Below are 284398 nucleotides of genomic sequence, written 5' to 3' on the forward strand. Positions count from 1 at the left end.
ATGCCACCTTGATTCTCCATGGAGTAAAGGTGGGATACGATTTAAATAAATCACGTGCATGGCGACAGTGCACTAGGTGCTGGGGGCGCACAGCAGGAGAGGGCAACCTTTTGCATGCCTGGTTTGTGAAGCTGGTCTACACTAGAAACAGAATCTTCCCCAACGTTGCTTCACCTTCCTTCCCATGGAATGAGCCTCACCACACTTGGTGGTGTTCTGGTTTGCCATTCATGCACATTAAAAGCAGCATATTTTGATTTCAACAAGGCCTCCTTTGATATTTTTGTTCTAGTTCTAGCGTAGAGAGGGAGAAAAAAATTCTATCCAGTTTCTCCGTGCCATAATTTTATAAATGTCTATATGTCATTTCTTAATCTTAAGAGGTACCTAAAACCGAAGGCTGCTGCAGACATGATCCATGCACAACTGATCACTTGCTGGCAGTTCCTGAGAATGGAAGTAGCCTTGACAAACGTGACACCCAGTTTACCTTAGAATTGACTTGTTTCAGACCCCCCCTTTTGCTGACCCCCCAGGAAATGCTGAATAGAGTCTTCCAGGTCTCTGGGGGGGGTGCTGGATTACTAATTCTCAAGTAACAAGCTATCCTTTTCATACCACTGTACTTGTCCTTTCAAATAAAAAGAAGGAACACTGTTGTGAAGATTAGGTGTGCTGATTGCATCATGTTAGGTAATGTGATGTTTTCAGAGGCAGGGAAAAGTAAAACAGTAAATACAGAAGGTTTCTCTTCCAGGAACTTGGAATGAGTCAGAACTTATTAAGTGCGTCAGCCATTAAAAAGTTCAAGATGGCCAGAACCGATAGTGGTCATATACTAGCAACTCAATCTTAGCCCAGGGCAAGGAAAAGACAGTGCCACAAGTGCTGCAGTGGCATCCTACGCAAGACAAACAGGGCATGGGTTGCTTCTGGTTGCCCTCACACAGCATATGCTTACTTGAGTATTTGGCAAAGTAATTTCCCATTTGCCTTTATTGAAAAGGCATCAAGTTTCCTTGGGGAGTCCCAGCTCCTGTATAGTTCACACATTCTTCCCAGTACATTTTAAAATTCATTTACCATATTGGCATGAATAAAAGCCTCACTTTTTTCCCAAATTCTAGCCGCGAAAAGTTAAAAGTACAGCTTAAATTTGCAACCGTACAAAAATTGGCTTTTACGGTACCACTGCTGAAACAGACATATGGTAAAACAGAACGGGTGTGAGTGCCTGCAGAATTTTAAGAGAGCAGATTATATTCTGGTATTGTCTTTATTTCTCCCCCCCCCCCCCACATTTTAAAGGTGTGGCTTATATTTGGGTGCAGCTTATATTCAGGCCAATACAGTAATGTGGGTTTGCTGGACCATAACACACTCTAATTTTGTTGTTACAACTACTTTGATGTATTCAAGAAAATACAGTAGCAAAAGAGTTGGTTTTCTTATTTTCAATGGTTAAGTTCAGTTTCTAATCCCCATTTGTGACCAATACAATAATAAGGAAACCGTTATCAGGATTCACCCAGTATTGTGCATTTAGTAGCAAAGATATATATATGCAGTGTTGATAAGACAACAGACCTACAAAGAATAATAAAAACATGGCTTATATAATAGGAAGGCCTCAAAATAATAAAGCAATAATTTATATCTGTATTTATCACTACATAATTCTTCCAACAGTATGGGCTGTAGGTCACCACAGAAGCTACCTAAATCCAACAGAGAGGGAAAATATTTTATAAATGTCACATTCTGACCAAACAAAATCTATACATTCTCTTCTTTTTGTTTACAAGAATAGCAGCAAACGGACAGCCACACTTTCAAGAATACTTTTCACTTGTTTTCTTAGAACCATGAAGCAGTGAAAGAAACAGTCCTGTGTCTGGGAAAAGTGGTGACAACAGCTGAACATTTTTCTATAGTGAGTGGCTATACAAATCAGCTTGGAAAATAATTTTAGCTTAAGAGTCCAAAGCTTTCCCTGATTTAGGTTGACTTCGCTTGTTCTTCTTCTTCGTTATCGACAACCTGAAAGATAACAAATTGCAATACTAAGGGATAGGCAGCTTTTAATTCAAAAAATAAGAACACATGCACATACAGGTGTCAGAAATCAAAAGGTCCTCAAGATCCTTGTAGTTCAGCTGTCACAATACAGATGAAACACAAGTATTGAATGTTATTTTGAAAAGCAGATTTATGCTTTTTAAAATCACAAATGGCCACTTAGTATAAATTTATAATTACACCTACTGTAACTTTAAATTTACACCAGTAGAATTATCTCAAGAAAACCGTGGCAATAACTTCCTTCCTTCTACATCCAACCCAGCGTTTCCAGCTCAAAATGAAGCAGCACATCCAAAGAACTATGACTTGCTAAGAGTGTGGATGAGATTGTCAGTAACATGAGGAAAGCCGTCTTCTTGACCAAAGAACACTGTTCCCCCATAACTCTTGTAGCAACAGACTGGAGAAAGCAAAGTAAAGCCCATGCCGTCGCCATCTCTTTCTCAACACAACACAAATCAGTGCAGCCCTCCAGATGTTGCTGTAAGCCATCAGCCCCAAACAGCTTGGCCCATGGTCAGGGGTGAAGGGAGCTGTAGTCCAGCACCTGAATCTAAATCAGCATCCCCACAGCTGATTTAGACACCGCCCCACTCATGCCCTCTGTGCCCACAGATACGTTCTGTGATTTGTTGGTGGTTCACTGGGCTCCATGCCTTGGATCACTGTTTCTGTGATGCTGGCAAGCACAGCTCTGCTGTTCTTACTGAAATATTGCATACCGGTTGGAAAAAAGGGGGAAAGACAGCCGGAGGGTGGGGATATGGAATAAAGCATCCTGATGGACAGCATGATTGGCTGGAACCCTGAAGAGAAACACTCCAGGTGGGGTAGGGGTGCAAAAGGAAACTGCAACACGTTGATGCTGGTCTCACTTGTGCCCAGAGAAATCCTGTTTCATATTCTGTTGTTACTTCTATAATGACCCCTCTATACCTAATTTTTTTGCACTGAACCCAGTTACCAGATTTGAAGTGTCAACTTTCATTAGTAAAAACTTGCTTGTACAGAGATGCTTTGAGATGTGGAGAAGAAATTCTATGAACAAACCACCCCAATTTTTAACACCCTTCAATTTGTGCCTACCTGTTCCACACCTTCTACTTCCGGAATATAGAACTGCAGCATGTTTTGTATCCCATTCTTCAGGGTGATGATAGAACTGGGGCAGCTTGTGCAGGAGCCTTGCAGTTTTAACTGCACAATCCCATCTTCGAAGCCCTTAAAGATGACATCCCCACCATCTTCCTGGACTGTTGGCCTGAGGAACATTGTCAATAAGATTTCAAAGTATTAGTGGAGTAAACCACTGAAAACCCCAAACATTTCTATACATTTAGAAGCAGTTCTCACCCCCACTTTTTTGGCTACCTCCTCTTTGTATCCCACCTCTATACCTTCTCTGTTGCACTAACGCTTATTCTCAGAACAGCCCAGCTCTTGCAGTTCATCAAAACTCCTCCCTTCTCCTTCAAATCCACCATCAGCAACTTTTTCCTAGAACAGCTGATCCCATGCTCTCTGCCAGGGCAACCCCTACTTTACTGACAATAAGAGCTGATTACTGAAACTGGAATAAATTATACAAATCCAGTCATTTTGCATGCATTTGCCCAGTTTGCAACTTTTATCTTTGAAATCTGGGTAGTGGTAATGAGAAGCTATGTGAAATGCTGAAGTCCTTGCTCCTGTCAATCCCACTTCTGAAATGTCATCACAACAGACGAAATGAATTGTAGCTGGCAAATTAATGCATCCAATTCAGGAGTTGGGTATTCATTCATGAAGGAGCTGCACCTACATTCCAATGAAACCAGCGTCTTCATTCTCCACTTATACTGCCCTTTCACTTCCCAACAGACAGGCTGTTATTTTCCAAAGGAACAACGAAGGCTCTGTCTGTCAGACTGGCACTCACTAAAATGCTGGAAGTGCTTCAGTGCAAATATTGACATAAGCACCAATATATAAATGTGCAACTGTAAAAAATTTCCCTGCTGTCCTCCTGGCTAACATCAGAGGGCAAAGGATTCTAACAGAAATATATATTCAGGGATCAGAGCGATAAAAGCTAAATATCCAAAGGGCACATCTATTTTAAATTCTTCATACCTCCCCGATTTTGAAGATGTTTACTGCAATCTCTTTCTGAAGTGAATTTTTAAGTCACATGCCTCTTTCAAAGCATTGTAAAAGCTCTTGGGAGAAAGTGGGTTGGGAGCACCGCTGGTTGAAAGACTTGAGCCAGCAGCATCCCGCAAAGTGAACAAAATACTCTTTTCAGAGGCAACCTAAGAAGAAGCACCAGCATCTCTGCCAATCCATCAACCTGGCTATCAACAGAATTGCACATTCATTACTCTGCCCCCTTCATGAAACACCAACAGTGTATAGGAAACACAGTTGTAGCTGTACCTTATTCTAGTATCCAGGAGCTCTTTTATCATTAATACAACTTCATCGTCTTCTTCAGAGGGAGCTTGTGTGGTTTATGCAAGACAAAAGGAATGAATCATGCTTATCTTATTTGATAAATGTTTCCACAACATTCCTTGAAAATAATCCATTTACCGCCTGAAAAAGCTCTGCTGAATAGCTTCTTGGGGATGAAATGACTGCAGAAAAGTGAGCCTGCATCACCACTGTCCCTGCCACAAAAGAAGCACAACGGTGCGCTCTTACTTGTGTTTGGTAATAGCCGCTCTGAGACTTCCAGCCCTTGTGTGCTAGCTGTTGTCCTGCTTGCTTCATAGCCTACTTGTGTTATATCTTTACAAGCACAAATATGTTCAAACTCCACACACACTTGGCCACATTTCAAACAAGATGGTCTCATTTATGCGTTTTCTGTAACTTGTATGGAAGGTAATACCATAAGTACAGAATCTTGTTAAAAAAAACAAACTCCCTGGCAGCAACATCTCTAAAAGATCTTGTGCTATTACAACATGAATCATTCCACTGCTTACCAGGCATGTTAATATTAAAAACTTCCCCATCATCTTGTGAGCACAGTCTCATGTTTTCATAAATTCAAATTGCTTTCAAAAAGTCACATATTGCAATGACTGATCTATTGGCTTCTTTCTGATCTCCACATCCACACTGTTAATATTGGGATCCCTATTTGCTCTAATACCCAGGGAGTTTTAATATTTCTACCACTGAGTTGTGGCAGAACAAGGCTGCTTGCTAATATCAGGTACTACCAAGCCACCATATTTAGGTCTTTCCTTGGGAGCTCTGAATGTAATTACCATAAATTATTTCTGCAGTTTACAATATCAAAATTCCCAGATAACAAATTCCACTGGATTTCCATGTTGTATGAATCTTGTTGGTAAACTCTATTATTAATTGTTGATTCATAGTAAATCCTAAAATTTAAGACCTTCTGTTTGATTTTATACCCCAATCCAATAATAAAGTCCTGTAAGTCCTCCCATATCAAAAGCTCCTCAGATACTGTATTGTAATAAGAAGGAAAGCTGTGCCTAGAGAAAGCTGAACAGAGAAGTTGAAAAAACCCAGAGTGTGTCCCTGTAAGCCCTGGCCTATCACAGCAGCAAAGACCTTGCAAGCAGCCCTCAGGAACACCATTTACATTTGTCCAGGAACTGTTTCTCATGTCTGCATTGTTTTGTTCCTTGTTGTTTGCCACCATGTGCTCCTTTGGGAGGAAGGGCAGGATATACATTTAATAATAATAATGAACCAGCCTTTTCTATCTAACCAGTGAGCCACCTAGCCCAACACTGCATCTCCAACAGTGGCCAGGCAAGCTCACAAGTAGAGGATGTAACCTGCCACTAACATCCAATACTCTCCTCCATCAACGTATTCAATATTAGCCATTTACCTGTGTCTGTACGGGGTGCCTCATCAGTAATAACAGGTAAGCCAGAAGCATAGAAATCCATAATAGTTGCATAAATATCTGGTTTAATTAAGTTCCAATCCACTTCTTCATTTTCCTACAAAGATTTCAAGAATTAGGTTAGGTATACATGAACAGCTTTGCTGAATCACACCAAAAACACTTTTTTAAAGCCTTGTGGGAAAATATAGGTCTTTTGAACCTATGAATAGCACGTAGTTTCTGGCACTACAGAAACTTAAAAATTGGCATGTCTTTTGTATCTTCTATTTTTGGAAAGTTTTAAGGAGAGCATGGTCTGCACAGTAAGTGATAAGAGAAGTGCACACCTCTTCTGGGATGTTTAGAACAGTGGTTGCCATTTAGCTAAGAACTGTGGACCCCAAGTTTTTCAAAAGCCAAGCCATGGACCCCCTACTTTTGAAAATGTTGATATCTCTGTGCTAGTTTTTGTTATGTGAATGATGCAACCATACCCTCCAAAAGCAGGATGCCTGTCTTCCAGGCCAAACAGGATGCCCCATATGGTTAACAGGGATGTGCTATGGACTCCCTGGGTGAGTAACGCTGACCCCCTGGGATCTGCAGAAAACAACTGGGAATCACTGGTTTAGAATATTTATACAGAATGTGTGCAGATGAGGCTGACCAAGATGGTGGAGCGTCTGGAAGCCAAGCCTTATGAGGAACTGTTGAAGGAGCTGGGTATGTTTAGCCTGGAAAAGAGACCGAGAGGAGATATGATAGCCATCTTCAAATATCTGACAGGCTGCCACATGGAAGATGGAGCAAGCTTCCTTTCTCCTGCTCTAGAGGGTAAGACCTGAGCCAATGGATTCAAGTTACAAGAAAGGAGATTCTTACTAAGCATCAGGAAGAACTTTCTGACGGCAAGAGCTGTTTGACAATGGAACAGTCTCCCTCAGAAGGTGGTGGACTCTCCTTTTAAAGCAGAGGTTGGGTGGCCATCTGCCATCAATGCTTTAGTTGAGATTCCATTGCATGGGGTTGGACAAGATTACCCACAGGGTCCCTTCCAACTCTACAATTCTTTGATTCTATTATCATTCCCTGTGCAGACACACACTACAATATTCTTTTAGGGTTACCGGTTACCTTTGTGACTGTGATGAAGTCCGTTCCAAAGAAAATGCTTTTAACTCCTTCAATCCTGAAGAGCTGCCTACCAAAACAAAAACAAGAAAAATAAAGATCTTCATTCAAAACTCCTCCTCAAAGTGAGCTTCCAGGTTTCTTTGTATCAGTATACCCATGAACATTTGTAGGCTGATGACTGCCTGGCCCCTAAGGCTCCAATCCTAGAACACTTTCCTGAATCCAGAATAAAGGTAAAGGTAAAGGTACCCCTGACCATTAGGTCCAGTCGCAGACGACTCTGGGGTTGCGGCACTCATCTTGCTTTATTGGCCGAGGGCCGAGGGAGCAGCTTCCGGGTCATGTGGCCAGCATGACTAAGCAGCTTCTGGCAAACCAGAGCAGCCCACGGAAACACCGTTTACCTTCCCGCCAGAGCAGTACCTATTTATCTACTTGCACTTTGACGTGCTTTCGAACTGCTAGGTTGGCAGGAGCAGGGACCGAACAACGGGAGCTCACCCCATCAAGGGGATTTGAACCGCCGACCTTCTGATCGGCAAGCCCTAGGCTCTGTAGTTTAGACCACAGCGCCACCTGCATCCCATTGAATCCAGAATACTGCATGTAAACATGCATGAGAATGAGTTCATTGTATATATATATAATAAGGGGAAACTACTCATGTAAAATATTTAGAGAGACTGAATCAATAACCAACCAATTACTGACTCCCGATCCCAGACTTGCCCTTCCTTCAATTTCAGATAATGACTCCAGAGAATTAACGTTCAAAGATTTAACTCTATTCTGCCTACAATAGCAAAACATTGGAGGAAATTATCGGGGAACCTCATGTGAGAATGGACTACAATGATGTGGAGTTTGACTTTAAAGGAACATTTAACAAGTGAAATCCATGCTCATCTCAAAGGAACCACACCATATAAATGTTACGGTACTTGAGCAAGATTTATTATTGTGCTGTAAAGGAACATACATAGGTTCTGCCTGCCTGCCTCACATGGGCACCTGCGGAACTGCATGCTGGACTGACTAGACATTTCTTGACTTGATTTGACTAGGTTTGATTTGCGCTAATCATTACCCCCACTTTGTTCTTCTTCTGTCTTGTGGGCCGTCTTTATTTGGGGAGGGGTTAGGGTCCAATAACATTTCTTATGCTGTTGGAATTGATTAATACCCATTACAACAACAGAACAGATTTTTTAAAGGGGTAAACTACGTATAACCCCTCTCCTGCAAACTCTGTCCCCAGTCTGCTTTTAATCTCACAGGGTCCTGATTAGTGCTTGCAAGGCACAAATAAGTCCAGAACAGGGATAGGGGCAACCACTGTTGGGCGAGGGGGCATTTTAGAGGAAGACAGGGAGATGGTTAAACACTCCCTTCTCTGATGCAAAGCATCCACTTCCCAATAAAGCTTTGCATGAGATAATATGCTCCCAGGGCTTCGTTACAGCAGCTACGGTGCAATATGTAGTTTTCTCCTAAGTAAGTACCACTTGGGACGCGGGTGGCGCTGTGGGTTAAACCACAGAGCCTAGGTCTTGCCGATCAGAAGGTCGGCGGTTCGAATCCCCACAACGGGGTGAGCTCCTGTTGCTTGGTCCCAGCTCCTGCCAACCTAGCAGCTTGAAAGCACGTCAAAGTGCAAGTAGATAAATAGGTACCGCTCCAGCAGGAAGGTAAACGGCGTTTCCATGCGCTGGTCTGGTTTGCCAGAAGCGGCTTAGTCATGCTGGCCACATGATCCGGAAGCTGTACGCCGGCTCCCTTGGCCAATAAAACGAGATGAGCACCGCAACCCTAGAGTCGGTCACGAATGGACCTAATGGTCAGGGGTCCCTTTACCTTTTTAAGTACCACTTAAAAGTACTTTGATCTGGACACATAACTAAGTTATTGTCATACAACCGACAACAAGGCAACAACAAACCTTGCTAAGGGTGAGCAATACGTGGAAGCCGGAGAAGTGAATTCCATAGTTCTAGATTCTAGGACTGGCTTTCCTGGGATAAATTTCAAGCTGTTTGGATTTGGAGTATCCTGTGTCTGAACAAACATAGACCTCGCTGGAATAAAAAAAAACAACATCAACTGTGAGATTTGTGGTAACCTGATTTGCACCCAACCTTCATAAAACATAAACAAGAAGAGATGGGCTGGATTTGACACAAGGCCCATCTAGTCCAGTATCCTGGCCCCTAGAGGAGCCAGCCAGAAGCTTCTTGGTGCCCACAAGCATGGCACAAACACAAAGACCTCCCCATGTCTTTGTCTCCAGCATCTGATTCTCAGCGGCATATTGTCCCTGAACATGGCAATTTTATTTAGATGGACGAAGTTTCTCGATCAGGCAATCTTGTCTCTCCCCACCCCTCCCTTCTGCTGCAGGTGTTCAAACAAGTAACAAAAATGAGTGTTGTGAAGAAAAAGAGAGCCAAGAATGGCCTTGCTCAATGAGGTGTGGGGGCCTTGCCTATCTCAGTCCATCTTCTGCCCATTGGGCATTCACAACTCTCTCTCCCTCTCTCTTAAGAGAGGCTTAATTTTTATTTTCTTGGCTTACAGAAACTCAACAAAACTTGAGAAGCCCAGACCCAAAGATCCAAAGTTAGAAGCAAATACACACTTTATACATAGAAATATTTCTGACGACTTTATAGAAATACTCATTCACACACACCCAAGAAGAGATGTTGGACTGAACAGTATGCATACTCAATATACTTTTTGTCGTGATGTAGCAATTCAGAGAATTGTGAGTTTTTATCACAGCATTCCCCCACAGAATTGTGATCGCAAACTGCACAACAAGCCTAGCACTCACCTTTCATCTGTAGTACTGTGGGAGGAAGGAGCAGGTTCTGTTGGGAGGCAATGTGTAGGGGTTGTTTAGCAGTGACGTTCACTCCTTTGAATCCCAAGTGGCAGAATCTTAAAGAAGACAAAAAACAACCTTACAAAAAATGTCACAATTTCAGACTCCTTATAGTCCTGAGGCTCAATAAAGGCTTAACTAGTCCATCCTACAAAGTTAGATCCTTCCCTATTTTATGGCTCAAGTTAAGCAAAAATATTCCCTTGTGCCTTTCATGATCTCAGCTACTCTGGATGACCAAGCCTGAACAAGAACACTGAAAACAGTCAATGGCTGAGTAAAGACTGAAAACACAATTCCAACAACCAATCCACCAGAGTCCCCTAGCTCTGAAGTTCTTCTCCTTTGTTGTTTGATGAGGGCAGAAGATAGCAAGATGTTATACAGAAACAGAGTTTGAAAGTTACAGGTAGGTAGCCGTGTTGGTCTGCCGTAGTCAAAACAAAATTTTTAAAAAATCCTTCCAGTAGCACCTTAGAGACCAACTAAGTTTGTTATTGGCATGAGTGTGCATGCACACGAAAGCTCATACCAATAGCAAACTTAGTTGGTCTCTAAGGTGTCCCAGCTCCTGCCCACCTAGCAGTTCGAAAGCACCCCTACGTGCAAGTAGATAAATAGGTACCGCTTTATAGCGGGAAGGTAAACGGCGTTTCTGTGTGCTGCGCTGGTGCTGGCTCGCCAGAGCAGCTTTGTCATGCTGGCCACGTGACCCGGAAGTGTCTGCGGACAGCGCTGGCTCCCGGCCTCTAAAACGAGATGAGCGCGTAACCCTAGAGTCGGACACGACTGGCCCGTACGGGCAGGGGTACCGTAAGGTGCTACTGGAAAGAGTTTGTAAGTGTATGAGGTCAGCACCATGCAGGAAAGGTAACTACTCCTCTAGATTACAGTTCCTGCTTTCAATCCAGGGCTTCATAAAGATGTCTCCATCTTTTCTTTAACCATACAAAACAGGAAGCAGGCAGGATGCCCCCAGAGTTTAAAAAGTGCAGGTTAGCAAAACAGGCAGTATTGTCATTTGCATGACAGTTTCGGGAAGCCAAAGTATCAGGACAGCTGTGATGGCCCAAAATTAAAGGAGGGTGTTTTTCGTTAAACCAGTTTGCTTTCATGAAAAAAACAGGTTTGGTTTTTTTTAATGTGAAGTGCCAAGGACTGAAAACCTTACCTATTCTTTCATCAACAAATGGAACCAAATATTTAAGATATCTGTTGGGGACACTTTCGCTCCTCAGGACAGGGAACTGCCTTTGTTGCTTATTAATTGATCAATCAATCAATCAGTTTACTACAGCCATGGACCAGCAGTAGTCCATGCTTTCTTGCTTATGATACTCTGCCCAATTTGCTTCCTTTCAGACTCCCCACTCCCAGTCGGCATGGCTGTATGGTGCTGGGGCTGATGGGAGTTGTAGTCCAAAACATGCCATAATAAGCCATGAAACCATAAAAAACACCTCGTTAGGCGTTAAGAGCCATGAGGCTCTACTATTCCTTCTTCCTCAGAGGGGAGATCATATGCCACTCTCACAGCAGCCCTGGCAGCCAGGGGTGGTCTAGGGGTTAAGAGTGTCAGACCAGGGTTTGAATCCCAACCACTCAGCTAAGAAGCTAATTGTGTGGCCTCAGGACAGTTGCTGTCTTCTCTCCACACACACACACACACACCCAGCATTAATGCTCACAACAACCCTGCAAGGTCGGTGTGGCTGTTGAAAGCCACCCAAGGTCACCCCACCCCAAGGCTTCTTGGCCCTGCCTGCTGTGGCTGGCCAGGGTCAGATTTAGGTTTGATGAGGTCCTAAGCCTTTTTCAGCCATGGGCCGGTCCACCGTCCCTCAGACCATGTGGGGGGCCGGACTATATTTTTTGGGGGGGGGAATGAACGAATTCCTATGCCCAACAAATAACCCAGTGACGCATTTTAAATAAAAACACATATTCTACTCATGTAAAAACACCAGGCAGGCCCCATTAATAACCCAGAGATGCCTTTTAAATAAAAGGACACATTCTAATCATGTAAAGACATGCTGATTCCCGGACCGTCTGCGGGCCGGATTGAGAAAGCCATGGGGTAATGGGGCCCTTTTTATGTCCAGCTGTCCTTTGTCAACAACAAATTGTCGCTGTTTTTTTGTGTTAAACGTATGCTATATGGTAATTTATGGACCTAACAGGTATCTAAAGCAATTTGCACATAACAAAATATGTACTTTATCGAAGTAACTGTTGAACTTATATTTTGGAAATGTACACCCAGATTTTGCTTTCTTTAATTTTTTGGGGGCTCCCCCAAGAGAGTGGGGCCCTAAGCTACAGCTTGTTTATCTTATACGTAAATCTGGCCCTGAGTCCAGGCGACCCCGCAGAGAGACCGAGGGGATCAGGCCACACAGAATCCCACCGCCCTTTTCTCGCCCCCGGAGCCCCCCTCCCCTCGGAAGGGGGCCCGACACAAGCGGCCCTTCGCCTCTCACAACAACCCCGCGAGGTAGGACAGGCCGTCCCGTTTAAAAGCCAAACACCTCCCCCCTTTTAAAATAAATATATTCTGAGAACGGTGCGGGGGGGGTGCCGTTCCCTCTCCAGGCCGGGGGAAAGAAGCCACGACGGGGGGGGGCGGCACGGACGCAGTCACCTACCGGCTGCCCAGCGCCGCCGCCAACCGCCTCGCGGCCGCCATCTTGCTCCTTCTCCCTCTCGGAGGGGCGGCAGCCGAAGGACCCCTCGCGAGGCGCTGCCTGCGCAGGCGCCTGATTCGCCCGCTGGAGTCGGGCGGCCCCTGCTGGCCGGAGTGCGGAACTGCAGGCTGAAGCGAAGGAAACGCGAAGACGGGAGGGAGGGAGGAGGGGCGTCTCCGCGTCAGATGTCCCGAGGCCCCGCCCACTCCTCCTCTTCCCTCTCTGCGGGGCAGTGATATTAACAAATCAATTCAAGTACTGTTGTTGCTACTTGATTGTAATTTTGTTACGATTGAGGGCAGGGCCGGGTTTAGGTTTGATGAGGCCCTAAGCTACTGAAGGTAATGGGGCCCTTGATATGTCCAGCCGTTTTTTGTCAACAACAAATTGTCGCTGGTTTTTTGTGTTGAATATATGCTATATAGTAATTTATGGACCTAATAGGTATCTAAAGCCATTTCGGACGCGGCCATAAGGGACGTGGGTGGTGCCATGGGTTAAACCACAGAGCCTAGGACTTGCTGATCAGAAGGTCGGCGGTTCGAATCCCAGCAATGACGGGGTGAGTTCCCATTGCTCAGTCCCTGCTCCTGCCAACCTAGCAGTTTGAAAGCACGAAGTGCAAGTAGATAAATAGGTACCTCTCTGGCGGGAAGGTAAACGGCGTATTCGTGTGCTGCTCTGGTTCACCAGAAGCAGCTTATTCATGCTGGCCACATGACCCAGAAGCTGTACGCCGGCTCCCTCGGCCAGTAAAGCGAGATGAGCGCCGCAACCCCAGAGTCGGCCACGACTGGACCTAATGGTCAGGGGTCCCTTTACCTTTACCTTTAAAGCCATTTGCACATAACAAATAGGAGCCTACACAATACAAAACACTGTTGCTGTATGTAGGTTTTATTTTGTTTTTTATCTTATATTTTGGAAATGTACATCGTTGTTTTTTCCTTTAAATTTTTTGGGGGCCCGCAAGACAGTGGGGCCCTAAGCTATAGCTTGTTTAGCTTATACGTAAATCCGGCACTGATTGAGGGAATTGAGTGATGTGTAGCCTGGGGGAGACCGAGAGGTGATATCCAAAAGGCTGTCCCAGGGAAAGGATCAATGGATTCAAATGACAAGATTCCGATTAAACATTGGGAATAACTTTTTGACGGCAAAAGCTGTTTGGCAGTGGAATGGACTCCCTTGGAAGGCAGTGGACTCTCCTTCCTTGCGAGGTTTTTAAACACAGGCTCGATGGCTGCCTGCCAGGGATGCTGCCAGGGGTGCCACAGGGTTCTGTCTTGGGCCCGGTCTTATTCAACATCTTTATCAACGACTTGGATGATGGACTCAAGGGCATCCTGATCAAATTTGCAGATGACACCAAACTGGGAGGGGTGGCTAACACCCCAGAGGAGAGGATCACACTTCAAAACGACCTTGACAGATTAGAGAACTGGGCCAAAACAAACAAGATGAATTTTAACAGGGAGAAATGTAAAGTATTGCACTTGGGCAAAAAAAATGAGAGGCACAAATACAAGATGGGTGACACCTGGCTTGAGAGCAGTACATGTGAAAAGGATCTAGGAGTCTTGGTTGACCACAAACTTGACATGAGCCAACAGTGTGACGCGGCAGCTAAAAAAGCCAATGCAATTCTGGGCTGCATCAATAGGAGTATAGCATCTAGATCAAGGGAAGTAATAGTGCCACTGTATTCTGCTCTGGTCAGACCTCACCTGGAGTACTGTGTCCAGTTCTGGGCACCACAGTTCAAGAAGGACATTGACAAACTGGAACGTGTCCAGAGGAGGGCAACCAAAATGGTCAAAGGCCTGGAAACGATGCCTTATGAGGAACGGCTAAGGGAGCTGGGCATGTTTAGCCTGGAGAAGAGGAGGTTAAGGGGTGATATGATAGCCATGTTCAAATATATAAAAGGATGTCACATAGAGGAGGGAGAAAGGTTGTTTTCTGCTGCTCCAGAGAAGCGGACACGGAGCAATGGATCCAAACTACAAGAAAGAAGATTCCACCTAAACATTAGGAAGAACTTCCTGACAGTAAGAGCTGTTCGACAGTGGAATTTGCTGCCAAGGAGTGTGGTGGAGTCTCCTTCTTTGGAGGTCTTTAAGCAGAGGCTTGACAACCATATGTCAGGAGTGCTCTGATGGTGTTTCCTGCTTGGCAGGGGGTTGGACTCGATGGCCCTTGTGGTCTCTTCCAACTCTATGATTCTATGATTCTATGATTCTAAGGAGAAGCAGCCGCCCCCATGGCAAGGAGTTGCTCAAGGCATCAAAGTCAATCCAGAGCCTGAGGGCTTGTGGGGAGGAAGAAGGAAGAGGTGGAACAAGGGCTGGTGGGGAGAAGCTGAGGTCAGGCCCAGGGCATCCTAGAGGACCAAGAAAGAAGATTCCACCTAAACATTAGGAAGAACTTCCTGACAGTAAGAGCTGTTCGACAGTGGAATTTGCTGCCAAGGAGTGTGGTGGAGTCTCCTTCTTTGGAGGTCTTTAAGCAGAGGCTTGACAACCATATGTCAGGAGTGCTCTGGTGGTGTTTCCTGCTTGGCAGGGGGTTGGACTCGATGGCCCTTGTGGTCTCTTCCAACTCTATGATTCTATGATTCTATGATTCTATGATTCTTTAGCTGTGATTCCTTCATGGCAGGGGGCTGGGCTCCCCAGGACCCCTTCCAACTCTACAGTTCTGTGTTTCTCTTGGTTTACTTACTCAGAAGCCTGCACACCAATGTAGCTTAATCCCAGATAAATGTGCAGAGGGTTATGGCCAGGGCTGTGTTTAGCAGATGTGGTGCCGGGGTGCAAATATCCACTCAGAGCCCCCCAAATTACCACGGATAGTGAGGGGGGGAGCTGTGCACTGCCAGCCATATAGTTAGCGGGGCGCAGCTTCCATCCTAAGCTTCTGCAGGGATTGCTCTCCTCCCGCGGAGGCTTGGGAGGCAAGCTGCACGCCCAACAGCCATATGGCTGATGGGGAGCAGCTGGCGGGTGCGCAGGGAAAGGGGAGGCCGCCGGCAAAGCTGCTCAGCTCCCCCACTCGCTGGGGCGCCCCTGAGAGGTCGGCACCCTGGCTCAATGAACCACTAAGCCGTATGGGAAAGATGGCTCTGGTTATGGCTTAAGCCCAGGAGGTGAGACCTTATGCCTGAGCCCAGTCTCTCTGTAACTAGAAAGCCGCTGTGACTGCTCTCATAGCCCCACAGGGAAACATAATGTCTCTGATGTAGTCTGTGGGACACATCACTCGTAGGCAGGCTTGATGCACATTGAGGGGCTCGAGGGTGACAAAGAGGACTTGAAGAAGTAGCAGCACAAGCTTCTGCTGTGGGATTCAAGTCCACAGCTCCGCTTTCCTGGACTGTAGGCAGCATCAGCAGAAGGGTAGAGGTGCTGGAATGGTTTGCTTCATGTATTTGTTGTTGTCCTTTGTCAAACTTGCAAATGTTTGTGTGTAACTCTGGTGGCGCCTGTCTGAGATGCCTTTATTTGGTCAGAACAGCTGCTGCTGCTGCCGCCGAACCACCCACAAAAGTGGAGCCTATACATTTCACATAAGGCTTTTCCTTGCCTTAGCTTTACATGTGCGTAGAAACTGTCATGTTCTCAGAGGGGAGCAGGCCTGTATTATCAGAGCTGGATACCTGGTTCAGTGAGAAGAACAGGGTGCTGCCTCCTATCAGCCTAGCTCAAGGCTGGGTTTTTCCTGCACAAACATTAAGACAGTCTGAGGACTTTCACACTCAAAGTTTTATACCTTTTCACGTGCAGGCTATAGATCAGGCATAGGCAAGCTCGGCCTTCCAGATGTTTTGGGACTACAACTCCCATCATCCCTAGCTGACAGGACCCGTGGTCAGGGATAGTCTATAGATATCAGGCTGGCCCAACTTTTCAGACCAAGTGGGCGGCAAGAGTACTTTGAAATGGAACCCATGGGCCGCACACTGCCTTGTTATGTGTGGGGAGGAGGGTGGAGCGGCCATTATTTGACACACACCGCAATCTGCCCTTATGCTCCCTTCCCAAGGCTGGCTAAGTGAGGCTCTGGGCTTTGAGATGCGAGGATGTGGCAGGGTCCTAGAGTCCTCCTACCTCGTTCTCAAAGATGGGAAAGTGCTAACTAGACTTTAGGAAGGAGGAAGGACAACTCTATGACCCTCTCAGAGCCTCAGGCCTCCTTCCCAAAACCTTGCTTAGCCAACTTTGGGAAGGCAGCTCTAGGGCTGCAGAGGGTAGGCATGGCATCAAAGGCTGCCAATCACCCTGCTATAGATCAAAGCACATGCAATTTCCTCTGCAACAGCATTGGAAATGACACAGCTGAGCTGTGAATGACACAGCTGAGCTGTGACATTCTTAATGGAGTTGAAGGCCTGTGCAGTAGAAACCCCTAACTACTGGGTGGTATTTTCATCGGATAAATGTTGGAGGGTATAATCCCCGCCGCCCCACAGTTGCTGGCTGAGGAGTTCACTACTGCTGCAGCTTCCTTCCTGGGCAAGCCACCTGTGAGACTCTCCTAAATCGTGTGAGGCACAAGATGGTTCGATGAAGTTGCATACACTACAACCTGTGCACATCCAATGAAGATGAACGTTGGAAGATTCAGGATCGGTAAAAAAAGTTCTTCTTCACACAACTCATAGTTAAAACTATGGCACTCGCTCCCATAGGAGGCAGTGATGGCCTCAAACCTGGGTGGCTTTAAAACATGGGTACGCAACCTAAGGCCCGGGGGCCGGATGCTGCCCAATTGCCTTCTAAATCCGGCCCGTGGATGGTCCAGGAATCAGCGTGTTTTTACATGAGTAGAATATGCCCTTCTATTTAAAATGCATCTCTGGCTTATTTGTGGGGCCTGCCTGGTGTTTTTACGTGAGTAAAATGTGTGCTTTTATTTAAAATGCATCTCTGGGTTGTTTGTGGGGCATAGGAATTCGTTCACCCCCCAAAAAAAAATATAGTCCGGCCCCCCACAAGGTCTGAGGGACAGTGGACAGGCCCCCTGCTGAAAAAGTTTGCTGACCCCTGGGCTTAGGGCATGGGTAGGCAAACTAAGGGCCGGGGGGCCAGATCCAGCCCAATCACCTTCTAAATCCTGCCCACGGACAGTCCTGAAATCAGCATGTTTTTACATGAGTAGAATGTGCCCTTTTATTTAAAATGCGTCTCTGGGTTATTTGTGGGGCATAGGAATTCATTCATATTTCCCCCCAAAAAAAATATTGTCCAGCCCCCCACAAGGTCTGAGGGACAGTGGACAGGCCCCCTGCTGAAAAAGTTTGCTGACCCCTGCTTTAAAAGGATTAGACAAATTCATGGAGGAGAGGCTTTTGGTGGCTACTAGACTTGATGGCTATGCTCTGCCTCCCCAGTTGGAGATGGCCAAGGCCAGCTCACCCATGAGGAAAGGTGAGGTGACTGCCTCAGGTGGCAGGATCCATCAGGCAGCAGATCCCAATCTTTCTCCTACCCCACCCCCAGCTCTGTTCCTGGTGTAGATCTTCTCTCGTGGGGAGGAAGGCACTGTTTTGGAGTCTGCTTCAGGTGCCAAAATGTCTGGATAGCTATGCTTCTCAATACCAACTGCTGGAAACCGCAGGAGGGGAGAGAGCTCTTGTGCTTGTGCTTAAGGGATGCTGGACTAGATGGGCCACTGGCCTGATCCAGCAGGCTCTTCTGATGTTCTTACACCCAATGAGCTTTGACCAGATGGCACCATCACTAAGAGCAAGTGAAGGCAACTGACAGTGAGGGGAATGTAAACTTGCTGGCAAATATTTTTTAAGGTGCACTGAAACTTAGTTGGGGAGAGATGAAATAATGGTGGATAGTTTTCCAGTTAGCTCTTGGTTTGGTCCCCCTTGGCATTTGCAGAAAATCAACAAGTTTATACGGACACATCCTTTGCATTTAAGCTTTCGGAAAGACTCTTACGAGCAAGAAGAAGCACACAGCGAAATGAGGATGTTTGAATCAGATAGTTTTTAATAAAGCATACAAGTTCCCAGCGCTAACATTTCTTCATAAAAGACTTAATGCAACCAGAGTGGGAAAATATATATATATACTCCAGTCTCCAAACAGTTTATCATATCAGAGAGGTATATCCAACACTGTTGAGTTCTGACTGTATCAAGAGGAGCTGGGAGTCAAAGCCTTGGTCTCATGACTCATAACTGCACACAGAGACAATTCCAGATTAGCAGCAGCAGAAGGGTGCGACCCTCTCAAAGGACCTCCTCAAGCTGCCAGGACAGTAAAGACAATTAGAGCTGCCTTTTAGAACGAGTCACAATTCTCTTTTATTATCTGCATATGGATTTCCCTCTTCTCATTTGCAATTTCACCTCTGGGGCCAGGTGTTTCGATCCAATTACCACTGGGCCTTCCTTTACAAGAAATAATCCCTTTTTTAAAAAAACGAAAGAAAGAAATAGCTACTGGGAGACTGGCTCTCTGATATCACAGCTGACTAGTGTTACAAAGGTAAAAATGTTCCCAGTGTACACACAGAGACAGGAAAGAACAAAACGGCCGCTATTCTAATCGGCTGCAGTCGTAGCGCCATGACAGGCCAAGTCCAGATGCAGGGATGGCTCCAACAGCAGAGACACACAAGGTACCCTTGTGTCAAAAACACTTATGGAAGGAAATGTCACTACACCCAAGACACACATCTAAAAACCACCAAACGTAAGAAAGGAGGAAGGCGGGGAAACCTTTGCAGCATGAGAGTTCTTTGGTGGGAGCTGAATCCATGGAAATCTGTGTGTTCCTTCAGTGTGGTTGATCTCATAGCCCTGTGGCTTTAACGCTGATCCCAAACATGAGGCAGCGACCCACAAGCCCAACTGTGATGGGGGTGTGTGCAGGGATGGTGGTGGAGCACAGGTGGGAAAGGGAGAAGGGAACCTCAGGAGGAAAACCAGTGTTCTTGGGAGCTAACCTCTCCCTTTTCTGCCTCAGGCAGCCAACATGAACCCAGTTTAAACTGGGAGCAGTTCCACAAAGGAGAGAAGAAAGACAACCAGATGCCTCTCTCTCTCTCTCTCTCTCTCTCTCTCTCTCTCTCTCTCTCTCTCTCTCTCTCTGATTGAAAGCCATAATATTTTAGCGATAAACTGTACTGTGCTGAAATCCTTCTGGCACCTGAGACATAAAATCCCAAGGGGATCCTGTCCAACCCCTGAATGGAACAGGAAAATTAAACTTTCTGCTCTACAATAGGCCCCCCCCACCAGCCACCCCACAGACAAAGCTGCCACAGTACCAGGAAGCAGATCCCAACTCAAAGCTTAACCAGAGAAGCAAGACCTACACAGGGAGTAACACTGTGCAGAACTGGAAGGGCAACACTAGGGAGGTTTTAACGAGGTGACTATCTGAACCACATGAAAGGAGCTAGAATGATTTGCATAAGGGAAAAGTGGAGCTCAATGGCTCCACATCCGCTGACCAAGACCCATGAAACACATTCCTAGCTGCACTGATTTGACTGGGAGGTGCAACTCCTACGTAAGCCCTGCTGGAATTAAGTGACATGGCATCACATCTAAGCAGACGATTGCCCAGACGCAATTGCTGCTGTGTAGTTCTGCAGTGTTGCAGAAGAACACTGGCTTCATGACAGTGTCATTAAGCTTCACTCAGACTACGACTGAACAGTTTATTAAGATTGTCTAAATCTACTAAGCAACCTTATAAAAACAGAGAGGGAAAATCATCCAGGCCTTTGCTATGCCAGGGCTGTAGGGCAAACTTTCAGCTGAAGATCTCTCTCTGTGGGATGCGCAACACCTGGTGAGCCAGGAAGATGTGCCCTACCTCACAAGAACAGGTGGGGCCAGGAATCACCACCCAGCCCCTTCGTGCAAGTCACAGTCTCGCAGCTCTGCTTTCTCCAACCTGGTGCCCTCCAGATGTTTTGCACCACAACTCCCATCAGTCCCAGCTAGCATGACCATATGATGCCGGGGTTCATGGGGGGGGGTTGTAATCCAAAGCACTGGGGGTGGAGAAATGAGGGTGGGAAGAAAACCCACATGGTCAGCAGGAACGTGACCCCAACATTTCAAGTTGACTCACCTAGGAATGTGAGCACATATGAGGGGGAAGCTAGTTTTAAAATGGCTAAGTGCCCCTTACTTTCCAGCGAATGAGGTGCATTCTCACGTAGGTGAGGAGAAGAGAGGAACTACTCCATCCATGGAGCTTCTTATGAGGGCTAGAGCCTAACTGTGCTTTGGTCTTTGGCCGTGACTTACAACTCTGCTGAAGTACCGTCTTGTTCAGCAAGGATAGGGAAACAACTAAGCAAAATGCATTCCTTCAGAAACTATTTGTGGAGTGACGTTGGGTTTTCGTAACAGTTTAAAAGCACCCGACTAATACTGGCGGCAGTTTCGGGACTGACTGTAACAAGTGCCTTGACTTCCTTCAGGAGGAGCAGAATTAGAACTGGAAATACTGTTTGTCATTGGTCAAATGCCACTGACTTCAACAGCAATCTAATTAGCTCCAGCTTCTGTTTATTCCTACTGAATATGCATCCCCCTGAATCAAGGAGAGTTCAAAGCTGAGCTGCCAGATGCCATCAACAGAGTACAGGCTACACTCCATCTTGGAATTTTACACTGGAATCTATAACACTGCAAGGATGAAATCTTCTGCATTTCTTAATTTTCTCATTCTAGCACCTAAGTTCTCTTCTCCAATACACGCACACACAAAAATAAGTTAAACTTCCAATGTATGGGTTAGCGAACACTTCACAGAGAAACAGAGCATGGCTTCCTAAAGGTGTCTTCTTGATTTGATTTATATATTTTAAAAAAAACCTGCGAAGACACAGCAGATAAGCAATCATCTAGGTTTGTTTGTTTGTTTAAAAAGGCAAGCTCAAAATGATGTTTGCTCGGTCGCCTGTGTTTTGAACAACGGAGGCACAAAAGTCTGTGTGAGCACTTTTTCCAAGAATTATTTCCCCCAACTCACTGCAGGGTCTTAAGCAGCATCAAATTCCTCTTTGCTTCTCCCTGCAAGCCATTATCAATTGCACAAGTACTACAGCAAAAGATGTCAAAAACCAATCAGACAACAAGAAACACAGGCACGCCAGCATTTGCTTAAAGAGTAGAGGTAGGTGCAGCATGAAGATTGACATATCAGCAAGGACTCACAGCAAACGCAGTGCTTGAGTTCACAAGAAGAGTATCCCGAGTCCAAGCTTTTTGGTAAACTGAGTCCTGGCTCTACAGCAAAACGGATGGGCCACGAAAACTTGCAGGAAGGACTTTTTGCACATTGACAGAGGTGCATCCAAACTAGCCTAAAGATGCTGGGATAGTCCAAGTGAATGTATTCAAGATGCAGGGCCACACAGCCCAAACAGGAGCAGGCTGCTCTTGTGAAGCGCTGAGCAAGCATGTGATTCCCTTGGGGCAGATCTTCTGCTTTAACAGTCTACATCGCTTCCTCTGCTAGGCAGTTGGACTCTTGACCGAAAGAACCTTTTCGTGATCATTATCAGACTGGAACGTCCTCAAAGGTGCAAGGACTCCCAGCTGGCAGTAAGGAGCAAGGAAACAGATTCACAAGTTGCATGCCAAAAAGCAGTTAAGGCCTTCACATCTGTCTCCTGAACTTTTAAAAATGCTTCAGCAAAGCCTGCCTCAAGTCACCACCCGACCAAATGTCCCCATTTGGAGTAACAAAGTGCTATAGAATTCATTTGAAAGTACCAAAAGAATAGGAAAGATCTTGAGTCATTAAGGACCCTTTCGGAGTCTGAGGACTTTCAAGCAGGTCCTTAACCATAAAATACAGTCCCACCAAGAGCAGCTAAGGTTCCCCACCCCTCCTAACCAAACAGTTAACACATAAGCAGAGGATAAAATCTTTGGAGTGGGGGAGACCAGCCAGCTAGCCATGCTCATGAGTCATAGCTGGGATTTGCCCAATATATTTAGGTGCCTGAGACAGGAAATTCAAAGGCCACCCTCTTCTCCAACGGACACAAAGCACCATCTGCCGGAAAGCTCTCCTGTGCCAGCCCCATTCAAAGCGATGGAAGCTGTACAAGAAGGTTCCCATGCATTTCAATGGAAAGGTTGCCATGAAGAACTGCCCGGTGAATTGTGTCCCCTGGGCCAGATCCATCTTTCATGCTGGACCCTTAAAACCACCTCCGAATTGTCATCACTTGACTTTAGGGCAGGGCTGCCTCTGACAATTGGCAGACAAGGCCCTTTCAGGGAGGGGGCACTTAAAGATTCCTTTGTAAGAACGTGAGGTAAAAGAGGTGGCAGGATATTTCTGAACGTCTGGGTCTGGCCACAGGGTGTGAGGACACCTTTCCATAAAAGGCACAATTCAACAAAATTGACTACCATTAAGTCAACTTGCCATTACATTTCAATAGTTCACAAGGATTTCTCTCACAAGTGCTGCACCAGCTTCTTGGATTGTCTGTTAAAAACCACAAGATTGTCCTTCATAAAACAGCAGGTAGTGAAGACTCGCAAAAGTTACTATTCAGTCGTTGGACCTTGATGTAGAATCAGATTTTAAGCCATCAAGAACTGTCACAGCGTCACTGAGGTCAGCGGAATTAACATTAACACTTTCCACACCACTCTACGGCCATCTTTGTCACATCATCCCTTCTTTATTTTCAAACCTGCTGGAGATTCAAAGCATTGCGCCCCGCCCCCCCAAGAGACAGAAAACAAAGTAAGGGATGTTTGAGCACTGTCAGCTCCAGATGCACCAGAAAAATAACTGCACTAGAAGTTCTTGTTGATTAGCTCATGTGTGTTTAGAACCCAACCCATCAATGCGCTGGAGTCCTGCTCACTCATTGTCATTCCTGCCCCCAGTTTATAGAAAGTGCATGGGGGGTGGCTGCCCCGCCCTCATTGTCAGCAAACCCATGGGGCCCATCCGCAACGTGGGTGCACAACTGGTGCAACCTCTGAAAAGGGAGCGCATGCTGTATGTGGAAGTGCTGAGGGCCAGACTAGGAAGCTGCTTTCCTCTCTATGCGCAGAAGAGGAGCCCGGGGGGTGCTCCTCAGGGGTGGCATCTGGGTATAGATCTGTTTCACTGACAGAAAATTGGCTTTGCAAACTAGGCATCGCAGGTGGGAAAGTCAAGCCCTCCCTTTGGGAACATGCAAAAGCCAACACCGTTTCCCACGCTTTCTGCATTTCACTTACCATTTCCACAGAGGGTATAACTTCCGCAACAGTCAGAAAGGAGTCACTGTCACTTAGGGTTTATGACACCCAGACATTAATTGCCTTTTGTGGGGAGGGCTTAAACACACATTGCAGAACAAGACTTCTGTTACAAACTGACAGTTACGGGTTTTAAGGGAAGATTCATTAGTAGCAACTAAAATAAAAGTGTGCTTATCCTTCTCTCTTGCTTAGAAAAATTAAATAATGTCCCACCTAGCTAGCATTTCTGAAACATTCTTGGTGTGCTGTTGATATGTTCCGTAATCCTTAGTGGGTGCTACTATCAAGAGGTAATCAGTTCTGTCCCATGTGTTCCCTGGCTTAAATAATTACCCAAAACCAAACAAAAACAAAAGACCCACTGGGAGGAAACTTGGAGTGTGGGGAGGGAAAGAGCATCTAAAAAGCAAGTGATAAACCTTACAGCCTGGAAGTCGTTCACAGCCTGAAACCAGCTTCATATGATTCAGGTGAGTATCACAGCAACTGTAGTTTCGACATTCTAGGTACGTACGGAGTGAATTTTGCCCAAAGGGCTTGTAGGCTCTTGATAACGCATTCAAAGCCTTGCCTCCTCCTTCTGTCACAATGGAAACCATTTAGGGTTTCTGCTTTCCCAGTTTAGAAGGAAAGGGGGCTGAGGAGAATGGGTCAGAGCTGGGCAGCTCTTTAGTCCTGGAAGAAAGAGAGGCGATAGAAACGGACCCCGCTATGGCTTGCTTGTTGGTCTGAGACACCACTTTGTAAGCTGCGATGGGCTGGGCGCCGACACCCTGGTCCCCTTCTGGGCTGTAGTGACGGGAATACTTTGCCAATGACTGTGGACGGAAAGGCTGGTTGGCCTTCAAACCCAAGAGGACGTCTTGGGGGAGTGTGTGCGCTTGGAGTGTGTCATTGGGGATGCTGCTCAGCTCTTGAGATGCATCTTTGGGAGGATCGGGGCCTTCGCTTGCTCTGGCAGAATGAGGGAGAGCACCGGATGGCTGGGGCAGCGAGGCCACAGGATACTGACTTTGCGAGAGAGGAGAGCCATGCAGCCCTGTATCTAGGTTCTGGAAGGAAGCGTTAAAGGTGTACTGTGGAGCAGAGCCCAAGAACCCCACCGGGACAGGAGATTCCTTTGCCTCGCTGTGCGGCATAAACTCTTCCTGGCTCTTCTTTTTCGTGAAGGGAGCCCGCAGGAAGACGTCGCCCTCATCCTGCTGCTTCGCCAGCCCGTGGCCCTTGAAGACGAAGGGCGCTTTGGCGAAGATGTCCAGGTCGTCGTGAAGAGTCATGGAGCTTCGGAATGGAGCTGTGGCAAAGACGTCTCTCTCGTCCGAAGCTCCTCCGGGGGGTTGTTGGAAAGCATCAAGCTGCACCCCCATGCTCTGGGGAACTTGCAGATTAAGGTCTTCTTGGGGAATGCTACCCCTTTCCAGATGCTGAGGGTTCAGTTTATAAGCTTCCTCTTCCTCTTCGGAATCCATCAGCAGAGGCCTGGATCCGCTGCAGTCCAAGATGTCCCCCTCGTGGTCCGTCCCTTCCCCTTCACTGCTGTGGAAAGAGCTGTTGCTGGAAGGACCATCCCTCGATAAGTACTCCGATTCTTCTCCGTGTTCCGCGCTCCGTGATCTTCCATCCAGCATCTCAGGCTGCCGTTTCTTCACCGGGAAGCAGCCAACAGCAGACACTCCAGGACCGTGCTCAGTGCTGACCACAAAATAGATGGTTGGCTCCCCCTGAAGACCTACAACGCATAAAACAAGAGAGTTAACCTGCCGATCTTAGGATTCTCTTGGCAGAACTAAGGCACAGATGTGTTATGATGTTGATCCAAAATCAGCAGCACAAATGTGGGGGTGGGGAATGGAGGGAGGGAGAAATACATTTGAAATAATAAATAAATATATGCAAAGATGAAGCCGGGTAAATTACAGCACATAGACTGGAACACGACTCTATGTCCTCTCACATTTCAGGACTCCACAAAAATGTGTGTTGGAAAAAGATGGAGGATGTTATAAATACACAGACATTCAAACCTCGGGATATGACTGGAGCGGGTGGCGAGTGGGATGGCAGACACAGAAATCTGCACAGCTGAGGGTCACTAGCACACAACCATCGCTTTTGGTTTTGTGTTTTTAAATTTGAAACAAGGAAGACAAGGCAGCAGTGGTGAGTGAAGGAACTAGAATAGTGTGGTCAGATTCTGCTAAGTGTTGAGAAACTAAGTGTGGGGTTGAACAGGGTGCACAATTAGCTGGCGAGAGAGTTTTCAGCACCCTGTCTCCCTGCCTGTTGCCCCCCCAATGGCCAACAATCCCCACTGGTTCTCTCCCACATTATGCAGCAACAAATTGTTGTTGCTGAGTGTGCTAGTGGGGAGGTGGGAATCCAAACCATATGAACAAAAGAAAACATTTGTATTTGCTGCCTTGGAATGAATCCAATCTGAGGTGTTTGTTCCTCTGAGTTTTAGTATTTAGCAGGGAGGTTCCAGTGTCTCGGGACAGTGTTTTGGATTTTTAATTTTGCGAGCCACCCTAAAGAATGGCCACCAGTCCTAGTGGATTCCAGGACATGAAGAGACTCCTGAGAGGCCAGTTCTCCAGCTACTCAAATTCTCTGCTAATCTTTTGCTGGCGAAGGAGGACAAACCAGCCTGGGGATTTCGGCTTGCCCACTTGCTCAAAGAGCAATGGCTGCTAATCACAGATGGTGGCCATTCTATTTACATCCTAGCCCGGTAGATGCAAAGATGATGGCAGCCTTCCTGAACCTCCTACCCTCCAGATGTTCATTTCCTATCAGCTCCACAGCCAACATGGCTGCATGATGGCTGATGGGGGTTGTGGTGCAAAACATCTGGCTGGGGAAGGCTGGAATGGGGCATGAACCACTGCAATGTTGGCTCAATCCAGTCCAAAGCCATATTAACTAGTAGAAGCTTAATGCCTGGTTAAGCAGAAGAATGAAGGGGAAATGGAAGGACTTTCTCTTATTACCTCACTGGAGGAATCCAAATTTATTTTCCCAGGCCAGATGGATCACACAAACAGTCATCAGAACACAAGACAGCTTACCTTCCAAGAAATAGTAGCAGGTTATCATGGCATAGGACTCATGTTAGCAAGAGGACAGGAAAAAGGCACATGAAAACTAAACCGTTGAGAACCAAATCCCCAAAGCGTTCGCATTTGCTATCATCCATTTTAAAATAACGGAACAGGATTTTGGGCCTCACTCCCTTTTAGAAGGGCGGGGGGACGGGGACCAAATCCTGTGTAGTCTGTAGGGCAAAGCACAGATCACAGCCCACCTGGGGACATAGGCTATGCTCTGCCAGTTTTGGGGATTCTGGACTAGCAGACCCTGTTCTTATCTAGCCAGGCCCTTCACACATCCTTAAGCAAGGCTGTGTCCTCAAGACCACTGAGCACAGGTGGACGATGCCTCCAGTTTGAAGAGATCCTGGAGCATTAATTCTTGCTTTGCAAACCTAACTTAGATTGACTAGGGCTGTCCTTGTTGTGCTGCTGTTTTTAAATTAAAAAAAGAGGGAGAAAGTAGTTCATTCTTTGGAGGGGGGGAATTCCAATGGAGGTCACCTGCTTTTCAGGACACTGGAACTAGGTGTTTTTCTTCAATAATCAAAGACAGTACTTCAAAGATAAGCATCAAAATGATTGTTTATTGAGAGACCATCTGCTTTGATACATTACACTGTAAGTGCATGGCCACCGTAGGCAAGAAATGGGAGGCAATGTAACATGCTGTACAGAAAGCCTATTGAAGCCAATATGCAGTGTTCCATTAACAGGACTTCCTCTTTTATATTTTAAATCATTCCCACTGCGGTAACGAGAAAGCACCCTAGCGGGGGGAAAACCCAATCTCAAACACAACCACTCTGAACGTTGGGTGTGTAATATGCATTTTTTTCAAGAGGTTCAGGTATCCCCCTCCCCAAAAGAAAGCTATGAGCTTTGCAACTGTCCCCACCACCACAAAAAAGCTAAAGGGGTAAGGAAGAAGAGAGCATATGAGAAATAGTGGATTGGGTCATGGCTTCAGCTGGCTGCTGTATAACCAATTGAAATGCAGGTTCAGCTAGGAACTAAGGGCGCCATTTGAATGTAAAAAGCAAGAACAGGCCCTTTAAAATATTCTCTATTTTGGAGGGGCTGTGTGTATATCTGCATTAAATACTAGCTTGTCATATTTGCCAGGATACAAATAAAGCCAGCCTGTCTTGCTGCGTTTGGATTCAAGGCAGCAAGCGGCAGGCTTCCTTTGACTTTCAGGCTCACTAATTCCACTAGAAAGACATGCACAGGTGCTCCAGGTGAGCAGCAGGCATTGCTTCCAAGCCTAGTGGATGTGCTAACTAGGAAAGTCACTTTAAAGCTATGAAAGGTGTGTGTGTGGTGGGAAGAGAAATATGTCTAGATTCTCCTTCTCACATTCCAGAGCAAGGAGATCTAAAACAGAAATCAAACTACATTTTCACCAGCCTCATTAAAAAAAAAAAGCATTGGCATTTATATAGTGCTTTAAGATCGTTATCAATTGCTTGACATATGTTAGCTCAGTCCTTCTTACCCTTTATTACCCCCATATTGCAGAAGGGAAAACACCTTGGGCCAAGGCTACTTTCTACCACTGTGCCACACAGCTCTCCCACATGCTTGGCAGAGGATGCCCTTCACTTCGCCAACCATCTAAAGCAGCAGTTGACACAAGTGCCCCATATGAAGATCTGATTTGCACAATTCCCCCGCATAAAATCCCCATTGCCCACCCACTGCCTAGTTCAATAGGCCCCATTTTGGTTCAGTTCAGTACTTGCACAATTGCATTTCATCTATTCTATACAATTAGACTCTGCAATGATATGTGTACTTGCATATAGCCATAATATATTGTTATTCAACTATGCAATGGCAGAAGGATTAAACAAACACAAAATGCAATTCAAAAAGAAAAGAGTGCACAAATCGGTCTACAGCATACCTAGGCCTCCTGCACATACAGCAACCATACTATGAGGACCAGGGAGAGAAATCTTCACCATACAAATTGGAATGGCGACCTGCTCAGTGCTGGGATCAGGCTTTTGAAGAACTTGGCAATACATTTTCTTCTTCTTCAGCAACTGCAGAAAGGATTTTGCTTTACTGCATTTCAGAGACCTGAGTAGGTTTCAAACCAACAATGGCAGCCCTGCAACTAGTCAGCTGACTCTTGAGACTTTGAAACCAGAAGGAGAAGCCCAGTGAGGATGCGGAACATCTTGCAAAATTGCATATTATGAACCTCATTGCCTGGGAACCTAAGTTCACGCTGCTTTGTGTTCCTTGGCAGAAAGGCTGAAAAACTATGTGATGAGCCAAGGCTTTCTGAATTCCCTGCAAATGCCTCCCGCACAAGTTCATGGGACTTAATGGGAACTGTGCAGGAACACAATGCATTCTGAGGAACGGATTCCCCATGGTCTTCATCCAATCTAGTTTGCATAGCTCAGTAACAACATAAAACCTCCTACACATCTGCCTATAGTCCATGGGAGAATAAAGAGCACTGTCCAGTTAATTGTAAGATAATCAAAACAATAATGTCTCCTGAATACATTTGGTACTGCAGGATGCATAAGACTGATGGGGGAGCCACTGAGATGTTCGCCACCTCTTGCATAGATGAGACCCTCTCGAAGGGCAAGACCAAGACAACGGGATGAGCAACTAGGCCCAGTGTGCTGAAAGGAGGATCCAGAAACCAAGAGAGGAGGAGGAGTTTTGGATTTGATATCCCGCTTTATCACTACCCGAAGGAGTCTCAAAGCGGCTAACATTCTCCTTTCCCTTCCTCCCCCACAACAAACACTCTATGAGGTGAGTGGGGCTGAGAGACTTCAGAGAAGTGTGACTAGCCCAAGGTCACCCAGCAGCTGCATGTGGAGGAGCGGGGAATCGAACCTGGTTCACCAGATTACGAGTCTACCGCTCTTAACCACACTGGCTTTTTACAGACAAGACGAGAAAGGGCAGAAAGCTAAGAGACGGTTTAAAGGTCTGTCTAGAATACTGACCCATTTCTGTGATATCCAGCGTGAATTTTTGTGATGGTTCCAGCACAGCATTCCTAGCCAGCAGGTATGATTGGTAAGAAAAAGTTATGGGACTCAGGCTGCAATCCTATACAGCAGCCTTCCCTAACATAGCACTCACCAGATGTTTTGGAGTACAGCAACATACAGCTGTGTGGGATGGGAATGGTGGGAGTTGGAGCTCAAAACATCTGGAAGGCACCAGGTTGGAGAAAGCTGCTGCAGACAACATAGTGGTGAGCATTCTGAGAATATGTCTGAGTCCGCCCTGTAATTCAGAGGCACAGAACCATTTTCAGCCCAAGGACCAAGTTGCCTTGTGGGCAGTTTTCTGGGGTGGGTGGATGTGGAGAGACATAAAGAAGAACGGGCAGGGAAACAGAAGTGCCTCTTGACTTTGTGCAACAAGGTACACACACATGCACAGAGGTTTCTGCACACTCACAACCCTCCATCCAGGCAAGGGAGAGGCATTACCCCAGCTCAAGGGTGTGTTTGAGCCAGGCAACAGCGCAAAGCAGGGCTGAAGAACATGGGGCCTGGTCTAGTCCCAAGGGCCAGGTAGAAGGGCTTTGAGGGCCCCGCCCCTGCTGTAATTACTAGATCTTATTATTAGAGTACACTAAATTTAATATTAACACAGAACAAAAAACTGTGATTCCTTCCCATACAAAGTGATGCTACCTTCATTAAATAACACAAAAAGGATTCACTACAATAAAGGGGGACACACACTTACAGCAGTGTAGGGACCCTTACACTTGTTTTTAATTCCAAACACTCAATTACATAACCCAGATGCATTGGTTAGGGATATTGGCCTAGCCATATCGATGACCAAGCAAATTATTGACTAATGACTCAGAATGGTCAGTGGGTATTCACTCACTAGTCAAGAAACAGCTGGATTTTCCTTGACTGTTCTGAACAGGAGAAACTAATCCGACTGTGGGTGAAGGTGGTTTGCTATAACAAGATATAAACAAGATCTGTGTGCGTGCTAATAGAATAAAAGCAGATTTGGAGACAGAGAGACAAAAAAAGTCCAGTTTGAGAATGAGATGGGCTTAGGCAGGCTTCCACAACCTTGGCCCTCCAGATGTTTTGAGACTACAATTCCCATCATCCCTGACCACTGGTCCTACTAGCTAGGCATCATGGGAGTTGTAGGTCAAAAACATCTGGAGGGCCAAGGCTGAGGAAACCTGGGCTTTGGGTTCTGAAAGGCTAAAAGTATTGGGGTATTTTTTGTAGTCACTCTCTCAGGATGGCAGAGCTTAAGCTGGTGTTGCTTCCCCTGCTCTAAGCCTGCATATTTTGTAACCTAGGGAACTGCCTTACACCAAGTCAGACAATCAGTCCATCCACTCAGTATTCCCAACCACTACATGCAGATGCCAGGGAGTGACTCTGGAACCCTCTGCAAGATAAAGATCTGATCTGCCACTGAACTACAGCCCTCCTTCCACCTACACTGTAGGAGCTTGAGACTCACAGGGGAAGAAGGGAGTGTCTGGCAAAGGCAAAGCAGGGCAGGCCAAGTCAAACTGGAGGCCAGGCAAGAACAGTACTATGGACAGTTCCACTGAAACATTCTCCTCCTAAGGCAGCTGCAGGAGGCAATGTTGTCTCTGCAAAAGGCGCCTACAGCGAACTGAACCTTTCCGTAGGTCGACAAGACCTGGAGGGTCACACAGGAGGGCTCTACCTCTCTGGTTTAAAGGCCACACCTTATTGTGCAGTCTTCTGTGGAGATAGCAATATTGCAGGGGACTAATCTGATGAGGATGGTGTGGGGACTATGTCTTCAGGCCGCGAGGACATCAAAGAAAGCACTCATGAGCTCACATCTTGGACCAAGTGATGTCCTTCTATGTACTGACACCTACATTTTGAAACCCTCTGTCTCGATATCAGGCACCATCATTGCACTTTTTGGGCACCTGCAAAAAAGCCTCCTTGTTTAGACAAGGCTACCCAGATGTTTAGAAAGCTGGTGCGAGTTTCAATCTGTTCTCAGTCTGTTGTTACTCAAACTTTTCAAAAGTTTAAATTATTGCCGTTAGCTTTATTATTGATAATTTTATTTTTGTAAACCACTTATTTTTGTAAACCACTTATGGGAGACCTGAAAAAGTCCAAGTGAGTATCTTTTTCTTTGGATACATAAAGTCACCAACAAGCTTCACTGTTGGAAGGGCTCAGGGATGAATATAAAGCTGCCTTCTACTGGGTTAGATCGTTGGCCTGTCTTTTCCCTGCACCGTCTTCTCCAGTCGTCCCCAACCTGGTGCTCTCCAGATGTTTCTGACCACAAACCCCAGTAGCCTCAAGAACTGCCCCTCACCACCCAAGTGAACAAACCTAGACTCTACATTCTTCATCTGAGGTGCCCCCTCCGAGGGAGATGTGAAGGGTGGCAACACAAGAAGGGGCCTTTTCAGTAGTGGCCCCCCATTTAGGGAATGCTCTCCCCAGGGAGGCATGCTTGCTGCCATCTTATAGACACCAGGCAAAAACATTTTTATTCACCCAGGCCTTTGGTTCTTTAATTTTAGCAGGGTGGTGTGGAGCTGGATCTATATATATAATTTGTGTATTTTAAGCTGTTTTATTCTTGTTTTTATACTCATTCTTAATGTACATTTTTTGTAAGTCGCTTAGTGTTTCATTTTTTGGAAGCGAGAGACAATAAACAGCAGCAACAACTCACAGTCCCAGCCAGCATGGCTGTGTGATGCTGGGGGTTATGGGAGCCGTAGTTCAAAACATCTGGAGGGAAATCAGGTTGGGGGGCATGGCTCTCATCTGGCTGGGTTTTGCACAGCTATCTGAAATCTTGTAAACTAGGTGCTTGGTATCAAATTTTACCTTCTTCACCCATCAGGAAACCTGCCTCTCCCTGAGGTCCCTTCCCTCAAAATTCTTCTTCCATAAACAAAGCTTTTCTGGATCATTGTACTCTCACTTCCACAGAACTGCCTGCCATTAAGATGGCAACTGTGATATCAGGGTGAATCCCACCTTTCTGGTTAATCCTGAATGCTCCTCTGGGCAGGGAATGCTTCCATTTGCTTTCCATACAGAACCAAATATACTGGTGCATATTTGGAGCACAATTAAAAAGCAGACCCTACCTGCCTGCGGACTGTCTCGCCAGAGTGGTGCATGCTCTGGTTATCTCCCGCTTGGACTACTGCAATGCGCTCTACGTGGGGCTACCTTTGAAGGTGACTCGGAAACTACAACTAATCCAGAATGCGGCAGCTAGACTGGTGACTGGGGGCGGCCGCCGAGACCATATAACACCCGTCTTGAAAGACCTACATTGGCTCCCAGTACGTTTCCGAGCACAATTCAAAGTGTTGGTGCTGACCTTTAAAGCCCTAAACGGCCTTGGTCCAGCATACCTGAAGGAGCATCTCCATCCCCATCATTCTGCCCGGACACTGAGGTCCAGCGCCGAGGGCCTTCTGGCGGTTCCCTTGCTGTGAGAAGCCAAGTTACAGGGAACCAGGCAGAAGGCCTTCTCGGTAGTGGCGCCCTCCCTGTGGAACGCCCTCCCATCAGATGTCAAAGCGATAAACAACTACCTGACATTCAGAAGACATCTTAAGGCAGCCCTGTTCAGGGAAGTTTTTAACATGTGATATTTTAGTGTATTTTTGGTTTCTATGGAAGCCGCCCAGAGTGGCTGGGGAGGCCCAGCCAGATGGGCGGGGTATAAATAATAAATAATATATTATTATTATTATTATTATTATTATTATTATTATTATTATTAAAAGCAAACAAACCACCAAATTACTTTGGGCATTTTCCATACAAAGGTCTGCTTGAACCTCCGTCTCCATCACCAAGTTAATGGCTACTAGGTACCAGTTTCCACTTGTGTTTTCAAAACCCCACCCCTAAAGAGTGATATTCTAATCTGGTTGCAGATGAAAGCATCATCACCATCATCCCCAGGGTAAAGAGGAAGGCAGAGCCATAGGAAAGAGGTGCTGTATGGCTTGTGGGTTCCCCATCAGGATCAGTGCTTTCTCTTCAATGTTCTTACATGGCAGTTTGTTGCAGAGGGCAGGCAGCAGTTTCCACTTGCTCGGCATAGCTCTCCACTCATGTCCGAAAAGCAACAGGCCACGGCAACCCTTTGACAAGATAAGAGCAGCTCCTCCTTCCAGAAAAGCATTGCAGTATCACGCTAGCTCCCCCCTTCTTTCAGAGATTGCAGTTGTGCCAGAACATGGTTCACTGCAACCTTTGCTAAACTGATGCCTGTCAGATGGCTTGGGCTACATATCCCGTTAGCCCAAGGTTCATTTTGTACTTATTTATTTCAGGTGCTTTAATTTCTCAGTGGTGAATTTCTCAGTGGTGTTTAGAAATTATATGGCTATGCTGTCTGGGGTTGGGCAGGGAGCTGTAGTCTCCTGGTATGCTCCACAGAGGACCTTAAGGTCCATAAATAGCAACACCTTAGAGGGCCTAAGGAAGTTAGATTAGCCTCAACCAGAGCCAGGGCCTTTTCAACACTGGCTCCGGCCTGGTGGAACACTCTGTCTCATGAGACCAGGGCCCTGCGGGATCTGATTTCTTTCCGCAGGGCCTGTAAGACAGAGTTGTTCCACCTGGCCTTTGTCTTAGAATCAATTTGATTCCCTCCCCGCCCCCCTTTCTTTTTTCCTTTCTCCTCCTGTGATGAGGCTGCATTTTAATGTTTTAATTGTTTTAATGTTGTATTTTAATCAACTTGTTTTTATTATTGGTTTTTAGCCGCCCTGAGCCCGGTCTTGGTTGGGGAGGGTGGGGTATAAATAAAATTTATTATTAATTATTATTATTATTACTACTATTATTAGTCCAGAACATCTGCTGGAGTGCATCAGCTTGATGAAGGCTGTCGCGGGACATGGATCAGCATCTCAGTGCTGTGTTATGATCAATGGGCTACAGAATTTACTTTGAACTTTTAACTACATTGTCTACTGCCAATTATCATCTAAGAGAGCACAACAAACACTAACCATGCCAGGCTGAGCTTGGCACTACTTGCAGTGAAACATTTCTGCAGGGGCAACCTGAAGGTAGACTGCAGTTCACTGGGCTACCTAGAACAGGTGTCGTCAACTAGATCTTGATGCACCACAGTGCCTACCAACCCCAGGGAGCAAGGCCAAAGGTCAGGGGTGATCCGAGCAATATCAGGGAAGCCAACTACTTGCTGAGATTCTTTCTGAGAATGATAAGTTGCCCTGATCCTGCTTGAAGTGGTTCCGAATAAGCAGTTCATTGGCACAGCTTCAAAATAACGCTTTGATTGTGAAGAGATGCTGAGCATAGAAACATAGAATTGTAGAGTTGGAAGGGACCCAAAGGGTCATTGAGCCCACATTGAGCCCATACAGGAATTGTATGCACTCCTACTTTACAAATTTAAAATACACCCAGTGGGGTGCCGCCCATTTCATCGTTGTTGTTACTGCTGCTGTTGGTATTATTAGTGTGCAAGACAAAAGTCAGCCCACACAATTTACAAAACAAAAGTATACACACACACATCAGAAATATTAAATAACTAGCTCAGACAGCAAGAAATTCAACAACAAAGACGCCACTTCTGGTGCTGAATTTCTCCCCAGTGAATTTCCAGCAGACCGCTGGGGAAGTCAATGGGGTGCTCTCCAGACGTTGTTGAACTACAGATTCCATCAACCCTGTTCATTCGCCATGCCATCTGGGGCTGATCGGAGCTTGAGGCCAACAACATCTGGAGGGCACCAGGTGTTGGCCACCCTAGGTCTATCACAACTAAGGTTGTCAACCTAGACCATGGCATTTCCCAGCTGCTGGTCTATCAATTGCAGCTGCTTAAGCAACTCATTGGGGGGAAATAGTTCCCCCAGTAAAAACACAGGGACAGAGATTGGGGCTCATGGCATGAGTAGAAGACACACCTTTATCCTTGTCTTTAAGGATATGAGAAATCAAGTAATTCCCCCGGGCATTACATTTGAGCAATCAAAGACATTTTGGTCTTGGAGGCAGAAAATCCAGGTGATGCCTCGCATGATCATAATCAAGATATTTGTTCCCTGCCCTTTTTTACTGGTATTCCAATGGGCTGCAGACTGTCTGATTCTGCCTAACGGCAGCCTTGCAACACACCCACACACCCTATACTTGATCACCCTTTTGAAAAAAGGAACTTCAACCTCCCGCAATATATTGCAACAGGCTAATAATCATTCCCAGAATTTCAGTCTTGCGCTGTTTATTAAAGAATCTGCTACACGTCATTTCAATGACTTTTGGTCAATTCATAAACCTTAGTACAGGATAAATTATTTCCACCATGTTAGATTTGCCAATCCAGATGCATGATTCATTTTTGGAAAAACAAAACAAAAATTTAAAAGGTCCCAACACTCACAGTTGTTTTGCTCACAGCACTGTCCTCAAGCCACCAGGTACTTCCATTATTCTGTGTCCAGAACTCTTCAACAAGTTCAAGTAGACTTAAAATGTTAAACATTCTTTTTTAAAAGTACTTTAATTCACAGAAATGTTCTTTTTTTGGTTTCTTATACACAGCAGGTGGTTACTTTGTTTAAAAAAATCCATTCTTTTTTTCCATATATTTTTTCAGTATCTGACTATACAATAACGTTCTATCTAAAGCTTTGTCCACATAATCCAGACCCGGTCGCCTGTGCTTCGGGATTCAGAAGTCAAAACAACCCCACCCCCCTCCCAAAAAAATATAAAGATCTATCAACAATTTTACTAAGATAATTTCCATAGTTCTGTCATGTAAATCATCAGGAAAGTGCAGCAGAAACACGGAAATGGACACATCACACATAAGCAATACTTTTTATCATGAAGTGTGCATGTAGATCTTAGAAAGATTCAGAGAGAACGGACATGACGATTAAATCCTATTTACAGAATTTGTTAAGCTAATTTCTGAGGGGAAGATTTAGATGGGGGGTGGGGAAGCTGGAAGGGGGAATACTCAGGGACGTCATCAAAGTGTCTTTCCTTCATGTAGGAGAGGCTGGTACATCTATAAATTTAGTCATTCATACTTTCACACGTGGGAAAACTGCACTTTTTACCAATACAGCTACATACACATACACAGAGTTAGCATTAAGCTAATAATTATTCCACTATGGAGTCAGGGTAGGTCCTTCCGTTCAGAAGAACATATTCAGAGTGGCAAGTTAACTTTGGACTTGAAGATCAGAAGCCGATGAAAACAAGTTTACTCTATCCAGTAGTTTGACGAAACTGAGCATATCAAGGTGGAAATAAAAGGTAAGACCCATTCAGGTACACCTAAGCTGGAAAGCACTTACTCTCAACTGGCTGACAAGGTGTGCATGCGAGCTCTACAAAGACTGAAGGATCTAAATAAAGATTACAGTCCTTTGCCTACTGGGAAGGGGGGCGGGAATGGCTCCATAGTACTGTGTTAACACTATACCTAGTTGCAACATAGGGAGACAGCCAAAAGAAAAAAACCAAAAACAACCTCACCCGCAGGAATGTCTGACATGTACATTAATTTTACAGAATTCCTCTACAGGCCAAGCCCTCCACCAGAGTACACATCCGTTGCTACAAATGCCCTCTTCAACTGAGGATTCATCCAACAGGGAAAAAAAACCTTAGCCATGCTTTTTAGACATTATGATGTTTTACGTTTAACTATTTTGCAATGGATAATTTCCATAGCTTGGGTGTTGTTTTTTAAATCTTATTTTATTAAGCACAGCCCATTCCTAAGCATACTGCAGAATGCTGGTTAGGGAGCAAAATGTCCACTTTCCAAGCTGGAAATGTATCTACTCAGCAGATCTCAAGCACAGTTTTAGCTGTGGAGGAGGAGGAGGAGGCAATGCCCAGAGTCCTGCCCCAAAGCCTTCCTAAGAGAGCCCCTGCACATCAGAGAGGGGCAATGGTGACTTATTTTCACGGTCCTTCTCCTTCTTGGTTTTAGATTACGAAAAGAAGTTGACATACCATTTGGTTAGCATTCTCTAGACTAAGGCGGGATGGGGGCCCCAGATGTATTAGTTGTATGCATTTCTAGTAAGGATCATACACAGGTTACACGTAATTCATGTACAGTTATGGTTCCAGTGGAGCTGGTGGGGAGGTGAAATCATAGCAAAGAGATTAATAAACAGCGGTGCTCCCATTAGAGATAGGCTAGTAGAGAGAAGTGCACAAGGTAGCAAGTTGCATCAAGGACGTGCTGAGACGGAGGGCAAGGGAGTCCCAAGAGAGGGGCCATGATTTGGGGTTCAGGGTGTGGGCTCCTTCCATCTGCAGGGTTATTTTTAAACAAAACAACAGCAGGAACACAAAATCACCTGACAACTAAAGATTTAGCTCCGTTGGGAAAACAAAAACAAAACAAAACAAAACAAAAAACCCACATTGGATTTAAGGTACGTTACAGAAACCGCCTTGGTTACTGAGTGGCTGCTACAGGTCTATGAGCTGATCCACTAGCAGAAGAGACCTGGCTAGGTTGGGAAGACTGGATTCAGAGCTTCCACTGCTGTTTCTAGAATGCCCACCTGAAAGTGTGAGAGATAGCAATTCAGTATCGAGCAAGAGAATTAAAGGGAATTAAAAGTTAGCTTTTTTATTTCAATAAATAAAATGAAAAAGGCGTTCACAAGCAAACAAAAAGGAAGTGCAAGCTACAAACTAGAGAAAGCAGCAGCAGCAGTCTGGAATCTACACAAGCGTGGCTCTTGGAGTTACAGTAGATAGATGCAGAAAGTTTTGCAGACACAGTCTTCAACGTGGTTTTTGAAGAGAGATTCCAACAACCAAAGGTCTCAGCTGCTCCCTTCTAAAAAGTTAAGTCAGCCAGCAGCGGCTCTGCCCGTGGCACTGCACTCCTGATACAGATGTCAACAGGAGAACTAACTTTATCTTTAAGTGTGGCAGCACCTACACTTCAGAACTCTCTGCCTATAGAAGTCAGGCAGGTGTCTGCTAAAAACGTTTTTGTTTAGACAAGCCAGTACAGAAAGTTGATGCGAGTTTTAATCTGTACTTAGTCTATTTTTGTTTTAACTTTTTCAAAGTTTTAAATTATTGTTGGTTTTTCTTATTGATAATTTTATTGAGGTTTGTTTGCTTTTACAGTCAAGCAGTGTATAAGGTAAAGGTAAAGGGACCCCTGACCATTAGGTCCAGTCGTGGACGACTCTGGGGATGTGGTGCTCATCTCGCTTTATTGGCCAATGGAGCCGGTGTACAGCTTCCGGGTCATGTGGCCAGCATGACTAAGCCCCTTCTGGCGAACCAGAGCAGCGCCATTTACCTTCCCGCTGGAGCAGTACCTATTTATCTACTTGCACTTTGACGTGCTTTCGAACTGCTAGGTGGGCAGGAGAGGGACCGAGCAACAGGAGCTCACCCCGTCGCGGGGATTCGAACCACCAACCTTCTGATCGGCAAATCCTAGGCTCTGTGGTTTAACCCACAGCGCCACCCATGTCCCTTAAGCAGTGTATAGATTATGTGAAATAAGTAAACAGAATAAATGGAGGGTCAGGGGCTTAGATCTAGATCTCCTCCCTCTCTAAGCAACCTCATTTAGTATCCTCTTCTCTAGGATGATTTTACAACAGTGTTAAGGAAATATTAGATCAGGAATCTGTTACTGGGCAGGGCTCCATGACAAAAATCGAGAGGGAGAGTCCTGTGCGCATGGACCAGGGACAAAGGGGGAAAGGCAATTTCAAAAGTTGTGGCGCACCAAATTCTTATTCAATAGGGAGCTTCTGTGTCTTCCCATGGAGGCCTCAATGTTACGCATGTCTTATCAAAAGATGCCCCTGCTCCTTTTCAGCTGCTCATGGTCTACATTCCGCGTTTTCTCTGCACAGCTGCTTTGGTAAGGTAAAGGGACCCCTGACCATTAGGTCCAGTCGTGGCCGACTCTGGGGTTGCGGCGCTCATCTCGCTTTCTTGGCCGAGGGAGCCGGCGTACAGCTTCCGGGTCATGTGGCCAGCATGACTAAGCCGCTTCTGGCGAACCAGAGCAGTGCATGGAAACGCCGTTTAACTTCCCACTGGAGCGGTACCTATTTATCTACTTGCACTTTGACGTGCTTTCAAACTGCTAGGTTGGCAGGAGCAGGGACTGAGCAACGGGAGCTCACCCCGTCGAGGGGATTCGAACCGCCAACCTTCTGATCGGCAAGTCCTAGGCTCTGTGGTTTAACCCACAGTGCCACCTGTGTCCCTTTATGACAGAATGTTCAACTGCAGCCTAGCACCCCAATACACTCTCTAGCTTTAAGATGTGTTGTGTTTTAGAATATAACTCTGTGCCTTTGGGCCTATATGAAACTCCCAGTCAAAAATCAGGATGGCAATGCGTGGGAGAGAGGGGCTGTGAATCCAGTGGGTCACCTGGCCAAGAGGCCCTACCCCTTGATTCCTTCCACCACAAATCCTCAAGCTTGTATTATAGATATTCCCTGCAGTGAACTCTGGGTCAGGATTCAAAGACCCTCAGGATTAGTTCCATGGGCACAAGGTGGGTGGTTGTCTCCTAATTATGCTAAGTTGCAACCTGCTTTTTAAACCAATAGGGCGTGGCATTGGAAGGAGCCATAGAGTAGTGATGGAAATCAACTGCAAATCTCATTGGGTTGGTATAGGCCCCGGTGGAAGCCTAACCAAATCTTGAGTACTGGAATTTGGTTCTAAATCACAAGGGTCCTTTGGAGATGATTAGAGGTAGTTCCCCCTTTATGATCAGGAGATTTGGGGCAGTAAGACTATTATGCCAGATTCCAAAATAATTTTCTTATTACTCAAGATGTTGGGGTGCTCACCTTTCCTCAACGTGTCCTTGTCACAACAAGTGGGAACTGAAAGGAGCCCAGCGCTGCCAAGACTATGGAAGCTGAAGAAGACTGGGCTCAGGCATGGAGACCCTGCAAGCCTTGAGCCTCAGGTCTAGTTTCAGGCCATACATGCTACCACAAAGAAAGACACTGCCTTAAAATCTGAAGTCACCCCCAGTCTGCCTGCTTACCTTGTGAATTTTTGGATATCAACACAGGGATGGGGTCAAACTCGTCTCCTGCCACCTTTTCAGAGCCCTCAGGGACATCGAAGCCAGAGATCAGGTTAGTATCTTCTGCCGCACGATGGGGAGAGGGGTGGAAGTTTTAAAAAGGAGCAAAAAGATAGAGCAGAGAAAGCTGGTTAGAAACCACCAAAACAACATTAGCTGCATGTGTTTTGTTGCAAAGAAGGATTAGCGGACGGAGAGTCTTCCCCAACCCGCCATGTCTTCCAGCTGTTTGGGTCGAAAAGCTCCCATCACAGTCCCAAACAGCTGGAGGACACACCAGGCGAGCAAAGGCAAGGTTGGAAGCTGGAGCTTTAAATTGTTATGAGTTAAAAAGGAGAGCGAGGTATAAACATGAAAAATAAACAGAAGCGGCAGCGGCAGCAGAGGCAGTTTTGTGAGAAAGGAAGCAGCCAGGCTGCGTTAGAGAGTTAGTAACGTTCCCAGGGACCTGATCTCACAAGGCACAAGAAAAGGCAGTGAAGAGAGAAGCCCGAGCCCTGGTTCAAATGAGGCAGTGCTGTGCTCCACCAGGAGGGTGTGGGCCTCTGGCAGACTCATTATTATTATTATTATTATTATTATTATTATTATTATTATTATTATTATTATTATGTATAGAATTTATATACCGCCCTATACCCAGAGGCCCTATACTCAGGGCGGTTCACAGAACGCACTCATGGTGGGAATACCATTTGTGAAGGCAAACGTAGTCTACCACCCCCTTCGAGATGCCACAGTTGTGGAAAACAGGGCTCCTCCTCCAAGCCACGAGCTCAGTGACATTCCCACATGCTCCCAAGGCACTCACTGTGGAGGGCAAGGGGTTATTTCAGGCTGGCCCAGAGCTGTCAGGTGTGGTTTCAGTTCTGGCACAGATTTTGACCAGAGATCCCGTCGAGTCACTTTTGAAAAGTGGCAAACCCCCAGCAAAAGCAGCTGCCACTTAGTGGTCCTGCAATGGCAGAGCTTCCTAGTGGCGTAAGGTGATGCTAGAAGAAACTCAGCATACCAGCTTCAGACAGTTTGCACACACGCATGCGCACACACAAGAGTAAGGCAACTTCTCCAAGGAATTAAATCTGCTTTCAAAGTGCTACTGACTGGAAGAAATGCAATATCTGTAACATTCCCCCCCCCAAAAAAAACTATTAAACAAAGATTCTTAATTTCTACCTCCACCAAGAGGATGCCAAAGAATGACCAGGAGTTCTTTTAGAGATGGGGAAGCTCAAGATATTCTACAGCTCTCAGCACCCTCAACTATGGACCATGCTAGCTGGGGTGAGTGAGTTGGAATCCGACAACATCTGGAGGACCACGGATAGACCGCTTCCCTGCCTTATTTTGCTTATTTTGAAATTAAGCAGATCACTTTTCCCACTCACTTTCGCTTCTTCCCACACCCAGATTCCAACATAGAGAACAACAGAATCCTAACTAATCCTAACTAAGCTCATCTGCTGCCAAGCCAGGTCTGAGGTCCCTGTATTTATTTACAAAGCCCTGAACAACTTAGGTCCAGGGTGCCCTAAGAGCCACTTAAACCCTTATATCCCATCAAGATCATCTGCAAGAGCGTTGTTGGTCATCCCGCAAGCTGACAAGGCTCATCTGACAGCAATTCAAAACAGAACCTTGTCCTGTGGAACACCCTGCCACTAGAGATTCAGCAGGTGCCTTCTGAGTCAATCTTTAAACACCTGCTGAAAACTCTTCTATTCTGCCAGGCTAATGTTGGGAATTAACAAGACATCTTTCCATAATGGCTAGTTGACGGTCTCCAATTTTAATTCTTTTGTTATATAGAGAGACTATTGTCCAACCCCCTGCAATGCAGGAACCACAACTAAAGAATCCCTGACAGATGGCCATCTAACCCTTGTTTAAAAACCTTGAATGAAAGAGAGCCCACCACCTTCTGAGGTTAGCTGTTATACTAGCAAACAGCTCCTATCCTCAGAAACCTCATCTTAATGTTTAGAACAAGCTAGAACTGTAAATCTTTGACCAAACTGCGGGCGACAGTGGAAGACAGAAGTGCCTGGCGTGCTCTGGTCCATGGGGTCATGAAGAGTCAGACATGACTAAACGACTAAACAACAACAACAGAACTGTAAATCACTCTTAGTTTCTTACTCCAGTGGAAGCAACATGGATCCATTCCCATTGCACTTGCTCACTGCACATCCAGCTACTGATAAAACATAAAACTGGTGCTCTTGCTCATAACAATTCCCTTTGTCGCTCATGCTTCATTATGCCCAGCAAAAGATGCTGATGTACTAGAACTCCAGGCAGATGTAGCCCATACCAAGAGGAGTATTTTATTGCCGCTTGGTGGGTAAAGCTCACCTGGGCCACATGCAGTGTGGAGTGAGCCAGGAACTGAGAGCTGCGAGGGCAAAGAGCCCCACCAGGAGGCAAGAGCAGAGAACAAGCCAGGGATAAAAAACGCCAGGCCAGAAACGCAAGATGCGCTGGAGCTCCAGTAGATCTGGTCGCTCAAGGGAAGGGAAGCCGCTTTGAATGTAGAAGGTTCCAGGTTCCATCTCCAGCATATGTGCCAACTCTATGGGGCTGATGACAGCTCAGCCCCCCCCAAAGTATGCGGTGATGGGGCTTACCCCCCCAAAAAAAATCTTGAGGTGATGGGCCTTGCCAGGCCTCCTTGCAGTGACGGACAGCCTCACTGGGCCTCGTGGCCTCCTTCCAACACTTGTGACATCATATGGGGGTATTGCACGTGTGATGTCACGTGCACGCGATGAGCCCCCCCCCAATTGTTGCGCGGCACTTGGTGCCTCTGATCCTCAGCATCCCCATATAGGGCTGGGAGCTGCTGTAAGTCAGCATAGGCAATTCTGGAGTGGCTAATGGTCTGACAGCTTACTATGTTCACTTCCTCCTATGTTCAAGCAAGGCTCAGCTTGGAAAGAAGTCCTTATATCCCTTCCTGCCCAACACAGAGCCAATGGCCAGCCTGGGCTGGGGAGGTGGGGCCAGGCCAGATTTGGAAAGCTCATCCCCAAAGGCCTGAAGCTACACTGTGAAACACAGATGGCAATGGTCAGCCGTTCCAAAGCACTGCAATTGTGCCAAGAGGACAATTACCGTATTTTTTGCTCTATAAGACTCACTTTTTCCCTCCTAAAAAGTAAGGGGAAATGTGTGTGCATCTTATGGAGCGAATGCAGGCTTCGTAGCTATCACAGAAGCCAGAACAGCAAGAGGTATTGCTGCTTTCACTGCGAAGCAATCCCTCTTGCTGTTCTGGCTTCTGGGATTCAGAAATTTTTTTTTTCTTGTTTTCCTCCACCAAAAACTAGGTGCGTCTTGTGGTCTGGTGCGTCTTATAGAGCGAAAAATACGGTAATTTATCTAGCGCTAGCCATGTGCATCCGGGGCACTTATCACCATCATTATTATTTATTAAATGTATTAGTTGCTTTTATGTCATGGCGACCCAGAGCCAACCCGCACACATTAGGACTGGGGAGGGAGGTGATACATTAAAATATCCCACCCTCTCTAAAAGGTCATAAGTAGTTAAAAGCAAAAGGCCCAGTTAAAAAGGAATCTTTTTGCCTGGCGCCTGAAGATATGCAACGATGGTGCCAGGCCAGCCTCCCCAGGGAGAGCATTCCGCAAGCAGGGAGCCACCAATGAAAAGGCCCTGCTCTTTACAGGGGAACACTGTCAGGACTGGTCGTTGTCCTCTTCAGATCACCACACAAATGCTTCTTGTTCTTTTATAAAACTTTTTATTGCGTATTAACAAAACCTTCTTATAAACGGTTCTTAAATATTATTCCTCAGAGTCATTTCTTTCAGATACCTTCTGAGCTCTGCTTCTCCATGACCAGCCACTCTCAAAATGGCGAAGGCGCCCTTCCCTTCGCTTTCCGCTCTTTTTTCTAACCTCCTGGCTAGAGCTGGCTTGTATCTCCCCTCCTCCGAATCTGAGCTAGAACTGAACCCTGGCCTTTCCTGGGAACAGCTGGTCCCTCCCTATTGCTCTCTTCTCTTCAATTCACTGCTCTCCTCCCCCCTTGGGGAATGCTTTCTCCCTCTGGGAAACTGGAATCTTCTAACTCTAACTCTTCCCTGACAAACACAAGCAAAAGATGCTGAGAAGAAAGATCTGACACAAACAAGTGGAGCACAGGCACGCAGCCCTCGGTATCAGATTACACCCAAAGGATTCAACTGCCAGAAGTTTATAGCTGCTCACCTCTGTTGGTGGGCCTGCCCCACAAGCAGCTTACATTTAGAGAGTGAAGATGGAGAGACCAGAGGAAGAGCAAGAACTCCACAGGCAAGCGCTGAAGGAACGCCAGCAATTTTGAAGCCCATATTTCAGACCAGGCTGGGCAAATTCCCAACTTGGCACCTCAACCTGTCTGAGCTGCAGTTCCCACCATCTCCAGGCAGCACAGCAGAGCTCAGCTTGAGAATCATATGGCCAGGCTGTCCTGGGCTGATGGAAGTTGCGGCCCAAAACATTTGGAAGGCACCAGGTTGGGAGTGGTTGAAATAGTGTGTTGCTCACTTCCTATGAGTCCAACTTGCAGCTCAAACAATTGGCCACTAAGCTGCATCAACTGTGAAAGAGCTATCACAAAAATGCTCATGGAAGAAGGAAGTTTTGCACTGTGATCTGAAGAGAAAGAAAGAGGAAGGGGGTGCCAACGTAGGGGTTCACCCCCATCCAGCCCCCAGAAACTCATGTTAAGAGATCACACTGGACCCAGGAAAGAAGAAATGAAGGCATTGTCATTTGGCACACAAAAAATAATTTGGAACTAACAGGCTCCTGCTAATTGAACCACCATCCTGCCTTGGCACACAGGGGCCGCCACAGCTTTTAACACAGATGCTTCCACCACTTTCATGTTGCACATTTCTCCCATTCCCCAACCTCCTCTCCCATTTGTACACAACACTTAAAGGTACTTTACCTTTGTGAGCTTGGGTTGAAACGGCTAAAGGAGCAAACTCATCCAGAAGGTCAGCAGCAGGATTAGAAAGCAGAGAGCAGTCAAGCAGGGAGTCCTCCCCAGTGACAGAATCTGATGGTCCCCGGTTAGCAAGCAAGAAAACAGTACAGAGAAGAGGAGGTTAGCAGTCACACCTGGCAAGCTGTCTGCTTGCAACTCATCCTGAGCTTGAATGTATCGGTTTTTAAAATCCTGGGCTGAAGTGGGGCCAAAATTAGTCGTTTTGAAAGGACTCGGCATATACAAGCAGCCTCTGAACAAATAAATTGATTTCAGGTGGTGGTGGTGGTGTTCTTAAAAATATCAGCTTAAAGGGCTTTGGGGGATGCTGTGCTGCTTATTTAACAGCTCTGGATTTTAAGGAGTTGAAATTCAATGTGATAGGAGGATTACAGTTACAGCACTCTGGGCTGAACTGTAGATGCGACTGATTCTAATCTGTTAGCTCTGTGAGAGAGTGGTGTTGATAATGCCAAGGCTGCAGGTTGCAGAATGTTATGCTGTTTAATACTTTGCCTTATTTAAATGTGTAGCATTTGGAGAGAGGTTGTGCGCATATATATATATACCCCAGAGAAGGTGTATGGATCTTTTTAAGATTTCAAATTAGCACTTTAAAGAAAAGTTCGGCTTGCAGGCAATGCCCCATTGCTGAGACTGGAAGACACAGAAGCCCACCCATTTCTTCATTATGATGTCACCAGCTTGACATCATGGCCCGCCTGAGCTCAAGCCCCCACCAACCTGCTCTGTTTGAAGTCACAGAGTCTGTCTGCGATGATATATGCTGCGACACAGGAGCCTCAAGGCCTGGGATGAGACTCTCAACTGTTAGTTCAGCTTTTCCTTTCCGAAGGCACAAAGGAACAGAGCAGAAGCCAAAGTTAGGTGAGGTTCAGAAGAAAGAAAGGAAGAGAAGGCCATAGCCTGAAACACTAAGCCCTGGACATCCCACTGCAGGCAGAGACATTCCAACACCTGGATTGCACTACTAAATGTCAGTTTAGTCTGAGGGTGATTTTCAAAGGGATATTCCCATTGGCACAACTGTGCATTCCTGGGCACCCAGGAAAGCACAGAACAAGAAAGATCCAGCACACTGGCAGACCTGTGCAAGCCCAAACTTCCAAGTGTCAGTGAGGTTCCTTTCCAGACGTACCTCTGACAGCATCAATGCCACAGCCATGGGAGGAGATTCCATGCCCCTCCTGTATGCAGAATCATGTGGGCAGGGACAACTGCAGGGGTTCTTTCAACATGACCTTTGGCCAGGCGAAGAGGGTGCAAGCCGCAGGTCCCTGGAGACGCCCTGCCCACTGAGCTGTGGTATTTGGGTGTATTCTGCACAGCAGAACTTCTCTCATTGCTAGGGATGAGCAGATGGAGCCTGTCAGGCTCACGTTCCTTATTGCCCCCATGTGCTTTCTAACACATGTAGACAAGTCTCAAAAACGGAAGCATGCAGCCCAGACTCCTGTGATTCAGTTTCATTATAAGGCTTGGCTTTAATATGCCATGAAACTTTGGTAGCTGGTTCGATTTCTTCTTCCGGCAAATAGGCAGCTGGAAATAATTTGCTACTTAAAATGCTTAGGAAGGGTCTCTTTAGCTTTCCAAAAGTGTCCAGGATTATGGCATGCATTGAACTGAAAAAAAGATGTGCTTGCAACACTGGTGGCTTAATTGCACCTTTCAAGATACATTTTGGGAAAAGGAACATCAGGTATATATTTATGGCTATTTAATACATGCAACAGCTTTAAAAACCCCAATTTGATTCTCAGCTTTGTGAAGGGAAGATATGACACAAGGGAGACCAGAGGATGGACTAGGCCAGCCAGCCAGTCTTGTCTGGGCCCATTCAGGATGCTCTGGGAGCTTAGGCTTGCAAGGGCCAGAGGGTGTTTTGTATCCCGGGCTTTTAAGCCTTTGAGCAAGGGAAAGAATGCAGCAGAGAGAAACAAAAATCTGAGGAGAAAAGCCACTGAGGCTCCTCAAGAGCAAGAGAGACCCAGGCACGCCAAACCATTTCTAAGGATGCAAGAAGAAGCATAGCAGAAATTGGTGGACGCATCATTTCAGAGCAGGAAAGTGGGGAGGGGGGGGTGAAGTGAGGCCCTCTGGTGGATCAGGGATGGGTTAGGTTAGTAGATTGCAGAGAGGAGGGATAAATAGACAGCTCTCTGGATGGAAAGGAGTAGAAAGTGGAGTCTCCCAAGGATCAGTATTGGGACCTGAGCTTTTTAGCTTGCTGATCTAGAGTTAGGGGTGAGCTGTGAGGTAGCCAAGTTTGCCGACAGTGCTAAATTGCTCAGGCTCTTTAAAACAAAAAGAGATTGCGAAGAGCTGCGAAAGGAACCTCTCCAAACTAAAGAAATAGGCAGCAAAATGGCAAATGCAATTCAATGTAAACAAGTGCAAAGTGATGCACGTCAGGGCAAAAAGAATATTAATTTCACATATACACTCATAGGGACTGAACTGTAGGTGAATGACTGGGAACAAGACCTTGGGGGTCATAGTAGATAGCTCAGTGAAGATGTCGACCCCATGTAGGGCAGCTGTGAAAAAGGCAAACTCCGTGCTAGGGATCACCAGGGAAGGAATGGAAGATAAAACTGCCAGTATCATAATACAGTACAATTAAATAAATCTATGGTGCAACTGCATTTGGAATACCTGGAACAGATCTGGTTGCCTCATCTTGGAAAGGATATTGTAGAGTTGGAAAAGGTTCAGAAAAGAGCAACCAAAATGATCAAGGGGATGGAGAGACTCCTTTATGACGTTTGGGACTTTTTCGCTTAGGGAAAAGGTGAGTAGGAGACAACATGCTAGAAGCATATAAAATTATTCATGGTATGGAGGAACAGATTACAATTTGCATTGGCATTCTAGATACTTCGACAGACTTGCCTAAACTAATAGGTTTTTAGCAAGTGCTGATAAGAATACGGTGAAGGCACCTGCCTGATATCCACAGGCAGGGAGATCCAGTGCTGCCACACTAAAATTTCAAATTCTTACGAACACTGGACAGGTATTACGTGGCACCTGTAACAATGCCAGTTTTGCCGATCAAAGAGGTCAAGTGGGCATATATGGAGTAAAGTAATCTCATACTTCTGTTTATCTGAGCTCAGCCAATGATTTGGTCCCCCCCCCCCCAAGGTGGGGAACCTTTGGCTCTCCAGATGCTGCTGAACTACAACTCCCATCATTCTTAGCCATCAACCATGTTTGCTAGCGCCGACTGGAGCTGCAAGTTCAATAACATCTAAACAGCCAAAGATTCCCCACGTCTGCCCAGTGAATGAACCTTTCCTGCCCTCCTGTATAATTTGAAGTCCATTCACATCAGGACTCTACCACCCCATTTTTGCTGCACATGTAGATCTGGCCTGAGTTTCCCACGTGGGAAGGATAAAAATGAGAGGAAGAAGTGATAGATTACAGAAAGCGGAGAATTAGTGGAACAAGGGAAGGGGATGGTTTGGCGGTGATGCCCAGGGTGCAGGAGCTTCACATGTCTGATTCGCAGACTCAGCCATAGGCTAGTGAATTCCAAAGACTGGACAACATCCTATGACCCTCTGTCTCCCAAAGTCACTTTTTGTGGGCTCTGGCTGGCTTGACCTCTGGGCACATGCTTGCTACGGTTCAAAACATGCAATGCTGGTGGGTCAACATGCAGGACAGAACACGCCAGAGAGGCTTTTCAGGATTTTACCATTCACAGCATCAGGGGTGCTACCGAAGGGATCAGCGAGAGGCAGGATATCAGGGAGGAGAAGTGCAGGCTCAGGAGATTTGAGGCCCTCAATCAGTTTTTCTAGCAGGGGAGGGGGAGAGAGCAGGAAATGAGGAAGGAGAGAAGCAGAAAGAAATAAAGCAAAAATCACACACAAAAAATGGTTAAAGCAGAACAGCAGTTGTTCAACAAGGTCAACAACGCACCTAACATTTAAAGGATTTCTATCAGGGTTATATTCACCAATATATGCATTTAATTGCAGATGTGGATCCTTTGGTTAAGCATGCAACAACCTGAAAAGTCAGGGCCCTGGATTTTTCCAGCTGGTCCTTTAATAACTGAATCACATAAACAGAAACAAGACCGCAGAGACTTTTTTTACTTGTTGTAGCCTCCCCAAGGTGTCCCATTTAATTGGCTCATCACAGTGAATGTTCTAGCATCCTTGCACTAAAACATCTTGATAGCCAATAGAGAATTGGCCCAGAATTGTTGCTGACTCCTTTTCAAACACACACACACACAACCCCAAAGTGCCAAGCTAAACTATACAAATTAATCAATCTGCATTGCCTGTTCCTTTTAGTTTGAGTGTGGTGGGTTTTTTTGGAGACACACTGGATTTTTAAAATGTAGGATTTCAATTAACCTCTTAAGAGTGCTCAGTTTTCTAGGCTCAGTCATACTTGATGATGTCTGCAATATGTCTGGAAGTTGGCATTTAACATAACTGATAGGAGAAAATCAGTAAAGGAATAAAATGAGGTGTTAGGACTGCAAAAATCTCAAATGGCCACATTTCAACTGAAGCTGCCCCACCGCCAGACACAGACACAGACACAAACAGACACACACACACACACACACACACACACACACACAGCTTTTCTCTCAGCTTATCAACATGGAGAGAAGAAATAGTCCCAGTAAAAGTACATCATTGGCATTAGTAACTTTCTCCCGCCCTCCCCAACTCCACGTTTTCAGGAATGGGTACCAGCAGACCGCGGCTCAAATGCCCTTCTGTCTGTAAGGAGAGCTGCAGAATCCCAAAGGCATTCATGAAACACAGAGACCTGTAAACTGCATGCTCCTGATTCTGTGCAAGTGCTGTGGTTAGTTCACAAAAACTTTGCAAAACAACCATGCATGGTATTAGCTACATCACAGAAAGATGAGTCACAAATCCTACAAATCGTTGCCCCCCTTTTCTTGCACGTGGCCAAAAGAAAAGAATTAATCCTAGTTAATACCTAAGGCCAGGGGTGAATTGTCCAGTGGGATTCTGGGCTGTGTACTTTCTGTGGTCTCACTCCCTGGAAAGTATAGGGGAAAGTCCTATAGATGTCCCTTCTCCCTCCAAATCTGGCAGGGATGTTTTCAGCAACCTGCATGTTCTGCTACAGCAGTTTTATGGCAGATGTTTGGTTGTGACCTGGGACCTCATGCCACAGGGGAGCCTTGCCCAACCTGATGCCCTCCAGGTGTACGAAGTACATCTCCCATCAATCCCAGCCAGCATGGCAACCACATGGGACAGGCTTTGGTGCAGCATTTCAGAGCTTCTTGTTTAATTTCAGTGTTTTGCACCATTCTCATAATGTGCACAGAAGCTCCCAAAGTTGATTCAGTGCAGTAAAGCCAGAACCTCCCTTAATTTACACTCAAGCAGAAGCAGGTGCAATTATTGTCTCCAAGATCTCTTGAATATCTGCCATTGTCACACAGTGATAAGTGGCTTGACTTCTCTATTTAGGACTCTCACATCCCAGAAGCCAACATGATATCTTTCTCTCTCTTTTGGCCTTTTGTCCCCCAAAGACAAAATGAATTATGCATTATGCAAATTATATTCCTGGAGGACTGCAATTAGTAGATTTGCATGAAGAGGGCTTTGAATCTCTCAACAGCTGTGTGCAAATTTTTCTCTGGCTGATTTGCTGTGTGCATGCACATTTAAGTAACCAGGATCTGCATGAAAGGGGGTGGGAATCTTAAAATGGACATGGGAATAAAAAAACCAGACTGATTCCTCTTTTCCAGCCACTGGTGTAATCCAGCACTAGACCTGCAGCAACAAATTCAAAAAGTGCAGAATTCCAGCTGGAAAGGAAGAATTGGGAGGATATTTTAGAATGTGCTAATTCTCCCTTTGAAGTTAAAGCACCTGACCTCATGTGCACTGACAGGTGGGGTGTCCCACTCACTTGCCAAAGTGGCCTGTGGGGTGAGAGACCAGATTCAGTTCCCCACCCCCTGGTGAATACGACAGCAGCCTTAGCGTACAACTTATCTGGGAGTGTGACCTTAATGGGATGTGCTTCTGAACAAATGCATACAGTGATATCCTATCAGAGCCAGTGTGATGCTGGGGTCAAAGTAGGACCTGGGCCATGAAGCTCATTTATGGGGCGGGGGGGGCGGGGCTTGGATGTCAGTCTAACCTATCTCACAGGGTTGTTTATGGAGATTAAATGAGATTAAAGAGGAAGGACCATGTACTCCACCTTGGGCTCTATGGAGAACAAGGTGAGATATAAATGCAATAAATAAATAATACTAAAATAAGTGATGTAAAAAAAGGCTAAACCAGGTGAGGGTAGCCAATGGGCCTCAAACCCTCCGTGAGTTAGGGACTTCACCTACATGTGAAGACAGGCTCTGGCGGGTGAGTGGGTCCAATGGTCAAGAATGTGATTTCTGCATGTGCTGTAGAGGGAAGTGAAGGGCAGATGGGGCTCATCAACCTAGGAATTATGAGAATGAAAACTCTGATCCTAAACCTCTGCTGCCTTCTGGGATTCAGGAGAAGACAAGACTGAGGAGAAAGCCCTACACAAATCCAGGGTGGAGTCCCTAAGGCAGTTGGATGGTGCCTTGTAGGCCTCCTTCCAGCAACTCCTATAGCCAACCTGGTGCCAAACTTATTGCTCTGCTTTCCTTTGGACTACACTAGTAAGACCAAGAGGGGAGTCTTATCATCTGGGCAATCCAGGACCTCCATAAACACTGCCCAGGGAGGTCATCAGTGTTGCTAACAGTGTTGTTTGACTTCACCCCTGGAGGTGCACTCCATTGTCTCTCAAGTCAGATGAATACCAACAGCTACAAGATATAAAAAGCAACAACACAGGGCTCCTGCTGAGAACAGGGGCTTCCTCTTCCACACAGAGAGAAGGAGAGGCAACAGAAGAAAGTTGTTGCAAGCTCCACCCCTCCTTATTCCCATCGGCTTTCAGGGGCTGCTGCTCCCTTTGTCAGCTTTGCAAAGCAGATGGAAGGTGGATGTGAGTATTACTTTACCCTTGTGCAAGGTTGCAGTGGGCATGGTTGAGTCAGGTGGAGCTGTTTCAGCAAGTGACCTTGGGGATAAAAATATTTGCTTTTGCCACCTGGACTTCTCTTTTAAAACCACCCCATGCTGTCTGCATGTCCTGGCTAAACATCCAAAAATAAACAAACAGTGCACAAGTTACAGCAGGCATCCTTAATTAGGGTGGAAAAAAGAAAGTCTCCCAAAATGCAATTCAACCATTATTAATTATCACTTTGAATAACCAAGATGCACAAAACAAAAAACCACCCCATAGGCTTTTTGAGCATGTTACTCACTCTTCAACCATGGAAGGAAAGAAAAGGACAGCTATTTCAATAAAGCACACAGCAGCAGAGTCCTTTTCCTTGGACATCAGCTGGGGAAGAAAAACTATCTAGTAAGAATCCCATCAAACAGCACATTCAGAATACCAGGCTTAAGAGCAGCTTTGGCCAGCCTAGTGCCCTCCAAATGTTTTGGGACTATGACGCCCATCAGCCCTAGCCAGCACAGCTGTATAGCACTGCAGCTGATGGGAGAATGACAATGCTGGCTGGGGCTAATGGGAGTTGCAGTACAAAACATCTGGAGGGCACCAATTTGGCAAAGGCTGACTAAAGACCATGGGACCTTTCCAAGCAGCTGCTCTAGGCGGCTGCCTTGTTTTTAACCTTTGAGGCGTCAACAAACCAAAGGGCACGTGTTGTTCTCCAAAACAAGTCAATCCCATCTTAGGAGCTCATTACAAAGGGCGGCTAAAACTGTAGAAGGAGAAAGGAAAGCACATATTTCATGCCTTTTGTCTGTGAAATCCAAACACAGCTCAAGGAAAAAACTGAATCTGCTATCCAGAAAACACGCAATGCTTCTTTTGCACTGCATAAATTATTTTGGGTTTTGCTAGTCTTGGAGGAAGAGCAGAGAAGAACCGTATTTTTGGCTCTATAAGACGCACTTCCCCCTCCTAAAAAGTAAGGGGAAATGTGTGTCTTATGGAGCGAATGCAGGCTGTGCAGCTATCCCTGAAGCCAGGAGAGCGAAAAATACGGTAGTTATGCTGTGGGACTTTGGAAATCTACCCATGTGGCTACTAAGATTTCAGCAAGCAGGTCCCCCCACTATCCTTTCAAGCAAATCTATACAGCTATAAGGACTATTTTAAAAAATTGCTTTGCAGGGCTGGGTGTAGGTGGGGAGATGAAAAGAGATTTTCTAGAAACAAAATTTCGCATGTAACAGCTATTGGCCTGATCATCATTCTCACCACCAGTACCTCGTTTTATTTATGAAATAGCAGGCATCAGAGAGAAGGGCTTGCAGTTCTGCTATGCTTTCATTTGACTGCAGCATATGTTGTTAAAACAGCGGCCAGAGAGGGAGAATCCCATCCCCTTGAAGGCTGTGAATTTAACCATTGATAGTGAAACTACCGGTATGCTGGACAGGACATGCCAGCCAGTCACCGCCCTTACCTTTGCCTTGTGGCTGGGAGGGCTCATCCTCATGAGCAAAAAGAGGGGGGAGGAACTAGTGCCTAGTGCACAGAATTAAAAGCATTACCACACTCTGTAATGACTAATCAAGCAAGACAGCCTGCCATGAGCTTATTTTAAGGAGACTTGGCTCCCTTCCATTCCAAGGCAAGAGAAGATGAATGCCTTGAGCCTGAACTTCTCATTTCTCAGTATCTGAACAGATGCTTTGCCGTCACCTCTGTCCTTCTTGCAGCAGTTACATTTCCATTAGCAGTTGCAGCCCATGAGTAGCAAATAAAGCACTATTTAAAAAATAAAAATAAAAGCCAGGTAACACTGGGAACAGATCCCATGAAAACCCACTGATATGAAAGGAGAAGCAGAACAGGGTCCTTTCATCGAATTAATAGATTTTAAAATGTTCAGCTGGTACATATGGATTTATCCATCATTCTCTTATTGCAACACTCCCCACCCCAGTAACTTCTGATGAGTCCCTGAGAGCCTGCCAGGCCAATATTTATAGGTTACCTAAGAGACAACATCCACTAATACATTTTCTACCATGATCTTAAAAGATCAAGGTCAAATGAACCCAATCTACCTTGAACCCAACCCACCCAAGAGCCAAGTTAGGACCAGAAGGGTGCTCAGAGGAGCCCCTTTGGTAGCTGCTGGCATCCAGGTACCTCCAGGAAGCACGCAGAAGCAAACAGGTGACTCTCAAGTCGTACTGTGAATGGTTCGATATAACACACCATCTGAATTCACTTACTGACATTTGTATACAAGGCCACCCAAACAGTCACTTTGGGTGGCAACACGTTTGAGTGGGATCCCTTCTGCTAAATCCCATCTCGTTTATGCAAGTCACAGTTACCTGGTGTATCTGATAGTGGAAGAGGAATGAAAGGATCGGGAACAGCCAGAAGTGGAGGGCTAGAGTCCAGGATATCTTTTGTTTTTTCAGCTGGGTGAGCAGTAAGGGGGAAGTTAGGAAAGGAAGGAATTGGGAGAGGGAGGGAGGGGGAGAGAGAGAGAGAGAGAGAGAGAGAGAGAGAGAGAGATGTCAAGCAGAGCACAGGAAGATGCCAAACAGACCAAAGATGCATTGAAAAGTCATTTAATTGCCACATGCATCTGGGGGTATGGCAGTATTACCCTCCCACCTCCATGGGACCCCTCCAGCAAGCTGCAGATATTATTCCCCACTCAACCAAAAAGTTTATCAGTGAATTATTGGTGAGTTGATCCAAGGTCACAGTAGATCACCCACAGAACCAAAGTAACAACTCTTCTTCCAAGGGCATCAGGTCATTCCACCCTCTCCAAACTCAACAGTTCACATGGCGAGGATTAATTCATTATTCATATGTTCTGTTAGCCTTGGGGAGGGCTACTGTGTTTCTTTGAGAGTGTCGCAACCGAGTGAAGTCTCTAAGTCAAGATGCATGGCTATACTATATTATTACTCTTACCGACAGCTTTATACCACTATTCATTAAGTTTCATAATGGTTTATAAAACCATCCAATAAAAATGGCAAAATCAAATCGATAAAACCCTCAAAAAGCAGAGCTGAGGCAAGCAGCGCCAGAAATCAAAGGCCCTCTGAAAAACACTGAACTTCTCCAAGAAGGCTGAGGCTGAATGAACCTCCCTTGGGGAAAAGTTCCAGAGCAATGGGGCTGCTGCACAGAAGACCCTGCTCTGTAAAAAACAAACAAAAAAAATTAAAACAATATAAAACAATCCCATATTCCCTGCTCCTTGCAATGGTTTATCTGGAACATACAGCGGGATTTCTACAGATGATCTTAAATGTAAAGAGACACCCCCTGAGATAATCAGAACTCAAGCAGTTTATGGCTCTAAGTGTCAAAACCAGCACTTTGAATTGTCCCACGATCAAATGGCAGCCAGCGCAGCTGCTTTAGGAGACAAGAGATGAGAAAACCGGCCCACAACTGTCCACAGGCAGACCTCTAAGTTCTGCACTACCTGAAAGCTAGAAGCACAACTCATATTTCCATGTTGTGGGCCCAACTCTATGGAGGGCCTACCAGCAAGAAGTTAGACTGGCATCACCCGTAACTGAGTTTGAGGTGTCTGGTCAAAACTGTTTTATTCAAGTAGACCTTTGCACCCTGAATGCTGCTCAGATGTTTCCCTTTTTTCTTTTCTTGAGATTTTAAATTCCTGAAGTTTTAGACTTTGGAGCTTTAATGGTCAGATCACTTCCTGGTGCAAGTGGACTTCTCTGTGACCCATCCCCTCTGCAGGGAGGTGGGACCGATTCGGATGGTCCGCCCCCGCCACTTAATGGATCCAAATGGTTTCCAGAGAGTGGTAGGGGATGCTTTATCCCATGTTGATGGCCTTTCAGCCGATTCCCTGGTGGCCCACTGGAATGTGGAGTTAACCAGGGCTATTGACTGTTTGGCTCCGAAGCGCCCTCTCCGATTGCATGGAGCCCGGAGAGCCCCGTGGTTTTCCACGGATCTGAGGGCAATGAAACAATCGTTGAGACGGCTAGAGCGCCGGTGGCGGATAACTCATTCCGAATCTGACCGGACACAGGTTAGAGCTCAACATCGAGCCTACCAAGTGGCGATAGCGACGGCGAAGAAGACTTTCTTCGCCGCCTCTATTGCATCTGCAGAAAACAGCAGCAGGAGACTTTTTCAGGTGGTTCACAATTTAGCGGAACCACCTGCGACATTGGGGCCCAGTACGGGCCACATGATCTCCTGCAATGATTTTGCAAAGTTTTTTGCAGATAAAATCGCTCAGATTCGGGAAGAAGTAGACTCCACCGTGGGAGCAGGGCCAGGGCGGGAGAGTGCTAGAGTCCTGTCTAGTCAAGTTGTGTGGGATCAATTCCAATCTGTTACCTCCGAGGATGTGGACAGGCTGCTTGGACGAGTGAAGCCAACCACCTGTCTCCTGGATCCTTGCCCATCCTGGCTTATAAAAGCTAGCCAGGAAGGGCTGGGCGATGGGCTTCGTGGAGTGGTGAATGCTTCCCTCCGTGAGGGAGCCTTCCCAGACCCGCTGAAAGAGGCGGTTATTAAACCGCTTCTTAAAAAACCATCTTTAGATGCGGCCACGATGGCCAATTATCGCCCAGTCTCAAATCTCCCATTCTTGGGCAAGGTGATTGAGCGAGTGGTTGCTGAACAACTCCAGGCACGCCTGGAAGAAGCGGACCATTTGGATCCCTTCCAGTCGGGATTCAGGCCTCATCATGGGACTGAAACTGCCTTGGTCGCACTGGGTGATGATCTCCGGCGGGCTAGGGACAAAGGTGAGAGCTGTTTCCTAGTTCTGCTGGATCTCTCAGCGGCATTTGATACCATCGACCATAACATCCTTCTGGACCGTCTTGAGGGGCTGGGAGCTGGGGGCACTGTCATACAGTGGTTCCGCTCCTTCCTCCTGGGCCGTGTTCAGAAAGTGGTGGGGGGGATGAGTGTTCAGACCCCTGGGCTCTCACTTGTGGGGTGCCTCAGGGTTCTGTCCTCTCCCCCATGCTTTTCAACATTTACATGCAGCCACTGGGAGAGATCATCAGGAGGTTTGGGCTGGGTGTTCATCAGTATGCGGATGATACCCAGCTCTACCTCTCTTTTAAATCAGAACCAGTGAAGGCAGTGAAGGTCCTGTGTGAGTGTCTGGAAGCGGTTGGTGGATGGATGGCGGCTAACAGATTGAGGTTGAATCCTGACAAGACAGAAGTACTGTTTTTGGGGGACAGGAGGCGGGCAGGTGTGGAGGATTCCCTGGTCCTGAATGGGGTAACTGTGCCCCTGAAGGACCAGGTGCGCAGCCTGGGAGTCATTTTGGACTCACAGCTGTCCATGGAAGCACAGGTCAAATCTGTGTCCAGGGCAGCTGTTTACCAGCTCCATCTGGTACGTAGGCTGAGACCCTATCTGCCTGCAGACTGTCTCGCCAGAGTGGTACATGCTCTGGTTATCTCCCGCTTGGACTACTGCAATGCGCTCTACGTGGGGCTACCTTTGAAGGTGACCCGGAAACTACAACTAATCCAGAATGTGGCAGCTAGACTGGTGACTGGGAGCGGCCGCCGAGACCATATAACACCGGTCTTGAAAGAACTACATTGGCTCCCAGTACGTTTCCGAGCACAATTCAAAGTGTTGGTGCTGACCTTTAAAGCCCTAAACGGCCTCGGTCCAGTATATCTGAAGGAACGTCTCCTCCCCCATCGTTCTGCCCGGACACTGAGGTCCAGCTCCGAGGGCCTTCTGGTGGTTCCCTCACTGCGAGAGGCCAAGTTACAGGGAACCAGACAGAAGGCCTTCTCGGTAGTGGCGCCCGCCCTGTGGAACGCCCTCCCATCAGATGTCAAAGCGATAAACATCTACCTGACATTCAGAAGACATCTGAAGGCAGCCCTGTTCAGGGAAGTTTTTAATATGTGACATTTTAGTGTATCTTTCATCTTTGTTGGAAGCCGCCCAGAGTGGCTGGGGAAACCCAGCCAGATGGGCGGGGTACAAATAATAAATTATTATTAGTAGTAGTAGTAGTAGTAGTAGTAGTAGTAGTAGTAGTATTCGAGTTTTAAAATTTGTGCATTGTGTATTTTATGTATTTTTATTATTATTATTATTTTGCTGTGAGACCTACATAGTAAAAAGCAGGATATGTTTTTAATAAATAAATAAATGAAGTTCCCAAACTATCTTCAAAGTCAGCCACACATGCAGCACACTGCAGTTGGACAGCCTTCCCCAAACTGGTGGCTCCTGGAACTCCCATCAGCCCAAGTTGCCATATTCTGGGATGATGGGAGTCCAAAAATGTCTAGAGGACAGTGGATTGGGGAAGGCTTAAGTAGCATAATCTTGAAGTCACTCCAGAATTTATGACAACTACCAGGTTTGTGTTTTATGGAGTATCCACCAAAGCTCTAAAAAACATCATTCTGGGCCACCATTGCTGCCTCATCGCATTTAGCATTTAACATGAAAATATAGCAGGTAAAGCACACATTCAGGCTACTTGCCGACTATTCTTAAAGCCCTGTGCTCTTCTCCAAGGTGGTCTCAGCACACAGCAGGGGCTTCCAGCTGCTCCAGAAACCAGCCAGACTCAATAAAAACCTGATCATACTCCATGAGATTAGAGGCTGGACTGGATCTAGGCTGGTCTGCTTCTGTAAGCCTGCAGAAGGCACCCAGGTTTTAGAAGGAAGCTAATGAACTGTCCACTCCAGATGGAATCAAGTACAGCCCTTCCCGGGTCCCCACTTTCCCCACTTGTTGATTCATCTCTGAAGCAGGTGCTGCCTGCACTTGGCTAAGTGAATGAAGAGCCTCACAGCTTGAGGCTGGGTCCTGGCCTAACAACTACCCAGGACCACGAGTCCTCTCCAGGCACAAGATAGACAGGAGTGTGCAGTGCCAGCCCCTGTGAATGGCAGGCAGTAATAAGCCTGCCAATTGACCAGGCTTGGTACAAATGCCAAGAACCTGGTCCGTCTGTTCTGCCTGAAACACTTCACACTACAGGTCCTGCCCCCTCAGGGAACCTGGGCTGGAGATCTGGAAATGGGGGTCACCTGGCCCAAACATAGCTGACCGACTTGCAGCTGAGGCCCTGCGCTCCCCTATCCTCAGCCTGGCCAGCCTCCTAATGCCCCCTTGTAGCCTGCCTTCCATCTCCCCTGATGGCAACTGAAAGAGACACAAGCAGAGTCCAGAATCAGCCTGACAAGCACTGCCTGCTTCCATTGGACAGACCTTCTGCACTGAATTGGCTGGAGCTGCAAATAACATCCCATCCGGGCATACCTGACACAGGTGCAAGAGAAGATGAGCCAAACGCATCTGCCTGTGTTGTGGAAGGAGCCGGTTGAAAGCCTGGGATCAGATTCTCTGCTGAGCTACCCAGCTTCTCTGGAAGTTTACCTGAAATTCCAAGGACCTGGTTATTTTTTTATATATTTTATAGAATTTAAAATACAATAAGAAACAACAACAAAATTCTGCCATTTCTTGGGAAAAGGCATTAACAGCAGCTTGATGTTAGAACTGGTTTATAATGCATATTATCGTCTCCAGTCCAATAGGTCTCTCCAGATGTTTCCATGTGTCTGGGGCGGTTCTCTCGATTGTCATGTCTCATATAGGAGATGAATGGGTGCCACCAGTGGTGAAAGGATTCATCTTGTTTCTGGCCACCCTGACCTGGCAGGTCAATTTGTTGGCCAGAGCAACAGACCATACCTGAGCACACCATGAGTCTGTTGACAGGCCTACTGCACAGCGCCAACATTTAGCTCTTTCTAAACAAGCAGCCACCAGCAAAAATGTCAACATCTCCGGATGAGATAAAAGTTGGTTTGATTCATCTATTATTACTAACAAGCCAACAAAGGAGCTGGATTTATCTTTATATTACAAATTAATCAAGGACCTGGTTATTAAGTGCTCTTATGCATCATGAGTTGCTAAGCATATCTTGGAAATATTCCAAAGCCCCTGGATATTACTATTATTCATACTTATTGCAAGCCAGAGCTAGACCTGGTTTCTCAGTTTTAAGGATCAGCAACTAAGCCAAACAGAAACTCCACATGTTGCTCCTTCATTCTTACTAGGATTGTTCCTGATGCTTTTTTGGGAAGGAAACCGGTGCCAGTCTACAATCATAAAAACATGCTAGGGAATAGTCCACACTGAACAGAGTCAGAATACTTCCCAAGCAAACAAGCATAGGTTTGCAGTGTGAGAAAAACAGCATGTGGTATGTCTTTTGGTTGCAACTAGGATACCAAGAAATGCAACAATTGCATTTAAAAATCTTATGCCGCTGATGGTTCTGACAAAGCATTGAGGATAGTGAACTCTGGCTGGTAGCACAGTATAAACGCAACTGCCAGTGGACTCCCACAACACTGGCCCACATCTGCTGATCACACTGTGGGTGATTTCAGAGGAAGTCTATTTCAAGTCTATTTCAGGAGAAGTCAGCCAGCAATGGTCATATACTGCCACCACAGCTGTTTCCCTCTGTAGCCTCAGAAGCCTGGAAGGTGAAACTGGGACCCAATAGTAAAATCAGCAAGTAGAATTATGTTGTGCCAGATTAACCTTGAAATATGAAATCTATCAAGTGCAGGGGGTGGGACCTCTGTCTGACCGATTATGAGAACTCCAGTGGTCTTGATTTAGGCCACTGGACCAAGAGAGCCTTGAAAAAAGTCAGCTTGTCTGTTCCCAAGGAACAGCCTAGAAAGTTTTGGGAGGCCCTTCATCTTCAACAGCCTAGGCTGCCACAGCTTCCACTCTGAGGGTACTGGATTGCACTAACCATCACTCAGTTTTGCAAAATCCTTGTTCAGCAGCTCCTCTGCTGTGAGCTTGGAGAAGTTGTCGTCATCAAAAGGGTTCCAGGTAGAGACATCTGGTGGATTGTAGACATTTTGCTGTGATGTCCTGGGGGATCCAGAAGGCGTTGTTGAGGCAGACCTGAAGGAAGCCACCCCGAAAAGGGAACAAAATCGGGACATTCAGTTGCCATCTTTATTTCCTAACGCCATTGCAATGTCTACAGGTGCTGCTGAATGTGTGCTGAATATGCAACTGGGTGGACTTTGTTCAGCTCTGTGAGCCTGAAAATTGTCCACACAGATCCATACATGCAACTCCCCACCCCCATTTATGTGCACACGGGGAAAAGCAAAAAGGGACAGAACAAGGTGTTTGCAAGCTTTTCCAATTGTGTTTCAAATATACACAATTTCACTTAAACGGGTGGTGCCTTAGAACGTCACAATACAGGTTTGCCTGTGCTTTCAACTGGAAACCCAGCCCAGCAGTGAAGTTGGTCCACAGGATAGCTCCATATCTCAAAGACAACCCGTGTGTGTGTGTGTGTGTGCGCGCACACACACACACACACACACACACCCTTTAGTGTCTCTTCCCCAAACAGAGGCCCAGACAAAAGCCTCTTCGATCATAACATACGTTTTAAAAGAGGATTTGACAAATTCATGATGGAGGAGCATAGCAACGATGGCTATGCTCCTCCTCCACAGTCAGAGGCAGCCATGCTTCTGAATGCCAGTTTCTGGAAACCACAGAAAGGGATGGTATTCTTGTGCTCAAATCCTCCTTGCAGGTTTCCCACAGGCCTCTGGCTGGCCACTGTGAGAACAGGACTAGATGGGCGATTGGCCTGATCCAGCAGGCTCTTCTGGTGTGTTCTTATGTTAAGCTTAGTTGCTAGTCCAGGGTTATAAATGCTCCTCTTGCAACTCAAGCACACTCCTCTGTTCGTTCCAAGAGCAACAGCAGGAAGGCTATTAGGACATGGCACAAGAAAGGCAGATGGAGGCAGGCTGCCCCCAATCAGAACAAAACGTAAAGAGAATCAAAATGCACAAAGGGTCATTTAGCAGGAAGAAGAGACACTCCCCCCCCCCCCAAAAATACACACTTGGACTTGTTGAGGCTGGCCTCAGCAGCCGCTGCCTGCAGAAGCTGTGTTGATTTGCTGGCTGGGACCCCAAAGACAGTGCTGTGCGTCACGTCACTCAGGATCCTCCGGTGTCCCGCTCGCTGAGTCTTGGGGGAGGACGGGGGAGTGAGGGAGCCCACCTTCTGTCCCTGGACAGCTGACGGCGGGGTGGTGGGGATCCTTTGATGTCGTGGAGGCGCTTGCTGGGGGTCGGGGGGGGAGAGAAAGTTACTGAGTTTATTTCCTTAACCACAGGAGTTGCAAAGCTGTTTCTTAGAAGCAGAAGGGACAACCCAAACTCTGCATTCTGTCCCGGTGGCGGGGAGGGGGGCAAAAGGGAGAGAGGATAGAAATAGAAGGTAGACCCCTTTCAGGCAAAAATGTAAGAAAGACCCAGAACTTTACTCCCTCAACGTGTTATTCAGCCAAACCTAGAAGACTAACACACCAGAAGAGAGACCTTCACGCACACAGCATCTCCAAGCCACAACAGTTCGCTCACAGAAAAGGCAGCATGGTGCAGTGGTTAGAGTGTTGGACTAGGACCTGGGAGACCAGAGTTCAAATTCCCACCCAACCATGAAGTTCACTGGCTGTCCTCTCAGCCTAGCCTACCCCACTGGGTTGTGGTGGGGATTAAATGAGGAGAAGGAGAACCGTGGGCACAACTTTGAGCTCCTGGCAGCCCTTCTGTTCCTTTTTTAAAAAAATTACCGTATTTTTTGCACCATAACACTCACTTTTTTCCTCCTAGAAAGTAAGGGGAAATGTCTGTGCGTGTTATGGAGGGAATGCCTACAGGTGGCATGCCTACGGATTTTCCTCCTCTAAAAACTACGTGCGTGTTATGGTCGGGTGCGTGTTATAGAGTGAAAAATACGGTAGTTTTTATTAAATATTACAGGAAAAGAAAAAGAAAAAAGAAATAGAAACAAAAAATCAATACATAACACTGTAAACACATTTGTCTACGTATTTTCCAACATGCAGACTAGAAAAGAAAAGAGACGAAAGATAAAAGAAAAGAAAAAGAAAAAACACACTAATCAATAATACCAAATTTATACTTCAAACCTTACAATATATAAATCCTAGTTAAAATATTCTAAAAGACTTCCACCGCATTCACCACATGTCTCTTAGTTTCTAGTTCACCTTTACATCTGTTCTTCAGTCATTTCCTTTCCTTATGTTCTTTCATAGTCCATCAAATCTTTGTGTTCTCTATAATTCTTCACAAGCCCTTCTGTTCCATACACTGAAACACTGGCCTGCTTGCCAGACACAGAAACTGGATTTCTCAGGATCTCAGCTTTTTTTTATTTCCCCCAGAAAAGCTTCTAAAAATTGTCATGGCTGAAGAAATGTCCAAAATGCTCAAGGGGGTGACTGCAAGACAGGAGCCTCACGGATTCAAGTCATACTGACCTGTCTTACAAGGTTGTTGTAATGACTCTTACTGTTGCTTTATCCTTTTCTATGCTCTCTTTCAATATAAATATTCTCAGCAGGGATTTGAGCCTGGCTCTTTCTGGCCTGCTCCCTTCACCACACTGACTTAACAGAACTTGCAATCCTGAAAATATATCTATAATATAAAGAGGAGCGAACAGAATGGGATGTTTACACCTTTTGGAGGCTTGGGTTATTTTTTTCCATCATATTTCAGCTTTCCCCCCAAATACCGCAACAAATATTAGTTTGAAATGATGTTGTGAATATATTTGTGACAGAAATAACCAACCCTTTTATGTTCACCCACCCCCATTTTGTTAACGTGACTAATGGGGGGAGTCGCTCCCCCATAATTCTTCATCCTAGAGTGCTCTCTCCAAATCTGCTCCCCAAACCAGTTGGTCGCCAATAGATTTGGGTATTACAGAAAAAAATGTGTTGCAAGAATAACCTGGTATAAATACAGTTTCAGCTGGAAGGCATTTACTGTAATTTATTCGTATGCTGTGCATCCTTTTCTTTTAAACAACAACTCCCCCCCTCCAACAGTCAAAGCAGCTGCATTTCAGGACAAAAAGAAACAATGAGGAATGATTACACTTGAATAGTAATGAAGTGTGTGTGTGTGTGTGTGTGTGTGTGTGCAGCAGGAGAAGGCGGATGTGAAATTTCATTCTCAAGTATCTGCAGTGATGGGGGATCCCTGGCAAATTTCCACTCCTTTTATACTTTAGGCAGCTGCTCCACTCGCTACAGGGAAAACCCTGGTTCTCATTAAGTGAAAAAGCACTTATTTGGGATGAATGCATACATTATAGTCATCAAATGGAGGATTTGCAATGTTTGGTCATGAGTGCATTGGAAACAAGGATTGGGATTAAGATGCAAACTCTTCTCCAACTTGTTGGCCTGACAAAAATCCAGAGCAGGAGAAAGGAACCACTGGGTCACCCATGGGCAGTTTAAATACCTCAGGATAACCTTAACAGCTGATCTCAAACAATTAAATCTAAGAAATTAAAAGCCCCTGCTCAAAACAAGAAATAAAAAACTCTCAAAATGGAAGTGCACAAGCCTTAGCTGGCTAGGTCATATCGCAGCTATAAAAATGCCAATTCTACTAAAATTATCTTTCCTGTTTCAGGTTTTACCAACATACATCTCTCCTGCTATGCTTAAAAAATGGCAAAACAAATTACTTCCTTTTACTTCATTAAGAAAAGGAGCCAGACTCAGTCAAAAAATCTTATTTAGACATAGGAATAAAGGGGGGTTAGGAATACCCAGTCTTGAACTATACTACGCAGCTTTCCAAATTAAATTATTGATACCTCTCATTAAAGGTAAAGGAGATATTCTATGGATAAAGATAGAAAGATAGAAAGTGGCCACACAAGACTATCAGTACACGCTCTGCCCTTCATGAAGGAACAAGAAAAGGTGGGCAAACCCATTTTTTAAAGTATAATTAATGGCGTGGCGGAACTGGAACTTAGTATTGGCTCCTAGGACTTCACTACTGATGCCTCTGCTAGATCACCCCTCATTTAAACATGCAGACAAATACAACCAGCTCCTAGATCTTGAAACAAATGGTTTCTATAGAATTAGAGGTGTGTTTGTAAAAGGTAAAGCAATTTTAAAAGAGGGCCTGGTGGCAAAGGCGAAAGGCATAAAACGATCCCGGCTACATCTGTATCAACAGATACAGTCCTTTTGCACTTTTGCAAAGTATCTGGAATGAAGGGGTGAGGGCTTGAGAACCCTGAAAACTTTTGAATCACTGTGTAACAGACCTAGCCATGACACAAAAGGGGCATTCTCAATGATATATGGTATTATACAGTATTAGAAAGCTTTGCAGGAAACACGGAAGATATTCGAATGAGATGGGAGGCTGACATATGAATTTCAATAAATGAAAAAGCATGGGAATCAATATGGCAAAATCCATCTTTAAAAACAATTTCGGATCGCCTCCAGGAAATTTCCTTTAAAATTATCTTTCAGTGGCATTGGACCCCCACACGCCTTGCAAAGATAAATCCTTTAAGCTCACCATTATCTTGGAAAGGCTGTAGAGAACAAGGTACCTATTTCCATGTTTGGTGGGAGTGTACCATAGCTCATGCCTTTTGGGGGGGAAATTTTTAACCTGACCTCCAAAATCACTAAACAATCTATCCCTTTTAATTCAGCACTTACCTTATTATCATTAGATTTGACCCCAAATTCTACCCTTAAACGTAAGAATTATTTTTCTTCCTGTTCACAGGAGCTAGACTAGTTATTGCCCAACAATGGAAGGAAACTTCTAAAATACCAATAGAGGCTTAGGTTAATAACATCTGAAGCATTGCTCTGTCATAACGCCTCACATACCATAGCAGCTAATCAAAGGCATCTCCAAAAAAAGATACATTTGGTCTCCCTTTTTCTCTTTTACTGAAGAACAGGGTATTTTAATGCCACCATCATCATAGAGGTGTCTGTGGAAGGGATATAGTGATCAAAAATGTATTGCATTGTAAATGTATTGTAACTTTTGAATAAATGTTTTTGGGGGTTTTTAAAGGAAAAAGAACTACTGTTGCACCCACATGCAGCCTTTTGGTGCCAAACCAGACAGTTTTTTCTATGTTCACCTTTGAAAGGATGAATCACAGTTTTCTGTTCAGGATTCATTAAGAATCTCCAGAAATTTGCAAAGTGATGTGCAGGCGAAAAGAAAAAAAAGGAACCACTGGGTCAGACCTGGCCCACAGTTACCAGTGTCTGAGCAAGGATTTCATTCTCATTCTCTCTCTCTCTCTCTCTCTCTCTCTCTCTCTCTCTCATCTGCTCACAGCCTCTCCTGCATCTGCACTGCCCCATCACATTTATCGTGCCCCCCTTCTCTGCAGCAAAGTGTTGAATTTCCATCCTTTATCTAATGATTAATCAGGGCTTTTTTAGCCAGAACTTGCTTGAACTCAGTTCCAGCATCTCTGTTCACGGTGAGTTTTAAGCTGCATAATTATGACCCTCCAATTCTTGATGGACTATAGCTCCCAGCGGGCCCGGCCAGTAGTCAGGGGATGATGGGAATTGTAGTTCAACAACATGCGGAAGACCACAGATTGCCCATCTCTCGAACACTGTTGTATGAAACACAAAAGCATGGCCAGGAAAGGGGATAATAACCTTAGTTGGATCAGCACTAATGTAAATTTCCCTCCACTCTTAAGCATGCATTGGAGCAGTTGAATAAAAATGCATGCTTCTGTTTGTGTTCAGAGAGAGAAGGAGAAAGAAGGGGTAAATATGAGCATCTGCAAAGAAGGAGAAACTGAAGACAACGCTGGGGTTCTTACCTGTTTTCACAAATTACCTCTGAGGCTTGAATATCATTGTTAGTCTGATACCATTCATCATTTTTAGTTGCTGCTTGTTAACAGTGTTTTATAGACTGTAATTATTTCACTGATTATTTGTTAATTACTCTACAGTGGTACCTCTAGATACGAATGGGATCCGTTCCAGAGCCCCGTTCGCATCTAGAAGCAAACGTAACTAGCGACGGCACGTCTGCGCACGCGTGTGCCACTTTTTGCTGCTTCTGCGCATGGGTGTGCACATGCACAAGTGGCAAAACCCGGAAGTAACGCACTCCGTTACTTCCGGGTTGTCGTGGAGCACAATTTGAACGTGCTCAACCCGAAGCGCATTCAACCGAAGGTATGACTGTATATGATTTATGCTCTACTTGCAATGTTCCATTATGTTCTGTCAAGTTACTGTTTTTTTATTGTTTGTAAGCTGCTTTGAGATTCATTTGAATGAAAAGTGGCACAGAAATCAAATCAGGGTCTTCTGGACATGGCCACATTCACTCCTTCCCTGCTACCCACCAACATGAGAAGTGGGGAGGGGCCGTGGCCCAGTGGCAGAGGAACTGGAAGAAGTAAGCAAGCAACACTGCAAAGCCAACCAAAGTTTCCTCCCAACTCTTACCGGATGATCCTGCACAGGGACTGGCTGTGCCGCCACCTGCTGCACCTGCGGTTGGGGAAGGATCTGAGCCGACGGCTTCTGTTGCCCTGCAGCTGCTTTCTGTGGGACGGGCCCCTGTTGTGCCAGCAGTTGCTGCTGCTGCATGTAATTCTGCACAGGCTGCGGTTGCACTCCCTGCTGCGCCACTGGAAACTGTGGCTTCACTGGCGGCTGCGGTGCCTGGGGTGCCACTTGGATCTACAACACAGGAAGCAAGCATTCAGAACCCTTCCTTACGACCAGCTGCAATCTTTTGCATTTCAGCACATGCAATGGAGTAAGAGCGTCTCCCCAAATTCACCTTCCCTTGTTACTGGGCTGTTGCAACATGCTCTGTGTTGGGCTGCCTTTGAAGATGACTTGGAAACTTCAGTTGGTCCAAAAATACAACAGCAGCCAGATTTCTGGCTGGAATTCCATCTGGATCTTGTATAACTCGTTTTGAAACAGCTGCACTGGTTGCCAGTTTATTTCCAGACCTAATTCAAGGTGCTCACATTGGTGATTAAAGCCCTGAACGACTCAGACCCCAAACACCTGAAAGACCATCTCCTTTCCTACAGAACCTCTCGGGTGCTGAGATTGGCAGAGAAGGACCCCTGGGTAGCCCTTCCGACTTCAGAGGCTTGGTGTGGTAGTGGCCCAGGGGGAGAAGACCTCCTCTGTGGCAGCCCCAAAACTGTGGAACTCCCTCCTTGCAAAAGTGCGCCTGCCCCCCCCCCTTCTACAGCTTCAGGAGAATGCTGAGGACACACCTCTTTACCCTGGCTTTAGACCCTTGAGGTGTATGTTTTTAGGACTCAGCTTATTTTTATAGTTCCAATTTGTTTCAAACTGTTTTTAATATTGTGTTTTAATGCTTTAACCTGTCCTGGAAGCTTAGGGTGAAGCGTTGGAAATAATAAATCAATCAAACAAACAAACAAGCAAACAAGCAATCTCAAAGTGGCCCAAATGCAGGGCTCACAAAGTACTACAGTGGTACCTCAGGTTAAGTACTTAATTCGTTCTGGAGGTCCGTACTTAACCTGAGACTATTCTTAACCTGAAGCACCACTTTAGCTAATGGGGCCTCCCGCTGCTGCCGCGCCGCCGGAGCACGATTTCTGTTCTCATCCTGAAGCAAAGTTCTTAACCTGAAGCACTATTTCTGGGTTAGCGGAGTCTGTAACCTGAAGCGTATGTAACCCAAGGTACCACTGTATATACTTAAGTATTCTTAGTGCATTATATTTGATTCTATGTGCTCAAACAGAGGCTCAAATCTGCAAGATATGGGATGGTGGGGCTTTCATTTTGTTAATACCTTCTGCGCCCACTCCGTCTCATATATTTTCTCTATGACCACACAAACTCGTTTGAAAGATTTCTTTGATTCCAAAAATGGAGACTCAGAGAACTGCCCTTGGGTGCTTGGACTCAACCTCCTCTATGCTCCCAAGTCACAACTGCCTTGAAATTCCTGTGAAGAGAAAAGAAAAACAGCTACTCCCCAAAACAGCCTCACCTGTTGAACTTGCAGGGGAGGCTGTGGCTGCTGCTGCTGCGGCTGCTGCTGAGGACCTTGGGGCTGATAAAATGTGGCTGGTGGCTGCGCTGGCGGCTGTTGCTGCTGCTGCTTTAGGAACAGCTGATGCTGTGGGGTGGCGGCCTGGGGCTGAGCTGGAGGGGCTTGCGGTTGGGAGGCAGCAGGCGGTTGTACAGGGGGCGGCTGCTTAGGCTGAGCTTGCGGGAGAGGCGGAGTCGGCTGAGGCAGGGCTTTCGGCTGTGGGACGCTGGTGGGGAGGGGGGCCTGACCCCCGGCCAAAGGCGCTGGAGCAGCAACTGCAGAGCAAGAGGAGAGGTCAGAATGCATCCATTTCCTTTACTCCTGTCCCCCCCCCCCAAGTGCGTACTTTTTATTTAAACACTTAAATGCATAAATATTTAGCTGTGATTCTTGCACTGCAGGAGTTGGGGTTCTCTTCCAACTCTACAATTCTGTGATGCTATGAAATGAGGATGGATCAAGGGCCTGGAATATAAAAGAAGGGCAAGGAAGGCTAGAATAGGCAACCAATGGAAGAAAGGGAAAGAAAAGCAGATGCCTTGTTTTTCAATAGTTTGCAACCTAATCTTCAAGAGAATTATGGTACGATCTCATCTTGCATGCATTTAACTTGCACAATTTCATACATACGTGGTTCGAGGAGGATTGGTTGAAATTCCACATGTTAAATCCAAGCAAGTGGGAGAGGTTAAAAGGTACTTTCATGCTGGGTATGCTTGAGGTTACCGGGTGCAAAAGCAGCTTTTAGGTTCTCCATCTTGCTTACTGGGCAAGGCCCGTTTTGCTGCATGGGCTCTGGAAGTAAAAGGACTCTTTCTACCTCAACCCACTGGCTCCAAGGGTTTGGGTATGTATGGTTTTTGCGAATACGTGGAACCCTGGGAACTGAACCACCACATAAATGACTACGAGGCTTTGAAAAGCTGGCATCAGTGGATCAATTTCATCCATTTTGTTGAATTAATTAAACTAAATAGCTTTAACTGGGGTTTTAATACATGTGCCGAATAAATCATTACTGTTTTGAATTCTATTGTGCTATTGTCTTCCTTAGTGGGTTGTACAAGCCGGTATTCTGAAATAAAGCTGTTTATAGGGTAGGGTAAGGGGCACTGGGGGACGCGGGTGGCGCTGTGGGTTAAACCACAGAGCCTAGGGCTTGCCAATCAGAAGGTCGGCGGTTCGAATCCCCACAACAGCGTGAGCTCCTGTTGCTCAGTCCTTGCTCCTGCCAACCTAGCAGTTTGAAAGCATGTCAAAGTACAAGTAGATAAATACCGTATTTTTCGCTCTATAGGACGCACTTTTCCTCCTCCAAAAATGAAGGGAAAATGTGTGTGCGTCCTATGGAGCGAACGCAGACTTTCGCTGAAGCCTGGAGAGCGAGAGGGGTCAGTGCGCACTGACCCCTCTCACCCTCCAGGCTTCAGGAAGCTATCCGCAAGCCTTGCAAGCCCACGGGCTCACAAGGCTTGCGGGCAGCAGCCTGCCGCCCGAAGCATGGGGAGCTCTGCGCAGCGCGCCCTGGGCTTCGGGCAGATATCCGCAAGCCTTGTGAGCCAGGCGGGAGTTCCCGCCGGGCTCCGAAGGCTTGTGGATAGCAGCCTGTTCTGGGGGCTGGGGTCGGGGGAACCGCCCCAGCCCCGTGCCTGGGGGGAGGAGGAATAAATTTTCCCCCCTTTATTTCCCTCCCCCCAAAACTAGGTGCACCCTATGGTCCGGTGCACCCTATAGAGCAAAAAATACGGTAGGTACTGCTCTGGCGGAAAGGTAAACGGTGTTTCCGTGAGCTGCTCTGGTTCGCTAGAAGCGGCTTAGTCATGCTGGCCACATGAGCCAGAAGCTGTACGCCGGCTCCCTCGGCCACTAAAGTGAGATGAGCGCCGCAACCCCAGAGTCGGCCACGACTGGACCTAATGGTCAGGGGTCCCTTTACCCTTTACCTTTAAGGGGCACTGGGGATGAGTCTATGGAACCAAGGGGGTGGGGCCCCCAAACGATTTGGGAACCTCTGGTCCGCATGAGCAGCAGAGCACTCAGAAGGAAGCCTGCCTGGGCATTTAGGAGTGCAAGTTTACCCATGCAGAGAACAAAAAGTAGGTTAGGAAGTAGCCCGCAGTGGGGCGCCCTCTCACCCTGTGCTGTGGGCCTCTTTCTGGGAGTCAGGGCAGGCTGGATGGGCAGGATCCCCGGGTTTGGTTGTGTCTGCCCAGCTTTGGGTCTTTGGCGTGGGGTGATGGATGTTTCAGTCGTGGGGATAGGATCTGTCAGCCTGAAAGGAGATGGAAACATGGACACAAAACTAACATTTTAGAGGAAGACAGCATAGTGAACAGCCTCTTTCCATGGCCCACCCTTTCACTGGAGCACCCCCACCTCACAACCATCCAGTTGGCAAATGCCCCCTGAAACAGCCAAACCCCCCCCCCCGGAAAAAATCACACACAGAAAAAGGCGACCACAAGATCCATGTTATGCACGACAATGGCACAAATTACACAAAGCATGTAATTTTAAGCAACTCTATGCATATTTTCTCCTAAAGTGCATAATTCGTTCCAGCTGTGGAAGAGGGGTTTTGCAGCCCTAGAAGTTTAACTGCAGAATCCCAGGTATGCCATTTAGGCCCTTAGAGCCGCTAAGTCGTGAGAGTTGGCACTAGTGCAGAGGAGATAGGGGTAGCAGTAGAAGAGCAGACACTGAAAGCCAGTGTGGTGTAGTGGTTAGAGCAGGGGTCGGCAAGGTTTACCTCGCCTGGGCCGGTTCACTCCAGCGGAGATCGCTCCATGGGCCAGATCACACCTGCGATTTTTGGCATCTGCGTCTGCGCAGATGTGATTTCCAGCGCCGCGGAAGCGAGTCCCCGCGCAGTGCAGCACCGGTTTAGTGCAGCGCCAGTTTAGTGCAGCGCGCAGGGACTTGCCAAGTGGGCAGCTCTGTTTGGGGGCAGCTTGTGGGCCGGTTAAATGACCCCCGTGGAATATTTGTGGACCATGGGCCATAGGTTTCTGACCCCTGGGTTAGAGTGTCAGACTAGGGTTTGGGAGACCAGGGTTTCAATCCCCATTTGGCCATTAAATTCAATTGGGGTGACCTTGGGCCAGTGGCTGCCTCTCAGCCTAAGCTACCTCACCTTGGGGAGGTTAAATGAGGTGGGGAAGAACCATGTATAACCCCCTTGAGCTCCTTGGGGCAGAAATGCAGTAAGTATTTTTTATATACTATAGAGAAATGAAACACACACACACACACACATATATTAAACACAGAGGTAGATTGGCAGGGAAGGTGAAACTAGGAGTATTTCAGAAAACTGCTATACTGTTTTGTCTACTCAGCAGACATCCAAAGCCCACAATAAGAACCACACCATCAAGGCAGAAGGTTCAGGAGCAACATATCAGATGGTCCCACCACTGGGTACTCTTAAGGCAGAACCCAAAAAGCAAGGCGGGCTTGCAAAATCCTCCTGGCACATTTAATAAAGTCTTGCCTGTTGCATCACTCCCATTGGCCATCACAACCACCCCACGCAGCATGAAATGAAGGCCGGTTGGCACATGCTAAATTCAATTTGTGAGCAGAAATGTTGGAAACAATACACCATCTGCACTTTTAATAGGTTTGCAGACAAGCAGACCAAATGGCCCTGAGCTTGCCTGGCAGTAGCTGGCAGCCTCAAGTGCAACTGTTTATGCCAGAGCCGTAAAAAGAACTGTGGTCCAGTTCTAAATCACTTTGGTTCTCTTCCATTACCATGATTCTACAATTATAGCTGTGGGGAACATCTTTCAAGCAACACTTAGCAATCCGCCCCTTCCGGTACCCTCATCCCCAGCAAAGACAATACAAAACTAAAATAAGGAGCAGGTGCACCACAGGGGGGGGAAACAAAACAACAAGCCACTGGCCCAGATACTTCAAGAAAGTGAGACCAACCCTCCAGCAGGCACTAGAGTTCAAGGATGGTTTTGATAGGCAAGGAAGAAGAGAAGAAGAGTTTGGATTTGATATCCCGCTTTATCGCTACCCAAAGGAGTCTCAAAGCGGCTAACATTCTCCTTTCCCTTCCTCCCCCACAACAAACACTCTGTGAGGTGAGTGGGGCTGAGAGACTTCAGAGAAGTGTGACTGGCCCAAGGTCACCCAGCAGCTGCATGGGGAGGAGCAGGGATGCAAACCCGGTTCACCAGATTACGAGTCTACCACTCTCAACCCCTACACCACACTGGCTGTAGCTCAGTGGTACAGCATCTGATCTGCACGCAGAAGATGCCTGGATCAATCCCTAGCAGCATTTCTAGGTAGAGTTGGGAATTTTCCCTCCCTTAAAGCCCATGAGAACTGCTGCCAGTCAGTTTAGACAACACTGAGCTAGATGGGCCAATGACCTGATAGAAGACAGCTTTCTTTGTCCCTATAATAACATGAGAAAGGGTGGCATGGACAGGAGGGTCTAGAGCGGGCACAAAAGGTGGGAGAAGGATGAAGGAGATTAATAACTTTAGATTGGAAGGGGGCAGTTTTCATGAGATCTCAAAACAGTTACAAGATTGTCCACAGGAAGCAGGACTGAAAAACTTGGGCAGGGGGGAGGCTATGAGGAAATCGCCCCAATTCCACTTCACATATAGAAAAGTTTGATTGTTTGTTTAAGTTATCAATTTGTAAATAGTTAAAGAAAACTCTCAAGGTGGTTTACATTGTTCTCCTCCTCTTTGTTGAATCCCCACAAGAACCCTGTGAGGTAGGTTAGGCTAAGAGGCAGTGGCCGGTCTAAGGTCACCCACCCAGAGAGCTCCGTGGCCAAGTGGGGATTTGAACCCTGGTCTCCCAGGTCCTAGTCAGACATTCTAACCACTTCATGAGTAGGTAAAATGTATTAACTATACCACACTGAGCAAAAACAGAAACAACACAAAACAATAAATTGTCATTTAAATGCAGGTTAATATATGCCTAGTTCCTCTTTTTTACACTGGATAAATGGAACGTGGATGTTCTTGCATTTGTATTTCTACACTGTACTCTTTTCTCATATTTGTTTTCTACGGAACTTGGAAGAGAATAAATACGTTTAACATTGAGGCAGGTGTATTTGAACTCAGGTGTGGTCTTTTATTTGTTTCACTCCAAGATTCTAGAAGCTTCCCCGTAGTCAAAATGTCATTAATCACTTCTGAGAGTGGAACTACTAATTAGGGATGGAGAAAGATTTCATTCACATTTTTAACTGGCTTAATTCACACATCCTGGATGAACATACAGATTGGAACATAACTAACCTTCTGATTAAGTTACGCTTTAAAATGTGTTTGTTGAGATAAAATGCCTATTTAACTATGCATTTCATGATTTGAAAAGATGTTTAAACACATATGACATAATGGTCTCCTTCATTTTGTTCTAATATTTATTGATTTTAACCAAAAGTTTTGGTTAAAGGTGGCTTCTGTTTTCACTGACGTGTTTCTTTGAAGTTTTGGTTCTACATGTTATATATACATTATCCTTTTCCTTTATAAAATTATCTTACCTAGTTCATGTAAACTGTACAGGGATTTTGCCTATTACTGTAAGTGGTTAGTGATTATGACTGACTGATTTTTGAACTCAAGTTCCAGCGCAGCAGTATGAAATGGCCCCAGCTCTCCAGAATGCTTAACTCTCTTAAGCAGCACTGCTAGCATTTTACTTTTGAATTCTGGTGCTGGAGAAGACTCTTGAGAGTCCCATGGACTGCAAGAAGATCAAACCTCTCCATTCTGAAGGAAATCAGCCCTGAGTGCTCACTGGAAGGACAGATCCTGAAGCTGAGGCTCCAGTACTTTGGCGGCCTCATGAGAAGAGAAGACTCCCTGGAAAAGACCCTGGTGTTGGGAAAGATGGAGGGCAGAAGGAGAAGGGGACGACAGAGGACGAGATGGTTGGACGGTGTTCTCAAAGCTACCAGCATGAGTCTGACCAAACTGTGGGAGGCAGTGGAAGACAGAAGTGCCTGGCGTGCTCTGGTCCAGAGGGTCACGAGGAGTCGGACACGACTAAACGACAACAACAAAGCATTTTACATTCTTTTGCCACGGTCCATGGAAGAGTCAGGCACCCTCACCTGGCTTTTGGCTGGGTCTTCTTAGCAGCAGCTTCACTCGCTTTCACTGGCTCTGGGAGTTTGGCAGGGATCGGAGAGTTCTGCAAATGGAAACCCACACAGAGAGCAGAAAATGACGGGGGGCTGTCAGCGGCAACGGAGAGCAAGAGGCAAACTGAATGGGGAAACCTAAAGCTCTCCTAGGCTTCACTTCATGGGTAGGTAAAATTTATTAAGATACTTAATAACTCCTTGGGATGAAAGAGGAGAAACAGGACCAGGGACTTTTCCACTTAACAATCCCAAGCCAGACAGAATTAAGATACAAAAGCCTGGCAATATTAGCATAGAAATTACATTATGTCTATTTATTTCTATAATTGTAGTCAGGCAAATGTTTATGATGGTCAACTGTATTTATTTATAGCCTGCCTTACAGGGCTGCCCATTCCAGAGCAGGTCACAATGCATTAACATGCAAAATATTCAAACTGTAAGGCTGTAATATGAAACAAAACACATCTGAAAATAAAATAGCAGTAGCGATGTAACACCAAAAGGACAAAAACTGCTACTACCACCAGCGTATTCTTAAGTAAAGAACCATACAAATTCACTACAGTTCATGAGAAAAGCATGCTTTGGCTGTACAGAAGGCATTTAATTTGTATGATTTCAACCAAACATGGTTGAAGAAGGACTGGCTAAAACTGTGCAGCTTAAACCCAAGCAGGGCAGAGAGCATAAAAGCCATTTTTGCACCAGGCCCACTTGGGGTTCCCCAGTACAGATAGAGCTTTAAGCTCTCTGCCTTGCTTACCAGTCATGGCCTGCTTAGCACACTGGTTCTGGGGTGCCCTTGCAAGATCTTGCAGGGCTGTCAGAGTTCTTGCAAGATCTCACCTGAGCATTCCTAGCCTTCCAGGTCCTACCCAGCAAGCAGGACAGAGAGTTTAAAAGCTCTTTTGTGCCAGGTAACCCAAGTGGACATGGCAAAAAAAAGCTTTTAAAGTCCCATCTTGTTTGCTGAGCAAGACCCGCTCAGCGTGTGGGTTTTGGGAGTTTGAGGAATGCTCACTCTCTCCCCCTCACCTACTAGCCATGCGGAAATACCAAGGCTTTGGGTATATGTGACTTTTGTGTGTACACAGAACCCTTGGAACTGAACTCCCTATATAAGATGCAACAGAGAAAACACACCTCCCCATACACTAAGCTAAATTGTTGTGGTTTCCCTCCCTTTTGTGTTGTCTTTTGTTGCTTCCTGGCAACCTCTCAATAAATTACTCCATGACTTTTGCAGGCCCAAAAGTAGTCCTGGAGGAAGAGGAAGACTAAAGAACTTGTGGAATTATTTTAAGAATTCTTGTATGGTATTTTGCCCCTTCAGCAAAGAGGGATAAGGCACCACTCACCTGTACATTCTGGACCGGACATTCCCTCTTAGCGAGCTTGAATGCAAAATAGGAGACCTGGTAAATTTCAGGTCTCTTGTCAGGGTCTGGTTCCAGCATATACCCTAAGAAACAGAAGACCTATTAGGCTTCGGTGGTGTGGCATTTAGATATGGCATAGAAGGGATAGGGACAAGTCTTACTCAGTATCACTTTCAGGATATGGATGCTGGAAAACTCAGCCCACAGGAACTTGCATAGCTTCCAAAACCCAAGGACATCCCAAGTTTGCTTATTAGCCTGGTTCAGACACCACAGCAAACCATAGTCTACTACTACTAGAAGGAGCCTTAGCGACTGGTGGGCTTGCCTGCTTCTCCTCTCTAAGAGATTCAAAGTGGTCTTACTTAATGGCTTTGGAGTCTTGGAAGACCTTCTAAGGTGGGAACTGTTTGGTACACTGCTATAATCTCCTCCAAGCTCTCCATAAAGGGAAAACACCTGACAGAGAAGAGGGGGATGGTGGGAGGAGCAGGTACAGTTTCACATCTTGACAGCTCCAGCTTCTAATTGGATAATTACTCTGCTAGTGGCTCTCCTTTACTTTCCATCACAGGGCAGGGGTGCGAAAGACTTGAGTTTGATGCATATGGAGCAGAACTTACTCCCCCCAAAGACCCTCAAAACTGTTTATTCAGTTAACTCCTGCCCCTTTAGCATTTCCCAGACTGGTGTCCTCCAGATGTTTTGGGCTACAACTTCCATCCACAACTACAACTGATGGCAGTTGTGGTAGAGGCAACCGTGTGGGGAGGGCCGCATCAATATAAGAGCATCTGATGAAGTTCACAAAAGTGGGCACCAAATAAATCTCCTAGACTTGTGCCCAAAACCTTTGTCCTTATAAACAGAAGTATTCTGGGTTCCATACCCAAACACCTGGCAGGAGGTAGGAGCAGTTTCATGTTAGTTAGCTTTTCAAAACCAGAGTTGAGCTGTATTCCCAAACAGATACTCACGTATGAGGCAGTGCATGTCGTGAGAGTAGCGCGAGTTGTCAGGAATGGTGAAGTTTCCGTCGCAAATTGCTACTTGGCTCTCACCAAATGGCAAAGTAAAATAACAGAGTTTGTACAGCAAACAGCCCATGGCCTGAAAGAAGACGAAGAATTCTTTAGTGTGCTGTAGGAACGGAGACCTGGTTACCTCCGTTGTCATGTAAGGCCTTGCTGGATTCTAGTTGCAACAACAGAAAACAAACCTCTCTTGCTGACATGACCTGCATCAGATTTCAGGTCAGCAAAAACCCAGCCTGATTTGAAGCTAGGAATGTAGGAATTGCTGGCTCTGCTAGCAATTGTTCCAAGTTTGCCTCTGGTGAACCAAGATTGCTGTTTCTGAACTGGAAGAGATGTGTAATATCAAAATTTGCAATTCAAAGCTTATAAAAAATTGGCAGCTGCCTCAATTCTCCCAAACAGAACACTCTGAATTAAACTAATCACCAGACACTGCAGGCCAAGTTCTGATCCTTGTGCAGCTCACACCATCCACATGGCCAAACACATACATCTCATTGGTGTGATTCCTTTTCAAAGAAGAAAGCATCACACCAAGGCCTCAGTGTGAAGTGTCTACACAACGCATTTCTCTAGACCAGTGTTCACTATCCTGGTGCACTCCAGATGTTTTAGACTACAACTATGAAAGACCATGCTTGCCTGGGTGGATGCCATTATAGTCTAAAACATCTGGAGGGCACCAGGTTGGGGAATACTGGCTTAAGCAGATGGCGGGAAGGAAGGGCAACCAATTCCTCTTCACACAGAGACCGTTGTTTGGTGTGTTTGAAACAGCCCCTGCCTGTGTGTGTGCGTTGTTTTGCAAGAAGAAAACTCTGGGAAGCTAGCAGCCCATGGACCCTAGATGAGGAGAGCAAGTCTAATCCCAACAACCATCATTTTCTACTATCTGCAGGTAATGATCTCTGTTACCTACTTTGGAGTAAGGTATTTAGTCTAGTTCTTCAAAAGCAGCATTTGCACGTAAGATATGGGTCTTAAATTCTGTGTCAATTTTTAAAGAAGTGAAAAGCAGTATTCAAGATATGCGGAAATAGAACATAGAAGTATGATACAAGTTGACTCTGAAAGAAAAACATGATGGCGGGTAAAGAATCATCTCAAAGTCCTTTCATGGGGGGGGTGTGTCTCAGTCAAGTGCTTGTATTGTGCTTCAAGGAACCTCTACATAAGCATGGCCAAACTTCGCCCTCCAGATGTTTTGGGACTATAACTCCCATCATCCCTAGCTAACAGGACCAGGGGTCAGGGATGACAGGAATTGTAGTCCCAAACATCTGGAGGGCCAAGTTTGGCCATACCTGCTCTACATGTTTAGTTTAAGATTAAAGAATGGAGGTGAAACTCTCAACACAGTACGTCTTGGAATTTTAAATGCATGACTGCAAGGCACGAATGTTACATCTATGCCCCCCTCTGTCCATCTGCTTATTTGAAGACTATGACTTGTTTAAGCTCAGGAGTCTGCTTTCTGAATGCAGTTTCTCTAACTTGTGTAGATTTATATGTTATTGGGGTTTTTTATTGATAAAAAGAAAAAAAACCATCAATAATTAGTTATCTATGAGTTATCAAAGAACTGGAGAAATCAGTAACAGAAGAAAATATTTATGGCAAGAGATGGCAACAGGGCAATGAACAATCAATTATATATTTTTTTTAAGTGCTATTTTTGCACCCTGACAAAAGGATGTTCTAGCATAATTAGAAAACAAAGAAATAACATTTGATGCCACTTCCACCTACCCACGCCCATACAAAAAGGCTGTAGTTTTTACTTGGACTGCCTTAAGCAGTTATGAAAATTGATTATTTCTTTTATTTCCAAAGTCACTAGTGATGTAAAAAGAGCTCAGAAGCACAATTTATGCTGATCACATCCTAGTTACTGGGAAGTGAATACAGAAAGAAAAAAGTATAGTGCAGCCCTTCAGATGTTTTGGACTACAACTCCCATCATCCCCAGTCATCATTTATGAAACCCAGAGATTTAGAAAAGGCAGGGTCTGACCCACCCACCAATGTAAAATGCAATTATTATTGTTGTGGTGTGGGAAGCAGTTAAATCAGACCAGCATGCTATTGCAAGGAATATACATGTTTTGGAAAACAGAAATAAACCTGCTAAAACTTTGTCTAGAATATTAACTACAGGAGTAGATGATGAAGCAAACCTCATGAATGAAACCAAAAAAATGGGAAATCCAACTGTTTCACAGGATAAAGTATGCAATTCTCAGTGAGGCAGCCCTCCGCCCACTCTAGTCTTTCCAGGCAAACAAGTTACTCAAATAAATGCAATATGGTCCAGTTCACTCATTGGTTTTCTCTGCAAGAATAGATTGGGTGGGGTGTGGGGAGGAGACCAGGGTGGTGGGTCTGAGCTCTGTTCTGGGCTGAGAGTTCTGCCTTTAGCACAGTGGCTGATCAGGCCCTTAGTGCATCTAGTCCTTTCTTCTGAAATGCAACTCAGGAAGCAGCCTCTTGGAATAATCTCCAATTGCTCATTTTGATTTATTAAGCCCCATGCTATTCACAAGGGCTCTGGGGCGGGTTACAACTTCTAAAGATGAAAAGGGGGGGGGGACGAGGGCACAAGAACAAATCCAAATTGCAATGTAAATTCACTGCTAATTAAATATTTAAAAACAAATGTATATATAAAACCACATTAATAAAACATGCTGCTAAGTATGCCTCATTGCACTGCTAAATATACCCCACGTAACCAAAGGGTTGCCCAGAATGGAAAGTTTGCTGCCCTGAGACGTCAAAGGCTTGTGCAGATCAAAAGAGGGAGGGAATTTGGGTTGTAAAAGAGCCACTTTGATTCCATTCCTATCCTTGAGGAAGGCAAGAAAGTGACTGACCTGCAAGCTTCCAGCCGGACATGCTGCAGTGGAAGCAGGAATGATGGCCTGGCCGTGAGGCAAGGTGAAGCAATTGCCTCAGCATGGCAGGCACAGGACAGTTGGGCGTGGTGGCAGACCCATAAAGAGCACGCCACCTGCTGCCTTTGCTGACACCACTAACGCCGCTGCCCACGCCACTGCCATCTCTTCCCAATGGCCTCCTTTTACTCCCCTTTTTCTTATTGTCGTTGTGGGTGAGGGAGAAGAAGGCAGCAGAGTGTAAGGGTAGCATTGGTGGGGAAGGGGTGGCACTTTCTTGCTTTGCCTCAGTGGCAAAACGTGCAGGATCACCACCGAGTGAAGGGGCAGGTCTAAAGGACTGGGAACCATGGCAGACAGAAGACCACAGGGAAGGATGGGCAACCAGGACAAGAGATTTGCCAGTCCAATTTCTAGCAAGCCACATGCAGGCACGTAACTTCACAGAACCTTCTACATACCCAGATGTCTGCTCTTGTAGTAATCAGCTTGCCGCTATAGAGGTTGACCATTTCTGGTGCTCTGTAGGATAGTGTGGTGTACCTACAAGGAAACCAAAACTCACAGGGTAGCCAGATAAGTCAAAATGGTTTTATAAACTATGTGGTGTTTCCTCTACAACTCACATCAACTTTACTCTTCCTTGAATGATTTCTAGATCTAGAACTGACAGCAGCTCAGGGCACTCAGAAAAAGAGAGATTTCAAGATCGCATCCCAGGCTACCACAAAAAGAGGCTGCTGTTGAAAGCCAATAAATTTATAATTCGTTTGTTTGTTTTCTGCCCTTCACCCTAAGGTCCTAGGGTAGGTTATAGCATTAAAAACAATAGTTAAAATAATTGAAAACAACTTACAATCATAAAAAAATAAGGTGGGTCCTAAAAATATGCCACCTCAAGTATCAGGGTAAAGGTTAACAGCAGCCCAGCTAATTAACAACCCTCTTCTAGTTTTGAAACCACAATAATTAAGATTTAAACAAATGTTCCAAAAGCACAGAAACAGGCTATTCTTTTTATTCTCTGTTCCATAGTCAACCAGCTATGATGCTTTTCATGCAGAAGCAGCCCCAGCCAGACACAGGAGAGGCCCACTAAACCATCCCTCACTCACTTCTTGATTTCTTCCTCCACTGCATTCACTCCTTCAAGCTGAGGGTTCTGGAATTTGTTGGTGGCACTTCCAAAGTCACACAGCACATAATGGCCACGATCGTGCAGGAGGATATTTTCCACCTGGAAAGAAAAGGTGTGCATACCAGGATAAAGGAGAAACATAATTCCTTTGCATAAACATTTCTCCTCCCCCAGCAGGAACTGGAAACGTGAACTTGGGAGCAGTGGTGGCAACTGTGGAAAGCGCCCCTGACTTCTGAAAGCCACAATCCCCTACTTGGTTTTCCTCCCTGAAGACTTTTCACATGGTGACTGAGATATTGCCCATGGAGAAGGTCACCTGATACTTCATAGACCAGCCTTCCCCAACCTAGGGCCCTCCAAAGGTTTTGAAATACAGCTTCCATCAGCCCTCTCCCCCATGCTTCCACCATACAGTGGTGCTGGCTGCGTCTGATGGGAGCTGTAATCCAAAACATCTGGATGGCCTCAGGTTGGGAAAGGCTGCTGTGGACTATTTAGGAATTTTACAGTGGGTGTAAGATTCTGGCAGAGCATTGCAACTGTCACTCCCTACATATCCCACTGCACACAAAGGATTACCTCCGTAATGTTCTACAGATGTTTCAGCATTTATTTTTATGTTCTCACAAAGCTACAAATCCCCTCTTCCTAAAAACAATAAATGGAACTGATGCCAAGGCACACAACAGCAACTATTCAACACATTCATAGTAATAAATGATTGTTTCTAAATTCATCTTGGGTACTCCTCATTTACTTAGTGGGAATTTTGAGAAATTCTGATTTTGAGAAATTCTGATTTTGAGAAATCATTTCCCAAGAGTAAAGGCAGGAAACCTGTGTCCCTCCATATGTTTTGGATTACAATCACATCAGACCCAGCCAACAAGGTGAATGATCAGGATGATGGGAACATCTGGAACGGCACCAGATTCTCTGGCCTTGCCTTAAGAGAAACAAATATATTTCACTGAGAAACTCAGATAAGCAGAACCTTTGACATCACTTAAATGCCCTGAAAGAGATTATGATCCCCTGGTTTGAGAGGCTGGGGGCACAGGGTCAGCCCCCACCATAAAGATTTCTAAGTGCACAAATCCATGAACACCACTTTTCTGTAATTGTAGTGTTGATTACATTACTTTGAGCGCTCACACAACTTGGAAGAGACCTCAGACACTGTATAATAAATGTGATAAAGTTAAACACCCGCCCCCAAAACATCTGGGGGGCACCAGGTTGGGGAAGGCTGCTATAAGCAGTCAGTGAGAGGCAAGACAATACCTACCAAGTGCCCACTGACAACAGCTCAAGGTTAGTCAGAAACTGGTAGTGCAAAAACCCTAACAGCCCAAATGTGAGTGATACCTATGCACAAAACTATTGTTTTCCAATACCAGCAAGGTAGTGAAAAGGAACTGCCTGTAACACACCCAGTCATGTGGACCTATCACTGCTTTAATATCTAGAAGAATCTCTGGGCACCAGAATACTATCCGCACACCAAGCATCTCTACAAGGACACTGTAAGTTACCTTCAAATCCCTGTGGACGATGGGCGATTTGCACTGGTGCAGCCTGGCCACGGCTTCGCAGGTGTCACAGAAGATCTGCAGGACTTCGCTTTCCGTGAAGCCTGTCTGCAAGCGCTGATTCATGAGGTTCACCACTTGGCCTCCTGGAAAGAGCAAAGGCAGAGTAAGAGAGAGGGAGAGCCAATATCAGTGGTGAGACACTGAATTTTCTAAGAGGCTTTACTAACCACAAGGCACTCAAGAAACATGGCAGCATGGTGGCACAGGGTATCAGAAGGTGCCCTGTGCCAGTGGTTCCCAAACTGGGTGGTACCACCCACTGGGGAACAGTGGGACTCCTGGGGGGCGGGCTAAGAAGAAAGGGGGTGGCAGGAGGCACTAGAGATGGGCTCCTTCAAACATGTTGCTCACTTATGTACAACTGACAATGCTAGAGCCTAGAGCAAGACACATTCATTTCGTATTTAAAGTTATACTACTCTTATATTTTTCAAATCTATTTCCTTTGGTCACGCTTGCTTGTATTTACAATTCTGAGTTGTCACAATATACCAATAACTGCGTAAAAAAAGGTAAAGGACCCCTGACAGATAAGTCCAGTCGCGAACGACTCTGGGGTTGCGGCACTCATCTCGCTCTATAGGCCGAGGGAGCTGACATTTGTCCGCAGACAGTTTTTCTGGGTCATGTGGCCAGCATGACTAAGTCGCTTCTGGCGAAACCAGAGCAGTGCATGGAAACGCCGTTTACCTTCCCACTAGAGTGGTACCTATTTATCTACTTGCACTTTAACGTGCTTTTGAACTGCTAGGTTGGCAGGAGCTGGGACTGAACAACGGGAGCTCACCCCACTGCAGGGATTCGAAGCACCAACCTTCTGATCAGCAAGCCCAAGGCTCAGTGGTTTACACCACAGCGGCACCCACGTCCCTAATAACTGGCTAGGTAAAGGTAAAGGTACCCCTGTCCGTACGGGCCAGTCGTGTCCGACTCTAGGGTTGTGCGCCCATCTCACTTAAGAGGCTGGGGGCCAGCGCTGTCCGGAGACACTTCCGGGTCACGTGGCCAGCGTGACGAAGCTGCTCTGGCGAGCCAGCACCAGCACAGCACATGGAAACGCCGTTTACCTTCCCGCTTTAAAGCGGTCCCTATTTATCTACTTGCACTTAAGAGTGCTTTCGAACTGCTAGGTGGGCAGGAGCTGGGACCAAAAGATGGGAGCTCACCCCGTGGCAGGATTTGAACCGCCGAACATACGATCGGCAAGTCCTAGGCGCTGAGGTTTTACCCACAGCACCACCCGCGTCCCAGCTCCCAATTGCCTTATAAATTAGTTGCCACACGTCTGTGGTAGGTGAAGGTTTGTGCATGTTTGGTAAGTAGTTATATATGAATGTTTTATGCATAAAAATCTTTTTCAGGCAATACCTAGTATCACCCGATCAGATTCATCTATTTTGAATTAACTAAATAAAATGCTTGAATTGGATTTTGAATAAATGTGCTGTTTTGAATTTTATTGTGTCATCTTCCTTAGCGGGTCATGCAAACTGCTATTCTGAATGTTTTTAACTATTGTAGTGTTGATGTTTGTGCACAGGCATGGTCCTCACAATAAATGGATTTGATTGATTGATATTCTGAATAATGCTTTTTGCAGGGTAGGATCACTGGGGGTGAGTTTATGGAATGAAGAGCCCCCCAAAAGTTTGGGAACCACTGCCTTATACTAAGTCAGAGCACGGGTTCACCTAGCTCAGGGGTTCTCCAGGATTCTTTCCCCAACCCTATCTGGTGGTGCCAAGATTGAACCTAGGGCTTTTTTTGCACACACAGGAAATGCTCTATTGCGGAGCTACGGTCCTCCCTCTAAGCTCAGAGGGAGTGTGAATGCTCCCATCTCTGCAAATGAACACAGCTGCTTCTAAGAAACGTTTGGTGCCTCAAGAGGTTTCAGCAGCATGCCCCAAAAGCTTTGCCCTAGAATCCCAGCACCCTATGCAGAATTATGCCTGCAGTCGTGACTTTCCTCCTACGTAACGTAATAGGGCAACACAGCTCTAACACATTGCATAGGGAAGGGCTAAAAATTGTTCTCCAAATCCCTATTTCAATCTGAGATGGAAAATAATCCAATGACTTTACAGAGCTTGCTTGTTCCTTTGAGGTGAGTTGTGATGAGCCTTCAAGGTTCTCTTCAAAGCATGGCTTGGTAATGACTGCTTGCCTAGTTGCCAGAGGTGGGGTAAATCTTGTGGGCTAGTATTGTTTGTGAACTTATTTTTAAGGCAAGAATCTTTTTCCATTGCACCTTCTTGCATTTGAACAGCACTCCGATCTAGACAAACCTTTGAATATCTGGACATCGTGCAGGCCTTCTGAGAACAGGAGTCATACCATACAGGTTTGTAAACATGGCTCCATTGAACTAGTACACACCTCGGCAAAAATCCATGAGGATCAAGACTTCCCAGACATCCCCGCTGCTCACAGAGTTTATACTGGAGTCAATATATCCAACAATGTTCTTGTGTCCCACAAGGTCCCTCTGCAAAAAGTAAGAGAAGAGGTACTGTTCACTGCAAGTCACAACCAGAAAAATCTACATCTAAGTAAACAAACTTCGAAACAGAATTAAGCTACCTGCACATATTATGCCAGTGACACTTATCACTCTCTTCCTTTTACTTTGCTTCTCCTCATTCTCTGAGTATCCAATAACTTTTCAAATTCACTTCTGCTACATGATTTTTGGTTGTTCTGTATTTCTAGAATATCCTGGCCAAGCTCTGACCCCTGAACTTCCCACCCTCACTCAAGTTACTCAGTTTAAAGAAGCAGCTACATTTTTAAAACAACAGCTGGCTTTGTAGCAGTGCTAACAGGAGTGGTTTTCTTTCCCTCCTAGATCTGTCAAACAGGAGGGCCCAACTTTCCAATCCATGCAATAGTATCTATCCAAAACATTCTGCAAGAACTCCCAGAGTTTTGAGTCCTGCATTGGCTTACCATGATCTGAATTTCCCGTTTGCAGACTTGTAGGTCGTGTTCATTGTTGACATACATTCGTTTGAGGGCACATTTCATTCCATTGCTGGTTCTCACCAGAAAAACAATAGCAAACCCACCTGCGGACACAAGATGTGCAAAAGTTCAGCTAGCAATTTTAGAGGATTGTCTGAAATCTGAGGGCAAGCAATTTTGCTGTTGAAACTAAGCAGCCCTGACCCTGGAGAGAAATGCAGAAAATCAATCCAAGCTCTCTGGAAGGAGATATGGCTATCTAGGCAACCAAGATAACTTTCATCCTTGAATTAAAACTGGAGGAACTCTCGCACTGGAGAGGAATTGTTTTTAGAGCATGTGAGCACAAGAATCCACCTCTGCTCAGTGTAGTTTGCCCTATATTATTTCTGCATGAGTGACTGTTCTGGGTGTGCCTCCTGGAAGTCCTGGCCATCTAAAACAATGACTCATGCGGCGATGCAATGGGTAGCATCCTCTGAAGGTGGGCAATTCTGCACAGTCCCTGCAATTGAATCACAAAACCATGCCAGGAGAGGGGGGGGGAGGGAGAGGGAGAGAGAGAAAGTCTGAAGGGCAAAATTTTTAATCAAAACATCTGGAGGGCATCAGGTTAGGAGAGGCTGGTGTACGGTAAAGGACAGATGGACAGGACCTCAGGCATCATGGACTTGGAAGGTTCTGCCAGGGACTCACTGGGTGGTCTTGAACAAGCATTCCTCCTTTCTCAGCTTCACTGCTGATCTATGAAAGGAGCAGACAGCAACTGATTTCTACACGTAGAGGAAAAGCTTGGTCTTCCACAGCAGAATAACCCCTAGCACTTCTCTGGTTGATATTACCTCAGAACAAAACTCATACAACACAGTGAAAGGACGCTGATTAATTTCACTCCACAAGCCACAACTTTTAAGCCAAACCACAATCAATCAACATTCCTACAGTGCACCATGTTTATAACAATCTGCTACGCAAGAGGTGATGGAAGCATCATCTCTCAGCAAGAACCAGGAACCCAGTACAGTAGTCTTGTTTATATGAGCCTTCCCCAACCTGATGCCCTCCAAATGTTTGAACTGCACCTCCTATCAGCCCCAGGGAAGGGGAGATCAATGGTGAGAGGTTGTGGGACATAGTCTAACTACATCTGAAGGGCACCAAACAAGGTCCATATGCCATTAAGTTGGTAACTCACAATCTCTGCCAGAGTTTTCTTTCCCCCTGATGAGCCACCCAGGAGATTTTATTGAGCATCTTCCCATTGCTTTTTCCATTGCTTTGACCAGAAATAAAGAAAACCAAAATTGGACACCCTCAATTCTGCCAATACCAGCCTTTTATCCAGGTTAGAAGATAGCTTAATCCATGGTGCTCCAGATTATAGGCCCTGAACCAATGGATTCAAATTACAAGGAGAATCCGACAAAACATTAAGAAGAACTTTCTGGTGTTAAGAGCTGTTTGACAGTGAAATTGGCTTCCTTGGATGGTGGTGGACTCTCCTTCCTTGGAGGTTTACAGTATAAACACTGGTTGGGTGGTCGTCTGTTAGGGATTCTTTAGCTGTAATTCCTGCATTGCAGGCAGTTGGGCTAGATGATACTTGTGTTGATTCAAGCCAGCAGAGCCAGCGAAGTTCAGAGGAATTGGCCACCCTCCAGGTGCCCGGCTTGAATCCTTGTTGACCTCCCTGCCAGCGACTCCTGGCAAGACCAGGGGAGGTCTCCAATCGGCGATTCTTCTCAACGTGAAGAAGAACACACCATTCCTCCCCCTCCCATAGCCAGGGAGGGGAAAGAGACAGACAGAAATATATTTACATGCTTTTATTCCTGTCTTTCCAGCAGTACAGAGAAATCATGTCTGTACTCTCTCATCCCAACTGCAGAGAGAGAACAACTCCACCCATGTACTTCCAGTACAGGGTCATGTGACACTCTGAGCTAACATCCGCTGCTCAGTGCACTGAATAGACCGTCCCTGGTTCCCACGGTACAGTCCCATAACATCAACATCCTGTTTTGCATCCCAGCCACCTGGAGCTCGCTTCTGCATTGCTCCTTTTTCGTAACAACTTGAGGCCCCTTCCAACTCTACAGTTCTCCAATTCTATGGAGGATTTCCATGCATATCAACCTCCCCAGGGCAACACAATGGTACCACTTCCACTTTCATCTATAGCTCACAACATGGAGGTTCTACCGCTAAGGGAAGGACCACAGTTCAGTGGCAGAGCATCTACCTTGCACACATAAAATCCCAGGTTCAATCCCTGACATCTCCAGGTAGTGCTAAAACCTGGGGGAGGCACTGATAGATATTACTGAGCTAGACAGATAAATGGTTTGGCTCTGTAATGAGGTTGCTTCCTATGTATACTCTTAAGGGACCTACAGCCTATCCTGGATGGAAGCTACCTTCTCAAAGCGCCAACAGGCAGGAACGCCCACACTTTACTTACAGCACCCCCTACACATCTCCTCTAACTGAAATAAGAACTACTTACTGAAGAGCTGTTGTCATGTGCAGACTAAGGGAAACTATCAGTTCAAATCATCACAGCCAGCCACAAGAGATGCACCATTGCACCACAGCTGTTTCAGATGTGGCTGCACCAGAGGTGAACACAACACTTCAGAAGAGGCCCCAGCAGCCTACATACTCTCACTGTTCATAATCCTTGTCCACTCTCAATCCTGCCAAGTATGCAGCAGGGCTTACTACACTCAACTACAAAGAAAAACACCCAGATGCTAATGTCGTCTACATTCAGTGTCAAGGCCACCTCGGAGCGTTAGTTAGACATTATTCAGATCAAACGCAGAAACTGAGTGGTCAAGACATACAGATTTTGAGGGGAAAGAGGCACGATACGCTAACGAAATCTAGCTCACGGCATAACCCCAGCCTACATTTCAATGAAGATTTTTGCATCAAGCCCAGCCTCCCAGGAACAATTCGAAAGCTGAAAGGAAGAAGGGGACAGGCATTTGGGAAACCTGCAACCATTCATGAGAGAGGAGGACCCCCAAACTCTGCTTCCCGCTAGGAACTGCAACGCCTCTCTGACGTCAGCCACCATTACCCTGTTGGGATGTGTCTGGGGAGATGGGGGCATTTGGCAGGCCCCCAGCTGGCTCCAGCCACTGGCAGGCAGCCGGGCGAACTCCGGTTCTCAAAACAGCATCTACCAGCGACTCGAGCCTCAGAAGCCCTCAGAGACTGAGCACGCTCTAATCAGCAGAGTGAATAACTTTTCCCAACAGAAGTGGCAGACAGAAGCATATGTAAGCGTATTTACAGGCGTTTATTCAGCATCACTTGGGAGAAAAGCAATGACAAACCTAGACAGCATCTTAAAAAGCAGAGACATCACCTTGCTAACAAAGGTCCGTATAGTTAAAGCTATGGTTTTCCCAGTAGTGATGTATGGAAGTGAGAGCTGGACCATAAAGAAGGCTGATCACCAAATAATTGATGCTTTTGAATTATGGTGCTGGAGGAGACTCTTGAGAGTCCCATGGACTGCAAGAAGATCAAACCTATCCATTCTGAAGGAAATCAGCCCTGAGTGCTCACTGGAAGGACAGATCCTGAAGCTGAGGCTCCAATATTTTGGCCACCTCATGAGAAGAAAAGACTCCCTGATGTTGGGAAAGATTGGGGGCACAAGAAGGGGACGACAGAAGACGAGCTGGTTGGACAGTGTTCTCAAAGCTACCAGCATGAGTTTGACCAAACTGCGGGAGGCAGTGGAAGACAGGAGGGCCTGGAGTGCTCTGGTCCAGGGGGTCACAAAGAGTCAGACACGACTAAACGACAACAACAATTCAGCATCAGGAACAAAGGAAAAACATGTCTGCTTCCCTTTGTGTCCAAGCAAACAGCAGCATAGCAAAAGCAATATACAACGGAAGTTCCCAGCAGACTGTGCTGGAAGTAAACAGACATATGACATACACCAATCCACACATCTGTTCTAAAGGTGGAATGGAACTATAGCCTAACATACCCCAATCCCCAACTTCAGGTCAGGCCTATCTACAGGCTCAACAATATACACAGTTCAGGGAAGGGAAGAAGGGAGCAACTGCCATGGCATGGAGGAAAGGAAGGCAGATTTGGCAAAAGTTGCCAGGAAGGGATGTGGCAACCTGTAAAAATACAATGAGTCAAAGCCTTAAGAAACAACAACAAGGTTTATTACAATCAAGTGGTAAACAAATTAAAAGAAGAAATAATCTATCTTCCCCCAACCCCTGTCTTAGCAGCTCCTGTCCCAGTGGCATAAAGCAGGAAGCTGCACTCCATAAGATGTGTTGCAGGCCCCGCTTGCTGCCTTTGTCATCATTACTCATCACTTTAGTTTTGTATGCTGCCTTTCCACACACAGAAAAGCACCCGCGCTCTAAGCTGCTTACAACAAAGAGAATAGCACTGCATCACAAAATCAGCAGCTGCAAGAACAATTTCTTAATACTGTGGCGGGGGAAGGGTTGTTTGTTACTATGTTGTGCATTTTTGTGTTTTTATATTGTAAACTGCCCTGTGATCCTCAGAGGAAGGGCGGAATAGAAATTACCATATTTTGCGCCCTATAGGACGCACCGGACCATAGGACGCACCTAGTTTTTTGGGGGGGAATAAAGAAAAAAAATTTATCCCCCCCCCAGCAGGGTTCCCACAGGGCTCCCAAGGCTGTGGATATCTGCCCAAAGCGCGGGGCGCTCTGATTCAGTCCGCCCCGCGCTCGGGCAAGCAGGCTGCTATCTGCAGCCTAGGGAGCCCTGCGTGAACTCACGCGGGCTCCCCAGGCTTACGGATAGCTTCCTGAAGCCTGGAGAGAGAGAGAGGGGTCGGTGCGCACCGACCCCTCTCGTTCTCCAAGCTTCAGCGAAAGCCTGCATTCGCCCCATAGGATGCACACACATTTCCCCTTCATTTTTGGAGGGGAAAAGGTGCGTCCTATCGGGCGAAAAATACGGTGAATAAATAAACATAATGGCAACAACAAAACAGCAACTTAGTAGCAAAGGTAAAGGGACCCCTGACCATTAGGTCCAGTCGTGGCCGACTCTGGGGTTGTGGCGCTCATCTCGCTTTATTGGCCGAGGGAGCCGGCATACAGCTTCCGGGTCATGTGGCCAGCATGACTAAGCCGCTTCTGGTGAACCAGAGCAGCACATGGATACGCCGTTTACCTTTCCGCCAGAGAGGTACCTATTTATCTACTTGCACTTTGACATGCTTTCAAACTGCTAGGTTGGCAGGAGCAGGGACCGAGCAATGGGAGCTCACCCCATTGCAGGGATTCGAACCGCCGACCTTCTGATCGGCAAGTCCTAGGCTCTGTGGTTTAATCCACAGCGCCACCCGCGTCCCAATAGCAAAGGTAACAACACACAAAAGAACAGCATTTGAGTACAATCAGCGTAGCAACATTTCACCTCCTGGCAGTAGCAAAAAGAACAAGGAGGTTTGAAGAGTTTCATCCCAGATGCTCCAGCTACTGATATCAAATCCATGACAAATTAGCCAAGAATCAAGTTAGTCTGATTACATTTATAGTGTTCAGCATCCCCAAAGTTCAGTGCCCCCTTTGGCATCACCGGGAAGGCTTCCAGAAGTAGTAGGTGGGGTAACTGTAACCCCCCCCCCCAATGATGCTAAAGGGCTTAGAGAGAGCCAGGATACATGCCGGCCCACCATCTCCTCCTTGAGCCTGCTCGTCCTTCGAGATCAGCCAGGGAGGCTCTACTGCATGTTTCAACAGTGCCAGAGACACCTTTGGTGAGAACGTAGAAGAGCACCTTCACTGTGGCCATGCCTCAAGCTGCATGATCAATTTGGTGCTCTCTTAGTGGCAGTGAGGATTTTTGAGGGTTGCCGCCATTTAAGAATGCATCTATTTTTGGGAGGTATATTTGGATCTTGGTTGGTTGGACAGGGGGATCTGCCCCTCTGTCTGCTGCCAGATCTTCAGATTGGCTTCAACCAGAGCCAGGGCCTTTTCAACTCTGGCTCCGGCCTGGTGGAACGCTCTGCCTCATGAGACCAGCCCTGCAGGATCTGATTTATTTCCGCAGGGCCTGTAAGACAGAGTTGTTCCGCCTGGCCTTTGGCTTGGAGCCAATTTGATTCCCTCCCTCCCTCTCTTTCTTTTTTCTTTTCCTTCTCCTCCTGCGATGAGGCTACATTTTAATAATGTTCCATTATTTTAATGTTGTGTTTTATTTTTGTTTTTAAGTTGTAATCATTCATCTTGTTTTTATTATTACTTGTAAGCCGCTCTGAGCCCGGCCTTGGCTGGGGAGGGCGGGGTATAAATAAAAATTATTATTATTATTATCATCATCATCATCTTGCAATGTGATTGGTTTAACTGTAATTTTATTGGCTCATATGCTTAAGAATTTGTTATGATTCATACTGTCACCTTCTTTGGGGCCACCTTCAGAATACATCAGTTTAAATCAGGGCATGGGGAAACTTTTTGAGCCAGAGGGCCACATTTCCTGATGGGCAACATTCTGGGAGCCCCATGTAAGAGGCAAGTTGGTTCCCCAGCCCTGTCAGCCTGGCTCCAGGGACAATGCACTCACCCATTTTCATGGAGCTGCAGATAAAGACTGCGTGGGAAGCCAATTAAACTTTCTCCCATTCCAAGTCTATCTTTATGCCTCTCCCTAATATTTCCACCAAGACACTGGTGTTTCTGTAGCTGGAAAATGACTCCACAGATCTATTGTCAACATGTTCATTTTATTTTATTAATACTTCATTTTATTAATACATTTTCCAGAAGCAGAAAAAGCCCATACAAAACACTGCTTTCTAAAATATACATCAGTTGTCAGCACTTCAAAACATGATACCCAGCTTCCATTTTCCTTTGGGTCGATTTTAAAGACACCCACACAATAACAGTCCTTCCTTGGCTGGATGTATGCTGAACAAACAGCTTTTTCCACATGAAAATAACAGCTTTCAAGCATAAACTGTTCAGAAGCATCCAGGCAGCCAAACAAGTCAACTGAAAGGAGGAAATAAATAGCACCTCCAAATTAATCTTCCTTAGCAGACGAAACTATGACTACTTCTTAGGTACCAAGGCAAGAGACTTAAACTAGATCAGTCTTCCCCTGGAAATTTTGAACTACTCTCTCATACAGACATACTGTCAGGGTCTAATGGGAGTATGGAAGTGAGAGCTGGACCATAAAGAAGGCTGATCGCCGAAGAATTGATGCTTTTGAATTATGGTGCTGGAGGAGTTACAGATAGGTAGCCGTGTTGGTCTGCCATAGTCAAAACAAAAAAATTTTTTTCCTTCCAGTAGCACCTTAAAGACCAACTAAGTTAGTTCTTGGTATGAGCTTTCGTGTGCATGCACACTTCTTCAGATACACACTGGAGGAGACTCTTGAGAGTCCCATGGACTGCAAGAAGATCAAACATATCCATTCTTAAGGAAATCAGCCCTGAGTGCTCACTGGAAGGACAGATCGTGAAGCTGAGGCTCCAATACTTTGGCCACCTCATGAGAAGAGAAGACTCCCTGGAGAAGACCCTGATGTTGGGAAAGATGGAGGGCACAAGGAGAAGGGGACGACAGAGAATGAGATGGTTGGATGGTGTTCTTGAAGCTACCAGCATGAGTTTGATCAAACTGCAGGAGGCAGTGGAGGACAGAAGTGCCTGGCGTGCTCTGGTCCATGGGGTCACGAAGAGTCGGACACGACTAAACGACTAAACAACAACAACAACAACAACAACAAAATGGGAGTTGTAGCCCAAAACATTGGCAGAGGAAGAACTCTAAGGAGGCCCAGCCGTTGTCATGGGAGAGAAAAGCTCCTCCCCTTTATTGTTTCTCTCTGCATTGCCCATGCCTCATCAATACTTCACAGCCAACACAATGTGGCACTTGTGCCCTCCCCATTAGGGTCAACTGATCTGGCATGGAAAATTCTATTGCACCATCCCAGCATGCATTTCCAAACCATAAAGATTCACACAAGTCTTCCTGTATATCATCTGGAAATGGAACTAGGCAACCAAGGTAGAGTGAGAAGGAGGCACTGGGCATTGCACACTCCAAGTGGCATTTACTCCAAGCCACTTGCCTTTTGTCCGTCTGTGTCCAGCCTTTAACCAAACCCGGACAACAACCATCAGTTGTGAGTTGAGGACCCGCCACCCGCATAGGAGTATAAGAAGACACAAAGACACATTATTTTTGGTTAACGGGCAAAATTAGGTCACAACTTTTATTGGTTACAGCATGCGAGTAGCAGTGGCTTAGGCATTGGATGAAACAGCAATACATGACTCCACGGGAGTCATATCAGGGTTAACAACCAATGGGAGGAGCTTGTTGATGCAAATACAACTGGAAGCTCCCCTATGACATCACCGGGGGTCGTGCCACGGCCCTGGCCACCAGCAGGGCATCGGACAGGATCCACGACCGCTGGATTCCTTTAACGGAATACCCAAAAGAGGAGGGGTAGATGATGGCGCACACCCAATCCTCCAACACAGCACACATATCCCAGTGCCTAACCGCCAATACCATAAAGTTGTGACCAATTGCTACGAGGTAGGCAAAAAAACCAAGAGGCTGGTGCCAATTTGCCAAATAGATAAAGAAGTTCTACCAGGCCCCTTGGGCAACCAAGGCAACCAACCATAGTCCATAGCAAGGTCAATACGCAAAAGAAGTTGACCTAAGAGGGAGGGCGGAAGATCCGAAGAAAGCAGGAACAGACTGGGAGCTGAGCGCTGCCGCGGCTGTTTAAATGCGGCTAGCCCCGCCCACCAGCTGGCCCCATTGGTCAGCTGGAAGGCTTGGCCGCAGCAGCAGAAGCAATCAGGAGCAGGGAACTGAGCACGCCTCCCTGCCCCTGCGGGAAGCTGCTGCCGCTCACAACCTCGCCCCTCTGGGAGGAGGAGAGGCCCTCTTGTGACGCATCTAACCACAATAATAGAATCATATAACTGTAACATTGGGACCCCAAGGGTTATCTAGCTCAACCTTCCCACAACTAGATCTCAAACTAGATCTAGAAATCTCAGAAATCTCAACTAGATCATACATAACAGATGACCATCCAACCTCTGCCTTAAAAACTCCAAAGAAGGAGAGTTCACCACCTCTTGTGGGAATCTTTTCCACTGTTGAACAGCTCTTACTTTCAGAAAGTTCTTCCTGATGCTTAGTCAGAATCTCCTTTCCTGTAACTTGAAGCCATTGGTTCAAGTCCTAGCCTCTGGAGCAGGAGAGAAAACAAGTCTGTTCCATCTTCCATGTGACAGTCCTTTATGAAGGCTAAACAAACCCAGTTCCCTCAAGTGTAGCTCATGAGGCTTAGTTTCCAGACCCTTGATCGCCTTGGTTGCCCTCCTCTGCACACATTGTAGCTTGTCAATATCCTTCTTAAATTATAGCGCCCAGAGCCGGACACAGTACAGTGGTACCTTGGGTTACAGACGCTTCAGGTTACAGACTCCGCTAACCCAGGAAATAGTACCTCGGGTCAAGAACTTTGCTTCAGGATAAGAACAGAAATCGTGCAGCGGCGGCGCGGCAGCAGCGGGAGGCCCCATTAGCTAAAGTGGTGCTTCAGGTTAAGAACAGTTTCAGGTTAAGAAAGGACCTCCGGAACGAATTAAGTTCTTAACCCGAGGTACCACTGTAATGCAAGTGTGCTCTGACCAAGGCAGAATACAACATCCCCTCAATTCCTTTGTCCAGGTAGTCTATAAAGATGTTGAACAACAGGCCTGTGGCACCCACTTGTCACTTTTTTCCAGGATAACAAGGAACTTTTAGTGAGCACTCTTTGGGTTCTGTCAGTCAACCACCTACAAATTCACCTAACAGATACCTCATCAGTCCACATTTTACCAGCTTCTCCACAAGAATACCATGGGGGACTTTGTTGAAGGTGACTGAGGGGGAAGAGTCCCCAACCACCTTCCCAGCTCCAACCCGGAGAAGAAGCTTTCTCCCCTTCATGCTCAACTTCACACTCACCAGGGGTAGAGAAGGGTCATCACGATGACTGTGGCAAGCAGCTTGGGGGGGGGAGCGGACAGGCAGACCACTTCAAAACCAATTACAGAGAATCCATCCTTGTGTTAGAGAGACGCAATGTCCCTTCAGGTACAAAGAGTACAGCATGACATCCCGTCTTCATGTCCAAGCTTCTCACTCCAGTATCGAGATCACAACATCATATACCAGAGACTTTTCCCCTCCAGTGCTTTAACACATCCTTACTGTTTCAAGAGACAGCAGAGCTGCAAAAACTCACTTTGGTTTTATTATCAGGAGGTAAAATAGCTTGTGGTATTGTGAAGAGCACTGGTTTTGGAGACTTGGAGGTGTTTTGGGTTTTTTTTAAAGTACATAGTTATACAGACCTATAACCTGATTTGATTCACCAATAAATTTGTGGGATAAAGCTTTAAGAACAACTAAATCTCTGGGTGACAACAGATGACAGAATAATTTAAGAGAGTCAAAATGGTGCAGTTCTTAGTACTGGGGCTGGGAGATCAGGGTTCAAATCCCCACTTAGACATGAAGCTCACTGGGTGACCTTGAGCCTGTCACTTACTCTCAACCCAACCTACATCATAGGATTGTTGTGGGATAAAATGGGGAGGAAGAGAACTATGTATGCTACCTTGAGCTCCTTAGAGGAAAAGTAGGATAATTAACATCACCACTAGAAACAACATGTATAAAGTTAACACATTTCTGGAGAATTAGAAGTCAGGGCCAAACTACAGTGATGTTTAATGCAACTTCATGTTAGGTGCAAAGTTCTATTTAACTCTCTCTCTCTCTCTCTCTCTCTGTGTGTGTGTGTTTACTATTATGTAATATTAATAAAAAACAGAGGGAATGTGTGGAGAAGGAATTTAAATATTTCTACCTCTGATGGGGTCCAGTGAAAAATCTGTCTGAAGCTGGCAGTCGTTTGGGGGAGAAATCCAAGCATTATAAAGGGAGAGCCCCACCACTGTTTATACCAGAGGGGAGGGTATATTTAAATGCATATAGGTCAACAAGCAGAGTCAGTGGTACTGATCTTTCAGTCCTTGTTGAAAACATGACCCCTGTTAAAATCTAATTGCTAACTGGGGTCTCTGAAAAGCAGAAGTTCTTCAGAACCCCCCTGTATTGCTGCATAACAAGATCACAACAGAAATCAGACACAGCAAACATGTGCTTGCGGCCCTTATCTTACAGTTTTGAGCAAGAGGCATCTGAACCGCCCCTTGTTTCAGAAGGTTACACAACTAGAGAATGTCACAGAACCATTTTACTGCTCTCTGTGCTGCCTCCTCAATTATTTCACCGTGAAAAAGGCAATTCCAAGCATTGTCCACCCTGTGACAACTTCAGCTCTTTAAGTCTCAGTGTGAGAAGAAGAAAATTCTAATGCATAGTAAATAAAACTCTCTACGACCCAAACACACGGCCAGCTTGTTAGAAGCCCTTTTCAGCTGCTGCCGTTCTAAATGGCAGCTTAACAGCATCAGAAGCCCATAGGAGGAGAAGCGAGGCAATTGCATAAGCAGCAGAGAGCACAGGGCTGCAGAATGGTCCTGAGCAGTCCTGAGCACGGATGCCAAGCCAGCAAGAAACTGCAGAGGCCAATGTAGGGCAGGCAACCTTTGCTACAAGGCAAAGCAGAGAAGATGGAAATCTCAGAAAGGAATTGCATCATCAGAATGAGAAACTGCATTCCACATGCTCACTGTTGTCAGGGAGGCGGTAACTAAACAGTAGTAATTTGGTCTCATTCACACATCACAGTAAGCCATGGTCTGAAATAAACTATGGCTTACAGGGAACAGACAGCATGCAGTCACACCCTCTTTGCTTCTCCCAAGTCCCAAGCTCAGAAATAAACCACAGAGCAGCTGGCTTTCCATTATGTGCAATTCTCCAAAACAAACCATAAGCAAAGAACAAACCTTGGTAACCACAAGTACTGATTTACATGCAACTTTAAACCACTCAGGTTGGAAAAGGGAGGACCAAAGCGGGCATAGTTGAGCAGCATGCACCATCATGCTGTTCCTTCACAGTAAACTGTAGCTTACCAAAGACCATGGTTTACTGTGATGTGTGAACTGGGCAAAAATATAGTTCTTCCTTCCTTCCTTCTCTTTTTTTAGTGTTTCAGTGATCTTTACTATCAGCTCATCTACACACCACCAGAAAGGTAAACCAATCTAGTAGAGCAAGCAAAGAGGTATATCTTCATCCACCTGGCAAATTCTTATCAGAGGAGATATTTGAACTACTCAGTTCCCTTTGATTGGGGTGAGTGGCGGGTAAACAAGCACTACAACAATGCCTGCATCTGCCATGGCCACGATGAAAAGGCAAAACTGAATGAAGGCACAAAACACCAAGGCCTATATTAAAATGCTAACGTAGATCTATGTAAATACCCCCTTAAGCCAGCAATAACCTTTTCAGCTTTCAAAATCCAGTGCAACACAGAGAGAGGCCTCTGCTGTCACAATAGTTTGGAAGCAGCAAATATAAAGCCCATGAATAAGCCCCAATCCGTTCAGACTGCTACTCAAGCAGAATGCAGAGGGCTTGTTTACATGCTCAGCAATGCCGAGATGACAATCCCTTCAAGCTCATTCGTTTCAAGGAAGAGTCAAAGATAAAAAATAAATGTTGGCACAACATAAGAATCAAGGAAATATGGGCCTTGACCCACATTGCCACTTCTTTTGGAGAAAACAAGTCACCTCACCCAGGGAACGCTGAAAGCAGTTTGCCATTCTCACCAAGCACATGATGCCCCAGACTCTCTCTCTCATATCCAGCAAAGTACCTGAGGAAGAATTCACAGGTGATCCTGGAATTACCTGCACCAACAACAAATTGAAGTGAATAAGCCACAGCTGACCACCCTGATTTCCAGTGCAGCTGGAAGCCACTCATTTCTGTTGGCTGTCCAAAGAGGCCAAGTTAGTGCCAGAGGCAAGGCAGGCCTACAGAATGGAAAGGAGTCCTAGCTGGGTCCCCTGTATGCACACACACCTGACATCCAGGGGACACAAGAGTAACCAGTAGTGCCATCAGTTAAAACAGTCTCCAGCAGCAAAACTTGGAAGAACCCCTGAGAACCAGATTCTACCCTTGAGGTCTGAGTTAGGGAAGCTTTTTTAAACTAAGAGCTGCATAAGGTACAGAATGTGGCAGCTAGACTGGTGACTGGGAGCTGCTGCCAAGACCACATAACACCGGTCTTGAAAGATCTACATTGGTTCCCAGTACGTTTCCGAGCACAATTCAAAGTGTTGGTGCTGACCTTTAAATCCCTAAATGGCCTCGGCCCAGTATACCTGAAGGAGCGTCTCCACCCCATTGTTCTATTGTTCTGCCCGGACACTGCGGTCCAGCACCGAGGGCCTTCTGGCAGTTCCCTCCCTGCGAGAAGCCAAGTTACAGGAACCAGGCAGAGGACCTTCTCGGTGGTGGTGCCCACCCTGTGGAACGCCCTCCCACCAGATGTCAAAGAGAAAAACAACTACCAGACTTTTAGAAGACACCTGAAGGCAGCCCGGTTTAAGGAAGCTTTTAATGTTTGATGGACTACTGTATTTTAATACAGTGGTACCTCGGGTTAAGTACTTAATTCGTTCCGGGGGTCCTTTCTTAACCTGAAACACCACTTTAGCTAATGGGGCCTCCCGCTGCTGCCATGCCGCCGGAGCACGATTTCTGTTCTCATCCTGAAGCAAAGTTCTTAAGCCGAGGTACTCTTTCTGGGTTAGCGGAGTCTGTAACCTGAAGCGTATGTAACCCGAGGTACCACTGTATTTTGCTGGAAGCTGCCCAGAGTGGGCGGGGTATAAATAATATATTATTATTATTATTATTATTACTATTATTATTATTATAGCAGAGGAAAAGTGAGCAATGCAATGGATTATGTGGCTACAGGTTATTTCAGCCATGCAAGAGTCATATGCATGCGTGTTTACATAAACACACCAAGACAAGCAAGAAGCTTTTTATCACAGTTCAAAGGCATTCCAAGCACAGCAAAGGATGCAGTCCTGGGTCAGTGAGGGGTGTGGCTTGGGGAGAGCCCCCCACGGAGGGCCAGTTGGAGGAGCCTGGAGGGCCATCATTAGCCCCCAAGCCTTATGCAATCAAAGGACATCTCTCAGCAGTCTGCAACACTGAATTAATAGGGCCACTCATCACTGGGATTGTTGACTACTGCATAGCAAGACACTAAAATTCAGCCCCAACTAGTCTTCGGAACGGAGAGGCCTTTCCCAGCTGCCTGAGAGGTCTGAAGTAGAGTCTTGAATCATCAATAGATTTTTTTCCTCTGCACACTCAAAGAGCAGCTCTCAAAGCTGGCCTGTTCTGCTCAAGCAAAAACTAAGTGCTAGATCAGAGCCTGGCTAAGGGGAGGCAGTCGCCTTCAGTCCACCCCCACTTTTGCAGCACACCTGAAAACCTGCTGGGTGCAGCATTAGACCATTTGCGCAACCAGCTTCAATTAGAAGTGTAGTTTTGATTATCTCCATAATATCAATTAGTGCAAGCACACTCTTTGCTTTCTTAAATGTTTTTCCACCAATATCTTTCCTTAAGCGTACATCTCAAGTTCTGTAAATTGTGAACCTAGCAAAGACATGAATTTATAATAATATTCTACTTATTTTCATATTATTTATTATAGTTTATCCTACCTTTCCAAAGATACAGGTTCTCCTGTTTTACTGTCCACAAGTCACAACCACCCTACAGAGGCAGCCTGGGCTGAGAGTGTGATTGGCATCCTCAGGGCTGAGAAGGGATTTGAACCCACATCTCCCGGTTCTAGAGACTAGCCCAATACTCTAACCCAGGCTTTGTTAATCTGCTGCCCTCCAGAATGTCATGCTGGCTAGGACAGATGGGAGATGTAATCCTAAAGATTTGGAGGGCACCCATTTGGGGAAGGCTGCTGGAACTACTTCACTGCCTCTTTAAGAACATCTGCTGTTGAGGGAGTACTTGGCCATGAGCACTGTCATTTAATGATTTGTTCTCAATTTGTTAATCGCCTTCTACACAAGCATCCCAAGGCTACTGTGTTATGCATTTTTCATGTGAACACATGATCTATTGGAAAGATGGTCAACACGTTTTAGACAAGAATATATATATAATTGTTCATTACCTTGAGTAACACTGGATATTAAGTTTCAGAAACAAAACAAGCCATCCCACTACAGGTGATATTGGGACTATGCAGAAAAGTTGCAAAGCCCATTCAAACACGTAACAGCAACCAGAGAGCGATCAAAACCAACATCCTTTTTGTTAAGTTGTGGGTGAACATATCAGACGACACAGCGATTCTTCAAACAGCTCTTGTTTATTCACAGGCCAGAACAGAACTGAAGGGTTCAGCCAGCCTGCTTATATAGAGCTCCACTAGAACGCAACAGTAACCATTTTTTGTAACTACCCAATCACTGAACGTCACTTTCAATCCCTTATTTGCATATGTGGACCTGAGTGAAAACTATCTACAGTATCCCCCTGCTGGCCCAGGGTGAGAACTTCAGTACATAACACTTTTCTACACAGCGAACCACCAAGATCCCTTTAGAAACCCCACAACCAAAGAATGAGACAACAGCCTCCAAAAACTGGCACTCAAGAGGCAAGCTGCCCATGACCTTGAGGATACACAGAGCCTATCACAGCTAGGAGCCTTTTCTCTGTGCTGAATCTCCTGCCATTCAGCTCCATTGGATAGCCCTACTGGGTGCTAGAAAAATAAAGGCTTTCTCCTCACTATCCATAATTTTGTACCATCTCTATCATGACATTCCCACTTAGCAGCATTTTTCTCAGCTGTATAGCCCCTTTCTTGCAGGAAAGGCTCTCCTCCTCCTCAAGAATTTTAGCTGCCCTCTTCTGCACAGTTTCCAGCTCTACAATATTATTTTTGAAGCACAGGAACCAGAACTGCATACAGTACCGCACAATACATACATGTTTTATTTGTATGCTGCCTTTGCATAGTTAAAATCATGCTCAACGTGAAAAAATAAATAATTACAAACATAATACTGGTCAAAAACAATAAATAAAACATCAAAATATACACAACTAAATTGAAATAATTTCCACATAAATAACATCTAAAATAAAGATACAGTGGTGCCTCGCAAGACGAACACCTCGCAAAACGAAAAACTCGCAAGACGAAAGAGTTTTCCGTTTTGGAGGTGCTTCGCAAAACGAATTTCCCTATGGGCTTGCTTCGCAAGAAGAAAGCCCATAGGGAAATCTCTGCCGGCCTTCAGAAGAGGTCCTAGACCTCTTCTGAAGGCCGGCGGGGGGCAAAAGTCTTTGCTCCCCCCGCCTGCCTTCCCGGGACAGTGGAGACTTCTCCGCTGTCCCGGACAATCTGAAAATGCTGGCGGGCGGCAGCGAACGCTGCGCTGCCGCCCGCCAGCATTTTAAAAGCCCCCGGGACAGCGGAGAAGTCTCCGCTGTCCTGGGGGCTTTTAAAATGCTGGCAGTCAGGAGGAAAGCCCTCCTGTCCCCGGAGCTTGCGGGGTGGGAGGTGGGGAGAAGGGCTTTTCTTCCCACCGCCAGCCTTCAGAACAGCCTTCTTAAGGCTGGCGGTGGGAAGAAAAGCCCTTGTCCCCCCCCCCCCAGCCTTCAGAAGAGGTCGGGGGACAGACTGTCCCCGGACCTGGTCTGAAGGCGGTTTCCATAGGAACGCATTGATTGATTTTCAATGCATTCCTATGGGAAACCGTGCTTCGCAAGACGAAAAACTCGCAAGAAGAAAAAACTTGCGGAACAAATTAATTTCGTCTTGTGAGGCACCACTGTACAGAATAAAGATTTAAATAACAACAACAACACTGTCCCCAACAACCCCCGCTAAACAATATCCAAAGAGCCCAAGAGTCTGTTTAGCTGCCTCAGCTTTTGCAGCTGGAGTCAGTCAGGGCCCTGCCCTCCCAGGCCAGGTCGAAAAAGGCCTACAAGGCAAAGAGCAGGTCTTCCAGGACTCACAGCCGAAATGGCTGTACCGTAGTTTTATATGATTGCATTATGGTACTGGCAATTTTCCTAATGATCCGTACAATGGAATTCTTTTGAGCTATTCCAAACTGTCTGACATTTCATTGACATACCCAGCATTATCTTATGATAAACTGCTAGCACACTTGCAAAACTAAACAGGGCTAAGTATGGTTTCAAACTGGATGGGGGAACCACGTGTTGAGATTCCTGCATTGCAGGGGTAGGACTAGATGACCCTTGGGGTCCCTTCCAACTCTACAATTCTAGGATTCTATGTCTTTACTGTTTAGGCACTGCGAGTTCTGACCCATCCTTGTATATGAGGAGTTAAGATCCTTTGCTCCAAATTGCATCACTTTCCACTCACTCACACTGAACTGCCATTGTGCAACCAACCCTGGTGCCCTAGCAGAAGCCAATACAAGAACTCCTGCGGCTGCAATGGGGCCACCACCCCAATCCACTCTGGTTTGTTACAAGAGCTCCCAGAACAGGAGGAGAGGTTGTTCTCTCTAACAAGCAGAAATGTTCGTGCTGACAAAACCATCTCCTTAGCACTGCATTGAATTCCACCTTTTGCTGTCCATTCACCTCCTACCTTGGAAAAGTCCTTTTGGAGCTCTCTACAAATACGGGTTTTCACCATTCTGGAGAATTTAATTTGGCGTCATCAGCAAGTTTGGCCATGTCGCTGCTCACCCATAACTCTGGACCACTTATGAACAAGTTAAACACACACAGACACCCCAGTCCCAATACATATCCTTGGGAGAACCCCACTCCACCTTCTCTCCATTGTGAGAACTGTTTGCTTATTCTAACTATCTGCTTTCAGTTTTTGGCCAGTTACCTTCACCTCTCTTTAGCCCAGACCTTCTCTTCTCTCCCCAGTAGCTATGTTTGCTCAGTTGTCTTGGTAAGGAGTACCTTAGCAAAAGCTTTTGAACATCCAAGTCACATCTCTCCACCTGCTTGTTAAAATAACTCGACAATGCTAGTGAGAGAGGACTTACCTTTGCAGAGATCTTTTGGCTCTTCAGCAAAACCTTGTTTTTCTACATGCTTGGTAATTCTACCTTTAAGAATGCTTTCCACCAGTTTTCCAAGAACAGATGTTAGGCCAGGCATAGGCAAACTCGGCCCTCCAGCTGTTTTGGGAGGACAACTCTCTGCGATGATGGGAACTGCAGTTTCAAAACATCTGGAGGGCCGAGTTTGTCTATGCCTGTGTTAGGCTAACCTACCTGTAACTTCCCATTTTCCCACCTGGATCACTTTTAAAAACTGGCACTGAGTTGGCTACCTACAGTCCTCAGATCAGCAGCGTAGGCAGATGAAATTGCCTACACAATCTGGAGCTTCCAGGGGAATGATGTGTTAAAACATATCATTTTTATCCCAATGTTCCTCTATACTGATTTGAAACTGTTTTGGGATATTTAATAGGGAGTGATTCATAAATGGAATGATAATACCTTCCTAAGCACCTTGAATTGTAGACCCCTAATCTACTGAGACTGTACTTCACCAATGGTGTGCCAGGACAAATAAAGGTAAAGGGACATCTGACCATTAGGTCCAGTCGTGGCCGACTCTGGGGTTGCGGCGCTCATCTCGCTTTATTGGCCGAGGGAGCCAGCGTACAGCTTCTGGGTCATGTGGCCAGCATGACTAAGCCGCTTCTGGCGAACCAGAGCAGCGCATGAAAATGCTGTTTACCTTCCCGCCGGAGCGGTACCTATTTATCTACTGGCACTTGATGTGCTTTCGAACTGCTAGGTTGGCAGGAGCAGGGACCAAGCAATGGGAGCTCACCCCGTCGCGGGGATTCGAACCGCCGACCTTCTGATCAGCAAGTCCTAGGCTCTGTGGTTTAACCCACAGCGCCACCCGCATACCAATACACACAAAGGCTGTCCCATGTCCCTCAGAATGATTTGCTGTGTTGGCCTTGCCTGGCCCTGACAAGTGACTAATTCTGCCAGGAATCAGTCTTGGGTGTCATTGTATTTGGATGCAGACTCAGCAGAATCACCTGTCTCCAGGGGAAGCGGACTATTACACAAGTCAACTCTCTGGGCTTAGCTTTCCCATTGGGAGGCACACGCAAAACAATGAATCATAACGCAAAACACTCACTCACACAGAAAGAAAAGTGGTTCCCTGGAGGGCCGGACCTTAGCTTTCACACTTCAAAGCACAGACACTTGTGAGCTGCAAGAGCAAAGCATGCTTCAACTTTTTCAATTCAAGAGAAACTGCACTGCCCACTTACACCACAAAGAACTCATAACCCACCTACTTTCAGCAGCCAGAAGCATCATAGCCAGACACTGGAGAGACCTGTCAGGAGTAAGCATGGACCAATGGTACCAAACAATATGGGAAACAGCCCTACTAGAAAAATTAACCAATAAACTGAAACTGACATGGGAACAAATAGAAGAAAACACCTTATGGCTCCCCTTTATCACATACACAGCCCAACAAGACAACGACAAAAATCCACCAACAGCATACAAATCAATATGGCTAACCTGATCCAAAACACCCACCCACCCCACTCACACATGAAAACAAAGACCACCACAGCCAACCACAAATGAACAACCACACCCTAGGCCAACCCCAACCTCTCTCACCACCAAAGGAACACAAGTGAACAGCAGAGAACCTGCACAAGCAACACTGACACAAAACCACACATATATTAAGTAAAATAGAAACATTGTCACCCCCCCATCTCCCCCCCTCCACCTCTTTCCCCCTTTTCTTCCTAGTGTCTCAACAAAGGAAACTGATTTGTAAAAATGTTACATGGGGGGGGGGGGAAATACGAGAGACAGACATTGCAAACACTTTTGTAAATCAATAAAATCTTTAATTAAAAAAAAGAAAGAGAAACTGCACTGTGGAATACAATAACAACAATAATAATAACAATAAAACAGGCAACTTCACTGTGCCTACAGTATAACAAAGTTTCTCCATTATAGCAATGATAAGTAGCATTTAAATTACAAGGAGAAACACATGGAATGTGTCAGAGTGCGCAAAAGCATGACTCAGCCTAGAGAATCAGGTTCACAGATTCTCTAGATTCACAGATGTGCCTGAAAAAGTTTGCTGCTCCTCATTATCTGAACCATTTCCTTTCTAGACACCCCTAAACCTCCTTGATAATAAATAAATAATAATAATAATAATAATAATAATAATAAAAAAAATTTATTTATATCCCGCCTTCCCCAGCCGAAGCCGGGCTCAGGGCGGCTAACAACACTAAAATAGTGCAACATTCTAAAAACATTATAAAAATTAATTAAGATCAAAATTGATGGCAACCATACTAAAGTTCTGTAAAGATTGCCAAAGGAGGGAGTCAGGCTGCGCCCTGACCAAAGGCCTGGTGGAACAGCTCTGTCTTGCAGGCCCTGCGGAAAGATGTCAGGTCCCGCAGGGCCCTAGTCTCTTGTGACAGAGCGTTCCACCAGGTTGGAGCCGCAGCCGAAAAAGCCCTGGCTCTAGTTGAGGCCAGCCTAACCTCTCTGTGGCCTGGGACCTTCAAGATATTTTTATTTGAAGACCGTAAGTTTCTCTGTGGGGCATACCAGGAGAGGCGGTCCCGTAGGTACGAGGGTCCTAGGCCGTATAGGGCTTTAAAGGTTAAAACCAGCACCTTAAACCTGATCCTGTACTCCACTGGGAGCCAGTTCAGTTGATATAGCACCGGATGAATGTGATCTCGCAGCGAAGACCCCGTAAGGAGTCTCGCTGCAGCATTCTGCACCCGCTGGAGTTTCTGGGTCAGTCTTAAGGGCAGCCCAACGTAGAGCGAGTTACAATAATCCAGTCTGGAGGTGACCGTCGCGTGGATCACAGTGGCTAGGTCAGGGCGAGAGAGGTAAGGAGCCAACTGCTTAGCTTGGCGGAGATGGAAAAATGCCGCCTTTGTTATAGCTGCAATCTGCGCCTCCATGGAAAGGGAGGTGTCGAAGATTACACCCAAACTCTTAACGGACGGTGCTGGCACTAATTGCGCCCCCGCAAGAGATGGGAGTTGCCCCCTCAATCCCATATCGTCCCGTCCCAGCCACAGGACCTCTGTCTTCAAAGGATTTAACTTCAACCGGCTCCCACGTAACCATCCAGCCACAGCTTCCAAGCATCTGATCAGTGTGTCTGGGGCCGAGTCAGGATGGCCATCCATCAACAGATAGAGTTGGGTGTCATCAGCATACTGATGGCAGCCCAGCCCAAAACTCCGGACAAGCAAACATGAGAAGACCATGAGATCACATGCTCCCCTCTTCCTAGTGGGTGGGCTACTTTATCCTCTGTGGTTAAGACTAATAAGAATTTATCCATCTTTCAGTTTAGGGTCCTTTCTGGGAAATGGCATTTTCAGAGAGGAATATAAAGTTAGAGAAAATTCTGCAGTTCTACATAGATGTTGAAAATTCTACATACAGCCCAGGTGCAAAAGTATGATGTATATCTATGTTAATTTGGGGGGGGGGCACTATTCTAGAACAGGCAGCCAGAGGAAACCTGAGACTATGACCAGTGATGGGGGTGGGTGGGTTCTGGAATATTTTGATTTAAGCATTTTCCACTGCAGGAAATCAATAGAGATATTATTTTCGCATGTGCCATTTCTATTTAGAAAGCAAAACTAGTAATCAAAACTTTTGAATGAGTCAGTCATGTTCATTTTCTACACTTTAAAATATGGTAAGTTTTTTCCTATATCTGGAAATAGTTGAGCTGAAGCATGTTTTAAGAATAAGGGGAAAAAAATCAGTAGAGTGCACTTAAGTGTATTTTAAATGTTATATTCAATATCAAAGGTTACTTTAAAATTATTTTTACTGGAATACTCAATAGTACATACTTCCCCTACGTTAGATATTAAGAAATGGGAACACTGAAAGCTGTTAACCTACAAATTTTAGAGATGTCTGAAAATCTGGGTACATACGTTATGTGCTTCCTAGGGAAAGTCACCCTGGGGGGAAAAAACATTACAAATTTAGATCGGGCTGGTATTGTGGCTGCTCCAGTTGCCTAATTTCACTTGCAATTGATTCAGTCATTATGTAATTAATTTTATTAAAGGGTGCATTTCTAAAACTGAAAAAATCTCCATGGAAAAAATATAGTAACAGTAAAAAAAATGGGGAGGAGATCATATCCATCACTACCTATGAAACCCAGAGTTTTTGTTTTTAAGGGCATTAAGAGCAATTGAGAAAGTCCTTACCGCTCCTAACTCAGTACAGTGGTACCTTGGTTTATGCATTTAATCCGTTCCAATACAGTAGTACCTCTGGTTGCGAACAGGATCTGTTCCGGAGGCCCATTCGCAACATGAAAGGAACGCAACCCGCAGCAGCGTGTCTGTGCACGCAAGGGTTGCGATTCGCTGCTTCTGCGCATGCGCGTGACATCATTTTGCGTGTTTGCGCATGCAACGAAACCCGGAGGTAACCCTTTCCGATACTTCCGGGTCGCCGCAGGACATAACCTGAAAGAACGTAACATGAAGCGGACGTAACATGAGGTATGACTGTAGTCCGTTCTTAAACCGAGGCGTGCTTTCCCTAATGAGGCCTCCCGCCGCTGGTGCCCTTCCATCATTCAGCTTCCGTTCTTAGACAGAGGTAAAGTTCGCAAACTGGGACACTTCTTCCGGTTTTGCAGAGTTCTTAAACCGAATAGTTCGTAAACAGGGCTGTTCTTAAACCGAGGTACCACTGTAGTTACTTAAGAGGACTGAGACTCAACTACCCTGGGTTATTTATTTATTAAGAATAAACCAGTCAACAGACTGCTGGCCCACAAATCTTTTTCTAGCCTGTCTGTCTGAACATCCCCAATATGCTGGTCATGTGTGAACCAGAAACATAACTTGTGGAAAAACTCCTTCCTGGTTACCTGTAAGAATTAGTTAAAAGCAACAAGAAAAATGGTTGCAGACAAGCCTGAAATATCTTGTCAGACACATAGGAGTCTGGTTGACTGCTTGTTCTCCCATTCCCAGAAAGAGTCCCTTGGCAGTGAACTTTATCTCTTTTGATTACAAACACACACACACACACACAGAGAGAGAGAGAGAGAGAGAGAGAGAGAGAATGATTGCATCTTACGTGCATTTAACCTGCATGATTTCAACCATGTGTGGTTGAAGGCAGGCTTGCTGAAATTGTGCAACTTAAATCCAAGCAAGCCGGAGAGCTTGCAAGTTCTTTTTGCACTGAGTCCGTTTGGGGTTATCCAGTGCGAAAAGAGTTGTTATGCTCTCTGACTTGCTTGTGGGGGCAAGGCCCATTCAGCTTTCCAGTTCTGGGGTGCTTTTGCAAGATCACATGGGGAGATCCAGGTTCCTGTGTGATCTCGTATGTACAACCCTAGCTTTCTGGAGCTGGCGTACTGAGTGGTGTTATCCAGTGCAAAAAGAGCTTTTACCTCTGTGCCCTGCTTGCTGGGAAAGGTCCATCTGGCACAAGAGCTCTGGGAGTATTGAGGATTCTCTCTGTACCCCCACCCACCCACCCACTAGCCTACAACAGCTCCAAGGGTTTGGGTATATGTGATTTTCACGTATAACCCAGAACCCTTGGAACAGAACTTCTGCATAAGATGTGACCATGCTATCATGCATTCTTAGCTTCACCCTCTAAACTAGAGATGGGGAGCCTCTGCTCTGTGGGTTGAATGTGACCCTCCCTAGATGTTGTTGGACTACAACTCCCATCACCCCTAGCAAGGTCAGAGCTCAGGGATGATGGGAGTTGTAGTCCAACAACATCTGGGGACCCACAGGTTGAGAACCGCTGCTCTAGCAACTGCCAGGCTGTTGGTGCTCTTCCCAGACCACACCCCCTGACAACTTTGGCTGTCAGTGGCTCCTCAAGGTCTCAGATGGAAGTTCATTCACAGCCCTATTACACAAGATCTTTAAGGTGAATTTTCCATGGAGGAAACCTGGAATCTACATGCAAAGCAGGTGCTCCACCTCTGATTTATGGAGCAGAGTTCCTCGTAGGGAGTGGGCCTAGAAGAGTTGCTTTAGTGTGCAACCCTATCCAGCTGTAAATATCAGCAAGATTTGTTCACTCGTGAATATGCACTGCTTGATTTCTCTTCATGTGATGACTGACAGTTCAGTGTGCAAATGGGCTTCAGTGCAACGTATATGAAGGGAAGTGAGCGGGTAGCGCTGTGGTCTAAACCACTGAGCCCCTTAGGCTTGCCAATCAGAAGGTCAGCGGTTTGAGTCCGTGGGATGGGATGAGCTACAGTTACTCTGTCCCAGCTCCTGCCAACCTAGCAGTTTGAAAGCATACCAGCACGAGTAGACAGTTACTGCTGTGGCGGGAAGGTAAATCGTGTTTCTGTGAGCTCTGGCACTCATCACGGTGTCCTGTTGCACCAGACGCAGTTTAGTCATGCTGGCCATATAGCCTGGAAATCTGTCTGTGGACAAATGCTGGCTCCCTTGGCCTGAAGCGAGATGAGCACCGCATGGTCTGCACACCACAGTCAAGTTTGACTGTACTAAACCGTCCAGGAGTCCTTTAAGGGTAAAGGGACCCCTGACCATTAGGTTCAGTCGTGGATGACTCTGGGGTTGCGGCACTCATCTCGCTTTATTGGCCGAGGGAGCCGGCATACAGCTTCCGGGTCATGTGGCCAGCATGACTAAGCCACTTCTGGCGAACCAGAGCAGCGTACGGAAACCCCATTTACCTTCCCGCTGGAGTGGTACCTATTTATCTACTTGCACTTTGATGTGCTTTCGAACTGCTAGATTGGCAGGAGCAGGGACCGAACAACAGGAGCTCACTCTGTCGTGGGGATTCAAACCGCTGACCTTCTGATTGGCAAGTCCTAGGCTCTGTGGCTTAACCCACAGCGCCCCCGTGTCCCTAGGGGTCCTTTACCTTATATGAAAGGATGTCGGGAGAAAGAAAGGCTCTTTCTGTGGTGTTTCATCTGCAATGACTCATTCACTCTCTCTCTCTCTCTCTCTCTCTCTCTCTCTCACACACACACACAAAGCTGTTACCCAATACTGTAGGTAAGGACAGGTTCACACACACACATTTGAATGTTGCATCCAGCAACTTTCATATGTGAATGAGGTTACAGATAAATCAATGCAAAGAGAACTCTGCAGTCACAACACTCACTGCTAGTCAGCAAGCCTACAGAAATCAAGTGCCAGTGAGCCAGTTTTTATTACAGTCACATGACCTCTATAGGTTAAAATGCAGAGCTAAATTAACAAGGAATAAAAGCCATCCAGTTTGTCCAGTTTAACTAATGCAGCCAGTCAGCTGAACTCTTAGGTGCACAGCAGTTTTTGAAAGTTAGTCATGCGCTCAGTAAGATATGGAATCTTGCCAGAAAAAAACAATGCACAACCAATCTTATCCAGGAGCTTGGGATGCAGGTACCAGCAAGGATCTCATGCAATGTACTGCTAAACAAACTAAATGCCACAGCTTAACATGATGTGTAAACATGGCAAAGTCCCAAATCAGAATGCAAGTCACACAATACATATAAAGTCTTAGGGACTCCACACCTTACATGGGCACAATCAATATTGAAATGGAATTCTCCAAAATCTCCCTGCCCTAGATTAACACCATTGATAGAACACTGAATTTTGCAACCACAAACGCTCTCCAAGGTTGAGTTATGTTAAGAAACCAAGCCACAGACATGCATGGTACAACCAAGCCAGGTACAACTGATGGGACATGCATGTGGGAACCCACACAGGCAATCCAGCCTTAAGTTTCCCAAGAAGCAGAAGGCGTGGGAAGGGTAAATACAGTGTACAGTTCTGGACACCTCACCTCAAAAAATATTATAGCGCTGGAAAAGGTACAGCAAATGGCAACCAAAATGATCAAGGGGTTGGGGTGACTCCCCTAAGACAAAAGGTTACAGCACTTGGGGCATTTTAGTTTAGAAATGATAGAGATGTGTAATATTATTTGTGGTCAGGAGAAAGTGGATAGAGAAAGGTTTTTCTCCCTTTCTCATAATACTCAGGACCATCCAATGAAGTTGAATGTTGGAAGATTCAGGACAGAGAAAAGAAAGTCCCTCTTCGTGCAGCACACGGTTAAACTATGGAACTCACTGCCACAGGAGACAGTGATGGCCACCAGCTTTGATGGCTGCAAAAGAAGATTAGACAAATTCATGGAGGAGAGAGCTATTGATGGGTACTAGCTGCAAGGATTATCTTCTACTTCCACTGTCAGAGGAAGCATGTCTCCAAATACCGGTTCCTGGAAACCTCATGTGGAGAGCGCACTATTGTACTCAGGTTCTGTGAGAATAGGACAATGGACTAGATGGGCCTTTGGACTGACCCAGCAGTGAGACTCCCCTTATGTCAGACCTGGTTCTCAAAAACTCAAGAGCAGGTAACCCAGTACCTCAAGACTTCAGACAGCGTGCTGGTAAAGGTAAAGGTAAAGGGACCCCTGACCATTAGGTCCAGTCATGGCCGACTCTGGGGTTGCGGCGCTCATCTCGCTTTATTGGCCGAGGGAGCTGGCGTACAGCTTCCGCGTCATGTGGCCAGCATGACTAAGCCGCTTCTAGCGAACCAGAGCAGCGCACGGAAACACCGTTTACCTTCCCGCCAGAGAAGGTATCTACTTGCACTTTGATGTGCTTACGAACTGCTAGGTTGGCAGGAGCAGGGACCGAGCAACGGGAGCTCACCGCATTGCGGGGATTCGAACCGCCAACCTTCTGATCGGCAAGTCCTAGGCTCTGTGGTTTAACTCACAGCGCCACCCGCGTCCCAGCATGCTGGTACTTGCATGATAATGAAATGTTCCTCCATTAAATAAGAACATCAGAAGAGCCTGATGGATCAGGCCAATGGCCCATCTAGTCCAGTATTCTGTTCTCATAACGGCCAACCTGTGGGAACCCAGCAAGCAGGACCCAAGCACAACAGCACTCTCTCTTCCTGTGGCTTCCAGCAACTGGAGCATTGCTGCCTGTACTGTGGAGGTAGAGCATAGCTTTCATAGCCTTTGATAGGCCTTGCCTCCTGCATGAATTTGTCCAATCCTCTTTTAAATTCACCTAGGTAGGCGGCCACCACTGACACCTGTGGAAGCCAGTTCCATAGTTTAACTACAGAGTTTATGAAGGAGGACTTCCTTTTGTGTGTCCTGAATCTTCCAACATTCAGCTTCATCGGATGTCCACAAATTCTTGTGTTTTGAGAGAGGAAGGAAAACTTTTATCTATGCTCTTCATGCCATGAATAATTTTATAAACTTTTATTATGTTGCCTCTTACTTGCCTTTTCCATAGGCTAAAAAGTCTTGAATGCTGCAACCTTTCTTCATGGAGTCGCTCCACCCCCTTGATCATTAAGGTTGCCCTTTTCTGAACCTTTTCCAACACTGCAATATCCTTTTTGAGGTGAGAACTGTACATGGCACAGTGGTACCTCTGGTTACGTACTTAATTCATTCCGGAGGTCCGTTCTTAACCTGAAACTGTTCTTAACCTGAAGCAACACTTCAGCTAATGGGGCCTCCTGCTGCCGCCACGCCACCGGAGCACGATTTCTGTTCTCATCCTGAAGCAAAGTTCTTAACCTGAGGTACTATTTCTGGGTTAGTGGAGTCTGTAAGATGAAGTGTCTGTAACCTGAAGTGTATGTAACTGGAGGTACCACTGTATTCCAAATGCACTTGCGGCATAGATTTGTATAATGGCAATAAAATTATTACTGATAGGAAGCCTGCATGTCAGCAAAAAGGCTAACCTGAAACCTCCCTCCCCGACACCTTGATTCCCAAGAAGCAGCACTCTGCATGGCGATGACACCAACACCTTCAGCCTGGAGGCAAGGAGACAAAAGGTCCAGCTCCCTAACCATTGGCTAGAATTAGGCCCAGGGCCTGCCTCTCTGCCTCCCAACTCAAGTATGGCCTTAATTTCACTACTGTTTGAAGAAGAAAAACAAGGCAATAATGAACACATAATGAGCTCTCAGCAGTAGTTTGTTCCCAAGCAAGCACTTTATCCTGTTTAGCCAACACAGTTCTGGTACACAACACACACACACACACAGCAAGGAGATCACAGCAAGAGAGCAAAACTCTCACAGGAGCATGTGTGACTGACCATTTTCTCTGCCTTTCCCGTAAGGTAGATGGGGTGGGGAACCCTCGGGCCAAACAGGCAAACTAAGTACATGCTTAAGGCACCAGCAAAGCAAGGGCAGGCACACAATGAGGGTTTTTCCAATGACATTTGGTATTTCAAGAAAAACATCAAAGTAGTCACAGTAGGAGAAATCAGAGCTTGTTAGACTTCCTTACCCTCCACTCCACACTCTTCCTCCATTTTTATGTTCCTTTTTATGTTCATTTTATGTTCTTGGGTTATTACTTAATCCCCGCCTAAATCAGGGCACGTCCTACAAACGTATGTCAAAATAATGTGAGGCAATCAGATCCGGTGATTTATTTATTTTAAAGTTTAGTATTGTTTTTGTTTCAAATTACAGAAGGGAAGTACCATAATCTTTTCAGTGCTTAGGGGCCTCTAAAGTTCTTATTCTGGCCCTGCCCCTCTCCAAGACATATACCCCTTCCCCCTTCCTGCTCCCACACCTTGCAGGCAAAGGGCCTTCTCTGTAATGGCACTTTCCCTATGGAATGCCCTCCCCAGATGTCAAACAGGTAAACAACTATTTGACTTTCAGAAGACATCTGAAAGCAGTTCAGGGAAGTTTTTAATGGTTGACATTTTATTGTGTTTTTAATATTTTGTTGGGAGCCACCTAGAATGCCTGGGGCATATATCGGTGGCTTATTACATACATACATACATACATTCATACATAACCCTGTTCCATTGCTCTCCTCCAGTGCTTTTGCTTGCCTGAAAGTGTGTCCTTGAACTGCAATAATATCTCTTGCTTGACTGCATGGAGTTGGATTTTTGCATGGCTGGAATGTAATCTACCACACAATCCTAAGAGTTAGCTCTGTAGCTCCACCAACTTTTGCCTCTGGAGGTCCCACTCACCGCTGGCATGTGTCCCCACCCAAAGGTTGCTCATGAGCCAATGCAGCCATTGGACCATAAAAGGCTCCTCACCTCTGTCCATGAGAGCATCCTATTGCTGAATCCGGTTTCTTCAGAACACAAAAGCCATTCAACATTGGGAGACACTTACCCACAGATTTATCAGAAAACCTTAACCTTGAAGGCCTGCTAAAGTCAGATGCAGCCTTCCCTGATCTGCTGTCTTCCAGATGTGTTGGACTACAACTTTCATCCCAGCCAACATAGCTAATGCTGGCTAGGGCTGATGGGAGTTGTAGTCCCAGCCTATCAGGAAGGCTGCTCTAGAGCAATCCTTTGTGTGTCTTTCACATGAGATAGTTTATATAGGTCAGGTTTGGGGAGCCTCTGGCCCTCCAGATACTGCTGAATCACAATTCCCATAATTCCTCATCGTTGGGCCCTGCTAGCTGTAGTGGATTGAGTCCACCAATATCTGGAGGGCCACAAGTTCCCCAGCCCCAACACTGGAAGTCGGGTTAAGCTTTTAACTGGGTCAAGCTGGTTGTAATGCAGTAGAGTAGAGGTCAAGTTGCAAAGTCCCTGTTTATTGTAACTCGCTCTACGTGGGGCTGCCCTTAAGACTGACCCAGAAACTCCAGTGGGTGCAGAATGCTGCAGCGAGACTCCTTACGGGGTCTTCGCTGCGAGATCACATTCATCCGGTGCTATATCAACTGCACTGGCTCCCGGTGGAGTACAGGATCAGGTTTAAGGTGCTGGTTTTAACCTTTAAAGCCCTATACGGCCTAGGACCCTCGTACCTACGGGACCGCCTCTCCTGGTATGCCCCACAGAGAAACTTACGGTCTTCAAATAAAAACATCTTGAAGGTCCCAGGCCACAGAGAAGTTAGGCTGGCCTCAACTAGAGCCAGGGCTTTTTCGGCTGTGGCTCCGACCTGGTGGAACACTCTGTCACAAGAGACTAGGGCCCTGCGGGACTTGACATCTTTCCGCAGGGCCTGCAAGACCGAGCTGTTCCGCCAGGCCTTTGGCCAGGGCACAGCCTGACTCCCTCCCTCGGCAATCTTCGCAGAGCTCTGGCCCAATGGTGGCCAGTGGCTTGAATTTAATTAATTTTATAATGAATGATTTTAGAGTGTTGTTTGTGTTGTACTTTTGTATTGTTTTATTGTTGTTAGCCGCCCTGAGCCCGGCTTCGGCTGGGGAGGGCGGGATATAAATAAAATTTATTATTATTATTATTATTCAAATCTCATCTCCCACCCTATCCTCATGTGTTGGCCTCAGTAAGGCACCACCTTCCTGGTCTCAGCCTTCTATCTACAATTGAAGATGGACATAGAAATCTAACAAATAGAACTGGCCTGGCTTAAGAAGCTGCTCCGAGGATTACATAAAATGATGGGCATGGGACGGGCATATTTCAACATTTGAAATACATCATACAATGCTAATTGCCATTGTCTGTAATAAAACATGTGAACTTAGAATTTTAATCATTTCCCCCCATTTTATAACATGCATTGATCCAAGAAGCCCATTACAAGTAAGAGGCCAAAATGCAGGATCATGTTTCCTCCTCCAGGCTCACACAGAACATTCAGAGCTGATCATGGAAGGGTTCATTTTTTAATCCTACTTTTCGTCCAAAGAGCTCAAGATGGTATACACAGATATCCTCTCCACCTTTATTTATCACAGCAACCCTTTCAATGTAGGTTAGACCAAGGGTTCACCTGGAGAATCTCATGGTCAAATGGGAGCCCCTGGGCATTCCTGGCCCCAAATTCAACATTCTAACCGATACACCAATTGAGCCCACATGGACCATACTTTGTGTGTTGAGTTTCTCCATCAAAAGAGGTCAGCAGAGGATTATATACATATATTTGCCTAATGATTAGACACCATGCATTAAAAGCTACATTTAAACACATACTTTTTACAGTCACCCCTCCTACCTTTCACACAGCATCTACTTTATGGGTGGCCTCATAGAAGAGGGTGCACATTTTCTGAGAAATGCTTTTGGTGTCCAAACCTGGGGTGAGTGAATAAAAACTTTCAGGTGATTCTGCCCTCTCCACTGAGGCTTAGTTAATTCTGCAGGCTCAGACCAGTTTAAGACACATCCCCAAAAACCATGGCTACCAAGCCACCCTTTAGAGCCACCTAAAGCTGTCTTTGTGCTATTCATGTATGTTCTTCACCCCTAATCCCCATTATTCTGGGACCATTTCAGGAGCCCCTAAGCATGCCTTGAAAACACACAAACTACTATCTATCCATGCACATGCACCCAACCTTGCTCTTTCCAAATCAAATATGCACCAGAAATCACAGTCACAACATTTATCTTCCTCTTAAAGCACCACCCTGAGAACAGGAGAGCTCCAGGGAGGAAGGCACAAACGACGACGCCATGGAGAGGAAGAGGAGCAGTTCAACAAATTTTGGAGGAGAGAATCCTCCCAGCACAAGGTACAGATCATTTCCTGCTCCTGTCAACATCACATGGAGGATCTGCCGGCAAGTTATTTAATCATCTTCAAATGAGGTCCTCCGTTTCCTGCGGAACACTTACGTAGTAAGCATGAGGAAGGCAGAGCATATCTGCAGCTTAGTCCTGAGAGCGCCTCATAGCCAGGGCCTTGTCAGAAGCCAGTAGAGGCAGGTACACAGTAGACAATTCAGTCAAAATAGTGCCTCGCCATTTTTTATTGGCTTTGTTATTTTTGGAGAGAGAGAGAGAGATGACGAGGGCTGGCTTTTTGCCCACTCCCTATCTCTACTCAGAAAAATGCCTGCGGCAATTCACCATAACCAGCAGCCTTTGGCTTGCTCTAGGTGAGCATCAGCCTTGGATTCAACACACTCAAGCATCTTTTTCCAAAAAAACAAACGCTTCGTGAAAAACACTGTTCTTTGTAAATGCAGCCACACTGTCCCTTCGGGAAAGCCAGCTCAATAAAATTTACCTTGGCACAGGGATACAGAAAAACAACAACCACCCTCTCAAATACCTCTAAGCAGTTCTGCTAACAGGGGTCTTTCTTTCTTAGTAACTCAGGTCTTATGCAATGTATTATAAATTCTAAACTGTACATTTCCCCCTCTTTTTAAAGAGATGCTGTCCAATTACTGACTCCATGCAAGGCCTAAATAATACTACAATTGTGAAGGTCAAAGCTAAAGTTCCATATATAATTTGGTTTTTCCCTACGCTGGGGAGTGGTGGGGGAAGACAAAGATTCCCTGAGGTATCTCAACATTCTAGCTAGACTGCACCAAATCAAGTTGAAGTAAAAAGCCAAGGGCTTTCTGCACTGCAAACTTTATGGGTGAGCTTTATGGACCCCTGTAGGAATCTCCTTTAGTCCTTAAAATGTCACCCAGATTTCTGTGGGCCACAACCCCCAAGGTAAGCATGCATCTTACATGTGTGCTTTGAGCTTGCTACAGAAAGGTACCATGAATAAATGACAAATTTATCCCTATGCATCCAATTATCCCTTTACTTAATAGCACTCAAACGAGGGGGGGAGGGGAGAGCATGAAAGGAAACAATTCGGCCCCTTAATATATGCACCAATGCAGCCTGCCATATTACATAATATTGTTGCCAATGGGGGGGGGGGAGTTTTCCAACTTATATACGGTTAACCCTGTTAGCTGGTTCTATTTATTTGCAGTTGTAGAAACTGGAGTTCCAAACCATTTTTTTATTGTTAATTAAAACACAGGACAGTAGCCACCAATGCTACCATTTATTAATTTGCCTTGACACAACATTCTAGTCCTTTTAATAAGCAAAGGTGGCACCCATGTAAAGCGGCACGTTTTCTTGAAAGAAGTCAGAATGGAAATTGTGTGTGTGAACATTCAAAGAAGGGTTAAGAATCTGCTTCCATTCATTTGTTAAGAGAGGAGGAGGGGGTATGGGAAGGAGAGGCAAAACTCCCATCAGCTGCATCTTACCTTCCGCCAGAACTTCATCCACAGTCACCTGACACCTCCCAATGTTGAACACCCGGCCTATGTATCCACTCCCAGGCCCAGTGCTACTGCCACTCCCTCCGAGGGTCCCAGAACCGGCCCCAGAGCCACCCTGCTCTCGCCGGGAGTCAAAAAACTTCTTCATGGCTCCAAGAGTGCGCAGCCTAAACACTTTTAGCTTAGCAAGTCCAGTATGACACACAAACACCCCAAATATATATATATAATTGTGTGTTTGTGTGTCTATTCTATATATGTGTGTGTGTCTATGTACACAGCTCTTGACGTCTTGAAGCAAGACAAAAATTAATCCCTTTGCGGCAAAATATCTTCTTTTTCCTTAGAGGTCATATGCTTTGTTCCCTCTCGCCCAGTCCAGGAAGGCAGAGCTTGGGTGTTATTCAGACCTGTTGGGAGGAAGAGACAGAATTAGAGGCTTTTGCCATTTGCTCCAACTGTCTAATAATATTAAAAACAGCATCACCACCCTCTCTGGAGAGAAATATCTCCCTCAGGCGGGGCGGGGGGGGGAGGAATCCCTTACTCGCACCCCCCCCCCGAAAGAGCACCCCTTCTTTCTACTCTTGAGGTGCCCGCAAAGAAAATAGGGGGGTCCCTTTGCACCGGGGAAAAGGTACGCGTCGTGATGATGACGGTGGTGGGGAGGGCAGAGCCTACTTTTGGGACCCACCGCCCCAGCAAGGCAGAAGAGGGGGTGCCCAGCTGGTGCCCCTGCCGCTAGCGCTGCATGAGCCGGGGGGGGGAGAGAGAGAGAGAGAGAGAGAGAGAGAGAGAGAGAGAGAGGGAGAGGGAGAGACCCGGCCTGGCCACACTGTTACCATGTCCGCTTCCGCTGCGGGCGCCGCTCCGGCCCTGCAGCATCGCTCCAAAGTGGCAGCCGGAGGAGCGCCGCCGGCCGGGCAGAGCAGGAGGGGGAGCCGCTGCGGAGGAGGAGGAGGAGGTGGAAGAGCGTCAAGGGAGGCTGGGGCTGGCCGGGGGGAGACCATGCCGAGCCTTCCTCCGCTCGCGGCCCCCGCCGACCAGGAAATGAACTGCCACAGGAAGTCCCAGTTCCAGAAAAGCTTGGGGGGGGGAGAGAAAGGGAGGGAGTCGGCGGGCGAGAGGAAGGAGGGCGGAAGAGGGAGGAGGAATCCTCAACGCGCCGCCCCCTCCCTTTTAACCCCTTCCCAGCCAAGGAAGCCAGGCAAGCACGCAGCCCTCCCCCTCTGTCCTCAAACAGAAGCGACGGATCCGTGAAATAATTCCACCAACAAAACTAGAGGGGGTTTTATTTTTTGTTAAGGGGACTTCACATTTACTTCCTCCCTTCCTCCTCCTCTCCCCCCCCCGTATAAATTGCAACAGACGTTCTGGCCGCGTTGCCTTCTGGGAAGGGTAGTTTCTCCTCCCTGCCTGCGGGATCTCTGGCAACCTCGTCGAGTCGCAGGACTACAAGTCCCAGATGACACCTGGCGGAGGGTTGTTGGGTGGGAGCTTGTGAGTAATGAATTTACTGTATTAATTTATCGCTCTCTGTCACACTCACACAGAGGAGTGCATGAAGTACATGTTTTCTAAAAAATTCCTTCCTTCCTGCTCCCTTCCTAGAAATTCTAATTGTTATTGATACAAAATACTTTTTACTTATGGCCACCAATCTAAGCAATGCATATGCATATGAAATCATATGCTGTAATAAGTGTAATAAATTTACTATATACACTTTGACACAGCTTTGTTAATATATTCAGAACCGTTTATCTGTTTATTGTTTTTTTATTTTATATAATTGTTGCATGTTACAAAACACACACTGTTACAAAACACACACAAACAAACAAACAAACAAACTGTACATCCTTTGTACAGCACCTGGTACATCAACAGTTTTTAGATAGTAATTCGTTCAGGCAGGGGTCAGTTTACCCCAAACTCATGATTGTTTGGGATTAGCAAATTGCCCAAAATTCATTATCCATCAGGACTGTGAATGGATTTGATTAATAGTAGTAGTAAAATTAAAAATCGTTTAAGATATCAGATCCATGTCCGAAGAAGAACATTGTTGGTGTTGACGAAGTTATATTGATATTAAACCAATTCTAGGAGAAATATAACCATTATATTAGATGCCCATCTGAGCAAGACTCTTGTATGCCTTTAAAATCATTTCCTATTTGAACCCCAAACACCTCAGTCTCTCACTATTTAACACAGCCACTGAATGCTGTGACAAAACATCTGGAGGGCACCCTAGGGATCACTTCCAATGCTGGGATCCTCAACTCTTAACATTTCTATAAGTAGGACTATCAGTGTGGATTAGCCAGAGACTGATGAGTCAGTTTGTGGGATTTTAACAACATTGTTGTCTACATTTGAGAACATCTCCAGTATTATAGACAATACTGAGGTAGGTGAACCAGTGGTCTGACTCTGTATATGGCAGCTCCCCGTGTTCCTATCTGCTGGAGTTAAGTTGTACGTGCAACCTTATTCTGTAGTGGACTTTGGGCTTTCAAATTTCAGTGGCAACCTGTGCAATGCACTGCCTCCCCCCCACCCCACCTCACCTCTCACCTTCCATTCTAATTCAATGTTGCAGCGCACTCTCAACTCAGTGCGGGAGAACCGGTTGCGCTCCCCTAAATCCACCTTTGACCTCATTCCAAATAAACCACACCCCAGGCTAAGTGCTACGCCCCTTGAAACCTCACTGCTTGGAGAACTGGGGTGCCCTTAACAATAGCATGGTGAACAGCTGTTCACATTATCTTATCCTTTAAAAGAAGATGTAAAGAAGTGCCACAGAGGAGCTGTGGGGTGGCAGCCCCCTTCTTTGACAGCAGCGGAATGCACCACCCACTCTCTAGCTGACCCAGCAAGCTGCCATTGCTGTTGCAGGAGGCAAGCAAGAGACATCCACACAAAAGCACTCTAGATATATAAGAAGGTGTGACAGTCCGGAAGGAATGAGAGAGAGAGTGAGAGAGAAAATGGGAGAAAGCATACAAGAAAGAAGATTCCACCTAAACATTAGGAAGAACTTCCTGACAGTAAGAGCTGTTCGACAGTGGAATTTGCTGCCAAGGAGTGTGGTGGAGTCTTGAAGCAGAAGCTTGACAACCATATGTCAGGAGTGCTCTGATGGTGTTTCCTGCTTGGCAGGGGGTTGGACTCGATGGCCCTTGTGGTCTCTTCCAACTCTATGATTCTGTGATTCATTGCCAGGGGTTGGACTAGATAACCCTTTGGGTCCCTTCCAACTCTACAGTCTATTGCTCCTGACAGGCAAGGAGGAGAGAATTCACTAGTGTGCAATTGTCATTACTCTGGAATACAGTGGTACCTCTGGTTATGGATTTAATTCGTTTCAGGATGCCGTGCACACCCCGAAAAATCTGTAACTAGAGGCGCCGCTTCTGCACACGCACACAGAGCACATAGAGCACTTCTGCATGCACACATGGCAAGATAGAGCGCTTCTGCGCATGCGTGAGCGGCGAATACACTTCTGGGTTTGCCGGGTGTGCAGCGGCCATAACCCAAAGATTCCGTAACCTGGAGGTTATGCAACACTGTACTACTGTACCTTGTTTCCACCAGCTGGATCACATTGGTGCCACCTCCAAATGCTACTCTGCTGGTGTAACCACAACACAGGATTGTGCCTTAAATGGAGACATTGGGCTTGTATCCAGCTAAGTCCAAACTCAGAGCAGACCCATTGAAATTAATGAATTTTAAATTACGCGTGTCCATTAACTTCAATGGGTCTACTCTGAGTAGCACTAGCATTTACTACAACCCTTCATTTTCCTATTTTTAAAAGAAAAACACCAGCCAATTGATATTCATTCCAGAAATACAGGCTACTATAATATGGAGATTTTCTGCAGTGGAAAAATGGATTTTTCTGGTCAAACAAAACTTTTTCCATATTGAAACAAAAACATTGCACAAATGTTGTTTCCAATGCTTGCATATAAAATAAAGTATGATACTTGAGAGAGAACCAACTGTTCCACATCAAGAACTCTGAGTACATAGCTGATTAGTTAACACCTTATTAGTATGGGCTGTAGGTATACAAACAACTTGTTCCATATTGAGCAGAATGAGATGGGTTGAAGGACTCTAGAGGCATCATTTCGTATGGCAATTAAGAAGAAGAAAAAAACTCAAACAATTAAGACTCACCTGTAATTAACATTAAACACTGAGTGCTGTGTCCTTTGACTCATATCCAAACTGCAAACATTTATTTATTTACAGTACATATAGTCCCCTCTTCACTGAATGTTTTAAATTCCAGAGCAGAGAACAAAGTAATAAAAATAGAGAAAAATAATACACAAAAATTACAGAATCATATAAACAGAACTAATAAGCAATTAAACAATCCTATCATAAGGTAAACAAGAAAAATTACAATAACATACATTAATATTTCTAATTTAACGAATGTTGAAGAGCGGTTCCTCAGCTATTCAGCCACAGCAGCAGTCAGGAGTCAACCACATCACAAGGCATTTTTCTTACCTGCCCTGTCACAAGACAGCAGCAGCAAGCGGCACAGGGTGTGCAAGAGGAAGCTGGGGGGGCAAGATACTTTGCATTTAACATGCAAGCTTCAGAGGGTCAAATCCCATGCTAGGAGAGGCAAAGCCCATCCAGCCACAGCTGAACCAACTGGAATGAGTGCTGTATTGACCAGCGGCCTAGCTCCTACAGGGCATCTCCAGGTAAGAGGTGGTCATGGACCACTGTTGCTTGTCAGAGGGAGGGGGGGCCATTGTTCTGGCTCTCTATAAGGAAGCCTTTTCCAGCCCCAGATGTCTTTTGAAAAAGGATTGGGGAGTGGTTCTTATGATGAATTATTAATTGATTAAAAAATGAATTGAGGCAGGAGAGCCAGTGCAGTGTAATGGTTAGAGCATTGGACTATGACTTGGAAGACCAGGGTTCAAATCCCCACTCAGCTACATGAAGCTCACTGAGTGACTTTGGGCCAGTCACTGCCTGTCAGTCTAACCTACCTCACAGGGTTGTTGTGAGGACAAAATTGGGATGGAAGAACCATGTACTGTACACCACATTGAGTTCCTTGGAAAAAAAGGTGGTATTTAAATGTTATAAATAAAAAACAAATCAATGGGTAGTGTTTTTTAAAATGCCCACATGCTCTGGCAAACTATATATATTGTCCAAAAGGCCACTTGGTGTCTTATGTAGAACATTGGACCAAGAGGCCTGGCTTATTGCTTCTCCTGGTTGTCATCCCCCCACCTGAGCGTCTCATACACTTTGGCATCGTCATCCATCCTACCTGAGCACCCGGAGAGGTCTGCCTCCTCACAGTCCATGTAACCTGAATGAGCAACAGATGAGGGCCCATCATGTTTCCGAACCCATCAAGCTCCCCCCCCCCACCTGTCAGAATCTCACCCTGAAGGCAGATAGAGACAGAGCAGTGAGGTCCCTGCCTAGTAAGAAATATATAACACACACATGGCAAGAGTGAAGTCTTTATTGCAGGGTATGTAGGAAAAACACGTTCTTTCCTTATAAGACTTTAAAACAGGATTATACAAATGAATGGGCGGTAAGAATATCTGTGGGACGCAGGTGGCGCCGTGGGTTAAACCACAGAGCCTAGGACTTGCCAATCAGAAGGTCAGCGGTTTGAATGCCTACGACGGGGTGAGCTCCCGTTGCTCGCTCCCTGCTCCTGCCAACCTAGCAGCTTGAAAGCACATCAAAGTGCAAGTAGATAAATAGGTACCACTCCAGAGGGAAGGAAACGGCGTTTCCGTGCGCTGCTCTGGTTTGCCAGAAGCGGCTTAGTCATGCTGGCCTCATGATCCAGAAGCTGTACGCTGGCTCCCTTGGCCAATAAAGCGAGATGAGCGCCGCAACCCCATAGTTGGCCACGACTGGACCTAATGGTCAGGGGCCCCTTTACCTTTAAGAGTAAATTTATATACCACAGCTGGAGGCAGCAATTTCTGAATACCAGTTGCTAGAGACCGTAGGAGGGGAGGGGGTTCTTGTGCTCGGGTTCTGCTTGTGGGTTCCCAAAGGCATCTGGTTGGCCACTGTAAGAACAGGATGCTGGACTAGATAGCACCTGTTCCCCACATCCCTTGCCTACCTGGGTGGCGGTGCTCCGGCACCCCCTGTTGGTAGAGTGGAGGTTTTTAACTGACTTATACACCTATGGGGGTGTGCTATGATTGGGTGGTGAACTATTAAACATTATCAAATATTGAAATTGTCTCTCATGGATGCCAAGTGAAAGTAAATACTTGAGCACTCAGAGGTTGCTTGGCATGCAAATTGGAAATACAATTTTGGGGAAGCAAACTTGTTTTATTTTCAGATAAATTTGGGTGGAGAAAAACATCTAGCTCACCTCCTAGCTCATAAAACTCCATGAGCCTTAGGCAAGCCTAAGGAATGAGGCTTCTGAGCCTATCCTAGTGGCAGCCTGCATTTTGTTTGGGAGGCCCCCATTTTGAGAATCAGGGCACCAGCAGCTTCATACAATACCCGCTTTTACTCCCTTATTGACCAAACTTTCCAGACAGTTCAGCGTTTTGTAACTGGAAATCTGCCAGAGTTGGAGAAATCTCATAAATGCCAAGATTATCCTGAACTGCTGGTCAGCCCCACCTGTGGAGCAATAGTGACCTCTTGTGAGCAGCAGGATGAAAACCAGTGTCCTGCATTTCCTCCTTAAATCCGTATCCTTGCAATGCAGTACTGCTCTTTCCCCCACCCCCAATTCTTAACCTGCTTTGGCTTCTTAAGGTGGAAGGAATGGTTGTGAGTCACACCCTAGTAAAGAAAAAATAGCAGAGCAACTCGTATTCTGCTTCATTCCACCATCTCCAGTCCATCTTCGTCTCCTACACTTTGCTTTACTTATAAGATTAAATGTACAATTTATCGTAATTTGGAAGGTCAGATAAAAATTACAAAAGAGAATGCCTTTAAAAAAAAAAAAGCAGCTACTGACCTGAACCCCTTTCTTCTGGAGTTTTTCCAATGTTCCACGCTTTCCACTGTACCCCTTCTGCCAAGCAACATTGGCTGTAGCAGTGGGATGGATAGTGCAGAGTGGATGGATTGGTCACATGGGTTGCCAGAGGGGCTGGTTGATTGATTGAGTGATTGATTGATTGACTGATTGATTGATTGGATTGAATTTATATACTGCTCTATACCGAGGTTGGCTCAGGCAGGAGTCAGGCTTTAAATTCATATGTTGCTCCCTTTACCGTAGTTTTGCTGTGCCCAAGGTCCCATCTGCCCTCTATATTGTTGAAAGCAGCATTGTACCACTTTAAATGGTTATGGCTTAGAATCACAGAATTATAGAGCTGGAAGGGACCCTAAGGGTCATCTAGGTCAACCCCACCAATGCTTTCCCAAAAGCATCCTGGGAATTGTAGTTTGTTGAACTACAATTCCCTCCACAGAGCCCCCAATTTGCAGAGCGATTTAACAACCCACCCCCTCTTTCCCAAGAAACTGCAGCTACTAGAATTCTTCAATGTATGATGTGAAGGGGGCCAGAGACCCTAGACAGCATCCCATCTCAAATTCAACAAAGGTTGACCCACAAAAAAGTTCCTCGAGAAGAGGGACTGGTGGCTAAAACCCTCTGAGGGAGGACTAGAGGGTCTCCTAACAGCTCCTATCGCCCTTGAGAAACTACAGTTTCCAGGCGACTTTGAGGGAGGCTGTATACATCATGCGAAAGGCTGGGCTGGATGAATCCCTAGCCGGAATTAAGATTGCCGGAAGAAATATCAACAACCTCAGATATGCAGATGACACAACCTTGATGGCAGAAAGTGAGGAGGAATTAAAGAACCTTTTAATGAGGGTGAAAGAGGAGAGCGCAAAATATGGTCTGAAGCTCAACATCAAAAAAACGAAGATCATGGCCACTGGTCCCATCACCTCCTGGCAAATAGAAGGGGAAGAAATGGAGGCAGTGAGAGATTTTACTTTCTTGGGCTCCATGATCACTGCAGATGGTGACAGCAGTCAAGAAATTAAAAGACGCCTGCTTCTTGGGAGAAGGGCAATGACAGGCCTAGACAGCATCTTGAGAAGTAGAAACATCACCTTGCCAACAAAGGTCCGTATAGTTAAAGCTCTGGTTTTCCCAGTAGTGATGTATGGAAGTGAGAGCTGGACCATAAAGAAGGCTGATCGCTGAAGAATTGATGCTTTTGAATTATGGTGCTGAAGGAGACTCTTGAGAGTCCCATGGACTGCAAGCAGATCAAACCTCTCCATTCTGAAGGAAATCAGCCCTGAGTGCTCACTGGAAGGACAGATCGTGAAGCTGAGGCACCAATACTTTGGCCACCTCATGAGAAGAGAAGACTCCCTGGAGAAGACCCTGATGTTGGGAAAGATGGAGGGCACAAGGAGAAGGGGACAACAGAGGACGAGATGGTTGGATAGTGTTCTCGAAGGTACCAGCATGAGTCTGACCAAACTGTGGGAGGCAGTGGAAGACAGGAGTGCCTGGCGTGCTCTGGTCCAGGGGGTCACGAAGAGTCAGACACGACTAAACGACTAAACAACAACAACAACAACAACAACAACAACGTGCCTGTTAAAAGTGGCACCATAGTGCTTTAAATGCATGGTGCGGATGGCACACTATATGGCGCCTTTATCTGCTTTGCTATTGGGGGGTTGCCTGCTTTTGGGATGGGGGGGGGAGTGATGCATTTGTTTTGCTTTGGTTTTCGTTACGTATTTCGTGTTTTCATCTTGTGCTTTTATGCTGCGGACATATTCAAATTTAATATAGCAGTAAAACAGCTGCCAGCTTTCCTTACTCAAGCTCGATGTCCCGCCAGCGTGGTGCAGCCGGGGTTAGTGCAGGGAGGAGGAGGAGGCCCCGGGTTCAAATCCCGCCTCAGCCACGGCGTCCTCCTCAGGCCGCTTCCCCCGTCCGACGCTCCCGCCACATCCGACCGGGCTCATCTCGGCGGGCGTCGGGGAAGAGGCTCGGTGCCGTCTCGGGAGGGCGGAAAGAGGCTTCCCTGAGGAGAACTCGCCTCGCGGAGGGCGCCGGCTTCCCCGCCGAGCTGAAACCCGAGCCGCTCGCCTCAGCCGCCTCCCGGGCGGCGTCCGCCCCTTCCAAGGGCGGGTTTTCCGCGCCTATGAAAAGGCGAGGCGGCGCTCGGCTTCGGCAGCGGCGCGGACTCGGCAGGCGGGCAGGTGAGGCGAGGCGGGCGGGCGGGTGTGTGCCACTTCTGGGGCTGCGGAGGCCTCGAGGGCGCGGCGTGTTCCGAAGAGAGCGGGCCCTTGCCAGCCTGGCGGTACTTGGACGCCGGCCTCCTTCCCCTCGCCCGCGGGCCGGCTGCTGGGCCAGCGGGGAGCGGGCGCTGCCACCCTGGGGCCCCGAGCGAGGGCTCGCCTCAGTTTGCCCCGCCTGGCGCGGGCAGAGTGCCTCTGAGCGCGGGCAGAGTGCCGCTTGCCTTCCGCTTGGGGCGCGGCGGACGGGGAGAGGCCCAGAGTCCAGGCACCGTCTTGGAGGGGGGCGCCTGAACTTTTCCGCTGCGATGCAGAAATGGGCTGCTGCCTGCTAGGCCTCGCAAGTTAGTTAGTTAATAATAATAATAAATAATATAGTGAAATCTGCCTATCGCCCTTCATCCGTAGATCTCAGGGCGGTTCACAGAATAAAAATACAGGATAAAAATCAAGAAACTAATATTAAGGACAAGAGAAAAGCATACCAATACTATGGGCATAGCTGGGGGGGGGGGTAGGGAGAGGCAGTTGCCACCCCAGTCAATGAAATTTAATAAAAATACATAGCAAACTGAGGTTCTGCTCCGGCCCCAACAAAAGGCCTGCCCCCGGTAACAAAAATCCTGGCTACACCCATGCTCCTCTACTCCCCACCACAGCTCATTTTGAAAACTTGAAAAAATAGCTATTTTTCCCATGCTGCCATATCTGTTTCTGGAAGTGTGGCTATATGATCTGGGGTTCTGAAACAGGGCTTCCCAAACCTGGTTCTCCAGCAGCTGTTGGACTAAAATTTGCATTGTCCTGGACCTCTGGTCCTGCTAGATAGGGATGATGGGACTTGCAGTTCAAAAACAGCTGGAGAACCAGGTTTGGGAAACCCTGCCCTAAAGTGTACTGTGGGGTGCAAGGCTGCCCCCCATAGCCTTATTTGCAGTTGTCATTTAGGGTTGAATTGCATTTCCGTGAACATGACAGTTTTGATGGGAGAAAAACATTGTAGGTCTTGAAGGTGATAATATTGGGGGTCTTGAAGGTCACGGAGATAGGATGTGGCGTAGACCAAGACTTCTTTAGGGGTTCAGGGATGTTTTGTTTTCTGACTGAACTGCAGTTTGACATTTTGTGCAGGTAAGTGACATGCCCTTGTTATGAAATAAGCAAGCAGAGTAACTTGTGGAAAGCTGAAATATAAATCAACCTGTAATGATAATAGAATGAGGAGGTAGTTTGCCCCCACACCCTGATCTAATATCGTTACCAGAGGGGGGGAAGCAGTTGTTGGATAATAGAAAGATATAGAAGCCCCATTTACCCTAGTCTAGACAGTCTACATGTGCTGGTATCCACTCCTTATTTTGCCTTTAAGGGGAATTTAAGGGATTTATTTTTTAAAAAGGGGTTAGCTCTCAGCCTCCTCCCTCAGTCTCGTGAAACAAAACCTGACTAGGAAGCAGATATGTTTTTACTCTGGTGCATGTGGACATATGATGCCAGTGTGCTGTGCCTCACCTCAGAGTGTGTGGAGGGCAGTCCTACTCCAAAGGAAAAGCAGCCTCAGGGCCAAGATCCAGCACCACTCTGCTGACATTTGCTCCTGATCATAATTGTAATTCAAAACATCTGTAGGGCATCAGGTTTGGGAAAGCTGGTTTGCACTGGGAATTGCTTCAAACAGTGGTGTGCAGGTAGGAGAGAGGTTTTTATGTCTGGGTTGGGGGTGGGGGTGTACATGATGGGGAGGTGAGTTTCACTCATATCTTCCTGCTCCGTTCAGTTTTTAAAAATCACAGGCACACATGTCTGTGTTTGGTTACCATGAGACACACTGGTTTGGTCCTGAGAACAGAGGTCCCCTTCCAGCCACAGGTTGTTTGTGCCTCTTTTTGTTCTTTGTATGAACAGGCCACACCTGGGTTCTTAAAGCTTGATTCAGTGTTCTTGTTTGAAGGGTAAAGGTGTCTCATTTAACATGCTAGTTTGATAATTGCAGGATAATAAAGCCGAATAATGATATTCTAATTGGTGCTGCAACAAGAACCAGTTAAACAAGTCCATCAATTTCTGTATTAAGAGCCAGGAGCTGAAGTTGGTGTTTCCTAAGCTGTTCTAGCTTGTACTTTGGGAATTGCTTGGGCTAAAGTAGCATTTTCGACCTGCTTCTTATCATCTGTGCGGATTCCATGCTAAAAACTCTGTCACAAGAGAAGCTGATTTCTCTCATTTGAGTGAACTATGAAAATTAAGCAGATGTGCACAATTCCCTATGCTGCGACTTTTCTTTTTTTGCATAATTTATTCTGCTTCTGGGAGTTGTAGAAAGGAGCCATAATGAGTAGCCTGCCCCAACCAGAACTACAACTCCCATCAGCTCCTTCTAGTGCTGCTGTTGAGAGCTGTAGAAGTTTTAGTCCAAAGCAGCTGGTGGATACCAGGTTGAGGAAGGTTGATATTGGGCATTGAAACCTCCCTTCTCCCTCCTAATGAAAACCATATTCCACAGTTTCTGTGGCTTCTGAGATTTCACCAGGTGTGGTGCATAGACACCTCACAACCATAAACAGCCCTTTGAAAAGGAGGGGCAGATTTAGGCATTTTGGCAGATTTGCAGCATGCTTCTAAAAGCCTTTCCAGAGGATTGTTTTACGGTACATTCAATAGCATGGGTGCTTGTCTGATGGTTGCCAAAGGTCTTTGCTCCAGCTAGTGCTGTTTTGGTCTAGCTAGTGCATTTGAGTATGTATGGGATGACTTCCGTCAAGCAGTGTCCTACTGGGACAGGAGTTGGGAAAACACTTAAGTTCCTAGTCTTTAAAAGGTGATGCTTGCTCTTAGGATTTGGAAACTTTTTTCCACCCCTACCCCAGAATTGGTAGCCAGTTTTCTTTGCATGGGGCTAAATAGATGAAAGAGTCACAATACAAATCAGGTTTTGTTCCACTCTAAGATTTTGTTATAATTAGTTTTCCATAGTTGGGTAGATTAGGAAGCATGTCCAGAGCTCATAGGGAGGCCTTTGCCAAGGGAGTCTGTTTGAGAAGACTTAAAGAAAGGAATTGAGAACAAAGCTCTGATTAACTTGGGATTGTTCTGCTTGAATTTTGAGCGTCTTGTCTTATTACTTATTCATTTATTGTGCTTTTCTCCTGCCTTACATCCTGCACTTGCCCAGGGCAGAAATGCAGGCATTGACAATCAAATAAAACAGCCATATAAAAATAATATTCTCTAAAAGCACATTACTTGGTAAAGCAGATGAAGAATGTGAACAGTTAAAACATTGTATTTATTTCATAAAATTTGTACTATGCTTGATTGTAAACAGAACTACACTCAAAGTGGTTTACAAATAAAATCAGTAAGATTTAACAATGATGTAAGACCTTCAAAAAGCTAAAACAACAATAGACTAAAAAAAGATTAAAACTCACATCAGCTTTCTAAGCATCTGTCTAAACAAAAATGTTTTTAGCAGGCACCCAAAATAATACAATGAAGGTGCCTGCCTGATGTAAATAGGTGAAGAGTTTCAAAGTGTAGGTGCAAAATCGAGATATTGCCAATGTGTATTATGTGGCACCTGTAACAATGCCAGTTCTGCAGATAGAAGCCATCAAGTAGACATAGATGGGGTAAGGTGATTCTCGCAGATAAACTGGCCCCGAGTTGTTAAGGGCTTTATATACTAACAGTAACACCTTGAATTTGGCCTAGTAGCAAATTGACAACTAGTACAGGTCTATTGAGTTGAATTTACAACCAGCAAGACAGAAGCAAAGACCAGACCAAATGCTAAATGGGCAGTTGTTTATTTTTTCACTTCTTTTTGTTCTCCTGGCTATTTCGTAGAGGCGAGAGAAGAACTGAACACATACCCCCAAATTAGCTCTGAGGGTTCCCACAACTTTCTGCAGCAGATTTGACACAGGGATTCAACCCATAATTTTTATTATTTTACTTTATTTTACTAAATCCCCATCCTTTCTGCCCAAAAATGTATTTCAGAGGTAGATGTTCTCATTGGGGTAACCCAGTGAAGTTGACCCATCCAGTCCAACATCCTGTTCTCACAATAGCCAACGAGATGCCCCAGTGGGAAACCCGTAAGCAGGACCAGAGCTCAAGAGCTCTCTCCCCTCCTGTGGTTTCCAGCAACTGGTGTTCAGGAGCATCCTTGCCTCCAACTGTGGAGGGAGAGCGTAGCCATCATGGCTAGTAGCCATTGATAGCCCTCTCCTCCATGAACTTTTAAAGCCACGCAGGTTTGTGGTCATCACTGCTTCTTGTGGGAATGAGTTCCATCGATTCTACCCTCCATGAATAAGTATTTTCTTTTGTCAGTCCTGAACCTTCCATCACTCAGCTTGTGGATGTCCACAAGTTCAGGATTCAGAACCATTGGCAAAGACAGCAAGTTCTTCACTCAACATATAATAGATTTATGGAAATCACTGCCATGTGGGAGTGCCAGCTTCCAAGCCAGCCTCTGTATCTGTGCCTTTTAACTTCAATTTGATGTGCACTGACATTTGTAGGGGATGATCTCATTTCCATGGTGTGAAATGGCTTCTTCTGCAGGTCCAGCTGATGTTGAAGGCACTGCTAGGGTGTGAAATGGTATTAGGAAACCAGGGCGGGCCTTTTCTGCTCAGTTGGTAACCTTTGCCATTATTTGATGTTGTGACGCCACTGGCTTAGATTTAAAAAATAAAAATTAGGCAACCCTAGATTTGCAGTGCCGACTAGATTTGCAAAGCGAATCTCAACGTCAGTGTCTCCTACAGAACTAAAAGCAGGAAGTAGAGATTTGAATGAATAAACCTTGTTATGCTTGTAGCTGGCAAATGAAAACCATCCGCTTAAGGAAAGTTGCTGACCTTGTTTTTCCTAATGAAATGTAGCAGAGGGGCAGAGCAGTCAACGCGGCTTTGATGTTGTGTTTTCCACTGCTGTGCATGGGGCATGCAAAACGGATGAAAATGAGTCTAAATGATTATGATATCCCATGCTGCTTATTTGACTATGCCTCATGGCAAATAAAACAAGAGTAAATCATTACATTTACACATCTGTAGAGCTCTTTGGGATACTTTGTTTTCTAGCTTTTTTATTTCCTTGAGGGATAAGCTGGGGGTTGGGTGCAACTAATTATTAAGACTACTAAGAGAAATTAAAAGGGGGAAATTCTGTACTTGAGTTCTGCCAGCAATGATATAGCATCATAGAACTATAGAGTTGGAAGGGACCCAGGGGTTATCTAGTCCAACCTCCTGCAATCACAGCTGAAGAATCGCTAACACATGGCAATCCAAGCTCAGTTTAAAAAACCTCAAATGAAGAAGAGTCCATCACCTTCCATCAGAGTCCATTGCACTATTGAGAATCTCTTGCTGTCAGACAGTTCTTCCTAATTTTTCCTTCCTTGTCATTTGAATCCATTGGTTTGGGTCCTCCCCTCTGGAGAAGCAGAAAACTAGCTTGTTCCATCTTCTATGATTCCATGAGGTCAAATTACCTCTCCTACAATCCATTGCAGTTAATGTTAGCAGGAGGTGGGTGGGTGGGTGGAAGCTGCAGCTGAAGCCATTGAGAGGTTTTTTCCGCCAATGCTGTTTGCAGCTTTGGAAGAGGAGAGATTTTCATAAGGATCATAGCTGGAGAACAGAGGGAGTAAGGTTCCTCTCCTAATTTCTACCTCTTCGGCCTAGTATTACCTAGTGATTTCTAACTACACCATAAAAGTGGTAGATAGTTTGGGCCCCAGCTACTAATTTATTACCACACCCTTTTCTTGAAGAACTCTTGAGGAGAGCTGGGTTCTGAAGTAGTCTGAAAACCAGGCAGTTTACAAGGCCTGTGGTTTGTCTCTGGAACTTTTTTTTTTTAAGCTGTGGGTTTGGGTACAGAAACTAGAATCTGAACGTTATGTTGCAAGATGTACAGCACAATCCAACCCATGTCTACTCAGAAACAACCCCTTGGAATTGTGGCTTTGCCACAGTTGCAAAATGTGTCATCTGGTTAGTTTCCTCTTAGAATCCACCAGATATTTACTTTAAAAAAAAAATCCACGTATTGTTTTGTGAAAGAGAGTTTGGTTTCCCAGGAAGCTGCTACTCTGATGTGAGTCCTTATTTACATCAGAAGATGTGCCTGGCAGTTCAGTGAAACATGTCTTGTATGTTCATAAGACGAGCTCTGCTGTTGGTTAGTCATAGTTGTCAACTTGTTTGTATACAGCATCACACCCAAATACATCTGTGCTCAAAGAGGGTCACATATGAAACGGTGGAAGTAAAGTTGCATAATAGCTACACTTAATTAAATAATAACAATCTCACTTTAGCATAACACTTAAGAGAAGCAACGAGTGACAACTCATTTAACGTACATCAAAATTTAGGTGAGCTTGAAGTTTGGCAATAGGCCAATTGACAGTACCCAAGAACTTTATGCCTCAACCCCAAAAGTCATAAATTCTGCTCATGGTTCCACTGGGAGCAGCTATATTAAGAAAGAGCTGTTTGACAGTGGAACAAACTGCCTCAGAAGTGGTTGGAGCCTTTTTAAACACTAGAACTCATGGACATCCAAATAACGCTGAATGTTGGAAGTTTCAGGACAGATAGAAGAACGGACTTCTTCATGTAGCACAGTTACTTACTCCCACAGGAGGCAGTGACAGCCACCAACTTGAGTGGCTCTAAAAGAAGATTGGACTAATTCTTGGAGGAGAGGACTGCTGATGGTTCTTAGCCATCCCAGTACGTTTCTGAGCACAATTCAAAGTTTTGGTGCTGACCTTTAAAGCCCTAAACGGCCTCGGTCCAGTATACCTGAAGGAGCGTCTCCACCCCCATCGTTCTGTCCAGACACTGAGGTCCAGCGCCGAGGGCCTTCTGGCGGTTCCCTCGCTGTGAGAAGCCAAGTTACAGGGAACCAGGCAGAGGGCCTTCTCGGTAGTGGCACCTGCCCTGTGGAACGCCCTCCCAACAGATGTCAAAGAGATAAACAACTACCTAACATTTAGAAGACATCTGAAGGCAGCCCTGTTTAGGGAAGCTTTTAATGTTTAATGGACTACTGTATTTAAATATTTTGTTGGAAGCTGCCCAGAGTGGCTGGGGAAACCCAGCCAGATGGACGGGGTATAAATAAATAATAATAATTATATTATTATTATTATTGTTATTATTATTGCCATGATGGCTATTCTCTGCCTCCACATTTGGAGGCAGCAATGCTCCTAAATACGAGGTCCTGGAAACCACAAGAGTGACAAGTGCTTTTATGCTTGGATCCTGTTTGCTGGTTTCCCAAAAGAGGTGTCTGGTTGGTCCCTGTGTGAACAGGATGCTGGACTAGCTGGGCCATTGGCCTGATCCAGAGCCTGTTCTTATGTCTGTGTTACCCAGCTCTCTCCACACAGCCTGGGTTTGGAGAAGAGAGACTGGAAAACGATGTGCTTGGAAACCATTTCAGTTCCACATTACTCTGGTTTTGCTTTTACTGGGGGGGAGGAAGACTTAAAACAGTCTGACTCAAAGCTTTGTTTGAAGAGCTGAGTTTTGAAGCAGGCTTTGCCTGGTTCTTCCAGACTAAAAAACCATGTTCCTTGTTTCCTTGGCAGCTTGACATGACTGAGGCACAAACCTGGGAATTAGGCTAAAAAGTGCCTGCTTAAAAGCTTTATCTTTTGCGTATGACAAATTTAAATATTAGATTTGCCTCGTGTTTGTAGAAGGTGCAATACCACACATGTGTATATTTGCATTTTGTATTTTCCTAGATTTGTGAAGGCTGCTCAGACCAAGCCTCTTCAGACAGCATGAGTGGTGCTGTTGCTGTGGATTCTGCTGGCTGAGTGGGGCTGTCTCTTCTGGGGAACTCTTGAATCAGTAGAATCCCCGCAGTCAGTTTGGTGCTCCACCAGAAATTTGCACCTATTATCCACAATTTGGCTTTTGCCCACTCCCTCAGTCATTAGAGTGGCCCTATATCTGACATCACACATGGCTGGCCACCACTGGAGTGATTTGTTCATTCATTTGATCTGGCACAAACCACTTGTTTCTGGAACACAGTTTCCTGCTTACGGGTTTCTCACAGGAATCTTGGTGGTCACTGTGAGAACAAGATGCTAGCTAGACTAGATGGGCCCCCAGTAGCCAGACTCTTCTTAAGTTAATTTGTGCTTTCTTCTGTCATGTGCCCTGTTCTGGGACAGGCAAGGCTGGTAGAAAAATCCATCAAAGCACTTCAAGTCCAGAGGTTGCTCTGTGGTGCCAGATCTCTGCTTCACATCAAGATGAGTTTTGTCATTGTTTGCTTCTTCAACCAAGTTTGTCTCCCAACACAGCTTACAATTAAAATGCCCACAAACTTTCACTTATAATAGGGGCATGTGGGGCTGTGTGGGGCCACCTCTTCGGACACAGCCCAGGTTCAAGACCATTCCGGGGGTGGGGGGTGCTGATGCTAAAGATGCCAGCATAGTAAAAGAGGATTTCCATTGATTGCAGAATCTCTGGTTCATAGCAGTTAAGAACATGAGAAGATCCTGCTGGATCTAGTCCAGCATCCTGTTGTCCCAGTGGCCAACCAGATGCCTCAATGGGAAGCCCACAAGCAAGACCCAAGTACAAGAGCAACTCTCCCCTCCTGTGTTTTTCAGCAACTGTTACTCAGAAGCAGTGTTGCCTCTGACTATGGAGGCAGAGCATAGCCATTGTGGCTAGTAGCCTTCAATAGCCCTCTCCTTTATGAACTTGTCCTTTAAAGCCATCCATCACTGCCTCCTGTGGGAGTGAGTTCCATAGAAAAATCATACGTTGCATGGAGAAGTACTTATTTTTATCTGACCTGAACCTTCCAATATTCAGCTTCATTGTACTTCCATGAGTTCTAGTGTTATGAAAGAAATTGGGGGGGGGGGGGAGGACATGTCTCTATCTGCTTTCTGCATGCCATGCATCATTTTATAAATTTCTATCATGTCAACTCTCTTGCCTTTTCTCTAAACTAGATGGCATTTGAGGAGTTTTAACTGAGAACAGGCTGTGCAGAACTGCCCCATGCACGCTTGAAAATCTTAGGATTATGTTGTAGTTTAGTTTTGAGACGTATGTGGTGGGGGTAGGAAAGGATGTGTCTAGATGTTTGCCCCCAAAGTAGGCAGGGTTGTTCCTCTCCAGTTCTGGGTGGTACCAGGTGGCTTAGCAGCCCCTCTCTCCCATGCCAGGAGAGCACTGCTTTTGAAGTCAAATATTATCTAAATCACCTTTCTATTGCAGATAATCATTGGCTTGGGAAATTCCAGACCAGGTGGCTGTCATGGTGAGTGATTCCTGTTTCCACAGCATGTACCAAGCTGTGCCCGGTACGCTCTGAGCCCAATAAACAGGGCCATTGTTCTGTGACATTGAGTTGGGGAAATAAAACAGACGGAAGACTCACTCTTATCAGAGCAAGAATTATATGATAGTGCCATGGGAAGGTTCCAACAGAGCTGACAGTTGGCAACAGAAAGGTCAGGGCTGCTGGGTCCTCATAAATCCTCTTCTGCAGCCTTCGCCAACCTAGTGCCCTCCCTGTGTTGTTGGACTACAACTCCCATCAGCCCCAGCCAGTGTGCTGGGAGGGCACCAGGTTGGCAAAGGCTGTTCTTCTACGTATCATAATTCCCCACTTCTGTCCTGTGGGAACTTAACCTATATATGCTTTTGTAGGGGGAGGAGTCAGACCCCACACTCTTTTGGTTAGGTAAACAAGACGAGAGAATATTTATTGCATTTTCATCCCACCTATCCTCCAAGGAGCTCAAGGTGGTATACATAGAGTGGTTCTCTTCTTCCTCATTTTATCCTCACTTCAACCCTGTGAGGTAGGATAGCTGAGAGATTGTGAATGGCTCAGAGTCACCCATAGAGCTTCATGGCTGAGGGGAGGTCCTGACTAGGTCCTTAGCCAACACTCTAACCACTTCACCACACTGGCTCTCTTATACCAAGTGAAGATTATTGGTTCATAAAGTCCAGCATGCCTCACCTTGAGTTGTGGTAGTTTCCTTACGCTTTCAGGCAGGGATCATTCCCACCACCTGAGATCCTCCTTTAACTGGAGACTGAATTTAGGATCTTCCACCTACCGCATGTGTGCTCTAGCATTCAGCTGCAGCTTTCCTAATCTCTACTGGAATTTGGTGTTGCCCACGGGCAACAGGTAAGCAACAGACATGACAGCCACCATTCTGAAGAAATATAGCACACCTCACAATCTCTGTGCTTTTGCTACTATGGCTTTCAATGAGCTATTTGGAGCCCAGTTGAGTTATTTGGAGCCACAACCACTGGTATATCCCTTTTTGTGATGGCATTTAACAGCTGATATTCTTTGGCTTTAGGATGGAAACCGGGGAACTATCAAAGGAGCTTCCAACTTCAGGGCAGACGAGGATGCCCAGAAACTTCGTAAGGCCATGAAGGGACTAGGTGAGTCTCTGCCCCCCCCCTCTCTGATGGGGTGGGGAACTTCAAGACCAGGCATTAGAAAACACTGGCCCTCCAGACCTCTCTGTCTGGCCCTTGGGGCTCTCCACAGGCCACAACTCTCGCCAGCCTTGCTCTGTACCCTTCCTGATGCTTTTGCCTGCCTGGAGTGTGTCATTGGCTTGTGACAATTACCTCTTGCTTGCGTGGACGGAGGTAGGTATATATTTATATAAGTCTCTCACTTTTACATTGTGGCTGGAATGCTTTTGCCTCCACAAGGGAATGCTGGAAAGTGTTCGGTGTCTCTCATGAAACACTCATTATTTTTCTTCTGTCTCAGGTCAGTGGTTCTGCAGGCTTTGGGCTAATAGCCATGGGATTTAAACAGTTCTAACAGAGCAAGCCATTAGTTCTGTATCAAGGGCTGTCAGAATGGCCTTGGTTATCTTGCATCTATGTACTGTATACATAAAAAGAAATTATCCCTAGAGAATGGTCCGTCTAGCATGGTCGCTGTCTACTCTGATTGCCATTGGCTCTCCAGGGTGTTGGGCAGAGGTCTTCCATTCTTTGATGCTCAGTCCTTTTAACAAGAGGCATGATGGATTAGACCTGGATCCTTCTGCGTGCAAAGCAGGCACTCTAGCACAGAGCATTCACATCTCCCACTCAGTTCTACAGATTAGAGTTGTGGTGGAAAGGCAGGAATTGCCTGCCAAGCTGTGTCCCCTCCACCAATCTGCTCAGCAGAATTTTGGACCCCATTGTGCCATAAGCAGAGTCTAGAAACAGTTAAGGTGCATCACACCAAAGACCTAGGTGGACTTGCAGGTGACTTCCAGGAAGGTGGCCAAGCCACACCCTTAAAGAAGAGTCTTATTTATCATTGAGGCTCTCAAAACTGAAAGTGTCCTTTTTTAAAAAAATAAACTGAACCACCGGGGTTCAAGGAGGACTAGAGAATAGCTTATTCATAGCTCCACAGAAGATAAGTGTGATTTCATAGAAATCTGTATCCTAATGGATCTAGGACATGACAGCTGCAACTTGGTATAGGAAAAAAGAAGAGAGGACTTCCGGGTTAGCGCCATCGACTAATGGCGGATTCCCTCTGAGCTCCGGAGGGAATCGGCTCTGCAGGATCGGGTCTTGCCGCTGCGGCGACGCGGGGACCCTCAGAAATCACAGGCGCTGAAGCCTGTGAACCTGGTGACTCGGCGGGCACCATTTGCGCCCCCCCAACCCGCGAAGGAGCCTTTTTAAAGGCTTCGGAACGGGGGACGGTGTGAGCGGCGCGGTGCTGAGAGTCGACTGCTTCTCCTGCAGAGTGAAGCCGCATTGCCATGGTCGGAGAGCGCTGACTTCTTCTTTGGAACAATTGGACTCTAAAAGTAACAACCCGTGAGTACTACGGAAATTGGTATCGTAAAGAAATTTTTTTTTTTTTTAAGAATTAGGCACGATCGGGGAAGGTGTAAAAAGGAAGTCTGCCTCCCCGTCTTGTAAACAAGTTAAAGCAAAGACCTGCTAACTAAGGTCGAGAGAACCTCTTTTTTCCTTCTTTGGTAAAAGACTTTAATTTCACGGTTTGGCAGTATAAGAAATCTTGCTGGAGGATAAAAGAGCTAATTTTGGGAGCTGAAGTGTCACCCTCCCGGACCCGGGAGTGTTCCGCGAGAGAGCCTGTTGATGAGGTACTAAAGAGCTTGACAGCTGTCAAATTAGCTGTCAAGACAGAAAAAGAGAACTTTGTTTCTGCTGCTTCTGCTGGTTATATCTGTTACAATTTTTGTTACAATTTGTTGAAAACAAGGAAGAACCGATACAAACTAACTGGATTTTTGGATTTGAACTGGAATGAACATTAAGAAACCAAAATCCCTCTAGAGGGGGTTTTGGGACATTACAAGAATGGCTGGAGGAGGGAGAGTTCAGGCTGAATTGGACAGAGTCTTTGTTCTCTTGGGAAAGTTACAAGGCCAAATTGATGTTTTGGCTATAAATGTTACAACTCTGGACTCAACTGTAAACAATATCATGGAACCTGATAAGGATTTGAATCAGGAAGTTTATCCAACTGAACAGAAAGAGAAACTTGACAACATTGAGAACTTGGAGAAGGAGACATATGTTGTCCCTGAAGAAAAGGAAGGAGGAACTGTAATTCTGCAGATGATGAAAGAGGACTTGAGGTTTGACATGATGGCAATGAAGGAAAATAAGAACTTGATGTGGAAAATCTGGCCTGAATTGGAGATGGAAAAAAGGAGAGATTTCCATATGTGGAGATCTGAAGACCTAAGGATTACAAATTTGCTTAAGGTGGAGGTTGGAGCCCTGGGGACATTTGGTTTTGAAAGGAGTAAGAAACAAGATTTGGGCCCCACCTTTAAGTATGGAGGACTGATTGGAAGAAATATGGATCCTGAAGGGCCAGAGCTTTTCCGAGATTTGGTGTTTAATTTTAAGGACTATCAGAAAAACCAGCAGAGAGGAATTGAGAGAGAATTAAGAGCCTCGGATGTGAGGTCTCCAGGCTAATACTAGATTAAGACTGGTGGATATTTGTGGGGGACTGAAACCGGGAAAGGGGGGTGTGGGGCTCGGGAATCCAAAGGGTACATGATTATAATGTGTTTTTACTTTTATTTTGTTTTGGTAATGTGTATGAAATTTGGGAAATTCGTGGAAGGGAATCTGGGTCGACTTTAGAAAGAATGTTTTAAGAATATGTATTGAGGTACAAGTGTTGATGTTGAAGTTTGGATAAGGTAAAATTGGTTTGTTTTAAAACGGACTAAATTAAAGGAAAATAAGGTTAGCAAAAATAAATTGAGGAAATGAATGAAAGAGAAAAAGTGAAATAATAATATGTTAAATTAAGCATAGAAATAGGTTAAAAATTATGGATAAGGATTTGCTGAATTAACAATTTGAATGGGAATACAAGAAAGGGGGGTATGAGGAGGTCTGGGAAATATGTTATTGAAAAATAGATTTTGTGAACTTTATGTGTTTTTAATTTTTTCTGCTTTTTGTTCTTCTTCTTTTTCTTTTTGACTTTATGTTTTTTTTTGTATTGTATTAAATTCGAAAATCTTAATAAGTATATTTTTTTTAAAAAAGGAAAAAAGAAGAGAGGAAATTTAATTGCCAAATGCCCTAATAACCTGGCAACAATGTATCTTCCCTATTTAATGACTAGTGTTTTCCCATTGGAAGAGAGCAGAGCTGGGGTTCCCAATAGCTCCCTTGGTGGTCTTGCACAACCTCACCCCACTAGTCTCTATATTGACCCATGCTCAGTGCCCTTCATTCACATCCACCTTCTTAGGCTGCATGTGCATCAATGTGTAAACTAGTGGACGTGCATGTGTGTCTGTGAGCATATTTACACCTCTAGAGATAATTGCTGCTTCCCAGCTTGTCAGTAGTTACCATGGTAAATTGATGTCATTGTCTCTCCACCCCCACGTGGGTTTTCTTGCTTGAATTTCAAATAAGTTGGTTGCTTTTCTTGCCTCAGGTACAGATGAAGATGCCATTATTGACATTTTGGTTAACAGGAATTTGGCCCAACGGCAGGAGATTAAGATAGCCTACAAATCCACTATTGGGCGGGTAGGTACATTGAATAGGAACTATGTAGTTCCTTGGTTCTCTCTTCTCCCTGCTCCCCAACTCTAGTTTTTGAGATTTTAGAAGTTTTATAGTTTAAAATCTGTCATGGTAAGTATTATTTTTTTTTTGTACTGATCAGCCTATAATGCTTCACCTGCCCAAATGCCAGATCTGTGTCCTCCCTTGAGCCTGCTTCCCCCTCACCTGCGGTTTCCCCAGCTTTTAAATAGCCACTCACTTAGTCACCTATGATGAATAGGAATACCTTTCAAGCAATCAGAAAAAGCATGATTTCTTTCTCTTCCCCAGTCCTCTGCACGCTTATTTTATTTAAAATCATTTTAAATCCCAATATTACAAAAAAGTCAGTAAAATCAAAGACACAATAAACTGCTCCAGTACTGAAGAAAAACAAGTTCTGCAGTTGAAAGTATATACAGAAGAGGAGCCTGCTAACGAGTCTTCAGGCTGGCAGTCCAAAAATGTGATGGAGCGGAAAGGTCATTTTTGTTCTTTAGCTGACTACAGATCAAGGGAGGGGGTGGTCAAACAGACCTCAGCCTGGTAGGGAGTTCCACAGTCTGAGCGTGAACACTTAAAAGACCTTCTCCTCTGCTTGGGGTGCAGGGAAAACGGCAGGCTCATACGGCCACATAGGCCTAGCGCAGTTGGAAGTCAGCAGGCAGGCTAGTTAAAAACGTATCTAATTTGGGGGAATTTATTTGCAAGGCTAGGCTGAATGTTGGACAGCAGAGCAAGGGTTAAGTGTCTCATCAGCCGTGCATGTGCTCTGGGGCCTTTGGCCTTTGGCAAGTCACACAAGTGCAGTTTCGTTTGCCCATTTGGAAAATGGGACTATTAGAAACCTCAAGGGCAGTTTAACCTCAGAGGCCTGTAAAGCACTTATCAGATTATAAGTATGGTGAACTATGTTTAATAAAAGTAAGTAGCAAAGGTAGCAGTGAGTGCTCATAGTTCTGAGGGCTTTGGGAGGTAATAAAGGAATATTCCAGTGATGCATACAAATGATTAGTATGCATACATCAGTCACCGTCCATAAAAATGAATTTACAGGTCCCCTCCATTGGCAGTGATGTTAATAATTGGCAGACATTCTCAGCCTGTAGTACAAATATTTGTCTTAAGTAAACCTCTGTGAATCTAGACTATAAAATTCTTTGGAGTAAAACCCATTTTTTCTTGTTTGGCTAATGACCTCAAAGCAGTATGAAACAAGCTGTTCTTGTTTTTTTGTTTAAAGAAAGAAAAGGTTGGGTTCTTCCTCCCCACTCCGAGGGGGGGGGTCACCTTATTGCATTCCTGTTAAGCCAAGTGGAGGAGCTCCACTCTCACTAACTTTTCTTACCTCTGATGTGCTTAAAAGCACATTTTCACAGTTGCTTCTCTGTGAGATATTCACCCAAAACATGTCTTTCTCCAACAGGATTTGATTGACGATTTGAAGTCTGAGTTGAGTGGGAATTTTGAAAGGGTTATCATTGGACTGATGACACCCATCACTCTGTATGACGTGCAGGAGCTGAAAAGAGCTGTCAAGGTTTGCAAAGGCTTGTAACAGAAGCCCAAGTATGAGTGGACTTTGCCCAATAAGCATAATTCCTACAGTATTGTCATGTAAAATTGGGTGGGACGTAACTGGGGTCTGCACACAGATCATGTAACTGGAATCATATGCACATTTTGCTGGACAGGGCTTGGTTTCCAGAGTATGTGGTACTAGCATCATGGAATCATAGAATGGTAGCCTTGGAAAAGAGACCCAACTGATGAAATAGTCCAATCACAGCAAGGAAGGAGAGATGGGAAGGGAAACAGAACTTCCAGAGGGTTCAGATAAAACCATGTTGCACCCAAAGAAAAGTTGCCCTGGAGGAACCTGGATGGGTCTGCTTCGGGTGTGATGAATTCCAGCTACAGGGCCCCACCACACTGGTGTTTGATAGCGGGCGCATTCTGCAACGTGCTCTTGACACAATAATAGTCCCCTGGTGGTGGATTTATTCCTCTTTCGTCTGTGCTGGGGTGCTTCCCTGTGCATCTGCACAACAGAAACAGGAGAAGAATAAACCAGAATGTTTGTGGTATAAAAAGTAATCTGATTTCAGCAGGTTGTTGCAGGATATGCACTGTCTGGAAGTGAAGCAGAGTGACCACCCCAAAATATTGCAGACACAAGCCAACATTAATGTGCAATAAAAAGGGCAGAACCCTCTGAGCAGAATGAAAACCACTGTAGAATGAGCACTGCTGCATTCTCATCTGTTTTGAGGCCAGTGGGCACTTTCCCACCCCCCATCTTGGTGTTTCTCTAAGTTGTTGGTTTTTTTTCAAAGAAAGGACTCCTTGGGGGGGTTCAGCATTTAAATCCTGCCTGCATTGGGATGAGAACTCTCCCTTTCTCCCTAGTGGTCATTCTGTTCATGTTCTCTGTCTGTCTGTCTCTCTCTCAGGGGGCTGGGACAGATGAGGGCTGCCTCATAGAAATATTGGCTTCTCGTACCAACCCGGAAATCAGACGGATTAATGAAACCTATAAACATCGTGAGTATAAAGAGATGTTTGTGAGTTTCTTCCTGTGGTGTTTGCTTGTGTGGGAGAACTTGGTGTTAGGATGTGCCCAGATCTGTCTAGAAATCTTCCTTCCTGAATGGGCTGCCTGAGGTAGTTACCTTGTGGGAATGAATGTGACTCTAATTTCTCAGTACTCTCTGGAGTACTTTCAGTAACCCTACCCCGCTATAGCCATTGTGTCTTGGCTTTCTTGACAGAGTATGGGGTTAGCCTTGAGGAAGACATCGTCTCGGACACCTCCTCCATGCTCCGGAGAGTGCTGGTGTCTCTTTCCACTGTAAGTAATCAGGTTGGCAAAGGCTGCCTTATGGCAAGCTTTCACAACCACCTCTCCCTCATTTCTTTCTTTGTCAATATTTAAGGCAGACATGCTATGAACCACTTGCGTGATGCTTGTCCATCGGTTCGGGACCCCTTGATACAGACTGTTTACATCCAAGGGCATTTTTGCTGCCTTGGAATCTCCCCTCATTTAAGCTGGATACATTGGATCAGTGGTTCCCAAACTTTTTGGGACACACTTTTTTGGGGAATGAGTTCCACAAACTCATCTCCAGTGCCCCCTACCCTACCCTATAAAAAAGCATTATTCAGAATAGTGGTTTACATGACCAAAGGATGATAATAACAAAACAGTAACAATTAATTGCACACTTATTCAAAATCCAATTAAAACTGTTTAGTTTAATTAATTCAGCAAAATTGATGAACTAGATCCAGTGATACCAGTTTTTCAAAGTCTGATAGTCATTGACACCTACAGTGCCCCGCTAGGAAATTCCCACCCCCTGCATTAGACTGAATTTAACCTATGCCTCTTGTTTCCAGGGTAACAGAGATGAGAGCAGCTATGTTGATGAGGGCCTGGCCGTGCAAGATGCCCAGGTCTGTAGCTCTTTGCACTTGGGGAACAGATCTTACTGCAGAAAAATACCACATTGGGGCAGCAGCTTATATCACAGTTGCCTCCTTCAGGGAAATCAGTTCTTCTAACCCAGGGCTATTTCTCTCTGCTGTGATTTTAAACAATGTGTGACATAAGCTCCACTTTTTTACCTACTTGGAACTTGTCTGGGCTACTGGATGCCGCAGCCAAGCTCTTGTTTAGACCTCCCTTCTCCCCTCACAGGCTCTGCTTCCCTCCCGGGTTTCCTTGTCCTTCTGCACTGACCTTTTAAAAATTGATGCCTTTTTATCTGCACTTCTCATTTTCAGTGTCTGTACGAAGCTGGGGAGAATAGGTGGGGCACTGATGAGGCCCAGTTCATGAGTATCCTGTGCTCAAGAAGCAGAAACCACCTGTTGAGGGGTAAGAGGCTGAACATTTTGGATGGTTGTTGTACAGAGACTCCCCTTGGGCATCTGGGATGCTTTCAGAATATGTGCAAAGGGGAGGGAGCCCTTTCTCGTACATATGCCAAGGGGGTAGGAATTTAAAGTGTCTCTTTACCACACTTAAGTGTAGGAAATTTCATCATTGTCAACCTAAGTTTATTTGTATGCTGTTTTTCCATCGTAAAACCAAGCTCAAAGAGGTTCAGAACCACACACAGACTAAAATATAACAACATTTCAAGGTAATGCATCAACAATGACAAAACATAACACCATTTAAAAAAAAATCACATTAATATCAATCAGGCAAACAAACATCTCATGTTAATAAACACTGAAACAATGTCTAACAATAAAACACAGAACATTCAGAGGCCATTTCTTAGCAATGGCAAAAGGGAAGCTAAAAAGCAAGCATGTGATTTGCCACATGACAGTTGGAGTTTTGTAGCCTAAGCAAAGGCAGTAACATGACTCTTAAGGGTGGAGCCAGCCCTGGCGTGACTTCTAAGGATGTGTAACCAGCCCTGACAGATACTCTTACTACAGTTTCCTTTTGGGACTCTTTCCAACTTAATTTCTTTCTCCTGTGGAGGAGCGTACGTGAGATGCTCTTCTGGATTGCAAAATTCATACAGCATTTATATGCTGCCATAGTGTCTTTCTTTCATGCCCATGGAAACTTGCATTGACATGAACCCCACGGATTTCCTCGGAAGGAGATCTGTATCTTCCTGTTTTTTGCTCCACCGGTTCTTACAGTAAGAGTTGGCTTCACGACAAGTCGGCTGCATTTGCTTTGCTACCACCTGTTGGTGCTTGTCTTTCATTCACTCTGTGGGTTTTTAATCCTCCTCCTCCTTCTAGATAAATGCAAGTTTGTGAGCCAGTGAGCAGTATGCAGAGCACTGTAGCTCAGAAGATGTGCAAACATAAGCAGCTTCCTGAACCTTTGAGGGCCTTTTGCATTTTTGCCTTTAAGCTCAATCCAAAAATGGATTGCCTTGGCCAAACCTTAATGAGTTGATGGGGCTGTAAAGTAAGGACACAGTTTGAGACTACACTAATGTAGACTGAAAAAAGGCAAAATATGGAAGTTGTCTTTCCTTTTAATACCTACAATATATAGAAATCTTTTTTTAAAAAACAAAAACTTAAGTCCTCACACACACGGTTTTAGAAACCCCCATGTCTGTTCAACCTAACATGCCACTGCACAATATTTCTTTTTTCCTTTTTCTTTAATTCTTTCAACATATACAACACCACAGAGATAAATTAAGTAATATATCACCAGAAGCTGGTGTTTAGACAATACGTGCAGTTCTTATCCCAGATTACTTTTTGTATAGAAGGCAATAAATAGTTTATTAAGCAAAAAGTTTTATAATGGGAGGGGAGCCATCTGTTTTTGTTTTTAGCTATGTACATAATGAAACTGTGCTATTCATTTACAAAAGAGACTTTATGTTTCAAGCTTTGTGCCAATTTTATTATTTTTCTACAAGTGCTATTTGCCACTTTGTTCTACCAGTTTGTCAGAGAAACACCGTCTAAGTTCCTCCAGAATCTTGTTGTTATGCACCTGAGTGCTAGGAGAAGAGAATTTACTAAAAGTTAAAACTGTATAAGTTAATACTGTCTCCCATAAATGGATTGAGAAGAGCCAGAGACATTTTATCCAGTAAGTGGTTTTATTTGAACAAATACTTCATCCCAGAACTGAGCCACTGAGCGACATGCCATTTTTACACCTCTATTATTGAGGCCAAGACCAATTTAAAAGGAAATTTTCTCCATATTGAAATCCACACCTCTTTACTGATGCTAATCTGCCAATCAGCTTCCCATATCTCCTATAAACCATCTGTTGTGTCCATGTTTATTTGGATCAACACATTATACAGTCTAAACAATAGAATCTGTTCTATCTCTTTAGCAGAGTTCAACTATAATCCAAAGAGGAAACTGATGTGGTTTGGTATATCAAATTTTCACAGCAACCAAGGGATTCTGTATTCCTTGAATTGAAATTTCTGCAAATCCTTTGGGAGTGGCTGAGGTTGTGTAAATAATGACACAGAGTTTGTTTAAACCTGCACTGTGGAGGAGTAAAGGGAAAATATTTCTACTGAACTGCCATTTTCTTATTTTAAAATAATCATAAGTCAAATATCAGAAACCTGGGAACTCCCCTAATGTTTTATGTTCTAGCTCATCTAAGCAGCAAAATAGAGGGCAATTTTAAGTGTTGTCGCCAGTGCTCATCCTACTCAGAGTAAAGTCATTTAAACTAATAGACATGGCTAACTTTTGTCAGTTAATTTCAGTGAGTCTACTCTTAGTAGAAATTAGTTGAATAAAATCCTAAATATGTGGGCTTCTAGATTTGGCACCTTTTTTACTTTTAATTTGCTAGTAAAACCCTCCTTCTGCTTTCCAGTGTTCGATGACTACAGGAAGATTGCTAACAAAGACATTACGGAGAGCATTAAATCTGAAATGTCAGGAGATCTTGAGGATGCCTTGTTAGCGATAGGTGAGTCATCTACTGAGAGCTGCTGAAATGAAACGGGGGATGGGATGGTCTTGTGGGGCAACTTGAAAGAGCTATGGAGGTGCCTTGCAATGATGGTCTTGGTTTCCTCACCCTTCTCTCAAGAAGTCCAATAAACTCTACATGAAGATTATCCAGCAGCCCTGTGAGATAGGCTTGACTGAGATAGGTTGGCTCAGGTCACCCGGTGGATTTCATGGTTTATGCCCAGGATAGCTAATGCAATGCCTCCTTCCATGTGAGCCTTCGAAGCTCCTTAATATCTGCAGGGGAGACTTTTCCCTGCATTCTGGTAACAGTTTGTTCAAACATGAGAAACCACTTCTTTGGTCACATCCAGACTGGAACTCATCGCCTCAGGAGGTTCATTTGCCCCCCGCACCGACCTTCCATTGTCTGCTGAAGGTGTTTTTATTCTAGAAGCCTTCTGGCCTGCTGGGCTGAGGTGTATTAGTGGACTGATCTGTGTAAAGATGTTTTTGTCTCCAAACCAATACTGTGGCATTTCTTTGTTTTACTGATTTCATCAATATCTGTTAGAATTTAGTATTTGCAAAGGGTCGTTGCAGTAGAATGATTTATAACTCACCCCCTTTAACAAATAATGATCTGACTTTAACGTAACCATAGCAAAAAACCAAACTATGATTTAATGTGAACAAATTTAATGCTGAACAAGTTAGAACAAATCCGGGTTACAGCTCATGGTTTGTTTGGGGAGAACTAACACTTGAGGCAAAATGGGTTCCGACATTTTATAATATATGTATTTTAATGGATGTGTTTTCTGTGTTGTTTTAATTCTGTTAGAGTTTAATTACTTTTAAGCAATTATCTTTTATATGTTTTTAGCTTTTTGTATTTTATCTGCGTTGTTTTAATTTGTGTAAGCCGGCTTGAATCCTGGTCTGGGGAAAAGGCAGGATATAAATAAATATAATGATAGTAAATAATAATTAATGGTGACAGCCCAGATTCCTCGGAGCTCCTTGGACAAGCCAAACTCCTGTTTCCTTGGAAGAAGGCAGCAGCAGAGCAAGAAGTTTGAATCAACACTTCTGTTTCAAAATAAAACCATAGTTTTTGTTTTAAACTGTAGTTCAGTGTGATGTTTGAACTTGGCCAATAATATCATGACTGATCAGGGATTTGAATCTATGACTTCCCAGGCCAGGTCTGATCCCAGGGGTCATCTAGTCCAGCCCCCTGCAATGCAGGAATCTCAACTAGATCATACACGACTGATGGCCATCCAACCTCTGCTTAAAAAGTTGGACTCCAACTCCAAGCAGCCACAGTCAGCATATGCACTGGTTGGGGATGCTGGGAGTTGCAGTCCAGCAACCTCTGGAGGGCAACAGGTTTCCCCCACCCTTATTCTAGAGTCCTTCATGCTTTCTCACTGGATAATGGCTGCTGATGAAGGGACTCCTATGTTGGGCAGTTTCCTCTTGGCCAATTACAGTTGACACCACACTTTCTTTCTTCAAAAATGCAGGCCCTCTGTTTGCTTGTAAAACTATATTCCTTGATCATGAGTCCAGCTCTCTTTTCTAGCTTTGCTAACCTCGCTTCCTTTGTTTTTCTCCTTGCAGTAAACTGTATAAGAAATAGGCATGCATACTTTGCTGAAAGGCTGTACAAATCCATGAAGGTAAATGGGGCAGGGGAGAGAGAAAGGTTTGAATGTGCCTTGTTTGTTTGTTTGAATGCAAAAGCCGAGTGACCAGTGGCTTGTTTTCTCTCCTTCCCCCCAATCAAGGGTTTAGGGACAAATGACGATACTCTCATTCGAGTGATGGTCTCCCGCTGTGAGATAGACATGATAGATATCAAGGCAGAGTTCAAGCGGATGTATGGAAAATCCCTCTACTCCTTCATTAAGGTGAGCTTGCATTTTCTGTTCATTTGTTTCCCCACCCAATTCCAGAGCCTTTAAATTCCCTTGTAGGCCTCAGGCCTAAGTGGCTAAAGAAGCTTTGAGCTGCTCTCTCTCATTGCTGTGAGGCTTGGGCAGGAGAATTCCCTGCAGGAACAATGTCCCCAAAGAGGCTCACACGCATGGGAGCAGCCTGGAGCAGTGTTTAATGGCCATAGCAAAGACAGATACAAACCACCACCATCCACAATGTTGCTCTCCAGATACGTTGAACTACGTCTAGTCTGGCAGCGCCTGTACTCCAGAACTCCCAGCCTTTTGAAATCAGGCAGGCACCCTGACTGCACTCTTTTCGGTGCCTGCTAAAATGGTTTTTGTTTAGACAAGTAGAATGTGGGTGTATGTTTTAATCTGCTTTTTAATTTATTGCCGATTTTAAAACATTCAAAAGATAAAGTGTTGCTTTTACTGATAACTTTGTTTTAGTCTCCTTGTAAACTGCTTTGAGCTTTGCTTTTTTACAGTAGTGTATCAATTTTATGAAATAAATAAGGTAAATCTCCCATCAGTCTCTGTCAGCATGGCCTTATGGCACTGGGGCTGATAAGAGCTGTTGTCCAAAACCTCTGGTGAGCACCCGGTTGAGGGAGACTGCTTTAAACCATTAATCAAAAGCATGACTTGACAGTGGCTTCAAATTTCTCTTTTCAGGGCGACACCTCAGGAGACTACAGGAAAGTCCTGCTCCTCCTTTGTGGTGGGGAAGACTAACAGCCCAAATGGCCTCTTGCCTTTTCCTACACCCAGGCAGCACGTCTTGCCCACGCTGCCTGCAGTCTCAATCTCTTGCAGTAATCCTTTTATGCCAGTTTTGCATCATGCTAACCTAGATTTTGTGTACTATAATAGGTTTGGAAATAATTTCTCCTTGGAATCATTGGCAGATAATATACGTGTGGGGAGCTCTGAATCTTTTTTGTGCCCTGGCTTCTAAAATTGGACCTGCAAACGTGTTTGTGATTTAAACAAAAAACAAAACAAAACCTGGCAACTCTCAAATTTCCTGCAGGTCCTCTTGACTAAGTTTCATTTGTCTATACTCCTCACTCCTGAAGGGATTGCACAGAAGGGACTGCTGACCACCTAAGTCAGCCTTCCAGCTGTTGCCAAACCACAACCCCCTCCATCCTTGGACATTGACTACAGACTGGTTGGAGTTGGTGGGAGTTACTCTCCAGAGGTTTTGGGCTGTATCAGGCTAGGGAATGCGAGCTTTAGTATTCTGTAGATCAGGCACATCCAACTCCCAAGAGACTGTGATCTACTCCCACTATAAAAATACTGGCAGTGATCTACCTATTGTCATTGCCAAGAGCTGTTGAACTTTTTGGGGGGAGGGTTGCTCAGAGTTGTTGAGCTTTGTTTAGGAATTGATCAGGAGCACCACAGATCTCTTACTTTGATCCTGTGATCGACCGGGAATGCCCCCGCGATCAACTGGTAGATCACGATCGACCTGTTGGACATGCCTGCTGTAGATTTGTAAATGAAACATAGGCCTGCCTTGCGGTCTGAAGTGAAACAGAGGAAACTGCCTTATATTGAGTTAGACCATTGGTCCATCTAGCTCAGCACTGTCTACACTGACTGGCAGCAACTCCCAAAGATTCCTGTGAAGTGTCTCTCCTGGAGATTCCAGGATCTAGGACCTTCTGTATGCAAAGCAGGTGCTCTGTGGCCCTTCCCCAAAGTACATCTCCCACACAACTACACCCTCATTTACAGGAGGCTACGTAAGCATTGTTACTTAGCTTCCAATGCCCACCAAAATCAGGAACAAATACTGCACAATGAAGGGGCAGTGCTGGATTTCAACCCTTGGCCTTGTATTCCTGCTGTCTTCATTTCCCCAGAATTGTTTTGGGGCCTCAACAAATAAGGCCCCAAGGCATTCTGGGCAAATGGCAATGGCAGCAGCTGCACTGCCTGGTGCTTGCCTTATTGGTTCAGGGCTCCTTGTAATGACCCAGCCATACCACCTTTACACAGTATCCTTTGTACGCATGGCAAGGGAGACTTGCTTTTCAATCAATGTATATGGGAACTGCTGCTTTTTCGTAAATCTGGATATTGCCAAGTCCAGCCTCTTGTTTAGTTCCCAAAGTGGGTTGGGCCTCATTCCCATTTATGTGTGGTTGATTTCAGGGATTTTGCCTTTTTTAAGAAAATCAAGTGCTTCTGGAGGAAAATGAGGCCAGTTTCAGCTAGACTGTGCTTCTGCCTTCCTCACAAGTTCTTGCCCTTTAGCCACTGTGTATATTTTTTGAAAAAAATGTAAAGCAAAGAATTTCACACATGCTCTGAACAGAAAATCTGTGTCCAGAACAAAACATGTTAACAGCAAATGAATGCAATTTGGGTCCTACTCAGAATGCTAGAGCACTTATTTAAAACAAAACAATCCTCCCCTGCTGTCTTCTGTGGTGCCTTTAGAATCGCAAGTTGTAAATTGCTGTGTCTCTATATATTCTGCTGCCAAAAATGTAACACCTTTTTGTGCCTTTCCTGTGAAATGCAAAAAGTTAAACAGTCTGATACGAAGTCTCAGCACCAAGAGCATAAGTGATAAAGGTTGACTATTCTGAATGTGATACAGATATGAGTGCAGGAAGCTCTGCCTTTGATTGGAGCAGAAGCATGGAGAGAAATCGTCTCCTCCACTCTTCCACTAGAGAACAATTCTGATCTAGGAAACAGTTTATGTACAGCAGCTGGTCCTAGTGTCCCTCACTGCTCAGAAAGCCCTCTCATCTGTGCTTTGAAAAAAACAAAAACCTGTCAGGTTGTGATTTACTTTTCTTTCGTGTTTGTGTGAATTCTATTTTGCTTCTAAAAGAGTGGAAATTGAACCTGAGATTTGAGTCAGGTTTCAGTCTTCTAAAACTAGTTCTCCTTTAGAAGACAACCCAGACTTCTGGTTAAATGGGAAACAACTGTAAAGCCATTGCAAAAAGGTGGCAGAGCAACAGGAGGTTGAAATGGCACCATGCTGCTTGCTTTCCACTCTAATAAACCAAAGATGTGTTTGCTGTAAACTTTGCTTTTAAAAAAAATGGGGTAGAAGCTTCCTGGTAAGATGGACAAGAGAAGACTGTAGGGACTGAACATGAGGCTCTGGACAAGCACCCTAGGAAAGAAATATTCTGTAGTGTCCCTTCACCCACCAAAGGAATCTTGCTAAGAACCTAAGAAGAGCTGTGCTGAATCAGGCCAGTGACCCATCTAGCCCAGCATCCTGTTCTCAAGAGTAGCCAACCAGATGCCCCAACGGGAAGCCTAAAGCAGGAACATAAGAGCAATCTCCCCACCTGTGAGTTCCTGCAACTAGCATTCAGAAGCATTGCTGCCTCTGACTCTGTCCGCTGAGCATAGACATCATGTCTAGTAGCAATCAATAGCCCTCCATGAATTTGTCTAATCTTTTAAAGCCAGAGGTATTGTAGTAAATGAGGGTAGCAAATGTGATTAAGTTTCCCAAAAACATCCCTACAGCTGCCCGTGCCACAGCTGGTGAGGAATTGGCAAGTTTAGAATCAAGGAACGTCTCTTTCCTGGAAGCCTTACGAGTGCCTGGGCGTAGCAGCATCTTTGATCCCAAAAGAGGGAACAGGCTCTAGAGTCAGCTGGAGTGTAGCAGCCACAACATCCAAGGAACTATAAAAGCCAACAAGAAAGTCGGGAGCATCAAAACACAGCAGAGAAAGATGCAGGTCTGTAAGGTTCTGGGGAGGAGCTTATGGGAATTTTATCATCTGCAACCATATTGTTTGTTAGTTCAGAGCCCTTGATTAAGGTACTCGTTTTAGAGAAGCAGCGACTTGGGTCCCCAAGAGGACATGGTGCTGGAGAACTCCCTGCTCTGCCAAGGTTGAGAGTTGAGTTTAAGATCTAAACTTCAGATCCAGATTTTTGAAGGAACAAAGACGCCTCCTCCCTATCCCCCTCCTTGCAAGGGACAGACAAGCATTTCTCATTCTCCAACATTGAACGGAGTGCCTTTACATCATGGCAAAGGACAGGGCCCTCTCCACTGTAGTGTGCTGCTTATAGAATGCCCTCCCCCTCAAGAGTACAATTAGTACAGATGCAGAATAGGAAAAGTCGCCCCTCCTTGCCTAGGTTTCTGTTGGCTACTAGGTCTTCAGTGTGCTGCAGCAACTGGTGTTTCTTCCCCTGGGTGGCAATTTTAACAATGTTTTCAATTTCTAGGGCATGAAAACTCTTCCTAGTCTTAACTGTTTGTGTCATGCCCTAGGATGAAGGTCAAGCTAGAAATACATTCAATAAATAAACCCAAACTATCCCTTCTTTGGAGGAATTGGCCACTGACAGCTCACTTTCTCTGGGGCATCCTATTGACCAAGACTGCTGGGCCACTAAAGACACACGTAAATAAACAATTCAGAGGCCAAGGCTTGTCTTGGAAATAGTATTTTCCTCCAAAAATAAATAGGATACAAATGAACATAGGCCAAGTGCAAAGTTAGACAAAACTGGGTCCCCTGCAGCTGCTAGTCCATTTCCTCTTCCTCCTGGCCAGGCAGGAGGCTGCTCAAACTCTCCCGCGGTGGCTCTGGCACGTGGGGATCGTATGTCCATCTGGGAAAGACACGCTTGTAGAGGGTCATCAGCACTGTGTCCTGGGACTTCAGCTGCCCATCAAACTGACATTTCATGTGGCCATGGGTACCTGCCAGCAGAGAAGAGATGGGGAGGCAGCAGGTTAAGACACCGTTCAGAGAGAGAGATCTGCTGGCATGCTCATATCATATGCTAAGCGCCCCCATCCCCTTCAAGAGCTGGGCCCGCATACTTACCCAGAGGCTCCTTGATGTGCCCCCGGCGCCCCCACTTGGTCCGGAGCTCCACTGGCTTGAACCACAATACATCCTCTGTAGGATATGAGAGAAAACAAAGAGTAAGTGGAACTCAGCTGCTGCCCATTCCATAATGAAATTCCCCAGGCCTTGCTTTCATTCACAGGGTGCTCTGGAATACAGTGGGATGAAGGGTGTCCATAGGATAGCACTGAACTAGCAGAACCTCCCTCTGGCTCAATATTCAGGCAATGCATTCCCAGGGGAAAATGAGTGTAGATTATTATATTTATTTACATCCCACCTTTTCCCTGGACTGGGACTCGAGCCAGCTGACACAAATTAAAACAACACAGGTAAAACACAAAAAGCTAAAAAGCAATTGAGCTTCATTAGAACTGAAACTATATAAAACAAATCTATTAAGATACAGATAATAAAAACAGCACGGCACTATTAGAGCTCTTAAAAAGCAGTCAGTTCCCTAAGACAATATTCACTTGCCAGCAGAAGGATAAGAAAGAGGGAGCCAGTCTAGCTTCTCTAGGGCCCTCCAGAGTCTCGGAGCAGCCACAGAGAAAAGGGCCTTCCCTGAAGATCTGAGTCTGGGTTATTCCATGGCAGCTAGCTTGCCATCCCATAGACAAACCCACCAGACTGGCAGCATGTGGACAGGCAAGGCCTGTGCTGCCTTGCAGACCCAAGTCTAGGGCATTTCCCCAACTCCTCCCTAACAAATAGCAGCTCTGCCATTCTTCCCTCTGGGTCCCATCATACCTCTGTTGAAGAACATGTAGCGCACAACTGCCATCTTGCTGAGGATCTTGAAAGGGTGGCCACTGAGCACCACCCGCTTGATCACCAGCCGGTCAGGGTCGACACTGAGCAGGGAGCCTGTGGCCAGGAGGCTGTGAGCTCCTGCAGAGAAACGCAGTTATCAAGCGTGCTGCTGGATGGGCAACAGCGCTCAGTTCTAGGAGCCAGCTCACCAAAGCCTGTGCAATAAATGCAGGCTTCACCCAGCCAACAAAACTTAGTAGCCTTGCACCACTTTTCAAGTGGGAAAAGGTATCAATAGCAACCAGCTGGCATCTACGGCGAGGGGCTGGAAACGCTCTTGGCTCAAAGCCGAAGTTGTCAACGCTTTTCTGCTAGCCATGCTAAAAAAAGAAAAGGAAAAGGAACACCCTCCCACACATCACAGTGACCATTAAACAACGCCAACACAAATATTTAAAAACTGCTGCAGTGCCACTAGTAAATAAGAGAGGTTGGTTCAAACAGCTGTTCCCAACGAGCCAAGTAGATCCCAAGTTGCTATAAAAACAGCAGTTCCTAAACTTTTTCAGGGCCACTGCCCATTTATTCCATAAACTCACCCCCAGTGTCCCCAACGCTACAAAAATCATTATTGCATGAACCAGTAAGGAGGACAGTAACACAATAAAATTCAAAACACATTTATTCAAAAACCCAATTTAAACTATTTGGTTCAATGAATTCAACAAAACCAAGGGAATTGATGCAGTGATATCAGCTTTTCAAAGTCTTGGACACCTCTGCTGCCCCCGCTCTGCCTCTTAGTGCCCCCCAGGGGGCGATACTGTCCACTTTGGACACCACTGCTGTAGACAACCTTCCCCAGCCCGTCACCTACTGGCTGCTTCAGACTGCGCCTCCCATCAGCCCCAGTCAGCACAACTGTAGCCCAAAGCATTGGGAGGGCAGCAGGCTGGAGCCGGCTGCTGCTCATGGGCAGGAACTGAGGCAGCAGCAGGAAAAGGCCCAGGGGCTGACAACCCACCTGCCCCAAATGCCCTCCCCCTAATACCAAACTCACCATTGCTCTTCTGTCTGAACAGCAGCACAGAAGCAGGTGGGAAAGTGATGGGGCCGTAGATGGTGGCAACCGTGGCGGTGTCTGCCCGCAGAAACTGCTCTAGCTTGTGCTTGTCAGCTGAGGGAAGGAAGGCACACCGTCAGCCCCTGCCCTGGAGCCGCAGGAAGGTCTCTTTCACCAATCCTCAGCCCCTTTGTGGAATTACAAGGTTACAGAGCTCTGTCCAGGAAAGCTCCCAGGGACAGAATGGAAAGCTGTGGCTGCAGCCTCTGCCACTGAAGGGCCAGCCTCACCTTGCTCCCCTTTTGCTGGGAGCATCAGGAAGGAGCTGCCTGGCACTCAGACCGGTCAAGCAAGTGTGTGTGTCTGGCTCGGGGCAAGTAGCTGTGTGATGTCCCAGGCAGCACTGAAGCCCAGGACGATGCAGCCAGAAAGGTACCAGGGGCCTTCTGCATCCCAGATGGGGATGTTTTTTCCAGCCTGAATGTCCTCCTGATCTACCTTCCAGTGGTAGGTGGAGCAACAGATGTGAGTCTTACCTTTGGCTTATCATTGGCTAGCAGCCTATATAGTATTCCAAACATGCAAACACCAGACAGACACACAAACACACTTCTTTGTCCAGGCAAACAATGTAGTGCAATTGCATCTCACACCCACCCCTTACTTGCAAAAAATGAATTACATGCCCTCTGCTCTGGTGGCGCCCTTCCAGGCAACAGCTGCAGTGGAGGAAGGAGAGAGACTAGGACAGAACAGAGGAGGGAGGCAGGCAGAGGAAGAAGAAATATTTTTCTCTGCTCAGCAAACAGATGGAGGTGCAAGCAGAAGATAAAGGCTGGAATGGATCTGCAGCAGCAGCTGCCTGCCTCTTTGCTGCCTCTCTCCCTGCCTGCCTCTTTGCTCCCTTCTGGAGACATAGGGAGGCCCTCCACATGGGGTTCCCCCATTGCCAGCCAGCAGCTTTTGGCTATGTGCAATTTTGCGTACATGTGCTGCTCCTGGAACAGAAGCCTCATGTGAGATGCGTTTGCACTATACATTCCAGACCACCCAAAGTATTCAACGACGGCACAACACAGGGCTGGGGCATCTGAAGACCCGCTACCCTGTTCTATGTGTTCAGCATAGGACTTTCACCAAGACTTCTCTGGACACACACATTCACAGAACCAACTGCAGGGGCCCAAACAGGAAGCCTGGGGCACAGGAGGGGGGAAACACTCATTCACCTGAACTGTGCTGGGAGTAGAGCGGGGAGGCTCGGAAGCGACGGAAGCCGCAATGGACAATCACCTCCTCCTTAGACCGGACGGGCTCGCTGTCACCCGGCTGGCGTCTCACCAGGAGGTTGAGCACAGACATCTGCAGAGAATGCGGAGAAGAAAAAGGGAGGAAAAGAGGGAGCCTTAGGAATAGCCCAAACTCACAGCCAAGGCAGGCAAGAGAATCATCAAATGCTTGTCAGGTGTCATAAGAACAGAACAAGATCCTGGCTGCAGGATCAGGCCAAAGGGGGCCCATCTAGTCCAGCATTCTGTTCTCACAGTGGCCACACGGCCCTGGGAAACCTGCAAGCAAGACCTGGGCACAAGAGCACTTTCCCCTCCTGTGGTTTTCAGAAACTGGTATTCAGAAGCACTGCTGCCTCCAACTGGGGAGGCAGGGCAGACCCATTGTGGCTGGTAGCCATCGATAACCCTCTGCTTCATTAATTTGTCTAATCTTCTTTTAAAGCCATCCAGGTTAGCGGCCAATCACTGTGGGAGGGAGTTCCACAGTTTAACTATGTGCTTTGTGAAGAAGGACTTTATTTCATCTGTCCTAAATCTTCCAACATTCTGCTTCATTTGGATGTCCACAAGTTCTTGTGTTGAGGGGGGGAAACTTTTCTTTATCTACTTTCTCCATGCGATGCTAAATTTAACAAACTTCTATCATGGCTCTGCTTACTTGCCTTTTCCTTAAACTAAAAAGCTCCAGATGCTGCAACCTCTCCCCTTCATCATTTTGGTTGCCCTTCCAATGTTAGACAGGTTCAGACATTGTGATGAAAAGCTGTCAGCTTAAGTGAAGGGGGCACAGCACAGCTGGGTGTGGCCAGAACCCCCAATTGCTCCCCTCCCCATTCACCTTTTGTTCATAAGGAAGCAGCGTGAAGAGCAACAGAGGCACCTGCTGCCGGAAACTCTCCATGACCGAGACGGGGACACTGCAGATGTGCAGCGTGACATAACAGCCGACCTGCAGAAAGGGAAGACAGAGGGGTGAAAGAGCGAACCTGGCAGCGCCTGGAGCAAAGTAGGAAATGGTGGGTTCAGAAAGCAAGAAGGAGCAGAAACTCTGCTCATCAGCAAACATGTACCGGAGGCCAGAAAAGGACTGTAAGCAATTTGGAAACACCAGCCTTTTCCAAGCTGGTCAACCAAGATGGCCATACGATGCTGATGCAAGTTGTCCTTCAAAGCATTTGAAGAGCACCAGATTGGCAGAGGCTGCCCCAGACCACCAGATGCCAAGAGCTGGTTTAAATGTGCACAGACTCATTGCGTGTGAAACCCCAAGCAATGGATCAGGATGGGCAAGGCCCCACTGTCCCCACTTTCTCTAAAGCAGGGGTGGGCAGCATAAGGCCCTCCAACCGTGGCTGGTCAACAGCTCCCATTCACCCCGCCTACTGGCCATTCTAGCTGCGGCTGACAGGAGATACAAGCCCAGCAGCGTCGGGGGGCCATGGGCTCGCCACCCTGGGCCTCGTTTGCAAGCTCTGATGCAGTTTCACCTGGTGCAGTTTCACCCAAACTGAGAAATCTCAATAATAAGCTGAGGTCGCACATCAAGGGCTGCCAAATGAAGAAGTGTGCATGCACGCGAAAGCTCATACCAATAACAAACTTCGTTGGACTCTAAGGTGCTACTGGACGGATTTATTTTATTTTGTTTCGACTACGGCAGACCAGCACGGCTACTTACCTGTGCCAAATGAAGCTCCAAGTTCCAAAGCCTGCACTGGTTATCCTAAAACTGAACAAAGCCTTTACGGGATGCCAGCTACAAACCTCGTTTCACTGAACTATTCAGTTTCCTCAGAAGGAAACAGAAAAATCATAAACCTTAACACCCTACTGCCTTATACAGAATCAAACCATTGGTTCAACTAGCCCAATGGTCAGCAATCTGAAATTAGCAGGGGGACAAACAAGATGCCTTCACCCCAGTGTGGCTCCCCTTTATTACAAGACAACAACATAACCCACACACACCCCGGACAGCATACAAATTGATATGGCCACCATATTTTTCACTCTATAAGATGCACCTTTTCCCTCCTAAAAAGTAAAGGGAAATGTGTGTGCGTCTTATGGAGCAAATGCAGGTTGCACGGCTAAGCCAGAAGCCTGAACAGTGAGAGGGATCGCTGCGCAGTGCTCCCTCTTGCTGTTCTAGCTTCTGGCTTAGCCCCTCAGCCCCTTCCCCCACCTCCTGGAAAAGCCCCCAAGAGCTGTGCTCCCTTTAAAGAGCCGCGTGGAGTGTGTGTGCAGATCTTGGGGGCTTTTCCCCGAGGAGGGAGAAGGGCAGCCCGTCAGTGATGGGAAAAGCCTGCACGTGCCACACACACGCTCCATGCGGCTCGTGAAAGGGAGCGCTGAGCAGAGCCTGGGATACATACAGATTTGGGATGCAAAGAATTTTTGCGTTCCCCCTCTAAAAACTAGGTGCGTCTTACGGAGCGAAAAATACAGTAATTTGAGCCAGCAACCCCACCCCCACTCACACACAAGCAAAACTCACTGCAAGAAGCTGAATGCAGCCAACCACGCTCTGAGCTCCCCAATTTCTCTCACCGCCAACAAAAACTAACAACTGAATAGATGAAGAACCTATCCACGTGACACTGACACAAGACCCAACGCATGCACTATGCAAAAGAAGGAAAAATCACTACCCCCTTCCTTCTCCCACCTCTCTCTCCCCCCATACGTTCCTCCCTCACTCACAATGTCTATGATAGAAATATCTCACACCAAATGTAACAGACTTGCAGATAGGAGTTTATGAATTAAAAAAAGAAACAGACCTTTTATGTACCTTTGTTATCCATGAAATCATTTCAATAAAAGCAATAGTAAAAAAAAAACCTAGCCCATTATTGTGGACTAGCCTTCTTCAACCTGATGCCCCCCAGAGGTTTTGCACCACGGCTGCTATCAGACCCCGTCAGCTTCTGCATGAGGCTAGGGCTAAAGGGAGTTGAGGTCCGAAACACCTGGCAGGCATCAGATGGACTGTCCTGGAGGGAAGCCAGGAGCAAGGAAGGGGTGCTGAGGCTCTGCTCTCACTCAGAGGAAACTTTATTCAGGCCCATCTCTGGCTTCCAGGATTTCAGAAGACCAGGTGACTTGCACTTTCCAGCTTCTCTTTGCAACCACAAGAGGTAGAAACTTGCTCTCGTGTTTGAAGGAAAATCCACAAGGTGCTGAAGCCTCTCAGTTCCCTGCCGAGTTGTTGCAGGTTCTACACAACCAAGGAATCGCAGGCCACAGGCAACCCCAGCTGATATGGGTTTTGCCCTCCATCGTGGCATCGACTAGCTCAAGCCACATGGAGCTCTTGCCCCTGCAGGAGCTTCTGGCTCGCTCCTCTTTTGCCCTGAGCTTGCTTCAGGGCAGGCTGGGTGCAAATGATCCCATGCCCACGGTCAGGCTGTCTCCCACTCCTCTGCCCTCCAACTCTGCAATTTTTTAACAGAACCGATGGGACCAAGGAGCCTTCAGGGTGTATGGCAGAACCAGACTGACTGATCTGGAGCCTGGAGGAAAGGCCTACCTCAGCTCCACTGCTCTCCTCCTTCTCCAGTTGCCGGAAGACGTGTTTCCTCGTCCGGGAGAAATCCTGGAACTGGAAGATCCGGGCATAGTCCCTGGGCAGGTTCTCTTTGGGGTCCCATGGAGAGGTCCGGAAACTTTTCAGTCCTCTGTACTTTTGGAACCTGGAGACAACCAGAGGGATTCAGCACTCCAAGAGACCCGGCCTCCTGCCGTTGCCTATCCCACACTCAGCGGAGGAGCTGCCTGTGAACCAGCTTCAGGAGGAGCTGCAAGGCTCCTCTGCTCCCAAAGCCCAGCCTAACATGAACCTGGGCATCAAGACCCGGCCTCGCTTTGGCAACTGGCCGCGATAAATGTAGCAAACCAGGGCAGACCTCGCCATCCCATTGCAGGCACTCTTACCTTTTCACCCTGCATGTATGAGGCTCTTACCGGATCCGGGCCGCCACATCTCGTGGTGTGTCCACCTCATCTGGAAACATCTCCTCCTGCCGCTCCTGCCTGTACTTCTCCAGAATTGCCTCGTTGTCCTCCATCTTCTCATCGTCCAAGAGGGTCATGTCTGGACCCTCCTCTTCCTCTGTGGCCTCTTCATCCTCCTCCTCCTCCTCCTCCTCCTCCTCTTCACTGCCACTCCCATCCTAGCATACGAAAAAGCAACCCACGTGGGGTTGTGAGAGACAAGAGAGAAAGTGAGCAGCTGCAGTGGATCTTCAAGAGCCACGGGTGCTTTAAGAAAGAAACCTTTTAAAGGAAAAAGGCACCATGTCTAATTGGTATACTACTACTTGAAGAATGACATGAAATGAAAAATAAAATAAAATACTAGGCTGGCAGTCAAGACAGACCCTCAGGGCTTGCCATCTCTCTTTGCTATGCTCTTACAACCATGTTCTTCTTTATGGATCACAGAAGATCCACAGCTGAGTGGAAGAGGATCTGCCTTGCAAGCAACAGGTCCCAGATTCAATTCCTGATGGCATCTCCAGGTAAGGCCAGGAGAGCCTCTGCCAGTCAGTGCAGAAAATATCAAGCAATATCGACCAATGGTCTGACTCTGCATATGGCGGCTTCCTAGCCCTCTTCCCGAATTCTGACCTCTCAGGGCTATGCACCCACAATGCCGCTCTTCATTCCACCATCAACAGGGGTCCACTAATCTATCTCACCACCAAAACATGTTCCTGGCTCTCAAGAGAAGATGCCAAGCAGGAGATGACTCCTTCTGCTGGGTCACGCTAGCTCCAAGGTTCAAGCCTCCCTCCAGCAGTTTCCTACTTTCTTCCCAACACAAATCAATGAGGCTACATTTTAATATTTTAATGTAAAGAGATACCCTTTGCCTCTCTAGCCTACCCTTTGAACACATGCCAAGAGACTTTGACAGTATTGGCAGCAAGCATAGAGTCCAGCTAGTAAGCCAAGCCAACATTTTAGGGTTCCTGCACATCAAGTCCCCCATTTCTTGCACCCAGCTGTTCCTGAACGGTCCAGAATACCTACAATGAATCCATTCTCCCCAGCTCTCCTCCTTCCCCACTTGCCCATCAGATGTCCGGCTACACCTTCCTGCTGTGCACTAACCCCAATCCCATTACCTGGGAGATGGGCTCTTCCACCATATTCTCTTCCTTGTCTTCCTCCTCATCGTCCTCCTCGCTGCCACTCTCCAATTCGTCATTGTTGTCCAGGATCCAGGCAGCCTGGTAGGCAGATGTGCCTTTGGGGACCCTCTTGGTCATCTTCTTCCTCTGTGCCAGGGACTCTGGAAGTGTAAGTGCAGTTAGCCAGCGTCAGAGACAGAGAGAGCTCACCACTCTTCATCTGGCCAAACTGAAGCAGTTACAGCAAAGGCTGCTTTACAGCACCAGGAAAGTGAAGCTGAACTATTTAAAAGCACACACTGCTGGTGCTTTTACACACTACCGTTAAGAAACGATAAAATGATTTGCAATCCTAAAAACTATAAACCTACCCAGAAATCTAAAAAGCTGGCTCAAGCTGAAATCTGTTTTTTGTATATTGTTATTTCTAAACATCTCAAATAATTCTTGATGATTTTTCTTAGTGATAATTTTATTGGGTTTACCAAAAAAAAAAATCACTTTGAGGGTTTTTCCTTTTACAATCAAGCCATGTATAAAGTTAATGAAATATATAATTTAACAGGGAAGCAGCGTTTGAAGCCCAACCCAGACCATAATGAGCCTGAAAGAGAAGGAGAGCCTCAGCCCGGCCCACGTGCAAAGTGGCATCCTTCAAGACGGCTGGTCTAAAGGAGGAGGCAGGCAGGATGGACAAGGCTCAGACTGACCCTCAGCCTCCTTCAGCTCCTCCTCGGTGGGCCAGGTCTGCTCTCCATCCATGGGGTCAGGGGTCACTTCTGACTGCAGAGACTCTTGCTTGCTGGCTTCAGCCTTGCTGAGCACCTTCACGTCTTCCTCCATCTCCTCTTCTCTCCTGACAAGGTCATCCTAGAAACCAGGAGAGAGAAGTTCAAGCATGGCCACCTGGGGGCAAAGGAGCCGCTTTCTCCCCCACAAGCACTTGCTGCCTCCTCCTGCCTTCCAGTTTCTGTCCCCACCCTACCAGACAGGCAACAGAACCTACCTGGTCCCCCATGCTCCTTGGGTGTATTTTTGCAGTTCTGGAGTTCAGAGCAAAGGGCTCTGGGGAGGCATCCACCTGACTCATCTGGAAGTCCCCGTGTCCCACGATATGCACCAAGCTGTTCACGTTCAGGCTCCGTCCCCTGACGTAGCCAGACACCTTCAGGGTCCCCACCAAGGCACTGTCTGTGCTGGGCACGAAAGTGGCGGCAGTGGCCAGCAGGTGAGCCCTCCGGTCTCGGAAGGCCAGGTGCCGCTGCTTCTGGCTGGCCAGGTGCTGCAGCAGCAGGGCGGACTCCTGCTCTGTGTCGAGGGGAAAGAGCCTGTCTTCAGGGAACCTCTTCTCAATGGCTTTGTTCAGCTTCTTGCGACAGTCAATCTGCTTCTTTAGCGGCTGGTCAGAAAGACCTTGAACAGCAAGGCCTGCAGGTGACAAACGGGAGAGAAATGGGCCACAGTGATCCATGCGACGGTCATCTCCAGGCATGACTACTGTAATTCGCTCTATGCGGGGCTGCCCTTGAAGCTGTCCCAGAAACTCCAGCGGGTGCAGAATGCTGCAGCGAGGCTCCTCACGGGGTCTCTGCCATGGGAGCATATTCATCCAGTGCTTTTCAAGCTGCACTGGCTCCCGGTGGAGTACAGGGTCAGATTTAAGGTGCTGCTTTTGACCTTTAAAGCCCTTCACGGCCTAGGACTCTCGTACCTACGGGACCGCCTCTCCCGGTATGCGCCACGGAGAGCCTCAAGGTCCATAAATAGCAACACCCTAGTGGTCCCAGGCCCTAAGGAAGTTAGATTAGCTTCAGCCATGGCCAGGGCCTTTTCAACTCTGGCTCCGGCCTGGTGGAACGCTCTGCCTCATGAGACCAGGGCCCTGCAGGATCTGATTTCTTTCCGCAGGGCCTGTAAGACAGAGTTGTTCCACCTGGCCTTTGGCTTGGAGCCAATTTGATTCCCTCCCTCTCTTTCATTTTCCTTCTCCTCCTGCAATGAGGCTACATTTTAATATTTTAATGTTTCAATATTTTAATGTTGTATTTTAATTTTGTTTTTAAGTTGTACTCATTCAACTTGTTTTTATTATTGCTTGTTAGCCGCTCTGAGCCCGGCCTCGGCTGGGGTATAAATAAAAATTATTATTATTATTATTATTATTATTATTATTATTATTATTATTATTATCATCATCATTATCAACGGCTGGGTAGGCTTTAATGTCTGCTTACAGGCAGCTGCGGAGCTCAGGGGACCCCCCAAGGCAGGGCAGACCAAAACCTCTAGATGCCAGCAAGGTATCCCTGAGATAGCTCAGTGGGTAGAGCATGAGACTCTTCACCTCAGGGTTATGGGTTCCAGCCCCACATTCAGCAAAAAGATTCCTGCCATGCAGGGGGTTGGACCTGATGACCCTTGGGGTCCTTTCCAACTCTACAATTCTACAAACGTAAGCAGCCTTGCAGCATTGACTGGAAGCCCACTGCCCATCCCTCCCTAAGTTGGTATACGTTCAACAACACAGGGTGAGGCATAGTGGATCAGATCCAAAAATTGTCTCATCTGCCATCCCATTTCCAATTCAGGCCAGCCAAATGTCTCTTGATAAACAGACACAACAGCCCTGCCCTGTTTGTGTACAGTATCTGTGGCTTGGGGAGAGACTGTTAATGAACACGGTTGCTCAATTTAGCACTTACGAGCAGCAGCTGCGAAAGATCTGTCCCTCTTTGTGAATTGGTTTAATCCCTTTTAATATGAGACCTGATGGGCAGCTCTCTCTGGCCTCTGCCACCAGCCACAGGATCAAGGGCCCCCTCCCCTGCCTCCCAGGAAGAACACCATGGCAAGGAGATCAGTCCGGCCCCATTCATCAGCCAAAGGAACATGAGCTGCAAGCTTACACCCGCCTTCCCAGCCAGAAATAACACTTGGCTCTGACTGTCATTTGCCCCAAGGGAGAGGAAAGAACCTTCTGGCCCCACCCTTTGGCCAAAGAGAAAAAAGCCACAATCCACTGCTCAGACAAGAACATCAGCAACGGAGGATCAGCATTGCCTGAACTGAATGTAAATGCTTGTAACTCAGCACTTCAATCTGACCTTGAAGGACTCTTTCCTCTCCCTTTTGCTGCCACTCCCTAAGTTTACATGTTGCATTTTTAGTTTATATGCCTGTTGGCAAAGTCTGCCTGCCTCTCTCTAACTTGAGCCGCTTTGTCTGAAAATCAGGATAAAAAGAACAGTAAATCCCCCCGTGTCTTAACTGGAGGTTACCCGGCTCCCTCACACAGTCTATAATTCAGATGTTCTTCCCAGTTATGCAGCTTGGCCTCCCCACTTCAAACCCTGGCATCCAAACACTGTTCTCTTCTGCTAGGAGGGATTCGGTAAAGGAAGAGCCCCCTCCTGCTAGCACAGCAGCTTTCGACACTGTTCTCACCATAGCTGGGGAGGCCCTGTGCAAAGATGCAGGAAAGGCAGTAGTCTCCAGCGGCATCCCAGCCCTCGTGAGGATCCAGCACAAAAAGGAGGGTGTCTGCAACCTTGGCCAGGTCCAGCACAGCATGGAGGTTCCCTGGGTGACAAGAAAGGCACAGGTGAAGGTGGAGGCTGGCGTGTTGCAACGACAGTGTCTCAGTACGCCAAGGTGCCCCTACCTGTGTCAGCCACCACAAAGCGCCACCGGAGTCTGGATTGGTGGCACAGCAGGCCAAACCCTGGTGGGCCCATCTTGGTTTGGCACACAGTAGAAGCTGCATTGCTCTGAAACAGGCTCAAGGCTCTTGGGATAGCGATGCCAGCATGCAGCGGGACTACCACCACCAAGTGGGGTGGCCCATCCTTGCGACCCAAGTTCCGCTTTTCTTCCAACACCTGTGACCAAGAAAAAGCAAATAGAGGTCCTTTGATGGAGGAGAGGACTATTGATGGGCCACTAAGCACAACGACTATGCTCTGCCGTCAGAGGCAGCAATGCTGCTGAATGCCAGCTGCTGGAAACTGCAGGAGGGGAGAGGACACTTTTGTTTGAATCCTGCTTGCAGTTTTCCCACAGGCATCTGGAATAGATGGCCCCCTTTGGCCTGATCCAGCAGATGCCCTTCTTATGTTTTTCTCCCTCCCCTGTAGAAGCAGAAAGAGGCTTGCTCTCTACTCCACCAGCTTCTCACTGACTCACCATCTCCCTGCACTGCCGGCGGAGCTGCCAGGCCCGGTGCTTGCGGTCCAATTTGGCCAAATTGCGGTGCCGCTGCTGGCTGAGTGTCTTAGCAGGGACCCGGCCTAAGGAAAGGGCGGAGAGAGAAGAGAAAAGGCTCTCAACGCGTACGGTGCTACGCTATACATAACAGAATTCAGAGGAAGACATGGAGTTAGGGAAACTGTTTAAATACTGCTCTTGAGCATATGCACCCACACTACTGAGCCAAGCTTATCATTATGACTCATTGCCCACCAATCATTTTAATTGTTTGTTTATTTATTTAATCAAATCCGTATATTGCTTGATTGAATAAAACCTCAAAGCAGTTAGAGAGCCAGTGTGGTGTAATGGTTAAGAGCGGTGGACTCGTAATCTGGTGAACTGGGTTCGCTTCCCTGCTCCTCCACATGCAGCTGCTGGGTGACCTTGGGCTAATCACACTTCTCTGAAGTCTCTCAGCCCCACTCACCTCACAGAGTGTTTGTTGTGGGGGAGGAAGGGAAAGGAGATTGTTAGCCGTTTTGAGACTCCTTCGGGTAGTGATAAAGCGGGATATCAAATCAATTTTTTTTTAAACAATATGAATAAAGCGAGAGTCTTTTTCTGCAAAAACAATCTAAACGTTCCAAAAATTAAAAACAGCAATAAACTAAAAACACACCAGCGTTCTAGATACCTGGGTATTTAAGCAAAAATGTTTTTAGCAGGTGCTGAAAAGAGTGCAGTGAAGCTGCACTCAATAGGTGGGGAGTTCCAAAGTGCAGGTCCTGCCACAGGGGAAGTTCAATTTCTTACAGCTGCAGAAAGAAGCGCTATATGGCACCTGTAATCCTGCCAGTTCCGCTGATCGAAGCGGTTTCAAGAGGGCGTGCGTGGGGTAAAAGGGGGTCTCGCAGCTAAACTGGTCTAAAGTTCTCTGGCACAGCCATCGGCAGCATCCAGGCTGCGCCTGCCTCGGAAGAGCTGCCCCCCCCCCACCGAGGGACCAGCTGAAGAAGGCATAGGTAAACTCGGCCCTCCAGATGTTTTGGGACCACAACTCCCATCATCCCTAGCTAGCAGGACCGGTGGTGAGGGATGATGGGAATTGTAGTCTCAAAGCATCTGGAGGGCCGAGTTTGCCTGTGCCATCGACTCTCACGCAGGACAGGACTGCATATACATGTACAGACGGGCCTCCTCACCGCCCTGCTTCTTCGCGCTGCTCCCGCTGTGCCTCCCGCTCTTGTGCGGCTTGTTCTGCTGCTTCAGGGCCCCGGCCCGGTGGGCCCCGCCGCCTCCGCTCTTCCTCGCCATGGCCACGCGCTCCCCTCGCCTGGGCGCCAGGCAGGAAGTGACGTATCTACGCTTCCGCTAACACAAACCGAGACCCGCCTCTGGGCCGAGAATGGCCGCTCTCTGCTTCTGAACTCCTCCGGGGCTGTGGGCCGCTCTAGCCTTCCTCTCGAAGGTTCCCTCCGCCCTGCCAGGCGTACGGCAGCGAAAGTCTCCGCGCAGGCGCGTTGTGTTGTTGTGGGGGCCAACCGGGACTGTGGCGTGTGCCGTTGCGGCGCATGCGCTGTGCGTCGGCCGGCCGCCGTGGCTATAATGGCGGCGGCCGTTGCTGCCGCTGGTCGCTGAGTCGCCGGCGGCCGCGGCCTTGGCGTGGGCCCCATGAGGAGGAGGCAGGCGAGCGGCCATGGGCTTGCTGAGCAGCAGGGCGTGGCGGGGCCGGCCGGCGGCGGCCGCCGCTGCCCCGCGCGGCGAAGGTCCGGCGGGGGCTGTGGCGGCGGCGGCGGGCCTGAGGGGCGTCGGAGGCCGAGGCGGGGCTGCCGTCGCCGCCAAGAGGAAGCGGGGCGACCTGGGCGCGTACCCGAGCGACACGGACAGCGACGACGAGAGCGAGCGGGAGGAGCGGCTGCTCAACACCCCGAGGAGGTACTTCGCCTCAGGGCAGCGGCGCGTTCGCCTGCGGGACTCGCTGCCTCATGATGCCGCCCTGCGGGGACTGAGCAGGCTCCTGGAGGACCCGGCTGAGGCCTCCAGCGTCCGAGGCAGCCAGCCTCCGAGGGCCAGGTGCTGCGGAGCAAGCTGGGCCGCTGCGGGGAACCGCGCTGGGCTGCAGGTGGGGGGGGGTCATCGGCTTCCTGCAGCCCCCTCCGGGGAATCGAGGCAGCCGCTTCATACCGAGTCAGGGCGTTGTGATTCCTGCGTTGCAGGAGGTTGGACTAGATGATCCTCGGGACCTTGCCAACTCCTACCATTCTATGATCGGCCCATCTTGCTCAGTGCTTTCTACAGGGCCAGTGGTTCCCAAACATTAAACCACACAGCCTAGGACTTGCCAATCAGAAGGTCGGCGGTTCGAATCCCCGCGACGGGGTGAGCTCCCGTTGCTCAGTCCCAGCTCCTGCCAACCTAGCAGTTCAAAAGCACGTCAAGTGCAAGTAGATAAATAGGTACCGCTCCGACGGGAAGGTAAACGGCGTTTCCGTGCGCTGCTCTGGTTCGCCAGAAGCAGCTTAGTCATGCTGGCCCCATGACCAGAAGCTGTATAAAAGTGAGATGAGCGCCACAAACCCAGAGTCGGCCACGACTGGACCTAATGGTCAGAGGTCCCTTTACCTTACCACCATAAACTCGTCCCCTTTCCTCCCAATATTATTCAGAATATTGCACGCCTCACTGAGGAAGATAACACCACAAAATTTAAAATAGCAACAACTGATTGCATTTTAATTCAAAACCCAGTTAAAACTGTTGTAGTTTAATTAATTCGGCCTTTCTCAAAGTTGGGTCCCCAGGTGTTGGAATACAACTCCCATCACACCTCACTACCAGGACCAGTGATCAGGGATGATGGGATTTGTAGTCCAACAACATCTGGGGAGCCAAGTTTGAGAGAGGATGAATTAATTCAACCAAATGTGACCCAGTGGCATTAGCTTGTCAAAATCTGTTAGTCATTTGCTCTACCAGAAGCCACCTGCCACGCCGCTTAGTGCCTCCCACTAGCAATTTCTCTGCCCCCTCTGGGAACCACTGGCCTACAGTGACTGAGAGGAGCATTCCAAGGTTTCAGACAGGGAGTCTCTCCCAAGCTGTACCTGGAGATCCCAGCAAGGATTGGACCTAGGCCCTTCTTCAGGCAAAGCACATGCCTTACTTTTGAGCTACTGGCCTTCCCATTTTGCAGATTCAAGCACTATTATAGCAGGAACAGAAGTTCCAACAGAACATGCACATGCCTGGCAACACCTTAAAAGTAGGTGAATGACATACATTCCTGGCGCCTTAGGTGAGCCTGTGTTTTAAAGCTAAACTAGATATGATCCTCAGCAGTAGGATGAGGATGAAGCTGATAATGCAAAAAAAAAAAAATGTCCCTTATGAGAGCTTCCAGGCAGGTAAAGGATCAGTAAATGGCATTGGCTGAGCCAGAATATGCTCTGTAGTACCCACTTTTTAAAGGCTTTTTTAGAAGGCTCATGATTGCTTTTAGAATTACTCCTGATTGCTTCTGCTCATAAAGAAGCATGATGTTGGGATAACTGTGGGCTTCCTTAAACAAAATGTAACTTGAAACCAACCTTGTAACCATTGACTTTGGTAAAAACCATGGGAAATGGATCAAATTGGTTCAATGGGATGCTTGCAAGGAAGGTTCATCTGTCCAACAAGGTTTCAAAATGTTATATTTAGTGTTACGTGCTGGAATTCAACACTTGTTTTTTCCCCCTCTTAATCCAGGAAAAAATTAAAAAGCACTTCCAAGTATATATATCAGACTTTATTTCTAAATGGCGAAAACAGTGATATTAAGATTTGTGCTCTGGGAGAAGAATGGAACTTGCACAAGATATACTTATGTCAGGTAAGAATAAAATATTTTTTTCCAGGCAGATCTTGGGCTCTTATTCTAAATACCTTTATTAGGGAGCAAGTCCCACTGAACTCCGTGGAACTTGTTTCTGAGTAAGCATGCAGGGGATAGTGCCATTAGACACACTCTCCTTATCCCTTGCCTGCCGCTATGTCCAGAATTCTCAAGAGCAGCAGTGAGGTGTACATTAATGGCTAACAAAGCATACTTTAGCTTAGCTTGAATAAATTAAATATAACATATTGTTTCCCTTGGAAAAAAATAAGGTTGTCAAAGGGAATATACTACTGTACAAATAGACTTTATTCTTTTGATCTCTCAGGTAAACTTCTGTGAGTGATAGCATCTCATAATGGGGTCACCTCCTGCTGTGATGGAAAGTTCTAGTAGAGCAGTAATTTTCACTTCCTTGGATGGAAAACTAGCTATTTCTAGTTTTATATGAATTACATTTTAATGAAAAGGTATACTTACATGGTGTGTGTATGTGTGTGTTAATTTACCTACACCTAACTTTGTATGGATACAGCAATGTATGTATGTCTGTCACATGAGACCACCCTTGTACATCTATTTGTATGTCTTGCATGTGGTTCCTTTTCCAGTACCCATGGGAGTTTTTGTTCAAATTTCAGGCAGTATTCAAAATTATTGTAATTACTTCTTCCCCCTCTTGTTTTACAGTTGGTAGTTTAGGTTTGTTTGGATAAAACGATTCATAATCTTAGTTGTGTTTTGTCCAAACTTGGTTAAAACCAGGGTTCCATTACTCTTGAAACAGGAAGTTGTGACTTAATGGTGATGTACTAACCAGGAATGAAAGCCTTGTTTGATCCTGGTTTCTGTTCCTGAATCTGTTTCAGAGATAATGGGAAACCATAGCTTGCTTTAACTAGGATCAAACACCAGAGTAGGCACATGGGGTGGTGGGTACTACACGGTCTGAACACTCGTTTCTAGTGTCATAAACCATGGCATATAAAGTTGAGAGTGTTCAAACTAATACTTTAGAGATCAAACATGCTTGAAATAAAGGCTAATGAAGAATTTGCTTGAAATTTATTAGCAATGGAAGAGATCTGCCATAATGCCTCCTTATATGGACATACAGCTTACTTTCTTTGTACCATATTAATTTGCATATATTCTTACATTTTAAGCATTTGAATTAAATTCAGGGTCTTTTTTGTTGTTGTAGTCTGGCTACTTTTCGAGTATGTTCAGCGGTTCTTGGAAGGAATCAGAAATGGATACAATAGAATTGGAAATTCCTGATCAGAATATTGATGTAGAAGGTAAGCAAAGGATGATGTTCCTTTTTTACGGAAGACATGGGGACTTGTCAAGTCAGCTAAGATTTTTTTTTTTTAATTATCAAAAGCTGTTTATTAAAACATTATTTGAATCACATTTACAGTTGGAAATTTGGGGAATGTGTTGGGAGAAGATTCTAGAGAACTCATTAGAAAATGGGTTTCTCCATTTGGGAGTAGTGTTAAAGAAAGTAGCCAGGCACCTTGGGACTTCTTTAAAACTTTTTATGTTGTCAATGTGAAAAACACAAGATGAACTGTCCCACTCCCACCAGAATTTTTATTACAAAAGAGCAGAGCATTTGAAAATCTGTTTTTTATTTGTTGATGTAGAAAACAGTTGTTTGCTAAAGTCTGCCTACTCTGTTCCAGTGACTTAAGTGTTCCCCCTTAGTTTTTAGATTAGGTTGGCTATTAATGGATCATTGGCGTAACGTAGGATTTTATATTTGTCGTGTTCCTGACCTGTCATAATAGCTGTTTCTGTTGAGCTGTTTGGCTTCTCAGCAGCTTTTCCCTGCTGCTTAATACTTCTTAATGCATTTGACTGCTTTTCCTGCACAGGATATACTCCTCAAAGTTTCTTAATTGTTAGTTCTGCAGTTTGTTTTCCTTTCTTAAGTGTTGTTGATGTGTTGAAAGTTCTTAGAGGGTTTCCGGACATTAAATTTTTAAACATCACTTTGAACACTTGCGTTGGATGGAAAGGAATTAATTAACTGAAAGTACTAATAACTTAACTGTGTGTAATATACCCATCCTCTACATTTGCTTTGATGGGATGCTTGTTTCCCAGCCTTACAGGTAGCATTTGGGTCACTTTATCGAGATGAAGTGTTAATAAATCCCAGCAGAGTCATTGCACTCCTAGCAGCAGCCAGCATGCTGCAATTGGTAAGTAGAAATGGCTACCTTTATTTGGCACCCTCCCCCTTCAGTTTATAAGCTATGGGGCATTTGTAAAATGTTTAACTTGGTAAAAGACCCAGAGCCTTCATCTGGTGCCCTTTTCTATGAACCGCCTCCATAGGTGGTCTAGAGGGTGGCAACATGGGAAGGGGCCTTTTCAGTGGTGGTTCCATGCTTGTGGAATTCTCTCCCTAGCAAGGCATGCTAGCACCTTCTTTATATGTTTTAGACACCTGGGTAAAACCTTTTTGTTTTACCTGGGCTGGCGGCCTTTCATTTTGAGGGTTTTCCGAGATTTGTGGGGCAGGATCTGTGAGACCTGTCTTTAATTTGTATAGATGTGTTTTTAGGCTTTTGTTGATTGTGTATGTTATAACAGATTTGTGTTCATACTATTTTTGTAAGTTGCTTTATTCGTCATTTTCCTGACAAAAGGGACCGAAATATAAACAACGTTAATATGTAAGAAGACTCATTTCATAATGCAAAGCTGAACATTTTATGAATGCCCTGTAACTTTTCCTGTTAACAATCTCCATCTTCTGCTGCTTCTCTGTATTATATATGTAATATATGTGCTCAAAGGTTGCGTGTTCAATCCCTCTAAGGCAGCAGTGGGAAACCTGTGGTCCTTCAGTTGGTGTTGGACTCCCAGCTTTCCTTCAGCCCCAGCCAGCATGGTCAAGGTCTAGGGATTTGAGGGCTGCAGGTTCCCTGCTCCTGCTCCAAGGGCTCTCACGTAGGAAAGCTAGAAAAGTGTCTTTTTGGACTGCTGTTAGCAGTTCATGCACACAATAACTAGTTTGACTTGGCATAAATAGTTTCTTATGTTCCAAAGTGGGGGCAACTGACCAATGATTAAACTGGAGGTATATATAGGTTTCTTCCAGGCTTTTAGGTATTCTCAATACTTTATCTACTGAGTTCACCTTCTTCCTATGCTATTCTGGGAAGTAGATTACACATACTATTTAGGCATTGGAGATTTTTTTCTGTCATTGTGTATTTTCAGGATGGCTTAATACAGCAATGTGGTGAGACAATGAAGGAAACAATTAATGCAAAAACTGTGTGCAGCTATTATAATTCTGCAGGAACATATGGATTAGATTCCCTGAAAAAAAAGCAAGTATCTTCTTTGCATTGAAATGAGCTTTATCTAATGAGAAGGCATTTCTAAAAATAGTGTGATTCCCCTTGGAATCGCTTTGGGAAGCAGCTAATGTGGCTCCTTCATGGGCATTCTTTCATCTTCCTGTTTTGTACATTACTCTGAAAAGTATGTCCTTTGGGATATGCATATTCCTATAGAAAATAAGTTTTAGGTAAGTAAAAGTAGGGTTGACATTCTGAAAACATTTCTGCCCTATACAGTGCAGTTGAGACTTTTGAGTATTGTGGGCTGTGGTATCCGGGAATCAGAAAATTGGAAGGATGACACAGGCTCAGAGTGATACTTTATATCAGGCTTCCTCAAACTCGGCCCTCCAGATGTTTTGAGACTACAATTCCCATCATCCCTGAACACTGGTCCTGCTAGCTAGGGATCATGGGAGTTGTAGGCCAAAAACATCTGGAGGGCCAAGTTTGAGGAAGCCTGCTTTTATATTGTTGGATGCAATAGGAATGTAAGATCCATGGGCGGAGTGAAGGGGATTATAGCCGGGTGGGCGGGCATTGCATGTGGGGACTTCATGGTATATGGTGATGTTTGGTAATATGGAGCAAGTATCTACTCTGCAAGTTGTTTAAAATGTTCTTCCTAGATGTTTAATTGTTTGGGGAAATCATCTTTCTGTGCACTCTGATAAGACTGTTATATGTTAAATCTAGGTGCCTTGAATGGCTCTTAAACAACCTGATGACACACCAGTGTGTGGAACTCATCAAAGAACTCAGGTATTGAGATTTCCGCTATCTTGGATTAACTGAGATATTGAGAGATGTCTAGCCTAAAATTATACAAATTTAAATGAATCTGTTCATTACCTTGACATTTCATGTGCCATGTCTTCTGTTCCAGTATAAACCTCATGAAGCAGCTGATCAGTTCCTCTAACCTGTTTGTCATGCAAGTGGAGATGGATGTGTACACTGCTCTGAAAAAGGTAGTAACCAAGGCCCCGATAGTCCTGTTTGTGTGAAACAGGTGCCCTAATGGTGGATTTGCACCAAACCAGGCTTATTCCACAATTGCTCTGGTCCAGGTGCTGCTGTGTCATAAAACATTCTTATTTCTACTACAGGCAGCTCCTGTTTACAAGGCAGTTAGTTTTGAAGCACCGTGTGCATCAGTGAAATCATGTATACAGTGGTACCTTGGTTCTCAAACTTGATCCGTTCTGGAAGTCTGTTCCAAAACCAAAGTGTTCCAAAACCAAGGCGTGCTTTCCCATAGAAAGTAATGCAAAACGGATTAATCCGTTCCAGACTTTTAAAAACAACCCCTAAAACAGCAATTTAACATGAATTTTACTCTCTGACAAGACCGTTGATCCATAAAATGAAAGCAATAATCAACGTATTGTACTATAAAATAAAAATTTAAATTATTATTTTTCTTACCTGCACTGATGATAGTCATTGTTTGGATGGGGGACTTTTATCCATTTCCGCAGTCACACAATCAATCAATCAATCAATCAATCGGTAGCTGAACTGGTTTCCACACAGTCCCAAAAACAAATTAACCAAAAAGGCCTCAAAAACAAAAACACAAAATAAATAGCAAAAACATTCGGCTTCTGAAAAACATTCGAAAACTAGAACACTTACTTCCAGGTTTTCAGCATTTGGGAACCAAGGTGTTTGAGGAGAACCAAGGTGACACTGTAATTGAAACCCATTGAAAAAGCCTGCAAACCCCCCATTCTGCCTCTGCCCTGCCCCCCTTTCCACTCTTTTAATAGCGTTTCAGAGACGTCGTTATGATGTTTCTGGGTTACTTCAAGGTTCGGCACAATGCGCGTAAACATTGTCACACTCATATTGAACGCACGTAAATGGGGCTGCTTGTAAAAGGGGTGTGTGTGTGTTTTCACACTGATTGAAAAATGTTCCAATGGAAAATTTTAAACTTGCACCATTATATTTTTATCCAGTGGATGTTCCTCCAACTGGTGCCTTCTTGGAATGGATCTCTAAAGCACCTTTTAAATGAAGCAGATGTTTGGTTTTCCAAGCGTAAAAAAGGTATTTGTGCAGCTCTAGAGTTTGTGAATGACTGTGCATGTTGGAAATCTAAAATCTTCTCTTTGTGCAAGATGTACCTTGAAGATGTTAATACGCAATTGGCCTATTTAATGTTGGCTGGAAAGCATTTATCCTTTATTTAGCTTCATAATCCATAGTTTATGTGTGATCCTGAGCACTTAAAAAAAAGCAGGATCTAGTTGTATTAAAACAGGCGAAATTAAAGTGAGTGAATGAAAATAAAATTGTTCCAATTTAAAGGAATAATCTGATATTTTTCAGCTTTGCCTGCAGAATGCATTTCCCACTTTCTGTTACTGTACAATTGACCATAAATAGTTTGGGTGGAATCCAGTGAAGTCATTGTTAGCAGAATGACTTCTGTGAGTGCAACAGCACTTCTCTTGATGTGTGCTGCCACAGCCCCCGAAATTGGCTACAGAGGGTTGAGTGATCCCCCAGAGCAGATTTGGGAGGAGGGGCAGGGCCAGTTCAACTGCGGAAGCTTAACGAAAAAGTTTTTGAACTCATAATGGCTTGCTTATTATCACATTGCAGATTTTGGGGATGGCATCTCATTCTTGGAATCAGAACCAGGAAGTGCATTTTTGGCAGTTTTCAGACACTTACGGCTGCAGTACATAGTCAGCGATCTGGCATCAGCAAAAATTGTTGAGCGAGATGGTCTGATACCTGCAGGTAAGATTGGAGCAGCTCTCTCTTTCCCCCTTGGCCGCAGACAAGGTGGGCTCAGGACTGAATATGTGGGCATGCTGAGGGGGTTCAGATCCAATTTACTAATGTGAAAATGGTGTGGATTAAGCGGTGTGGATCAAGTGGCATTTGGGTGCAAAGGATTCCTACAGTTTAATGCAGGATTGCAGGATCTCTGATGGAAGGATTAGGAATACCATTTCCCTGTCCTCTCAAAATGCAGGGACTGGTGAAAATGCTTCTGTGGCTATAGTGCTGTCCTGGGTTCAGGTTCCATATGTGGTGAATGTCATAAGTGAAAGGCTTATTTGGTTGCAGTATGTTCTAGGCTTGTGTTTTCTGCATGTCTTGGGAATGCCGCCATGCGATTGTTGCCGTAGAGTTTATTCTAGTTTAGTAAACAAGAAAGTTTTGGCACTCTCTGGAAGTTGTTGGAACTGGGGTTTTGTGTCAACATGACAACGTGGAAGATTTTACAGAAAAATGCAGAACTAAACTGAGTGAGATTTAATGGTAGAAAGGTAAGCTGAAGGGGCATGAGAATGAGGTGAACTGGCAAATGTTGAGATGAGAGGAAATTAGTGATTTGGAACTGAGGCCTGTTTAACTTGGACTGAAGTGGCAAAAAGGATGGATGAATTAAATACTCTGAGCACCAAATTTTATAGAAACCATTCCAGGTAAGGTCTTAGCTGAAACTGGATTGCCTAGGTGCAAATTAATGACTGACCATTTTTCATTTTAACCATAGTAGAGAGAGTGTGTGTGTGTGTGTGTGTTTGTGTGCATGTTCTTTCAAACAGTGGAACCCCCCCTTCTTTTTCTTCACTTCTATCACACTAGCTGAATTGTTTAGTGTAGAGTGGTGGGATCCTATAGTTTAGCAACATGCATAGATTTGTCTAAGTTATAAGACTTTTTAAAGTGCTGCTTAACTTATATTCCCCATCTGTAAAAGACCCACTTTGATTTTTTTAAATTTTAGAATGGCTGTCCTCTGTTTACAAACAGCAGTGGTTTGCCATGCTCAGAGCAGAACAAGACAATGACATTGGGTATGTATAGCACACCCCTTTTCCTATAAGTTTGTTAGTGCACCCCCTTCTCCGGGACAGGCATCTCAGAATGTGGCTCTCATAATGAAAGAGAAAAACAAAGTGTGGCTAATTTAACATTTTAAATTTAAGAGTTCCAGTCTTTTGGGGGTGGCTATCTGCAGCAGCCCAGAAATTTTGGCTTTCTGTGTTCAACAGATGCTTAGTGCTGCCATCATTCCCAGAGTCATCTGATCATGCCTATGGCAGTGTTGGAAAAGAGGGAAGTGGCTGCTTTTTTCATTCTCCAAAGCCTGATGCAAAGGATGAAAGGACCCTGCCCCTCTCCCTGAGGCTTCTGTATATCCTAGAGATTTAGGGAACAAGCTTAGTCTTGGTTTCCAGTAGCCCAGGGCCTTTTCAGCATTGCTTGCACTGTGTGTTCCTTCTGCAAAGCCAAAACAGCGAAAATTCAATGCTTCTGCAATTTGCAGAGTACTTGAGAGAAATTCTGTTGCTATTTGCACCTTAATGAGTGGATTTCTGGAGGCCTGGTTCTGTGACTTTTATTTTTAGTGCAGTTGAAGTTTATTTAATAAAATTAATACATTAAGTTCGCTTTTACATTATGGTATGAATGAAAGCCTTTTCACACACTTTGCTGAAGATGTTACATAACTGGTCGTGATGTTAGGGGTTGGTTGTGCTTTTACGTTGTAGATAGCAGCTTTCATAGTACAAATGTAAACTTCATGAGCGTCAGACGTTTGGCCACTCAATTTGATCCTGTAATCAATGCTTTCTTTGGGAAAGAACTTGCATTTCTCTGTGTGCTTTAATCTTGATGCTCATGAATTTGAAGCTTGCCCTTCACATATATAGCTTTGTTTTTGCTTTATTTAAAAAACATTTCCCAAACCTTCCCCATAAAGAAGTGCACTGATTCACACTCTTTGTAGGTGTTGCCCTTTTTAGCCATTTGCCTATTAGCTTAAATGAGGCAGTATACAGATTCCAAAATCAAATGCCCAGCAGTACCTTTGCAGTCCAGTCCTCTGTGCATATTCACCCAGAAGTTTGTCTCTCTGAGTTCTAATGGCATTTACTCTCTAACTACTCTAGATCAACCAGTGGCCTGATTATGTAGAATGCAGCTTCAGTCTATTACAAAGATACTCAGTACTGAGGCACAGTGCATTGAAACAAGCAAATCATTAAACAGAATTATTTCAGTTTGAGAGAAGCAGGATAAAGTTTTCTAAATACATGGTCAGAGAAGATAATATCCAGAATTCCAACTTTTCAGTAGTAACTTCTGCAATATGTCATTTACAGTTTTAAGTTATTTGCTTTCTACCTACGAAAGGTTTCCTGCCTAAGCTTTTATGCTGCCCAAGATATGTGTGTGTGTGTGTATATACATTTGTTTTATGGATTTTAGACTGTGATCTGAGCTGCACAGAATGCCAAGCCTTGGTTTTGGCTACGTGGATGAGCCTCCACAAACCTGAGGTTGCTCTTGGGCTTGTGTGTTCCTCCTGTTCCTCCTCACAAAGCCAAAAGGAGGATTTCTGCCAAGTGTAATTTAACTTTTAAAAGAGCCTCAGCTTAGCATTATGTACAAACCAGGTTCCTTGCGTAAAGCGAAGTTTAATTTAATCAGCCAGCTCTGTAACCTGTTGTTTGAAGTTGGTTTATTATGAAACTTATCAGACAAGGATGGAGGGAATGCACAAGTAGGACATGTATATGTGTGGTTTGTGCGAATTATGTGTGTGTTGCTTTTACTTTACCCTCTGGTATGCAGTGCCCAGAAGGGAACCCAGCCATCAGCTGGAATGCGTTGTATTCCATGCTAGTCATAATTGTAGTAGGCCCATTGAAATGAACAGGTGTGCCTAACTTGGGTCCATTTAATTTCATTGGGTCTGCTCCGAGTAGTGGTTAATTGGATACAACCCTCCACAGTCACTTACAGACTCACTGTTAAGACCGTGTTCATGGAAGACAATCTTACTCAGCTATGAGGGATCGCCAAAGAAGAAGAACAACTCTCTATGCTAAAACTTCTGAAAAGCTTTTGAAGAGTACTTCTCCAAAGACTGAATAAATTTAGCAGGCATGGGATAAAAGGGAGGGGGTCCTTTTATGGATCAATGACTTGTTACAGAGCAGGAACCAGAGGTTAGGAGTAAAGGGAGGGAAGTACGCTATGGGATCCCTCAAATAAGGGGGCGTATTTTGAGCTATTACCCCCACCCCCATCTGCTTAACTCTGGAGTTCTTTGTTGTTGCAACCTCCAGTGGTAAGGATGGAATTGTGACTCCTCAAAGTGCATGATAGGCAGAGTAGCTGTAAGCGTTCTGATAACACAAGTGTTGGTCATCTGTCCTTCCTACTTTATTGGTCTTGACTGGCAGTTCTTCTGTTTGTACCAAGCACCATTTCACCAACGTTCCCCATTGCCAAGTTCCTACTTGTGGAATTGTAGTTCTGCAGATTCAGGGTTAGTGATGTAGCTCCCTTGTTGTGATGGTTCTCACTCCTGTTCTTACTGATCTCGACACACTCAAATTTTTAGTTTTTTTTGTTGTAATGGTTGCATAACTCACAATTTTAATGGTAAGGCTCATTGTTGAGTCCAAATAGGTAGGATATAATATTGTAAAATATGTAAATGCGAGAACTGTGTTTGTTTCTTGGGGTGCTTCTGCTCCTGGTGTGTGTGCTGTACTCATCTACTCGCTTTGTTGGACTCCCCTCCACTGGAACTAGGGCAGCCTGGAGGGTCGTAAACATTCTGCATTGGTTAGCAGGAGTGTTTTTACTTAGTCTTACACTTGTGTAATGTTATACAAATGAAAGGGTCGAAAGTGAGTTCTGAGCAAGATCAGACTAGGCTGAAAACCTTCCTACCACAACATCACTGTCACCCAACTAGTTTTCTCCCTTGTGCTGGCAGTATCCTGCAAGAAGCTGATCTACCTGCATAATCTTTGGCCTCTACCAGCACAAGATGGCTCAGTAGCAATCTTATCCTGGTCTATTGTATATAAACCCAAGGAATGGATCAGACTGATAATAATTTAATAATCGTTTTATTATTAATATGCCACCCATCTGACTGTTGCCTCAGCCACTTTGTGTGGCTCCCAACAAAATATTAAAAACATAATAAAATACCAACCATTAAAAAGTAAGACAGTGCGCAGGCAAGTGGGGTCTCAACCAGCGTACCAGGTGGAGCAAGACAGCCACCCTGGACGCAGAATTAACCTGCACCTCCATGGACAGCTGAGTTCATAAAGACCCCAGGCTGCACACCTGTTACCGCATTCAGGCCCAGGAAGCCCCCCCACCTGCTTGCCCCCAGTACCTCAGAAACAGTACTTCTGCCTGCTTCTGAATCCTGCCTTGTCAGGATTCAGCCTGAATCCATTTACCACCATCCATCGTCCAACCGCCTCCAGACACACCAGATGTTCACCACATTCATTGGTTCCACTTTAAAGGAGAAGTAGAGCTGGGTAGGATAGAGTAGGGATGCGGGTGGCGCTGTGGGTTAAACCACAGATCCTCGGACTTCCCGATCAGAAGGTCGGCGGTTCAAATCCCCGCGACGGGGTGAGCTCCCGTTCCTTGGTCCCTGCTCCTGCCAACCTAGCAGTTCGAAAGCACATCAAGTGCAAGTAGATAAATAGGTACCGCTCCGGCGGGAAGGTAAACAGCGTTTCTGTGTGCTGCTCTGGTTTGCCAGAAGCGGCTTAGTCCTGCTGGCCACATGACCCGGAAGCTGTACGCTGGCTCCCTCGGCCAATAAAGCCAATAAAGCAACCCCAGAGTCGGTCACGACTGGACCTAATGGTCAGGGGTCCCTTTACCTTTACTAGAGCTGGGTATCATCCGCATACTGGTGAACACCGAGCCCAAATCCCCTGATAATCTCTCCCAGCAGCTTCATATAGATGTTAAAAAGCATGGGGGAGAGGACAAAGCCTTGAGGTACCCCACAGGTGTCCGCCCAGGGGTCCGAACACTCATTCCCCAACACTGCTTTGAAGGATGAGCAAGGAACTTTGATGGTAGCAGAAGGGAGAACCTCCTGAAATGTTTTCAACACATTTGCATATGTACCTGATTTCACAGGCTACTTTTCTTTCTCTTTCATCTGAAAAGATGACATTTTTTTAAAAGGCTCTTTTGTATGTCCAAAGGCCTCAAGAAATTAATAAGGACGAGCTGGAAGCAAATAGCATGCGGTGTGGCAGGAAACTTGCAAAGGATGGCGACGTAAGCACAAGTGTTTTTCCATGCCCTTTCAAAGCGGGTAATTCGTTAACAATTTTTGTGAGTGGTTTGTTGAAAATTGGGTTATAATGTAAATAGTGGTTTTATAAACAAATTCTTATGAGTCTTAAGTACTTTAATTGACATCTAGATATACAGGTGGTATGCCAACATGCCATTGCTGTTGATAACAGCCACCATAGAGCTTTTTTTAGCAATAAACCTATTGATAGAATATTACAGTTTTCCTATACTGAGATCAAAATAGATCTGTGGCAAACTATTCAGGTGTAAAACTAAAGCATATGTTTAGTGTGTAACTATATGTGGGGCAATGACCTCCTTTATTTCTTCAAGTATTGTTGGCGATGGACAGGTTTCAACTTTGGCTTTGATCTGCTGGTGACTTACACCAACCGCTACATTATCTTCAAGCGTAACACTTTGAACCAGCCATGTAGTGGCTCAGTCAGCTTGCAGCCCCGGAGGAACATTGCTTTCAGGTGAGTGCACTGAGGTTCTGCCGGCTTATCTCCACCCTGGACTCTGTTTCAGGGTCACCCTATACTGTGTTGCTGCAGTGAGGGGGTACTTTTTCCCTGATGCCACTGAGAAAAATTCTGACTGTAGAGGACAGTGTTGCACGTCCTAGCTGTTGGCAGGAGTTTAAAGAGTCAACTTTTGAGAAATTGCCCTTTAGTGTGATTTATTAGAGTCCCCTTGCTGCTGCTCCTTGACTAGGGTTAGCCTCTCTCCATCCCAAAATATGGGTGCTAGGGAAGGGAGGGGGGAATATATCCATTTAGCGTCCTTTGGTAGCATGTATCCAAGCTGTCCCCACCCCACAGTTTTTTCAGAGAAAAGGCAGGAAAGATCAAGCGTGGAAAGAAAGATGAAGAGCATGACTTGGGAGCAATGGATTAAGGCACCTTTTCTCCCCTCTGCCCAAATTCCTCCTGGGTTTCAGTTTGTATATAGATAGTGGGGAATTTGCTAGGTGGTTTGTAGATACAATATTATGGCACTTGCCAAGTCATACAGACAATTCCAGTCCGTAGAAGCCTGTGTTTAGGGGCAAAATGTATACCAACATAATAACACTGGCACAACATTTACCATTGTAAGGGCCGCCAGTGTCTGCTGGCAGCTTTAGAGATTCTGTTCTCCTTCCTTCCTTCCTTCCTTCCTTCCTTCCTTCCTTCCTTATATCATCCTTTATACTGGAAGAGACTGTATAGCTTCTGTCAACTGTAATGCTGACTATAAAAGATGCCAGTTTGCATTTTTTCTCTACCTGCCATTCCTAAGGCCCCACCCCCACCAAACAAAACCCATACAAACAGTTCTTCTGATTCCCCCCTCTCCCAAATCGGTTCCAGCTTGCTTAGTGTAACTTTTTATCTGCCCTTAGGTTGCGTCTGGCTTCTTTTGATAGCAGTGGGAAGCTTATTTGTAGTAGAACAGCAGGATATCAGATATTAACCCTTGAAAAAGATCAGGTATGTGTTTTCAGCACCTTGGCTCATTTCAAATGCTACTGCAAGGAAACACTGGCTCTTCTTCCCTTGAAAAGTGTTTCCAGGGAACAACAGCAGGAAAAAGAACAGAGAATAGGACAGAATAAATTATCTGAATTATAAGGGGGAAATATAGTTTCCTTTGTTACAAAAAATACAGTTTTACTTTTGCTTTTCAGGAACAGGTAGTGATGAATTTGGACAGCCGACTGCTGGTTTTCCCTCTGTATATTTGCTGCAACTTCCTGTATACGTCCCCAGAGAAAAAGACAGAGACTGAGGGACAGCTGGATAACCTAGAAAGCTGAGTCTTGTTCTCGTGACTTTTTTATTTCAAGTGCCCTTGCTGCACAGAGAGAAAAGTAATAAAATGGCCTTACACACTGTAGCAGAAGAAATGCAGCTTCCACCCCTTATCTGTACATTCCTATGCATATCTGAAAGGTTTCCAACATAATTTTGGCATTTTTCCTGTGGCTCTTAAAAGAGCCATAGGGAAGGCTACACTTGAGAATCATTACCAGTTTCTTGCCAGTTTCAGACAAGATAAAAATGCAGCTAACTAAACTGGACATGTTCCTTAAATGTGAATAGCACATCCGTAAAATCCATGATAATTACATGTGGGCTAACATGTAGGGTAATGCCTCTAGGTTTTGTTCTTCAGGCTGAACTTGCAAATGTTAAGGGTCAGTTATAGCCTTGATAAAACTCCACTGCCTTCAGTGGTTGTGCACCAGGGTTCACCGTTACCCCTTTATTTGTGCAATTTTTTTAAAAAAAGAATTCATTTAGCATTTGGGACTTGTAAATATTTCCTAATGAGGAATATAATATATATTTACATGTATATCCAGTTTTGTTTTCAAGATTATATTTTTTCAACATTGGATGTATTTTTAAAGTTCATTTTGTGGATTACATAGAAGTAGAGGTGGGTCCGGTACATGGGTTTCATTGAACTAAAGTCCAGGCACAGGTTTCTCTGCAGACTGTCATGCCAGTATTGAGGGAATGCTTTCTTGCATGTTTAAACACAAGACCATCCCCCAGTGCTGAGGATTGGACACATCTCTGCTTGTGGGGTAGCAAAGTCCAGACCCAAGGGCTCCTGCCTTTAAGAACGGTAAATGGTTTTGAACAGCTTTGTTCTTTGAAGAGCCATTTTTATGAAATTCTGAACCTTACGCAGCTCTTAAAGGGCGCAGGAGGCTTCTTGGGATCAGGCCTTTCAGCTCACTTGGGAAGGCTGTAGGGGCTGGAGCAGAACCTGGTGTGCCGTAGTTAAAATGCATATGTATTCAAAGTGCTTGGCTTATGAAGAACTCTGCATGGTCTACCTTCCACACACAGGTTTACACTAGCATTCTGTTGGAGCTGTTGGGGTACCATGTACAGATTTTTTTAAAGTGATTTTAGTTTCATTACACAAATATTGGGAGTTTACATCCTAGTTATGCTCAGGAACTTGAGTGTGTTTGAAACCCCCCCCCCTTTTTTTTTAGCTACATTGCAGAATCCAAATTAGGAACTGAGGTCAAAGCATTCATATTTTGGTTGGTGTTTACTTTTTTGTTTACTTTTTTTTTAAAGTGATCTATTAAAGGTGAGATGTAAGTGGATTTAGTCTGTACGTATTGGAGGGAAGGGGTTGCTGTGGAATTTATGCCTTTGTTTTTGTCATATACCCTTTGTATGCTATAATATATTAGCAAACTGTGAATAAACCATTCACAATTTATATTGTCTGGTACTGGTTTCTCTTTAGGGGTTCGCGTTGGGGGCCTGGGTCTGAGTCTGAAAAATAAGCAGAATGCCTTGTAAGCATGATTTAACTGTGCTGCATGAAGAAGTATTTCCTTTTGGTGGTCCTCAGTCTTCCAACATTCAGCTCCCACCCCACTAAGTGAGAGAAGATGATAAAGGTCTTCCTATCTGCTTTCACCACACTATATTTTTCGCTCCATAACACACACCTAGTTTTTAGAGGAGGAAAGGGGGAAAGCCCCGGTTTTTTGAGGATCAACTCACAGTTGTGCAGCTTCTTTTGCAAAGGAGAAAAGCCCCGGTTTTTTGAGGATCAGCTCAAAGTTGTTGAGCTTACTTTGCAAAGGGAAAAAAATCTGTTTTTATGGGGTTCAACTCAGTTCTGTAACTTCTTTAGGAAAGGAAAGGGAGCTGTTTCTACAGTTTCCAGACAGATAATCTAATCAGCCAGTCACATGTCACTGGGGAAACAAACAGCCCCCATCTGCAGAACATTAAAAAATAGAGGCCTGGGCAAGAGGCTGGGGCCGGAAAGGGAGCCAGCGATCGACCACACATTCACTCCATACGACGCACAGACATTTCCCCTTACTTTTTAGGTGGAAAAAAGTGTGTCTTATGGAGTGAAAAATGTGGTAGTTAAAAAGCCCCAGCTATTGCCTCCCTCTGGCCCTTCTCTGGCTGGCTGTCAGCCTCTCTAGTTTTTGGGACAGTTGCTGCTTTTGGGAGTTGCTTCAGGGCAGGAGCAAAACCTAGATGACTGCCCCAGAGCTGTAGAATGTTACCCAGAGAGGCTTTGTGTTGAACTTCCACCCTTCCAGCATTAGAAAGGTGGTCTGAGGAACAAATTCCCATGATGGTGAATCCAGAGATAGTCAATGAGATAAGGTCTCCTGGGTTCTGCATCCCAAGAGTGCCATGATTATGGAGCTCTCAGTGCTGCTGAATGACCGCATGTGGTGTGGTCTGTTCAGGAATCCGCATGCCTTATTCCCAAGAGTGCATTGCCACGGTGCTGAAGTTTAAGGCTGCCCAATCCAATGCTCTCTGCTTCGGAGTTGACTCGGGTACCACCAGGGAGCAGAAGTTCCTTTCATAAGCAAAAGTGTGAATGGTGGGGTTATTTTGTGGGTGGGGTTTTTTCTACGGGGGGTGCTGGGGTGCTGTGGGTGGGGGGAACAATCCAGATCAGGATTCTTGGGGGTGTTGCAAGGAGACTTTAACACTTCAACCCTTGCTATTCCCCGCTCCAGAACAAATTTGTGTGTTCTAGCACTAGATGGGGGAAGAAATATGATTCAGTTTGCACTGAAAGGCAACACTACCAATTCACACTTCCCAAAACAATATACAAATTGAAGAACAACTATCCTCCAATTTTTGCATTGCAGTTTTCTGAGAAAGTGGTGTGTACAGTAATGCATCTACAGAGGTGAAGTTGTGCATACTGTACCTATGCAGATAATTGGGGTCCTAGTCGTTTGGGGCTTTTCTTTGATTCTATGATTGTAAGACCCTTCTTCCCTGGGGGTTCCCTTTGGGGTTCCCCAGCTTCTCTGCATCCAGCCAGTCCATGACACCACTGCATTACAGCTTCCATCAGCTGCAAAACTCCTACAGGTCACCAGCTGCGGGAAGACGGAATTAGAGGAAGAAAGGTGCGGCACAGCACACGATGTTTGGAAGCTATCAAGCAGGCAGATCTTAGGTTTTTGCATGGAAAACAGAAGAGGACAGATAGGGGGTCCCGCCTTTAGGGAGCCCTTTGAAGTGTCAAAGGTAAAAGATGGGGGAAATCCTGTTAGGTCATTTAGTTCATCCCCCTGGGCTCCCGAAAGAACAGTCTGCAGTGCTGTCTCCTGGGCTTCACGCCTAAAATAATTTAGTTCCAGCCTTAATACAAAAATACGGATCTCCTTTATGCAAAGGACCAATCTTCCAGCGGGGCCTTCCTCCTCCGCACCGCTGCCATGGGAGGCATTTAACAAGCTGGCAAATTATAAACAGAATAAATTCAGTTCTCCTGAGATCATAGGGGAAACAGGCAGGATGGGGGATGGAGGGAGATTGCATATTGCATCAGTTGCACGAAGGTTTCAAGGGATGAGTGAGCGGCAGGTTCTGTTGGGGCTTGAACCAAATCCTAGATCATGGGTAGGTGAACTAAGGCCCAGGGGCAGGATCCGGCCCAATTGCCTTCTAAATCTGACCCATGGACAGTCCAGGAATCAGCGTGTTTTTACATGAGTAGAATGTATCCTTTTATTTAAAATGCGTTTCTGGGTTATTTGTGGGGCATAGGAATTCGTTCATCCCCTCTCCCCCAAAAAAATATAGTCCGGCCCCCCACAATGTCTGAGGGACAGTGGACCGGCCCCCTGCTGAAAAGGTTTGCTGACCCCTTGATCCTAGATCAAATAGGAAATTCTGCCATAAAAGCCTGGATGTTAGATTAGAAATATCCCAGGGGCAAAAGAGAAGATCACATGTACACTTTGGAGAATGCATGCCTTTAAAAAAGAAGAAAAAGGGAAAGTAGAAGATATTTTCCTCCAAACAAAGGTAACTAATTTTGGGGGGGCAGTGTGCCGAAGGTCAGGTCCAAAACATGGGAGGCTCCAGGCAGGATTTTCTGCCATAGCAAAGTCGAGGGAGAGGCAGTGTGGTGCAGTGGCTAGAGTGTGGACTGTGACCAGGGAGACCAGGGTTCAAATCTCCCCTCGGACATGAAGGGTGACGTTGGGTGTGTGTGTCAATCAGTGCCTGCCAGAGTAACCTACCTCGGTGTTGCTGTGGGGGTTAAAGGAGGAGGGAGAGAACCATCTGTGCCACCTTGGGCTCCTCGGAGAAAAAGGCGGGATATAAATGCAATCAAATAAGGAAGAGCTGGGGGGGGGGCTGGCAGTCGCTGCCTCTCAGCCTGGCCTCCCTCCCGGGGCTGCTGGGAGGAAGCGCCATGGAATGAACAAGGGAGGGAAGAAAGGCTCTGGGCAGCTTCCATGCCAACCAGGGATGCCAGGGGAGCGTCTCCAGGGAGGGCTTGGTGTGGCTGGAGCTGCTGAGGCTGCGCAGGGCCTTCTCCTCCCGCATCAGCCTCTGACCACCTGCACCTGCACACCTGGGAGGGAAAACAGCCCCAGGTGGGGGCCTTTTGCCTCTTCTCGCGACCCGTAGCTCAGAAGCCGCGCCGCCGTGCCTTTTGGGAAACGCAGTCCTCCCTTGTCATTCATTTCCGTTCTCTAGGGGGGAAGACTAGAGGGCAGGCACTACGACTCCCAGAAGGCAGTGGGAGAGCCGGCTCCAACCCCTCTTTCCTCTCTCCCTCCACGCGCCCGCTCCGAGGCCTCCCCATTGGCCGGCTCTTCCGACTCTGTATCTGGGCGAAGCCCGGGTCCTGTCAGCCAATGGGAGGCGAGAGTCGGGCGCGGGGGGCGTGGCAGGGCGGGGGGCCGTTGGCAGTTGCCGTTTCCCCCGAGCCCGGGACCCGCGAAACAGAGCCAGAGCCTCCTCGCCGCTCTCTCCTCGCGTCCGGGGGATGAAGACAGGGCTGGGCGGGGGGGGAGAGACGTATATTGCATGGCCCTCGAGGGGTCCTGTGTATGATATTGTATGTCTCCCTCCATAGCCTCTCCCTTTCACCCAGGGACCCCCGAGCCCGTCACCCTGCGAAACAGACCCGGAGCCTCTTCCGGCCCCAGAATGAGGCGTCCCCCTCGCCACAGGAAAGACTGGCGGTCCCTGCCCCCAAATGGTCCTACTTCTCTATGGAGCTGGAAAGGGAGGCTCCGACCTCCAGGCTCCCACAGGCAAAGTTGGGAGGCCTCGCATTGCAGTTCCACAAAAGGCGGCCACCCTGCACTAGTTAGCTCGGTTGGTTAGAGCGTGGTGCTGATAATGCCAAGGTTGCAGGTTCGATCTTCATAACGGCCACCTGCATTTCAGGCGGTTGGACTAGAGGACCCTTAGGATTCCTTCTCATTCTGCAGGTCTATGATTCTCACATCTCTAAGGGGGGGCACACATCTTGCATCTCCAGCTAAAAAGAGCTAGATGAGCAGCTAACGATTAACTCCATGTGGTCGTATTCCGGGTGCACGTAACTGTTGCTGCACCTCCCCCCCCCCAACGGGTCTTTAGCAGTGAGTGACTACTGACCTGCATTTACTACTGACCCTGTGCCTTGGATTTCAACCTCTTTATTTGGCTAAGTACTGGTGCAGTGGTTGATCAGCTTGCAGTCTCTTTGTGTTGTGCTAATTGTTGCCACCCACCCACTCCTTGGGTCCTGGCTGGGCCCTTCAAATCCAGAGAGAAGCTGGGGTTATGCTGTTACTGGAAAAATCCGAGGGTTCCCTTGGACAAAACAAAGACACCAACCAGAGCAAATTGGAAGCAAATCAGCAGCCTGTAGGCTTGGTCTTTATTGAAGAAAAGACTGTCGCGACAGGACTCCCACCGCCCACAAGGTGAAGCAAGATGGAAGCCCCGAACAAAAGGAGACCCCAGCTTTTATTAGTTCCTAATCCCCTAAGCTGCACCCCTAGAAACACATCATTTTTACATCATGACTATATTAAAAACAGGAGGAGTCAGGGGAGGGGTCGCGCAGGTAATCTGAGCATCCTGACACCTGGCCGAAGCCCCCTTCCTCCCTCCCCATGAGTCATTCGAGGAGAACAAAGGGAAAGGTGGTGTTTCCTGCCCCCTGAGGGGAATCCCGTCATGGTCCCTTTGTCATAGTCTGTGTTGAATACACTAATGTGTGCAGTTCATTGTGTCCATGATAGCCCTCTGTCTGAGCCCATCAAGATGGCTATCAAGGTTGCCAGCCAACTGGGAAGGGCTGTAGAGTACGTGCCTGCTCGGTCAAGGGATTATGGCTGACTGGTATCAGGCCACCCCCCTTTGATAGTCCTTGTAATGTGGAGCAGAATAAAAGTGGTCCAGTGAAGATCCGATATACGAGTGATTTATGGCGAATTTATGAAGAATACTGTCCTTGAAGTTCAAAGCACTTTCACCTTTCCGGAAACGGGTTGCAACATTTTGATGAAATCAGTCATGGTCAATTGAACTCGGAAACTTTGTATTTGAGGGCTGTCAAAGACAGAGAAACGGGCGCCTGCTGCCTGCAGTACCTGCGTGGCGGCCAAAAGGGGCGCTGTTCGGCAACGCTGATTGGCTGAAGCGGCAACCGACTGACCCGGAGTTCAGGCGGCCGGTCTACCAATAATAAGGATAGGGCGAGGTACAGCGGCCCGGTCGACTAAGGGAAAATATACGGGGAAAATAAAGGGTTCCGTGTGGAACTGTTAGGTTGGCGCTTCCTTATTTACGGAAGGCTCTTAGGAGATGCCCCTCTAGAGGGAACATCTCCAGGCTCGGGGGGGGGGGTGAAAGGCGTGTGTGGTGCTTGTGCATTACAATGTAATGAAAGGGGGGGTGGGTTTCCTGCTACAATGCCAAAGCAGCCAGCCCACATTGATAGGTAGTGAATTACATACGATAGGATGTTCCAGCCCTGAATGACAGAAGTGTGGAAAATTGCTCTGATTGCCTTCTGAAGAGTTTAGGAACAAGGCAGCAAAAATTACGCTTGTCCTCCTCTCTGGTCCTCTCCCTGGTCTTTGGTTCTGTGTTGTGATTGATCCTGTTCTAGCCACTGAAACATGACTTGGAATAAGACTTGTCGACTTCATGATTGTCTAAGAAATGGTAGGGAGGAGCATAGGCTAATTGCTCATGGAATTATAAAGCTTTATCAAGTACCTCCAAAGCCATTAAAAATCTGTTTGGTATACAAATAATTGAGCTTCTTATAAAAGTGTTGAGTATAGTCAGGCAGCTGATGTGATAACAGGGGTCTATAAAAAGACTATTAATCTTTGGTCTGTGGTGTAACCCTGCAGGACTCTTCAACCAAGCGTTCGGCCCCTGTCTCCGGATGGGAAGAGTAAGTCCAAGGTGCAGGGTTCTTGGTGTTGGGCAGGGTTATCCTTGGGCCTTCCTAAGTCTGGGCTGGTTTGTTTTTCTTCATTAAGAGTTTTTTCCTGGGCTGCTTAAGCTTTTCTTTCTTTGGTGCTGCTTTCATTTCCTCTTTTGGGAGGGGAAACTTCAGTTTGGGAAGTGCTTTGTAAGAACAACTTGGACGTTTTTCTGATCTTGTCTGCTCAATCTCTAGGAATTTCCAAAGAGGAATTTTTGAGCAAGACACCTGCTGAAAGGTCAGAATGCGGAAGTGAAGGCAAAGGTGCCTGCAGCTGCTGTTCCTGCCCCAGTGGATGCCTGGAAAAGTACAGGACAAGTGCCTGGGCAGCAGGTCGGTACAAAGATAAGAAGAAGTTTATTAGCTTTTGAAGACTTCTTTGAAAGGAGTAGCTGAACCCAGAAGGGCATGTTTTCTTGGTAATGTCTAGCCACAACTCCCAGTCATGCTCTTCAAGAGGCATCACATAGAAGGGGTAGAAACCCTTTGTTCATTCTTTGTGATCTGTGCCACAGGCCTCTGTTGGCAAGAAATGGCAAGCTCTCAGAGGGGAAAAAGTATTGTATTGTTAGCCTTCGCCAATTCAAAGTGGCATCTAAGGGGATGGAGACATCCATGTGTTTGAAGACTCAAAAGGTGAAAGGGATTGGTTCTAAAATCACTGAAGACAGCCTTGTATTTGATGACTTGCCTAGTAGCCCCAGGCAACCAGGAATTTCATGCAGGTGACTGAGCAGCCAGCTCACTTGATTTCTTGGCTAGCTGTAAAGGAAGAGTAGTCTTGTCTCATCCGCAGTCATCACAGAAATACAGTGGACTATCAGAGTGTCTCTCATCCACTATCCTTCATGGAAGAAGGCACTTTTTTGCTGCGTTTCCATGCTGACTTTGGAGGAGGGGGCAAAACAAATATTGCAGGCTAGTAACTTTTTGACATTTGTAAGGCTGGCTGAAGAAGTACCCTTCTTCAAGGCCAAGTCTCCCCTTTGTGTACAAAATGGATGCAGCAGGTGGAAGGAGAACTGTTGCTGCATCCTTGTTGAGCTCCTCTTGTCCTGGCAGGAGTACAGCTATGGGGCTGGGGCCCTGTGCTGTAGGATCACCCTATACGAGTTATTAGAGGGTTGAGTTGTTATGTCACCAGAGAAATGGATGGTTGTTTTCAACCCTTGCACAAAGCAGACACAAATGCCTAGACAAGGGCTGGGATCTAAGAGATACCCATGCTTAGATGTATGTCTATAATGTGTTTGTGTTGAAAAAGGTTCTAAATTTATAGAGATATATAATAATTTTATTAAATTTTCAATAACAAAACTAAAAAAACAAACACAACAACAACCACAAACAATACTTGAAGCCTTTCCATCTCACTAGCTTTCTGATCTGGTTAAGCCTTGGTCCAGGAGTCAGCTTGACACCTGCTTACTCACATCTAGGTTCAATGTTGAGAGACGTACTTCAATGGGAAGGTGGTACAGCTCTTTCCTGCTCACAGGTCTTTGAGGAGTCAATCCAGCCATGGCTACGGGAGAGAAATAATAATCATCGTATGGAAGAACCACCATTAATCCAGGTTTGCAAATTCATAAAGCTTGGGCTACTAGTTTGATGAATCATGCCTGGACCATAGAGGGGACAAATTGCAAAAAGGGATTGTTTTGTAAAGGAGAAAGTTTGCTGCTATTTGTTTTACTACTACTACTACTACTACTACTACTACTACTACTACTACTATTATTATTATTATTATTATTATTATTATTATTATTATTATTATTATTTTATACCCTGCCTTTTTCCCTGAAAGGGACTGAAGGCAGCTTATAAACAAAATAAGAAATAAAGATATAGAAAAAAGAAGGCATTAAATTTTTTTTTAAACATTAGTAGAATTAGATATTAATTGGCTCTTGAGTTGTTTTTGTTTTATTAAGCATTTTGTGTTTTGATTTTGTATTTTTATGTTGTGGTCTGTCATTTGTGTTTTTATATGATAAATATAATAATACAATGTACACCTCACCACAGCCATAGCAATGGGATGCAGGAGCATCCTTAGACCAAGCCCAGCCATTGATCCTCCAACCTTGGTGTCGTCTACAGATGATAATTGGCAGTTGGCCCTTTGGGGCTTCAGACAGAGAGTCTTTCCCCAGCGCCACCTGGAGATGCTGAGGATTGAACCTGGGACCTTGTGGATCCAGAACAGATGCTCTGTTGTTCTACTTCTGGAGCACCTTGGGGTCCCCATGCCTGGTTATTGGACTCCAACTACTCCTGACTGTTGGCCATGCTGACTGGGGCCAATGGCAGCACACCTGGAGAAGGACACATTCTGCAACTCTATTTCTTTTCAAAGAATGAAAACCATTTTGCAGCCTGTAGCCAGAATGAAGGCAAGATATCCTTTGAAGTTGGGGAAAGAGCCACAGGGGTGGTGGTTGTGGTGAGACTTTATTTCTATGCCACCTGTCCATTACCCAGGTGAGGGAACACCTTTTAAATGACACACATACCGAGAGAATCAAGAATATACACCCAGGGTCTCTGGCTGTTACATCCTTGTGATGGGCCAAGTATCTCTGGCAGCGTTATTCGTAGCTTACACGCCTCAGCCTTTTTGCCCTCAATTTTTTTTATCTGGCCACAGTTCCAGGCTGTACCGACAAGCCATTTCCCTCCGTTCAGATCCCTAGAAGCAGAAGGTCCAGTTACCTGCATCTCTGTTGCTCGTATGGGGCTCCCGTCTCTCAGCTTCGTCAGCTTCTGGGAGGGCAGAGAGAAGACATTCCTGATGGTTTTCTCCACCAGCTCCGATCTAATCTGTGCGTGAAGAGGAAAGAGAAAGAAGGGGAGGGGAAATGATCCAAAGCTCACAGAAAAAGTGCTAATTCAGCAGCTGTGGAGTATTTACTTACTATGAGGCAGGTACTCGGCTCCACTTTATGGGGGAAGATGACATCTTCCCCCTGAAGCGCTTTGCTTATTAGAATTGTCGCCTTCATAAAAGTGCTCTTCACTGCCTCATCCTAAAAGGAGAAGGGAATTTAAAATTGAGGCACCCAATCATAGAGCAGAGAGGCAGGTAATTTCCATAATCAACATTTGTTGTTTGGAATCCATTATTATTGGAAACTGAACTTGGTTATCACTGGTTCCTCATTCATATAAAAGACCATGATTGATTTATTTTAAATTTAAAAATCTGAATTTTTTTTATTTAAATCAGATTTTTAAAATAAAATGCTTTTGGAGGAAAAATCTTTCTAAAGATAGTATTCTATTTAAGTTGCATTATAGTCTAAAGGCTATTCATCACGAAATAAGGATTTGTTTTAAGTTTTTCATATGTGCTAAAACTCAGTCTAAGTTTTTATTTTTTGTTTAACCCCATCAATTAACAAACATGGACAGATATGCTAAAATGTTATTGTTTTACTTAAATAAATTGTTTAAATTGTTATTCTCCTGCCAACAAAGTACAGCAGAAAAGTTGACCAAATATAAACAGTTAACTTATTAAACCTCACAATAATTTCATAATTATCTGTCTATGTACTTCTAACAGTTTAACCAAATCAGTAATTTTTGATTTAACTGTAAAAACTACTCTGAAAATGTATTATTCCCAAAATGAAACCTTCATCTGGTTGTAAATATTAAGATTATACCAGCAAGAATGTAAAAATATGATTTAAATCAAGTCTTACAGACTAGTGATTTGAATTGTGATTTGAATCGATTTGATTTAAATCGAATCCACCCTGCATCTCACACACCTGGCGCGCTGGTTGGAGCTTTTGAAAGATGTTGTCTAAAATTTCTGAGAGTTCTAGAGAGAGAGAGAGAGAGAGAGGTGAGTAAATGAGGCAGGCGAGAGGGAAAGGTCAGTTCTTTGTCAGGGGGCTTCCAGTTCCTCCTTCCAGGTGGGATTCAATGGCACGGCAACAGAGTCAGTTCCGCTCCCCAACAGACTCCAAACTGGACATTTTTGGTGGTGGGAAAAGTGACAGGGAAACTAGAATGGAAAGGGGGAGCTAGCATTTGCGTGATGCGACATTGTCTCATCTCCCTGCGAGCGAATCGGAACGAGCGCTCAATCGCTGACCTCAGTCAACATCCCCACAAACTTTTGCCTACAGAGCAGGACGAAGGTTCAGGAAGCAGGTCATTGGGAAGGGGCCACAGAACTGCCGCATCCGCTCAGTTCCTTGGACCGGCAATGACAGCCCCAAACGGTGGCTGCACCATGTCATCTTTGCATGCTTCCAAGGGCACCAACTGGTGTCTATCATATTGGGGTAAACTTTCAGGGGAGGGGTCTTTTTGGGGTGGCTGAGGGTCATTTCCAGCCATCATCAGGGACCTCCTAATGAGAGAGCTCCCCACAGCTCCTAGTACGGCAAGGGAGGTGCCAGGAATAGGTGGGGCAGTGACAAGCTGTAGGGAGACTAGAAGTACCTCCCCGTACTTGCGTCATGCGGATTATGGTTTCCATCGCTTGGTGTAAGACTGAGAGCGATGCCAGCGGCTCCTCTTCAATAACTTCCTGTTGTGGGGAAGCACCCAGCATGTCAGAGAACTGGAGACACCATCCCTGGTGACAGCCTCCATTCCTTGTTGCAGGATGGCAATGGAGAATGAGCCCAGGGGCTCCTCTTCAATAACTTCCTGTTGTGGGGAAGTACACGGTACAATTTCAGGGTATGGCAAGGGAGGTGCCAGGAATACGTGGGGCAGTGACTGTACTTACATCAGATGGATTACAGCCTCCATTGCTTGCCTCAGGGCGGTGACTGAGAAGCCCCCCTGGGGCTCCTCTTCAATAATATCCTGTTGTGGGGAAGCACACAGCATGTCAGAACTGGAGACCCCATCCCTGCCACCACCACACCAAGCCCTGAATTGTGCTCTCTCTCCAGCCCAGCCCACTTGACAACTGGGAGAAGAGTGGGCCTCCTGGATCTGGGAATAAGATCCATCTTTCACCTGCACAGAGCTCTCCCTCTCCCTCTCCCCACCTGTGGCTTCCAGCAACTGATCTTCAGAAACACTGCTGCCTTCCGCTGTGGAGGTAGAACAGGGTCCTGAGGCACCCTGGACCGAAGATGGTCAGGGCTTTGTAAAAAAAAATATTTACTTACTATGAGGCAGGTACTCTGCTCCACTTTATTGGGGAAGATGACATCTTCCCCCTGAAGCGCTTTGCTTATTAGAATTGTCATTTGCTCACAAATTCCTCATCGGTCAGGTGTTGGTCCAAACCCTTCCCTAGATTAAACACTGAAATCCTGAGCCAATGTTTTAGGGCAGCCCACCACGCTTTAGTTGAAATTGGGCATTCACCAGCTTCTAACAGAAGTACGGAGTTGAAAATACAAACTAGACAGAGCACTGGCACTTCCAGGATGAGTCAGGCAACCTCAGGTCCGATCAGCTGCACACTCACAGATTCAGCAGCACTCCAGCAGGTGCCAAGAGAACTAACTTGTGACTATCTTTCTAGTTAACTTCCCCCCGTTTACTTTGGGCCCTTATTGAGAACGCTTATTTAGAAAGTTAGAATATTGCTTTTTTATGTGCCTGGAATTGTGACTGTATGCTGCTGCACTTTGTTGTTAAAACTACCTTTATAATAAATTCCTTATTTTTTATATTATTTCCATGTGGACCCACCTTTGTCGTTTGGGAGGGTTCAGATACACCCATTAAGGATAGCCCTCTGTGTGACCCCCGCTAAAGATCCTTTGGGAGGGAGTGTGCTCTCAGGATCACATGGGTGCCGGTTTCACAGAGTCTCCAAACACACATGTCTATCAGGCCCCATGTTAGCAGTCACAGTCCAAAGCAAGAACTTGTAGGTGCTTGGGGGAAGCAGCGAAGTGAGATAGGGCACCACTTTCCAGGCCATCCCTGACGCAAGGGGGACAAATATTGTAGGAAACCCTTTGAAGGCCTTCCTTCAGCAGCAGCAGTCTCTTGCAACAGAGAGAGGCAGGCAACTGCTCCATGTCCCCAGAGCCAGTGTGGTGTAGCGGTTCAGAGCGGTAGACTAGTAATCTGGGGAACCGGGTTCGCGTCTCCTCTCCTCCACATGCAGCTGCTGGGTGACCTTGGGCCAGTCACACTTCTTTCAAGTCTCTCAGCCCCACTCACCTCACAGAGTGTTTGTTGTGGGGGAGGAAGGGAAAGGAGAATGTTAGCCGCTTTGAGACTCCTTCGGGTAGTGATAAAGCGGGATATCAAATCCAAACTCTTCTTCTTAAAAAACAAAACAAAAAAAACCTGCTCCATGTCCTACTTGATCATACCTGTGCCAGCAAGGAGTAGTAATACGCTTTTAATAAACATGAATGCTTCAATTTCATAACAGTAATTGGAAAGAGAGTCTCATCCTAAACCTGATGCATTATCAGACAGTTTATCCTCACCTTGCAAGCTCCTTAATTAAGTTTGCAATGTGCCGCTTGTCTTCAGGACATAAATCCTTCAGAGAAGCACTCTTCATTCCTCCTTTGCCAGGGACCTGAAAATTAAAATTTTTCCTGAAAGAATAGGAAAAATGAATAAAAATTGTAGCGATGTCTGCTGGTGATGCAACACCGGAAAAGGTACTATGATACATATATGGTGGAATTGTTTAAACATCAAACAATTTTGGGAAACAATATATAACAAAATGAAATAATAATAATAATAATAATAATAATAATGATAATAATAATAATAATTTATTATTTGTACCCCGCCCATCTAGCTGGGTTTCCCCAGCCACTCTGGGTGGCTTCCACAGACACCAAAAATACACTAAAATGTCACACATTAAAAACTTCCCTGAACAGGGCTGCCTTAAGATGTCTTCTGAATGTCAGGTAGTTGTTTATCACTTTGACATCTGATAGGAGGGCATTCCACAGGGCGGGCGCCACTACCGAGAAGGCCCTCTGCCTGGATCCCTGTAACTTGGCTTCTCGCAATGAAGGAACCGCCAGAAGGCCCTCAGCGCTGGACCTCAGCATCCGGGCAGAACGATGGGGGTGGAGACGCTCCTTCAGGTATACTGGGCCGAGGCTGTTTAGGGCTTTCAAGGTCAGCACCAACATTTTGAATTGTGCTCAGAAACGTACTGGGAGCCAATGTGCGCAGTATATGCAACCTGACGTGGTGAGCGCTAAACAAGAAGAAAATATATATAGGGCTTCCAGAACAGTGCGCTGAGGAGACGGGTGGGGATTTGCACGGCCCTCTCCACTCAGCAGAGTCCTCCTGGATCAGGCCAACGCTCCTCCTGCTTGCCTGCTCTCTCCCAAGACCTCCTTCCTTCTTGGTCTCAGTTTCTCTCTCAGACGCGACCGTATCCCGCGCTGCGAAGGTTGCCTACAAAGAGCAGCTTCAACACTGCAGCGGTCAGATCACCCCAATACCACCTAACACCTGATTAGAGGTGACCATAGCTGATCACAAATTCTTTATTTTTTTCTTTGTTCCGCTATGTATCAGGGTGGGGAGACTAAATTAATATAATAATAATCCTTTGCTCTTCCAAATAAGCTTTTTTCATTTATTTATTGAGGCCCCTAAGTCTTTGAACTGAAGAGATTTCTCCAGTTTCAAACCTCATCTCATGCTCTTTCTGAGCCAAGTCCAGATCCGGCTCTGTGCCTTCCATGGGTCACACCAAGCCTGGGAGTCCAAACAAGCTTCAATCTTCTCAGGTGAGTATTAGGCTGGAGTCCATGAATGTTGCTCCACTTTATCTGGTGTCAGGCTCTGCCAATGGGAAGGGGAGGGTGGTCCAAGGGGGTCAATTCTCCAAGCGGCCAGTCCTGCCTTCTCGAGCTTCATCCTGGAAACCAGACTCAGCTCCTCCTGTCCTTCTCACGAGAGGCATTCCCTGCCCCTTCTTGGAATGGATCTCTTGCAATCTCTCCCTGCCATTTCGAGCCAGGCTCTCCATGGGGCAGCGGCCCTTTCTCTCCCCGCCCCCTCCCGCCGATTGGCCAGCAGGATCCGTGGGGGCCAATCCCCGGCGCGGAACCCAAGCCTCCTCCCGGCGTGTTCCTAGCCGGAGCTGAAGAGGAGACGGACCGTCCCGCCGGAAGTTCCGCTGCGGAGGCTGCGGGGGAGAGGGAGAAGGCGAGCTCGGCGTCGGGAAGGGAGATGGGCCGGAGTCGCTCGCGGTCTCCTCCGCGGAGGGGTACGTAGTCTCGGCAGCCGCCCGGCCTCCCCCTTGGGGTCCTGGGGTCCTGCTGCTCCTCTCCGCCGCCCTTCCGGGAGGCCTCGTCCTCCTTCCCAGCTGCCCGGGCGAAACCTTGGCTGGAACGTTTCTCCTTCGGGAGAGAAGGAAGCAGCTGCAGGCCGGTGCCTTGGCACCACAGGGAGGGCGGGCGGGTTGTGGGAGCCCAAGGCAGGCCTCGTCTCTCTTGGCCTGGGAGGCAGAGATCCCCGCGGGTCGAGGCCGAACTGAGACCCCGAGGGGCGCGTGCCTCTCGCAGGGTGGTGGGGCTAGTGAGGTGCTGAGGAGCTGCGAGGCAGGCAGGGTTCAAATTCAGCCGTCCATGAAGTTCACTGGATGCCTTTGGGCCTGTCGCTGCATCTCAGCCCAACCCACCTCACAAGGCTGCTGTGAGGATAAAATAGGGAGGGGGAGAACCAGGCTGGCCTCCTTGGGAGGAACGATGGGCTAGGAACGCAGTAAAAAAGAAAGGAATAGCTCTCTCTCAACCACTTTGTGGAACTGGCCCTGTTGTAGATGCAGAACAGGTACTGTATGGAACCAGTAAGATATCAATGTTTTCTGCTTTGTGGCTCCTTAAAGTCAAGCAGCATATACATTTTGTGCAATACATAAAGGAGGTGGTGTCCGTGGTTCTCTACCACCACCACTAACACCCTCCATTTTTATCCTCACAGCAACTCTGTGAGGTAGGTTAGACTGAGAGATTATAACTGGCCCAAATTCATTCTTATGTGTTCTGTATCTGACAGGATATATAAACCTGGGGCTCTGCTGGCCAAATAATTTGATTTATTACCTGGCCTGCTCTGTAACATCCAGCACCCTAACCACTGCGCACACCCTGGCTCTTACTTAGAGAAGTGACATTTATCTCCATTAACTTTTTTTTTTAAGAGGCCTGGATAAACTCATGCAGGATGAGCCTGTTGGTGGCTAGATTAACATTCTGGCTTTGGGCCTTTGGCTGGTGTAAGAAAAGAGGATGCTGGGCTAGGCAGGCTTTTGGTCTGATCCAACTGAAGGGCTTTTGTTAAGTTCTCACTCTGGCTCTCCCGCCCCCAACAGATTAGATGCACCTTGAAGGCAGATGCCTATTTCATGCTTATGAGAATTTTTTTAAAGCACCGTATCTATCAGTATGTAAAAAGCCACAGGAGCAAACATGGTTGTTTTGCTGTGGAAGGCAGAGTGTGCAGAATGTTCTTGGAGTGTGTTTTAACTTGGCTAGAACTCAGAGATGTATAGGTGTGGAGCTAGTGGATTTCACTAAGTGCCCCCTGTAAATCAAGCACAGCTTCTGAAGACATAATGGGACCTGCCTTATGTTGCCCTTACCTCTTTGGAAGGAAGAAGGTTGCAGGATACAGGATGGAGCAAACTTTTAAGATGCAGGACTGAGACTGAAAAATACACTGGTTTGTTGAAGCCAGTCGGTGTATATAGTATGTTTCTGTAGGAGGAAAGCTGTACTTTAGAAATGAAATTCAGATATGCAACTAAAGTTGCTTGCCATGTATTTTAAGAACGTCGGCGTTCCAGATCCACCTCACGTGAGAGGGAGAGGAGAAGACGGGAGCGATCAAGGTCTCGGGAGAGAGACAGGCGGAGAAGCCGTTCCCGTTCCCCACACAGGCGACGATCCAGGTGAGGGGGTATCATCAGATAGTAACTCTAAAGTTTTTGGCGAACTTGTTCTGTAAACACTGTTCTCGTTGGAGGCAATGGGTGTGTGAGGCAGAGCGGGCTACTAGCTCTTGCCATTAGCAAATATTGGAAAAGATGAGCGGGTAGTTTGCTTTTTAAAAAAACAACAATTCCCCCCCCCAAAAAAAATTGCAGGAAATTATGACCCAGTTAACTACTCTACCTAAGGTAATTTTAAAGGATGTATGGAGGCCCTCTTAGTGTTTTCTCTTAAAAGAATAGGGCCAGCATCTGGTCCTGGCAGTTCAGCTGTTTCTGTCCCTTCTCATGATAGCTCTAACCATACTAGCTCCTTTCTATCCCACCTTTAGCAGTGGCTTTGCTGTGATGTTTAACAATGAGAAAGGATTTGTTTTTAAGGTTGAACAGATGGTTTCTAGGCAGCTGAAATAGCCTCTTTTGAGTGAGGAAGAGAAAGATCTGTCCCTTGATGTGAGTGTAGCTAAACACAAGCTTTTTCTGCATTCAGAGTGAGCTGATGGTGACCGGGTCCTCCTTTCTCTGTAGACCTGCAACTCCCTTCCATTTGCTTTGTAGAGAATATTCTTCCCCTGTCCTCTTCCATAGCACCTTTCTGTTGTTCTGAACCCTTCTCCTGCAATAGACTACCATATTTGTACCGTTGTTTAATAAATGGTAGGAGAAAGGAGGAGAGGCATGGGTGTTTCTTTGTACTCTGCTTTAAAGACCCAGCCTTTCCTTCCATCTTTCCTCCTGCAGCCTCTCCTTGGTTACAGGTGTTGATAAGGCAGAGCTTGCCTTGTTTCATCCTGACAAGATCCCTATGAATCACCTTTCTAAAGGAGGTAGCTGTGGTGGCAGCAATGCACACTTCCACCTCTCTCCCTCTTTATGGCTGCCTGGCAGAGGAAGCCGTACACTTCCTTGACTGAGGTGGACAGAGCATTGCAGGTACTTGACAGTTCTTTGCTCACAGATGTGGTGTCGCCCACGAAGCCAAGTGTGGGATTTTGTGATGGTTTTGTTCTGTGTTTTCACAAAAAAAATCAGCAAGTGTGCTGGTGCTTCTTCTTTTGTGTGTTGCATAATCCAGCAAGCACACCTTTCCTTTGACATTCAAGTGCAACCTGCTCTGGTTTGACTCTCTAGATCTCCACGACGACATAGATCCAGCTCTTCTTCCCCTTCCCGGCAGAAAGAAAGGCGAGATGATGAGAAGAAAGAGACCAAAGATGCTAAAGGCAAAGAGCGTCAGATCACAGGTAATGAAACAGCTTGTGGTGTTGCGAGCCATGCTGGAAAATTGTGTGTCATGATGCACCTTATTAATTTTGGCATTCTAGTTTGTGGTCAGATTTATAGGGGAGGGGTAGTTTGCTAATGTGAGAAGGATCTTGCCTTTTGGGCAAGGTTTGTTTGATTGATGTGTTGATTGATGTGTTCTGTTGGTGAGGACATATCCTGCCTCTGTTACTGAGAGCCTGTAGCTCATGTGTTGCACTGAGTCTGAGGGTCCATATAATCCTTTGTTGTGCCAATAAACACACCTTTGTTTCTCAAGTATATTATCTCTTCACACACCAAAAAATCCACAGCTGTTGATAGGATGTTGTGTTTTTCTAAACACTTGTTCAACAACATTTTACGTGGAACTATACTGGGTCCTTGAGGTGTGGCTCTTTTTGAAGAGCTGGAAGGATTAGCCTTTTGTTTTGGGTGGCTGACACCCTCTTCAATGGAAATACAGTGGTACCTCGGGTTACATACGCTTCAGGTTACAGACTCCGCTAACCTAGAAATAGCGCTTCAGGTTAAGAACTTTGCTTCAGGATGAGAACAGAAATCGTGCTCTGGCGGTGCGGCAGCAGCAGGAGGCCCCAGTAGCTAAAGTGGTGCTTCAGGTTAAGAACAGTTTCAGGTTAAGTACGGACCTCCGGAATGAATTAAGTACTTAACCTGAGGTACCACTGTACTTTCAGAATTGTTTACCAACCAAAGAATAAAAATACAAAACACATTGATAGTATAAAATCAAAAGTGGCAGAACACAGCAGACAAAACAAACTGATATGAAACAATCAAAACATTCCAAAAATCATCTTGGGGTGAAAGGAGATACATAGGTGAACTGTGTCCTTATTACACATGTTAGAAAGAATATATATATATAAATGCCAAATAGAAAAGATAAATTACGACTGCAGACTTGCAAAGTTAGCAAAAACCTTGGTGAGAGTCAGTGACATGATATCCAAACAAATAAAATCCAGAATATTGAAATAAAATTCAGGGTAACTCTCCCAAAAGAAAAGTGAACAGAGTATGGTCTGGGTTCTTCTGGTGAGGAATTCATGAAAGAATTGAAGGAAGACCAAGCTATAAAATTTATCTCTGGAAATAGTCACCGCTGACTACTCGGCAGTGTTGTGTTAGTTTGTTTATGAGCACAATCTTCCAAACCCTATCATGCCAGTTTTGCATAGTTAACAAACAATCACTTCTCCATAAGAATGCAGTCTATATCCAGACTGCTGCCAGGAAATGTTTTAAATATAATATCTTTTATTTATTCCTAGCAAGGCCAATGGTGTTTCACCATTGTAATAGTCAGAATCCTAGAAATATGCTGTTTGAGGATGGTTCTGTGGCATTATTTATCTTTAACTCTCTTTCATTTTATCTCCTTGTTATGTCTTGGCTTCTTTTTCAGAGGAAGACCTGGAGGGTAAGACAGAAGAAGAAATCGAAATGATGAAAATGATGGGATTTGCATCATTTGACACAACAAAGGTAAAGTGTCTTCTTAGTGCCCAGAATTCCTAAGAGTGAGATGTGAACCACTCTGTGCACTGGCACAGAAAATCCACACCATGTGGTAGTGGATGCAGAATTCAACTTCCTGAGAATCCCTACCTTTTTGTTAAAAAGGGGGGCAGGTTTCTAACACTGCAAGTTTTTTAAAGAGTGGTGCTTGAATGTGTTTGAGCAAGACTAGTGAGACTTCAGAAGATTCTATATGATTGGGGGCAATCTGGCTTTCATACTCTTTGCAGCTGCTTGCCTCTCTCATGAATAGCAAAGTAAGAAGCGAACCTGTTTTTATTCAGTATGTGTAACCTTTGGCAGAGCACAGGGCTTGGATTACCTGGGCAAATCTTGAATGCAAAGAGTTGTTTATTATTATTTTATAATAGCAACATCTCCTTTTGTAGCACATGGTAGGTTAAACAGAAAGCCATTTTCTTCCTCACTTAATCAGACCATGGTCCTGAGTTTTCCTTGCCAGTCATTTAGAAATGGTGACTCCAAATGGTCTTTTAGTGTTCTTAATGGCGGAACAGAAATGACAGGCAGCTTGCTCAGCTACTGGGGAGGATTCAGGTTTGTTCTATAGTTTGTCCATCCACACAAGGTAAGGTTGAGCTCCAGTAGGCCTGGCCTTGGGCCTTTGCACTAGATTCTAGGACAGGAGTGAAGAACCTCAGCCCAAGGGGCCTCCCCATCTGGCCTGCAGCCTCTTCTCCTTGCCCACCCAGTACAGCAGTTTAGCTTGAAGAAGCCTCCTACTGGCTTCAATAGGAGGCTTCCTCCCCCCCTCCAAAAAAAAAAATTGTGGCAGAGAGAGCGCATGTAAATGATGGAGAGAGTGAGTGTGTGTGTGTTGTGGGAACTATGAGGTGGTCCTACCCACCACTGATACTCAGCCCCTGGAACATGTTCCCAAATCTTCTACACTACAAGGGGCTTCCAGACTTGAAACACGTCGTACAAGTTCCCAGGAACTTCCAGGTAGCTTGGAAACAACTCATGGAAGCATTACATTGGCATTGTGTGTAGGAACTCTGCCTAGACATATTTCCCAAAAGCAACTGCAAAAAAGAGTAAAGAGCAAGATATGATTGGCTTTTGGTCCCTTCCCTTTCCCGCCCCGACCTGGCCACAGTGATCCATGTGACGGTCATCTCCAGGCTTGACTACTGTAATTCGCTCTACGCGGGGCTGCCCTTGAAGCTGTCCCAGAAACTCCAGAGGGTGCAGAATGCTGCAGCGAGGCTCCTCACGGGGTCTCTGCCATGGGAGCATATTCACCCAGTGCTTTTCCAGCTGCATTGGCTCCCGGTGGGGTACAGGGTCAGGTTTAAGGTGCTCATTTTGACCTTTAAAGCCCTTCACGGCCTAGGACCCTCGTACCTATGGGACCGCCTCTCCCGGTATGCCCCACGGAGAGCCTCAAGGTCCATAAATAGCAACACCCTAGTGGTCCTGGGCCCTAAGGAAGTTAGATTGGCTTCAATCAAAGCCAGGGCCTTTTCAACTCTGGCTCCGGCCTGGTGGAACACTCTGCCTCATGAGACCAGGGCCCTGCAGGATCTGATTTCTTTCCGCAGGGCCTGAAAGACAGAGTTGTTCCGCCTGGCCTTTGGCTTGGAGCCAATTTGATTCCCTCCCTCTCTTTCTTTTTTCCTTTCCTTCTCCTCCTGCGATGAGGCTACATTTTAATATTTTAATGTTTCAATATTTTAATGTTGTATTTTAATTTTGTTTTTAAGTTGTAATCATTCAGCTTGTTTTTATTATTGCTTGTAAGCTGCTCTGAGCCTGGCCTTGGCTGGGGAGGGCGGGGTATAAATAATAATAATAATAATAATAATAATAATAATTATTATTATTATTATTATTATTATTATTATTATTATTTTATTTTGTTCATGTCTTACCATTCCTCCAAAGTTCCATTGGCTTTTATTCTCACTTTCCTCCCAGAAATGGGCTTTCACACTTCCTTCTGCAGCCCCATGAAAATCTACTCAGGCTTGTGGGGATGTCTAGGGAATGCCGATGGAGTTGGGGGCGGGGTTGCTGAAAATCACCCCCTCCCTTACAAGAACAGAGGAGCAATGCAGGCTGCAAGTCATTGTCCTCTTCCCCTGGTCAGGCTTCCCTGCACCTTACGTTGTGTGAAGATGACTTTGTATTTCTGTTTGTGTTTTGTAGGGCAAGAAAGTGGATGGCTCTGTAAATGCCTACGCTATCAACGTATCACAGAAGAGGAAGTACAGGTTGGCATTGTTCAGTTAGGACCCAACTGGCCCTGAGTGCGGAAGCTCTAAGGTCATGTTTGTGTTGGGCGGGGATGTCACTATGTTCACAGGAATACTTGGAAGAAGAGATTTTGGCATTGCTTCAGAACCCCCATTTTTTAAATAGAAAAACAAAAGCAGATTCCCATTTGTGGAAAATCCTGAAATGATTACCCTAAGTATTTCACTTGGTTCAGAAAATCAGTATATCCTGGGGTTTCTCAGACTTGTTATGTTGAGCTGTCTTGAGGATAAACAAGTTCCTAATTGTGGCAGTAGAGCAACCATGATTTTCCATTGCAGGAGCAAAAAACTGTCACGATTGACTTTCTGTGCCTCCCGCCCTTTCAGGATTGCCTTGCATAATGTAGAATTAGTTTGCTGCCATGTGAGGTTCTTGCTAATTGAAATAGAGGATCTGCAAGAGTTACTAGCCTTGCAAATGGTATCTGCAACAAAGGTTTACAGTATGGAGTGCTTCTTTTCAAGATACCAGTTTTACAATTCCATTCCCGCCCCCCCCCAAACACCCTCCAGTTATTTTGTGAGCAGTAAGCATGCTTAGGCCCCAGAGGCTGTTTTGGGGTCATTATCCCCTACATAGGATTGTTCTTCCAAAATGTTTTTTTTTTTTTATTTCTTTAAACTTTGGAGTTTCCCCAAGCCTACTGACATCTCTGCTTGTAAGTGTGTGTTGTGCTGTGCTGTTTTAATTGCATACGGACCACACACAGAGAATGACTTCATGGATTTTGCTACCATTAATTTCTAAGTTAGAAAGTAAAAACAGTACCAATAAGGATGCTTCGAAGTCAAGTGTGCTTTTTTAATATGAATTCTAATTAGCACACAAGCACAGAATTGCGATTAAGAATATAAAAAATAACATACTGAGATTAATTTTTCTAAAATTATTCCAGCACTTACAGCTGGCAAAGGCTTTCTGGGTAATGGATGGGCAATGCCAAGAAAAAAATCAGGAAGATGGGATGGGCGTTCAGAACTTTTAGGGGTCAGCAAGAAAGTTCACTGCTAAGGTTTGCCTTTTCTCATTGCAGGCAATACATGAACAGAAAAGGTGGATTCAACAGACCTCTGGATTTTATTGCTTGACACCTGCACTTGTTACATGTGAAAGACAACCTCACTCTCTAGTCCCTTAATTGTCTTACCAGCAACACCTGTGGTTAAGCGGATTTCAGCTTCTTCCCACACAGAATGGGGATCTCATTTGTGGAGAGTCCATGGAAGTGACATTGTCTCATAGGAAGAGACGGTAACATGTTTTCCTCAAATGACATGTTTGTACAAAATGACTTTCTTTTGTGTTGCTGCGTTTTTATTTTTTGTAGGTTTCTGTTTTAAAATATTGCCACTTAAATTAAAAAAGAAAAATCTGTGTTTTCTTCTTGAGAGCACTTCAAATAGGAAGCCCCTTCTTAAAAGCTAGGATGAAAAACAATTTTCTTTTGTCTTAATGAGGTTCTTGAGATAAGTTTATTTCATTATTTCTACCCCACCTTTCCTCCAAGAAGCTCAAGGTGGTCTACATGGTTCTCCCTCGTCCTCTTTTTATCCTCACAAGGTATCCTGTGAGGTAGGTTAGGCTGAGAGTATGTGACTGGTCCAAGATCACCTAGTGAGGTTCATGGCTCAGTAGGGATTTGAACCCCGAGAAATACTTTGGTGGGTCGGGAGTTCTTCTCGGGACAAGTGTTCAACCACCACCATCTCTGCTACCTCTCATTTAGAGAAAGTCTAAATTTCAAACCCCCTGGTTCTCCCCCTTCATTGTCTTGCTTCTGGCCAACAGTGGGCCTTGCCGCTGTTCTTGGGTGCCTCTAACCAACATATGAACATGGTAACGCAGCTCCAATGGACTTTTCCCATTAGCTTGTGTGGTATCCTAACTTCTTCCAATAGTTTTATGGGAGAAATGGACATTTAGTGTCTCTTCTGCAGTAAATCTGCAGAATTTCACATACTAATCAGTGCCATTTCTTTAGTACAGAATGTTGGGGTAGGTTTGTTTGGTGCCCTGTGTGAAATACACACAACCTTCATCATAGCTCTGAGATGTAGTATCAAGATAACAATTGCTGGTATTTGGGTGGTGGTTGGAGGCACTGATCATGAATATCAAGCCATAACAGTTGCCCTGCTGGGTCCAGCCAAAGGTCTGTCTAGTCCAGCATCCAGTTTCTGCTTATATGTCTGGGAGAAGACCACATGCAGAACACGATAATTCTGGCTGCCCCTTTCTCGGAGTCTCGTTGGCATGGAGGTTCCATTAGCTGTCATAGCAAATAGTCATTGACCCCAGCCTCCATGATGCCATCCCTTAAAAGCAGTTCAGAGTAGAAGCTAACATCCACAGTAACTTGCTAGTTGTGTTGGATGCTTTCCCTTGTCTCCAGTGGCATCGGAGTACACTTCACATGAAGCACAGAGTACTTGTTTGCCCCTCTTGTGGTACCTGCTCCTTCTGTTTTGGAGTACACTCAATGTGTACATCATCACCAGAAGTTGGTGTGGCTGATGAGATGCTGTCGTGCCTACTGGCAGAGCCAGAGTAGCTCAGTTGGTCCAGCATGAGACTCTCAATCTCAGGGTTTGTGGGTTTGAGCACCACATTGAGCAAAAGATTCCTGCATTGCAGGGGGTTAGTCTAGGTGATCCTTGCAGTTCCTTCCAACTCTACCATTTTATAATTCTCTGACTGTCAAGCAAAATGAAACAAGATGACTTGGTTTTATGGGGGTACGGGAAGCACGCATAGCTGACATCACTCACTTTGTGACAAAATGAACAGGAGTTGTGTGTTCCTAATGAATTATGCAACATGTAAGTGGAAGGAACTGCCCCTTGGGGGGCGGTTTCCCATCTTGGGATGGTCTTGACCATAGAGGCTACTACCAGGACATAGCTAGAATGTACACTTTAAGGCTGCAAATGTTTGCATACTTAATTTGGTATAGGACCCACTGAATTACTTAACACTGAGATTAGGGATTGGGCTGCATAAATGATTCCAGCAGCTTTGCTGCTGCACAACTAATTTGATAGGTGCAGCTCAAATTAAAATCTTATGGTCAACTTCCTTTGACCTAGAATGGCAATGGGATTTATTCCTCCCACACACAAGTACATACAGAGTTCTGAAGTGAACAGGATGTTGCTAGCACACAGTCCAAGTGGGTGTCACTTGCGTAAGATTATCTGAGAGAATAATATGAAGATAAAACAAACAGTGCAGGGAGTCAAAATGTGTGCGTACACGTACACACACACACACACACACACACACACACACACACCTCTCTCTGGAAATGAAATTTAATTATGAGGCAGCTCTGGACTGCAGTTTGATTTAAAACTACTTGAGTAATTGGTAGATATTATAAAGGCTGCTTTGCGTTGCTTCTCTTTCAGCTGGGCATCTCAAATCTTCTCCCACTTCCCAATTGGTGAGGTCATATAAATAAAGGTTTCTGCATCAATCCAAAGTAAATAATGACAAGCCTCAAGCAAGAATCTAATATCAAAAGGAGGTCAACATTTGTAGCACTGGAACTAAAATCTGATGCTTATGTTCATGTAAACCCCCTGGTACAATGGAAATGACTTCTGAAGTAAGCACCCATGTGATCATGCTGTGGGAGATGTGGTGTTGTGTTGTGTCTCCTTTGAAGTGTATTCTCTCAGCCACCTACAACCCCATCCATCCCACCTAACACATTTGTCATTGCAAACAAAGTGTTTAAAGCAAAGGGGGACCCTGCAAGACACTCTGATTTGCCTAAAATGTTTGGCTAGGATTAGAGTAACATCCGATTTGGCACCTGTTAATAAATGCTAGAGACTGCTTCTAGAGTGAGCAAGTAAAAACTGAGTAGGACAGACATTTTAAAAAACAACAAACAGGCAGAATTAATTGTTAATAAGCTACATCTACTGCTTTCATAAACAAAGCAGGGACATGACTCTGCATAGGTGCCAACTCCCTGGGGCACCCACAAAATTCCCTATGAAGGGGCCAGGCACCCACAAATTTCAGTGCCAGGGCCTTGCATGCTGCATGGCACCCACAGCCCTGGGCACTCACGGTTGCGGGGCCAAGTTGGCACTCCCTCTATAATGACCCATTAGGCATTGGTGATCAGTTTTTGAATTCTGTGTTCAGTAACTAGATTCTGGCAACCATTGGATTATGCAGTTGTCATACTTGATGCAGGTAAACAAGCTCAAATGTAGTCCATAGTTTTCTTAGCAGTGCATTAAGTTCCTTACTTTTTGTCTCCTACATACAAAGATTCTCTGGCCCTCTTAGAGACTGTCCTCAAAGGTTTGCTTCTTAGGGTAGCTATGGGGAACCTCAGATCATAGGGCAGAGTGGTGAAAGGCAGCTTCTCTATCTGGTCCTCCTCATGCCACGTCCCTCGCCAGCCCTGCGTTGGACTCTGAAGGGAATGTATCCTTCAAGTCCAATCTTGCTTTTTTGCCTGCACAGAGGATACTGGGTGTGCAGTAACTAGTCTACTGTATTAATGTGCACTGTACACTTTTTGCTCCACTAACTTTTGCCTCTGGCATGTAGGCCCAGGAAGGGAATGAGGCTGCGTGGTGTGCCTAAGAGAGGTTCCCCATCCCTCCTACCTTACAGAGAAAACACCAGAGACCCTTGAGATACATTTACTATGGTTCTTCAGATGCATGCAATACACTGTGTTACAGGCTACATAAGGTGGTGATGTGATGGGAGTTGTAAGCAGTGGGGTTGAGGGGAAAGTGGGGTTCTCATTCACAAAATGGTTGTTGGTCATGACACAGGCACCCTGGCATCAGTAAGCCAAGACATGTACAGGCAACCCCTGATTTGCGTGGGGGTTGCATTCTGGGTCATTGTGTGCATAAGCCCCACCCCACCCCCGTTATGCCCTTTTTGGGTCCAAAAACAATGTGCGCATGCACAGTCGCACATGTTGCCTGTAGTTATGTTTAAGAAAATGCTTTGCCTGAATTCAGTCCAAGTGATAATACTGAACTCCTTACCCTTTCCAGCAGTTTCATGTGGTCTTTGATTGAAGTTCCTTTGTTCTATTTTGGGTTACCTTAAGGTCACTTACAGAATTTCCTGGAAGGCTGAAGTGTTGTACCCCCAGGTAGTTTTGAGGTTATAACTGTTTTTTGTAGAGGCTGCCACTTCATCTTACATCCTCCATGGCTCATTTTTGGGACCTGTGCTTTTTAACTTGTTCATGAAGGATCCAGAGGTGAGGGTGAGAATTGTGGTGGCCAAGTTTGCTGATGACACCAAAATGTTCAGAGTGATTAAAACAAAAGATTGTGAAGAGCTCCAAAAGGACCTCAAAACTGAGTGAATGGGCAGTAAAATGGCAAATGCTTATGCAGGCAACCCTTGATTTGTGCTGAGGTTGCTTTCCAGATTATTGCGCACATTAGTGGAGCGTGCATAAACCTGCCCTGTTACGCGCCCATTGCACCCTCTTCCTGATCTGAGGATGGTATTTGCATGCACGGTTCCATGTGCTTTGAACATGCACAAAACAGTTGTTCCCTGTATGAATGTCTGTCTTCCATACAAACTTGCTGGGCTCTGAGACCTTCAGAGGAGGCCATTCTCTTGGTCCCACCACCCTCGCAAGCAGGGTGGGGATATGGAGGTCTGCTGCCAGACTTTGGAACTTCCACCGGTAGAAGACTGCTTTATTTCAGCAGGCCCCTGTGGACTGACTGTTCTTTAAGAAAAGGACTTCTGATAGTGCATTGCTGCTTTTATTTGTAATGGATTATTTTTTATATTGTTTTTATTCTGCTGGAGTTTAATTTTAACTATTAGCTTTTATATGTCTTTAGCTTTTGTATTTTATATTTGTTTTAATTTTGTAAGCCACTTTGAGTCCCAGTCTTGGTGAAAGGAAAGATATATGACGACGATGGTAGTAATAATAATAATAATAAAGTGAGTATGTCAGGTTTAAAAACAATCTTAATTTCACATACATGGTTTACCACAGGCACCCAGTTGGCCACTGTAAGTACAGGACTGGGTATTTTTTGTTTTTGTTTTTTAGTGTTACTATTGTTGTCTATACTTTTAATAGATATTTTGGTATATATATTAATTCTCAGTGTTTAAATACTTTTAAATGATTTGTTTTCTACGTTTTTAGCTTTTTCTATTCTATCTGTAAGCTGCTTTGAGTGTTTGGAGAGAAGGTGAGGATATAGATGGTGGTGATATATATATTAATACGGGATGCTGGGCTAGATGGGGTGCCAACCCGATCCAGCAAAAGTAGAATGCCCTAATATAACTGATGTCTTGGGTGCGTTTCCCTATAGCTCAAGGTGGCTGCCTTTTCTTTTTAGGAGGCAAAGGGGTATGTGGTGGAAGGGGGAGCTCCACCAGGCCTTCTCCCCCCTCAACTGTCACCTGGTGGTGGCAATTCCATCAGGCTGTCCCACTGGGAGAGGTAGGGAGCAAAAGGCTCATTCCATCAGCTTTGCAGGAGGCTCAGCTCCATCAGGCACCTCCTCCTGGTGCTCCCTGAACTGTGCCAGCTTGTCAGTATAGGAAATAGTGACTGAGTTTTTGTTTTCCTCCTGCGTTTTCCGTCTCTCTCTCAATCAAAATAAAAAGACTGTAAGCCTGCAGGGGCAGAGACTGCCTTGTTTTGATCACCTACACACAAACAAATGCCGCCTCCTTCTCCTCGCCGTGCCTGCGCCTGCCACGCTCGCCGCCTCCTTGCACCAAGCCTAGGCTTGAGGCCTTCCTCTGCTCTAGCCAGCAGAGCTAACTAGGCCTGGGCCTCATAGTGCCCCCTCCACCTCCTTCCCCAAACTGATTGGACAAGAAATAATGGCAAAGACGCGTGGCTAGTGGGCGGGGCGGAACGCTAGAAGTCAACACAATAAGCGAAGGGGAGGGGGCCGTGGGCAGCACTGACCAATCAAAAAGGAAGGCTCGAACGGGGTTAGAAGGCAGAGCAGCCTGGATTGGGCCTACGGGAGTTAGCGTAAAACGTCATTTTGGTAGCCCTGACCAATGGGGCGCCCGTGCAAAGGAAAGGCGCTGCTATAGCACCGTCGAATGGGACGTGCCTCTAGGGCTTGTCCAATTAGACACTAGATCTGAATTAGGGGCGGCCATTTCGGCTCGGCGAGCCAACCAGAGGCGAGAAACCTCGGCCTAGATCAAGGCGGGCTCAGGAGCAGAGGCGGCCAATGCCGAGCGAGCAGGGCGTGGCTGGCCGCTTATTTTCCCCTTTCCACTCTGCCTAGCTGAGGGCCAATCGGGCAGCGGCAGGGGCGGAGCCGGGCCACGGCCGCCCAATGGGCGCCGCGCTCCGGGGGCAGCGGGTTGGGCTGCGGAGGGAGGGGTTGGTTGCGGCGAGTCTGTCAGGCTGCGAGGTGGGGTAAACACACACAGTCGGGCTCCGGGCGCTGGACGGAGGCGGCGGAAGAAGAGAGTCCTGGCTGCTGCGGCTGACTCTGTGGCGGTGTCGTCGGCGTCGAGGGCTCCGGCGGCGGCGGCAGGACCAAGCAGCCGGCAAAATGGCGGCGGCCGCCCAAGTGTGCGAAAACATCCAGATGCTGCTGGAGGCGGCCGAGTTCCTGGAGCGGAGGGAGCGAGGTAGGCCTGCCAGCTTCTCTCGGGGCCTGTCGCCTTCACCGCTCGCTCGCTCTCCCGTCTGGCGGCGGGGGCTCGGGCCGCGCTGAGGGAGAGCAGCCGGCCGCCCCGGTGACAGCGAGGCTTCCTCCGGGATGCCGCCGCCGCCGCCGTTGTTTTTTTGTTGCTCTCGCTCCCCTCGGGAGGCTGGAGAAGAAGGGGGAGGGGCGACGCCGACCCCCCCTTCCTTCCTTCCGCGTTGTTATTAGTACGTGTGTTTTTCTCCGCTTCTCCCTCCCTCCTTCGGCCCGATCTCCGCCTTCCCTTCTTCCCATCCCCCCGGAGGAAAAGAGTAAACAACTCGGGCCTTTAAAGCGAAAATGGGAACCGCCGGAAAGGCTCCGCCGCGCGAGGAGGAGGGGGCTAAAAATAAGCCCGAAAGGCGCGCGGGGGGGGGGGGCGAACGGCCTGGCTGCTTCCTCCTCCTCCTCCTCCGTAGATTTCCTTTCTTCTGAGCCTGTTCACTAGGGAGGGAGCCCCGGATTCCCTTCTGATCCAGCTTTGCCTTTTCTCTTGCTCGCTCCTCCCTCCCAGCCGCCGCCGCCTCCTCTTCCCACTTAGCGTGGCGGGGGGGGGGGCGGCGGGGGCAGGTTGTGGGGCTATAAAAATCTACCACGCGCCCCCCTTCCGATCGTGTGGATAAATCGCGCGCCCCTTGTATTTTACCCCATTGAATGTGTGACAAAGCCTCTCGAAGGTATTGAACAAGAACATCCATGGCGACAAATAAATAAACAAAGCGGCTGAAGCCGGCACACACAAATCAGTTTGGGGGAGCGGGCCCTGTTGTTGGGGTGTGCCCTGCTATTCTTCACCCACTCGCTCCGCTTTTAACCCTAACGGGGGCCTGGACTGTAGAAGGAAATGACGATCGAGGTCAAGTGCTGAAACTGTCGAGATGGAAAGCTGCTGTGCCCTTGCCTGAGTCTGAAGGCATTACCCATTTGTAAATTCCAAATAGCCTTTACAAAACTCTTGTTACATCTTCTCTGGGAAATGGGGGGGGGGGGAGTATCGCTGTGCTCAAGTGTTGATAATCTCTTGTCACCCCCACCCACAACTGAGACATTATTGATTACGCATCATAATAATTGGTGCATTTCAAGCATTCAAAGTACCAGTACTTCCTGTACACTATTTGTGTATTCTTTATACCAGGCTTGTAAGATATGATGTTAACATACTGCACTTAAGAATGCTGAGACAAAGAGAATACAGACTTGACTGAGGCTAGCCATCTAGTGAATTTGTGAGTGAGGGGTGTTTTGAATTCAGCTTTCATGGCATGTGAAATCCTGTGGATGGGATTAATTTGAAAGAGAACGTGCACTGAATGTCAGGAGATGAAGTATTTAGTTATATCTGCCAGTGAACATAAACGAGTTGTTTTGTTTTGAGTTAATAATGGGATGAATAATTGTTTCCCCCACAGAAGCTGAGCATGGCTATGCTTCCATGTTACCCTACAGCAGCAAGGATAGAGACGCCTTAAAACGAAGAAACAAATCTAAGAAAAATAGTAGTAGTAGCAGGTAAGGAAAAACTGAGTGTTCTGCCTTTGTCTTGCAGGGTGAGCCATGCACATAACTCAGTCACTTCTAAAGCAACTACAGCAGAGGCATGATGAGTACATTGGGCACGTGCTAATTACAAGGATATTAGCCTTAATTAAAAGGTTACGGTGTAGTCCTAACCCTACTTGCCTGGGAGTAAGCCCCATAGAGTTAATTAGGATTTCCTTCTGAGTAGACAGGGTTAGGATTACAGTTTAAGTCAAGTTGTAGATTGTATTGTGTAAAAGTTTTCATGTTTGTGATCAAAAGGGCATGACAGTTTCACTTTTGTTTCCTGTCAATGTTTACACTGGCCTCTGAACCAATATACTGTACTGTAATGCTGCAGTTGGAATATCTGAAGAAGTATTTGTCAAAAATTTAAATTAAATTCAAATTTAAAACATCCTTCATCTTGAGTTGGGTGTGCTTCATTCTAAGGATTTTGAGACACGTTTTTAGAAAAAAAGGCACTTAATCAGTCTAAATACTCAATTTAAATTTGCAGGAAACGCCACACACATTTCAGTGCCAGTTTAGATTTCTGGAAGCCAAGTTTTCTAAGAAATTTAGAATAGATTTGGAAGAGTGCTTATCTGAAGCCAGTGAAATTTGAAAACCCATTAACAGCTGTAATCCAGGGGTGAGGCACTTTTGGCCCTCCAAATGTTTCAGAACTCCCAACTTCCATCAGGCCTAGAAAGGATGGTCAGTAGCCAGGAATGATGGCAGCTGTAGTTTAGGAGACCAGAGTTTCCCCACACTTGTTATAATCCTGAGCACAATTATTAAAGAGTAAAGGCTGCTGTTCAAATGGGGTTTACTTCTGCATAAATATGCTGCTTCTCTTGCATAAGTACAATCATACGGATCTAGGTTTTTGCACCAGTTCCTTAATTTTGTGCACAAAATGATTATCTGCCTATGGGGTATTTGTAGTAAGTATTCAAGACTGCTATATAATACAAGATGTGTTTATTAGGCATATTTATGTCCCATCCTTTATCCCTAAAACAGCAATCAGGGTGACTCGCAGCATGTCAAAACAACCATATAAAATATAGAAAAGCAAAACAGTTAATGTTGGCAGATAAAATAATCTTAACAGTGAGGGTCAGTATTATAACAGTGTCAGTATTATAACATCTTGGTGTGGAAAGCCAAAGTCTGTTGGAACAAAACCACTACTCTATTACAATTCTGCTAGATAATGGCAGATTTAAGTTCCTTGGACATTGATGAACTGGGCAGTTTAGGATTGCCATGTGTCCTTTTCATGGGTATGTAAAATGAGAGTTGTCATAGTGATAAAAGTAGAAGTTGGCAAATGTGTCTTCTTTTTTGCTCTTCAAAATATGGCAACCCTCATTTCAGAAGTTCTTATTGAAGTATGATAATCTTTTTTAAGGCCCAGTTGATTTAACCATTGGCTTGCTAACATTTGTTTTAGATTTCTGTTTACATATCTGGAGATTCAGGCTGCCTTTATGTCACTGCATGCCTTAGAAGCAGGAAGTACCCAGTTAAAGCTTTATCCTTAAATTACCCTGCTGTGCCAGTGGTTAGTGGTCTTGAGATAAGTACATGATGTTCTGCCATTTGGGAATGGTATGGAAAGTGGAAGATGAAGTTTCAGTGTTAACTCTTCTTCCCCCTTGCCCCAGCTTTATTAGTTTACCTTTTAATGTGAACCTTAGATTAGATATAGTTCTCCAGGGAAGTGTATTGTTTGTATAAAATTATGTTGAGACAAGTAAAATATATGCTCAAATATAGTTCAGGAGTCTCTGGCAAGCTAATCAATTCAGTTTATAGGTTCTTCCTCCAATGATTTTCATGTAAGCCCATTTTCCTGCTTTAAAGATGAGTGTGTAGTGGAACTTTACTTTGAAAGTATGCATACCATTCGATTTAGGTGCTAGATCATCAGTTGCATCAGATATGGAAGATTTAGAATTGTAGAGTTGGAAGGGACCCCGAGGATCATTTAGTCCAACCCCCTGCAATGCAGGAATATGCAGCTCCCCCATACGGGGATCGAACCTGCAACCTTGGCATTATCAGCACACGCTCTAACCAAGTTGACCACGCTCTAACCTAACCTGAGCTAGGAATCTTCTGGAGTCTCATTCAGCTGTCCCTTCTAATTTGTTCTTGCATGTGTGTTTTTATTATTTCTATTCTTCCTTTATTTAATTGTAATGTAATGTTTAGAATAATAAAAAGAACATACTAAAAACAAAGGTTTCTACTTAAGAAATACTTTTCTAGCCTCTCATGCGAGTAAACACAACAGTCTTCCCCAGGATTTGGCACATGGGGGTGTCACCTGACGGCCACATACATGGGTTTGTGCAATATGTTTTTGTTGTGCATTAGCAGTTTTGTCTTCATGAGTACATCATGTGCAGAGTGTATATAATATGTTCTCTTCTCACATGCTTATTTAAATGAAATTATGGTGATGGTTATGTTGGGTAAGTTATCCAAAATTATTCACAAGTTATTCAAAAGCTTTAAGAGGAGCAGTCATGTAACTTGGATGGGTTAAATATGTGCATTTCTTTTTAGTTGTAATCAAATGTTATCAAGTTCTCCTGGAAAGTTTTTTTCTCGCTCTTAAAAGCAATGGTTCCCCACCCCAGGACAGGAGGAGGAAAGACTTTTAAAATAGTCCAGGAAATTTCTTTCTTAATCTGTATTCTGGGGTATAGTTGGATTCAGAAAGACTGTGGGTCTTGCAAAATAAGTGGTTGTGATTCATTCAGTAGATTATTTTGCCACGCCTTATGGTGAGATCCATGGAGCGGGCAGGCATGATTGTATCTTATTCATAATGCAACTGTGGTCCCTGGTTGGAGATCCCTACTGACCTGGGATTCAGTTACAAACAGTTGCATCTTGTTGACAGTGGTTTGAAACCTGCAAAGGTATGTTTACTCCATGGTTTACAAGTGTAAATGGTTACATTAATCCCCTCTTTCTCTATTTAGATCAACACACAACGAAATGGAAAAGAACAGGTGAGTCTTCAAATGGACATTATAAATTTTTATTAATCACAGCAGTAGTCGCGTCTTACATTTTATAGTAATTTGATGAGGCGAATCAAAGCAGTGTTTTTAGCTTAAAAATCCAGTTTGGGGAAGCTGTTTTTTTCTGGGTGGTGGCTTGAAGTACAGTCATACCTTGTTTTGAGTCTGCCCCGTTTAGGGTCCATTTCGTCAAATGTCCATGGCAAACCCAGAAGTACTGAAACAGGTTACTTCTGGGTTTGCCGCTCACACACGTTTAGAAGCACCAAATCGTGCTTTGCGCATGCGCAGAGCAGCGCTTTGTCGAGTATCCAGGGCTCTGGAACGGATCCCAGACGCAAAAGGAGGTACGACTGTATACAGAATTGTGCATGTGGCAAGAGCTGCTGAGTGGAAAGGCTTTAATGCAAAATCTCACGTGCACTGTCTTTGGGCCATTCTGTTTGCCATATGCATCAAATCACCCCACTATAATCAGAATTCTCAAACCACATTGAAATGATTCTGAAAACTGTCCTTCAGCCTTTCTATGTTTGAGTACCTTTAGGTAATTGGGTCTGTTATGAAAATAATTACGTTGGTAGTGATGGTTCTCCGAATGACAAAGTCTCAGAAAAAAATATTGCTGAAGGAAAAACTTCTCAGCAGCTTTACTCCTCCGTGGTCTTCAGAAAGGGGCTATTGCTCCAGTGATGTTTGCTTAGGAACTGTGTGATTTCATTCCAACCACATGTGCTAGTGGGGGTCTGCAGTCTGTATTTCCCAGCTGGCACACAGTACTTCAAAAGGCTTTCACCGCAGGGACTAGTTTGTGGTTGCCTGTTGCCACTTTTCTTGCATACAGTTCTCAGACTAGTAAATGAATGTGGGAAATACTGATTTATAAAGTCAATAACCTGTTCAAAGGATCATATTGGACTAAGTTTAAGGTCAATTTGGCATCCATACATGTGATTGCTGCTCTAACTGGGTTGGCACAAATAGGACATCTAGAGTACTCTTTGGAGGCACTTACTACCTTAGTTACAGTGTTGTGGCTTAATTGAGATGGTTTTCTTGGTGTGGTAGACTTACCATGTGAGGCTGGAATGTTAGACTAATTCCTATGTTATACAGAAAAGGATCTTGGTACAACCTCTCCTGAAACATTTTAGGAATTAGCTGCATATCTTTTGTAAGAACTGGAGCTTAATTTGGGATATGGCAAATGATGAGTTAATGGTTATGAAAAGAAGGTAATGAAACTTAGAAAATAGGAAACTACTTATTACTATTTCTCTAAAATGCACCATGGGCTTCATTTTGACATTTTTCTACTTCATTTAAGAATGAAATTATTTTTTTACACAGACAAAAAATCATTCTGTTTTTTTACACAGGCGCTTTCAACAAGGGATTAAACATGTTACAACACTTTGCACCTAAAGTGAATTTAAATGGCTGCACATCTTCAATCTTTTAAATTATAGAATTGAAACAATACATTATGTTTTAAATGTTCAGCTTTTGATCATTGTTAGCATGAACTGGATTTCCAGGAAGAAAATGCTTTAGGAAAAATTCCCTGTTGTCCTTCAGGCCATTTACTGTAGAGCAGTTTGGGCCTTTTTAGTAAATGTAGCCTACAACATGTAAACATTTGTCTGTGTTCCAAATTAGGCGTGTTGTAAATCATTTTCTATAGAAAACTCATTCAGCAGTGCTTAGTAAATTGCCTCCCATAATATTTACCAAGGAAAATAAAGAAAGTGAAGCAGAGAAATTCCGCCAGCTCAGCCTGTAAATCTCATGATCCAATAAGATATCTTAGGAACTACAATTTAAAATGATGTGGGCATGATTTAGTCATGGTTAAGCACTTTGTACACTTAAATTCAATAACAAAAGTTAAGCACGTGTTTTATTTTCTTCCATGGAATAAATGAAAATTACCGTATTTTTCGCCCTATAGGACGCACCTTTTCCCCTCCAAAAATGAAGGGGAAATGTGTGTGCGTCCTATGGGGCGAATGCAGGCTTTCGCTGAAGCCTAGAGAGCGAGAGGGGTCGGTGTGCACCGACCCCTCTCGCTCTCCAGGCTTCAGGAGAGCCCCAGCGCCAGCCCCGCAAGCTCCGGGGACAGCTCTGAGGCGCAGCGCGTCTTCCCGCTGTCCCCAGACCTGATCTGAAGGCGGGCGGCGGGGAGAAGAGCACTTCTCCCCGCTGCCGGTCCCGCAAGCTCCGGGGACAGCTGGGAGGCGCAGCGCGTCTTCCCACTGTCCCCGGACCTGGTCTGAAGGCGGGCTGCGGGGAGAAGAGCGCTTCTCCCCGCTGCCGGCTCCACAAGCGCCTGGGGGGGAAAATAATTTTTTTTCTTTATTTCCCCCCCAAAAAACTTGGTACATCCTATGGGCCAGTGCATCCTATGGGGCGAAAAATACGGTAAGTGTTTAAATTTTAAATGTGTTTACAGCATGTCTACAAATAGCAAGGTTGCATTTGTGAAGACTGCTTGCAACGTAACCAAGTAAATAGTGCTTACTGTCTGTTTTATTTTAACAATAGCTGTAGGCTGCCTTTCAAGGGATTCCAGGGAGCATACAGTGAACATAATAATACAAATATAATAAAACATTTGTCAAGTGATTTAAAGATTGAGAGGCAAAGAGAACTGTAAAAAGTAAACGAAGACTGGGATAACAAGCCTTTCAAACTCCTGAGCAAATATATGTTAAACTGGTGCTGAAAAGATAGTAATGCCAAAAATAGTAACGCCAACACCAGTCATATCTCCCTGAGGAGAGGAGTGTGGTACCAGCACAGAAACTACCCTGTCCTTAGTGCATACATAATACGCTTTCACTAAGGAAGAAGGCCCTCTGCGAAGGGTCTCAAGGCATTGTCCTGTAGGCATTTGGGTCTGAAGGCACTTAGAGCTTTAAAGGGAATTCCTTGAATTGGAAACAACTAGGAAGTCAGTGTAGCGCTTTGAAAATGGAAGCACGATGACTCATCTGGCTTAAACAGTTAAAATTCTGGCAGCCAAATAAAATGTTATGGTTATCCATCTGGATAGGGGGGAAAGGAAATTTTATCAGTGCTCTTTTTGAAAATGCAATACTTTATTGTTGCTTTATTGATTTGATGTCATTGCAATTAAATCTGGAAGGCATCACATTGGCTACTCCTGACCTAGACTGTATTTGAAGAACTTCTGAAACTTTCCTTGTTGTGTCCATGAAATTCTGGTTCACAACATAGTTCTTGCTTATTAAATATATACTGTTCCGTGCTGGTCTTAAGAGTACTTTTGTATACTTAGCAAATATGTATCTTTACTTAGGATTGCATAGGACTAATTGAGGGCAAATTGTAATTGCTGCAACCTGGACTCTACAAATGGCAGATCAGCTTGTAAGCCACCAATTATTTTTACAAGCCTGTGGGCTTTCTTTATTTTTATTGTTGTATTAAAAATGCCCCTAAGTATGTGGCAGTTTGACTTGAAGGAGGAGGTCCTATTGTCCCCACAGTCCTAACTGCCAGCACTTTTTTTGTTTGAAAAGTAAAGACTAATCCCAATAATTTTGTAAGCATAAAGAACACCATCTCCCTCAGCAAAAACTTTCAGGACTGTGTTTTCCCAGCTCCTGGCTTTCACCAAAAGGCTGTTCCATGCAACTCTCCCCTTACCTTAGGCAGGCTCTCTGTTCTTTTCACCCACCTCTGCAAAGGGCTTCATTTGTACAGCCTGACAGGAATTCCTTTTTAATACCAGCGTAAAAAAAAAAAAAGGACCATAACCATATACTTCCTCCAGAGAAATGTGCTCTGGGAGTTTCTTCCAACCTTATTTCCTTTCATGAACTATTTTCTTCACAAGCTAGTATTTTAAACATCAGTAGGGAGCCTTCAGCCCACTGGCTGAATTTGGTCCAGCATGGATTCCATTTTGACCTGTTAAGCTGTTTTCCCCCAAACCACGGCCATCTGCTGCACACCTGAGGTCGTATGTGACGGGTTGGCAGCACAACCAAGTTCCTCCATAGAGAACCCTATTGTGCAGCTGATCCCTGCCTAAATTAGGGAAAACATAAAACAGGGTTGAAGTTCAAGCTTGCTGGATCAGCTGTGCAGCAGAGTTCTCTGTGTAGAACTCAGCTGTGCAGCCAATCTTTGCAGAAAGCAGCTTTGCCAGCTGTATGCTCAGTGCCTGGGAAGCTGGCAAAGGCCTCTATGCTGCAGTTCCCAAGTGCCTGACAACCATATGGATGCAACAACCTACCTGCATCTGCTCACCTGTCAAGGTTGGTGCATGGTGGTGTGGAAATAGAGGAATCTGGCCCACCAGTCTAAAAAGCTTCCCCACCCTTGCTTCATACACATACTGTTTATTTTGTCATCAATCCGGAGCCGAATAGAAGGCTAGAGTGAATTTGTTTTAAAAATCTGTTTTCTCTTTCGTCCCATGTGGTTAAGGAATGGAGAAGGACTGAGCTGAAGGGAAGAGGCAAGGAAGGAAGAGTAGCAGAAAAGGGTACACACAGAAGCTGGGAATTTAAAAGGTTGTAGGACCAGGAAAGAGACCTTTGTGAACTGCTTATGGTCAGAATAGATAGTACTTGGTTAGACATGCCAGTAGTCCAGTAGGCTTGAATATTGCATGGGGGTATCTGCAATAAAATGACAACAGTTAATGAATAGGCTTACTAAAACCATTCAGTTTAAAGGCTTTTGCCTTTAGTTGAAAAATTCTAAAGCTAAACAGAGTATTACATGGAAAAGCTCAAGGTCTCCAACAGCTAGTTAAAATGCTGGTGATCAACTTAACAGTGGTGGTTAGTTATCTCTGAAACTAATTTTGCTACATTACTGGGTAAGGTAAAACTGGAATTAGTTTTAATTAAAATGTGTGGGTATCTTGCGTTGTGTAATTATAATTGCATCACTTTATGACTTTGTGGTGTATTTTATTTTGAGATTGACTAGCTTCATGGCATATGTTATGTCAAAGTACATTTAAACTACAGGTAGGAAACTGAATCTTAACTCCCTAGTGCAGCTGATCTCAGCAGGTGGTTGGACCTTGAAAGGAGTCTTGTGCTGCACTTTGAAGCCCTGACAATCAGCTGGTGCTTGAGCTTCAAAGCTACCTGTAAACCCCTTTTTTGACCCAGCCTCAATATTACTGCCCCACATTGGACATGGGACAGGAGAGCTTGGCTTGCCCACTATGGCCTGGCAGTTCTTTACCCCTGTTTTAGACATTTAGAATGGGTATTGAATCAGGCATAGCCAACTTTCAAAAGACCTAATTCAGAATGGCCTGAGACAGCGATGAACATGCTTTTCATCTCTTTTTTAAGCTTCATGATTACTTATCCTAGTTCCTTAGTTATATAATAGAGAAGTACCCATGATGAATGTTTCCAGATCGTTGATCTTACACTCATAACAACCTGTGTGTATCTTCGTTAACAGACGTGCTCATCTGCGACTGTGTCTGGAGAAGCTCAAAGGGCTGGTGCCTCTTGGACCGGAATCCAGTAGGCATACCACGCTAAGTTTACTTACAAAAGCTAAATTGCACATCAAGGTGAGTTGAAGTGGTTGGGCTCTAGAGCTCCATGTAAAAAAGCTCATTACTTTATGTTTGTCAAATATATCATGGAACTGAGATAGGGAGTAAATAACGCCATATTCCTAAAGAACATTGTTTCCTCGCTAATGAAGAGGGCTGCTTCAGCATGGTACGAGAAAGGACAAAACATTATAATCTTTGAGTCAGCATTGTACCACATTGGAAGAATACATACAGACATTAAGTCTTGGCAGGTACTTGAAGGTAAATCTTGATGAGCAGGTGCCAAAGACAATGCCTGCGCATCACTGATGAAGGGTCCACATGATTTTATACAAGCTCCGGGGACAGCTCTGAGGCGCAGCCTTAAAATTGCTTGGGAAGTGCCATTAGACATACTTTCATATGCAAATAATAATAAATTGATATAATGGCTTTTATCTTTTGCACATAATGCACAAGAATCATACTACACCTGTTTTGTTCTACAGAAACTTGAAGACTATGACAGAAAAGCAGTACACCAAATAGATCAGTTGCAACGAGAACAGCGGCACCTGAAAAGGCAGCTGGAGAAACTGGGTATTGAGCGAATAAGAATGGACAGTATAGGATCTACTGTTTCTTCTGATCGATCTGATTCAGACAGAGGTGTGTACTGGTGGTGTTTGAGTTGGGTTCCTTGCTTCCATGACCAAATAGGAATTGCATTCTTAGGAAGTGAATGCTGTCTGTTACCCAAGTAACATTGCATTTCTTTTGCAGAAGAAATCGATGTGGATGTGGAAAGCACAGACTACCTAACGGGGGACCTAGACTGGAGCAGCAGCAGCAGCCCAAGTGATTTGGACGAAAGGGGAAGCTTGCAGAGTGTCTGCAGTGATGAGGGCTATTCGAGCGCCGGCATTAAGAGAATAAAGCTGCAGAACAATCTCAAGGCTTGTCTCAGCCTATAAGGAGCCAGTAGCTTTCTTTCCATCCATTGCTGTTTCCTTGTTGGATCTTACTAGGTAGTATGTTGGACCGTCCCACAATTCTCTTGCACGTAAACTTCTTGTGCCACCAACATTACCAAAATCTGCTTTGCCTAAGTCTGAAAACAGTGCATAGGGTTGTGGGTTACAAGCTACTCTCTGGAGCACACATCTGATGGCATCCACTAGCTTCCCTTTTCTGTCAGTAAACTCATCTCTATGAGACTGAACATTCCTACCAAATTTCTAAGCACCCAATAATATTGTTGCAGTAATAGCAACTTAGACTTTTTGCCTGTGCTGCTGTTGCTTAATGTTCAAGATTAACTTTTTCACTATAGGGGTGGGAGGAGGGGAGAGCATAATATAAGGTGTCCGAAACAGCCAGACTAGCCACTATTCCTCAAACATGACCTTTATAGGAAGAACTCGTGGTTTCTGTCATTCAGAGCTGGTAATTGGCAGAGCATACTTAAGAAGCATTGCAAGTTTCTGTGAGGGAATTGTGCAGTGAAATGTCCCAGCCACTGTTCAGAAGTTATTCTGAAGTGTCCCAAGTCATTGTAGTTGTAATGTAGTAATCTCTGAGACACTCTTGCCAGTACTGAATCAAAGCTCCATTTGGATTATAAGCACTGAGCCACCTTCTCATCATTAGTCCCAGAGGGCGAAGATTGAGACAGGCAACTGGCAGACTAAAACTAACATTGGCAGAAATATAGTAGGAATAGGATTGTGCAGTAGGCTCTTGATGGGGTGGGGTTCTTTTCACTATTAGCTCATTACCTTGGTAGGATGCCTTTACTTAAAGACGTCTCAATTATCTTTGGTGTCAAAAGACCAAATGGTACTTTAAACTACTCCAGTGCAATCTTTATGATGATGTCTTTGTATTGATAGCTGCATTTATCTTTTGTTCCTAGCAGCAGTTCTAGCTAAGTCCTTCTTGTCTCTGGGACAATTCTTTCTACCTCAGAGAGATGAACAAAGCTGATCTCGATCCCTTTAGCACAAAAGAATTATGCCTCATTTGTATACTTGGTTCTAGTCCAATCTGTTTACTTAAAAAAATATTCAGCAATAACTGAGTGACAAAGTTAGCTGTGCTAGCTTTGAGTTAATGACTGAGGAGACTGCATTACAGTAATTCTGTGGTGCCATCTTGGCATTCTAGCACTCCTTTGCCTGTTTAAATTATTTGGTAGCCCTCAGAAAAGTGACTTGCATGTGGATTTTAGGTTTGACTTTATTATCTTTTCTGTCCGCTTCTCACCCTGTCTCTGGTGTCCCACATCCAACAGCATTCTAACCACTAACTAGAGCACACACAAATGTACATAACGTGGTCTATGAATAGTATTTATTCATTTTTATATAAACTTAATGTAATAACAATCTTATGATTTTATGCTTTTATAGATGTTTAGGAAACTTTGTATTTCATGGTCCACTGAGTGAGATTTCCTTAGTCCCATTCTCTTTGCTTTGAACATTAACTCCCAGGGACTTTTAATATTTATTTGTATACAGCTTGCTGTCCCCGAGCACTTAGAGGATACCTGAGAGCCAGTTAAGCAACTTCATGTCACTTCACTCTAAAAGGGCTATGTAGCTTATTTAGCTTCAAAATGTAATTCATGCTTGCTTGCATGACCTGAGCTGCCAAAATCCACTAGGACACAAGTTCTAAACTACATGAAAATTACATTTGATTTCTTCAAGAAGCTTAAAGCTATCTTTGGAAAAAAAATTCAAGATGGGAAGTGGGGCTAGTGGATTGCTAAAGATCTCCAAAGCTATTTCTTTTGAGTGTGCTATCTTTAAAAAAAAAAAAAAAGGCTGGAATTTTAAGTGTCCAGCAGACTTGCACTGAACTCCTATTTGTTGGAGGCCTTCTTGCATTTATAAGCTGGCTTTGAATCGAAGCAGAAAACCCTTCAGAGAGCTAGCTCCCAACCTGTAAACTAAAAGAAGTTGAGTAGCTGCACTTTGAGGTCCTTTGTTCCGACATGTTTCTTGCCTGAGACCTTTGAGCTTCTATATTTGTTAATGAGTTGCATAAAACTGCCTCACAAATTCAACTCCATGTTGCCACTTTAAGGTTCAAAGTAACTTCAGATTTTGGGGGCATTTTGATGGGGTAAATTTGAATTACAAATTTGTGTACTTTTCTTTAGACGTAACGAGTCTTAAGGATTCGGCCTAATGTGTTTTAATTGTTGTGCCTTTATATGAGTTAATTATAACTGGGCACAATCCACTTCTAACTTCTCCTAGATAGTACCCCTTCTTTCTCTCCCTCCTGCCTCAAGCAACAAAAATATATACACACATGGAAGTAGCAGTTTAGCCATGGTTGTATGTGGCCACTTTTGTTTTGGTGTACTTTGAGCCGGAGAAATTCCTGGTGGATTGTGCCTGTTGTATTTTTAGTAAAATACTGTGGGATTCTTGTTTTGGGGGGTTGGGGTTTTGGTTTTTTGGTCCCTATTGTGAACCGGTAATTAATCTTTGCACTGTTTGGATGTGGTCCTTTCAAAATTTTGATGGTACAGAAAAATTGAACTTTGCAAATGATGCACTAATGTTAAAAAAAAAACTAACCTAAGGAGGTGAGCGGGGTTTCAGAAGCATCTGGGCAGGTAAAACAAATTGTCCTGTGGGCTCCAGGGACACCTTTAAATCCCTTGGCTAGGACTGGCCTTAGCAGCTGCAAACTTTTGTGGTGCTCTTTGCTATTCACCCAGCCCATCCCTCAGATAGTTGTGCCCACTTCAAGGATGGATAAATAGGCCCAGTTGCATACATGGCCCCCATTATTAGAAATTCCTGCCAACAGGGTGAGGGAGGTTTGTACTGTGCTTGCAGGTAGGCAGCACTGGTGTGGTGCATAACTGCACTAATCTATCCTGTCTCAACTTCATGAGCAGAGGTTTCATACACTGCCAAGGTGGTGTGGGAACAACCACAGGGGTAGCGAGTGGCAACCATGTCACTTGGGTGATGTATAAGCTGGGCCATAGAAGTGTGACATTATGGTCTAGCCAGACTTTCTCTCAAATTCACTGATCCACCAGCATTATGACTCGATAAGCTGCAGATACATTAATTTTGAAGATTACTAAAGGGGAACTGGGGTTGTTTCTGTGCCTGTGTTTACAGCTGGAAGCCGCATGTGTTAAAAAGGTCGCACTAAACGCTGTTGCACTCAGTAACGGCCTGTGCAGAAGCGAATGTGGGGCGCACTTGATTGGAAATGGAAATTCAAATTTTTTGCTCTTTCTGATCAGAAGTAAATGTGGATGTCAGGGTGACAGTCTGAAGTAGCCTAAAAAGTATTGTCTGTACCTGATGAACTTTTCTCCTGAGTGTTGAACACCCAGAACTTTTATTATGGTATTGTGTTTTTTATAAAGCAGAGCTTTCAAGGTGCTGATAGTCACATCTTGTGAACTTTTTTCCAGGGTTGGTGTGAATACCTGTTTTTGATTCAAGCTGAGCACTTATTTGAGATGTCCAGTGAGGTGCCACAAACTTTCCCACCCTCTTGCAAGATTCCAGAGCTCTGGGCATTAGCAGGCTGAGTTCTGCCAACTGCCATTTTAGCACTTTGTTCTCAGAATATGGCACTTCTCTCCCGCCCTTATCCCCCTCCCTCATTCTTTTGTCTTGTTGCTCTCTCTCTTCAGGAGCACTTACAAATCCACTAGAAGGAAGCCCTATGTTCTTTGGGAGGATGGGATGAATGATGGGGAAGGTTTGTTTCTTTAAGTGCTCTCTGCCTAATTAGAGTGAACTGGGCATCTGGTGTAAGCTCTAGCAATATATTAGGACTCTGAGTCCTCCTTTTGCCCTCTTGGTAACAAATTTCAGGTTTTGACACTTAACTGTATTGAGACAAATTCTGCTTTCTATACCTAGTTTATGTTTGCTCCCCTGATTACAAATACTGTGTTGCTTACTCCTTTGCTGCTTTGATTTGAAGAGGGTTTATTATTATTATTAATTCTTTGTTAGGGCAAGTGTTTGGTTTTTGTACATTATGACCACCTGAAGCTCTTGGAACATCTATGTGAATCAGTGACACTCTTAGTTTGGAGGAAAAACACCCCCCCACACACTACTGAGCAAACAAAATCTCTTTCCCTGCTCCTGGGTCTCTGTACAAAGATTGACTATAGCAAACCCGTTTGTTTTGAATATTGTGGTCTGGTTGAACAACTCTTAAAGTCAGCTTGTTTGGCTGCCATCTGCTTGACGGCTTAAATATGCTTACTGAAACATACCTGTTCCCTTCTGAAGTGCCCGAAGATTTGGCCTATCTGGAGGAGTTCGGCTTTATTTTTGTGCTGTTCTTTTGATTGACCTTTCCTCAAATAGGTGCTCTTAACAACACTTGCGCTTTTGAACTCTTGACATTAGTTTTGGAGTCTTCCAAATAAAAATGCAGCCTAAACAGGGGAGCAGCAGATAGGGAGAAAATAGGAATTCAGTTTCCAGATGTTCAGTTCCTAATGTAAATACCATGTCATAAAAATCCTGTGTCAAGACCATATAATGGTGCTTTTTATTACAGTTAGCACATGCATTTTTAGAAATTACATGTTTTAGAAGACCTTGCTGTGTATATGTATACTTCTGTATTGTTCAACTGTTAGAAAATAAATTATTTCATTATTAAAGAGTGCTCCAGTGTGGGTGTTTCTTGAAAGGCAGCTCTTATTCATTCATTTATAAAGACATTCAGATCATTTTGAAACTAGCTAGTAAATCTTTTTTCACAGTCTGTAGGGAACATGCAGCTGTCTGAAAACCACTTCTAGCATTTTTTTGCCCTAGCTTCCAGCAGCAGCACCCATACTAAGGACCCATTGAGATTCTGGGAACTTGAGCTGATGCTATGGCAAATGTGGACCTGATTAATGTTTGGCCACTGACAGTACTATATCAATTACTCTGAGCCATGCAAGGGAAGAGAGGCGGAAAGTATAGTATGGAACCATAATTTCCTCCAGTTGTCTGAATTCTGCTGGTTGATGCCTGACTCTTCCACAGCACTGGGGACTAGAATAGGAGCTATGGTCTTGGGCCAAATCTGGTGAACTGTCAGCTCAAGGACAAAGGAAGTGGGAGGAACAAAGTACAGTGGTACCTCGGGTTACAGACGCTTCAGGTTACAGATTCTGCTAACCCAGAAATGGGGACACAGGTGGCACTGTGGGTTAAACCACAGGGCCTAGGACTTGCCGATCAGAAGGTTGGCGGTTCAAATCCCCGCAACGGGGTGAGCTCCCATTGCTTGGTCCCTGCTCCTATCAACCTAGCAGTTCAAAAGCACATCAGTGCAAGTAGATAAATAGGTACCACTCCAGCGGGAAGGTAAACGGCGTTTCCATGCGCTGCTCTGGTTCGCCAGAAGCGACTTAGTCATGCTGGCCACGTGACCCGGAAGCTGTACGCCGGCTCCTTCGGCCAATAAAGCGAGATGAGTGCCGCAACCCCAGAGTCGGCCACGACTGGACCTAATGGTCAGGGGTCCCTTTACCTTTACCTTAACCCAGAAATAGTACCTTGGGTTAAGAACAGAAATCGCGGTGCAGCAGCGCAAGGCCCCATTAGCTAAAGTGGTACCTCAGGTTAAGAACGGACCTCCAGAACGAATTAAGTTCTTAATCTGAGGTACCACTAGCTACCGCACTGGATCTTCCTAGCAGGCTCCTTTGGGCTAAATAGTGCCGCCTCCATTCTCAAACAGCTGTTGGCCAAGCTAGTTGCCAACCAAGGAGAGTCTTGGGGCATGAAACTTACTTGGAACAATCTGTCTTGCAAGATGGTTGTGAGAATAAAATAGGGGCAGGTGCTGCTTTAGAGAATGGGTTTATGCAAAGAATGCAGAGACAGAGCCATTGAGGAACATGTGATTCTGGGTCTCACAAACGGATGTTGCTGGAAAGGAGTCTGGAACCTGCTAAAGAAACAAGTAAGTTTACTCTTCTTGTTTTATCTGGAAATGCTCCCATTTTTCTGCTTTGTTGCAGAGTCCCAACTCCTAAGCACTTGCATGCACATCAGGCAACATAGGAATATCAGAACAAATCTAGTCCAGCACCCTCTTTGCCTCTGGAAAGCCCACAAACAGAACATAAAGGCAACATCCCTCTCTGGCACTCATTTCCCAGCAACTGGAAGTGGAATATGCAGCCATCCTGCCTTGAAGCCATTGGTGGCCTTATGTTTCATGGACTTGTCCAACTTGTCTTTACAGCCAGCTAAGCCTAGTGGCAGTCGTCATATCTCAGCAATGAATTCCATATGTTAGCCTTGTGTCATATGAAATTATACTCTTCCTTCCTGAATCTCCTGCCAATCAGCTTCATTTGATGGCTCACAGTTCTAGGGTTCTTGAGAGGCAGAGAAAGGTTTGTGGCTGGACTTTCCTCACACCATGTATTGTTTTATTATGAACTTCTATAATGATCCCACTTTGGCTCCCCTTTTCGTTTTATGAACTTAAACACTTCCAAAGTAACATTTCCTTACAGAGAAGGTGCTCCACTCCCCTGATCATATTGGTTGCCTTCTTCTATATTTTGTATTTAGTTCTACAATAATCAATAACCTCTTCAATAATCAAGACTGAAAGCAGCAAAGTTCCAAAGGAACAAGTCTGTGCTGTGGTGATGTATTTGCTGCCTGGGCAAACCTTGACTTTAACTATGGATGTGGGAAATTTTCCACTGGTATCATTTTCTGCTAAAAATTTCCTGGGTTTGGGGACTGCACATTTCATAAAATTAGTAGCAAACTGGCTACACCACCAGTCAAATATTTTCAATAACTTCCAAATAAAAATTTGAATTTGTTCATAACATTCAAACCTCTTAATTGCAATCCTGTGCATGTTTACTCAGAAGTAAGCCTCGCAGTGTTCAGCGGGGTTTGCTGGGCAGTGGACTGAAGTCTGAAGTATACTATTCAAATTATTTTGCAGCAAATACTCCCTCTTCCTTGGATTCCTGTATCTATAGATGCTAAGCCCTGTATGGCAGGACCTTACTTCTTTCGCCAAGGAGTTCAGGGTGGTGCAAGTGGTTCTCCCCATCTCAATTTTCTCCTCAACCACAACTCTGTAAAGTAGGTTAGGCTGAGTGACAGTGATTGGCCCAAGGTCACCAGTTCATGCCTTAGCTGATACACTAACCATGATGCCACACTGACTCTTTGCCAGTAATATAATTTACTGTTGGCTATTGTAAAATTAAGCATGTAAAATTAATGTGGCAAGCTGCTTAAGTTTTGCTTACGAAAGCTAAGTCAAATGAACAGGCAAAATCAGCTCTCAATCAACCTGAAGGGCAGTGGGAAAATGTCTCAATTTTTTTGTGATAAACCCCTGCCTTTTGTGGAAAACCCCACCCTGTGAGACTGCCCACAGGTCTTCCGATTTTGGACAATGTTTTGTCAACAAATGACCAAAATACTCAAAACAACCCGTTCCAACTTCACAGCAGCTTTGTTTAATAAATCTATGGGGTGATAAGTTTCAAGTCTCAGGAGCGCTTTACATGAAAGCTGGTGGCTTCCAGAACTTCAGTTGCCCCAAAGTGCAGAACCTTAGTGCCTTTTGCTTTGGTATAAAAAATATGTGGAGCCTAGCATTAACTGAAACTCACAAATCATGTGTTGCTTGGAGGACCTGGTGAGTTACATCATTTAGCACTAAAGCAAAACCACAAAGATCAGCAGAGAACAAGCACAGGAAAGCTTGTGGCATCAAATGTAAGTTTTCAAAATGCAAAAAAATAAAATAGAACCAATCCTGAAACTGGCTCTGCTCTCCAGAGTGCTGCCAAGCAAGGCCAGGACTGCTTATTGATTTAGATTGTGGCTCGTTCTAGGCAAGAACGTGCTGAGAGGTGATCTGTAATCTCTGGAAGCAACTGCCCTGCCCATACAGATAGAACAGCATGCTCTGTGCCTCACTTTTGCTACCTGGTGCTTAATGGGCAACTAGCCAACGCCATAAATCACAACCTTCCTGACAGGGTTCCCCTGTCTCGTTTTGCTCCAAAAGCGGTGGTGAGGCTTGAAGTGTCGCTCACAATGCCTTGAAGTTGGCAGGCCAACCATTTGTTGTTCTTTTCCCACTGCAAGAGCCAAAGCAAAAGTCCAGAACTTGGTGTTCGTGGCAGGGAGGTGTGCCGGGTAAGGAGCAACAATCTGTGTGGAGAGGCGAGTTCTTGGTTTAGCAGCTGTTGTGAAGGAAAAGGGGGCGGGGGAAGACTGGTTTGAGCACTTAAGGCCATGATCCAGAGACCTATGCTTTAAAAAGGCGGTGGCACAGCAACGGCCTGCTGTCATCTTACTGGTTTTAAAGCAGCACTTGGTGTTTTACAGACTGGCATAAGCAGAAGGCAGGTTCCTGCTCCCGGGAGCTTCCATTTTAAGTTTTTGTACTACTGAACTTGTGGCACCTGTGTCAAAAGGATGTGTCCATCTTGCACGCAGGCACTCCCAAGTTTATTTTATTCTGTTTATTTATTGCTTTTGTACCCCAGCCTTTCTCCTAGGAGTGCAAGGTAGTGTACATGGTTCTCCCCATCCTTGTTTAATCCCCACAACAGCCCTGTGAGGGAGGTTAAGCTGAGAGGCCCATGGTAGCCCAGTGAGCTTGATGGCTGAGTGAGCATTCGGACCTTGGTCTCCCAGGTCACTTACACCCCACTGACTCTCATCCAGTCCCCAGCATCTCCGGGTGGGACTGCGAGAGCTTCCTGTGTGAAATTCTGGAAAGCTGCTGCTGGCAGTCTGTGTAGGCACTGATCTGGGTGGACCAATAGTCCCATTTGGCAGAAGACCACTTCCTGTGTTCCTCTTTAAACCAGTCCTTCATCCAGGACCATGACTGGAATCTTAACTCCATGATAAGCATCAGTTTTGCACACAGAAGGTTCCAGATTCAAATCTCACATCTCTAAGAGAGGCTGAAAACCCAGACAGCCACTGCCCTCAAAGTTGACACTACTGAGCAGGAGGGACCAGCAGTCTGACTCTGTACAAGGCAACTTCCTACAATCTTTTCACCTTTAAGCAGAGCAGGAGAGCTCCTGTTCAGGGTTCCTGCCTGCCAGCCTTATTCTCCAGGTGAGTCTATTCCTTTGCTTCCCACCACCATATTTCTTTGTAGCTATTCCAACTCACACTCAACTTTCCCTGGCTGGTGAGCATGTTTAGTTCCCTCACTGGACTAGGTTGGGAGTGGGGGGACCGCCCTGTTAGTTTCTTGTGTTTCTGAAACAGATTTTTGGAATTTCCCCCCAGACATGCTGATCCCATCCTGTCCCAAATCCTGTGTTGGCACCAGGCTAAGCCATCTCAGCTTGCTGTTCGGGGATGAAATGGTCCAGTGCCTGGGCTGGTGGCTATATCTGAGCGTGTCTCTTGTGGCCATCCAGCCCTGGGGCTGCAGGACAGGTCTGCAGGTGGGAGGGCTCTGCTGCAGGATCCAGCCCCTGCCTATGTGCAGTCGGTGCCAGTCAGCCACCTGGGTCACGACAGCTGAGCTGGATCGGGAAAGCTAACGTCAGAAGGAAGTCTACAGAAAGCAAACTCAAAGTGTAAGGCAGAGAGCCAAGGGCAGCTGAGGAGGAGATGCCAGGAGAAGCAGGCACAGGACAGAGCAATACGTTTAAAGAAGGGGACGATGCACAATTAGAAAATAAAGAGAAAGGGCAAGTTGGAAAATGCATCTACTTAGGGCCAAAAGTTATATCAGGAAGAGAAACTCAAAACAGTGGAAATAAAGAGGAGAATAAAACAATCATGGACAGCATTTGGAAAACTCAGCTTTATAATGGAAAAAAAAATATTTCCTTGGCTTTGAAATCAAAAGTGTTCAGTATGTGCTTATTATTGCCTGTGATGTGCTTTGGAGTAGAGGAATGGATTGTGACACAGAGAAATATGAACAGCTCAAGCACAACACAGCATTCCATAGAATGTGCAATTAAAAGAGGGAAAATAATAATTACCGTAAATACGACAGAGATTGAAAGATGCAGCTGTAGTGGGAAAGACTGTGAAGTTAAAATGGACATATGCAGGACAAGCGGCAAGAAATGACTCGGCTGATGGAATAAAGCGGTGCGAGTCTGGAAGACCAAGAGGATGAGCCCCTGTGCCTTGGATGGATGATCATTCTAAACCTAACAGCAGGGCTGAGGCAGGAAGCAAACAAGGGAGAACAATGGGGAGAACTTGAAGAGATGTACATCCGAAGATGGATTTGCGATGCTGTAATAGAAGACGACGAGAGACCTTTGCAAAAACACAACAATACCCAATACGGAAGATTGGCAAATCCTAATCGTAGAATATCTGCAGCTAGCGAAAGCAACAGGAAGAGTAAAAGGCCAACCAAAACAAAAAGTCTATAAGGATTGGAGAATCTTTAAAGACTATTTAGAAAACTATGGAATAAAAGGAAACATCTTGGCAGAATTAGGCTGATCCCTGTATTGTATAAATATATGTTTGTAGGGAGGTAAAAAGAAATTATATAAGAAATATGTAACTGTGCAGTATACAAAGTAATGGATAGACAAAGTACGGTGAGATTAATTGGAAGTCAGTTTTAAATTTCTTTCCTATAAGTTTTATAATTGTGTTCAATACAAGGAGTATATATGATTTTAATTATATTAATCTTCTTATATCTTACAGTGTGGTGGTTTGTTTGATTTTTCTGTTAGTTTACTTGTATGTACATCTGTTTTTCATAAATGTATTTATTTTAAATTAATAAAGATATATTTTTTAAAAAAGAAAAAGACGAGAGACCTCATTCCAAGAGGATCATGTTGGAGTGGAGGCAGCAGCCGCAGCAAAGGAAACAGCTGTGTGCAGGAGTCCACAGGAGCTCCAGGGATGGACTCAATAGTAGAGCATCATGCAGAAGGTCCCAGGTTCAGTCTCCAGGAAGGGCCGGCAGACATGCCTGCCCAAAACCACGGAGAGTCACTGTCTGCTGCTGTAGAGTGACCATGCCGAGCTTAGATGGACCAATGGTCTGACTTGTGGAATCATAGAACTGCAGAGTTAGAAGGAATCCCAAGGGTTTTCTAGTCCAATGCCCTGCAATGCAGGAATTACAGCTCAAGAATCCCTGACAACCTCCAACCTCTGCTTAAAACCGTCCAGTGAAGTAGAGTCCACCACCTTCCGAATGAGTCCACCTCCTGAGCCATTATTTTGTTCCTGGTGGACTTTCTGCACCCCATGAAGTCCTTGTTCCTTGTTTGTTTAAGAAGGTAGAGTGTGATGGCCTGGGATTCAGATTTGGATGCTGAACCTGAGGGATCCCAGCCTGCACAGGATTCCCTGCCTCCAGAACCAGCTGAGCTGGGGCTGGGGCATGAGCCTGAGGAGTCCTCACCTGTGCTGGATCCTCAGGTGCAAGCACCAGCTGAGTCTGCTCTGGCTCCTGAGGTGATGGAGGACCCATTGCTGCAGGTGCTCCACTCTCAGTCCCATCAGGGGAAGCTGAGGTTTCCTCTGGGTCCGGTAACCCTCCAGCCTCTCCTGAGCTGCAGAGGCTCAGGGCAGAGAGGCGGAGGGAACTAAGTTCCCACAGGAGGAGTGCTCGACTCCAGGCCAGGAGAGGTGAGTCACCTGAGGATTGGGGCCGCCTCACGCCTCAGGGCAGATAAAAGCTGGCTAACCCCAGTCCCAAGTTGCGGGAGCAACATTGCCGATAGCCAATTCCTGCCTGAACCCTGTCCTGCTTTCCTGCCAGAGCTCCTGACTGGCCCTGGTTCTCTGCTTGGATGCCTGCTCCTGACTTTACCCGACTCCCTGCCCTGCACCCAGCTCCAGCTTCTACGGACTGCCTCCTTGTGCACCTTTGACCACGGACTGGACTAGGACCTTGCCTCTCTGTTAATCCATGGGACCAGCACATAGAGCCTGAAAGCTTGAAGCAGTCACGGTCCGGTTCATGGGCGATCCAAGTCCCGGCAGGGGATGTCTGGACTGGGGGCAAGATGGCGGGGTGGGAGCAGGAACGGGGGTCCAGAAGCCAGAAGCCAGGAGTCAGGAAGCCAAGGGTCCGAGGGTCAGGAAGCAAGGAGTCACAAAGTCAAGGGTCTGAGGATCAAGGATCAGGGAGTAAAGACGCCGAGGTCCAAGGATCAGGAAGCAAGAAGCCAAATGCAGCAAGGCAGGAAGTGTGTTGCTGTGGTAAAGAGGCAAAGGGAAATGCTGACCTTATATCCCTTCCTGGCTCTTGCCACCAGGTGCTGTGACTTACCAATCGGCCTCACCTGTGGGGCCACGTCTTGCCTCTTCAGAACAAACTTAGAAAGGCCCCAGTCCTGCAAAGTCCTATTGGTCACAGGGCCTGGCTCCTGCATGCACTCCTGACAGAAGCTTATCGTCAGACACATAATGAAAGCCATGGATTGTTGCCCCATTGGTTTAGTGGAGGCTATCCATCGGGTAAGTGCCCACATCATCTAGTCTAACCCCCTGCAGTGGAACCCTACTTGAAACCCTGGAGAATCACTACTGAGCTAGAGAGACCCAGTGGTCCGACTCTGTATATGGCAGCTTTCTTCATTTCATGTACAGCAAGTTTAGCAATTTGCACAGTTAGTAGCAGTTGGCTGGGATGAACACTAGAAATTATTCAGAAAATGCAGTCTTGGTCCTCTTGAAAAAGGTGCCCTCTGTGTTTCCTGTCTTTCACTGGAGTGCAGCTTCTTCCATATAGGGAAAGATTTGAGTTGAAAAGTTTTCTAAATGAAGTTGATGGTTGCAAAGGGTTGTTTCAGTGAAACAGTGAGCACCCTGATAGTTGTTTTTTTTTTTTTAAATAATATTTATTAAGATTTTCAGAGATACAGAAAGAAAAAGAATAGAATACATTCAAAGCCTTCTTTTCAAACACCCTCTTTCCGGGACTCCCTCCTTCCCCCACCCCTACCATATTCCCCTATCATATTGTTGGCTCCACAAGTTCTCAGTTCTAATTAAAACTTAATTTGTTTAAACCATTATTCAAATTTAAATTTAAAATTATTCAGTCCTCACCAGTACCCTTAATAAAAGACAAGAGTTCTCTCCCCAGGGCCCACCCCCTTTCCATTCCACAATTTCCCCTTTTTTTTAGTGATAAAGACACCTCACACAATAAAGAAATAAGAAACAAGAAATAAAAAGTATAGTAAATGAAAAAAAGCCAATTCAAAAAATAGTTGACAAGCCTTTGGATTCTAGTTCTCCCCCCCCCCGTCCCCGGTTTAATTTCCCCCTGACCACTAATCCATATTGTCTGCCTGGAATTCTTAAAGTCCATAAATCACATTTTCCCCCCGATTCCTTGCTGGCTTTTTTCTTTTTATAATTATTTTTAAAGTTATTTTTAAACCATTTAATTTCCAATCTTTAATAAAGCTCCCCCCATTGTTCTTTCCAAGTTGTAGTCCAGTTTCCTCTTGTTCCGCTGCCAAAACGTTCTAATTCAGAAGTTTAGTAGGTCTGCAGGGATTATTGTTATTCAGGAACAAAAACATACGTTCAGTCCCTTCCTTTCTTCAATAGAAAATTCTATTGTTTAGCTAAACACCCTGTAGACACAATATTGTTTCCGTTTCGCAGCTTTCCCAGAAGATAACCAGTCCTGTAGAATTCCAATGGTATTTTTCCACTTACGACCTTCTTTGTAATGTCCCGAAACTCCTCTAGGGGGATTGTTGTAACTTTGTTTTCTCTAGTCCAAAAGTCCGATTGTTATCCATGTTTTCGCCATTTTATATCCAAGTTTTGACAAATTGTAACAAATTGTAGCAAAATTAACCAGCAAAGTCCTCATAATCAAGTCCTCTTTAAATTTCGGACTTTGACAGCTACTTTGACAGCTGTCAAAATCTCCTTCGCTTTTCGCCAGGCTCTCTCCTCAATCACCCCGGTTCCCAGGGGGGGGGTTACGTTTTCCTTCTCCCTCAATTCTTCCTCCAGCACAGTTCTTGTAGTTTCCCATCGTGGAATTCTTAGTTCTTATCAGCAATTCAATTCTTTTTGGACCTTGGTTTCCCAGTCCTTGTTTTGGAAGGTTTACAGTAGGGAGGGGGACTGACTTCCTTTTTGGATCCCCCCCCCGCTCGTATCAAATCCGAAAAAAAAATTCTTTTTTTCTCCTTTTAAACCCGGTTTCCAAATTACTCACGGGTTGTTGTTACAAATCCGAATTCTCAATGGAAGAAGTCAGCGCTCTCCGCCGGATGGCATGCGGCTTCGCTCGGCAGGGATAGCAGAGGACTCAAAGCACCACGCTTCTCCCCGGCACCCGATCCGTAGCCTTTAAAAAGGCTCCTTCACGAGTCGGGAGGGCGCTAGCAGTGCCAGCCGAGTCTCCATGTCCACGGCCTCCGTGGCCGTGGTTTTTAAGGGTCCCCGCGTCGCCGATGCGGTAGGACCCAGCCCCTGCCGAGCAGGCTCCCTCCGGAGCTCGGAGGGAGTCCGCCATTCGGCGATGGCGCCAACCCGGAAGTCCCGTGAGCACCCTGATAGTTGTGATCCTCTACAATGTTGTGTAAAACTCCTTCACAGCTCCCAGACATCTTGCTGCCCATGTATGTTTAAAGACATTTGTGGTGAAGTGTCTGAGAGCAGCTGGGGACGGGATCCTGCCAGCATGGGATGTTCTACTTGGTCGGGTCCTGTGCGAAGCAAATGAATCATTGAGGCCCATTGGTCGAGAAATGGGGCGAGGGGGGTGGGTTTTGAGAAAGCAGAAGAACTGTGGTTCTAATTCTGCTCAACTTTTTTGGTGCTCTGTAAAACATGCAAATATCTTCTTCATCTTTATTGGGTACCTATATTTTCAAATCTCATTCAGGTGTTGTCTTTTACTTTGAACAGAGAGAAGGACCTTGTTTTCAGGCCCTTGCCCCCATCCTTTCCATCTCTGCTCTCACCTCCCAATATCTCCCCACTCAGGCATACAAGGGTCACCTTCACCTTTCCTCCTGCCCTTTGCCAGCTTGCAGGACCTTTGGGATCCCTTCTCAACATCCATGGTGTCCTTGACACCACACTTTTGCGTCCCGTCCCGTCCCCTCACCCCACCCCGCCTACTCTTCTCTCACTCAACTATGCCAAAGCAACAGAAATATTCTTTCCTTGTTTCTACCTGCCTCCATTTCTCCCCCTTTCCCCTATCTCAGATTCTGAAATTGTGAAACACTCCTTGGGCCAGGTATCTGCCCTCTTATACGTGAACATTGATGGTGTTACATGAATTCATTCATTCACATTCTTGGATGTGTTGGCATTTATTCTGTGACCTAAAAGTGCATCGCAAAGCAAACCCAAATCTTCTGCCCATGGGACTCTCGGTAGCAGAGGGCAAGCTGCCTTTCTGGTAGGCTGTTCGCTGCAATGGCTTCCACTTCTGAATGTCAGTGCTTGGGAGAACAAGTGGGGAGAACGCTGTTTGGCTGAGGTCAAGGCGGCGGCTGACGCTCTGCCACCGCCATCGCTGCAGCATCAACGTCCCGAACGTGTAGTATGTATGTATTTATTTATTTAACGGATTCACTGAAAAAGATCTGGTAACCTTACCCTAAATAGCAAGAGCTCTGTGGGATGGTGAGGATGACAGTAGGAAACGCCCCCCCCCTTCTTGGTGGGATGAAGGTTCCACTAGGAATGGCCGCCCTCCCTCCTGCTCTATCACCCGATCTGAGATGTCTACAAAGGCAGATTGACTAATCAGGGTGAATCAGCTGCCAGATCGCCTCTCCCTTGGTTACCAGGAAACATGATGGGGGAGGGGAGTAACCACATTGCCAGCTCTTGGTCACCTTTGCAAGAGCAAGAAAACAAGCAATTCTTTGTCACAGGAAATTGCCCAAGTTCCCCAGGTCTGAAGGGTTAAGAAGAAAATGCCTTTTAGGGGTGACTTACGGGATGGCAAGCTGCCAGGGGGGTTGCTGGGTATTTGAGAGACTCAGAGGCATGAGCCCATGCACATATTTGCATAAAATTTTGGGTATGCAAATTTATCCCTAAAGATGCCTTTGGCCAGATTCAGATGGCCAATTACAACTGTTCTGTGAGCAAAGGTGGGGGAGGAAAAGGGCCTGGGAGTCAGAAGCCCTGGGGGTCAGACCCAGCCTGGTCCCTCAGAAGGTCTCTGGGAGCTGATGATGTGCTGGCTCTTGAGTTGGGATTAGGCAGGTTAGCATAACCACCCAAGAAACTCAAATTCTTCAGTGCCTCCTTATGAAGTCGTTTTAGGCTGGATGAGTCCAGTGCTGTCAACTGACTGGCAAACAGGCCTTGCCCCTGTGACAGTGGGTGCCCAGGGCATGCCAATGTCACCATGGACTGTGCGCGTCTCGCTCACGTCACGGGGGCGTGTCAACGTCACGCGCATATGCCCTGCGGTGTGCGTCTGCTGCTGAGTAGAACCTTGAGAGGGCCCAGCCCCCTTCATTGAAAATCTGTGGGTGCCCAGACCCCCACAACCCCACACAGATGGCGCCTAGGTGGCAAGTACTGCCTCTGCGGGGGCTCATGCAAAGGGACTTTTGCCAGGCCTACCGTCTATGATCTTTTCGGACTGGGGATGGCGAGGATTGAACCCAGAGCCTTCAGCAGGCAAAACGTGTTCACTGCCGCTGAGAGGAGAGCAGCAGCTTCAGGGAGGTCAGCGAAGCAGAGAACCTGTGAGTTGTCACTCCACCTGCCTTCCATCACAACATTGCAAGGGGATCCTGGCATTGCCCTTGTACTTACGGGACCGCCTCTCCTGGTCTGCCCTGCAGAGGACCTTAAGGTCCATGAATAATAATAGTTTAGAGGTCCAGGGCCCTAAGGAAGTTAGATTATCCTTCACCAGGGCCAGGGAAGAAGAAGAGTTTGGATTTGATATCCTGCCTTTCACTCCCTTTAAGGAGTCTCAAAGCGGCTCACATTCTCCTTTCCCTTCCTCCCCCACAACAAACACTCTGTGAGGTGAGTGGGGCTGAGAGACTTCAGAGAAGTGTGACTGGCCCAAGGTCACCCAGCAGCTGCAGGTGGAGGAGCGGAGACGTGAACCCGGTTCCCCAGATTACGAGACTACTGCTCTTAACCACTACACCACACTGGCTCTCACTGGCCTTCTCAGTGAAGGCTCCAACCTGGTGGAATGCTCTGTCCCGTGGGATCGGGGCCCTGCAGGATTTAACTTCCTTCCACAGGGCCTGGCTTTCAATTGGAACCTCGCATGATCTTTTGTTCCCCTTCTTTCCCTCCCCCTCCCCTTTTTGTGAAGATTACATGCTCTGGGATCCCACAGTTAATTCTTCCCTGGTCTCCTCGCTGGCCCAAGTGGGACTAATTTAGCCAGCTAGCCCTGGTGATCATCTAATGTTTATTGGATGGATATTCCCCCTAAATTGATTTTTTATTTTATTGTTATTTACGCTTTATACCGTATTTTATGCTGTTTTTTGTAGCATCAATTAAGTGTTTTAAATATGTTGTTAGCTGCCCTGAGCCCAGTTTCCTGAACCGGGAAGGGCGGGGTATAAATATTATTATTATTATCCTCCTCTTGCATTGAGTCGTGCTGCCATTTGGGGTGGTAAAATGCCTTGGACACTCTCTGGGGTTAAAACCTGCCCCCCTTTCCCTGGTGCTGAGCTTTGGTCCCTACAACGTCAGCACACAAGCTCCTTGTTCGGAATTGTAACCAGACCTCCAGCCTGCAGCAGTAAAACAAGGTGGTGTCAGAGAATTACACTGTTTGTCTGTTTGTTTCTTTGAAGTATTTAAATCCCACCTTTCTCCCAAACTGGGATTCAAGGTGGCTTAGAACATTTGAAAACAGCACTGTAAAATTCAAAGCAACAAAGCCTGTTGATCAGCATCCTTGTTTTCAAAAGGCCTGTCTCAACAGGAGAAGGATAGCAGAGAAGGAGCCACTCTAACCTCTCTTGGGAGGGAATTCCACAGTACAGGAGAAGCCACAGAAAAGTCTCTCCCAAGTCACCATCAACCACGCCTCTGATGCTGATGGGACCAAGAGAAGGTGCTCACCCAAAGACCTTAGCACCCAGGCAGGTTTGTATGGAGAGCTACGATTTTCCCTACTTCCTAGTTTTGATGGCCTCCCCAGCTATGGCTTTGCCCTCAGGTGAACCTCAGCCCTCACCAGCCACAACTGCAGACCAGACAAGGAGGAATGTCAGGGCAGGGGCTTTTCGCTTCTAAGCAAACATGATGCAGAGAAACAAGAGCTCTGAGGAGAGGCACCACACCTTGCCAGAGATACGCACAAACAGTTGTTGCAACACATCCGAGGGTGACTCAGAGACAGTTCTTCAAGAGCCGCTTCTGTCCTGCCAGTAGTGGTTGGAGTGCTGGACTAGGACCTGCGAGACCAAGGTTTCAATTCAGAGCCCACTCACTTTGCATCAGATCCAAATTAGAACTTCACTTTGGAAAATCCAAAGTTTCATGCCTTCCCATTGGCTATCAGGAGAAATCAACAAGCTGGCTTTTTTTTGCCAGAATCTTCAGGCATTGTATTATTATTATTATTATTATTATTATTTATTTCTTTTCCGCCTTTTCCCAGATTGGGACCCAAGGCAGCTTACACAAATTAAGACAACACAGATAAAACACAAAAGCTAAAAACAAATAAAAGATCATTGTTAATAAGTAATTAAACTCTAATAGAATTTAAATAATATAAAAAAATCTATTAAGATACTGATAATAAAACCAGCACAGCACTATTAAAAGCCATTTCCTTAAAAAAAACAGCCAGTTCCTTAAAACCTGTTGGAATAAAACAGACTTCCCCTGCAGGCAGACGGACAGCAATGAGGGAGCCAGTCTAGCTTCTTTAGCCAGGGAGTTCCAGGGTCTGGGAGCAGCTACCGAGAAGGCCCTGTCCTGCATCCCCGCCAATTGAGAAAAGGCCCCTCCTCCGAAGATCTCAGAGTCTAGGCAGGTTCATATGGGAGGATATGGTCCTTCTGGCAGCCTGGGCCAAAGCGGTGCATAACCAGCCTTTTGAGTTATGCCCAGAAACAGATCAATAGCTGGAAGGGCTGTTGTAGCAAGGGAGTCCCTTCTAAGCGGATGACACCTGCCATAATTTAGGCAAATAAGTGCAGGAGCTTTTGCACAAGCATTCACATTTGAGTCTTTGGAAAAGTCTTTGCAAAAGTAAACTGCCCATACGTCTCTTTGGTTTTGGGTTGTTGGTTTTTTGTTTGTTTGTTTTGCAGAATTGAATGGGACACAATGTCTGTGTTCCCAGGAGCCTCCAATTCACTGAATCAGTTCTGAAGCTTCAGGAATGGCCTTGTTCATTTCAGCCCAGTTTGGAGGGGATTGCATGATTCCCAAATCTAGGTCATAGTCCCAATGGTTCTGCATTGTTTTATTGATGTTTAATATGCTGTAAACTGCTTTGAGGGGTTTTTTTTGGAAAAATACAAAGTGGTATAGAAATGAAATAATAATAAAAATAATTGCAGCTCCACAACTTTCGGGGTGTCCTGGTGTTTTCTTTTTTAAATATGGCAAACCTGCCAAGTCTCTCCTAAGCAGCCCACTGTGTGATCTTGAGTCAGGGTTTCTACAGGAGTCGTCTCCAAGCCAAGTTGTAACCATTTGTTTCCAGCCCATAATAAACAGATAAGCCAAAGTAGGAAAATATTTCCTCTCTCTCTGACAAGTCTAGGAATCTCCACCCTCAGTTTCTGTTTAACAACTCTCTCTCTCTCTCTCTCTCTCTCTCTCTCTCTCTCTCCCCCCCCTCTTTCTTTCTTTCTCTTTCCCCTCCCATCACAGGCCTAGGCCAATGGGCCAGTAAATCACTTCTGTGTAGACATGGCTGAAAGTGCAAGATGATTGCCCCATTGCATTAGGGGGAGGCAGCCAGGGTCTGGGTTTACTAAAAAGATGCTCCTGTAGGCTGTCTTCTCTCCTCTTCATTATATAAACTGTTCTATCACCCTTTGCCAAGCTGGTGCCCCCTCCGTCCTGGTAACCATGCTACTTAATTCCATATAGGTGGCAAACTGCTTGCGGTTGCTGACTCCTCCAGCACACATGAAAAAGTAAGGAAGCTAAGCTCTAGCTCATTTGAAGACGTTAAATGATGAGACCTGGCTCAGATTAAATGGATGCAATAAAATGGGTGTGTGTTACTCTTTTTGTAAATCTGCCAAAGAACAAAATACAATCGGGATTAAGGAGTTTTCTCAGGACGTTGGAGGGTGTCTGGGTCGTGGGGGTGGCGCTTGCCCTTCTGACAGGAAATGATTTGTGGGAGGATGGGACAAAAAGGTGGAGGTTGAGGAGGGTCAGAGGCAGACCCTCAGAGTGTCTCTATTTTTCAGGGACAGTCTTGGATTTACAGAAGCCATCCCGGTTTCTGATTTGATCCCAGAATGTCCTGCTTTTCCTTAGAACGCCCCAATTTTCACAGAGAAATGTTGGAGGGTATGGGGTTATGCGACCCCCGAGCCAAGGAGATAAGTAACTACACAACCTTTAGAAGACATCTGAAGGCAGCCGTGGATCGGGAAGGTTTTTAAATGTTTTATTATGTTTTTATATATGTTAGAAAATGCCCAGAGGGGCTGAGGCAACCCAGTCAGTTGGGGAGGGGTATAAATAACCATTATTATTATTATTATTATTATTATTATTATTAAATAGGACGTCCCTATTTTCATTGGAGAAATGTTGGCGGGTATGCAGTTGGGAGTGAGAAATGTCCCTATTTTAATCTGAGGAATGTTGGAGGGTAGCTGGCATAAATTTAAAATATACACCTCAATGACCCTGGCGTAAGTCCTGATCCTAAACATGTCTGCCTCCCCCCCATATGAACAGACCCAGACCCTGCGATCATTACCTGAGGCCCTTCTTCGCGTGCCTCCTCTGCAAAAAATCAGAAGGGAGGCAACATGGGAAAGGGCCTTTTCTGCGGTGGCTCCCCACTTCTGGGAAGCTCTGCCTCCTTACATGTCTTTAGGCACGAGGCAAAAACATTCCTTTTCTCCGAGGCCTTTGGCTAATTAAACAGTCTATGGCCTTCTAAAGTGTGGGGGGTATTGTTTTTGTTTATTACTATTTTATGCATTTTTGAGTTTTTATATTGTAAACTGTCCTGTGATCCTAAGATGAAGGGCGTTGTAGAAATTTAATAAATAACAAAATGACATAAATAATGTCCTGGAAGGCTTCCTGATGTCCTAAGTCTTCATGTAAAGATCAGCACAGTAATTTGGTGTTACCATATTCATAACAAACACACACCATTGCTCTAACAAGAAGTGCTAAACCTGTTGGTAGCATGTGCTGGAATACACGAGTGCTGGACACAAACATGGATTCAGACATGCGCCTTGTAGCAACTCCTATTACCCCTCACCTGTCCAAATTTACCAGGGGCAGCCCTGTGTTGGGACTCTGCCATATCTCCTTCCCTGTGGTACTTTTTTATTTTTTAGCATCGAGGGCGGCTACAGGTCACAGGTGGTAGAGTTGTGCCTGGCAGAAGGGGGCATGTGATCCTGGGGTGGGACACACCGATGTCCACAAGTGTGTTTCTGTTTTCAGACGCGGGGTGTTGGTGGTTAGGCTCCCTCGCATTGCAGAGTAACTTCCATAGTCAAGGACTGAGCCGTCATTCTTAAGACAAATATGTCACCTGCCCAGTAAACAGACCAGCCCTGCTTATTGTTCAAAGGAACAAAAGCAGGCAGGGAACCATCTTGATGCCGTGCCTGAGAAACTGGTTGTCACACAGCTTCTTCCAGGAGGTTCTGCCTTGCCGGCATTCTGTCAAGCTCGCAAGGGACGCAGTGGGGAAGTGTGTGTTTGGCCAGGGGCCACAGGACTGGGGAAAATGGCTGTTCGCATAGGGATCTGATCTTTGACCTCAGACCTTCAGAGCAGTATAGATTTCTCCTTCACCTGGGATGTGTCAATATTTATAAGGGGACGGGAGGGAGGGGCGCCACCAGAGCAGCTGGCTGGGCAGGTTGTCATCTGGAGCAAGATCCCATTTATCTTTCTTCCTTTCTTTTTTGAAGGAAGAACCCAGAGGGTGCTGAGCCAGCAGTGACTCACAGAGGTGTTTCCTCTCCAAAGGGTAATGATACATAAATAGGGTTTGAGTTTCCTGCTTTTATTTATTTGCAAGTCCTCTGACCAACTTCTCTCTAACCAGATTGGCTCATTGGTGACGTGGAGGCAAAGGTGACATTCCTGGATTGGCAGCGCCCGCTCTGGAGGGGCGGTGACTGAGGCAGAAAGGCGAAGCAGCAGGCAATGGGGCTGTAGGCAAGAGAGGCTGTCGCAGAACGGCAGTGTTCAGGCCAAAAAGTCTGCTGCCAAGGCTGGCCAGTCAGGAAGCCTAGAAGCAGGCTGGCAAGGCTCCCTCGAGGTTTGGCGCCAGCCTTTAATATGTGGCAGTAAAGTGTGTATCTGAACATAGAGATTTCTCCCATCTCTCTCCCTCCCTCTCTAATAGCATTTATATCCCATCTTTTCCTCCAAGAAGCTCCGGGTGGCATGCATGGGTCTCCCCCTCCTCATTTAAGCCCCACAACAACCCAGAGGCAGGCTGTGCTTGGCCCAAGCTCACACCCAGCAAACTTCATGGCCAAATGGGGATTGGGACCCCTGCTGCTGGATCCTGGTCCAGCACTCTAACCACTACACCACTCTGGCCAAGAGCCATGGTCCAGCCCAAATTGGCCTCATCTTTGGTACCAGTATCACATGCTTATTTGCAAAGGTGTCCTTATTGCGTGTTGCTTCACAATGGGACAGTGACTGATATAGTTCCCCCTGCTAAGAAATACAAATATTATCATTGTTACCTGCTACCCCAATCTCAAAGTAAGGAGAAACTCTGGACCTTTTCAGGCAAACCAGAACAGTCACTTCTCAGTTTGCAGCGTTCAGGAGCCAAAACGTTCGAGAACTAAGCTGTTTGAAAACCAAGGTATGTCTGTATATGGTTTTATTTGTGCATATATGCAACCTGAGCGTAAGATGGAGGGGCTCACAGCATTGACACCCCAACAGATCTTGCTTCTCCATCAGTCACAGCTTTGGATCCAGCACAGAGCAAGCAGGTCTCTGTTTCTCCAGCCTCCAGCCTGCTTCCAGCCCAGCCCACAACTCTGGCTATTGTTCTCTTCCCTAGCAGTTAGGTGAGGGCTTGGTGGAAAGACCCACCCATTTGTTCTGGTGGCACAGAGCAGCTTATTTGGCTGTGCTAAATTGTGGTGCTTAGCCAGCCAGCCAAAGCCATTGCCTGGCTCAAGGGATTGCTTTGGCAAGCTTGCTACCATACCTTCTAACCCCACAGGTGCAGGATCCTAAGTATTGGAAGGGCGCATCGTGAAGACTGAACCCCACAACTCAAACTATCACCACCATCATTAATAATAATAATTTCTACTATCATTGTAACCTTAGGGCTGGTGGAAGTTGTACTCCAAAACACCTTTGGGGCATTAGATGGGGGAATGAAGGTGTTTGCCTGATGTTTGAGAGAGCTTTCCCTGGCAGAGCCCTTTGCAAAGACCAGGCCAGCTGGCCACCAGACCAATGCGGATTCTCCAAAGTGAAGTTCTAATTTGGATCTGATGTGAAGTGAGTGGACTCTGGAGCAGTTCAAGCTGAATCAACTTATTATTATTTAATGCACTGAGCAGAAAAGATGGGGCAGGAAGGGAATGACTGTGCACATGTTCCTCACTGGTCTGTAATCAACAGCACCCAGTTAACCTGCTCAAGCCTCGGGTGTCTTGCAGACCCGGAGGAGACTTTGGAGGAACTGGGTCAGAGTCACTAGTACTCAGCACACTGTGGGAGGCCAAGGGAAATACCGTATTTTTCGCCCTATAGGACGCACTTTTCCCCCTCCAAAAATGAAGGGGAAATGTGTGTGCGTCCTATGGGGCGAATGCAGGCTTTCGCTGAAGCCTGCACAGCGAGAGGGGTCGGTGCGCACCGACCCCTTTCGCTCTCCAGGCTTCGCGGACCTCTCCGCAATCAGCGGGAGTGCTCCCGCTGCTTGCGGAGAGTTGCCAGCATGCCGAAGCCTGCGCGGGCTAAGATCAGCGCCTCCAGGCTTCGCGGACCTCTCAGCAAGCAGCGGGAGCCAGCGCTGGGCTCCCACGGCTTGCAGAGAGCTGCCTGTTTGGGGGCTGGGGTCGGGGGAAGCTCGGGCCTCCCCCACCCCAGCCCTGCGCCTGGGGGAAAAATATTTTTCCCCCTTTATTTCCCCCCCAAAACTAGGTGCGCCTTATGGGACGGTGCATCCTATAGGGCGAAAAATACGGTAAATCGCTGGAATGGGACAGGATCCGCCTTCGACTTCCATCACTCCCCATGCTCATCCTATCTATCTATATCTATCTATCTATCTATCATCTATCTATCTATCTATCTATCTATCTATATCTATCTATCTATCTATCATCTATCTATCTATCTATCTATCTATCTATCTATCTATCTAATCTATCTAATCTATCTATCTATCTATCTATCTATCTATCTATCTATCTATCTATCTATCATCTATCTATCATCTATCTATCTATCTATCTATCTATCATCTATCTATCTATCTATCATCTATCTATCTATCTATCTATCTATCTATCATCTATCTATCTATCTATCTATCTATCATCTTTCTTTCTTTCTTTCTTTCTTTCTTTCTTTCTTTCTTTCTTTCTTTCTTTCTTTCCATTCATCTCTCCTTCCTTCCTTCCTTCCTTCCTTCCTTCCTTCCTTCCTTTGTTGCATTTATGCCCACCTTTTTCCTCCAAGGAGCTCAACGTGATTCTTCCCTACCTCGTTTAATCCACACAACAACCCTGTGAGGTAGTTTAGGCTGAGAGTGAGTGACTGATCCAAGGTCACCCCCAGTGAGCCCCAGGGCCAAGTGGGGATTTGAACCCTGCTCTCTCAGGCCCTAGTCCAACACTCTAACTGCTACACCACACTGGCTCTCTGAAGCAGAGGCAACACACAGTAGTTGTTGCTTTAAAAAGCCAAATGGTGCCTTGCAGGAAGACCTTCTGCCTCAGAAGCTGCTGCCCACAACGTCCATGTTGTTTTTCTTCAGGAGAGTCAGGAGATCTCCTTCAACCACGCTCAGCTCGACAGCTGGCCTGCGCCCAAATGTTCCTCCTTTGCGACCCTGCCCCAAACCTCTAGGGCAAGTCGTACCTTTTTTGCACACTGACATTGGGCAACCCGCCCAGCCTCGGAAACGCCTTGGCTGACCTCCAGGAGATTGCTTCAGCCTCGCAGGCATTGCACCATGTGTGTTTCGGAAGTATGCTTTTGTTGTTGACTCTCAGAGGTGCCTGACTCACGGGTGTTTTGCTCAAGGAACGTTGTGAGCGAGAGGCAGGGCAAGAGAGCAGGAGAGGCCCTGAGACATAGGGCAGCCTGGACCTCGGGGCATCTGGGGTCGCAGCAGCAGGGCCTCTATGCTGCTCCCTTCCCTTCCCTGCCCTGCCTTGCCCACCACCCCTCCCTCTTGTCCTGACTTGGCCCCCTTCCCCCAGCATGAACTCTCAGCCTTGTGGAACTATTTCCATTTGCCTTCCTTAATTTCAAGGGGAGTTTCTGGCTCCAGCACAGAATCTAGAAGGCATGGAGAACGTGGAGAGAGAGAGAGAAGTTTTCCTCCCATTCTCATGATGCCAAAGAAGCTGAAGGTTGAAGATTCAGGACAGATACAGTCATACCTCGGGTTACAGACACTTCAGGTTGTGGTTTTTTTGAGTTATGGACACACCAAAACCTGGAAGTACTGGAACGCGTTACTTCCAGATTTTGGCGGTCACGCATGTGCAGAAGCACTAAATCGTGCTTTGCGCATGCGCAGAAGCGCTGAATCGCAACTGCGGGTTGCGAACATGCCTCCCGCAAGGATCATGTTTGCAACCTGAGCGTCCACTGGACAAGAAAGATTTAAAGGAAAGGATGTCTTCACGCAGTGCATACAGGTAGCTAAACTGTGGAACGCCCTCCCACAGGAGGCAGTGATGGCTACCAACTGAAGAGGGCTTTAAAAGAGAATTAGAGTAGCGTAATTCATGGAGGGGGACGCGGGTGGCGCTGTGGGTAAAAGCCTCAGCGCCTAGGGCTTGCCGATCGAAAGGTCGGCGGTTCGAATCCCCGCGGCGGGGTGCGCTCCCGTTGCTCAGTCCCAGCGCCTGCCAACCTAGCAGTTCGAAAGCACCCCCAGGTGCAAGTAGATAAATAGGGACCGCTTACTAGCGGGAAGGTAAACGGCGTTTCCGTGTGCTGCGCTGGCTCGCCAGATGCAGCTTTGTCACGCTGGCCACATGACCCGGAAGTGTCTCCGGACAGCGCTGGCCCCTGGCCTCTTAAGTGAGATGGGCGCACAACCCCAGAGTCTGTCAAGACTGGCCCGTACGGGCAGGGGTACCTTTACCTTTACCTTTTAATTCATGGAGGAGGAGAGGGCGATTGATGGTTCTTAGCCAGGATGGCTTTGGTCTTCCTCCACAGTTGGAGGCCTAGGCACCATCTCTGAAGGGCTGAAGCCCCCTCAGCCCCCTCAATATGTCACCCATGATGTCATGTTCCCCGAGGGTGGCTGCTTTGAAGACAGGGTGATGGAATGAATGGGCAGTTACCCTGATCCATCTTCAGGGCTGTTCTTATGTTCTTAATCCGTGGGCAAACATATGCCCCCTCCCTTTGGGTGCCACTTCAGGTCATGGGGTTACAACGGGTTCTTGTTGCTGTTTTCAATTTATCAAATTCCCCCCGAGAGGGCAAACCCAGATGAAATTGGGGGGAGGGATACGGGCTGCCATTCTGATGCTGACCCCACTGTGTAGGTTCTGTGGGGGGCGGGGGACACCCATGCCTATGCTTGAACAGCCCCAATCCCTGAATGATCACCTGTGTGGGAGGAGCCTGAGGAATGGCGATTCTGCAGGTGGCTGTTTCCTAACAGTGTAAATGAAATTCCAGAAGCAAAACAGTCTTGCCACTTGAAATGCAATTCCAACGGAGCACACGGACCAGCAGGACAAAAATGTGTGCCAGCCTGCGGGCCTCTCCAAAGTTGAAGCTTCTGCCTCCTTTTGCACCCAGAAGTGTGCGCTCCCTTGTGGGGGGGGGAGCCACAGCAGCAGCAACTGCAGCCTGTGAGTGGCAGAGCCTTGAAGCTGCTATGCCAGGCTGGCAGGCCCTCTGCTTGCCCAGGCACATCCCTGTACAATATCGCACACCCCCCCCTCTCACTCGCTGCTGGCTCCACCCCTGTTTGTGACAGCTTCTTTCGATACGCCACTGTTGCTCTTTGGATTGGAATTTGGCTAGATGCCACAAGGCCATTTTTGCCAATAAAGTTTCAGTTTCCAAGAACTGAGTTAGTTTCTGTTTGTTTTCCTGGGGGCAGGGGGAGGCAGCCTGGCTAATTTAAATATTTTTCTGCATCTCAAAGTAAACAGAGCTGTCATGCGGGCAGGGAGCTTACGTGCCAAATTTCACATACCGTTGACTGGCAGGTCACAAGACTGACTGGCACCAGACCTTGCCACATTGTGTGTGTGTGTTGGAGTTCCTCCTTCCTTGGCACGGAGGCCCACTTTCATTTTGAGAGCAAAAGCGAGCAGTTTCTGTTTCCCAGAAGCGTGCCTCTTCTCACAAGGCGACAGCATCTCTGCTGCTTTGTGGTAGAGAAGCCTTTGGTGGCAAGAACAGAAGAAAACCAATGGCCCATCTAGTCCACAGGAGCCTCCCCCCCAGTGGTCCAGAGCTGAGGTGTGGGAGGAATTTGGTTCAATTCACATTTAAGGTGAACCAACCCACTTTGTGCTTCCCAAAACACAAATTGAAATATAGCCATCCTTTGAAATCCATACTTCCCTGAATTTTGCAGCACGGTTCGTCAGCAAAGTACCGTAATTTGCACAAAAATGTGCCTGCTAGGGTAAAATGTTCATAGGGCAAAGGGGAAATGACATAGAAAAAGGTCGCTGCAAAAAAAAAAAGTATTTGATACAAAATTGCATACAAAAATTGTGTGTTGTAAGTACAGTGTTAAAAATTCACAGTAAAATGCTGTTGATTTTTCAGGAGGACTTTTTGAATAAGTAAATAAATCGCCAGCTGATGTGGAAACATGGAGAAATTAGCTTATGGTTGGGAAAATGAGAAACTGAGAGAAACTGAAATTGACAGAGCAGCAAAATAAACCAGTAAGCAAACTCTGAGCTCCCTCTATGAGGTCCTCAGGTGGGAGCCTGGCCTGATGTCTTGGCATCGGCTCCTTCCCTCCCTTGGCCTTCCTCTGCAAAGGGATTTCGAAACCTCAAGTTGACTCCCTGGCAGAGGAGGAGGATCTGTGCTATGATATGAGATGGTAAACAATTCTGGGATGGAAGAACCCAGTCAATACAAATTTGGTCCCTGTTCGTTTGGTATTGGACTCAGTATAGCACAGATGGTTTGGTAGCTTGATATATTACTTATGAAATGGGCAATTGTGTGTACAATATCACATGCAAATATAACATCTAGGAGATTTTTAGAAAGGACGGACTCACCATCTGGCTTTTCATGGGATCCCAGCCTTTTGAAGAGCAGCAGGAGCCCCCAGCCCTCCTGGTGGCAATACAATGATTGCCTGTTTGCTCCCATAATACCTGCCACCTGAAGTGGATTGCTTCGCCCTGCCTAATAAAAGGGATAGCAGAGGATGTGCTTTGCTGTGTGATGTTGCTGGGTTGCAGGTTAATCTGGGGGCTCCTGAAGTCAGCTTGAGAATATTTTGTATTGTTTTCTGTGCTCATGCTGATATTTTAAATTGTAAACTTAACAAGTTGGGACCAGGTTACCTACAAGATCGCCTTACCCCATATGTGCCCACTTGACTGCTTCAATCAGGGAAACTGGCACTCTTTACACATGCTCCACATTGATAAAAGAACTTCATCTTTTGTCTATACTTCGGAACTCCCTGCCTATTGACATCAGACAACCACCTTCGGTGTACTCTTTCTGGCCCCTGCTAAAAACATTCCGGTTTAGACAACCCTTCCCAAATGTTCTGAAAGTTGATGCGATTGTTAATCTGTTTTGAGTCTGTTATTTTAACATTTTGAAATTCTTAAGTTATTGTTAATTTTTCTTCCTGGTAATTTTATTCTTCTATTATTATTATTTTGTAAAGCACTTTGAGGTGTCCCCCCCCTTTTACAATCAAGCAGTGTATACATTTTATGAAATAAATAAATAAAATAAACTGCCTTGGCTGAAAGGTGACAGCAATAAATAAATATGGGAGGCAGTGCGACACAGGGGTTAGTGTGTCAGATCAGAAGCAGGGAAGGTGCCTCCTCAAAGCATGAAGCTGATTGGGTGATATTGGGTTAATAATCATCTGTATCTCGGTCTATATGGACAAAGGTCCGAATATTTAAAGCTATGGTTTTCCCAGTAGTGATGTATGGAAGTGAGAGCTGGACCATAAAGAAGGCTGATAGCTGAAGAATTGATGCTTTTGAATTCTGGTGCTGGAGGAGACTCTTGAGAGTCCCATGGACTGCAAGAAGATCAAACCTATCCATTCTGAAGGAAATCAGCCCTGAGTGCTCACTGGAAGGACAGATCCTGAAGCTGAGGCTCCAAGACTTTGGCCACCTCATGAGGAGAGAAGACTCCCTGGAAAAGACCCTGATATTGGGAAAGATGGAGGGCACAAGGAGAAGGGGGCGACAGAGGACGAGATGGTGGGACAGTGTTCTCGAAGCTACCAGCATGAGTCTGACCAAACTGGGGGAGGCAGTGGAAGACAGGAGTGCCTGGTGTGCTCTGGTCCAGGGGGTCACGAAGAGTCGGACACAACTAAACGACTAAACAATAACAAAAACATCTCAGTCTATCCTACCTTACAGGGCTGTTGTGAGGCTAAATTGAGAGGGGGCCAGAATCATGTCCCTGGGGAGATAACTGTAATTAAAAAATAAATAAGGGGGTGACAAGACTGGCTCTTAGCTGCACTTATGGTGGGCATGTTCATTTGTGAAAGGCTTTTTGGAAGGCTGTTTTCACCAGAGTTTCGTAAGCGACTAATCAGCCGCTGGCCTCAGGCCCAACCCTGGCTCTGGGTATATCAGGCAAAATTACATACACAAATGGGTATATTAGGAGATATTTACACTAAAATGTTACTGAATTTTCATGAGGGTTTTAAATATATGTATATCACAAACTGGTGCAGAAGTGCAAATGAATGAATTTACAACTGGAAAAAAAATGCAAACTGACAGATTTGTCCATCCCTAGATACTGTAAATTAAAAGATGCCTGCTTCTTGGAAGAAAAGCAATGACAAACCTAGATAGCATCTTAAAAAGCAGAGACATCACCTTGCCAACAAAGGTCTGTATAGTTAAAGCCATGCTTTTCCCAGTAGTGATGTATGGAAGTGAGAGCTGGTTGAGAAGGCTGATCACTAAAGAATTGATGCTTTTGAATTCTGGTGCTGGAGGAGACTCTTGAGACTGGAAGAAGATCAAACCTCTCCATTCTGGAGGAAATCAGCCCTGAGTGCTCATTGGAAGGACAGATCCTGAAGCTGAGGCTCCAATACTTTGGCCACCTTATGAGAAGAGAAGACTCCCTAGAAAAGACCCTGATCTTGGGAAAGATGGAGGGCACAAGGAGAAGGGGACGACAGAGGACGAGATGGTGGGACAGTGTTCTCGAAGCTACCAGCATGAGTTTGACCAAACTGCGGGAGGCAGTGGAAGACAGGAGTGCCTGGCGTGCTCTGGTCCAGGGGGTCACGAAGAGTCGGACACGACTGAACGACTAAATAACAACAACAGATGCTGTATATAAATACTGGGGCCCCCAAATGAAATTGGCCCATGGGCCCACAGCAGAGCAGAGCTGTCCCTGGTGCAAGTCCTGCTGTCTGAGCTCCCTGCACAGCACTGTGGGCACATGAGAGCTGGGAAATAAAGGATGTGAGTCTCCTGGTCTCCTGTTCCTCTGAAATGTATCAGCCGAGTTCAAAGAAATGACTAATCCGTAGAGGCAAGGGGCAGAAATGTCACGTTTCAAGGGAATTCCAGATGGGTGAGTCAACAGTTTTGTGGTCTCTGGGCTGTCGGAACTGAGATGGGCTCAGTGTGATTTGTGGGGCGGAGCCTCTGCAGAAGGATGGCCATGGGATTCTGCCTCCTGGGGCAGCTGCCTCCGTCTGCCTCACAGACAGCCCGGCCCTGCAGAGCACGATCATCATGGCTAGTAGCCCTGAGCAGCCCTCTCCTCCATGACTTTATCTAATCCTCTTTTAGAGCTATCCTGGTGGGGGCCATCACTGCCTCCTGTGGGAGGGTGTGCCATAGTTTTAACTATGCGCTGCATGAAGAAAGACTTTCTTTTATCTGCCCCGAAAGCTCTTTTGCCCCATGCACAGATTGGAATGCTGGGGAGGGCATTTTTAGAAAAGTTGCCTGCTTTCATGTGTATCAGATTTAGGGAAAGAGGCGAAAATTTCCCGAAAGAAAAGCAAAACCGAAAAGCAACGAGCAATATTATGTTTCTGATGGGGGTTGTTTGTTTGGCCGTCCGTTTTGTTGGGCTGGATGTTCAGGTTGTACTTTGGTTCTGGAAAGCACCCGATATTATGCAAACAGCAAGAACATTTGAATTTGAGGCTGGCTGTTGAAAGTATGCCACACCTCCTCTCTATCTTTGGATTTCATTTTGTGTTTCAGAAAAAGTGAAGAAAGGCTGTCACTCCAAAATGGGGGGGGGGAGGGGGCAGGAAAAAACCATGATGTTGCCTCCAAAGTCCTTACTGGGGGAGGCAGTTCCCCCAGCACTCTGGGGCTTTTCCTGCATTCATCTCTACTCTTCCTGAATACAGACCAACAGAGATGCCTTTGCCTCCATTAGATGGTAAAAGAAGGGGACATGGCTGCAGGCAGGGCAACCCCACCCCTTGCCAAGGACAGCATTGCCCAAGGAGTCCTTGACTGAGGGTGGCGGGGGGGGGGAGTGCCACCTCCAGCTGTTTCTCTGCATGTCCTCTTTCTTGCCGGTTCAAACCTTCGGTGGCAGCGCTGTTGGCTTGCATGCATGATGTGAGCATGCCCTGTGGGGTGGGCACATGGCCGTCGCAGAATTTTGAGGAGGCCTGGTCCCCTCCTTGAACATTTTGGGGGACCCTTGGCCCCCATCCCCACCCAGATGGCACCCCTGTACCTCATGCACACCTCTCGTTGCCCCTCCCATAGCTTCAGCAAGTTTGGACCCAAAGCAGCAGGCAGGCATGGCTCCTGGTCTCTGCCAGCTCCACACAGAATTCTGCCTACGTCCTCATTCTTCTTCCCAGAACACCTTTAGATTTCAAAAAGGGCACATTTTACTGTGACATCACCCACACCCCACCCCACATCACCTCTGCAACCTCCCAGATATTCTGTCCCTGTCCACTCCTTGCAGCGGGGTGGGGGTGGGGGGGGCGGAATAGCTTTTTGCATAGCCAACCGCCTTTAAATTCTTTCTCAGTGGCTCTGCACTTAGCTAGCCCAGCCAGGAATTTCTTGTCTGGCACAGTTTTGCAGCTAGTATATTCCTTTCATATCCCAATTTTTATCTAAGTACTGCCCTTTATTAATTTCTCCCATTCACTAACAAACTCTGGTACCCTAGATCTATGACAGTATTTTTTCTGCAATAGTAGATCTTTTGCAAGAGTTGTTTGATGGGACACACACACACACACACACACACACACACACACTCCTGTCCTGAGAGCCGTGCCTTTGCTCTCCAGAATGCAGAGTAATTATGTAGGAAAGATGGCAGCCTACATTGTTTCTATAAATACTTTGTACACAGAGGGAAGGCAGGCCACCCAGAGCTGCTTAGTGTGTGGCTCCCAACCAAACCAGAAATGCCAGCCTTCCAGGTGGCTGGCAAACAAATTTGCATGAGCCTGTAGGAATGTACACTTTGCCGGGTCATTTCCAGCTAAGCAAAAGCCCATCCCTGCACTCCTGAGTCAAATCAGGGGAGTCAGGGAGCGTCCTTCACACATGAAGGTCTGAATTTCCTGAAAGAAAAGCAAAACCGAAAAGCAACAAGCAATATTATGTTTCTGATGAGGGTTGTTTGTTTGGCAGTCAGTTTCGTTGGGCTGGATGTTCAGGTTGTGCTTTGGTTCTGGAAGACACCCAATATTATGCAAACAGCATAATATTGTGCTGGGCCCTGTTTTGGGGTATTGTTTCATACAAATGAAAAGGTGCAAAGCTTTCTGGGTGGGGCTCAAGCCAGAACAAAATACAATAGGAAAATTACAGCCCACCTGCAAATCCAGCTATGGGGGCTGATCCAAGGGTTGCCCAAGTGTAGACGCCTGTGCATGAATTTGTTTTATGTGTGTAGATCAGTGCCCGCTGATCAACGTACAGTCTTCGCAGTAGGGCTCTTCTTCTGATGGCATGACGAACCGGTAGATCCTATCTGCTGCAGCCTTCATCTACCTTCACAGCCGTTGTAACATACTGCTTGTTATCATCTGCCTGTTATACCATTGAGGACTTCTTGGATCATTCTTTGTCTAGCTCCTTCCCTTTGACCTTGGGTGACCCTGCTGGGAGTACGAGATTCCCGATGGCTTTGCTCACAAGGACCTTGTCGTGGTGAGTGGGCTTGCACGTGCCCCGGTGTAGTGCTAGTCTGGCAGCTGGCAGAGATGATGTTGCTTCTTAACCAGCCAAGGTCAATTGTCTGCAGACAAACGTCGGCTCCCTTGGCCAGTAAAGCGAGATGAGCGCTGCAACCCCAGAGTTGTTTGCGACTGGACTTAACGGTCAGGGGTCCTTTACCTTTTTATACAAAAGTTTAAAATCTACAAGGCTCACCCTGCAGGCTTATAGAATAGCAAAACAAAGGACATGGAAAACACTTACGATCTAGCAAGCTCTACATCGGAACTGTTTGTGGGATCTTCTGCTCACATTCCCAAGGTAAGGTAAAGGGACCCCTGACCATTAGGTCCAGTCGTGTCCAACTCTGGGGTTGCGGCGCTCATCTCGCTTTATTGGCTGAAGGAGCCGGCGTACAGCTTTCGGGTCATGTGGCCAACATGACTAAGCCACTTCTGGCGAACCAGAGCAATGTTGTTTACCTTCACACCGGAGTGGTACCTATTTATCTACTTGCATTTTGACATGCTTTCGAACTGCTAGGTTGGCAGGAGCAGGGACCGAGCAACAGGAGCTCATCCCGTCGCGGGGATTCAAACCGCCGACCTTCTGATCAGCAAGCCCTAGGCTCTGTGGTTTAACCCACAGCGCCACCCGCGTCCCTTCACATTCCCAAAGTGCTCTGTAAAATCACCTAAGGAACATAAATGTAAGACTGCTGGATCAGGCAATGGCTTTTCCAGTCCAGCATCCTGATCTCACAGTGGCCAGCCAGATGTTCTTATGAAGCTGGAGAAATGTTGGCCCCCTTGGCCCCCTTGCAACTGTAAGGTCAATTCAAAGCCCACATTGATCAGAATTCTAAATAAATTCTCAAGGGCCCTGAGAATCAGGCAGGAAAGCGGAAGCCTCTTTTGAAGACAACTTTCAAGAAAATGGAGGACAGATTTGAGCACAACATTAGGATGTACTTCTGTTGTGCAGAGCCAGGAGAAAGGCACACGAGCATTTTGCTGTCTCTGTCTTCCGCCTGAGTCAGCACCAGAGAATGTTTTCACCCTCACCGTCAGTCAGTCTCTACAAAATGGCAATGATGCATTTAGTATCGCTGGCAAATGGTGAGGAAAGGTCCACAGGTCAGGCTGACAAAAGATCAGGGAGGCAAATAACATTCCAAATACTGAAGGGGCAAAATATGCTCTCTCAGGAACCCCGAAGCAGCAAATCTGTCATTCAAGATGAGGTCGTGGGGAACTGGTGCAGTCTCCAGAGTAAACAGCAAATTATGTTATAGTACCATTCTTTGGAAAAGGAAAAGAATGATCTGTAGAACTATTGATGGGAATGTTGGTTTGTACACTCCCTGGGGGTGGCGGTGGGAGGGGAGAAGTGATTCATAGCCACCAGCGTGGTTTTGCACTAAGAGGGTCAGGCTAACCGCTGCTCTTGCAGATTATGGGTTCTTGACACAATCAGAGAGTCATTGCTCATTCGTTGCACCAGAATCCAGGTGACCTCACTCTGTTCTGTTGCAGCAATATCTCACTCACCCCTCAAACTGAAACACGTCTTGAATCCATTGTACCTGCCGCGGCCTCCTCCAGATCAGCCAGAGGGTGGAGAATTCTCTGTTAAGAGAACCCGTTCCTCCTCAGTCAGGAGATTTAATGATCAAACAATCTTGAAGCTGTTTCATTGTGGATGCCCCCTCGTTCCCACAGCATCCAAAAAGCAGTATTTTGACACCGAGAAAATGTGAATTTGGCCTCAAGGTGATGTGCATCTTTTTGCAATGGTGATATCTGAGAGGATGTGGTTGGCACAACTGTTATTTTCTCTTGCCCCTCCTCCAATGCTCTCCTACAAACCCTAATGGCAAACTCAATTTCCCAAGTGCCAAAACAGTATCAGCCACAAACAAGGGGGAGTTTGGGAAGAACCCAAACATCTGCCCATGTACAAGCATCTTTGCAGGAAACCACCTCAAAGGTGAGGAGCCCAAAAATGGAAAACCAGAGTAATGGATGGGATGGTGTGCCCTGAAAGAGAAAACTACTTGTTCTGAGTAATTTCAAAGTTTTCCCACCCTGAAACAGTTCTGTGCTATTGCCACTGTGCCAATCTCTCTGAAAGGTGGTGGGCTTCACCCCTTGAAAAGGAGTAACCTTGAATGCAGTACACATCCCAAAAATTAAAAAGTCTGAGACTTTAAAAAAAATTTAAATGTTCCCTGCTTGAAAACCCCTTGGCAGATCTGCCTGATGGGCTTAATCAGATGTGGAGGGGCTCATTTCACTCACTTGAACGAAAAGGAAAATAATTACTGTTGTTTTTAGATTCCCCATTACAGTCAATGGGAGCAAAACAGACCTTTGGATTTAGCTTATCAGATTTGGGCCCAAATGATGAATCAAATTGGAATGACCCAAGAGCAGATCAGGCTGCTTGTGGGCTTCCCATAGGCATCAGGCTGGGGGCTGATGGAAACACGATGCTGCCTGTTGATCTGATCCTGCAAACGCTTTACCAATGTGGTGGCACTTTTGGTAGTGAGATAACAAGCGTGTGAAAGATGTCCCAGCTGGAGAGAGAGTCACCCGAGTCAGCTTGCTTGGAAATGGCTTGTGACATCACAGCCAAGAAATCCACTGCTTCTCTCTAGCTGGCTTCCTTCCTGCTCTTGTTGACTCTACTGTGGCTTGCGTCATGGGAGAAATGGAGCAACACATTTTAGCTGATGCAACCCTCTCTTGAAGTTGTGCGGTTTCGCACACTTTCCCAAAGAACCCTGCAAAGTAGCCAAGCAGCAGACACATGCCCTTTTTTACCGCTGAGCACGTAATGTACAAAAGGTTTTGCTTGTTTTTTTCCAGGGGAACAAATCTGCCACTCCCACCACAGAAAGACCCATTATTTGATTCACAACTCTGGCTGTGAATCTTGGAGGTCCCGGGCCATAGGGGGGTTAGGCTGGCCTCAGCCAGAGCCAGGGCTTTTTCGGCCGTGGCCCCGATCTGGTGGAACGCTCTGTCACAAGAGACTAGGGCCCTGTGGGACTTGACATCTTTCCGCAGGGCCTGCAAGACAGAGCTGTTCCACCAGGCCTTTGGCCAAGGCACAGCCTGACCCCCTCCTTTGGTAATCCTCACAGAACTCTAGCCCAATGGTTGCCATTAATTTGATTCTGAATTGATTTTAGAATGTATTTTAATTAATTGGCTGTGTGTTTTTATGTACACTGTGCTATTTTTACTTGTTGTTAGCTGCTCTGAGCCTGACTTTGGCCAGGGAGGGTGGGGTACAAATAAAAATAAAAATAATAATAATAATAATAATAATAATAATAATAATAATAATAATAATTCTATTCTCCAGTCTAAATATCCCCATCTCCCTCAACCATTCCTCATAAGTCTTGGCCATTGACCATCTTGCTTGCTCTCCTCTGCACACGTTCCAGCTTGTCAATATCCTTCATAAATTGTGATGCCCAGAACTGGACACAGGACTCCAGGTGGCATCTGACCAAGGCAGACTAGAGTGGGACTATGACTTCCCTCGATGTGGACACTCGACTTCTGCTGATGCAGCCTTGAATAACTTTTTTTTTACCACCATTCACTCATGTTAAGCTGTTAGTGGCACAGTTCCTTTCAAAACAATCTGGCTTTCTGACCTTTACATTCCTCCTAATATTCTTTGCAACTAATTTTTAAATCATTCAGGAGCTGACAGAGAAGAAGAGGAGGAGGAGGAGGAGGAGGAGGAAGAAGAAGAAGAAGAAGAAGAAGAAGAAGAAGAAGAAGAAGAAGAAGAAGAAGAAGAAGAAGAATTGATATCCTGCTTTATCACTACCCGAAGGAGTCTCAAAGCGGCTCACATTCTCCTTTCCCTTCCTCCCCCACAACAAACACTCTGTGAGGTGAGTGGGGCTGAGAGACTTCAGAGAAGTGTGACTAGCCCAAGGTCACCCAGCAGCTGCATGTGGAGGAGCGGAGACGCGAACCCAGTTCACCAGATTACGAGTCTACCGCTCTTAACCACTACACCACACTGGCTCTGTGTGCAAACAATTGATGGCTGATTCATGGGTACCATAGACAGAGCAGGGCCAGGACAGATGGGACATGAGAACACACGTAAGAAGAACCTGTTGGACCAGGCCAACAGCCCATGTAGTCCCGGATCCTGTTCACACAGTGGCCACCCAAATGCCCCATGGGAAGCCCACGGGGGCGATCTTTGCAAAAGAACAGTACTTTCCCTCCGACAGTTTCCAGCAACTGGTAGTGAGAAGCAAAGCAGAGCACAGCCATGATGGCCAGGGCCCCTGGATGAGGGGCCTTCTGCCCCCCCAAAGCCCCCCTCCTGTGGTGTCCCCTGAGGACAATGAAGAGAGCATCATAACATCATAGAACTAGGAGGGGGGAAGACATATTTTTGGGGGGATGCTGGGCAAAAATGTTGAGCTTTTTTTAGGGGAGCAAAACTTGTACAGCTTCTTTGGGGGGAGCCAGTGATCTACCACAGATGTCCACCTACCTCTTGGACTTGCCTGATCTAGTCCAATGCCCTGCAATGCCAGCAGCACTGCGTCTGCTTCCCCCAGGAGTCTCCTCCTTCGTGCTGGGCTGAGCGCCGTCACCACTGCCCTGCAACTCCCAGGGAAGCTTTTCAGGCCAGGCCAGTGGAGGCTGGTTCTCACTGAGAGGCCAGGGAGGACAACTGCAGGTGGAGCCAGAGCAAAGGACGGCTGGAGCTAACATTAGGCAGAGGCAACTCTGCTGGTTTTGTCCCCATCCGCCTCCTCCCTGCTGAGTTCTAAAAAGGCAACGGAAGGCTGAGGAGAAGGAAGCCGGTAGCAGGCAGTGCTGGACCCTGGATCCGTTGTCAGCAAGGAGATAGACAAGGTGAGGTGTGGTGGAGGGCAGGCAGAGGTTGGTGGGGCAGTCCCCTATTTGCCCCAATGGAGCACTTTCTGCTGGGACAGGTGAGGACAAAGACCAGCAGCCGCTAACCCTGGGTGAATTGGTTGCAGTTGTCACTGGTTTTGTTACACAGGAATGCCTCGAGGCCCCATATCAAGTGCCCACGCATCCTCACAGGACAGTCTTCTCTTTGAAGATGTCTGCTTAAAGCAGTGGTTCCCAAAGAGGCTGGTAGCAACCCTTGGGGGGGCAGTGGGATCACTCGGGGGGCAGGGTACTAAGAGTCAGGGGATGGCAGCAGGGGGCTGGAGGTGTAAATGGCTATCAGACTTTGAAAAGCTGGCCCCGCTGGATCAAGTTCATCAGGTTTGTTGAATTAATTACACTAAATGGTTTAAACTGGAGTTTGAATAAATGAGCAGTTGACCCCAGAGTGGGAGGAAGAAGAGGAGGAGGAGTTTGGATTTGATGTCCCGCTTTATCACTACCCTAAGGAGTCTCAAAGCGGCTAACAATCCCCCACAACAAACACTCTGTGAGGTGAGCGGGGCTGAGATACTTCAAAGAAGTGTGACTGGCCCAAGGTCACCCAGCAGCTGCAGGTGGAGGAGCAGGGATGCAAACCCGGTTCACCAGATTACGAGTCCACCGCTCTGAACCACTACACCACACTGGCTGCAGCTGCTCTCCCTCCTTTCCTGCTGCATCTGGGAATGTCAAGCTAGGCAACAGGCCCTCTTCTGGTTGTGGTGGTTGCAGGATTGTGCCCACGGTCTGTCTTTAATAATTAGTTGCAAGCTCCAGAGGAACGAGCCCAACGTGCTGCCCTGCCCAGAAAATTAGACTGGTGATTTCAACTCATGAAATCCTACAAGCCATCCAGCAGCTCCCTGGTGCTGTCTGATGAATGTTGACAATAAACAACGTGGTTGCAATTGCTTGGATGAAGGGAACTGTATTGGACACTGGGGGTTCAGAGCAAGATCTTCGAACCAGCGCTGAGAGTTTCCTGGTCCAATAAGATGCTCACCAAGCTCACTCCATGTACACCTGCCTCCTGCAACTGCCAGATTTTGGACAACAGGTCCCACAACTGGGCTGCCGTTGTGGCTGATGGAAGGGGCTGTCCAGAACACCTGAAGAGCACCAGGTTGGCAAAGTCAGGTGTTGACATGAATGGAACTCAAATCTTTCCCAGCATATCCGGATATTTTTAAGCACACCAATTGGAGGTTGCCTTGCTCACTCTAGGCATTTTCTGCTGCCTGGCAGGTCCACACTTCTGCCTCTGCTAGAACAGGAATCCCTGACTAGTGCTCTGTTTGGAGGAAGTTTCCTGGCCACAACACAAGCTGCCAGCTGGCTCAGCCCCTGAAAAATGCAGGGCTGGTTATTGTTACCCGGACATGCATAAATAGCAAACTGCAGCATCACCTGCTGGGGGGAAAGAAAAACGTCATTTTTTCACAGACAAGTTGTTTTCTGTAGACCAGAGCCGGTGCACTGAGCAAAGGACTTGTTAGGGGGAAGGTAAAATGAAAAGATTTAATCTAATGCTGCCATGAAGAAGGACTAGTTTTGTGGTCTCATTTCTCTCTTGGATGCAGGGCCATTTGTGCTTTATGCTGAAATTGTCCAAGAAATTCCAAAGTACCTGCTCAAGATTGTGGGAGGAAAATATGAATCCCCGTGACCCACGTGTGTGAATGGGCAGCGGTGTAAATAATGTTGCGTTCTGAGGCCAAAGGAAGGACTGGACACTGATTAAAAACAAGACACGAGGCTTTGACCAGCAAGGCTCTCGGAGAAAGTGCGTAAACCACACCCCGCACCAGGCCATTTTATTAACAAAAGAATCCTTCACACAGTGCTCTTGAGAACCAATCATATTTCCTCTGAGCATTTCATCAAACCCAGGTGGGGAGAAAGTTACACTACAACACTAATTAGCATGCATATATTTTGGGGTAAATAAGTTGAGAACTACAAAGGGGAGCATCTGGCAACCCCAGAGGTGAGAAATATACATGATAAGAAGGATGGCCAGAAAGACAGGATCATTATCACCTTCATGTGGGATCTGTTTCCTGGCTCCAAGATTAACATTTTAAGATTACATATTAGAAAAGCTACTTCAAAGAAACTGCCCATAGTCTTTAGATGACCCAGGATGCCTGCCTGCCTGTCGAAGTGTGTATGTGACATGTGAGGAGAGAGGAATGAAACAAGGATGCAGAGGTGTAGATTGATCAAGAATCGTATCAAAATAGTTTAAACCTAGTCAACACAATGCTTTCATTGCTGACACAGATGGCTTACTCTATATTTGTTATAATTCCTCATAGCAATCCCACCTGATCACTACATCTAACAACAGAATTGGCTGGGTGCCTGGATTCAAAATGGAGGTCTTTGCACACTTTCCAGCAGGAGTGAGCTCCTAACAGAAGGGTTTAAACATACAAAATCAAGAAGCTGTACAGTGCTAGGACTGCAGGTTGTTAGTCTTCATGCACTAAGTAGCACTCATGTTTGACTGCAATTTCCCTCAACGATAAACTATGTGTAACACATTTCTTTGAAGGCCTCACTTACCATATCTCAAAAATGCATGATGCTACATAATACTAATACTGAAAAGGATGTTACATCTGTCTTTCAGAAACAGCAAGGAAATAAATGAAATTAAAATAATTGTTTTAGGAAAGAGGAGGAGAGGACGACCAGCTGCAAAGGAGGAGAGATTGCCTGTCCTTCGAACAGCTTGACAGAAGCTGCAAGTCTTTCTTCAACAAGCTGGAACAGAGCAGAGCATCTAATACCAAGCAAAAACAGAAACCTTTCCCCTTCAACGTACAAAGTGCAGTTAAGAAAGTAAACCAGAAGGGGGCACTGCACTCCAACAGAAGACGCAACACACTTTGTGGGATCCCCCACATTTGTTTTAGGACTGATATTATTATTCATTTCATTTCTATATCACTTTATATACACCCATATTTTTCCATGTATAAGACAGCCCCATGTATAAGATGGCCCCTATTTTTTGAGCCCAAAATTAAGAAACATTTAATTGCAACATTCTGTGTATAAGACGACCCCCAATTTTAAACTTTAAAAAATTGGGAAAGAATATAGTCTTATACATGGAAAAATAACAGTAAATTATATATTTTTAAGAAAAAATCTCAAAGCACTTGATAACACATTAAAACATCAAACAAAAAAATCCAGAATAAAACATTACTGGATGAAGCTACGTATAAAGTATGCATTCAGAGCAGCATAATTAACAGGGAACTAAAATATTATCTTAACGATTTCAAAATAAAACATTACAAAGGCTGTCAACTGCAGAAGGCACATTTAACGCAGCGAAGTTAACCAATTATCTCAAACATTTCAAAGAAGAACATTACTAAAGGAAGTCAATCATGTCCCTCTTTTTCTCCGTCCCTCCTCTCCTTATTTTTTTGCTTTTTGGAGGTGACAGAGATTGCTTAACATTGCTTTAATAAGATTGCTTGCAATAGGCTACTAATTGCTAGATTCTGGGAATTCTTACAGGGTGTGCCATTGATCACATGGTGTAAAAAAATCAATGTATGGCTGATAGAAAAACTAATCACTGAACTAGAAATAGCAAGGAGAATGAAACAAAAAGGCCTTTATTATGTGCAGCGCAAGAGAGGAGAATTAGGGATCTCCGCTATATTACTGAACATTTTGGTTGCTGCGATTGGAAATATAAGTAACCTTTTTAAAAAATATATTTTTTTAGGAATTTAAACAAAACATATCATCCTTAATTCCCCCCCCCCATTTCCCCCATAACCCCCCCTCCCCGCCTGACTTCCCTCAGTTCCAATCTCTTGTTTTCTCTATAGATGCTATTCTCTGCATGTTACAAAATTGTATGAATCCTTAATTTATCTGACTGGTTATTATCAATAAAAAGTTTGTGAGTGTTTATCCAAAGCCTGCCAAGGAGTCCAGTTCACTTTATTGCTTCTTTAAATACTTTGTAAAAGGTTCCCATTCCTCTTTAAAGTCACAGTTATCCTTGTCCCGTAATTTGTGTCTCAATTTTGCCAGTTCTGCATAGTCCATCGGTTTCTCTTGCCATAGTTCTTTCGTTGGGGTTTCCTTGTTCTTCCATCCTCTCGCCGCCGTTGTCACATACATGAAGATATCTGTCAGCTTCCTCGGCAGGTCTTTCCATACAATCCGCAACACAAATGCTTCAGGTTTCTTAGCAAATGTTAGATGGAACGTTTTCTTCAATTCATTGTATATCATTTCCCAAAAATTTTTAATTTCATTACAATCCCACCACATGTGGTAAAATGTCCCCTCCTTTTCCTTACACTTCCAACACATGTTTGAGCTAGTTTTATACATTTTCCCTAGCTGCACTGGAAAGATAAGTAACTTAAGGGATGCTCCAGAGAGCAGGACCCAAAGCAATGGATTCAAGAAAGGAGATCTGGAAGATCTTTATGGTGGTAAAAGATGTTTGACTGTGGAACCGACTCTCTTCTTCTTTCATTCGAGGTTTTTAAAAAGATGTTGAATGGCTACCTGCCCATATTGCAGGGGGCTAAATTCAATGTCCCCTGAGGTCCTTTCCAACTCTACAATTCTGAGATTCCTCCAATGGGAGGAAATAGTTGTGGTAGTGGGAGTCTGATATAGCAGCAGAGGTAGACTTCCCTCTCCCCCAAGCCACCCAACTGATAATATTGTGCTTTTTGCCTCACAAACCTTCCTGCCACCCCCCCCCCCCGTAGATCACCTGAAAATTGCTGGTGATTCTTCTGCCTGTTGCAGCAGTTGTATGTATGCCCTAGCTGTATGCATCTAGCTGTATGATTTTAACTGAATTCAAATTTGCTTCTTTTATTGGTTACGCTGTATCTTATTGTATTACTATTTGCATTCCACAGAATTCAAACTGCAATGCAATAAAATGCGTATGGTTGGCATTCGTCTGTCCTGGCAGACAATGGGGGTGCACCTTTGGGGGTGAGACTGAGCTGTTGGAAGGTTGCGGCGCTTGCTGTGGCTGCAGGGACCAATATGGGAGAGACATGTTTTGTTGCAGCTGGGGCAGGTGAAGGTGTCCCATGGTGCTGCACCATGGTGTCTCTTTTCTCTCTTTTTAAAAATATAATATTTATTAAATTTTCCAATTTAACAATCCAATAAAAACCACATTAAAACATTCCAAATTATAATACAATTTTAAAAAGCCAAATATTCAATGCCAAATTATCTCTTTTGGGTGACTTCTCATGCTCTGAAGTTTGGGGAGTGATGATCTAATATCATACTGCATTTCTTAATTAGTCCAACTAGTCCAAATAAACACATTTCCGATGTTGATCATTCATTTTTAGCAGCCTCTGAATTAGTTTAGCAAGCGGGCAGGTTAGTCCATTGTAGTTCTGTGTGAAATATTTTTAGTTTTCTTCTTCTTTATTTTTCTGTTGTAATCCAAAATCCTCTAAGACGCCACTTTTGATTTCTGCACACAAGGGCAAATCTCAGTACGTCACATCCAAGACAAAGGGAGATCTAGACTTCCACCATTAGCACTGGGAAAATATCTCAGATTCCCTTCTGTGATCTCGTTCCAGCTGCTAACTAGCCGATACATGGTGTGTTTTTTCTCTGCACTCCTCCCAGTGGTCATTCATCCTCTGGTCACTGCTATGCATACATGACCTGTCTGTCTCCAGCCACCTCGGACGTCTGTAGGGGATTCCAACATGGCAGGGTTAGTCTTGCCAGCCTTCGTGTCATGATATCTTTGTAATGCAGAGGTGTTCTGCCAACTGGCCTAAATGCCTAAACTCAGCTCCCCATAGAATTCCTTGGGAATTCTGCCATCATGTGAACATGACCAGGCCAGCATAGATGTCGCTGAGACAGGACTGCAAACATGTTGGGAATGTGGGCTTGGGAGAGCACATCTCTGTTTGACACTCTCCTGCCATGTTGATGCCCAAAATCTTCCTGACTCAGCGCATGTGGAAGGCATTGAGGCATCGCTCCTGATGGTTGTAAGTTGCCCGTGACTCACTTCCATAAAGCAGTGTGCTTAAGATGCACAATATTAGAAATAAAGGAAGCAATTAAAATGCAATTAAAAATACAATTTAATGTAGACATGCCATGGGTCACCTGAATGAAGCTTAGGGACCCCACTAATGGTCCACAGACTGCCAGTTTGGGATTGCCTGGTACATAATTTAAATCAGTATGTATTGTGCAACTTTCCAGGCGCTGTTTTTAAAAGAAATCAAAGAAGTATATTGCATCTACCTTTGCCAGCCTGTGCCCTCTAGATGAAGGAGCGTCTCCACCCCCATCATTCAACCCGGACAATGAGGTCCAGCGCCGAGGGCCTTCTGGCGGTTCCCTCGCTGCAAGAAGCCAAGTTATAGGGAACCAGGCAAAGGGCCTTCTCAGTAGTGGCACCCGCTGTGGGGAACGCCCTCCCACCAGATGTCAAAGAGAAAAACACCTGACATTTAGAAGACATCTGAAGGCAGCCCTCTTTAGGAAAGCTTTTAATGTTTAATAGACTATTGTATTTTAATATTCTGTTGAAAGCCACCCAGAGTGGCTGGGGAAACCCAGCCAGATGGGCAGAGTATAAATAAATTATTATTATTATTATTATTATTATTATTATTATTATTATTATTAATTTAAACTAGAATACCCATCAGCCCCCGTGCTGGCTGGGCCAATGGGAGTAGGTTGGCAAAGCCTGGTCTAATAGTTTGCAAGTGATTCATCGCATGTGGAATGAACCTCTGGCCAGCCCATCAATGCTCGCTAAGACCCCACCATCTGCCCCTCCTGCTTAGTCACTCAGCGCTCCAGGTGCCTTTTCCACACAGAAACTGCACCAGGATTCCAAACATAGCCGAGTTCATCCTTTTGCCCTCTCACTGCAGTTTATTTTCCTGCCCTGCTGAACAAAGCTGTTTCAACATCCACTTTTGATGCTTTTTAGATTCATCAACCTGACAGCAGACGGGGTCATGTCTGGTTGCTGGTGTCTTGCTTCTGTATTTCTGACTTTCTCTCTCTCTCTCTCCCCTAAAAAGAAAAACTCTTGGTTCAAAGCTGGAATTCTTTCCCTTACTTATTAAATATAAAAAATAAGAAGTGACCCCAGCTTCCAGTGAAAGAAGGATAATAATAATGCTGATTTAAATTATGTATATCCTGCTTTTTAAAACAGCCAAAAACGTGAATACAGTGGTACCTCAGGTTACAGACACTTCAGGTTACAGACTCCACTAACCCAGAAATAGTACCTCGGGTTAAGAACTTTGCTTCAGAATGAGAACAGAAATTGTGCAGTGGCAACAGGAGGCCCCATTAGCTAAAGTGGTACCTCAGGTTAAGAACAGTTTCAGGTTAAGAACAGGCCTCCAGAATGAATTAAGTTCTTAACCCGAGGTACCACTGTAATAGAAATATACTAATATTATATATGAAATGCAGAGCACACATACCCTGGGCTAACAGAAAACACTTCCACTGAGCCTAATTTCATCAGGGAGGGGTGACTCTAGGGGCCCCAAGGACGGCTTCTGGGGGCAGATATGGACCCACAGGCACCACACCTGGGTGGGCCCTGCCTCCCGGGGGCTAGACGAGGGTGGCTGTAGAAGGTGGAAGAGTTAAGCTGTCATTCCGCCATCTCTCCTTGCAATGAGGCTTCCTCACTTAGACTTTTCTGTTCCAAGGGACGAGGAGCTCTCTAGCTTTACAGCCCATTAAATCACTGGTCCACCCCCTCCACACCCCGGCCAGGCTCCGGCCATGATGAGCAGGTGCAACGGATATGGCTGATTCAGCATTAGCTAAACCCTCCTCTCCCCCCACCAAAGCCAGGCTTTAGATGCCTTCTTGAAAGGAGCATTGATTTATTGCACAAAGAGGAGGAAATTAAATGGGGAAGGGACAGATGGTGCCGGGCCGGGGGGGGTGGGGGAGGCGCCATCGGCCGCTGCAGGGAAGCAGGATGTGAAGAAGCCATCTTTTCATCCTCGTTTTTAAATAGTATTGATTTCTTGGTTGCATGGTAAAATCGTTTGTAGCCTCTTATACACAAAAAGAAGAAAACACCCCTCCCCCCCCAGGATCTTTCCTCTGATCCTGTGGACATGGGGAGATACAATGGGCCACAGATTAAACACACACACACACACACACACACACACACACACACACACACTGACACCAGCAGTCTCTGCAAGGGCGAAGAACATCAGACAAGGCCAGTGGCCCATCTGGTCCAGAATCCTGTTCTCCCAGGGGCTGACCAGGTGCCCCAATGAGAAACCTGCAACAGGATCCAAGCACAAGAACCTTCTCCCTTCCTGTGGTTTGCAGCAACTAATATTCAGAAGCATTTACTGTCTCTGACAGTGGAGACAAAGCAGAGCCATCATGGCTTGTAGCCAGGCCCTTTCCATCTCTATTAAAGCCACCTAGTTTGGTGACCATCAGCATAGCTGTCAACTTTTCCCTTTTCTTGCGAGGAATCCTATTCGGAATAAGGGAATTTCCCTTTTAAGAAAAGGGAAACATTGGCAGCTGTGGCCATCAGTGCCTCCTGCAGGTGTGGATTCCATAGTTTAGCTTTGTGCTATGGTGTGAAGAAGGACTTCCTTTCATCTGCCCTGAATCTCCCGGCATTCAGCTCCACTGGGTGGCCACAAACGGCCTTTAGTGCATTCAGGGCAAAACCAGCGGCAGATCCTGGAGGAATCTGGCAGCCCAGAGCAAAGGCTTCCAAGGCACGTCCCAGGGGACAGGTGGTGGCGGAATCACCTGGGTGGCCCTGGCTTCTCAGACCTCAGGAGTGGTTCCTGACAGTTTTGTGAGTAGGGAAAACCTGGTTGACCAGTTGGCACATCAATGGAAAGGGGCTGGGGCCATCTCTTAGGCACAAGCTGGTAGTACATTGGGACTTTGCCACCTCCCTTCCACATCCCCCCAGCTCCATTCTAAGCATCTGAGAACAGACTACAGATGTTTGTACATTTGTACATGTGTAGCGACCTGTTCATCTTGGGTGCCCTGCTCGGCATAGTTCATAGCTTCTCTGAGTTATTCAAGCCCCTGTTGGGAAAGATGGAGGGCACAAGGAGAAGGGGACAACAGAGGATGAGATGGTTGGAGAGTGTTCTCGAAGCTGCCAGCATGAGTTTGACCAAACTGCGGGAAGCAGTGGAAGACAGGAGTGCCTGGCGTGCTCTGGTCCAGGGGGTCACGAAGAGTCGGACACCACTAAACAACAACACATGAGTAGCGACAGCTTGTGCTTGTGTAAACTTAAAGTGGGAACAAGCCATTGGTGATGTGGGAACAACACTCTGTACATGCTCAGATGCACTACACATGGCTCTGTTTTCTTGAGATGAGCAAAGAAGTGGATGGAGGGGATCAAAGTGCGAGCCTGAAAGGACATTTAACAGTCAGGATTCCTGCATCCCCGGAACATATCAGAGGCACCCAGCTGGCAGCTGTTGCGATCAGGAGGAAATCAGGACCAGCAGGATGGCTTGTTGCCTGTGTCCCAGGAGGGCTTTAGGGGAGCTCAGATACCCGGCAGGAAAAGTGGCAACTATAAGCAGGTTCCCTTGGGAATATTACTCCCTGCCACCCCATTATCACTGCCAGAGCAACGCTATGCGAAGGCTCACTGGGAGTCAAGTCTTAGGTACCCTGGACTGACCACAGCTCAGCAGGAGAGCAGCGGCGTTGCAGGCTGACAGGTGCAGCCCGGAATGGACAAACCCCGTGGTGCAAGCCGGGAGAGCCGCTGCCGGTCAGAGCAGAGGACACTGACCTAGGTGCGCCAACGTGGCCTGATTCGGTAAGGTAGCCCCCGGTGCTCCCACGGTTGCGATTTCCGCCTCGGGGCCCGATTCGCAACGCAGCCGCGTGGGGAGACCCGAGGGCTCGTCCGCCTCCTGCAACACCCGCTCCATCTAGATTTCGGGGCTCGGTCAAGGCTGATCTCCGCCACATTTGCTGATGAAGCTCTTGGCGGCGGCAGCCGGCGAGAAAAATCCTCCTCCTCCCCCCCTGCGCCCCCCTCCTCGCCTTTGCAATTGGCTGCCCGACGTGACTTTGTCGCCGCTGCGCCGCTCGGATTGGCGCCGGCCCGGCGATAAAAGCTCCGGCGTGCCGCGCTCCCCGCCCGCTGTCGAAGAGCCTCCGCCGGCGCCGCGACCCTCCTTCCTCCGGCAGGATCGCCCCCTTCGCGGCGGCCCCGGACGCCCGTCGCAGCCGCGGCCATGAGCTACAGCCGGGAGCTGCTCTTCGCCGCGCCGTCCCACGGCAGGAAGCCCTTCGCGGGCCGCAGCCTGGCGTACGGCTCGACGGCGGGCCGGGCGGGGGCGTCGGGGGCCGCGGGCCCCTCGGCCTTCTCGTCGTCGTATCGGAAGCTGCCGGCGCCGAGCAGCTCGCTGGACCACCTGGAGGCGCTGCGGGGCGGCGGGGGGGCGGCGTCGGCGTCGGGGCCGAGCGCGCTGAGCAACGAGCTGAAGATCGTGCGCACCAACGAGAAGGAGCAGCTGCAGGGCCTCAACGACCGCTTCGTCAGCTACATCGAGAAGGTGCACCAGCTGGAGCAGCACAACCGGCTGCTGGAGGCCGAGGTGGCGGCGCTGCGGCAGCGGCAGGCCGAGCCGTCGCGCCTGCAGGCGCTGTACGAGCAGGAGGTGCGCGAGCTGCGCTCGCAGGTGGAGGCGCTGCGCCACGACGGCGACCAGGCGGCGCTGGAGAGCCAGCAGCTGGGCCGCGCCCTCCAGCGGCTGCGCGAGCAGGCGGCCCACGAGGCGGCGCGGCGCCAGGAGGCCGAGCTGGCGCTGCGCGACGCGCGCAAGGACGCCGACCGCGCCGCCCTGGCCCGCCTGGAGCTGGAGAAGAAGGTGGAGGCGCTCCTGGACGAGATCGCCTTCCTGCGCCACGTCCACGACGAGGAGGTGGCCGAGCTGCAGGCCGAGCTGCAGGGGGCGCAGGTGAGGCGGGCAGGGGGCGGCGGGGGCTCCCGAGGCACCGTCGTCTGGTCCAGCATCGTGCGCGCACAGTGGCCGACCCGGAGGGCTAAAGGACATGATGGTGGAGGAGGGAAGCTGAATGTAGTGAAAGCAGCGTCCAAAATGTCCTGCTTGAGGAGGTAGAAGAACCTTCTGACCTGGATCAGGCCAGTGCTCCGTCTAGTTCAACATCCTGTTGGCCACTTAGATGCCCCTTTGGGGAAACCTGCAAGTAGGATTTGCGCACAAAAGCCCTCTCCCCTCCTGCTGTTTACAGAAATTGTAACTGTGGAGACAGAGCATCGCCATCCATGGACCTCTCCTCCTTGACTTTGAAAGCCATCTAGGTTGGTGGCCATTCCTGCCTCCTGTGGGAGAGAGTGCCCCTAGTTTAGCTGTGTCCTACTGTTTAAAGAAATACTCTTATCTGTCTTCCAGCATTTAACTTCACTGAATGTCCCTGAGTTCTAGTCTCACTCCTTTCCCAAGAGTCAAGGCTACATCCTAGGAGGCGCTTCCAAGGATCTGATTGAAAGATTTAGAAAACTAACCATTGTGTGGACAAAGTAGATGGATGGAGAGAAGTTTACTTAGGGCTGCCATTTCCTCCAAAGTGAAAATCCAGATGGAGTTGTTGAGCTTTTTCTGTGAACAATTCCCCCCCCCCCATGGAAACATTTTTGCGCTTTTAAATAAATTCTGGGGTGTTTTCTTTAAAATAACCCTACTTGCCACGTGTCTGGGTTTTCCTGCACATTTTGCAAATTCAGCAAAAATCCACCTTTGCGCCATTTTCAAGCCCAGTTCCCAGATGTGTCCAGGAAAACCCGGACATATTGTGGGCCTAATTTTACTCCTCTTACAATAATACTAGGGCTTGAGGTTAGCTAGTTACCATTGTCTGCCTACACACGATTCATTTAAAGAACATTTAGGGCAAGTTTTGCCTCCCTATAGAATTGTGGGCAGTGTAGTTTGTTTTGGGTTGCCAGGAACTATAACTCTGTAAGGAGTAAACTTCAGTGTCTGGAATTCTTTGAGAAGGAACATTGCGCTTTAAAGGAATTGCGTGTGAGAGTCAGGGCAAGCTAAAGCTTCTTTGCGCACGGTGCCGTTATTTGGGGAATTGGTTGCTGCTGCCAGATGTAGCAGTTTGTGGACATTGTCCACAGGTGCAGAGGACTCGGTGGGCCTTTGGTCTGATCCAGCAACCTGGCTCTTCTTACCTTCTTCTGTACAGTTGGGAAGCGACATGGATTGTGTGCTTGCGAGCCCAACTCCTGCCCTCTAGGGTTACGCAGTGAATTGTTTAACCGGGAGTGCGGCTTCAAGTGTCAGCTGATCAGTGGAACTCACTGTTGCAGGATGTGGTTGTGGCTGCAGGTTGAAGTGGACTTGGAAAAGAATTGGTGCCTTCCAGATGTAGTGGGCTGTGGCCTAGCAGTGACCATTGGCCATGCTGGCTGGGAGTGATGGGACTTGGGAGTCCTGGGTTAGATACATGGTGAACAGGGCTGTCGGCAGCTTATTGGGAGTGGCGTTTGGAGAGCGGCAACAAGAGACTATGGCTGTGCTATTCCTCTACAGCTGGAGGCAGCAGTGCTTCTGAATACCAGTTCCTGGAAGCCACGGGGGAAGAGTTGCTCTTGTGCTCGGATCTGGCTTGCAGGTTTCCCACTGGAGCATCTGGCTGGCCCCTGTAAGAACAGGATGCTGGACTAGGTTGGCCTGATCCAGCAGGCGCTTCTTACGTCCTCGTGAGACATTTGCTCAGGCTTTGACATCAGATCCCTGGCTGTGGCAACTCTGCTGCCTCCTGAAGCACATGTGATGAGCGACCAGCCTTTATCCCAGCTTTGAGGCTGCAGGTCAGCGGAGATCACCCCTTGCTGGGTGCCAGGTGCCCCTCCCCCACTCCTTGGTAGTCCAGTGGCTCTGCATGCAGAAGGTCCCAGGGTCAGCTCCAGGCAGCATCTCTGAGTAGGGCTGTCAGTCAGATAGATAGATAATACTTTATTCGGCTATAAGCCCACAAGGTAAAACCAATCAATAAATAAAATAGCATTTTACATTCTAAAATATCAACTAAAATATTTCAACGCATAATCTCCTTCACGTTACATACAATCTCTAGATGTACCATATTGTGGCCTTGAATATAAAGATGGTGGATAAAGTTTACTAGATTTTTAATAGTCATGCAGCATTCCATGAAGTCTTTTATATGAAAGAACTGAATTCAGGAATCTGGCAACCTGTAATGTTCTATAAGAGTCAATGTCCTGGAGTAAATAGGCTAGATGTAATTCAGGTGGTTTAGTAACAGTTTCCAAGATGATTGAACTCAGAATCCTTGATCGGGGAACAATATATAAAGGACAATTAAACAAGATATGATAACGGGATTCTATTGATTTGCTGTCACATGCGCATAAAACAGAGGTTTTACCGTTAGAAAATCTATTACTCTGAGTAGGGCTGGAAATGTCCCCGGAAACCTCCTCATGAAACCACACTGAGCTCAGTGGACCAAGGTCTTCATAATGGCAGCTTCCCACTTCCCTAGGGGTGGGGGTGTTTCAGTTGCTTGGAAGCAGAAAGCCTCAGAGCAGCCAATCTGGCAAGCCCTGTTGGAAACAGGAGGGGTTAGCGGGGGCATTCTTGACCTCTGGAAGAAATTTAATTCTGTTCACAGTTAAAGGTGAAATTGCCCAGGTAACCGTTTCTGAAACCATATGCCAGCCGAAATATGCCAACACCCGCCCATTGAAATTTGCACCTCTCTGAATTTTGCCTTGCAGTTCTCTAAGTTATGTTCACCAAAATACATACAATGGAGGAAAGTGTACTTAGGAATGCATATATTAGTGAAAATCTGAGCTTATCCACACGGATCTCACCTTAAGCTCCTTGGAGGGAAAAGAGGATATGACTGTAATCGTAAAGCATGATCATAACTGCAATCCCAGCCACCATCATAATGAATAGAGCAGATTCCCAGGGCCTCTCATTAGGAAGAGTGGACCTCTTCCTGCCGCTGAGGGCCTTCCGTCTATCTGTTCCCCTCCAGGTCTCCGTCGAGATTGACATGAGCAAGCCTGACCTCACGGCTGCCTTGAAAGAGATCCGCACCCAGTACGAAGTCCTGTCCGCCCGGAACCAGCAGTCGGCTGAGGAGTGGTACAAATCCAAGTTTGCCAACTTCACTGAAGAGGCAGCTCGCAGCAGCGACAGCATCCGCCAGGCCAAGGAGGAGATTTCCGAATATCGCCGGCAGCTGCAAGCCCGGAACATCGAGATCGAGTCCCTGCGCGGAGCCAACGAGTCCCTGGAGAGGCAGCTGCAGGAGGCCGAGGAGAGGAGCAGCAAAGAGATGCGTGACTTGCAGGTGCGTCACACGGTTTGTTGAGCTAAGAGGCGTTAACAAACCGTGGTTTGGTTGTTTTCCAGCCGCCTCTTTAAGTTAACCTGCATAACTCTCTGCCTGCTGCCTTTTTTGTCCTAAAGGCCTCAATGTTGAGTTGTGCTCCACAGGGAACATTTGTAAAGATTGTTCTTGCTTTTACTTGTCTATTGTTTTCCTTCTGCCCTTATTTCCCCATCTTCTCCCTGACAATGAACTCCATTCTCCAAGCCCTGCTCTTCCTCTGTCAATTCTCACTTGCTGTCCCAAAGTTCTGCACACCTTTCTCCTTAAAATCCACTTTTTCCAGACAGTCCCCCTGCCCACAGCTCATGATCACATCCCCCCATGCCTGCCTCTGCCATCCTGTCCTGTTCTCTCCTCTGACAACCAGCCAGCCTCATCTTAGCGTACGCAGGAAGGTTAGACTACAGTTCCCAACATCTAGTGCAGTTGGCTGAGGCTAATGGGATGTGGAGTCCACAGTTGGAGAGCACCTGGTTGGGGAAGGCTGGTTTTGATTGGCAGCACCTCGGGGGTGGGGATCCGCCGTCCTTGTTATGCTTTAAAGTGCTACAGGTATTGATGTTACGTATAAATTGTGATACATTTCAGGAGACCATCAGCCAGCTGGAAAATGCCCTGAGGACAACCAAGGGGGAGATGGCCCGTCACCTGCGGGAGTACCAGGACCTGTTGAATGTGAAGATGGCTCTGGATATTGAAATAGCAGCGTACAGGTAGGAGGGCCATCTCCCCCTTCCTGCTCACCTGTTGTTCCATTCTTTGGGCTGTTTGGGGGAGAAACGGAGGTTGGGCATCAACGTTTTGGTCTCCAACATGCAGGCCCCACATTAACTCATGCTAATTTTGGGGTGGGGAAACCATCCACCAGGAACGTCCCCTGCACAAATCATTGAATTATCGAATGGTATAGTTGGAAGCGACCCTGAGAGTCATCTAGTCCAACCTCCTGCAGTGCAGGAATCTCAGCCAAAGAATCCATGACAGATGGCTAGCCCACCTCTGTTTAAAAACATCTGATGAAGAAGAAGAGTCCACCGCTATTGAACAGCTTTTACCCTCAAAAAATTCTTCCTGATGTTTGAGTCCTACCTTCTGTAGCAGAAGGGAACAAGCTTTCTCCATCTCCCATGGGACATATTATTATTGATATTATTTAAATTGATATAATGCCCTTCATCTGAAGAGCCTAGGGCAGCTCACAACAGAAAAATACAGAATGAGTACACAAGATACACAATAAAACCCAAACTAGTCAATGACCAACCTTCCACAAACACATTTTAAAAGCCATAGAATGTTAATCAGCCCAGCACCCGGTTGAAGAGGGAACATTTTCACCTGGCACCTAAACTTGTGTAATGAAGGCGCCAGGTGAGTGTCTCTGGGGAGAGCATTCCACAAATGGGAGTCACCGCAGAAAAGGCCTGTTCTTGTGTTGCCACCCTCCGGACTTCTTGTGGAAGAGGCACACAAAGAAGGGCCTCAGAGGATAATTGCAGGGTCCTTGCTGGTTCTTACAGAAGGAAGTGGTCTTTGAGGTATTACAGTCACATCCCCTCTCAATCTTCTCTTCCCAACTTCCTCAACTGATCTTGGCTTCTTTTCCAGGCCTTCGATCATCTTGGTTGCCCTCTCCTGACTTTTTCCTTTTTTAATCTTCTATTTTTAATTGTGGAACCCAGGGTAGATAGCTGTGGTTTCTAGGTAGGTTTTTGTCCATGCGCTGAGAAGACCCAGACCTCCTTAGCTTCAGCAAACTTGCCTGCCCTCTGGCTGCTCCCTGCCACTGTCCTTGGTGCTGCCCTTAAACAAATAAATAAATAAACAATTTTTTGTTTATACCCCGCCCTTCCCAGTTCAGAAAACCAGGCTCAGGGCGGCTAACAACAAATTTAAAACACTTACTTGATGCAACAAAAAACAGCATAAAATACAGTATAAAACGTGAATAACAATAAATTCAGAAATCAAAAATCAATTTAGGGGGAAAATCCATCCAATAAACATTAGATGATCACCGGGGCTAGCTGGCTAAATTACTCCTATTTGGGCCAGTGAGGAGACCAGGGAAGAATTAGCTGTGGGATCCCAGAGAGGGTAATCTTCATAAAAAGTGAAGGGGGAGGGAAGGAAGGGGAATAAAAGATCAGGCTAAATTCAAATTGAAAGCCAGGCTTGGCAACATGCTGCAGGGTTTATTTCTTAAGGAAGGAAGTACTTGGTTGGGTTTCTACAGCAGTGGTTCCCAAGCTTTTGGGGGGCCACTACCCCCCTTGCTTCCCTAAACCCATCCCCAGTGACCCCTACCTTATTAAAAGCATTATTTCAGAATACAGTGGTACCTCGCAAGACGAATGCCTCGCAAGACGGAAAACTCGCAAGAAGAAAGAGTTTTCCGTTTTTCGAGGTGCTTCGCCAGACGAATTTCCCTATGGGCTTGCTTCGCAAGATGAAAGCCCATAGGGAAATCTCCGGGGACAGCGGGGAAGCGCAGCGCGTCTTCCCCACTGTCCCCGGACCTCTTCCGAAGGCTGGCGGTGAGGCGGAGAGACCTTCTCCCCCCGCCAGCCTTTGGAAGGCTGTTCCGAAGGCTGGCGGTGGGGCGGAGAGACCTCCTCCCCCTGCCAGCCTTCGGAAGGCTGCTCCGAAGGCTGGCGGTGGGGTGGAGAGACCTCCTCCCTGCGCCAGCCTTCGGAAGGCTGCTCCGAAGGCTGGCGGTGGGGCGGAGAGACCTCCTCCCTGCGCCAGCCTTCGGAAGGCTGTTCTGAAGGCTGGTGGTGGACCACCAGCCTTCAGAACAGGTCCGGGGACAGAGGAGAAGCGCAGCGCACCTTCCCCTCTGTTCCCGGACCTGTCCTGAAGACTTGCGGTGGGAGAAGGGTTTTCCTCCCCACCACCAACATTCAGAATGCTGTTCTGAATGTTGGCGGTGGGGAGGAAAAACCCTCCTCCCACCGCAAGCCCTGGGAACAGAGGAGAAGCTCTGCGCGCCTTCTCTTCTGTTCCCGGACCTGTTCTGAAGGCTTGCGGTGGGGAGAAAAGCCCTTCTCCGCACCGCCAGCCCGGCAAGCGGTTTCCATAGGAACGCATTAATTGATTTTCAATGCATTCCTATGGGAAACCGTGCTTCGCAAGACAAATAACTCGCA

The 284398-nt window shown here is 46.0% G+C and overlaps 8 protein-coding genes and 2 long non-coding RNA genes across 38 annotated transcripts in view; 6 read left to right on the top strand and 4 right to left on the bottom strand.

Annotated features, from left to right (window-relative positions):
* Positions 1-1523: 1523 nt before the first annotated feature.
* On the bottom strand, positions 1524-12728 carry NFU1 (NFU1 iron-sulfur cluster scaffold). The gene is made up of 8 exons (XM_053401388.1): positions 12608-12728; positions 9909-10015; positions 9015-9150; positions 7076-7142; positions 5942-6056; positions 4498-4561; positions 3169-3343; positions 1524-2040 (listed from the first exon to the last, which is right to left on the bottom strand). The coding sequence occupies exons 1-8, from the start codon at positions 12646-12648 to the stop codon at positions 1999-2001; spliced, it is 747 nt and encodes a 248-aa protein (XP_053257363.1). The 5' UTR covers positions 12649-12728; the 3' UTR covers positions 1524-1998.
* Positions 12729-23942: 11214 nt separating this feature from the next.
* AAK1 (AP2 associated kinase 1) lies at positions 23943-129523 on the bottom strand. Of its 16 annotated transcripts, none has more exons than XM_053401361.1 (22): positions 129411-129523; positions 120526-120950; positions 87337-87455; positions 86767-86875; positions 84328-84470; positions 82767-82888; positions 82113-82194; positions 78698-78830; positions 77700-77803; positions 76306-76385; positions 72332-72468; positions 70155-70471; positions 68609-68845; positions 63140-63363; positions 62009-62166; positions 60487-60603; positions 55545-55634; positions 49850-49951; positions 46864-46965; positions 46081-46191; positions 41078-41182; positions 23943-25635 (listed from the first exon to the last, which is right to left on the bottom strand). In XM_053401361.1, the coding sequence occupies exons 2-22, from the start codon at positions 120686-120688 to the stop codon at positions 24506-24508; spliced, it is 3885 nt and encodes a 1294-aa protein (XP_053257336.1). In that variant the 5' UTR covers positions 120689-120950; positions 129411-129523; the 3' UTR covers positions 23943-24505. The 16 variants fall into 16 exon arrangements, with proteins under 16 accessions (XP_053257336.1, XP_053257335.1, XP_053257342.1 ...); XM_053401360.1 differs by lacking the exon at positions 129411-129523 and adding an exon at positions 121383-121624; XM_053401367.1 differs by lacking the exon at positions 129411-129523 and adding an exon at positions 118509-118588 and having other exon boundaries at positions 120526-120629.
* ANXA4 (annexin A4) lies at positions 122019-153275 on the top strand. Of its 6 annotated transcripts, none has more exons than XM_053401386.1 (13): positions 122019-122040; positions 139125-139167; positions 140234-140321; positions 143848-143942; positions 145387-145500; positions 146414-146504; positions 146732-146811; positions 147363-147419; positions 147750-147843; positions 150313-150408; positions 152022-152080; positions 152189-152311; positions 153017-153275. In XM_053401386.1, the coding sequence occupies exons 2-13, from the start codon at positions 139165-139167 to the stop codon at positions 153074-153076; spliced, it is 960 nt and encodes a 319-aa protein (XP_053257361.1). In that variant the 5' UTR covers positions 122019-122040; positions 139125-139164; the 3' UTR covers positions 153077-153275. The 6 variants fall into 6 exon arrangements, with proteins under 6 accessions (XP_053257361.1, XP_053257356.1, XP_053257357.1 ...); XM_053401381.1 differs by lacking the exon at positions 122019-122040 and adding an exon at positions 129626-129795 and having other exon boundaries at positions 139121-139167; XM_053401382.1 differs by lacking the exon at positions 122019-122040 and adding an exon at positions 129626-129795.
* A 3505-nt stretch (positions 153276-156780) lies between these two features.
* On the bottom strand, positions 156781-171007 carry TSR1 (TSR1 ribosome maturation factor). Its single transcript, XM_053401393.1, has 15 exons — positions 170846-171007; positions 169638-169741; positions 169117-169333; positions 168900-169034; positions 166462-166883; positions 166166-166325; positions 165450-165616; positions 164284-164492; positions 163850-164012; positions 161156-161266; positions 160255-160387; positions 159023-159139; positions 157960-158100; positions 157183-157257; positions 156781-157055 (listed from the first exon to the last, which is right to left on the bottom strand). Exons 1-15 carry the CDS (start codon positions 170955-170957, stop codon positions 156877-156879), a joined length of 2445 nt encoding a protein of 814 aa, XP_053257368.1. The 5' UTR covers positions 170958-171007; the 3' UTR covers positions 156781-156876.
* A 188-nt stretch (positions 171008-171195) lies between these two features.
* On the top strand, positions 171196-187262 carry GMCL1 (germ cell-less 1, spermatogenesis associated). The gene is made up of 14 exons (XM_053401394.1): positions 171196-171578; positions 173391-173514; positions 174722-174818; positions 175633-175730; positions 176758-176870; positions 177579-177644; positions 177769-177853; positions 178847-178937; positions 179496-179636; positions 180637-180706; positions 184901-184976; positions 185331-185476; positions 186385-186472; positions 186670-187262. Exons 1-14 carry the CDS (start codon positions 171340-171342, stop codon positions 186796-186798), a joined length of 1563 nt encoding a protein of 520 aa, XP_053257369.1. The 5' UTR covers positions 171196-171339; the 3' UTR covers positions 186799-187262.
* A 4462-nt stretch (positions 187263-191724) lies between these two features.
* On the top strand, positions 191725-196881 carry LOC128420029 (uncharacterized). Of its 2 annotated transcripts, XR_008331954.1 has the most exons (4): positions 191725-192068; positions 194167-194576; positions 195683-195819; positions 196350-196881. It is a non-coding gene; the product is annotated as an uncharacterized LOC128420029 (long non-coding RNA). The 2 variants fall into 2 exon arrangements; XR_008331953.1 differs by lacking the exon at positions 191725-192068 and having other exon boundaries at positions 193723-194576.
* Positions 196882-202306: 5425 nt separating this feature from the next.
* Positions 202307-210626, top strand: SNRNP27 (small nuclear ribonucleoprotein U4/U6.U5 subunit 27). Its single transcript, XM_053401396.1, has 6 exons — positions 202307-202443; positions 204009-204129; positions 205300-205412; positions 206861-206940; positions 209146-209210; positions 210290-210626. The coding sequence occupies exons 1-6, from the start codon at positions 202407-202409 to the stop codon at positions 210342-210344; spliced, it is 471 nt and encodes a 156-aa protein (XP_053257371.1). The 5' UTR covers positions 202307-202406; the 3' UTR covers positions 210345-210626.
* A 5980-nt stretch (positions 210627-216606) lies between these two features.
* MXD1 (MAX dimerization protein 1) lies at positions 216607-232731 on the top strand. Of its 6 annotated transcripts, XM_053401402.1 has the most exons (8): positions 216611-216891; positions 218360-218459; positions 221474-221503; positions 223968-224021; positions 225985-226059; positions 226976-227090; positions 227567-227726; positions 227841-232731. In XM_053401402.1, exons 1-8 carry the CDS (start codon positions 216813-216815, stop codon positions 228029-228031), a joined length of 804 nt encoding a protein of 267 aa, XP_053257377.1. In that variant the 5' UTR covers positions 216611-216812; the 3' UTR covers positions 228032-232731. The 6 variants fall into 6 exon arrangements, with proteins under 6 accessions (XP_053257373.1, XP_053257377.1, XP_053257372.1 ...); XM_053401398.1 differs by lacking the exon at positions 223968-224021 and having other exon boundaries at positions 216607-216891; positions 227844-232731; XM_053401397.1 differs by lacking the exon at positions 223968-224021 and having other exon boundaries at positions 216614-216891.
* Positions 232732-270089: 37358 nt separating this feature from the next.
* LOC128420059 (uncharacterized) lies at positions 270090-271467 on the bottom strand. Its single transcript, XR_008331961.1, has 2 exons — positions 271177-271467; positions 270090-270500 (listed from the first exon to the last, which is right to left on the bottom strand). It is a non-coding gene; the product is annotated as an uncharacterized LOC128420059 (long non-coding RNA).
* Positions 271468-276463: 4996 nt separating this feature from the next.
* LOC128420040 (low molecular weight neuronal intermediate filament-like) overlaps positions 276464-284398 on the top strand; it is a 206169-nt gene continuing 198234 nt past the window's right edge. For 2 of the 3 annotated variants that reach the window (XR_008331957.1, XM_053401425.1), the window contains exons 1-3: positions 276770-277801; positions 280890-281207; positions 281838-281962. Coding sequence is in view for 2 of the 3 variants with exons in the window: in XM_053401425.1 (XP_053257400.1) it covers positions 277076-277801; positions 280890-281207; positions 281838-281962 (1169 nt within the window). In the remaining variant the exon portion in view is untranslated. Of the gene's footprint in view, positions 277802-280889; positions 281208-281837; positions 281963-284398 lie in introns of all 3 variants that reach the window. The other variant, XM_053401426.1, reaches the window with a different exon arrangement.

Source organism: Podarcis raffonei, chromosome 8 (genome assembly GCF_027172205.1).
Source record: "Podarcis raffonei isolate rPodRaf1 chromosome 8, rPodRaf1.pri, whole genome shotgun sequence".
Lineage (NCBI taxonomy): Eukaryota > Metazoa > Chordata > Lepidosauria > Squamata > Lacertidae > Podarcis > Podarcis raffonei.

What these genes read in the sequence shown, in the direction of transcription:
- NFU1 (XM_053401388.1), bottom strand. Translation starts at nt 12,648, where the DNA reads ATGGCGGCCGCGAGGCGGTTGGCGGCGGCGCTGGGCAGCCG. An exon ending in TATTGCTCACCCTTAGCAAG is followed by an intron (nt 7,143 to 9,014) that starts GTTTGTTGTTGC and finishes TTGTTTTGGTAG; the next exon opens with GCAGCTCTTCAGGATTGAAG. An exon ending in CTCCTGGATACTAGAATAAG is followed by an intron (nt 3,344 to 4,497) that starts GTACAGCTACAA and finishes AATGTTCCTCAG; the next exon opens with GCCAACAGTCCAGGAAGATG.
- SNRNP27 (XM_053401396.1), top strand. Translation starts at nt 202,407, where the DNA reads ATGGGCCGGAGTCGCTCGCGGTCTCCTCCGCGGAGGG. An exon ending in CCACACAGGCGACGATCCAG is followed by an intron (nt 204,130 to 205,299) that starts GTGAGGGGGTAT and finishes TTGACTCTCTAG; the next exon opens with ATCTCCACGACGACATAGAT. An exon ending in CATCATTTGACACAACAAAG is followed by an intron (nt 206,941 to 209,145) that starts GTAAAGTGTCTT and finishes TGTGTTTTGTAG; the next exon opens with GGCAAGAAAGTGGATGGCTC.
- GMCL1 (XM_053401394.1), top strand. Translation starts at nt 171,340, where the DNA reads ATGGGCTTGCTGAGCAGCAGGGCGTGGCGGGGCCGGCCGGCGGCGGCC. An exon ending in TCAGAATATTGATGTAGAAG is followed by an intron (nt 174,819 to 175,632) that starts GTAAGCAAAGGA and finishes CTTGTTTCCCAG; the next exon opens with CCTTACAGGTAGCATTTGGG. An exon ending in TTAGATTCCCTGAAAAAAAA is followed by an intron (nt 176,871 to 177,578) that starts GCAAGTATCTTC and finishes TGTTAAATCTAG; the next exon opens with GTGCCTTGAATGGCTCTTAA.
- MXD1 (XM_053401402.1), top strand. Translation starts at nt 216,813, where the DNA reads ATGGCGGCGGCCGCCCAAGTGTGCGAAAACATCCAGATGCTGCTGGAG. An exon ending in CCTGGAGCGGAGGGAGCGAG is followed by an intron (nt 216,892 to 218,359) that starts GTAGGCCTGCCA and finishes TTTCCCCCACAG; the next exon opens with AAGCTGAGCATGGCTATGCT. An exon ending in AGAAGCTGGGAATTTAAAAG is followed by an intron (nt 226,060 to 226,975) that starts GTTGTAGGACCA and finishes CTTCGTTAACAG; the next exon opens with ACGTGCTCATCTGCGACTGT.
- TSR1 (XM_053401393.1), bottom strand. Translation starts at nt 170,957, where the DNA reads ATGGCGAGGAAGAGCGGAGGCGGCGGGGCCCACCGGGCCGGGGCCCTG. An exon ending in GATGTGGCGGCCCGGATCCG is followed by an intron (nt 164,013 to 164,283) that starts GTAAGAGCCTCA and finishes GGTTGTCTCCAG; the next exon opens with GTTCCAAAAGTACAGAGGAC. An exon ending in AGGAGAGCAGTGGAGCTGAG is followed by an intron (nt 161,267 to 163,849) that starts GTAGGCCTTTCC and finishes CCCTTTCTGCAG; the next exon opens with GTCGGCTGTTATGTCACGCT.
- ANXA4 (XM_053401386.1), top strand. An exon ending in TGGCCGTGCAAGATGCCCAG is followed by an intron (nt 147,420 to 147,749) that starts GTCTGTAGCTCT and finishes TCTCATTTTCAG; the next exon opens with TGTCTGTACGAAGCTGGGGA. An exon ending in CCCTCTACTCCTTCATTAAG is followed by an intron (nt 152,312 to 153,016) that starts GTGAGCTTGCAT and finishes TTCTCTTTTCAG; the next exon opens with GGCGACACCTCAGGAGACTA.
- AAK1 (XM_053401361.1), bottom strand. Translation starts at nt 120,688, where the DNA reads ATGAAGAAGTTTTTTGACTCCCGGCGAGAGCAGGGTGGCTCTGGGGCC. An exon ending in CTCCCCTGCAAGTTCAACAG is followed by an intron (nt 68,846 to 70,154) that starts GTGAGGCTGTTT and finishes CCTGTGTTGTAG; the next exon opens with ATCCAAGTGGCACCCCAGGC. An exon ending in TTCAACCCAAGCTCACAAAG is followed by an intron (nt 41,183 to 46,080) that starts GTAAAGTACCTT and finishes ATCGTGCGGCAG; the next exon opens with AAGATACTAACCTGATCTCT.